Raw genomic sequence first — 288358 nt, forward strand, 5'->3', positions numbered from 1 at the left:
TTTTCAAGATCTTTAAAGTATGACAGTGGAGCTTTAATGGGGATTGCGTTGAAATTATATATTGCTTTGGGTAGTATGGACATTTTAACAATGTTGATTCTTCCCAACCGTGAGCATGGTATATTTTTCCATTTGTTAACATTCTCAGCTATCTCTTTTCTTTGAGTTTCATAGTTCTCTTTATATACATCTTTCACGTCCTTTGTTAGATAAACTCCCATGCCCCGGCCCACGGGGAATTCAATGGGGACCTGGGAAACAAAGGGGTCAGTCGAATGAGGGGACAAGAGACACGAAAGAATGAGAGCAAGTCAAGAGTCTGATCAAGCTCCGAAGAGTTTATTTTTTCAGCGAGGCTTATAAGCATTCAAACGAGGAAGTAACTAAGGGCTGTTCCTAGCAGGGCGGGGAGGGGGCTAGTTTCTGGAAAATTACTAGGAGAAGGACCCTAAGGCGGGGGTGCATTTTTGAGGAGATATGCAAGGGGAAAGTACTGTTGCTGTTTACGGTTAAATTCCTGAGAATAGTTTGCTCGTAAAATCAAGATAGCAAGGGGCATTTTTGTGATATGTTTTGGCTCCCAGCACTCCCAAGTATTTCATCTTCTTTGGCACTACTGTGAATGGGATAGAGTCCTTAATTGTTTTTTCAACTTGACTATTGTTGGTATATATAAAGGCTACCGATTTATGAATGTTGATTTTGTAACCTGAGACACTGCTGTATTCCTTAATCACTTCTAAGAGTTTTGTAGTAGAGTCCCTAGTATTTTCCAGATATACAATCATATCCTCTGCGAAGAGTGAAAGTTTGATCTCTTCTGACCCTATGTGGATACTCTTGATCACCTTTTCTTCCCTAATTGTGGTAGCTAAAACTTCCATTACAATGTTAAAGAGCAATGGAGACAATGGGCAGCCTTGTCTGGTTCCAGATCTAAGTGGAAATGATTCCAATTTAACTCCATTCAATATGATATTGGCGGTGGGTTTGCTGTAGATGACCTCTATCAGTTTAAGAAATGTCCCTTCTATACCAATTTTCTTAAGTGTTCTGATCATGAATGGATGTTGGATGTTATCAAAAGCTTTTTCTGCATTGATTGAGAGAATCAAATGGTCTTTGTTTTTTAATTTGTTTATGTGCTGAATTACATTTATAGATTTACGTATATTGAACCAGCCTTGAGACCCTGGGATAAAACCAACTTGGTCATGATGTATGATTTGTTTGATATGTTGCTGGATTCTGTTTGTTAGAATCTTGTTGAATATTTTTGCATCTATATTCATTAGTGATATTGGTCTATAATTTTTTTCTCTTGTTGGGTCTTTTCCTGGTTTGGGGATCAGGGTGATGTTTGCTTCATAGAATGTGTTGGGTAGTCTTCCTTGTTTTTCTACCTTTTGAAACAGGTTGAGTAGTATAGGTACTAACTCCTCTTTAAAGGTTTGGTAGAATTCTGATGTGAAACCGTCTGGTCCCGGGCTTTTCATTTTGGGGAGATTTTGTATGATTGATGATATTTCTGAACTTGATATGGGCCTGTTCAACATTTCCACTTGTTTTTGATTAAGTCTTGGAAGGTGACGTGCTTCCAAGTAACGGTCGATTTCCTTCAGATTTTCATATTTCTGAGAGTAAAGTTTCTTGTAATATTCATTAAGGATTTTTTGGATTTCTGAGGAGTCTGTTGTTATTTCGTCTTTGTTTTTTCTGATTGATGAGATTAGAGATTTTACTCTTTTTTTCTTGATTAGGTTGGCCAAAGGTTTATCTATTTTGTTGACCTTTTCAAAAAACCAGCTTTTTGATTTATTGATCTGTTGCATTATTCTTTTGTTTTCAATTTCATTTAGTTCTGCTCTGATTTTGGTTATTTCTTTTCTTTTACTAGATTTGGGGTTGGAGTGTTCTTCCATTTCCAGTCTCTTGAGATGTCCCATTAAGTTGCTTACTTCCTCTCTTTTCGTTCTCCTGAGGAAGGCTTGCAGTGCTATAAATTTCCCTCTTAGAACTGCCTTTGCTGTGTCCCAGAGTTTCCGATAGTTCATGTCTTCATTATCATTTTGTTCCAGAAATTTGGCAATTTCCTTCTTGATCTCATCTGTGACCCAGCTATCATTCAGCATAAGGTTATTTAACTTCCATGTTTTTGTATGTGTATGCAGATTCCTGTTGTTACTCATCTCAAGTTTTATTCTATGATGGTCCGAGAAGATGCATGGAATAATTTCTATTCCTTTAAATTTGCTGAGGTTAGACTTGTGACCTAAGATGTGATCGATTCTGGAGTAAGTTCCGTGGGCTGATGAGAAGTATGTGTATTCAGTTTTGTTGGGATGAACTGTTCTGTAGATGTCTGCTAAATCTAAATGCCGGATGGTTAGATTTAAATCTAGAATTTCTTTACTCAGCTTTTTGTTGGAGGATAGATCCATCACTGCCAAAGGAGTGTTAAAATCTCCAACTATTATAGAGTTGGAGGAAATCAAGTTGCTCATGTCTGTTAGAGTTTCTCTTATAAATTGAGGTGCATTCTGGCTGGGTGCATAGATATTAATAATTGAAATCTCATCATATTGAGTCTTACCAATATGAAGTGACCATTTTTGTCCTTCCTTACTTTTGTTGGTTTAAAGCCTATTGTGTCCGCAAATAAAATTGCAACTCCTGCTTTTTTCTGGTTACCATTTCCCTGAAATATGGATGACCATCCTTTCACCCTGAGTCTGTATTTGTCCTTTAAGATGTGACTCTTGTATGCAACAAATGTCTGGCCTGAGTTTTTGTATGCATTCAGCTAACCTATGTCTCTTTAGAGGGCAGTTTAAGCCATTCACATTAATGGAGACTATTGATAAGTTTGGTGAAATTTGGGGTATTGAGTTTTTCAAAAGTCCGGTGGGCATTTTTAATCCCTTTGCCATTGTGGAAGTTGGAGTTTGATCAGAAGTTTCTGAGTGAGTTTAATTTTGTAGTAGAGGATTGGGTTGGTTATTATGGAGGATAGGTCTGAGAATATCCTGAAGAGCTGGTTTGTTATGGCAAATTTCTTTAGCATATGTATGTCATTAAAGTATTTAATTTCTCCGTCGTAAATGAAACTCAGTTTAGCTGGGTACAAGATCCAGGGTTGAAAGTTATTTTGCTTGAGGAGATTAAATGTTGATGACCACCCTCTTCTGGCTTGAAAAGTTTCAGCAGAGAGATCTGCAGTCTTTCTAATGTTCTTCCCTTTGAAGGTAATAGATTTCTTTCACCTGGCCACTTTGAGAATTTTCTCCTTCATATTAACTTTAGTGAAGTTAATTATGATATGCCTGGGAGATGTCTTATTGGGGTTGAGTCGTGCTGGGGTTCTGAAGCTATCTGCTATCTGAATTTCAGGTTCTCTAGGAATGTCTGGAAAATTCTCTTTCATAATTTCATGCAGAAGGGCCTCTGTGCCCAGTGAGGCCACTTCATCTGCTTCAGGAATTCCTATGAGACGGATATTTGCCTTCTTCGAGTTATCCCAGAGCTCTCTGAGTGAGTGATCCATTTTTGCTCTCCATTTCTCTTCCTCTTTGAAAGTTTGGGAGCGTTCAAAGGCTTTATCTTCGATGTCAGAGATCCTTTCTTCTGCTTGGTCCATTCTGTTGCTAAGGGATTCCACTGTATTTTTAAAATCTTTGAGGGCTGCAAATTCTTGTTTTAGTGTGTCTCAGTCTTTGTTGGTTTTGTCTTTAAATTCGTTAAATTGTTGAGACAGCTTTTGAATTTCTCCACGAATTCCTAATTCCATTTTGTTAATCTTGTTTGCTATCCAAATTCTGAATTCGATTTCTGACATCTCAGCCAGTTGTTTGTGAATGGGATCTTCAATTACATCTGCCATATCTTTCCTTGGGGGGTTGATCTATTCTGGTTATTCATGTTACCAGAGTTTTTCTGCTGATTCCACCCCATGATTGTTTTACTCCCTTTGATTTTCCTCTGGTGTTTTGTTGAGGCCCCGTACAGTGTTGTGGCCTGAGAAACTGGTGCCCTGTTTGGTGTAGAGGGGCTAAGTGGTTCTGTCTTGTTTTCAGCTGGTTTCTATGTGACCCTAGTGAAACAGTTACTCTGGGTTGAAGTCTCAGCTGTGGAGAAATACCAGCAATTAAGTCACCCCACCCACCACAGGCAACAAATGGAAAAGGAAAATCAAACCTTCCTACAACCACACACCCAGGGCACCACCTGGATAGTCCCCAGGTGAGGGACTCAGTTCAAAAGGTCCAAGTCAATTGTCTCAGTCAGCAGCTGCCTCGGGTGGGAGAATTCAAGAGGTCCCTGGGACCTGGATCACAGGGGTCTGGTGACTGCTCTAAAATGGCTTGCTCCAGTGCTGCGTGGAGTCAGGAAGAGCCAGCAGTAAATAGATCAGTCTGGGAAGATTGATGCCTCCTTCCCCACCTTGCAGCTCTGTCACACTCAGTTGCTGCTAGCCCCACAGGGCTGTGACCCAATCAGTTGTCTGCAGTAAGCAGATACTCCAGGGGGTTGCACCTGCCTAAGTCACAGGGTAGTCTGTGTCTGCTCGACTAGGCCGCTATTCTCTGTCTTTATCCAGTGGGGAGTGGTGTGGCCTATCAACCTCAGGCACTTGATGGAGGCTGGAGGTGTTCACTCAGTTCCAGCCCCACCCCTATTTTATGTTACTGGGTGAAGGGAACAACCCTGTGGGAGTTTGTTTCTGACCTTGCCAGATTCCTCTGAAGAGGAGAGGCTGATTTGAGTTCCCCGAACCTGTGTCTCAGGCCCTGTCTTTAGTCCTGCGGGTTTGTATTCGCAGCATGATCAGTTGTTGGCTGTAGCCTCTTGGCCTCCTTTGTCTATAGGCTGGTGATCCCCTAAGGGCCAGGTGCATCGTAGGCTCAGTAGAGCGGTTCTCTGGATCAGCCCAACCCTAGGAGTTTCCCAGTCTGCGGGTGTGTTTTCTAGTCCCCGTGTTCCACCCAGGCTGGTACCGTCTCAGGATAACCCTTTATTCATGGGGCCTGTGTTTCAGTCCCAGGTCTGTTCCATGGTGGTTGCCATCTGAGAAGATGCTCGGCCTCATCTGGTTGCCCAGGAAGATAGGAGGAGAGGCTATGGGATATCTGGGGGTGGGCCTTGTTATTGCTGAAGATGGCTGTTGCTCTGCACCTTGGGGCACCACTGCTCCAGTGTAATTCCTTCTCAGCCGACCGTTGTCTTCTCGCTCCTTTGCTACAGAGTCAGTGCTGGCCAGCTGCAGTCCAGGTCCTGTCTACACCTCTTGAGAGTTCACCCAAGAATCTGGACTCCTGAGGGGGCAGGTCTCCAGATCACGGAGAGAGTGGAGGGGGGTGTTAGGAGCTCAGGGTTGCAGGTCGTAACACCAAGCTCATTGAGACCAAATGAACAAATAAACAGATACAAAGGTTACCAGGCACATGGGCCCATAGATACAGAGACAGACAGAAACACATAAACATACAAGCAATAGCCATGGCAACAGCAATATAAGAACAACTACAATAAAAATAGTGATAATCGTAAAATAATTGAAAGAAAGGAAAAAAAAGAGAGAAAAAAGTGGTGTTAGAAGGAATGTTAAATGAGAAGAAAGAAGAAATTAAAATTAGAAGAGATAGAAATAAAAAAGTATATCTATATAAAATGTAATAATAAAAAATTATCGAAATCTCCTCTAAGAAAATGGTGAGGAAAAATCAGACAAAAGGAAAACAACAGCAAAAAAAAAAAAAAAACCCACAAAAACCAAAAAAATAAAAAGCAAAACAAAACAAAAAAAAGGCACCAACTGCAAAAATATTCTTGTGGTAGAAATATACCTATAAATATCTATATGTCTGGTGTAAGGATCAACTTTCGTAGGAATATATTCATACTGCAATATACTTTCTGGACACCAGGTGGCGATGTGAGTGGTTTCGAGACTTATACCTGGTTTGCAGTTTATACGGTTACCATGGTAACCACCTTCCATGGCCGATGGCCATTTTGTAGTTTATGTAAAAGTTTGTCGCCTAAGAATTGTGCAACCTCGGCTGTTCTTTTCCGGACAGCACTTGTGACGGACCTTCCCACTCAGTGCAGGTGTCCATGCTTCCTAAGTCCCTCCACTCTGTTCCCAGGTTCCCCAGCAAACTGGCAACTGCAATCGGCCATAAGGGGAGTGGTGTTGAGTTCGCGCGGTATCTCCTGTAGCTGGTTCCCGGGGCTTCAGTTGCTTCGCAGCTCCAGAAGCCAAAGCCGGGTCCTAGGCTTCAAGCCAGTTCCCGTGGTTGGAGCACTCGGGGGATTTATTCTGAGTTTTATGGTTCAGAGTTTTGGATGGGCGTCCGCCAGTTCGCTGCACAGCCTGAACCGCCAGCCCCCTCCAACACCTGGGGGAAAGGTGCCTGCCCTTTTGGGTAGTTCAAAATGTCTGTTTCCCAGGCAGGATCCCTTCCCTTCAATTGTCCAACAGTTTGTCCAGCTCCCTGTGGTTTTGAGTGGCTCTCCTTTCGGATGCCTCCCTCAGTTCAGGATTAATTACTTGTCAATTGGATTTTGTCAGCATTTACAAGCTGCTGACCTCTGTGGGGGAGGGGCCTGCTGGCCTGCACAGCCGAGCAGGGAAGAATCTCTACAACAGAGTCTGTGATTTTAAATTACCCCTCATATATAGCAAACCGCCAGTTCACTGGGCTTCTCCAGCTGTCTGTCCACTCCAATAATCCACACACAGGGAAGGTCCAGACCGCCTTTTCTCTCACCTGGTGGCTTGGGAGAGGTGGGCTACACGTCCGTCCTGTCTGCCATCATGCTCTGCCCTCCTTCTTTTTTATTTTTTTCAGATTAATATAAGGGTACAAATGTTTAAGTTACAGTGTTTGCATTTGTTAGGCAAAGTCCCTGTTAGAGTTGTGTCCCACATGAAGAACTTTCTTCTCAAGGAAATGTTTCTATGAATTTGGACAAGAATTTCTTGCTCTATAATTTTATCTTTCTCTTCTCATTCCAAATACCCTTCTGACACATGAAACTGAGGTGAATAAAATGTCATTATCTTTCTCAGCCAAAGAAATAGGACCATTTATATTAAGGCTTCCTCTTCTCTACCAAGTCAAACACCACATGCCTCTCATTTTATCTTAAAGCAAACACCCTTCAGGAGCAGGAGTGAAAAGGCAACTGGAAAAAGGCAGACTGGAAAGGATCCTGATCATGCAAAGAGGTGCCACGTTAGCCTTCGAATAGGTTCCTGCCTTTGGGCAAATCGCACGATCTCTTTGCGTTTCAGCTTTTTAAACTGTAAAATGTGGAGTTGAAGCCGAGGGTTTAGAAGACCCTGGCTTTCCTACGATTCTGCACATCAGAATCACCTAGAAGCTTTGAAGGAGCTGCCCTCCTTAAAGCAAAGAGTGGAGATTGGTCCCAAGTGCCCGAAACAGGACATGGCACTGAGTCGCACTTGCCACACTTTGTAAATAACAACACAGGACATCAGTTAGCTGTGGATTTTGGATAAATTTTGGATTTTGAATAGATTTTGAGTATGACTATGTTGCAAATATTTATCTGACAATCTTCGAGAGCAGTGATTCTCAACCTTCCTAATTCCATGACCTTTTAATACAGTTCTTCATGTGACATGAGAGTTGTGGAATTAGGAAGGTTGAGAACCACTGCTCTCTACAATAAACAATCAGTGTTTGTGGAATAAATGAGTATCCTCAAGTCTCCTCTGCTGATGAAAATTTCTGTGAAAGAATTCCAAGTTGTAGGGGTATACGTATGTTTTAATAGTTTTTCAATGACATTCCATGAAAATATCTTATTTACTCTTTCTCCATGCTTCACTAACCTTGATTGAAGCACTTTTCACCCTCTGAAAAGAACTATTATATCAACTAGAATGCTTTAGGCATTGAGTAAAGTATACTCCAGTTAACAAAGCTGAAAGCACAAGCAAGTGTATAAGTTTACTTAACAAGAGGTCTGGAGCTATAGTAAAGCCATCGAGGAACCAAGTGTCTGCATCATCTTTCTTCTGGGACACCCTCAGTACGTGGCTTTCAGCTTTAGATTTGTCCTCTTATGGCTCCAAGGTGTCTGGTATACAACCATCTATCATGTCTTCTCATACATTCAGGGAAAAGAAGAAAGAACAGTTTTGTATTGTGCCATGTCTTTTTAACTAGAGAAAATACGGTTCCTGGGGCTTCCTACCCCAGCAGACTTCCTCTTAGAAATTACTGGCCCAAATTGGGTCACATGCCCATGCCCTAGCCCAAAGCAAAGCTGCAATGCAAGTGCCAAATGTTTTCACTCTTCCTCTTGAGAGGCAGGTTGTTTAGGTAACAAAGGGGGTGGTTGAAAATTGAATGCTGTGAAGGCAACTGGGTATCATCCCTACCTATCACATCTAGGATAATCTTTTCATTTCAAATGGCACCAACACATGAGGGCTTTGTGGCTGGTGTACCAGTCTGAGGGAGTGGGGAATACTTCACAGATTTTAGAAGGCAATTTCTTTGAAGGCCTTTACGCATTAAACTCCCTCTAAAAACAAAGAGACATCTATTGTATGGTGGCCCAACATAGCTATCATTTAGTACACAGTACCCTTTCTGCTCAGGAAAAGAGAAAAATTTGAAGAATCCCCTTTTCCTTGTACTATTATTCATCTCAAGAATGTGGTACAAAATCCCACCAAGTCTATGCACAAAATTCCTTATTTCGTAAAGGGCTCTGTCTCTCGATTAGAATCCATCCAAGTGTACTTTCATTCTTAAGTACGCTATTAGAAAGATGGTAATACAGATAATAATTTTCTTCTGGTACTAATGGCTGCTCAAGATTCTTACAGAGCTCTGCACACTCTTTTCAACCTGCAGTCTTTTCGATTAGGGAAAACAGAACAACGTGGTTAAGCAGTGCATGAGGCTTAACTAGCCCTAAGACCTACAAAATAGCTACGATCCTGATTTTCACACCTTGTTAAATGCTTTTGTTTATGTAAGTGAAGTCTGCAATTGAGATAAATTCTTTCACAGTGCTTCTAAAGCACAAATATTCATTGCATCTTCCCAGAGCTTATATAAAATTCCAAGTAGTATATAAAATATGTTTAAAATGCCACATTTGGAGAGAGAGAGAAAAAAAGGAAACCCTAGTATTTAATGCATAGCTTTGGTATACCATATGTGGTGCTAAATGTCTGAGATCTTTGGATTTATTTAATCTTGAAAACAATGCTTTGAGTTATTTTATAGGGTATTGACTCACCCAAGGTCATATAATCTAATGAACATCAGAGACAGAATAAGAATTATTGCCAAAGATTATGTCTGCAAAGGAAGATATGTATAGTTTTTACAAATACACACTTGATAAGGAAGGTTTTTCTTAGGCTGGATCTCTGCCTGTCTATTAAAACAGAATTTCTGCTTAGGCTTGAGTTTCAGAGCAGGCTTTACACCCCAAATAGTGCTCACAATCATTAGTAAGATACCCAATCAGACATTATGTTCCTGAGAATGATTTGCACATTTTCTCCTGCCCTGACAAGGACAGGCACATTCTCTGGCGCTCACTCCATCTCACATTCCATGCATAGCAAATCAATCATTAATTATTCTCAGGAAGAGTGGTCAAAGTTCCCTTCCTTCTCTGGATGCTATGACAGAACAGTGAAAAATAAAACCCCAAGCCCTTAGTAAGGGAAGCCGCATCTGATCCAGCTCCTAATTGTTACAGGCCTCTTGATTCTATTCTGGGTCATCACTGTCCAAAGGTAAAGAAGAGAATGAGCATGGACTTTGGAACTTTCCTAACCTAACCAAGTAAGTTTGAGTTGTAGCACAAAATAACATAGTCTCTGAATCTTGAGCCCTGTGCTAACTCCTCAAAAAAGCTCTGAGGTTTGTGTGAGAGTTTGTACTGGCCATTTGAGAAAAGGGCTGGACTTTGGAGGAAGCCTTGAGAACACTCTGACTCTGAAGAAAATTAAGCAAGCATTACGTCTGGGAAAAAGATGAAAGAAAAAAAGCCTGAAGGTAAAAAATTAGTCCAGTAAAAATACACTGCTCATAGCTTCTTTTTCTAGGTATGTGGTTTTTCATCTGCTGTACAGTAGTTCAGACATAGTAAGTTTGTTGCTTAATGGTAGAAAATTCATTTATTTAATGATCATCTGTTTAACAGCTATTTATTCAATAATCCTTTGCTGAATACTATCTGTATTAGACACTGATACACGGAGGAATGAAATAGAATTGTAATTTGGGATATAAGGTAGCAAACATCACTGCAGAGTCAGGGACCGAAATTCCAGGAAAAAGATAAGTACAAACTCAAACATCTATTCTTTAGAGAGACTCAAGGATGTCAAATTGGTTTTTATACTGTGTCACCACTTCTTATACAAGCTCTCAGTGAAGCCCAAAGTCCTTGAAAATTCTGCTCCATGAACAAAAAAGTGTCTATATTTCTTACACATTTAACAATGTGAAAAGAAACTGTGAGAAGTGGTTTTGAATAGAACTAATAATTACATAGAGTATTAGAAAGTGTGATATTGGTTTTTAAAAATAACCATGTCAGTCTAGGGCATAAATTTCAACTTTGCTACCCTAAAGAGATGACTTCAGATTACAGCATTGAAAAAATTTAGCTCACTCTGAGAACTCTAATACTAACTTCCACTTAGAGAAATATCTTTGGAAACCTAACCCAAGCCAAAAGAGAGAACTATTCCACTAATAGTTCTCTAGCTTCAAGAACCATTCTGTGCCACGCCCAGTGTTTCTGTCTTGGGCTATCTCTTGTTTACATCCGATGTGTCTGTGCATGTGAGACATAATCATTGCTTACTCCAAATCCCAGCATTGCTGGAATTGCAGACCAGGTAGAAGCAGGGTTGGGCCGCCTGTACTTGGCACGCTTGGCATCCTGACTCAGACAAGAGAAATTCGTCATGGTTTTCTTACTACTCGTCCTGTTGGAGGAAATTTTCTCCAAGCTGAGAAAGTTAATCGAAAGTGTGTGAAAACTAGGCTTCTACCCTGGTTCATTAAGGAGTCACCTTGGATTATACGACTGAAAGAGAGAGATTCCCTAACAGCTCATGAAACCAGGAAGAAGGCTGATGCAAAAAATGCTCAACATGTGGCTTACCACTGAACATTAGATTATTCCAATATTCAGAACACTGATGGAAGATTTTCAGTCTTCATTCTGGGTTGGTCTCCTGAAGGCACACAGTCTCAAGTTGTGGAGCTTAATTCATGATGTTTTTTAAAAATAAACTTTTAGCTGAAACAGCTAGTAAACAGGTTTCTTTGGCATCTTTATAGAATCCTTTACATTTGTTCAACATACTAAGGGACCCTACATGAAGAAACCATGAAAGGTCATTTAGCCCAATGTGTCTAGATTGCTATATCGCACCCCCAGAAGCCCATTGAAATATTTCATTGCCTTGTCAAAGTTTACCCATTACCTTTTATTTATCTGCTAGTCTAACCTCTTGTCAATTTCTTCAATGAATGTAAGGATCATTCTCCCTGCTCCTTCAATATTAATCTGTAACATGTATAAAATAAAAACCACAGTCTGGCTGGACTTGCATTATAATAAACATTTATCTTATAAAAAAGATGAATGCAATCTCTCTCTCTGTTTTAAAGCAGAATACCTTTTAAGGATTCTGGAAATGAGGTATTGCCATTTTTTTTCTTAATTTCAGATTGATATGAGGGTACATTTAATTAGGTTACACTGTTTGCATTCATAAGGTAAAGTCTGAATTATAGTTGAGTGTTTCACCAAAGAAGTGTGCCATATACACCTACCTTGTACCAGTTAGGTGGAACTTACGACCCCACTCCCCCTTCTTGATTTAATTATGTTTTTCTCTCATATAGGCCTATAGTTGTTTTGCTAGTTTGAAAAGAGCATTGAGTCCATGGAATGCTTGCTTTTTATTTTTTTTTTAGAGACAGAGTCTCACTTTATCACCCTCGGTAGAGTGATGTGTCATCACAGCTCACAGCAACCCTCAGCTCCTGGGCTTAGGCGATTCTCTTGCCTCAGCCTCCCTAGTAGCTGGGACCACAGGCACTCGCCACAATGCCCAGCTATTTTTTTGTTGCAGTTTGGCTGGAACCGGGTTCGAACCCACCACCCTCAGTATATGGGGCCAGCACCCTACCCACTGAATGACAGGCACCAACCCAGGATGCTTGCTTTTCAATTCTTGAGATACTTTACTTGGGAGAATGTTCTCCACATCCATCCAGGTAAAAATAAAAGATGTAAAGCCTCTTTTTTATACATACACCACAGTTAGTTATTCTATTCTTAAGTCGATAGGCAATTGGGTTGTTTCCACAATCTTTGCAGTTGTGAATTGAGCTGTTATAAATATTTGATGACAAATGTCCTTATAGTAAAAATGATTTTTTTCTTCTGGGTAGAAGAAAAAAATGAAAGGTCTACCTTTAGTTTTTTTGAGGATTCTCCAAAAAGGCTATGCTAGTTTACAATCCCACCAACAGTGTATAAGTGCTCCCCTTTCTCTGAAGCCACGCCAGCATCTGCAGCTTTGGGACCTTGTGATGTGGGCCGTTCTCACTGGGGTTAGGTAAAATCTCAGGGTGGTTTTGATTTGCATTTCTCTGATAATTAGGGACACTGAGCCATTTTTACTTTGTCTTTGACTTTTAAATCCTTTTTTTTTTTTATTAAATCATAGCTGTGTACATTAATGCAATCATGCGGCACCATACACTGGTTTTATACACCAGTTGACACATTTTCATCACACTGGTTAACATAGCCTTCCTGGCATTTTCTTAGTTATTGTGTTAAGACATTTATATTCTACATTTACTAACTTTAACATGTACCCTTGTAAGATGCACCGCAGGTGTAATCCCACCAATCACCCTCCCTCCACCCATACTCCCCCCTCCCGCCCCTCCCTCTCCCCTTCCCCATATTCTTAGGTTACAACTGGGTTATAGCTTTCATATGAAAGCCATAAATTAGTTTCACAGTAGGGCTACTTTTTCCTGCATTCTTGAGATACTTTACTGAGAAGAATATGTTCCAGTTCCATCCATGTAAACATGAAAGAAGTAAAGTCTCCATCTTTCTTTAAGGCTGCATAATATTCCATGGTGTACATATACCACAATTTATTAATCCATTTGTGGATCGATAGGCACTTGGGCTTTTTCCATGACTTAGTAATTATGAATTGGGTGGCAATAAACATTCTGGTACAAATATGTTTGTTATAATGTGATTTTTGGTCTTTTGGGTATATACCTAGTAGAGGAATTATAGGATTGAATGGCAGATCTATTTTTAGGTCTCTAAGTGTTCTCCAAACATCTTTCCAAAGGGAATGTATTAATTTGCATTCCCACCAGCAGTGTAAAAGTGTTCCCTTTTCTCCACATCCACGCCAAAATCTCTGCTTTTGGGATTTTGTGATATAGGCTAATCTTACTGGAGTTAGATGATATCACGAAGTAGTTTTGATTTGCATTTCTCTGATGATTAAGGATGATGAGCATTTTTCGTATGTCTGTAGGCCATGCACCTGTCTTCCTCAGAGAAGTTTCCCTTCAAGTCCCTTGCCCAGCCTGCGATGGGATCACTTGTTCTTTTCTTGCTTATACGTTTGAGTTCTCTGTGGATTCTGGTTGTTAAACTTTGTCAGAGACATAATCTGCAAATATCTTCTCCCATTCTGAGGGCTGTCTGCTTGCTTTACTTACTGTGTTCTTGGCTGTGCAGACACATTTTAGTATGTCAGGTCCCAGTAACGTATTTCTGAAGCTGCTTCAATTGCCCCAGGGGCAGGGGGGGTCCTCCTCATAAAATACTTGCCAGACCAATTTCTTCAGGGGTTTTCCCTGCACTCTCTTCTAGCATTTTTATAGTTTCATGTCTTAAGTTTAAATCTTTAATCCAGTGAGAGTCTATATTAGTTAATGGTGAAAAGTGTGGGTCCAGTTTCAGTCTTCTACGGTTGCCAGCCAGTTCACTCAGCACCATTTGTTAAGTAGGGAATCTTTTCCCCACTGAATGTTTTTAATTGGCTTGTCAAAGATCAAATAATGGTAAGTGGCTGGGTTAATCTCTTGATTCTCTATTCTGTTCCATACGTCTACCTCTTTGTTTTTGTGCCAATACCATGCTGTTTTGATCACTACCGATTTATAGTATAGTCTGAAGTCTGGTAGTGTGATTCCTCCTGCTTTATTTTTATTTCTGAGTAATGTCTTGGCTATTTGAGGTTTTTTTCTGATTCCATATAAAACGAAATATTATTTTTTCAAGATCTTTAAACTATGAAAGTGGAGTTTTAATAGGGACTGCATTAAAATTGTGTATTGCTTTTGGTAGTATAGACATTTTAACAATGTTAATTCTTTAATTTTTTTATTAGTATTAGATCATACCTGTGTACATTAATGTGATCATGGGACACCATGCACTGGTTTTATAAACAATTCAACACATTTTCATCACACTGGTAAACATAGCATTCCTGGCATTTTCTTAGTTATTGTGTTAAGACAATTGTATTCTGCGTTCACTAAGTTTCACATGTAAGATGCACCGCAGGTGTAATCCCACCAATCACCCTACCCCTGCCCAACTTCCACCCGCCCTCCCCTCCTTCCCCATATTCTTAGGTTATAACTGGGTTATAGTTTTCCTATGAAAGCCATAAATCAGTTTCATAGTAGGGCTGAGTACATTGGATGCCTTTTCTTCCATTCTTGAGATACTTTACTGAGAAGAATATGTTTCAGCTCCATCCATGTAAACATGAAAGAGGTAAAGTCTCCATCTTTCTTTTAAAGCTGCATAATATTGCATGGTGGTCATATACCACAATTTATTAATCCATTCCTGGAGTGATGGGCACTTGGGCTTTTTCCATGACTTAGCAATTGTGAATTGGGCTGCAACAAACATTCTGGTACAAATATCTTTGTTATAATGTGATTATTGGTCTTCTGGGTGTATACCTAGTAGAGGAATTACAGGATTGAATGGCAGATCTATTTTTAGATCTCTAAGTGTTCTCCAAACATCTTTCCAAAAGGAATGTATTAATTTGCATTCCCACCAGCAGTGTAGAAGTGTTCCCTTTTCTCCAAATCCATGCCAAAGTCTCTAGTCTTGGGATTTTGTGATATGGGCTAATCTTACTGGAGTTGTTTGTCTCAAGGTTGTTTTGATTTGCATTTCTCTGATGATTAAAGATGATGAGTATTTTTTCATATGTCTGTAGGCAATGTGCCTGTCTTGTTCAGAGAAGTTTCTCTTCAAGTCCATTGTCCAGCCTGAGATGGGATCACTTGTTCTTTTCTTGTTTATATGTTTGAGTTCTCTGTGGATTCTGTTTATGAAACCTTTGTTGGAGACATAACCTGCAAATATCTTCTCCCATTCTGAGGGCTGTCTGCTTGCTTTACTTACTGTGTTCTTGGCTGTGCAGAAGCTTTTTAGTTTGATCAGGTCCCAGTAGTGTATTTTTGAAGCTGCTTCAATTGCCCGGGGGGTCCTCCTCATAAAAACTCACCCAGACTGATTTCTTCAAGGGTTTTCCCTGCACTCTGTTCTAGTATTTTTAGAGTTTCATGTCTTAGGTTTAAATATTTAATCCAGTGAGAGTCTATCTTAGTTTATGGTGAAAGGAGTGGGTCCAGTTTCAGTCTTCTACAGGTTGCCAGCCCGTTCACCCTGCACCACTTGTTAAATAGGGAATCTTTTCCCCACTGAATGTTTGTAATTGTCTTGTCAAAGATCAAATAATGGTAAGTAGCTGGATTCATCTCTTGGTTCTCTATTCTGTTCCAGACATCTACTTCTCTGTTTTTGTGCCAAGACCACGCTGTTTTGATCACTATTGATTTATAGTATAGTCTGAGTTCTGGTAGCGTGATTCCTCCTGCTTTGTTTTTATTTCTGAGTAATGTCTTGGCTATTCGAGGTTTTTTTCTGATTCCATATAAAACAAAGTATTATTTTTTCAAGATCTTTAAAGTATGACAGCGGAGCTTTAATAGGGATTGCCTTAAAATTGTATATTGCTTGGGTAGTATGGACATTTTAACAATGTTGATTCTTCCCAGCCATGAGCATGATATGTTTTTCCATTTGTTAACATTTTCAGCTATTTTTTTGTTAGAATTTCATAGTTCTCTTTATAGAGATCTTTCATGTCCTTTGTTAGATAAATTCCCAAATATTTCGTCTTCTTTGGCACTACTGTGAATGGAATAGAGTCCTTAAGTGTTTTTTCAGCTTGACTATTGTGGGTATATATAAAAGCTACCGATATATGAATGTTGATTTTGTAACCTGAGATGCTGCTGTATTCCTTGATCACTTGTAAGAGTTTAGTAGTAGAATCCCTAGTGTTTTCCAGATACACAATCATATCATCTGCAAAGAGCAAAAGTTGTATCTCTTTTGACCCTATATGGATACTCTTGATTGCCTTTTCTTCCCTAATTGCAATGGCTAAAACTTCCATTGCAATGTTAAAGGGCAGTGGAGACAATAGGCAGCCTTGTCTGGTTCTGATCTGAGTGGAAATGATTTCAATTTGACCTCATTCAATATGATATTGGCTGTGGATTAGCTGTAGATGGCCTCTATCAGTTTAAGAAATATCCCTTCTATACCAATTTTCTTAAGTGTTCTGATCATGAAGGGATGCTGGATATTATCAAAAGCTTTTTCTGCATCAATTGAGAGAATCATATGCACTTTCATTTTTAAATTGTTTGTGTGCTGAATTATACTTATAGATTCACGTATATTGAACCAGCCTTGAGACCCTGGGAAAAATCTGACTTGGTCATGATGTATAATTTGTTTGATGTGTTGCTGGATTCTGTTTGTTAGGATCTTGCTGAATATTTTTGCATCTATATTCATTAGTGATATTGCTCTATAATTTTCTTTTCTTGTTGGGTCTTTTCCTGGTTTGCTTGATCAGGGTGATGTTTGCTTCATAGAACATGTTGGGTAGTCTTCCTTCTTTTTGTATATTTTGGAACGGTTGAGTAATATAGGTACTAGTTCCTCTTTAAAGGTTTGGTAGAATTCTGATGTGAAGCCATCTGGTCCTGGGCTTTTCTTTTCAGGGAGATTTCATATGGTTGATGCTATTTTAGAACTTGATATTTGCCTGTTCAACATTTCCACTTGATTCTGGCTAAATCTTGGAACATGACATGCTTCCAAGTATTGGTCAATTTCCTTCAGATTTTCATATTTCTGAGAATAAAGTTTCTTGTAATATTCATTGAAAATTTTTGAATTTCTGAGGGGTCTGTTATTATTATGTCGTTGTCATTTCTGATTGATGCAATTAGAGATTTTATCTTTTTTTCATGGTTAGGTTAGCCAAAGGTTTATCCATTTTATTGACCTTTTCAAAAAACCAACTTTTTGATTTATTGATCTGTTGTATAATACTTTTATTTTCCAATTTCATTTAATTCTACTCTAATTTTGGTTATTTCTTTTCTTTTACTGGGTTTGGGGTTCTTCCTTTCCAGTTGCTTGAGATGTTCTATTAAGTTGTTAACTTCCTCTCTTACCGTTCTCTTGAGAAAGGCTCGCATTGCTATAAATTTCCCTCTTAGGCCTGCCTTTGCGGTATACCAGAAGTTCTGATAATTCGTGTCTTCATTGTCATTTTGTTCCAAAAATTTAGTAATTTTCTTCTTAATCTCATCTGTGACCCAGCTATCCTTCAGCATAAAGTTATTTAACTTCCATGTTTTTGTATGAGTATGCAGATTCCTGTTGTTACTGAATTTAACTTTCATTCCATGGTGGTCCGAGAAGATGCAAGGAATAATTTCTATTCCTTTAAATATACTGAGGTTAGACTTGTGACCTAAGATGTGATTGATTTTGGAGTATGTTCGGTGGGCTGATAAGTATATGTATTCAGTTTTGTTGAGATAAAATGTTCTGTAGATGTTTGCTAAATCCCAATGTTGGTTGGTTAGGTTTAAATCTAAAATTTCTTTGCTCAGCTTCTTAATGCATTATCTTTCCAACACTTTGGGTAGAGGAGTGTTGAAATCAACTATTATGGGGCTGGAGAAAATTAAGTTGCTCATGTCTGTTAGAGTTTCTCTTATAAACTGAGGCGCATTCGGGTTGGGTACATAAATATTAATTGAAATCTCATCATATTTAGTATTACCCTTAACAAATATGAGGTGACCATTCTTATCCTTCCTTACTTTTATCTGTTTAAAGCCTATTGTGCCTGCAAATAGAATTCCAACACCTGCTTTTTTCTGATTACCATTTGCCTGAAATATGGATGACTATCCTTTCACCCTGAATCTATATATATCTTTTAAGGTAAGATGTGATTCTTGTATGCAGCAAATATCTGGCCTGAGTTTTTGTACCCAGTCAGCTAACCTGTGCCTCTTTAGAGGACAGTATAAGCCATTCACATGAATGGAGAATATTGATAAGTCTGGTAAAATTTTGTGTATTGAGTTTTTCGAAAGTCCACTGGACATTTTAAATCCTTTCGTCACTGTGGAAGTTGGAGTTTGATCCAAAGTTTCTGAGTGAGTTTACTTTTGTGGTAGAGGATTGGGCTGGTCATTATGGAGGATAGGTCTGAGAATATCCTGAAGAGCTGGTTTGGTTATGGCAAATTTCTTCAACATATGAATGTCATTAAAGTATTTCATTTCTCCATCATAAATAAAACTCAGTTTAGCTGGATACAGGATCCGGGGTTGAACGTCATTTTGTTTTAGGAGATTAAAAGTCAATGACCACCCTCTTCTGGCTTGAAATCTTTCAGCCAAGAGATCTGCACTCATTCTAATATTCTTCCCTTTGTTCGTAATGGATTTCTTACATCTGGCTGCTTTCAGAATCTTCTCCTTCATATTGACTTTAGTGAAGTTAATTATGATATGCCTCGGGCATGTCTTTTTCAGATTGAGTCATGCTGGGGTTCTGAAACTGTCTGCTATCTGCATTTCATAATCTCTAGGCATGTCTGGAAAATTCTCTTTCATAATTTTGTGGCAAAGGACCTCTGTGCCTTGCGAGGCCACTTTATCACTTTCAGGTATTTCAGTGAGGTGGCTATAAGCCTTCTTCAAATTATCCCAGAGCTCTCTTGGAGAATGATCCATTTTTACTTTTCATTTCTCTTCCTCTCTGAGAATTTGGGAGCATTCAAAAGCTTTGTCTTCAATTTCAGAAATCCTTTCTTCTGCTTGCTCCACTCTGTTACTGAAGGATTCTACTGTATTTTTCAGATCTTTGAGGACTGCAAATTCTTGCTTCCGTGCGTCAAAATCTTTGGGGGTTTTGTCTTTAAATTTGTTAAATTCTTGAAGCAACTTTTGAATTTTTCCTCAAATTTCTAATTCTGACTTTTGAATTGCTCCTTGAATTTCTAATTCCCAATTTTCCTCCAGTCTATTAATCTTGTTTGCAATCCAAATTCTTAATTCAATTTCTGAATCTTGGCCAGCTGTTTATGAATGGGATCTTCAGTTACATCTGCCATATTTTTCCTTGGGGGGGGGTTATCTATTCTGGTTATTCATGTTACCAGAGTTTTTCTGCTGATTCTGCCCCATGATTGTTTTACACCCTTTGATTTTTCCCCTGGAGCTTTGTCAAGGACCCATACAGTGCTGTGGCCTGAGAAACTGGGGACCTTTTTTGTCTGGTGGGGCTAAGTGGTTCTGTCTTATTTTCATCTGGTCTCTGTCTGACCCTAGTGAAACAGTTACTCTGGGTTGAAGACTCAGCTGTGGAGAAATACCAGGAATTAAGTCACCCTGCGCCCCACAGGCAACAATTGGAAAAGGAAAGTCAATCCTTCCTACAACTACACACCCAGGGCACCACTTGGATAGTCCTCGGGTGATTGGCTCAGTTTAAAAGGTCCAAATCAATTTTCTCAGTCAGCACCTGTCTCAGGTGGGAGAATTTAAAAGGTCTCTGGCAACTGGATCACAGGGGTCTCCTGACAACTCAAATATGACTTGTGCCAGTGTTCTGTGAAGTCAGGAGGACCCACCCAGCAAATAATGTTCTTCTGGGAAGTTTGATGCCTCCTTCCCCACCTTGCACCTCTGTCACACCCAGTCACTTATAGCATCACAGAACTGTGACCCAGGTTGCCTCCAATGAGCAGATACTCCAGGGATTTGCACCTGCCTAAATCACAAGGACATTTATATCTGCTCAGCCAGGCCGCTGCTCTCTGCCTCTATCCAGCAGGGGGAGGTGAGGCCTGACAACCTTGGGCACTTGATGGAGGCTGGGGGTGTTCACTCTGTTCCAGCCCTGCCCCTGATTGATGTTACTGACAGAACAACTTTGCGGGAATTTGTTTCTGCCCCTGGTAAATTCCCCTGCAGAAGAGAAGCTGTTTTGAATTCCCTGAACCTGCACCTCAGGCCCTGTCTGCTCCTGCAGGTTTGTATTCACAGCATGGTTAGCTGTCAGTTCTAGCTTCCTGCCTTCCTTAGTCTATAAGGCTCAGTAAAGGGGTCCTTTGTGTCAGCCTCACGCTGGGAATTTCCCAGCTCTGCCCATGCGTTTTCTAGTCCCCACACTGCACTCAGGCCGGTACCACCTCAGGCAAACCTTTTTCTCACAGGGCCTGCTTTTCTGTCCCAGATCTGTTCCACGGTGGTTGCCACCTGAGAATATGCCCAGCCTCCTCTGGTTGCCCAGAGAGACAGGGGATGTAGCTTCAGAATATATGGTGGTAAGCCCTATTGTTGCCAAAAATGGCTGCTTCTCTGCACCTCGGGGCACCACTGCTCCAGTGTGGTTCCCTCTTCCCCCAGCCGACCATCCTCTCCTCACTCCCACTCCACAGAATCAGCACTGACCAGCTGCAGTCCAGGCCCCATCCACACCCCTCAAGAAATCACCCAAGAATCTGGCTCCTGGGAAACAGGTCTCCAGACCTCAGAGTGAGAGTGGAGGGGAGTTCTGGGAGCTCAGAATTGCAGGTAGAGAATATATACAGTTTTATACAGTTTTATGCCTGGCAGGAGAACATAGTGGCACCCTCGTAGGGGAGGTAGGTCCTGTTATTAAAATGGTCTCTCCCGTGGAGTGGAGATGGAGGACCTTTGAACTCTGCTCATTGTTTGTGGGGCACTCTGAGCCATTCTCAAGGGGGAAGAGACTCCCATCCACTTAGTGATGGATTTTGTACCATTTGTTTATATCCTGGGGGTTGCAGCTCACCTCAGCGGGGTTGGTGTGCGTTCTTCTACCTTCTCTCTTGGTGCAGCTCTAATCCACCAGGTTACTTGCTAAATTTCTGTCCTTTAACTCTCCTTCTGGACGGGAGCCTCTGTGGAAAGCTGGCTTCAGTCAGCCATGTTGTCTCTGCCCCCAAGTTTTAAATCTTGCATCTGTTTTCTCCCAGTTTTCCTAACCAAGGTCTGTCCTATTAAATGTGGACACCAAGTCTCCTGAGTTAAGATTTTGATTTGTGTTCATCTTTTTCCTTTCTAATATATTTTTCTCATTGCCCTTTATTCCCACAGCTTCTAATGTCCATATAATGCAAAGAACTCACCAAGTTCCCTGATGGAGGCATATTTGTGCATATGGTACACATCAAAATAGTTTTTAATTTCATATAGCTGTGCAGTCAGCTGCTGGTATCACTGGTAATAGCAACCTTTCCAGTACCATCTGTAGACCCTTTAATTATGCTTTCTGACCAAAGGGCAACTAGCAGGAATTAAATATGTTATGATGGTGTTCAATAAAATTTCAGGATTTCAACGCTTTAAGCTCAGAAACAACACCAGCTGACCTTCAGTAAGAGACAGGCTAACAAGACCTCCACTTCAACTTCAGCAGCCCCTTGTGGAGTCTGCAAATACTGTTGACACTTAGCAGTAGGAGAACTTACACCCTATGCAGATATCAGTCGTGGGCTGGTCAGAATGATAGTACCAGGCATGCAAATGACGGTAACAGAAAACTTTTATGGATGCTGGATGTACCTTTTGGGGGGATCAAAAAGAATTATATTGTGACTAGTATTGGGATCATAGCAAATAATGGGTTCATGCCAACTGACCCTAAACACACTAGAGTGAAGAAAACAAGCTTGTGTAGCTGACCCCCAGTGTGGCTGTGGACTTATGTGTAAGGATGGGCAAGATTATGTTGACCCTGCACAGCTGCGTAGACCAGCGTTCATTCAACTGATCTGCAGATTGTCTGCTTATGCTTCAATCATCCACTCCAAAGTGGCATGATTCCTGTGTGACCACAGATTAATGCTTACATCCCTCCCACAATTATTCATGCTTAACCTTCCAAACATTTAGTTTTTACGCAAAACTATATCATTCACTTTCCTACATTGCCCTCCACATAAAGGGCTGATTGGGGGGAAAAGGGCACACGTAACACCACACACACGTCTTTGTTGTAGGAATGCTTGGATATTTTGCATTATTTGAACGGGATCTTCTCCCTGGTCTTCATTTTTTGAGTAGAATGTCAAGTGGATTGGGGGGCTGTGCACAAGAAGGAAAGGAACATAGAGATAGAATGTGAGAGAAAGGAGGGCATCAGTGTTATTTAGAAAGAAAATGTTATTTCTAATCCTGGAGATTAGCTTTAGAGACAGAGCATGAGCCTCCTCATCCTTTGTTTAAAAACAATGTGGTTGAGTTTTTGTGTACAGTAGGCTGTGTTCATTGAAAGTGCACAACTCAGTACATCTACCTGTGAAACCTGCTATAATCAAGATAGAGGATCTTTCTATCACCCTCCAAAATCTCTTCTCGCCCCTTCTCTCTTATCCCTCTCTTCCCTTTGGCCTCTCTCAACTCTGATCTGCTTAGTTGTCACAGCTTTTTTGCATCATTGTGGATTTTAAGTACAAGGGATCATATTCTTTCTGGCTTCTTACACTCAACATGATTTTGGTATTAATTCATTTTTTTTGCACATATTACTAGTTTTGTATTGTCGAATAATATTCCATTGTATGAGTGCAACGCTTTTTGTTTATCTGTCACCAGTTGGTAAACATGTGAATTGTTTCCAGTTTTTACTTATTGTGCATAATGCTATACAATTTCTGGTCATGGTACCTAAAGCTTCTATAAATATTTGTGTACAAGTCTGTGTGTGGACATATGTTTTCATTTTTTGTGTGTAAATACTTGGGAGTGGAAGGTCTGGGTTGCTGTATGTTTAACTTTTTAAGAAATTACAAAACAGCTTTTTCAAAGTGATTGCACCAAATTATTAATACATTCCCAGCGGCAATGTGGGAGAGTTCCAATTGCCTGACATCCTCACTAACATTTGGTATTGTTCATCTTTTTAGTCATTCTAAGGGATGCATAGTAACATGTCATTGTAGTTTAATTTCCATTTTTCTGATGAATAATATGGTTCACATATTCTAATGCCATTTTCATTAGTAAAGTATCTGTTCAAATTGTCCCTTTTTAAATTGAATTGTCTGCTTTAATATTGAGATGTAAGGGCTCTTTACATAGTCTGGACACCAGCTTCTTTGTTGACTGATTATGAGTTTGCAAAGTTTTTCTCCCACTCTGTGTGTTGTCTTTTCATATGTCTAAAAATGTTGTTCAAAGAGCAAAAATCTTAAATTTTTATAAGTTTGGTTTATTGATTTTTAGATAATGGTTTTTGTTGTATCTAAGAAGTCTTTGTAAAACCAAGGTCAATAGAATTTCCCATTGTTTTCTTCTAGGAATTTCATTGGATTAGGCTTTAATTTAGGTCTGTGATAATTTTGAGTTAACATTTGTATATAGTTTGAGGTAAAGGTTGTGATTCTTTTTAAAATATATGGCTATTTAGTTGTTCTGGGACCACTGAGTCTTCTTGCCACATTTATTAAATGTCAGCTGGCCGTGTGAGAGTGGTGTCTTCCTGGACTCTTCTACTTCATTGCTTCAGATGTTGGTCATTGTGTCAATACCACATTACCTTGATTATCACAAATGGTGAAAATTCTCCATCTTGTTCTTTTTCAAAATTGTTTTGGCTATTCTTGATCTCTCATATTTTTAAATAAATTTTAGAGTCAGCTTGCCAACTTCAGTGAAAATGCCTACTGAAACTTTGACTTGGATTGCTTTGAATCCACAGATGAATTTGGGTAGAACTGACATCTTCCCAATTCATTCTTCCAATGAACCTAATTCACTTCCTATGAACTGTGAATTGGAATTTTCCAATAAACCTATGAGCATATTTTATGTTTCCATTTATGTGATTCTTCCTTAATTCCTTTTAGCAGTGTTCTGTAGTTTTCAATGAGGAGTTCTTGTATGTCTTTTGTTCAATATATTCCTAAGTAGTTTTTACTTTTAGGTGCTTTTGCAAACAGAATTTCTAAAATTTTCAAATGATTTACTGCTAGTTTACAAAATACAATAAACTTTTTGGTATAAACTTATATTCTGAACTTTGCTAAATTTCATATTAATTCCTAATAGCTGTTAGATACCTTGGGATTTTTCTAGATAAATACTCATGCCATCTTCAAGTAGAGTCCAATTTTTGCTTACTTTCTTCCTTCATTTGCTTTTATGTGATTTTGGTTTCACTTTTTTATTTTTCTTTGTGCTTATTTTTTTGTAGTCAGTTTTCACTTTTGTTGCTCACAGCGGAAAACCCAACCCTACATTAAAACCTAGATGGGAAGGAGAGGAGGGACACAAACAGAGCAGGTACACAGGAGGAGGACGGGTGACAAGACATTTTGCATGGAGTTGTATGTTGTGGGGGTTTAGTTTGTTTTTGAATTTCCTAAGAAATTTAGCAGAGATCTCAAACTGTTGATCAGTGAGGGGCAGGAGAATAGCTGATTGAATAGAAAAAATGAAGGTGCCATGAAGGTGTATAGTTCTAGAAGCAAGACTGAGTTTTATCTTGGCTCTGCTGCTGCTCATGGGGTTTGGTCATGCTGAGGTCCTTTTGAGCTATTTAGAAGGAAGGAAAAAATGAGTTAGAGATGCAAAGGAACTGAACTAGCTGTGGCTGGAAAACACAGCCTACAGGACTATTAGCAATTTCTAAGCTAGCAGGCCCAGGTCAGCCACAGGCAGATGTGCAGATCAGATCCCACTTCTGCCTCCCTTGTGTGCCCACTGCAGACTGGGGAAGCCGGCTTAGCCTCCATCTCAACTTCTGTGCCCTTCTCCAGCAGCATCGTCCTCATTTCCCAAAGACCTTTTTTCTTCTTTGTGTTTATTCTCTCCTGTCCCCACACCCTGGTCATTATTACATTTTAACAAGATGTGTCTGAAGCTGTTGGAAGTCTCAAACACATAAAAGCACAAGTACAATAGCAGAGCATGTGAAGGGAAGAGACTGCATCTACCCAGCACAGACTGCATGGTGTCTGGGCCTCATTAATCACAGTAAGATCCAAAATAGGGTTTATATGCTCATTATACAGGGGAGGACTGGGCTCAGGAGGTGAAGCATCTTGTTCAAGATCCTGTAAAAATGATTTTGAACTTCATTCTGATATTTATTTATTTATTTATTTATTAAATCATAGCTGTGTACATTGATATGATGATGGGGCATCACACACTAGCTTCATTTTGACACATTTTCATCACACTGGTTGACATAGCCTTTCTGGCGTTTTTCAATTATTGGGCTAAGACACTTACATTCTACATTTACTAAGTTTCACATATATCCTTGTAAGATACACCACAGGTGTGATCCCACCGGTCCCCCTCCCTCTAACCACATTCCTCCTCCCTCCCCTCCCTTTCCCCCTTCCCCCTATTCTTAGTTTGTAACTGGGTTGTAGCTTTCATGTGAGAGCCCTAAATTAGTTTCATAGTAGGGGTGAGTACATTGGGTACTTTTTTTTCCATTCTTGAGATACATTACTAAGAAGAATATTTTCCAGTTCCATCCATGTAAACATAAAAGAGGTAAAGTCTCCATGTTTCGTTAAGGCTGCATAATATTCCATGGTGTACATATACCACAATTTATTCGTGGATCGATGGGCACTTGGGCTTTTTCCATGACTTAGCAATTATGAATTGGGCTGCAATAAACATTCTGGTACAAATATCTTTGTTATGATGTGATTTTTGGTCTTCTGGGTATATGCCCAGTAGAGGAATTACAGGATTGAATGGCAGTTCTATTTTTTTTTTTTTTTTGTAGAGACAGAGTCTCACTGTACCACCCTCGGGTAGAGTGCCGTGGCGTCACACGGCTCACAGCAACCTCTAACTCTTGGGCTTACGCGATTCTCTTGCCTCAGCCTCCCGAGCAGCTGGGACTACAGGCGCCCGCCACAACACCCGGCTATTTTTTTGTTGCAGTTTGGCCGGGCTGGGTTTGAACCCGCCACCCTCGGCATATGGGGCCGGCGCCCTACTCACTGAGCCACAGGCGCCGCCAAGCAGTTCTATTTTTAAATCTAAGTCTTCTCCATATATCTTTCCAAAATGAATGTAATAATTTGCATTCCCACCAGCAGTGCAAAAGTGTTCCCCTTTCTCGGCATCCACACTAACATGGGATTTTGTGGGATTTTGTGATATAGGCTAGTCTCACTGGAGTTAGATGATATCTCAAAGTAGTAATAATTTGCATTCCCACCAGCAGTGCAAAAGTGTTCCCCTTTCTCGGCATCCACGCCAACATGGGATTTTGTGGGATTTTGTGATACAGGCTAGTCTCACTAGAGTTAAATGGTATCTCAAAGTAGTTTTGATTTGCATTTCTCTGATGATTAAAGATGATGAGCATTTTTCATATGTCTGAAGGCCGTGCGCCTGTCTTCTTCAGAGAAGTTTCTCTTCAACTCCTTTGCCCAGCCTACGATGGGATCCGTTCTTCTTTTCTTGCTAATGAGTTTGAGTTCTCTGTGGATTCTGGTTATTAAACCTTTGTCAGAGACATAGCCTGCAAATATCTTCTCCCATTCTGAGTGCTGTTTGCTTGCTTTACTTACTGTGTTCTTCACTGTGCAGACACTTTTTAGTTTGATCAAGTCCCAGTAGTGTATTTTTGAAGCTGCTTCAATTGCCCGGGGGGTCCTCCTCATAAAATACTCACCCAGACCGATTTCTTCAAAGGTTTCCCCTGCATTCTCCTTTAGTATTTTTATAGTTTTATGTCTTAGGTTTAAATATTTAATCCAGTGAGAGTCTATCTTAGTTAATGGTGAAAGGTGTGGGCCCAGTTTTATTCTTCTGCAGGTTGCCAGCCAGTTCACCCAGCACCATTTGTTAAATAGGGAATCTTTTCCCCACTGAAGGTTTTTAATTGGCTTGTCAAAAATTAAATAACGGTAAGTAGCTGGGTTCACCTCTTGGTTCTCTATTCTGTATCAGATATCTACTTCTCTATTTTTGTGCCAATACCATACTGTTTTGATCACTATCAATTTGGAGTATAGTCTGAGGTCTGGCAGCGTAATTCCTCCTGCTTTGTTTTTATTTCTGAGTAATGTCTTGGCTATCTGAGGTTTTTTCTGATTCCTATAGAACAAAGTATTGTTTTCTCGAGATCATTAAAGTATGACAGTGGAGCTTTACTGGGGATTGTCTTGAAATTATATATTGCTTTAGGTACTATGGACATTTTAACAATGTTGATTCTTCCCAGCCATGAGCATGGTATGTTTTTCCATTTGTTAACATTTTCAGCTATTTCTTTTCTTAGACTTTCATAGTTCTCTTTATAGAGATCTTTCACGTCCTTTGTTAGATAAAGCCCCAAATATTTCATCTTCTTTGGCACTACTGTGAATGGGATAGAGTCCTTAACTGTTTTTTCAACTTGACTATTGTTGGTATATATAAAGGCTACCGATTTATGAATGTTGATTTTGTAACTTGAGACGCTGCTGTATTCCTTGATCACTTCTAAGAGTTTTGTTGTAGAGTCCCTAGTGTTTTCCAGATATACAATCATATCATGTGCGAAGAGCAAAAGTTTGATCTCTTTTGACCCTATATGGATACCCTTGATTGCCTTTTCTTTCCTCATTGCGGTGGCTAAAACTTCCATTACAATGTTAAAAAGCAATGGAGACAACGGGCAGCCTTGTCTGGTTCCATATCTGAGTGGAAATGATTCTAATTTAACTCCATTCAATATGATATTGGCTGTAGGATTGCTATAGATGGCATCTATCAGATTGAGAAATGTCCCTTCTATACCAATTTTCTTTCCTTTTATTTTTATTATTGGGGATTCATTGAGTGTACAATAAGCTAGGTTACACTGATTGCAATTCTTAGGTAAAGTCCCCCTTGCAATCATGTCTTGCCCCCATAAAGTGTGACACGCACCAAGGCCCCACCCCCCTCCCTCCGTCCCTCTTTCTGCTTCCCCCAATAACCTTGTCATTAATTGTCCTCATATCAAAATTGAGTACATAGGATTCATGCTTTTCCATTCTTGTGATGCTTTACTAAGAATAATGTCTTTCACTTCCATCCAGGTTAATACAAAGGATGTAAAGTCTCCATTTTGTTAAATAGCTGTATAGTATTCCATGGTATACATATACCACAGCTTGTTAAACCATTCCTGGGTTGGTGGGCATTTAGGCTGTTTCCACATTTTGGCGATTGTAAATTGAGCTGCAATAAACAGTCTAGTACAAGTATCCTTATGATAAAAGGATTTTTTTCCTTCTGGGTAGATGCCCAGTAATGGGGTTGCAGGATCAAATGGGAGGTCTAGCTTGAGTGCTTTGAGGTTTCTCCACACTTCCTTCCAGAAAGGTTGTACTAGTTTGCAGTCCCACCAGCAGTGTAAAAGTGTTCCCTTCTCTCCACATCCACGCCAGCATCTGCAGTTTTGAGATTTTGTGATGTGGGCCATTCTCACTGGGGTTAGATGATATCTCAGGGTTGTTTTGATTTGCATTCCTCTAATATATGGAGATGATGAACATTTTTTCATGTGTTTGTTAGCCATTCGTCTGTCATCTTTAGAGAAAGTTCTATTCATGTCTCTTGCCCATTGATATATGGGATTGTTGGCTTTTTTCATGTGGATTAATTTGAGTTCTCTATAGATCCTAGTTATCAAGCTTTTATCTGATTGAAAATATGCAAATATCCTTTCCCATGTGTAGGTTGTCTCTTTGCTTTGGTTATTGTCTCCTTAGCTGTACAGAGGCTTTTCAGTTTAATGAAGTCCCATTTGTTTATTTTTGTTGTTGTTGCAATTGCCATGGCAGTCTTCTTCATGAAGTCTTTCCCCAGGCCAATATCTTCCAGTGTTTCTCCTATGCTTTCTTGGAGGATTTTTATTGTTTCATGCCTTAAATTCAAGTTGTTTATCCACCTTGAATCAATTTTTGTGAGTGGGGAAAAGTGTGGGTCCAGTTTCAGTCTTTTACATGTAGACATCCAGTTCTCCCAACACCATTTATTGAATAGGGAGTCTTTCACCCAAGGTATGTTCTTGTTTGATTTATCGAAGATTAGGTGGTTGTAAGATGTTACTTTCATTTCTTGGTTTTCAATTCAATTCCAAGTGTTTATGTCCCGTTTTTGTGCCAGTACCATGCTGTCTTGAGCACTATGGCTTTGAAGTACAGACTAAAACCTGGTATGCTGATGCCCCCAGCTTTATTTTTTTTACTAAGAACTGCCTTAACTATATGGGGTTTTTTCCAGTTCCATACAAAACGCAGAATCATTTTTTCCAAATCTTGAAAGTACAATGTTGATATTTTGATAGGAATGGCATTGAATACGTAAATTGCTTTGGGAAGTATAGACATTTTAACAATGTTGATTCTTTCCGTCCATGAGCATGGTATGTTCTTCCATTTGTTAATATCCTCTGCTATTTCCTTTCTCAGTATTTCACAGTTTCCTTTATAGAGTTCCTTCACCTACTTCGTTAGATATACTCCTAGGTATTTCATTTTCTTTGAAACTATGGTGAAGGGAGTTGTGTCCTTAATTAGCTTCTCATCTTGACTGTTATTGGTGTTATTGGTGTTATTGGTGTATACAAAAGCTACTGACTTGTGGACATTGATTTTATATCCTGAAACATTACTGTATTTTTTGATGACTTCTAGGAGTCTTGTGGTTGAGTCTTTAGGTTTCTCTAAGTATAAGATCATGACATCAGCAAAGAGGGAGAGTTTGACCTCCTCTGCTCCCATTTGGATTCCCTTTACTTCCTTGTCTTGCCTAATTGTATTGGACAATTGTATTGGCTAGAACTTCCAGCACTATGTTGAATAGTAAAGGTAACAGAGGACAACCTTGTCTGGTTCCAGTTCTAAGAGGAAAAGCTTTCAGCTTTCAGTTTTACTCCTTTCAGTAAAATATTGGCTGTGGGTTTGTCATAGATAGCTTCAATCAGTTTTAGAAATGTGCCACTTATGCCTATACTCTTCAGTGTTCTAATTAGAAAAGGATGCTGGATTTTATCAAATGCTTTTTCTGCATCTATTGAGAGGATCATGTGATCTTTATTTTGTCTCTGTTAATATGATGGATAAGGTTTATGGACTTCCCTGGGATGAAGCCTACTTGATCCTGATGAATGACTTTTTTGATGATATGCTGTAATCTATTGGCTAGGATTTTGTTAAGAATTTTTGCATCTATATTCATGAGTGAGATTGGTCTGAAATTCTCCTTTTTGTTTGGGTTTTTTCCTGGTTTTGGTATCAGGGTGATGTTTGCTTCATAGAATGTGTTGGGGAAGATTCCCTCTTCCTTAATTTTTTGGAATAATTTCTACAGTACAGGAATAAGCTTTTCCTTGAAGGTTCAACAGAATTCTGGAGTGAAGCCATCTGGACCAGGGCATTTTTGGTTGGAAGATTTTTTATTGTTTCTTTGATATCAGTGCTTGAAATTGGTCTGTTCAGGAGCTCTATTTCTTCCTGGATGAGTCTAGGGAGAGGGTGTGATTCCAAATATTGATCCATTTCCTTCACATTGTCAAATTTCTGGGCATAGAGTTTCTGGTAGTATTCAGAGATGATCTCTTGTATCTCTGTGGGATCAGTTGTTATTTCCCCTTTATCGTTTCTGATTGAGGTTACTAGAGATTTTTCTTTTCAATTCCTCGTTAGTCTGGCCAATGGTTTATCTATTTTATTTATTTTTTCAAAAAACCAACTCCTTGTTTCATTAATTTTCTGAATGATTATTTTGTTATCACTTTCCTTGATCTCTGATTTGATTTTGGATATTTCTTTTCTTCTACTGAGTTTAGGCTTAGATTGTTCTTTTTCCAATTCCATAAGATCTCTTGTGAGATTGTTGATGCGCTCTCTTTCTGTTTTTCGAATGTAGGCATCTAAAGCGATGAATTTTCCTCTCAAAACTGCTTTTGCAGTATCCCACATGTTTTGGTACCTTGTGTCTTCATTGTTGTTATGCTTAAGGAAGTTAATGATTTCCTGTTTTATTTTTTCCTTCACCTATCTGTTATTCAACAGAAGATTGTTTAATTTCTGTGCCTTTGTGTGGGGTCGAACATTTTTGTTAGAGTTGAGTTCCACCTTTAGTGCCTTATGGTCTGAGAAGATACAAGGTAAAATTTCAATTCTTTTGATTCTGTGGATATTTGTTTTGTGTCCCAGGATATGATCAATTTTGGAGAATGTTCCATGGGGTGATGAGAAGAGTGTATATTTTTATCTTTGGAGTGGAGTGTTCTATATGCATCTATCAAGCACAGTTTTTCTAGGATCTCATTTAAATCTCTTATATCTTTGTTTAATTTCTGTTTAGAGGATCTATCCAGCTCTGTAAGAGGAGTGTTAAATTCCCCTGTTCTTATGGTATTATCAGATATCATATTGCTCAGACTGAGTAAGGTCTGTTTCAAGAATCTGGGAGCATTTAAATTGGGTGCGTAAATATTTAGAATTGAAACGTCCTCTTGTTGTGTTTTTCCCTTGACCAATATAAAGTGACTACCTTTGTCTTTTTTGACTTTAGTTGCTTTAAATCCACATGTATCTGAAAATAAGATTGCAACTCCTCTTTTCTTCTGAATTCCATTTGCCTGAAAAATTGTCTTCCAATCCTTGACTCGGAGCTTTAATTTGTCTTTGAAACCAGGTGTGTTTCTTGCAGACAGCCAATGGATGGCTTGTGTTTTTTAATCCAGTCAGCCAATCTATGTCTCCTCAGTGGGGAATTCAAGCCATTAACATTTATTGAGATAATTCATAAGTGTGGTAGTATTCTATTCGTCTTATGTGGTGAGAGTCCATTGCTTATTTTTATCTTTTGCATCAGTGTGGAGGTTAGGTTTCATCTTTTATTTTCTGAGTTCTTACTTTGCTGCTGATCCATTGTGGTGGTCAGTGTGCAGAACAGCTTGAAGTATTTCCTGTAGAGCTGGTCTTGTTTTGGCGAATTTCCTCAATGTTTGTATATTCGTACCTGATTTGATTTCTCCTTCAATTTTTTTTTTTTTTTTGTAGAGACAGAGTCTCACTGTACCGCCCTCGGGTAGAGTGCCGTGGCATCACACGGCTCACAGCAACCTCTAACTCTTGGGCTTACGCGATTCTCTTCCTCAGCCTCCTGAGCAGCAGGGACTACAGGCGCCCACCACAACGCCCGGCTATTTTTTTTTGTTGTTGCAGTTTGGCCGGGCTTGGGTCTGAACCAGCCACCCTGGGCATATGGGTCCGGCGCCCTACTCACTGAGCCACAGGCGCCACCCCTCTCCATCAATTTTTAAGCTTAGCTTTGCAGGGTACAGAATTCTGGGCTGGAAATTGTTCTGTTTAAGTAGATTAAAGCTAGATGACCATCATCTTCTTGCTTGGAAAATTTCATTAGAGAAGTCTGAGGTCACTCTGATGGATTTGCCCCTGTAGGTCAACTGGTGCTTACTCCTGGCAGCTTGCAGAATCTTTTCTTTTGTCTTGACTTTGGACAAGTTCATCACAATTTGTCTTGGAGAAGCTCAGTTAGAGTTGAGGAGACCTGGGGTCCGATATCCTTCTGAAAGCAGTATGTTAGAACCTTTGGTGATACTTGGGAAATTTTCTATTGTAATATTCTCTAGTATGGCTTCCATTCCTCTGGGGCATTCTTCTTCCCCTTCTGGAATTCCTATAACTCGTATGTTGGAACGCTTCATAAAGTCCCATAATTCTGACAGTGAATGTTCTGCTCTCTCTCTTCTTTTCTGCCTCTTTTATTATCTGAGTTATCTCAAGAACTTTGTCTTCTACCTCTGAAATTCTTTCTTCTGCATGGTCTAACCTGTTGCTGATACTTTCCATTGTATCTTTAAGTTCCCTAATTGACTGTTTCAGTTCCTTCAGCTCTGTTATATCCTTTTTATAGTCTTCATATCGTTCATGTCTTATTTGATTCTGTTTTGGGGTTTCCTTCTGGTTATTTTCCACTTCTTAGCAGTTTCCTTCATTGTTTCCATCATCTCTTTCATTGTTTTCAACATGTGTATTCTAAATTCCCTTTCTGTCATTCCTAACATTTCTTTATAGGTGGAATCATCTGCAGTAGCTACCTCATGTTCCCTTGGTGGGGTTGTTCTGGACTGGTTCTTCATGTTGCCTGGAGTTTTCTGCTGATTCTTCCTCATGAGTGATTTCTTTTATCTGTTTCCTTGCCCTAATTTTCCTTTCACTTCCTCTTGCTCTTTAAGTTCTTGTGCCTGTGGACTAAGGGTTACAGGACCAGAACGGTGAGAAAGTTGAAGAGCAAAAAAGGGATAAAAGAAAGGAGGACCGAGTGATAAGAAAAACAAAGAAAAATAGAGAAAGGAGAGGGGGTGGGTAAAAGGAATATTGACAAAAAGAAGAGAGGCACAGATAGAGGGAGAGAGAGCAGTATAGGTGTACAGTAGGGTACTTTGATACAACCTTAAAAAAAAAACACCTTCTGGGGGTGCCCAGTTGGGTGGTTCCCTTGAGGTCAGCAGCTCTTTGCTAACCAGATCAGACACAGTACCCCACTTCCACCAAGTAGAGAGGAAAGACAAAAATGCTATAAATCAAACCAAAACAAGCAAACAGAAAACTTTACGGGATAAAATTGGGTGGAAAACCAAATAATAGTGATAGAAACACTAGCAATAATGAAGTTGTAATTATTGAAAAAGGCAGCAATGGGAAATTATAATTAAACTAGAAAAATTGAGGAAGAAAAAGGATCTGTATGGGAAAGGTTGAAATTAAAAAACAAAACAACATCAACAACATCAAAATAAACAAAAAAAAAAAAACAACCAAACCAAAAAAGAAAAAAAAAAAAAAACCAAAAACAAAGCAGTATGTATATTATATTGAATATTGTCTTTGCAACACTTGGTCTTCCGGGGTATGAGATGTTAATCACAGTTCTGATACGACTGGAGGCTGCTGATTTCTCAAACCCCAGCAGGTAGACACCCTAAATCTCTCTTCAGTCCTCTTAAAAGGCACTTTGAACTTGTAAACTTGCTGAGCAGAAGCTTTCCCAGGAATGTGCTTGTTGCTGGAATCACTGCTGAAGTGGCTATGCACTTACCCAATTTGCCAAAACCCGTCTCACTCTGCCCCTGAGGGTTAGGGCTGCAAGGCGGCTCAGACTCCACCCTTAGGCTACTTGGTCGCTGGGTTACCATCTCCCACCTGATTCTAGCTCTGTGACCCTGAGGGCGGAGCTTGCTCACAATGGCTCCCTGTGACCCACAGCCAAACACTATTAGCTCCGTCTGGCTCAGCGGCTCAGACTGGGGCCCTAGACAACAGCCAAAGTTCTCCACACTCCCGTTCAGGTTCTCCCCAAGGTAGTTCAACTGAGTGCCAAGTCCAAAGACACGAAAACAGTTCACAGGTAAGGCCTTTCTGGTTTGCAGTCTGGCTGCTACTGAACTTACAGTTGCGGGCTAAGGATTGAACACACGCGACCACTTGCCGTTTTTGCACTGTTTTAGTCCTCCTCTTGGGGTCCAGAAGTCTCTCACTGACTCCCTGTATCCTCACAGGGGTGATGATAGGCAGATGCCTGGAGTGCTATCTCCCCAGACTCACTGTGCCCAGATACAAGGAAGCTGTTACTCGGCCGTCATCTTGCTCCGCCTCCCTATACCAATTTTCTTAAGTGTTCTGATCCTGAAGGGATACTGGATATTATCAAAGGCTTTTTCTGCATTGATTGAGAGAATCATATGGTCTTTGTTTTTTAATTTGTTTATGTGCTGAATTACATTTATAGAGTTATGTATATTGAACCAGCCTTGAGACCCTGGGATAAACCCAACTTGGTCATGATGTATAATTTGTTTAATGTGTTGCTGGATTCTGTTTGTTAGGATCTTGTTGAATATTTTTGCATCTATATTCATTAGTGATATTGGTCTATAATTTTCTTTCCTTGTTGGGTCTTTTCCTGGTTTTGCGATCAGGGTGATGTTTGCTTCATAGAACGTGTTAGGTAGTCTTCCTTCTTTTTCTACCTTTTGGAACAGGTTGAGTAACATAGGTACTAATTCCTCTTTAAAGGTTTGGTAGAATTCTGACGTGAAACCATCTGGTCCCGAGCTTTTCTTTTTAGGGAGGTTTTGTATGGTTGATGCTATTTCCAAACTTGATATGGACCTGTTCAACATTTCCACTTGATTCTGGCTAAGTCTTGGAAGGTGATGTGCTTCGAAGTATCGGTCAATTTCCTTCAGATTTTCATTTTCTGAGAATAAAGTTTCTTGTAATAGTCATTAAGGATTTTTTGGATTTCTGAGGTGTCTGTTGTTATTTCACCTTTGTTGTTGCTGATTAATGAGATTAGAGATTTTACTCTTTTTTTCCTGATTAGGTTGGCCATAGGTTTATCTATTTTATTGAGCTTTTCGAAAAACAAGCTTTTTGATTTATTGATCTGTTGTATTATTCTTTTGTTTTCAATTTCATTTAATTCTGCTCTAATTTTGGTTATTTCTTTTCTTCTACTGGGTTTGGGGTTGGAATGTTCTTCCTTTTCCAGTTGCTTGAGATGTCCCATTAAGTTGTTAACATCCTCTCTTTCCATTCTCTTGAGGAAGGCTTACAGTGCTATAAATTTCCCTCTTAGTACTGCCTTTGCAGTGTCCCAGAGTTCTGATGGTTTATATCTTCATTGTCAGTTTGTTCTAAAAAATTGGCAATTTCTTTCTTAATCTCATCTTTGACCCAGGTATCATTCAGCATAAAGTTATTTAACTTCCATGTTTTTGTATGAGTTTGCAGATTCCTGTTGTTACTCAGCTCAAGTTTTATTCCATGGTGGTCTGAGAAGATGCATGGAATAATTTCTATTCCTTTAAATTTACTGAGGTTAGACTTGTGACCTAAGATGTGATCAATTTTGTAGTAAGTTCCATGGGGTCATGAGAAGTATGTTTATTCAGTTTTTTGGGGATGAAATGTTCTGTAGATATCTGCTAAATCCAAAAGTTGGATGGTTAGGTTTAAATCTAAGATTTCTTTGCTCAGCTTCTTGTTGGAGGATCGATCCAACACTGCCAAAGGGGTGTTGAAATCTCTGACTATTATGGAGCTGGAGGAAATCAAGTTGCTCATGTCTGTTAGAATTTCTCTTATAAATTGAGGTGCATTCTGGTTGGGTGCATAGATATTAATGATTGAAATCTCATCATATTGAGTATTACCCTTAACAAATATGTAGTGACCATTCTTGTCCTTCTTTACTTTTGTTGGTTTAAAGCCTGTTGTATCTGCAAATAAAATTGCAACACCTGCTTTTTTCTGATTACCATTTGCCTGAAATATGGATGACCATCCTTTCACCCTGAGTCTGTATTTGCCTTTTAAGTTAAGATGTGACTCTTGTATGGAGCAAATATCTGGCCTGAGTTTTTGTATTCAGTCAGCTAGCGTATGCCTCTTTAGAGGACCGTTTAAGCCATTCACAATAATGGAGAATATTGATAAGTCTGGTGAAGTTTTGGGTATCGAGTTTTTCAAAAGTCAAGTGGGCATTTTGAATCCGTTCACCAGTGTGGAAGTTGGAGTTTGATCAGAAGTTTCTGGTGAGTTTACTTTTGTGGTATAGGATTGGGTTGGTCTTTATGGAGGATAGGTCTGAGAATATCCTGAAGAGCTGGTTTGGTTATGGCAAATTTCTTCAACATATGAATGTCATTAAAGTATTTAATTTCTCCATCATAAATGAAACTCAGTTTAGCTTTAGACAAGATCCGGTCAGTCTGATATTTAAATAAAGGCTTTTCTATCACATTCCTCTGACTAAAGTATACATTACTGTATACTTCTACTGTGTAATATATTTGCTAACTTGTCACTGAGTTTATAATACTAGATTGCATATTTCTTGTTTTCAAGAGATTACTCACCTTTATATTCTCAGCCCCTAGCAAGGAATGTGGCAAATAGTAGGAACTTGATGCCAGCTTGTCTAATTGATTTAGCATTTATTTAATTCATTCATTAAACAAATTTCTTTTAGTGATTAAGCAAACACATCTAGGGTGGGGGTCAGGGAAGTCAAAAGCCAATTTGCTGTACACAGTGATACAAGCGACAGTAGAGGAGTGATTAAAGTATTAAGAAAACAGAAAGAAGGGTTATTTAACCAGGCCTGCTCTCCACAGAAGAGCTATTTTGGCACTAAATGTGAAGAATGATGCAATGTGAAGAAAGGATGACAGAGGAGATAGGTATGTAAATCAAAAGAGGATCATGGGGGGCAGGGGGGATGGAGGTAAGATGGCTGACTGGAGCCAGCTTTCCACAGAGGTTCCTGTCCAGAAGGAGAGTTAAGAGACAGAAGTTTAGCAAGTAAGCTGATGGTTTGGAGCTGAGCCAAGAGAGAAGGTTGAAGAATGCACATCAACCTTGCTGAGGTGAGCTGCGATCTGAAGGATACAAATAAAAAGTACAAAAATGATCACCAAGCAACGGGAGTCCCCTCCCGTATGAGAAGGGTTCGCAGTACTCCATACAATCAAGAGAGCAGGGTCCAGACGTCCTCCATTTTATCCAAAGGGAGAGACCCTCTAAAAAGATTAAGAAGGAAATTACCAAATTTTTGGAACAAAATGATAATGAAGACATGAATTATCCTAACCTCTGGGATACCACAATGGCAGTCCAAAGAGGAAAACTTATAGCACTGCAAACCTTCCTCAAGAGAACAGAAAGAGAGGAAGTTAACAAATTAATGGGACATATAAAGCAACTGGAAAAGGAAGAACATTCCAATCCCAAACCCAGTAGAAGAAAAGAAACAACCAAAATTAGAGCAGAATTAAATGAAATTGAAAACAAAAGATCAATAAATTAAAAAGTTGGTTTTTGAAAAGGTTAATAAAATAGATAAACTTTTGGCTAACCTAACCAGGAAAAAAAAAAGATTAAAATCTCTAATTTCATCAATCATAAATGGCAAAGATGAAATAGCAACAGACTCCTTAGAAATTCAAAAAATCCTTAATGAATATTACAAAAATTGTTATTCTCAGAAATATGAAAATCTGAAGGAAATTGACCAATACTTGGAAGCATACCACCTTCCAAGACTTAGCCAGAACCAAATGGAAATGCTGAACAGGCCTATATCAAGTTCTAAAATAGCATCAACTATACAAAATCTCCTTAAAAAGAAAAGCCTGGGAACAGATGGCTTCAAGTCAGAATTCTACCAAACTTTTAAAGAGGAACTAGTACCTATATTACTCAACCTGTTCCAAAATATAGAAAAAGAAGGAATACTACCCAACACATTCTATGAAGCAAACATCACCTTGATCTCCAAACCAGGAAAAGACTCAACAAGAAAAGAAAATTATAGGAGGGAGCAAGATGGCCGACTGGAAGCAGCCTCTGACAGAAGCTCCTGTCCAGAGGGAAGGATAATGTCCAGAAAGTACCCAATTAAGCTGAAGACTGGGAGCCAAGTAGAGAGAGAAGTGATTTAACTGCAGGCCACCTGTGCTGAGGCAAGCTGCAACTCCAAGAAAGCAATCTTCAGGTACAAAACTCATTAGAAAGGAAAAGTGTCTGACCCCTCCCCCAAGAAAGCTGTGTTTTGTTTTGTTTTTTGTTTGTTTGTTTTTTTTTGTTTTCATTTTTCTTTTGCTCTTCGTTTGCTTGTAGGTTTTCTACAGGCAAGTATTAAACTGAGGACCTGTTGTCTCATCCCATGGGTGAGAGCTGTAGGAAGTGGGGACTACTTCCTCCATAGGGACCCTGTGGTGACTCTGAACACTCTTACCAGGCAGAAAAATTGAAGTAACATTTTCCCTGCCATTCTGAACTTCCAGTCCACCCTTCCCTCGTCGCCTGATAAACCAGAACCTGAACCTCTGCTGAGACTGAGGGAAGAGGCTCTTGAGCAGTGTACCCTCCTCCCAGTCTGCCAGACCAAGCGCCCTGCCCCCCACCTGGCTAGAGTCAGCTGGAGCCCTGCACCTCACATCCTGCTTCTGCACCTTCCCTGTCACCATGCCATGCTGCACATCTTGAGCCCTGCCCCTGGAACTCTTCCTGCTTCCATGCTGTGCCCCTGCCTGACTAGTGGAGCCACAGGTCCCATGCCCTGCCCCTGGCGCCCTCCCTACTTCTGTACCATACCTACAGGGCCAGAGACTGCTGGAGCCACTGCGCCCGCCTTGCCTCCATGCCAGGCCCTCGCCCAGCCAGAATCAGGAGCCGTGAGCCATGAGCGAAGTGGTGTTCTCCTTGCTGAAGTCACCAGGGCCAGACACTGCCAGAGTCACGTGCAGTGTCCCCCGCCCTGCTGCTGGATCTGTGTGCACCATGCTCATGGAACTGCTCCTACAGCCAGAATTCCCTGGCTTTGGCAGTGGCAGAGAAGCTGTGCAGGGTCACTTCCCACAAAGATCCAGCAACAATAGAGCAATCCCACTGGGGCTAATCTTGGAGAGACCCCTCCCCAGCTCTGATGACTGCCGGAGGAAACCAGAACTCACCCTATAGGGATACTGGTGCTGCAGACAATTGTACTAGCTGCAGCAAGGGCAAAGGCAGTGCTGCAGACAATTGCCTTGTTGCAGCAAGGGCAAAGGCGCAGTGGCTGAGGGAGAAAAAGCATTTGCTGTCCCCAGGATTAGACTGAGCCCAAGTGGAACACTCGCCAGTGGCTATTGAACACCCGAGGCAGACAGGCCTCATCTCCCCCAGCTAGCTAGTAGCTGTGGGCAGTGGCTGGGCCATGGGAGCATTGACCTTCCTTTGACTCTGATAGGCGCTAAGCTCTGGCACTTCTGCTTATTGGAGGGAGCAGAACTGCAGCCCTCTGGGGTCACCAGCGACTGGATGTGAAAAAGGAGAAAAATGGAGAAAGAGACTCAGCCCCCTGGTCCAACTGTGCTACTGGGCCGGCATTTCTGACTCCATAGAGCACCGGAGTGAGCCAAATCTGAGCAGCCAGCAGACCTCTGCCATCTAGCTGCTGGAGACCTTTCAAACTCTCCCACTTGAGAGTACATACTGACTGGGTCAATTGGTTCAGAACCCCTAACCTGGGACAATCACCCAAGGACCCTATTGGGTGGTACCCTGGTTGTGTAGTAACAGGAAGGGTTGATTTTCCACATCCAGTTGTTGTCCATGAGGGGTGGGGTGTCTTAATTGCTTTTATTTCTCCATAGCTAAGACTTCATCAGAGTCACTGATCCACCAGGATCAGACAAGAACCAGCTGAATACAAGACAGAGCCACCTAACGCCACCACACCAAGCAGGTTTCCTCAGCCTCAGACTGTAATACTGTATAGGTCCCTTGCAAAGCTAAAGGGGGGAAAAGCTGCAGTCATCAGTCCCAGATCCTTAACAGAGGGCTGGTCAATCACAACTCCAGGAAACCCCAATCCAATTTCACCTTACTTGACCACCTAGCCTACGGTGAAAAACAATCATGAGGCGGAATCAGTGGGAAAACTCTGGCAACATAAATAATCAGAGTACATCAACTCCCCCAAGAAATGATAAAGCAGACACAGCACAAGATCCTATTCACAAACAAATGGCTGAGATGTCAGAAATCGAGTTCAGAGTTTGGACAGCAAATAAGATCAACAGAATGGAGTAAATGATGGAATTAGAATTCAAAGCAGTAATTCAAAAGACGTCTCAAGAATGCAATGAATTTAAAGACAAAATGACCAAAGATTTTGACATATTGAAGCTAGAATTTGCAGCCCTCAAAGACCTGAAAAATACAGTAGAATCTCTCAGTAACAGAATGGAGCAGGCAGAAGAAAGGATCTCTGACATTGAAGACAAAGCTTTTGAATGCTCCCAAATGCTCAAAGAGGGGAAAAGGTGGGAAACAAAAACAGATCATTCTTTCAGAGAGCTCTGGGATAATTCGAAGAGATCTAATATTCACCTTACAGGAATACCTGAAAGTGATGAGTTTGCTGTGAAGGATACAGAAGGATACAGTCAGTCATGAAATAATTAAAGAGAACTTTCCAGACATGCCAAGAGATTCTGAAATTCAGATAGCAGACAGTTTTAGAACATGGGCATGACTCAACCCAAATAAAAATTCTCATAGACACATTATAATTAACTTCGCTAAAGTTAATATGAGGGAGAAAATTTTTCAAGCTGTAATATGGAAGAAAACCATGTTTACATGGACGGAACTGGAACATATTCTTCTTATCAAAGTATCTCAAGAATGGAAGAAAAAGTATCCAATGTACTCAGCCCTACTATGAAACTAATTTATAGCTTACATATGAAAGCTATAAGTCAATTATAACCTAAGAATATGGGGAAAGGGGGGGAGCGGATGGGGAGGATGGGCAGAGGGAGTGTAATTGGTGGGTCCACATGCAGGGTGCATCTTACAAGATTACATGTGAAGCTTACTAAATGTAGAATATAAATGTCTTAACACAATAACTAAGAAAATGCCAGGAAGGCTATGTTAACCAGTTTGATGAAAATATTTCAAATTGTATATAAAACCAGTGCATGGTGCCCCATGATCCCATTAATGTACACAGCTATGATTTGATAAAAAAAAAAAAAAAGAAGAAGAAAGAAAGGAAGGAAGGAAGGAAGGAAGGAAGGAAGGAAGGAAGGAAGGAAGGAAGGAAGGAAGGAAGGAAGGAAGGAAGGAAGGAAGGAAGGAAGGAAGGATCACACACCTAAGAAAATGCAAATAGCTTAGTAAGATTGGGACATGTTGTGTGACAGGTAGGATGATGAAAGAGAATGCAATGGGCAACGACCATGGGAAGGTCACTATGTTCTGTTGAGACTTTATCCTTCGAGAGCCATAAAAGGTAATCAGCAGATGGAAGGGTCAGACTTTTAATTCAGAAAGAACTTTCTGGCTTTGTGGAAAGTGATTGAAGAGGGGTACAACATCATTTAGGTCATAATTGCTGGTTCTGGGTGAGGATGATAGTGATCTAATCAAAGAGTATGGGATTAGGGAAAGTGGGTAGATGTGAGAGACAAGAAAATAAAATGAATGGAATTTGAACACTGATGAATTTGTGGAGAAAGGAAGGAGGAAATGATGAGGATGATTCTTAGATTTGAAGTTTGGGGAAATGGTAGATGGTCATGTTCATATCTCTCCAACCCAGGTAAAGGATTTGTCTGCAGAACAATGTTTCTGATTAATATCTTCCCAGATGCTTTACTGGAGTGCCAAATCCATCAGATATACTTCACTAAATTATTATGCACCTCCCTAATTAATTTACTACATGTATTTGTAAATTTGTCATTTTCTGAGTCAGTAGGGCTACAAGCTCATGCTTCTCATTGGTCCCTTGTCTCCTCAGTCTTCCTCTCACTTCAGTTAGTCATCAAGGCCTGTTAATCATGCCTGAGCAACATCTCAAGCTGGCCCATCCTTCCATCCTCACCATCACTTCATGCGTCAGCTATTTCCTAAGCTAGCATAATTTCCAAATCGGTCTCCTTACCTCCAGCTGCTCCCCCGGGCTGTCTGGCACCCTGTGACCAGAGCAGTTTTCTCTAAACACCGTTGTCATCACCTCTCTCCCTCCAGCTGCTTTGGTGTCTTCTCCTTCAGCCAGAGCAGTTACTCACCGTCTTCCCAGCATGACTTATGCATTTCCACCCAGGGAAACTCTGTTTGGAATGTGACTGTCTTCTGATGTTCTCCCCTGCCATCATTAAATTCTCTTCATGCTGCTGGGCTCAGTCTCAGCCTCCACAACAATCATGATTGTCCATAACAATCTCTCCCTTCCTGAAATCCTCCTGCACGTGATACCAATTTAGTGCAATTCCCCGTGTGAGGCTCACCTCCCTGCCTGAGACAATAGGCCACTTCTCCAGCCAGATTCTGCCTGGTCCCTGTCACTGTTGATTCTTGCTGCCAGTTGTCCTTATGGCAGGTTATGCCAGTGTGATGGGCATTTGTCCTCTGAATTTGGGATTTCCTTACTGGTCTAGGTACTTTCCCAGTGACTTAGTGTGACCTATGTTATGTGCCAGAATCACACCTCTTTCTGATTCACATTCCCACATTCAGCCACTCCTCCTCAAGCATGCGGCTGGCTCTGACTGAGTAGGTCTGGAGATGGATGATGGTGGCCAGTCATGGTGCAAAATCAGCTCTCCCTCCAGAAAGCCCTTGTCTTTGACACCACCCCAAGTCCCTTCTATCCTCTTATCTAGCTCTCCTGGGGAAGTCCTTTTTATTAATTAGTACATTTCTTCCCCAGAAATCACAGTTTCACAGCAAGGTTTATTTAAAGTTCTATATATGTCTGGCAACAGTCCCCTCTCTTCCCCAGCAAGGAACACCTCTATCCCTACATTCACATAGTTCATAGGCCAAGCATGCATCTCAGAGAGTGGACAGTGAATGACCAGAACAGAAATGACTTACCTCTAAGTAACAGATGGTTAAAACCATATTCAAAGGTGACACTTGTTTCCTTTTCAGGTGTCTGTACCAAATATTATTTTGTTTGTCTTCCCGTGCAATGTCAAATCTTTCTCCATTTCTCTGTGGACAGTGTCCCCAGGGAACATCTGCCCCGGGCTTTTCGTGAGTTTGGGCTAAAGGTAGGGACACCTTCAGGAGACTGCATCAGGGAAGAGAGAGGGGCCGAGTAATTATCCCCCTAAAGTCTTCCCGCCTCACTGTAGTTATGGCAGTGGTATGATTGTGTGGCTAAAGGATTTCCCAGGTTTCTCTCTGCCATCATTTCCATTCTCCAGCCTCACTGCCACTCTTCAGGCTCACTCCAACTCTCCACCCTCAGGCCAATTCTCCACCCTCATCCAACTCTCCAGCCTCAGTCCCCACTCTCCAGCCACACTCCAACTTTCCAACCTCACTCCAACTCTCCAGCCTCAGTCAAACTCTCCAGCCTGATTCCAACTCTTCAGTGTAAGTCTCATTCACCAGCCTAAGTCCAACTCTCCAGCTCACTCCAGCTCTCCAGCTGGACTCCAAATCTATAACTTCACTTCAACTCTCCAGCCTAACTCCCACTCTCCAGCCTTACTCCAACTATCCAGGCTCAGTCCAATTTTACAGACTCACTCCAAATCTCGAGACTCAGTCCCAACCTCCAGTCTCAATCCAACTCTCCAGCCTCACTGCAACTCTCCAGCTTGACTCTAACAATCCAGCCCCACTCCAACTCTACAGCCTCACTCCAACTCTCCAGCCTTTTGACAACTCTCCAGCCTCACCCCAACTCTCCAGCCTGCTTCCAATTCTCCAGCTTCAGTCTAACTCTCCAGCCTCACTTCAATTCTCAAGCCTGACTCCAACTCTTCAGCCTCATGCCAACTCTCCAGCCTCAGTTCAACTCTCCAGCCTCAGTCCCACTCTCCAGCCTCACTCCAACTTGCCAGCCTCATGCCAACTCACCACCCTCACACCAACTCTCCAGCCTGCTTCCAACTCTCCAGCTTCAGTCCAACTCTCCAGGCTAAGTCCCACTCTCCAGCCTGAGTCCAATGGTCCAGCCTGACTCCAACTTTCCATCCTCACTCCAATTCTCCAGCCTCACTCCAACTCTCCAGCCTCACTCCAACTCTCCAGCCTCACGCCAACACTCTAGCTTCACTCCCACTCTCCAACCTCATTACCAATCTCCAGCCTCACTCTCAATCTCCAGCCTCACTCCAACACTCTAGCTTCACTCCCACTCTCCAACCTCACTACCAATCTCCAGCCTCACTCTCAATCTCCAGCCTCACTCCAGCTCTTCAGCCTCACTCCAGGTCTCCAGCCTCAGTCCCACTTTCCATCCTCAGTCCAACTCTACAGCCAGACTCCAACTCTCCAGCCTCAAGCAAACTCTCCAGTCTCAGTCAAACTCTCAAGCCTCACAGCAACTTTCCAGCCTTTCTTGAACTACCAGCCTCACTCCAACTCTCCAGCCTTATGCCAACTCTCCAGTGTCACTCCCACTCTGCAGCCTCATGCCAACTCTCCAGCCTCATTCCAAGTCTCAATCCTCACACCAACTCTCCAGCCTCACTTGAACTACCAATCTCAGTCCCACTCTCTAGCCTCATGCCAACTCTCCAGGCTGACTCCAAATCTCAGGCCTCACACCAACTTGCCAGCCTCACTCAACTCTACAGCCCATCTCCAAATCTACAGCTTCAGTCCCACTCTTCACTCTCACTCCAACTCTCCAGCCCCAGTCCAATTCCCCAACCTCACTCTAACTCTCAAGCCTCAGTCCCACTGTCCAGCCTCACTCCAACACTCCAGCCACACGCCAACTCTCCAGCCTCCCTTCAAATCTCCATCCTAACTCCAACTCTCCAGCCTGACTCCAAATCTACAGCCTCAGTCCAATTCTCCAGACTCAGCCCATGTCTCCAACCTCACTGCAACTCTCAAGCTCAAGTCCCACTCTTAAGCCTCAGTCCAACTCTCCAGCCTCACTCCAACTGTCCAGCCTCAATCCCAATCTCCAGCTTCACTCCAACTCTCCAGCCTCACTCCCACTCTCCAGCTTCAGTCTAACTCTCCAGCCTGCTTCCAACTCTCCAGCCTCATTCCAACTCCCTAGCCTGATTCCAAATCTACACACTCACTCCAACTCTCCAGCTGCACTCCAATTCTCCCACCTCACTCCAACTCTCGAGGCTCAGTCCCACTCTCCAGCCTCACTCCAACTCTTCAAGCTCATGCCAAATCTCCAGCCTCACAAGAACTCTCCAGCCTGCTTCCAACTCTCCAGCCTCACTTCAATTCTCAAGCCTGACTCCAACTCTCCAGCCTCATGCCAACTCTCCAGCCTGCTTCTGACTCTACAGCCTCACGCCAACTCTCTAGTCTTAGTCCAATGCTCCAGCCTCACTTCAAGTCTCAAGTCTCACACCAATTCTCCAGTCTGACTCCAACTCTCTAGCCTCATGCCAATTCTCCAGCCTCACTCCACACTCCAGCCTCACTCCCACTCTCCAGCCTCACTACCAAACTCCAGCCTCTCTCCCAATCTTCAGCCTCACTCCAAATCTCCAGCCTCACTCCAACTCTCCAACCCCACTCCAACTCTCTGGCCTCACTCCAGGTTTCCAGCCTCAGTCCCACTACCCAGCCTCAGTCCCACTCTCCAGCCTTAGTCCAACTCTCAAGTGTCACACCAACTCTCCAGCCTCACTTGAACTACAAGCCTCACTCCAACTCTCCAGTCTCACTCCAACTCTCCAGCTTCCCTTCAACTCTCCAGCCTCAGTCCCACTCTCCAGATTTAGTCCCTCTCTCCAGTCACAGTACAACTCTCTAGCCTCACTGAAACTCTCCAGCCTCACACCAATTTCCCAGCTTCACACCAACTCTCCAGCCTCAGCCTCACTCTCCAGCCTCACACCAACTCTCCAGCCTCATTCCAACTCTCCCACCTCACTCCAACTCTCAAGGTTCGGTCCCACTTTCCAGCCTCACTCCAATTCCGTAGCATCACTCCAACTCTTCAGCCTCACTCCAACTCTTCAATGTCATGCCAACTCTCCAGCCTGCTTTCAACTCTCCTTTAGTCCAACTGTCCAGCCTGACTCCAACGCTCAAGCCTGACTCCAACTGTCCAGCCTCAGTCAAATACTCCAGCATGACTCCACCTCTCCAGTCTCACTCCAACTCTCTAGCCTGACTCCAACTCTACAGCCTCAGTCTAACTCTCCAACCTCAGTCAAACTCTCCAGCCTGACTACAAATCTCCAGCCTCAAACCAACTCACCAGGATCACTCCAACACTCAAGCCTGACACCTAATCTACAACATCAGTCCAACTCTCCAGCCTTACTCCAAATCTGCAGCCTCATTCCAACTCTCCAGCCTCACTCCAGCTCTCAAGCCTCACAGCAACTCTCTAGCCTCACTCGAACTACCAGCCTCACTCCAACTCTCCAGCCTTATACCAACTCTCTAGCATCAGTCCCACTCTCCAGCCTCAGTCCAACTCTCCAGGCTCACTCCAACTCTCCAGCCTGAGGCCAACTCTCCAACCTCACTGCAACTCTGGAACCTCAAGTCCCAGTCTCCAATATCAATCCAACTGTCCAGCCTCACTCCTACTCTCCAGCCTCAATCCTACTCTCCAGCCTGACTCCCAATCTCCAGCCTCTCTCCAACTCTCCAGCCTCAGTCCCACTCTGCAGCCTCAGTCCCACTCTCTAGCTTCAGTCCAAATCTCCAGCCTCACTCCAACTCTCCAGCCTCACTCTCACTCTCCAGTCTCACTCCCACTCTCCAGCCTCACTCGCAATCTCCAGCCTCAGTCCAACTCTCCAGCCTCATTTTCACTCTCCAGCCTCACTCACAATCTCCAGCTGAACTCCAACTCTCTAGCCTCCAATAACATCACTGCCTCTCTGTGTCCTTTCTGGCTAGAAAATCTGTTGTTACAAGTACCAGAATGCCTTAACAACACCAGATGGTTCTCTTAACCCTGTTTTGTAATTACATTCTCTTTGGCTTTCTGCAAAGTCGGGCCATGTTGCAGGGACAGAAAAGGAACAAAGCAAAAGGCTGAGTTCATACTAAATAGTTCAAGTTGAGGGAGGCGGAGCAAGATGGCAGCCGAGTAAAAGCTTCCTTGCATCTGGGCACCGTGAGTCTGGGGAGATAGGACTCTAGGCATCTCTAGCTGGTGGGATCTGCTTATCATCACCCCTGGGAGGATACAGGGAGTCAGCGAGAGACTTCTGGACCCCAAGAGGAGGACTAAAACAGTGGAAAACCGGCAAGTGGTCGCGCGTGTTCAATCTGTCTAAACCCGCCCACAACTGTAAGTTCAGTAGCAGGGAGACTGCAAACCAGAAAGACCTTAGCTGTGAAATGTTTTGGTGTCTTTGGACTTGGCACTCAGTTGAACTGCCTTGGGGAGAGCCTGAGCGGGAGTGCGGAGAACTTTGGCCATTGTCTAGGGCCCCAGTCTGAGCCGCTGAGCCAGACGGAGCTAATAGTGTTTGGCTGTGGGTCACAGGGAGCCATTGTGAGCGATCTGCCCCGGAAAGCTCTGCCCTCAGGGTCGCAGAGCTAGAATTGGGTGGGAGCTGGTAACCCAGCCACCAAGTAGCCTAAGGGCAGGGTCTGAGCTGCCTTGCAGCCCTAACACTCAGGGGCAGAGTGAGACCGGTTTTGGCACACTGGGTAAGTGGATAGCCACTTCAGCAGTGATTCCAGAGACAAGCACTTTCCTGGGAAAGCTTCTGCTCAGCAAGTTTACAAGTTCAAAGTGCCTTTTAAGTGGGCTGAAAAGAGATTTAGGGTGTCTACCTGCTGGGGTTTGAGAAATCAGCAGCCTCCAGTCGTATCAGAACTGTGATTAACATCTCATACCCCGGAAGACCACGTGTTGCAAAGACAATATTCAATAACATATACATACTGCTTTGGTTTTCGTTGTATTTTTTTTTCTTTATTTTGATGTTGTTGATGTTGTTTTGTTTTTTAAGTTTAACCTTTTCCATACAGATTCTTTTTCTTTCTCAATTTTTCTAGTTTAATTATAATTTTCCATTGCTGCCTTTTTCAATAATTACAACTTCATTATTGCTAGTGTTTCTACCGCTATTATTTGGTTTTCCACTCAATTTTATCCCATAAAGTTTTCTGTTTGCTTGTTTTGGTTTGATTTATAGAATTTTTGTCTTTCCTCTCTACTTGGTGGAGGTGGGGTACTGTGTCTGATCAGGTTAGCAAAGAGTTGCTGACCTCAAGGAAACCATCCAACTGGGCACCCCCAGAAGGTGGGGTTTTTTAAGGTTGTGTCAAAGTACCCTACTCTACACCTATATTGCTCTGTCTCCCTCTTTCTGTGCCTCACTTCTTTTTGTCAATATTCCTTTTACCCACCCCCTCTCCTTTCTCTATTTTTCTTTGTTTTTCTTATCACTCGGTCCTCCTTTCTTTCATCCCTTTTTTGCTCTTCAACCTTCTCACGCTACTGGTCCTGTAAACCTTAGTCCACAGGCACGAGAATTTAAAGAGCAAGAGGAAGTGAAAGGAAAATTAGGGCAAGGAAACAGATTAAAGAAATCACTCATGAGGAAGAATCAGCAGAAAACTCCAGGCAACATGAAGAACCAGTCCAGAACAACCCCACCAAGGGACCATGAGGTAGCTACTGCAGAGGATTCCACCTGTAAAGAAATGTTAGGAATGACAGAAAAGGAATTTAGAATACACATGTTGAAAACAATCAAAGAAATAATGGAAACAATGAAGGAAACTGCTAATAAAGTGAAAAATAACCAAAAGGAAATCCAAAAACAGAATCAAATAAGAGATGAACGATATGAAGAATATAAAAAGGATATAGCAGACCTGAAGGAACTGAAACAGTCAATCAGGGAACTTAAAGATGCAATGGAAAGTATCAGCAACAGGTTAGACCATGAAGAAGAAAGAATTTCAGAGGTAGAAGACAAAGTTCTTGAGATAACTCAGATAATAAAAGAGGAAGAAAAGAAGAGAGAGAGGAGAACGTTCACTGTCAGAATTATGGGACTTTATGAAGTGTTCCAAGATACGAGTTATAGGAATTCCAGAAGGGGAAGAAGAATGCCCAAGAGGAATGGAAGCCATACTAGAGAATGTTATAAAAGAAAATTTCCCAAATATCACCAAAGACTCTGACACACTGCTTTCAGAGGGCTATCAGACCCCAGGTCGCCTCAACTCTAACCGAGCTTCACCAAGACACATTGTGATGAACCTGTCCAAAGTCAAAACAAAAGAAAAGATTCTGCAAGCTGCCAGGAGTAAGCGCCAGTTGACCTACAGGGGCAAATCCATCAGAGTGAACGCAGACTTCTCTAATGAAACTTTCCAAGCAAGAAGACAATGGTCATCTACCTTTAATCTACTTATACAGAACAATTTCCAGCCCAGAACTCTGTACCCTGCTAAGCTAAGCTAAAACTTGACGGAGAAATCAAATCATTTACAGATATACAAACATTGAGGAAATTCGCCACAACAAGACCAGCTCTACAGGAAATACTTAAACCTGTTCTGCACACTGAACACCACAATGGATCAGCAGCAAAGTAAGAACTCAGAAATCAAAGGAAAGAACCTAACCTCCATACTGATGCAAAAGGTAAAACTAAGCAATGGACTCTCACAAAATAAGACAAATAGAATACTACCACACTTATCAATTATCTCAATAAATGTTAATGGCTTGAATTCCTCACTGAAGAGACATAGATTGGCTGACTGGATTAAAAAACACAAGCCATAAATTGGCTGTCTGCAAGAAACACACCTGGCTTCAAAAGACAAATTAAAGCTCGGAGTCAAGGATTGGCAGACAATTTCTCAGGCAAATGGAATTCTGAAGAAAAGAGGAGTTGCAATTTTATTTTCAGATACATGTGGATTTAAAGCAACTAATGTCAAAAAAGACAAAGATGGTCACTTTATATTGGTCAAGGAAAAAATACAACTAGAAGACGTTTCAATTCTAAATATTTATGCACCCAATTTAAATGCTCCCAGATTCTTGAAACAGACCTTACTCAGTCTGAGCAATATGATATCTGATAATACCATAAGAACAGGGGACTTTAACACTCCTCTTACACAGCTGGACAGATCCTCTAAACAGAAATTAAACAAAGATATAAGATATTTAAATGAGACCCTAGAACAACTGTGCTTGATGGACACATATAGAACACTCCATCCCAAATATAAAGAATATACATTCTTCTCATCACCCCATGGAACATTCTCCAAAATTGATCATATCCTGGGACACAAAACAAATATCAACAGAATCAAAAGAATTGAAATTTTACCTTGTATCTTCTCAGACCACAAGGCACTAAAGGTGGAACTCAACTCTAACATAAATGCTCGAACCCCACCCAAAGGGAAGGAAATTAAACCATCTTCTCTTGAATAACAGATGGGTGCAGGAAGAAATAAAACAGGAAATCATTAACTTCCTTGAGCATAACAACAATGAAGACACAAGCTATCAAAATCTGTGAGATATTGCAAAAGCAGTCTTGAGAGGAAAATTCATTGCTTTAGATGCTTACATTCGAAAAACAGAAAGAGAGCACATCAACAATCTCACAAGAGATCTTATGCAATTGGAAAAAGAAGAACAATCTAAGCCTAAACTCAGTAGAAGAAAAGAAATATCCAAAGTCAAATCAGAGATCAATGAAATTGAAAACAAAAGAATCATTCAGAAAATTAATGAATCAAGAAGTTGGTTTTTTGAAAAAATAAATAAAATAGATAAATCATTGGCCAGACTAATGAGGAATAAAAAAATAAAATCTGTAGTAACCTCAATCAGAAATGATAAAGGGGAAACAACAACTGATCCCACAGAGATACAAGAGATCATCTCTGAATACTACCAGAAACTCTATGCCCAGAAATTTGACAATGTGAAGGAAATGGATCAATATTTGGAATCACACCCTCTCCCTAGACTCAGCCAGGAAGAAATAGAGCTCCTGAACAGACCATTTCAAGCACTGAGATCAAAGAAACATAAAAAAGCTTCCAACCAAAAAATGCCCTGGTCCAGATGGCTTCACACCAGAATTGTATCAAACCTTCAAGGAAGAGCTTATTCCTGTACTGCAGAAATTATTCCAAAAAATTAAGGAAGAAGAAATCTTCCCCAACACAATCTATGAAGCAAACATCACCCTGATACCAAAACCAGGAAAAGACCCAAACAAAAAGGAGAATTTCAGACCAATCTCACTCATGAATATAGATGCAAAAATTCTTAACAAAATCCTACCCAGTGGACTACAGCTTATCATAAAAAAAGTCATTCATCGTGATCAAGTAGGCTTCATCCCAGGGATGCAAGGCTGGTTTAACATACGCAAGTCCATAAACGTTATCCACTATATTAACAGAGGCAAAAATAAAGATCACATGATCCTCTCAATAGATGCAGAAAAAGCATTTAATAAAATCCAGCATCCTTTTCTAATTAGAACACTGAAGAGTATAGGCATAGGTGGCACATTTCTAAAACTGATTGAAGCTATCTATGACAAACCCACAGCCAATATTTTACTGAATGGAGTAAAACTGAAAGCTTTTCCTCTTAGAACTGGAACCAGACAAGGTTGTCCTCTGTCACCTTTACTATTCAACGTAGTGCTGGAAGTTCTAGCCAATACAATTAGGCAAGACAAGGAAATAAAGGGAATCCAAATGGGAGCAGAGGAGGTCAAACTCTCCCTCTTTGCTGACGACATGATCTTATACTTAGAGAAACCCAAAGACTCAACCACAAGACTCCTGGAAGTCATCAAAAAATACAGTAATGTCTCAGGATATAAAATCAATGTCCACAAGTCAGTAGCCTTTGTGTACCCCAATAACAGTAAAGATGAGAAGCTAATTAAGGACACAACTCCCTTCACCATAGTTTCAAAGAAAATGAAATACCTAGGAATATACCTAACAAAGGAGGTGAAGGACCTCTATAATGAAAACTATGAAATCCTCAGAATGGAAATAGCAGAGGATATTAACAAATGGAAGAAGATACCATGCTCATGGATGGGAAGAATCAACATTGTTAAAATGTCTATACTTCCCAAAGCAATCTACGTATTCAATGCCATTCCTATCAAAATACCAACATCATACTTTCAAGATTTGGAGAAAATGATTCTGCGTTTTGTATGGAACTGGAAAAAAATCCATATAGCTAAGGCAGTTCTTAGTAACAAAAATAAAGCTGGAGGCATCAGCATACCAGATTTTAGTCTGTACTACAAAGCCATGGTGCTCAAGACAGCATGGTACTGGCACAAAAACAGAGACATAGACACTTGGAATCGAATTGAAAACCAAGAAACGAAACTGACATCTTACAACCACCTAATCTTTGATAAACCAAACAAGAACATACCTTGGGGGAAAGACTCCCTATTCAATAAATGGTGTTGGGAGAACTGGATGTCTACATGTAAAAGACTGAAACTGGACCCACACCTTTCCCCACTCACAAAAATTGATTCAAGATGGATAAACGACTTAAATTTAAGGCATGAAACAATAAAAATCCTCCAAGAAAGCATATGAAAAACACTGGAAGATATTGGCCTGGGGAAAGACTTCATGAAGAAGACTGCCATGGCAATTGTAACAACAACAAAAATAAACAAATGGGACTTCATTAAACTGAAAAGCTTCTGTACAGCTAAGGAGACAATAACCAAAGCAAAGAGACAACCTACACAATGGGAAAGGATATTTGCATATTTTCAATCAGAGAAAAGCTTGATAACTAGGATCTATAGAGAACTCAAATTAATCACAGCAAAAAAAGCCAACAATCCCATATATCAATGGGCAAGAGACATGATTTGAACCTTCTCTAAAGATGACAGACGAATGGCTAACAAACACATGAAAAAATGTTCATCATCTCTGTATATTAGAGAAATGCAAATCAAAACATCCCTGAGATATCATTTAACCTCAGTGAGAATGGCCCACATCACAAAATCTCAATACTGCAGATGCTGGCATGGATGTGGAGAGAAGGGAACACTTTTACACTGCTGGTGGGACTGCAAACTAGTACAACCTTTCTGGAAGGAAGTGTGGAGAAACCTCAAAGCACTCAAGCTAGACCTCCCATTTGATCCTGCAACCCCATTACTGGGCATCTACCCAGAAGGAAAAAAATCCTTTTATCTTAAGGACACTTGTACTAGACTGTTTATTGCAGCTCAATTTACAATCGCCAAAATGGGAAACGGCCTAAATGCCCACCAACCCAGGAATGGATTAACAAGCTGTGGTATATGTATACCATGGAATACTATTCAGCCATTAAAAAAAATGGAAACTTTACATCCTTCATATTAACCTGGATGGACGTGGAAGACATTATTCTTAGTAAAGCATCACCAGAATGGATAAGCATGAATCCTATGTACTCAATTTTGATATGAGGACAATTAATGACAATTAAGGTTATGGGGGGGAAGCAGAAAGAGGGACGGAGGGAGAGGGTGGGGCCTTGGTGTTTGTCACACTTTATGGGGGCAAGACATGATTGCAAGAGGGACTTTACCTAACAATTAGAATCAATGTAACCTGGCTTCTTGTACCCTCAATGAATCCCCAACAATAAAAAAAATAATAATAAATAAATAAATAGGAAAAAATAAATAAGTAAATAAATAGTTCAATTTATGGAATATGTGTATGTTAGATAAAAAATTGTACCTTAATGCACTTTTTATAACTTTCCACATGTATATTTCTCAAGTTTGAAAGCTTAAGACGGTTCTATTATCCTTAAATGCTATATAATATTAAGGAAAAATAAAATACCAAATTGTTTACTTACAAAAAAGAAATTCTCTTTGGCTAACCTCTTTTCATCATGCCATCTGTCTGCTGCATGGATGCTCATTCATGCAATGCCATCTCAGAGAGACAACAGATTTATATTTGCCATTGTAAGGGTAGATCTGGGTATATCTGTTTTTCTCACAATACTAAGAATGATGAGTGCCACTGAAAAGCCACATATTAATCTAGATTAAGAAGGATGTGAATGAGCAGGACTCAGTTCTGAGGGGTCAATGCAGGGTGTAGAGTAACCAGGCTTCCAGCCATGAACTGTTTATTATTCTTTTTTTTTTTATGTTTCTCAGTAATTTTTATTTATTTATTTTTTTATTAAATCATAGGTTTGTCACATTTTCATCACACTGGTTAACATAGCCTTCCTGGCATTCTCTCAGTTACTGTGCCAGTACACTTACATTCCACATTTACCAAGTTTCACATATACCCTTGTACGATGCACCGCTGGTGTACTCCCAACAATCCCCTTCCCTCTACCCACCTCCCCACTCTCTCCCCTCCCTTTAGCCCTTCCCCCTATTCTTAGGGTGAAACTGGGTTATAGCTTTCATGTGAAAACCCTAAATTTGTTTCATAGTAGGGCTGAGTACATTGGATACTTTTTCTTTCATTCTTGAGATACTTTACTAAGAAGAATATGTTCCAGCTCCATCCATGTAAACATGAAAGAGGTAAAGTCTCTATCTTTCTTTAAGGCTGCATAATATTCCATGGTGTACATATACCACAATTTATTAATCTATTCGTGGATCGATGGGCACTTGGGCTTCTTCCATGACTTAGCAATTATGAATAGGGCTGCAATACACATTCTGGTACAAATATCTTTGTTATGTTGTGATTTTTTGTCTTCTGGGTACATGCCCAGTAAAGGGATTGCAGGATTGAATGGCAGATCTATTTTGAGATCTCTAAGTGTTCTCCATATCTCTTTCCAAAAGGAATGTATTAATTTGCATTCCCACCAGCAGTTCAAAAGTGTTCCCTTTTCTCCACATCTGTGCCAACATCTCTGGTCGGGATTTTGTGATATAGGCTAGTCTCACTGGAGTTAGATGATATCTCAAAGTAGTTTTGATTTGCATTTCTCTGATGATTAAAGATGATGAGCATTTTTTCATATGTCTGAAGGCCGCGTGCTTGTCTTCTTCAGAGAAGTTTCTCTTCAAATCCCTTGCCCAGCCTGCGATGGGATCCCTTGTTCTTTACTTACTAATGCATTTGAGTTCTCTGTAGATTCTTGTTATTAAACCTTTGTTGGAGACATAACCTGCAAATATCTTCTCCCATTCTGAGGGCTGTTTGCTTGCTTTACTTACTGTATTCTTGGCTGTGCAGAAGCTTTTTAGTTTGATCAAGTCCTAGTAGTGTATTTTTGAAGCTGCTTCAATTGCCCGGGGTTTCTTCCTCATAAAATACTCGCCCAGACTGATTTCTTCAAGGGTTTTCCCTGCACTCTCTTCTAGTATTTTTATAGTTTCATGTCTGAAGTTTAATTCTTTAATCCAGTGAGAGTCTATCTTAGTTAATGGTGAAAGGTGTGAGTCCAGTTTCAGTCTTCTGCAGGTTGCCAGCCAGTTCACCCAGCACCATTCGTTAAATAGGGAATCTTTTCCCCACTGAATGTTTTTAATTGGCTTGTCAAAGACTAAATAATGGTAAGTAGCTGGATTCATCTCTTGGTTCTCTATTCTGTTCCAGACACCTACTTCTCTGTTTTTTGTGCCAATACCATGCTGTTTTGATCACTATCGATTTGTAATATAGTCTGAGGTTTGGTAGAGTAATTCCCCCTGCTTTGTTTTTATTTCTGAGTAATGTCTTGGCTATTCGAGGTTTTCTCTGATTCCATATTAAATGAAGTATTGTGTTTTTTAGTTTGTTTGTTTGTTTTGTAGAGACAGATTCTCACTTTATGGTCCTCGGTAGAGTGCCGTGGCATCACACAGCTCACAGCAACCTCCAACTTCTGGGCTTAAGCGATTCTCTTGCCTCAGCCTCCCGAGTAGCTGGGACTACAGGCACCCGCCACAACACCCAGCCATTTTTTGGTTGCAGTTTAGCTGAGGCCGGGTTTGAACCTGCCACCCTCGGTATATGGGGCCGGCGCCTTACCGACTGAGCCACAGGCGCCGCCCCAAAGTATTGTTTGTTTGTTTTTTTTTCAAGAACTTTAAAGTATGACAGTGGAGCTTGAATCGGGATTGCATTGAAATTATATATTACTTTGGGTAGTATGGACATTTTAACAATGTTGATTCTTCCCAGCCATTAGCATGGTATGTTTTTCCATTTGTTAACATTTTCAGCTATTTCTTTTCTTAGAGTTTCATAGTTCTCTTTATAGAGATCTTTCACGTCCTTTGCTTGATAAATTCCCAAATATTTCATCTTCTTTGGCACTACTGTGAATGGGATAGAGTCCTTAACTGTTTTCTCAACTTGACTATTGTTGGTATATATAAAGGCTACCGATTTATGAATGTTGATTTTGTAACCTGAAACATTGCTCTATTCCTTAATCACTTCTAAGAGTTTTGTAGTAGAGTCCCTAGTGTTTTCCAGATATACAATCATATCATCTGCAAAGAGCGAAAGTTTGATCTCTTCTGACCCTATATGGATACCCTTGATGGCCTTTTATTCCCTAATTGCGGTGGCTAAAACTTCCATTACAATGTGAAAAGCAATGGAGACAATGGGCAGCCTTGTCTGGTTCCTGATCTGAGTAGAAATGAAACTCCATTCAATATGATATTGGCTGTGGGTTTGCTGTAGATGGTCTCTATCAGTTTAAGAAATGTCCCTTCTAATAGCCGGGCATTGTGGCGGGTGCCTGTAGTCCCAGCTACTCGGAAGGCTGAGGGAAGAGAATCACTTAAGCCCAGGAGTTGGAGGTTGCTGTGAGCTGTGTGAGGCCACGGCACTCTACCGAGGACCATAAAGTTTGACTCTGTCTCTACAAAAAAAAAAAAAAAATGTCCCTTCTATACCGATTTTCTTAAGTGTTCTGAACATGAAGGGATGCGGGATATTATCAAAAGCTTTTTCTGCATCAATTGAGAGAATCATATGGTCTTTGTTTTTTAATTTGTTTATGTGCTGGATTACATTTATAGATTTACATATATTGAACCATCCTTGAGACCCTGGAATAAAACCGACTTGGTCATGTTGTATAATTTGTTTGATGTGTTGCTGGATTCTGTTTGTTATGATCTTGTTGAATATTTTTGCATCTATATTCATTAGTGATATCGGCCTATAATTTTCTTTTCTTCTTGGTTCTTTTTCTGGTTTGGGGATCAGAGTGATGTTTGCTTCATAGAACGTGTTGGGTAGTCTTGTTTCTTTTTCTACCTTTTGGAACAGGTTGAGTAATATAGGTAAAAATTCCTCTTTAAAGGTTTGGTAGAATTCTGATGTGAAACCATCTGGCCCCGAGCTATTCTTTTTAGGGAGGTTTTGTATGGTTGATGCTATTTCCGAACTTGATATGGACCTGTTCAAAATTTCCACTTGATTCTGGGTAAGTCTTGGAAGGTGACTTGCTTCCAAGTATTGGTCAATTTCCTTCAGATTTTCATATATCTGAGAATAAAGTTTCTTGTAATATTCATTAAGGATTTTTTGAATTTCTGAGGAGTCTGCTGTTATTTTGTCTTTGTCGTTTCTGATTGATGAGATTAGAGATTTTACTCTTTTTTTCCTGATTAGGTTGGCCAAAGGTTTATCTATTTTATTGACATTTTTTAAAAACCAGGTTTTTGATTTATTGATCTGTTGTATTATTCTTTTGTTTTCAATTTCATTTAATTCTGCTCTAATTTTGGTTATTTCTTTTCTTCTACTGTGTTTGGTGTTGGAATGTTCTTCCTTTTCCAGTTGCTTGAGATGTCCCATTAAGTTCTTAACTTCCTCTCTTTCCACTCTCTTGAGGAAGGCTTGCAGTGCTATAAATTTCCCTCTTAGAACTGCCTTTGCGGTGTCCCAGAGGTTCTGAAAGTTCATATCTTCATTGTCGTTTTGTTCCCCAAAAATTGGCAATTTCTTTCTTAATCTCATCTCTGACCCAGCTATCATTCAGCATAAGGTTATGTAACTTCCATGTTTTTGTATGGGTATGCAGATTCCTGTTGTTACTCAGCTCAAGTTTTATTCCATCGTGGTCCAAGATGCACAGAATAATTTCTATTCCTTTAAATTTACTGAGGTTAGAGTTGTGACCTAAGATGTGATCGATTTTGGAGTAAGTTCCATGGGCTGATGAGAAGTATGTGTATTCAGTTTTGTTGGGATGAAATGTTCTGTAGATGTCTGCTAAATCCAAATGTTGGATGGTTAGGTTTAAATCTAAAATTTCTTTGCTCAGCTCCTTGTTGGAGGATCGATCCAACACAGCCAAAGGAGTGTTGAAATCTCTGACTATTATGGAGCTGGAGGAAATCAAGTCGCTCATGTCTGTTAGTGTTTCTCTTGTAAATTGAGGTGCATTCTGGTTGGGTGCATAGATATTAATAATTGAAATCTCATCATATTGAGTATTACCCTTAACAAATAGGAAGTGACCATTCTTGTCCTTCCTTACTTTTGTTGGTTTAAAGCCTATTGTAACTACAAATAAAATTGGAACACCTGCTTTTTTCTGATTACCATTTGCCTGAAATATGGATGACCATCCTTTCACCCTGAGTCTGTATTTGTCTTTTACGTTAGGATGTGACTCTTGTATGCAACAAATATCTGGCCTGAGTTTTTGTATCCAGTCAGCTAACCTATGCCTCTTTAGAGGACCGTTTAATCCATTCACATTAATGGAGAATATTGATAAGTCTGGTGAAGTTTGGGTATCGAGTTTTTCAAAAGTTCAGTGGGCATTTTTCTTCCTTTCGCCAGTGTGGAATTGGAGTTTGATCCGAAGTTTCTGAGTGAGTTTACTTTTGTGGTATAGGATTGGGTTGGTCATTATGGAGGATAGGTCTGAGAATATCCTGAAGAGCTGGTTTGGTTATGGCAAATTTCTTCAACATATGAATGTCATGAAAGTATTTAATTTCTCCATCATAAATGAAACTCAGTTTAGCTGGATACAAGATCCGGGGTTGAAAGTTATTTTGCTTGAGGAGATAAAAGTCGATGACCACCCTCTTCTGACTTGAAAAGTTTCAGCAGAGCGATCTGCAGTCATTCTAATATTCTTGCCTTTGAAGGTAATGGTTTTCTTTCTCCTGGCAGCTTTGAGGATTTTCTCATTCACATTAACTTTAGTGAAGTTAATTATGATATGCCTGGGGGATGTCTTATTGGGGTTGAGTCGTGCTGGGTTTCTGAAGCTGTCTCCTATCTGAATTTCAGAATCTCTAGGCATGTCTGGAAAATTCTCTTTCATAATTTCATGCAGAAGGGCCTCTGTGTCCAGCAAGGCCACTTCATAGCTTTCAGGAACTCCAATGATTCGGATATTTGCCTTCTTTGAATTATCCCAAAGCTCTCTGAGAGAATGATCCATTTTTGCTCTCCATTTCCCTTCCTCTTTGAGAGTTTGGGAGTGTTCAAAGGCTTTATCTTCAATGTCAGAAATCCTTTCCTCTCCTTGCTCCATTCTGTTACTGAGGGATTCTGCTGTATTTTTCATATCTTTGAGGGCTCCTTATTCTTGCTTCAGTGTGTCTAAGTCTTTGGTGGTTTTTGTCTTTAAATTCTTGAGACAACTTTTGAATTTCTCCTCGAATTCCTAATTCCACTTTATTAATCTTGTCTGCAATCCAAATTCTGAATTCAATTTCTGTCATCTCATCTAGTTGTTTATGAATGGGATCTTCAATTATATCTGCCATATCTTTCCTTGGGGAGGGTTGATCTATTCTAGTTATTCATGTTACCAGAGCTTTGCCATTGATTCTACCCCATGATTGTTTTACTCCTTTTGATTATTTTCCCTTGGGGCTTTGTCGAGGACCTGTACAGTGTTGTGGCCTGAGAAACTGGGGCCCTGTCTGGTGTGGTGGGGCTAAGTGGTTCTGTCTTATTTTCAGCTCATTTCTGTTCCACCCTAGTGAAACAGATACTCTGGATTGAAGTCTCAGCTGTGGAGAAATATCAGAAATTAAGTCACCCGCCCCTCACAGGCAAACAATTGGAAAAGGAAAATCAAACCTTCCTACCACCGTGCACCCAGGGCACCACCTGATTTGTCCTCAGGTGATTGGTTTAGTTCAAAAGGTCCAAATCAATTGTCTCAGTCTGCACCTGTCTCAGGTGAGAGAGTTTAAGAGGTCTCTGGGAACTGGATCACAGGGGTCTGGTGACTACTCTGGTGTGGCTAGCTCCAGTTCTGCATGGAATCAGGTGGAGCCACCCAGCCAATAGATCAGTCTGGGAAGGTTGATGCCTCCTTCCCCACCTTGCACCACTGTCACACCCAGGCACTGATAGCCCTGAAGTTGGCTGACCCAGTTGCCTGTAGTGAACCCATACTCCAGGGGTTTGCACCTGCCTGAATCACAGGGAAGTCTGCCAGGCTGTTGTGCTCTGCAGGAGGAGGTGAGGCCTGATAACCTCGGGCACTTCACTGTTTGATGAAGTTTGGGGGGTTTTCACTCAGGTCCAGTCTCGCACCTGATTAATGTTACTGACAGAACAGAAGAGAACAACTTTGCAGTTCCCCTGCAGAAGAGAAGCTGAATTGAGTTCCAAATCAGCTTGTCTTTGCTCTTGTATTGTCTATAGGCTGATGATCCCCTGAGGGCCCTGTGCGTCTTAGGTTCAGTAAAGCAGACCTCTGGGTCAGCCCCGCCCTGGGAGTTTCCCCAGTTTGCAAGTTGGGGGTGCCTCAGGCAAATCCTATACTCACAGTCTCTGGTTGCCCAGGGAGACAGGGGGTGTGGCTTCAGAATATTCCATAGTGAGCTGTATTGCTAGCAAAAGAGGGCTGCTGTTTTATGTCTCAGGGAACCGCTGCTCTGGTGCAGCTCCCTTCTGGCCAACCGTCCTCTCTCCACTCCCATGCCCCAGAGTCTGCACCAACCAGCTGCAGCCCTGGCACTGTCCACACCTTTTGAGTAATCGCCCAAGAGTCTGTACTCCTGGGGGACAGGCCTCCAGACCCTGGAGCAAGAGCAGAGGGGAGCACCACAAGCCCAGGGTTGTGGGCAGAGAACACACACAGTTTTACGCAGTTTTATGCCTGGCCATATTGTCGCCAAAAGACAGCTGTTGCACTGTGCCTTAGGGAACTGCCACTCTGGTGTGGTCCCCTCTCTGCCGACTGTCCTCTCCTCACTCCCATGCCCCGAAGCCGGCGCTGACCAGCTGCAGTCCAGGCACTGTCCACATCCCTCGAGAAATTACTCAAGACTCTGAACTCCTAGGGGACTGGCCTCCAGACCTCAGTGTGAGTGGAGTGGAGTGCTGGGAGTTCAGAATTCCAGGTAGAGACTATATACAGTTTTATACAGTTTTATTCCTGGCAGGAGGATGCCGTGGAACCCTAGTAGGGGAGGTAGGTCCAGTTTTTAGAAGGTCTCTCCCGTGGAGTGGAGTGGGAGGACCTTTGAACTCTGCCCGATTGTTTGTGGGGCACTCTGAGCCATTCTCATGGGGGAGGGGACTCCCGTCCGCTTGGTGATGGATTTTGTACCTTTTGTTTGTATCCTTGTGGTTGCGGTTCACCTCAGCGGGGTTGGCGTGAGTTCTTCAACCTTCTCTCTTAGTGCAGCTCAAATCCACCAGGTTTCTTGCTGAATTTTTGTCCTTTAACTCTCCTTCTGGACGGGAGCCTCTGTGGAAAGCTGGCTTCAGTCAGCCATCTTTTCTCCTCCCTCTGTTTATTATTCTGATTATTATTATTATTATTATTATTATTATTATTATTAGGACCTTTGAGTGCTCTAGCTCATAATGAAAGATCAAGACTGTGGTATTTTATCCTCTGACAGAGGTGGGATATTGAATAGATTCATCCATCTAAAACCCAGCGTAATGTTTCCTCATCTTCCAACTCCAAAATTCCAAGACGCTGAGACTGATCATCATCATCTATGATTCTAGTGGGTTTGCTGCTGTCCTGGAGACTGACTCTGAAAGGAGGTATTCCAAGTGGGCTGATGCGTAAGCACTGCTTTCTTCAAAGTAATTCAGAGATGATTTGTCTGGTGAGCTTCTTTCTTCTGGATGTCAAGGATAACGTTGGTTCTCAGAACAAAAGGGCCCCTTGTCATCTACCAGCATCAAGTAGGCAAACTAACCAGATGCCGGGGCAGAGATTCCTGCTCTGCTGCCTGTTGAAGGCCTCAGTGATTCTTGTCTCCATGATTTTTTCTCTACATATCTTGTTTCTGAAGAAACTTCTAACAAATTTCTATTTTATCTGCCAATCTTACAAAATCGTATTCCTACATTAAGAGACTAAGTCCCTACTCTTTGCTTCTTAATGTTTCTTCACAACTAGAAAAAAAGAGGAAGAAGGTATTTCAGGGCCCTTTACCTCAGAATATACTGGAACTGTCTCTTGGGGAAGGATTATTTTTATCCAAATGTGAAGTTGTAGGGTCCACAAGGGGCCAACACATCCAGATTTGAAGCAACAGTTTCCAAAGCAGCAGTCCAGCACCAGCCCTGTCACACATGCGTAAAACAAATTATCCAATGGGAGAAGCACATAAATCACTCAATACAGATTGCCAAAAACCTCCACTGCATTCCTTCCAAAATCTGAAACCCAAACATGCAAGAGCTCCAAACGCTTACCTAAAAACTCTGAAGGGAAAATGAACTGTGAAGAACTATGGAGAAAGCATAAGCAATTCGTCCACCTGATGGGACCACCTGCTAATCAACGTTCACACTGTGTTCTGTGTCCAGCTATGAATCAAAATTCTTGAGCTAAGTTTAAGGCTTAACAAGCCAAAGACTCCTGTCATCATCACCACTGTTATTTACCATAGACTGAGCCAGAACCTGTGTGAGCTTCTATGTTTCTTAAAGGATGTTGATCTACATGGGTTATGTCTAATTTGGGGGAGGAACAAAGGCTGGTTCCAGACATGAAGGTTAATGGGTGATGCAGTAAATCAGGCCTAAAAAAAGGGGGGGGAGGGGCCTTTGAGGGTGAAGGCTTTAGTTTCTTAACCCACTCATGCCTTTGGGAGAGAAAACTCTACTTGCATTAAAAATATCTCAGGGAATGTACTCCCACAAATATTTTCATAAGTGTGCTGTGGTACAAGACAGAGTATGTCGTGCAAAATTTTTCTAAAAAGCATTTATTGGGGATGGAAATGAAATAATTCTTATTTTTAAAAAATCTGCCCTCCCAGGTGTGGGGAGTGAAGTGAAACATGAGGAGTTCCTAAACATTGAAAAAAGAGAAATGAATTTTCCTCAGAGTATTCAGCTATAAAGCCAGTGCCCCAAAATACATCAGCGGGGCACAGAGCCTGCACTAATGCACAGGGTTTGGATAACGTACGTGCTCAGACAATTCAGTTTGCAAACTCATCCTGGAAAAAGTGCTACATATCTCACCGCTAAGTGTCACTATGGTCACCTTTGAATATCACTAATTCTCCCCTTGGGGAGCTGGGTGTGGATGCCAGCACCTGGTCCATCTTTCGAAGCACTTTTTCTAGGATGCGTTCACAAACTTAATTGTCAGACCTCATATGGTGACAGTTCTGATGACAATTCCAGAAAATAGGAGTTCCAAAATTGCTCTGAAGGGTGGACGAGGTGCTGGCCTCAGTGTACAGCTTCCTAAGGGGAGCAACTTGAAGGTGACTATAGGTCGCACTTTTTCTTTAACTCCATTGTCTGACCTCGTGGGTGTGTTTTAATTTGCTAAAGGCTGCCATAACAAACTACCACAAATGAGGTGCTTTAAAACAGCAGATATTTATTGTCTGACAGCTCTGGAGACAAGAAGTGTAAAATCAGGATGGTGGTGGTGAGGGAGCAATATAAGCGAGATGCAGAGTGGGGATTCCGGGCTTCACATTCTCACAGATGGCAAACAGACAGCTCTCTATGCATGAAGATGGCTGTGGGAGGACTCAAGCATCCAGTTAAGAAGTTGCACACACAAAGTGGAACAAAAAAATACTTTCTGGGAAGATCCTGAGATGTCTAGAAACAAGGAAGGAGGCCAGGTATGGTGGCTCACACCTGTAATCTAGCACTCTGGAAGGCCAAAGCAGGTGGATCACCTGAGCTCAGGAGTTCAAGACCAGCCTGAGCAAGAGTGGAACCCCATTTCTACTAAAAGCACAAGAATCAGCTGGGTTTTGTGGTGGACTCCTGTAGTCCCAGCTACTCAGGAGGCTGAGGCGGGAGAGTCGCTTCAGCCCAGGTTGCTGTGAGCTGGGCTGATGCTACAGTGCTCTTCCCATGGTGAAAGAGTGAGACTCTGTCTCAAGAAAAAAGAAAAAAAGGATAGAAACTTGAAGGGAGAGGATCAGGATCAGCTGCACAGTGGGAGCCACAGTGGTCCCTGGTGGGCTCCTTGCAGAGAACACTAACGACACCTTCCCCCCTGAGGTTAGTAAACCACCCCTGCTCTTTACTTCCCCTGTGAAGGAGATGCCTCTGCACCTCTTTCCCTGCTCCAGGTCACCATGAAGGAGCCACTATGGTGTTATCCTCAGGTTAGGGCTACCAGCTCTCCAAACCCTGCACATGTTTCAGACCTCGGGACCTGCAGCCCTTCTTGAACTCCTGAGCTCAATTGATCCACCTGCCTTGGCCTCCCAGAGTGCTAGATTACAGGTGTGCAAGCACTCCTGACCCCAGCTACTCTGAGAGAGCTGGCCTTCTGGACCCTGGTCTGCACCCATACTGTGTGTACCCCCACCTAAGCCACTGAAGCCACTACTGATACAGGCTGTCCCTGGGCCTGGGAGCCTCAGCTTCCTTGCACTTACCTGTACTGAGGACACCAGCTCCACTGCTGCTTTGGGAGCACCTATGCCTTCAACATCTGAGCTGCCACAACAGTGAGCTGTCCACTGCCTGGACCCTGGAGGCATTCGTTCTAGCTTCTCACGTGCCTGCGTGCCACGCCTGGCTGTGTGGCTGCACTGACCACACGAGCCTCAGACACCAGAGCCCCACTGGAGGGGGCTAGTCCACACCCAGGACATGGAGCCATGGGCTCTTTGGGCACACCTGGACTTTAGACACTGACTGTGCTGCCATAGGGGGTTAGCACATGGCCTGGGCTCCAGGGAGGCTGTGCTCTGAGTGTGCCTGTGTTCCACACTCTAGTTTCTCCGGCTGTTGGACAAGCACTCACATCTCACACACCATTGTCAATGAGGCCCTAGTGCCACAGCTGACCTGGACCTTGGGACTGTGCCCCTCATATGTGCCAGTCCTCCCAGCCATGGCTCTCTGACCATTCATCAGACACCAGGGCCACCACAAGGACACCTGGAACCAAAAGGGATCAGCTTAACCACAATTGCTGTGGTGGAAAAAATTCTGAAACAGCCTTCACCAACAAAGCTCCCAACCATCCTCACTGCCACTGCTGCCCACCACCTTGGCTGCTGAGGACTACCACGACCTTTGCCAATGCCAACTTCAGCTAACAGAGCTGCATGTAGATGACACTGCTGCCTCTTCACTGGAACCAGAAACGCCAAGTGACTTGTTACAACCAGAAGCCAAGGTGAGCCCCTGGGCTTCCGGAGCCTGGTCCGCCCACTATCCCTCTGCTTCAATTGTCTCCAGTATACAGCGGTTTCCTGAGTTGGACTCCGCTTCTAAAAATAATCACCAAAGCTGGAGATGTCGGACTTGAGTCCCAATGCAGCAGGTATATGGTGTTGATGACTATGAGTTAGGAGATGGCCTTAGCACCAGGGAGCTCAGGACTTCTTATTATATACCATCTTTTAAAAATCTTTTTTTTTTTTTTGCAGTTTTTGGCTGGGTCTGGGTTTGAACCCACCACCTCCGGTATATGGGGCTGGCACCCTACTCCTTTGAGCCACAGGCACTACCCAAAAAACTTTAGTGCCTCTATGCATTTATTATCCATGTATTTATCTAAACCCATCTTGAACCTGTTTATGTTTTGGCTTTTACAAGTAGTTAGTTCAGGTAATAAATTCCATATGTTTATTTCTTTTTTAGATAAGAAGGGCTACCTGTTAATTTAGAGCCAATTTTTATTAAAATGGACAATAACCTAACTGAGAGATGCCCAAGACTGATTGTCAAAAAAAACTCTTTAAGAAAAGTCTTTGGGTACCTTACACAGTATATTACCCAAAGTAATACAATGGTAGAGCAATTTTCTAACAGTTTTAGACCAACCTACTAAAACAAACTTGTATGCGATCTCAGATAAAATTGTTAACAGATGCACCGGTCTACTCATGGAATTTTCTGAAAAATTTAACAAAGTATCATACACTATTTTTTTAAAAAATACATCTCTCTCTGCTAGAACATAAACAACAGGAAGGTAAGATCTTTGTGTATTCCCAGCACTAAAATGCCCAGCAGGCCTCCAATAAATATTGCTGAGTAAATCAATTGATGTGTGAGGGCTTCAAACTAAGCCTGAGTTAGAGGCTTCCCCCTTTCTGCCATCAAGGGTTATACCTGAGAATTCTGTTAACCTCTTTCTGCTTTGTGAAATGAATTCTCACTGTATAGAGCAGTGTTTTCAAACTTTTTATCCTTTGGCACACTGGAACCTGTAGTTAAACTCCTGTGGCATACTTAAATTATGTTGATCAAAGAAAAGAGTAAAAAAAAAAAAAAAAGACTATACTTACTGTGCTTTGAATTTCTTTTGAAAATAATTTAATTAATGATGTTTTAAAAGTTTTGCAGCACACCTAGGATCCTCTCATGGCACTCCAGTGTGTCATGGCACACTAGTTAAAAATCGCTGGTATAGAGCTTTGGTATAAAACTTTATTGGGGTTATTCTCAACACCTCCTTGAGGGATGTAGGGCACATGTTATTCCCACTTTACAGATGAGAAGAGACTTGGAGAAGATAATGGACATGGTGAAAAATGGTAGGGCTGCAGAGCTGAGATTCACCTCTTCACCTGCACTTAGAAGAGGAAGTGCATTGTGAACTATGACCCAGAACACACCCCTGTGCACACATGCACACACAATTAAAGCAAAAGTGTTACAAAAGAATGCCTTGCTAATATAATATGTGCTGATATTTCTATTCTATTTAATTTTTAAAAAATTCTAATTGCGACCACAAATGGAAAAACATGTTCTGTATTATGTGTATTTTCCTGCATAGTTTCCCCTTTCATATATATTTTTCTGTCCATTTTGAAAATGAAATGATAATTTCTTGGTCCTCCTGCAGGGCTCCCATTCTCTCCCTGAGGTCACTCAATCTGGGAGCCGGATGGTCCCATTATGCTGGGATCAGACAACATAAAACAGGCAGGGCACAACCTGAGAGGAAATTGAAAGGTTTAAGAGGGTGCAGGGGGAAAGAAAATCAAATCTGAAAGCCTGGAAGTTTTAGGCAGGAAACAGTTAAGACCACTAGATGCAATGGGCTGCCAAGACCACCACAACGTTCCTGCAAAGATTAGACAGAGAACAGATGTGAAGTAACCAGAGTCCTTCAGAGAACGATAGCGACAACATAAATTAACCTTGTCGAGGGCCTGACAGAGGGACCACGCGCTATCTGAAGTCTTAAAAGGGAAGCCTTTTTTTTTAATGGACTCTCCAAGGTTATATACCTTTATCCAAGAGAAAAAGTTTAATTAGAACCAGTTGTTTACAGGGAAAGGAAGTGAGCCCAGTGGAGGCTATCAGGGTGGCTGCATAGAAAACAAACAAACGAGCCTGTGAAACAGCTGAGGTTTCCTTGAGTTCTCTTCAGCTGATAAGATTCCTGTCACCCCTTGGGATTACTTTTGTCTATTTTCCTGAAACTGGAGAAACAAAAGAGGTGAAAACATTCCAGACTCCCGATTCTCCCTGTTTGCCAAGACTTTGGTCCTGGTCCCCTTTGAAGCTGCCCTTTTTAGTGATGAGGCCGCTGGGGCCACACTGCCCCAGCTGCAGTGGGACGAGGAGGGCCGAGGCCGCCCGGGGGGCAGTGCTGCAGCAACAGCCAGGCTCGTTGGTGCACGTGTAACCCAAGGCTTTGGGGGAGGAGGCCTGGTGCTATAGTTCCCCAAAGATAAATTCTCTACTCACGGGAGGCCCAGCTGGGGTGGGATTTGAGCCAGAAATGGCTTTGCCAGAAGAAGCAATGGGATTCACCATCCAGTGGGAGGGGTCTCTGGATCCGAGGCCTCCTTGGAAGTTCTAACTGGATATAAGAACCAAAAAACAGGAGAGGAGTAGAGCCTGGTGACTGGAAAGGAAATGCTAGAATATGGACCAAATTTTCCTGAACATCTAGGGAATGCCTGGTTACCTGGCGGAAAGGAACAAAGGAATTTAGCGGGGGTGGGTAGAGGATGAAGGGTAGACAGGAGGCTTCTCTGACTGAGGTAGCTGGCCTTCCGTGAGTCCCTGGCTGAATGCGCTGGGCTCCGGTGGTTGGAACGAGGCAGACCTGAGTCCTGGACCCACCTTTGCTTTGTTCCTGGGCAGCTCTCTCCCTGACTCTTTTTAACAGGCCTCGTGAGCCATTCATGGAGAGACGGATCCTTCTGGCATAGGGGTCACCATGAACTGGTGGAGAAAATTCAAGAAACAAAAGAACAGACGCTGTCTCCTCCATCAGGTAAGACAGTGATTTTGAAAGCCCTAAGAATGATGGTAAGCTGTGTTTGTCCCCAGGGCCACTTTCCATGTGGGTGGCAGGGTACTGCACAGACCACTGTGCTCTGGCTGTAGACTACACGGACCACTGAAACAAGTCCCCATCCCAAAGCATTCCCTCCAAACTGCCACAAACGTCACCTAGAAATTGAGTTAAATAGTGCTATTAAAAGAAAAAAAGATTAGTCCCCAAGGAGATTTGGGAAAATTTTAATTGGTTCACACCTTACTAAGAACTACTTCCTTTTGCTCATTTTCCTCTTAATATCAAGCTGAAGTTCCTTGTAGTGGCGGAAAAAAAGATTTGGGGGAGAAGGGCACAGTTTTGGAGTAAGGGCCATTTCTGGGAAAACTAATCTAAGGTAAAGTCAGCCCATAGGGCTTTTGAGTATTGGCGGTCCAAAGAGTTGCAGGTGAGGCGCTGTGTGTAGGCGGGGCAGGGTGACAAGAAGTAGACGAGAGGAAAGAAGAGATTTAGATGAATCCAGCCAAAAGGGATGAAGAAGGGCCAACAGAGACACGCTTTGCTGATTGTGCCTGATCTTATCTTCCTATTCCTCTCACTCCCAAACCTCTTCCCTGGGGGGCTTGACTTACCTTCTGTGTGGGATGTTCTTGCCCAGGGTAGGAGCAGACTTCTTCTTCCTCCTTTCTGAGTGAGTGCAGGTGAAACCTTCCAGCCCCCTGCAGTAAGCAGGCTTCATAGTGAACCCTTCTGGGTAGGGAGGCCCTCTGATTGCTATTTTATACTGTATTACCCTCACCCCCAGCTTTGGAGCAAGATGCCTCCTCACTCATCAAAGGCACATCCTCATGTCTGCCCCAACCCTGACTCACCTGGTGGATGACGTGTGTACATCTCACACCTGTGTGAGCTATGAAGTCTTAAAAGTGAAGCCTTTTGTTCCTGGGGCTCCTTCATCCTGCAGTATGCTGCCTTTCCCCATCATCTGGGTGAGCTCCTAGTCATCCTTCAAACTCGGCTCAAATGCCATGTCCTGTATTCAATCTTTCTTTGCAGCCTTCCTGGGACTTCCCCTTACAGTGTTTTATCACTGTTGATTGCTCACTTAATCTTACCCACTTGACCTTGACATTCAGGAGGTCATTTGTATCTTATTTCCAGCACATAGCACAGTGCTTGGCACCGAGCAGGTTCTGTGTAACGTTTTGGTGAATTCACTGGACTTTATAAAAAAAATTACTTCCAGGAGACCTCAACAATATTTCCCATGTTTTTCAGCCTGTATGTGGCCAGGTAAGTGCTCAGCAGCACAGGGAAAACACAATGACCAGTGTTGGCACATCAGAGAGTCAGATGTCTGCCGAGAGCTAACTACTCCTACTTACCAAGTCAAATTCCCTTAATTCTGCTTCCAAACACCTTCTGAATTGGGCACCTGATAAAGGCAGGTTCTTAATTTGGCACATGAAAAGCTGACACACAGTTCTGAGCCTGCTCAATATTGTTAAGAGATGAAAAGTGTCTACATGATGAAGATTGCAAAGAGGACCCCTAAAGTACGATTCCAACCTGGTTGTCTGTGACATGGCTGGGAGGTGGCTGTGCTGGGTTTGCCTTTCTGGTGGCACAAAGAAGACCCGCAGAGGACCCAGGACATTGGGTGTTCTGATCCCACGTCTGATTTTCTGCTCTTGGCTAGATCCAGATGCTTCTTGATGCCGAACCTCTCAAAAGGGGCTCAGAATTCTTCCCAATAACTGAGGCAACTGGTGAGACAATTTCAACAAAAGAGCAAGACGCATGTTAAAGGTAGGGTCTGAACGTTCTCCTGGTTTACACAGTGCTAGACACAGGACAAGAGCAAAAAGCAAAGTTCTTTGTGTGGTGGCATCGTTTACTCTTAATGGAGGGCAACTATCAGCATTTCTTTCGGTACGACTTGAGTCCTATTTTCCTTCCTTTGTTTTTCTTTTTCTTTCTTTCCTTCATTTCTTTCTTCATTCTTTCCTTTTTTTCTTTCCTCTTTTTTATTGTCTCTTTTTCTTCTTTCTTTTTTCTTTCTCTCTCACTCATCTCTTCTTCTTTCTCTTTCTTCCTCTTTTTGATATAAACATTTTCAAGTTTACATAAATTAGTGAGAATAGTGCAATATTTTCCATGTTTCCATCATTATCAGCATTTTGTTTAGCTTCTTGTGTGACCTTGAGACCACAGACTTGATCATTTTTAATGTTCAGCTTTAATAACATAGTTTTTCTTCATCTCATGTGTTTGGGAACAATTATTTCTCTATTGTAAAAAGAAGTATATGTAAATTCAAACTGCAGTGGCAAATCCGAAGGCTGGGTTGTGCATGAGTGAGGGGTGCCTTAGTCTCACAGTTTTTATCAGTGTCCCAAGTCTGCTCAAATAAACATATAATCTGAGGTTATAGTGATGTGCTTCTTAAATATGGCTGCAAGAAAAGCCACTAACTGCCCCTGACAATGGGACTGCTGGACCCAGGTTGCTTCTATATAGAAATTTTGGCATTGCCATCAATAGTAGGAAATATGAAGTATTAAGGTCCAGCTTTGGGAACCAGACATCACCCTCACTACAGCTTCAGGAACTAATCTCCTTTATTATCTCGGTGCATAAAGAGGGTTCTTTAATCTTTTATTTTTTTCTTTTCCTTTTCCTTCCCCCAACCCTCTCATTTCTTTTGGTCAAAGCAACTACTGTTGGGCATTTATAACTTTTTAAAATTAGACAACACAATGAAAGTTCTCTAATGTCTTAATGGTATTCAAAAAATAACTTTGTCTTTGGCCTTTGTTCTTTCAGCCATCTGTATTGGAAAGATGCCTCTGCCTAAGTTGGCCTTTTTATATCCTTTGATAGCTTATAGCTTTTGTAAATAATGTCAGTGTCCCTTAAAGAACTGGGTTGTAAAGAAGGTGGGTAGGAGGGATATGCCATTTAAGTGTTTTTTTTCATTTGTAATTTTCGATTAGTCCCTGTAAAAGCTCTACATTAAAGCAGCATTGCATGTGGCTCTTATACATAGTATGTATAAAATGTGTTACAGTTATTCATTAACTCTGAGAATCTAAGCCATGGAAGAAAAAACTGGGGAAAAAAAAAAGCTGGCTTGAATAAACTAGCATTGTAACTATCAAGAATAAAGGTCAGTGAAAACAGTCAGAACATGGACATCCAAAATATACAAGATTGGAAAATTAAGTGTGTGAACTCATCCTAGGAAAGGTGCTGCCTCCTACATGGCTGAATATCACTCTGGTCACCTTCAAAGTACTTTCTTTGGTCACCTGGTGGTTGCAGTGATATTCAGCAATGAAGTATGTAGCACTTTTACTAGGATGAGTTCATGAACTTAATTATATACTATGAACTTTGTATATCTACTATGTGTGTCACATATATATAGTATGTGTGTGACAAATTTTATGTCACGGAATGAAATTTAATACATGAGGTAGAGAAAGTCCCTTCATTAACTGAATTGAACATTTCCAATGTCAAAGTTGCTAGCTTGAGTCTGGAAGTTTGTTTTTGATATGTTAATGAGTAAACTAAAGTGTGTTTACATTTCCATAACATGTGTTCCACCTTGTCTCAGCCGTAGACTTAACAGAACTTTGGGGAAGTGATGTAACCTCTCTGGAACCTTGTTCTTGTGTGAAGGAAAAAAAGGACTAACATATTTCTGTAGTTCCCTTCACTGGTCATGCTCTACTCTAAGACTAGGACAACAGCCTTGGTCGATTCTGTCATATGCTCATATGCATGTATGCATTAAAATCAAATAAATTGCCTAGAAGCTGAAGTATAAACAGAACCCTAAATAACGAAGGTGCTCATCGTTTCCATTGTGGCCATCAGTTTAACCTCCAGGTATCAGTATTTATACGTCACACACATGGATTCTGGATAATTGCACATGGTGACAATTTGGCCTGCTGTACATAATAAAGCAAAGTACTTGGTATTCAGCTATAAAAAAATGTTGGAAGCTTTTTTCCTTCTCACATTATTGTTACTTTAGGGAGGTGTATGATGTGCCAATTAATATGTGCATATACTTTTACCAACAGTTCTGCCTCCTCCCTCAGAGCTCTGAAGCAAAATGTTAAGGCCTCTGCAGCCAGGCGCTCTCCATAATTTTCCTGTTTATCCCAATGAGTGCTATAAACACTGTTATTATGGCAAGTGCATAACAAGGTACCAGATGGCAGCCTCCTGTATCAACCCTGTCACCAAGCCCCCCAGGAAATCAGCACTTCATTGTTCTTGGGACACCAACAGGCCCCACGTTCAGACAGAAACTCTTGCTCATTTCTAAATTTATGACCATCCAACATCAAAGAATTTCACCGAAATAATTAATAGAGGATAGAATTGGGGAGTATTATTGAGCCTCACAAGCCATCACTGAGCAATTTATTTTACAAGGATTAATCAACTCCTTCCTTTGTGCAAGGAACTGCTCTAGGTGAAAGGGAAATAAAAGTAGTTTTTTAAAAAAAGATAGAAGTTACCAAAAAGTAAAGAAATAAATGATGAAGATGCTTTTGGTGGATCTGGGCAAAGAACTGAAGCTAGGTGATGTTGTGGCAGAATGGCCATTTTTGGGATTTGGTGGGGATCGACCTCTCAGAGGAAGGTGAACTGACATTGAAGATTGGCTGTCAAGAAGGAAGTAAACATTTGAAAAGATTAGAAGGTGGAGAAGTCAAGTGCAGGCCGTGGTGAGTGCAAAGGTCCTGAAGCGAGAGGGTACTTGATCTGCTTGAACAGAAGCACGGTCTGTATGTCTGGAGGAGGGAGGCCAGAGAGCTCATGAGTCAGAAGCCAGATCACAGATGGCGTCATAAGGCCTGAGTGAGAAGTTGGGGTTTCCTTCTTAGAATAATCCAAACTGATTGGATGTTATGATGAGTTATTGTGTTTATAGTTAGTTATGATGTAGGAAATGGATCATGGTGGAGCAAAGTAGGTGTAAGGATACCCAAGCAGGCCAAATGAGAGAACAGGCAAGTTAGAGAAAAGAGAGAAATCAAGGATAACATCCAGGTTTGAGGCTTGGACACTTGTCAAAGGAAAAAAACAAAATCTGCAACCAAAACCCCCACAAACTAATTTGTTGTGGGGTAGGAATTGTTTGGTTTTTAGAACATCTTATGACTGTAGACCATTAAAGCATGGGTATGAAGGATGTCTTTGAGTACTTAACTCTAAAGAGTCCAGGGATGTGGATCTCGAGTCACTGACATGTAGGTTTATTTTAAGCCATGGGTCAAGGTGATGTTACCTAAGGTGAGCATATAGAAGAAGAAGGTGATTCATGATGGAATCCTGGGATGTCCCAACATTTGAAGATCTTCTAGTGGAGAAGGAGCAGCACAGATTCAGAAACTTAGATGAGAACAAAGTCAGGAGGCTGGGATCTCACCAAAAAAAGGGAAGAAAGAAATTTTATTTTAGAAAGAATTCATTAGAAACTCAGATCATCTGATGGTACTAGAGAGGCCAAATTCCTCCTAAACATCTCCATCATCTCACTGCTTGTTTTTCCATGAGCCAAATCTTTGGCTTATATCTCAAACTAGAGGTAGTTTTTTATACCTCTCTGGCTTGTGACCCAGGCCCTCACAGACCAATTTTTATTTCTCCATTCTAGAAGTGACAGTTTGTTTTCTTTGGGGTTAGGCAAGGCCCAGGCTCTGGCTCTGATCTGGCCCCACACACCAATCTCACAGGTGTGAGTGCACCCAGATTGTTCCTGCCTTGTGGGCAGCACCTGGGAGTTGAGGGAGACCTCAAGGAAGGTCCTAAGAGGAGACAGAGCACCCGCAAACATGCTCAGGGAAAGCACTCAGCTTTTCCCAAAGCTTCCGATTTGAAGGCTAGAATCCCCAAATAAAATTCTCTTTTTGCTATTTCACAGATACAGGGATTGAAATAAACTCCAGTAAAGGCAAAGAGAAGCTTACCATTTTCTTTGGGAAAAATGAAAATAGTCCAAGAAAACTGATTCTGAAATCCATAAGTAAGGGAATAATCCAAATAATGTCTGAAGGCCAATGGACCCTTATGCCTTCCACAGCTAAAGGGACACAGCTTACAACCCACCCCCATTAATTACCTTTTACTACAAAAGAAATTACCTCAAAACTTGTGGCTTAATTCAACAAGAGTTTATTACTTGCAGTTTCTGTGAGCAGAAATTTAGGATCGGTTTATCTGGATAATTTTATCTCAGGCTCTTTCTTGATATAGGGGAAAAAAGGTGTCAGGCAGGATTGTAAGTCATCTGAATATTTGACTGGGGCCAGAGGATCCACTACCAAGATGGCTGCCTCCATGGCTATTGCTGAGAAGCCTATGTATGTTCTATGCCATGTGGAACTCTCAATAAAGTTACTTTGGAATTCTTGAAACATAATACCCAAAGTGGGTAATCCAAGAAAGAGTACAAAAAGAAGGCCATAATGCCTTTTATGACTTGGTTTTAGAATTCTAACACTGTCATTTTTATCACATTTTACTCATTAGAAGTCAGTCAAGTTCAGTCAAGTTCAGTCCACTCCACAGGTAAGGTAAATAGGCTCCACCTTTGAGGAAAGGCATATCAAAGCATCTGTGGATGCCTTTTTAAACCACCACCCTGGTTTAATCAGAAGTTGAAGAAACGGTGAGTTGTAGTGTCAGTCCAATGGAAAAAAAAATTGGAACAGACCAGTTATTTGGAATGAAGGAAAAGGATTAGAAGTTCATAATTCATAAATTTTAGAGCAAATATTTAGAACAAGTGTTCTTAACCATCTCTGGAGAGAAATGAAACTAGGAAATGAGACTGAAAAGGGGTAGTTTTGTAGCAGAGACCAATCCTCACACTCTGCTCTGGCAACAGCAGGAGAAACAAAGCTGTAAAATGCCATTACTGATATGAAAAAGAACATTGTGTTTTCTACCAGATGCTAGCCTATGAGAAAGAGGTCTGCGCCCTAGAGAGCAAACACACAGTGTCAGGCAATCTGGGGAATTAGTGGACTGACAAGCCTAAAATATAGGCAATTGGAATAAAAGTTTGCCAGAGAAGCCCAGAATTTGAACTCTGTAGGAAATACATAGTTCTAATCCTTCCCCTCCCCCCTTCTCTTTACGATTTAATACTTGGCAAGAGAAAGGTCATTTGACAATATTTATTAGCTCATTAACTACAAGTGTCTTTGCTGCCATGAGGGATAGTATTTATAACAATTCTATTCTGCTCTACAAGTTACACTGCAGGTGTCTCTCTCCATTGTGCAAATGAAATAGTAAGCACCAGTTCTGTTCTGGCATCCAAAATCCATAACTAAATACTACTTTTTTTTTCCAGCTGATGAAAAGGAACATGATCAGACTGAGTCAGGCTTGGCTAACTTACATGAGACCAGCTAGGCAAGTATCAATGTTGCCTGAACATGGGCAGGACTTCCAAGATGATGAGCTTCGGCTATCTCTTTCCCCTGCTCAGATCCCCACCCCCAAGAAAAGCAAAAGGAAAGAGTTGATGTGTACTAAGTGCCAGACACTGTATTAGCACTCTTATATGCACCATTTAATTAAATTTTCCTAGCAGCCCTATTATAAAACAGATCTTTGCACTAGTAAACTGGATGAGAAGACTGATTCTCTAGAAAGTTCATATGCTTAGTTCATGGCTCGTACATGGGGAAGCTGGGATTCAAACCTAAATTTATTCTTTTTGAAACATATAATATTGATGTAAAAAATAGTATTCTCAAACATCATATAATTTCTCATTTGCTTTCTGGAAAAATCTGAGCTTGGTTCTAGATGGGTCACTAGCAGCAATAGAATAAAATGTCATTGTACCTCTGAAAAGATTTATCTTAGAATTGGGGATGCTGGCTAACAAAATTATTTTTAAATTTAATGTTTTCAAATATAAATTTGATCATAGTTTAGTTCTGATTTTTTTTTTTCCATTTTAGTGGTGGTAGTAGGTCTATAAGGTGGTAGGGGTCTAGAAGTCTGCCAGTTCTAATTGGTAGAGAGATGATATCCATTGACCAAAAAATACTGGCTAATATCATTCATTCATTCATGTCAGTGCCATCACCAAGGAAGCAGGCTGGACAATGGATTGTAAGCTCGAAGCTTGCAGGAGATGGACCTTCCCATATGCGTCAGGGAAAAGGCCCCAAGCAACCTCCCCAGCTGCTATTTATTGAGAACATACACCCCTCCCCTGAACCCTGCCCTCTTCGCTGGCATTCCATAGCTGATCAATTTCCAACTGCCAATGTCCATTAATGTCCAATAACTGCCACTTTGTCTCTGCAAGCCCACTCCCAGTCAACTGCCACTTTGTCTCTTCAAACCTGCTATCCTGGTTCCTACATATCTTTCTACATAGGTTGCTACATAAGTTGTTACTACATAAGTTGTTACATATCTTATTACATAGGTTGCTACATGTCCTGTTACATAGGTTGCTACATATCCCCTCTTTTTTGATTAAGACATTCTTGCGCAGGGTGAAGGAAAAACCAGCAGCATTTACTCTTCTTGTCAAATAGCCCTCTTTCTAGCTAGGCAGAGAAAAGAAAGAAAGAAAAAAAAAAGAACACAAAATAGTGGGTGGCATCTGTGGCTCAAAGGAGTAGTAGGGTGCTGGCCCCATATACCAGAGGTGGGGGATTCAAACCCGGCCCTGGCCTGAAACTGCAAAAAACAAACAAACAAACAAAAAAACATAAAATAGTTAACAAAACTACATCAGAGGAGTCACTGAGGGCATTCACCAAAGAAAAGGGATTTGTGTTCTAAACAAATAAGGGTAATATTATTATTATTATTTTACTTTTAAATTTTGTTTTTTAAAATTATTATGAGGATAATAATAATCACTTATATTTGTTGGTTACTCATGATGTATTAATATAGGGATATAGTATGTAATAAACAGGGTTATATTATTTTTACATATATCATCACTATTTGGGGGCTGACCCATAGGGTTCTTGACACTTCCATAGGAAGTATTAATCAATGCCCAAAGTTTCCTGCTTCTGCACATTATCCATTGCACCCATTAAATGAGCAGCAATAGGCATAGTGTGGACTAGAAAGTCAGGTGGGAAGTGTCAATCTAAAGGAGCAGCAAGAGAAGGATTAAGGATTATAAATCCAGTGAAGATTCTCTCACCTTTGCAGATTGCTATGACTTCAAATTTCCATTACCAAAGCTGACTGTTTTGTTCAGAATCTTATTAGAGCTTAGAGGGTATGAGCTTACCCAGGCCGAGAGATTGGGAGGTTTCTTAAATGATGAAACCCTATATTGATCCTTCCTTTCAGAAGCTCTAACTGGTGATGGGAAAAAGGGCGCTGAGCACTCCTAGCTACTTCCTACTGAGGATGGATGACAATACAGGAGGTAGTTAGAGGTTTCTCAAAGGAAGGTGATCTAGGGGTCACAGTAAATGACAATCGGGGTGGAAAGTTTGGAGTAGAATGTTTTCATGAAATTTCAGGCCTAAAAAATAGGAGGAGTTACTCAAGACAAATTCATCGAGGTGTTGATGAGATCTCCTGCTCATGTCGAGGTTTAATCCAGCAAGCAGGCAGCCACTGCTTTTCCTGTTGTTCTTTAATGATATGAGCAAACCCTTGACCCCTGTGTAGCACATAACCTGGTTTCCATTCATACGTATCAGGTTTCTTATAGAAATTAGGTTGTTGCACTTGGGAAAGTGGTGGATGGGTAAGAGATGTCCAGTGACCTTTAGCAGCTGTGTTTTCACCAGTGTTGAAATTCAAAAAATTAAGGGTGAACAGGGCTCTAGTGAGGATATTTAAAGAGAGTAGTTAAAGCATAAGGTAGTATTCCTAAAGTAGAATGTAACCAATTAATATGACCCAAGAAGTTTTGAAAGTCTCCTAAAGTAGGTAAGGAATCTAACCAAAAATTAATGTGTTGTGGCAGGATTTTGGTTTGAGTTAATTGGTATTCCTAAATAAGTATAGGGGGATGTGATTTGAATTTTTTTTAGGTGCAATTTAAAGGCCATAAGATTTTAAAACAAATATGGCTTGATTAAACATGTCTTGTAAAATGGCCAAATTTTGATGTACAAGTAAAATATCATCCATGTAATGAATGATATAGGCTGTAGGAAATTTCTTTCTAATAGGCTGCAAAGGTTGATCAACAATATGCTGACACAATGTCGGGCTACTCAACAAACCCTGTGGCAGAACCTTCCACTGAAAGCATTGGTAGAGTCTCTGCTGATAATAGGAAGGGACAGAAAAGGCAAAACAGGGTTGATTCTCAGGATGTAAATATACAGTGAAAAAACAATCTTTTAAATCAATTACATACAAATACCAAGTAGAAGGAATCATAGAGGGCAAAGGCAGGCCAGTTTGCAAAGGACCCATGGGGATAATAGTTTCATTGACTTTGCAGAGATCAGTGAGCATTCTCCATTTGCCTGATTTCTTTTTTATAGTAAAGATGGGAGAATCCCAGGGGCTAGTGGAGGGCTCAGTATTTTCTTATTCTAACTGTTCCTGAATTAAAAATTGTAAAGCATCCAGTTTTTCTTTTGTTAACAGCTGCTGTTCCACCCACACTAGATTATTGCTCTTCCAAGATAACCTGAGAGTGTATTTTGGCCTCTAGGTTACTTTAATAAAAGATTTAGAGACATCTCCAGGTGCCTGAACCTTTTCCCAGGCTCAAAGACAGCACAGCTTCATTTGTATTATAGCTATATTGTCATATTTAAGTTGTTTCAGAATTCCCATCCACTACCAGATGCCAGAGCCAGTGAACTATTCTAAAGTTATAGGAACATTCTCTGCTGGTTCTGGCGACTTATCAAGTCAGCCTCCTCCTTCCACCAAGTTTTAAATTGTAAATATTGACCAAATTCGAGAACAGTTCTGGCCAGCATGTCCCAATCATATGGAATAAGACATTGCTCTTGCACCAGAAAACAGAGACTGCATGCCATCCTGTGTTACAGCGTGTTATAAATCTTTTAGAATTTTAAGAGTAAATATACGATGACTAAAGCGTTGGCCCCTTTAGGATCATAAAGGGGTGCTGAAGGCAGTGCTGGAACTTTTATATGAATAGTCAGTAACTGCAACAGGAAAGAGCCCCAAAGTAACTGCTTAATCCTGACTTTCAGGGTTTGATTCAGCTTAGCTTTATTGAGGTGCGAAGGTGGCAGTGGATGGCAGGACACAGAGTCCAGAGACTCGGGTTCTTCCACATCCTGTTCTAACTGAACCTGTTGCACCACCTCATCACCATCTTTATCAGTCTGAAACTGGTGCAACTCCATGGACCAGAAGCCACCCATTGCTTTCCTGTAAATCATTTTGCTATTTAAAAAGCTTTCTCCCCCTACAATTGTCATTCCCCTTGGTAAGAAAGACAGGGATTTGCTTATTATTTGCCAAAGATCTTAATATCCCTTTGGTGGGTGCCTATAATTTGCCAAAGGTGCCACTCACCCTGAGTGATCTTATCCTTTGGTAGGTTACCTATTGCAGGTTACCTATGATCTGCCAAAGGTCTTAATATCCCTTTGGTTATTATACCAAATAATATACCTATGAATTGCCAAGGGTCTCATTTTAAGTGATGTTACCCCTTTGGTAGGTACCTCTGGTGGCCAAAGGCTACATTGTCCTTTGGTCGATCTGGAAGGAGAGTACTTTTTCCTCCCTGTAACTCCCTCCTGCCATATTGCCAAAGGTTACACTTACTCAGAGTGATACTGCCCTTCAGTCCATGTCCACTATCCTGCGACTATGCCGGAAATTGGTGCCATCACCAAGGAAGCAAGCCAGACAATGGATTGTAAGCTCGAAGCTTGCGGGAGGTGGGCCTTCCCATATGAGCCAGGGAAAAGGCCCCAAGCAACCTCTGCAACTGCTATTTATTGAGGATATACACCCCTCCTTCGAGCCCTACTCCCTTCACTGGACTTCCATAGCTGATCAATTTCCAACTGCCAACATCTGTTCATTAATGTCCAGTAACTGCCACTTTGTCTCTACAAGCCTGCTGTCCCAGTTCCTACATATCTTTCTACATAGGTTGCTACATAAGTTGTTACTACATAAGTTATGACATAGGTTGTTACATATCTTATTACATAGGTTGCTACACATTCATCCATTTATTTTTCTGCCTTCACATCCATCCTTGACTTACCTAACTTACAATCATTCTTAAAAATTCATCTTAAATTCATCTTGCCTTCTCTCTTATAGTACACATAGTGATTTGTATTGATCACCATGCACTTTTTCTTTCTTAGTTGGTTTGTCCACTGGGAGAGCATTAATTCTTTGAGGGCAGGAATTTTGTCTCACTCATGGCTGTGTTTTCAATGCCTAGCCTACTGCTGCCATTTAGTAGATACTCAAGTTAGTTGTTGAATGAATGAATCATTAGTTAATAGGAAGAGATGTTTTTATTAGGCACCCACAGTCTGTAATAATATTCCACAGCCCATCTAATATTGTGTGTCATTGCTTTGGTGATATTTGAGTCCAAAACTCAAGGTATGACATTAACAGTAAAACAGTAGGAGATGAACACATCAGAGATCAAATCAACCTCTTTCCACCCGCATTCCCTTCCTCCTCTCTTCCATCTCCTCCTTGTTCCCTCTCTCCAATACATTCATTGCACATGCACGTGTGCACGCACACACATATACACACATACACACACAGACCTTGATTCCAGTTCATGGAATCAAGAAAACATCTCTTTGCTATGGGATGAAGGACTTTTGAAGTTCATTATGTAGGTCTTATTTGTAATGGATGTTGACTCTACGTGACGTCTGTCCATAATTAGGACCCTGGTAAACTTTTGAAGAAAATGCAATCTGTCAGCAGAGAGATTCACCAGCATTCGAAAACCATCCCACAGGACGTGGAACTGAGAGTTCATGGTCTCCTGAATTGAGCAGCAAGTGTCTGGTAGGAGAGTATGATTAGTCGTGACAGGCCAATTGGTTAAATTTTTCATCATTCTTAAGCTTTAAAGTTAATGCCTATTTCGAATGGATCTAGTCATTCCAGAAGGTAAGAATGTACTGTATTTAAATAGAATCTTCACAGAATGTTAAAACAGAAAGTCATTCCAGGGTTTTGAAATAACCTGATTTTATATGATAATTAACCAAATTCTCCACTTATCCTATTCCTTTTGATTGGAGTGTAGTGGAATCACTTTTTTAAAAGGAAGTATTAAGGATTATTTATCTAACTTTTTTCTGCTAATGGGGCCTTAGAAATGATGTTTCTGCTTTCCATTACTCTGTCTTTATGATCAAAGACATTCAATGAGCCCAGCTGAGCTTGTCATTCAGAACCAGCCCCAAGGTTGGGGATGATAGAGAAGCAGAGAGGAAATGGGGTGCTAATGATATCAGAGAGAGAGGCTCTTCGGGGGAATGCACTCATTTTATAGGTTTCAGAAGAATTATGGAGATAATTAATATTGGCAGTCACACACATTTTGTGCAGGGAGGACTGAAGCAGCAATTGACTAGATGCCAACAGATGGGAAAGTGATAGTCTTTTGGATTTAAAATGCCATCTACATTTACACAAAGGAGAATCCAGAGTTCTTCTTGTTCGATGGATGTTCAGTATTGGCAGCTATGGTTTCATAAATTACCAGCTGTAATTTTTTTTTGTTTGTTTTTACTTCAGAGAACGTTCCTTAGGTTGACTTTTAGAATTTTTTCTCCTTTCTGAAGCAAAGTGCCCCATAGCCAGAACCACCAGATGTCCTAGAATTTTGAGAATAGTTCTGATTAAAATAATCTACCCAGTCTCAGATCCCCCACATGTTAGATCGTGTGACCAGTTTGGGGTTCACAAAGAATGGTCCCCATAGGTCCAGCCACTCCAGATGAAGACTTACATTCCAGAAGCTCCCAGACGGTTTGATCAGGAAGCTGTCTCAGCACCTCCACTGGCTTGGCCCCCAGGCACTGTTTCTTCTGAGAAAGAAAAGGTCATTACTCTCTTACAACATTTCAGGAAAACTGTTTTGCATGATCTTTTAAATACAGCCAAGAAATTAAGTTTTTAAAAACTTAAACAATGCGTATTGTAGAATAGTTAGGAAATATAATCAAGCAAACAACAACAACAACAACAAAAACACCATGATCCTACCAGTTAACTGATAATTACTAGTGACTATTTCAGTGGACATATACGGGGTGTCCAAAAAGTTCATGTGCAACTTAATAGGTTAAACTAGTTTAAATTGCACATGAACTTTATGTCTGCCCTGTATATAAACATATTTTTGATATTTCTTTTTTTTCTTTTTTTTTTTGTAGAGACAGAGTCTCACTTAATGGCCCTCGGTAGAGTGCCGTGGCATCACACAGCTCACAGCAACCTCCAACTCCTGGGCTTAAGTGATTCTCTTGCCTCAGCCTCCCGAGTAGCTGGGACTACAGGCGCCTGCCACAACGCCCAGCTATTTTTTGGTTGCAGTTCAGCCAGGGCCGGGTTTGAACCCGCCACCCTCAGTATATGGGGACGGCGCCTTACCAACTGAGCCACGGGTGCCGCCCGATATTTCTTTTTTCTTAACAAAAAAATGTGGTCTTTAGATGGTGCAGATTTGTGACCACAGTTTTCATTTAGCAACAAATTATGAACATCCTTGTAGACCTTCAAATTTGTATTTACATCATTTTAATTGGTACCTAGTACTTTGTAGTAAGAATATACAGTTACTCAAATTCCTCAGATGTTGGTATTTTAATGTCTGATTATATACAAAGGCACAATTTTCTTTACATACAGCACGTAGGTGGTGATAAAAGACTCTGTCCTGCAGAGGTCTGTCAATTTCCCTTTTCCCTGAAACTTCCGGGAATGTAGGACTGTCCAGTTAGTTCTTACGTAGTCTATACCAAACTTGTCAGTGGCACAGTAAGGAATCACACTTTGATGTTTGCTATCATTTGCCACTGGCTTCTCTTTGGTTTCTTGAGGATTCTCTGGTGTCCAAATCAACTTTCTTGGTTATCACATTGCCATGACTTGAGGAATAGGGGCTGGCCATGGCGGGCATAGTTCTGAGGTCAGTCTGTGGCTGGGTTTGTCTGGGTCACATTTTTGGGAGGTGCATCACACACCACGTCTGCTCTCTGGCTCCAACTAACAAGACTTTAAAGAGATTTTTTTAAAGGCTCAGAAAGTTTCTTGGATATCAAACTGCTCTTATAAAAATAACATTTTTATGACTTAAAATGTAAATGAATCAGAAACATATGGATTACATTTCCTTCGAAATGCCCAAGGGTTTAGAAACTGAGAGAAGAGCCCTTGCAAAATGAGTGAAACCATGTTTTGCCAAAAAATAAAACACTTGAAAAATAGTTTGGGGTGTGTTTTGTGGATCCCTAGATGCTTGTGGGTTGTCTATTCTCTATCTGAACAGTACTTAGATTTTAAAAATTTAGGTTGCTCCAAAAAAATGCACTTAGATCTAGTTCAATGGGCATTTGTCTCTCTAGTCAAAATTCAAATTTAGATCAAGTGTACTTGAAATATGCCAGCTTGTTCAGTGCCTTGTGAGTTCCTCCTCTAGCTGTGATCACACCTTTTCTGCAGGAAGGGAGCATCAGCAGGACTCAGACCACGCTGGGAAAAGATCGATAGACCTGCCCAGCCAGTCCAGAGTCAGGCCCCTCTCTCCCCTTCCCTTCTCTGTCACTTGTTCCCAGTATTTCCCTACTTGTCTGTCTTAGGTCAGTATGCACAGAAGCAGAGCCTAAGACAGAGATCCTCGCCTAAGTGATTTACAGAGGACATGCTCGCAGGAGAAATCTGGAAGGAAGGAAGGGAACCAGATAAGGCAGGAGCTATGCAAGATGTGCTCTCGGTTGAAATCCAGCCTTAGCCTGATCCCACAGAACTCTGAAGCATGAAAGGCTTCTAGTCCCCTCCCCTTGGGGGACCTAGGACACACCAGTCGGTCATTTCTCTGGCACTGGGAAAGGGGCAGCTTCAATCTCTCTCTACTGAAGACAGTCCTTCAGGACATTTTGCCAGACAAGACTAACTGGCAACGGATCTTAGCAAACGGAACCCACAGCAGTTGGGAGATTGATGCAGTGGGTACATGGATGGGAAGTGGGCAGGTGCAAACAGTGTCCACTGTATCCTCCTTCTCAAACCTTGAAACATCCTAATTCCTTTTTCCTTCAATCTCACGCTTCCCTCTGTTCAATCAGATATCAAATTTCTATCCATTTTATAGTTTTGTGATTTTCCTGCATTTTTGTCTTTTCCACTGCAGTCATGTGAGTCTACACTTGGATTTCCTCACCCATTTCCCAGCTGAATGCCAATTGTAGAATGGACTCTAACTCAGATCATCCCAGACATGGCTACTTTACCATTCTTCTCCAAATACCACGTTCAAATGTTTAAGAATTAATTGTAATTCTTAAATATCTATGGGAACATTTCTTTAAAATTTTATGATAAAGAATCCCTTGAGCACCTGTAGTCACAACTACTGAGAAGGCTGAGGCAAGAGGATCTCCTGAGCCCAAATGATGGAGGTTTCTGTGAGCTATGATGATACCACAGCACTCTACCCAAAGCAACAGAGTAGAATGTCTCAAAAAAAGAGAATCCCTTGGAGGCTGGCACAGTAACTCATACCTGTCATCCTAGCACTCTGGGAGGCCGAGCCAGGAGAATCCCTTGAGCTCAGTAGTTCAAGACTGGTCCGAGCAAGAGCAACACCTGTCTCTACTAAGAAGAGAAAAATTAGCTTGGCATTGTAAGAAGTTGCTATCAGCTGGGCTGAGCCATGGCCCTATAGCCTAGGGCAACAGAGTGAAACTCTGACTCAAAAAAAAAGAATCCCTTGGAATGATAGTGTTCTTGGAGCATCATTAAATGCTAATACAATAACCTGAAAACCAGGGCAGTTTGCTGCCTTCTAGTTACCTAGATTACAATATGGAAAAACTTAAAAATAAAACCTTGAAAAAAATCAAGAAAATTTGATTAATTAAAATAAATTTTAATTTAAATGAGATAATATACACAGTATTTAGATGAGTACTTGGTAAGTGTTCAATAAATACTGGGGAAAGTTATCATCACTTTGTCACACAGTCTTACATCTTGTCTCTCTGGTCACACTTCTGTCATCTATAGAAGCCAGACAGATCATGTATAGGTTCAGTGTTCTGGCCTTGCTTATATCTCTTCCCAATTTATTTCTAAAGAAACCCCATCTTTACCTTGGCCTATAAAACACAGCACAATATTGCCCTGTCCTCATCTCCAGCCTCAGCTCCAGGTGGCACTGAACATGCTCCCAGTGTACAGACTTCTGTAGTTCTTGGTATGTCAGCCTCCTTCCTGCCACAGGGCCTTTGCATGTGCTGAATCCACTGGCTAGAAAGGCCTCCTCCTCTTCCCACTTCCCTCAGCTGACTTTGCTTCATCATTAGGTCTCAGCTTAAATGTTTACTTTTTTTTTGTTATTATTAAATCATAGCTGTGTACATTAGTGCAGTCAAGGGGTACAATGTGCTGGTTTCATATACAATCTGAAATATTTTCATCAAACTGTTTAACAAAGCCTTCATGGCATTTTCTTAGTTATTGTATGAAGACATTTGTATTCTGCATTTACTAAGTTTTGTACCCATTCTAAGATGCACCGTAGGTGTGTGCCCACCAAACACCCTCCCTCCACCCCAACCTCCCCCCTCCCCTCCCCTCCCTTGGCCCTTTCCCCATATTCTTGTGCTATTGTTGGGTATTATTGCCTTCATATGAATGCTGTAAATAAGCTTCAACATGTGAATGTCATTAAAGTATTTAATTTCTCCATCATAAATGAAACTCAGTTTAGCTGGATACAGGATCCTGGGTTGAAAGTTATTTTGTTTTAGGAGATTAAAAGTCGATGACCATCCTCTTCTGGCTTGAAAGTTTACAGCAGAGAGATCTGTAGTCATTCTAATATTCCTCCCTTTGTAGGTTGTAGTTTTCTTACGTCTGGCTGCTTTCAGAATTTTCTCCTTTAGTGTAGTTAATTATGATGTGCTTGAGGGACATCTTATTCTGGTTGAGTCGTACTGGGGTTCTGAAACTGTCTGCTATCTGAATTTCAGAATCTCTTGTCACGTCTGGAAAATTCTCTTTCATAATTTAACGAAGAGCCTCTGTGCCTTGTGAAGCCACTTTGTCACCTTCAGGGATTCCTATGTGGCAAATGTTAGTTTTCTTAGAATTATCCCAGAGCTCTCTGAGAGAATGATCCATTTTTGCTCTCCATTTCTCTTCCTCTTTGAGAGTTTGGGAGCATTCAAAATCTTTGTCTTCAATATCAGAAATCCTTTCTTCTGTTTGCTCCATTCTGTTACTGAGGAATTCTACTATATTTTTCAGATTTTTGAGGGCTGTAAATTCTTGTTTCAATGTGTCAAAATCTTTGGTGATTTTGTCTTTAAATTCATTGAATTTTTGAGACAACTTTTGCAATGCTCCTGGAATTTCTAATTCCAACTTTTCCTCTATTCTATTAATCTTGTTTGCAATCCAAATTGTGAATTTGACTTCTGACATCTCGGCCATCTGTTTATGAAAGGGATCTTCAGTTGTGTCTGCCATATCTTTCCTTGGGGCGGGGGGGTTATCTGCTCTTGTTATTCGTGTTACTGGAATTTTTCTGCTGATTCCACTTTCACCATTGACTTTCCCCTGGAGCTTTTCCAAGGACCCATACAGTGCTACAGACTTAGAAACTGGGGACCGGCTTGGTGTGGGGGGGGGCTAAGTGGCTCTTTTTGTTTTCAGCTAGTCTCTGTCCTACCCTAGTGAATTACTTACTCTGGGTTGAAGTCTCATCTGTGGAGAAATACCAGCAATTAAGTCACCCTGCCCCCCCCTGCTCCAGGCAACAATTGGAAAAGGAAAATCAAACCTCCCCACAACCACACACCCAGGGTACCACCTAGATAGTCCTTGGGTTATTGGTCCAGCTCAAGAGGTCCAAATCAATTGCCTCAGTCAGCACCTGTCTCAGGAGAGTTGAAAAGGTCTCCAGCAACTAGATCACAGGGGTCTGCTGGCAACTTGAGTGTGACTTGCTCTGGTGCTCTGCGAGGTCAGAAGGACCCACCCAGCAAATAGATTAGTCTGGGCGGGTTGATGCCTCCTTTCCCACCTTGCACCTCTGTCACACCCAGTCACTGATAACCCTGCAGGGCTGTGACTCAGTTGCCTCCAATGAGCAGATACTCCAGGGGTTTGGCCTGCCTGAATCACAGGGAGATCTATGTCTCCTCAGCCAGGCCACTGCACTCTGCCATTATCCTGCAGAGTGAGGTGAGGCCTGACAACCTCAGGTGCTTAATGGAGGCTGGGGTGGTTCACTCAGTTCCAGCCCTGCCCCTGACTGATGTTGCTGACAGAACAGAACCAACTGCACAGAATTTTTTTCTGTCCCAGCTATAATATCCTGCAGATAAGATGCAGTTTGAATTCACAGAAACTGTGACTCAGGCCCGATCTGTGCACTGCCAGGTCTCAGCTGCAGTTTGTATTGGGGCAGCATGGTTAGCTGTCAGTTATAGCCTTTGCCTGCCCTCCTTTGTCTCAGCTAGGATCCCCTGAGGGCCAGGTGTGTCTTAGGCTCAGTAAAGTGGTCTTCTGGGTCAGTCCTGCCCTGAGAGTCTGCCGTCTCTGTGCGTGCATGTATTCTAGTCCCCGCGCTTTGCCCATGCTGGTACCACCTCAGGCAAACCCTTTACTCATGGGGCCTGCGTTTCTGTCCCAGATCTGTTCTGCCAGTGGCTGCCACCAGAGAAGTTGCCCAGCCTCCTCTGGTTGCCCAGAGAGACAGGGGTTTTGACTCCAAAATATCAGGGGTGTGAGCCCTCTTGTTGCCAAAATGGCTGCTGCTCTGTGTCTCTGGGCACCGCCACTCCTGTATGGTTCCCTCATAGTTGGCAGTCCTCTCCTTACTCCTGTGCTGCAGAATCAGCACTGACCAGCAGAAGTCCATGCCCTGTCCACACCTCTCAAGAAAATACTCAAGTATCTGACTCCTAGGGGACAGGCTTCCAGTCCTTGGAGTGAGAGTGCAGGGGAGTGCTGGGAGTTCAGAATTGCAGGTAGAGAACATATACAGTTTTGTACAGTTTTGTGCCTGGCAGGAGAGCGCCAGGCGACCCTAATAGGGGAAGGAGGTCCAGTTTTTAAAGGGTCTCTCCCGTGGGATAAAATGGGAGGACTTTGAACTCTGCTCGCTTGTTTGTATGGAGTACTGTGAGCCGTGCTCATGGGGGAGGGGACTCCTGTCCTCTTGGTGATGGGTTTTGTACCTTTTGTTTGTATCCTTGGGGTTGCAGCTGCCCTCAGCAGGGTTGATGTGTGTTCTTCAACCTCTCTTGGCTCAGCTCTAATCCACCAGGTTGCTTGCTAAACTTCTGTCCTTTAACTCTCCTTCTGGATGGGAGCCTCTGTGGAAAGCTGTCTTCAGTCAGCCATCTTGCCTCCACCCCCTGTAATGGTTCCAGGGTAATTACTAAAAGTAATTTCAGGGCGGCGCCTGTGGCTCAGTCAGTAGGGCGCCAGCCCCATATACCGAGGGTGGTGGGTTCAAGCCCAGCCCTGGCTGAACTGCAACCAAAGAATGGCTGGGCATTGTGGCAGGTGCCTGTAGTCCCAGCTACTCGGGAGGCTGAGGCAAGAGAATTGCTTAAGCCCGGGAGTTGGAGGTTGCTGTGAGCTGTGTGATGCCATGGCACTCTACCGAGGGCCATAAAGTGAGACTCTGTCTCTCTCTACAAAAAAAAAAGTAATTTCATTTTGTGTTTTTAACCCCTACCCAAATTTTGGGAATAAATTTTACCTGTGTTTCAAAATTGAAATATACGTATAGTAACTCTTAAAGAAATTAGATATATTAATAAATGCAGGGTGTCCACAAAGTTTGTGTGCAATTAACTATGTTAAACTATCTTCAATTGAATATGAATTTTATGTCCACCCTGTATAACCAACAGTAAGGTAATACTACTCATGTTAGAATCATTAGGACATAGACTGCTGGCAGTGGATACTTTGCAGATTGTTGTGGCACAACTTAATTTCTTCTTTGTGTTAATGGGTAGAACAAAACCAGAACTTCAGTTTGTGCTGACTTCATTGTACATTCCCTTAGCATATAACAGCATCTCCTTTTAAGTATAAGAAAGATATGTTGAGTATCCACCAATATAAAATATAGTAAAAGGAGGACAGATTAAAGATGGCGGCCGAGTAACAGCTTCCCTGCAACTGGGAACAGTGAGTCTGGGGAGATCTGGCCGGTGGGATCTGCCTACAATCATCCCTTTGAGGATACAGGGAGCCAGCAAGGGACTTCTGGACCCCAAGAGGAGGACAAAAACAGTGGAAAACTGGCAAGTGGTTGCGTGTGTTCGATCGACCTAATCATGCCAGCAACCGTAAGTACAAGCAGCAGTGAGACTGCAAACCAGAAAGACCTCACCTGTGAACTGTTTCGGTGTTCTTGGACTTGGCACTCAGTTGAACTGCCTTGGGGAGAGCTTGAGCAGGAGTGTGGAGAACTGTGGGCATTGTCTGGGGCCCCAGACTGAGCCACTGAGCTGGGCGCAGGAAGCCATTATGAAAGAACTGCCCCGGCAAGCTCCACACTCAGGATCTCAGAGCAAGGATTGGGCGGGTCAAAGTAACCTACTGACAGAGCAGCCTAAAGGGGGGGACTGAGCTGCCTTACAGCCTTAATCCTTAGGGGCAGAGTGAGACGGTTTTGGCACACTGGAGGCTTGGGCTGTTGCCCTGGGTAGAGTGACATGACGTCACAGCTCATAGCAACCTCAAACTCCTGGGCTTGGCACCACCCAGACTTCCATAAGAGCTGTGCAGTGACCCCCAACTGGTGACCTGCACCCACCTGGCCTCCACATTCCCTGACCAGGAACTGCGGGAGCCATGCAACCCTGTGTCCTCCCTCCTGTGTCCTCCCAGCTTCCACACTAGCCCATTCATCTGGACAGGGACTCTGGCAGCTGCGTGCCCTTTGAAGCCCTTCCTGCCTCTGCGCAGAGCTTTTCTCCTGACCAGAGACTGCTGGAGCCTTGAGCTCTCTGTGCCAAAGTCACTAGGCGCTTGGCACTCCCAGAACTGTGCACACACCCCCCAGCCCTTTTGCTGGATCCGCGTGTGTCACAAACCGGAGCTGCTTCCCCAACCAGAACTCCCTAGCTAGAGCAGCCCCAGAGGAACTGCACAGGGTCACTCCCTACAAAGATCCAGCAACAATAGAGTGATCCCACTGGGGTCTAACTGTGGAGAGACACCTCCCCAACTCTGAGGACAGCCAGAGGCAATGGTGAAAAACAATCATGAGGTGAAATCAACAGAAAAACTCTGGCAATATGAATAATCAGAGTAGATCAACTCCCCCAAGGATCAATGGGGCAGAAACAGCACAAGACCCCATGCACAAACAAATAGCTGAGATGTCAGAAATTGAATTCAGGATCTGGATAGCAAATAAGATCGAATTAGAATTCCAAAAGTTATCTCAAGAATTCAATGGATTCAAAGACCAAATGACCAAAGATTTTGACACATTGAGACAAGAAGTTGCATCCCTCAAAAATCTGAGAAACACAGTAGAATCCCTCAGTAACAGAATGGAGCAAGCAGAAGAAAGGATTTCTGACATTGAAGACAAAGCTTTCGAATGCTCCCAAACCCTTAAAGAAGAGGAGAAATGGAGAGCAAAACCAGACCACTCTCTCAGAGAGCTCTCGGATAATTTGAAGAAAACCAATATTCGTCTTATAGGGATCCCCGAAAGTGACGAAGTGGCTTCACAAGGCACAGAGTCTCTTCTCCATGAGATTATGAAGGAGAACTTTCCAGACATGCTAAGAGATTCTGAAATTCAGATAGCAGACAGTTTCAGAACTCCAGCATGACTCAACCCAAATAAGACATCCCCCAGACACATCATAATCAATTTCACTAAAGTTAATATGAAGGAGAAAATTCTGCAAGCTGCCAGATGAAAGAAAAGTATTACCTACAAAGGGAAGAATATCAGAATAACTGCAGATCTCTCTGCTGAAACCTTTCAAGCTAGAAGAGGATGGTCATCGACTTTTAATCTCCTAAAACAAAATAACTTTCAACCCAGGATTCTGTACCCAGCTAAACTGAGCTTCATTTATGATGGAGAAATTAAATACTTTAACGACATTCACATGTTGAAGAAATTTGCCACAACTAAACCAGCTCCCCAGGACATACTTAGACCTATCCCCCATAAAGACCATCGTAATTCTCCACCACAAAAGTAAACCCACCCAAAAAAATTTTGATCAAATTCCAACTTCAAAGTCACAAAAGGATTAAAAATGTCCACTGGTCTCTTGAAAGGCTTATCAATACTCTCAATTAATGTGAATGGTTTAAATTGTCCTCTAAAGAGGCATAGGTTGGCGCACTGGATACAAATCTCAAGCCAGATATCTGCTGAATCCAAGAATCACATCTTACATTAAAAGACAGATATAGACTCAAGGTGAAGGGATGGTCATCTATATTCCAGGCAAATGGAAAGCAGAAAAAAGCAGGTGTTGCAATCCTGTTCGCAGATGCAATAGGCTTTAAACCAACCAAAATAATTAAGAACAAGGATGGACACTTCATATTTATTAAAGGTAATACTCAATATGATGAGATCTCAATTATTAATATTTATGCACCCAACCACAATACACCTCAATTTATAAGAGAAACACTAACAGACATGAGCAACTCGATTTCCTCCACTTCCATAGTAGTTGGAGATTTTTTCTTTTTTTTTTTTGATAGAGACAGAGTCTCACTTTATGGCCCTCGGTAGAGTGCCGTGGCCTCACACAGCTCACAGCAACCTCCAACTCCTGGGCCTAAGTGATTCTCTTGCCTCAGCCTCCTGAGCAGCTGGGACCACAGGTGCCCACCACAACGCCCGGCTATTTTTTGCTTGCAGTTCGGCCGGGGCTGGGTTTGAACCCGTCACCCTCGGTATATGGGGCCGGCACCCCACCGACTGAGCCACAGGCGCCGCCCGTAGTTGGAGATTTTTAACAGCCCTTTAGCAGTCCTGGATAGATGCTCCAAAAAGAAGCTAAGCAAAGAAATTTTAGATTTAAACTCAAGCATTCAACATCTGGACTTAACAGACATCTACAGAACATTTCATCCCCAAAAAACTGAATACACATTCTTCTCATCAGCCCATGGAACATACTCCAAAATCGACCACATCCTAGGCCACAAATCTAACCTCAGCAAATTTAAAAAATAGAAATGATTCCTTGCATCTTCACAGACCATCATGGAATAAAAGTTGACTAAATAACAACAGGAACTTGCATACCCATACAAAAACATGGAAGCTAAACAACCTTATGCTGAAGGATACATGGGTTATAGACGAGATTAAGAAGGAAATCACCATATTTTTGGAACAAAACAACAATCAAGACACGAAGTACCAGAACCTCTGGGATACTGCAAAGGCAGTCCTAAGAGGGAAATTTGTAGCACTGCAAGCCTTCCTCAAGAAAACGGAAAGAGAGGAAGTCAATAACTTAATGGAACATCTCAAGCAACTGGAGAAAGAAGAACACTTCAACCCCAAATGCAGCAGAAGAAAAGAAATAACCAAAATCAGAGCAGAATTAAATGAAATTGAAAACAAAAGAATTATACAGCAGATCAATAAATCCAAAAGCTGGTTTTTTGAAAAGGTCAATAAAATAGATAAACCTTTGGCCAACCTAACCAGGAAAAAAAGAGTAAAATCTCTTATTTCATCAATCAGAAATGGTAATGATGAAATAACAACAGACCCCTCAGAAATTCAAAAAATCCTTAACGAATACTACAAGAAACTCTACTTGCACAAATATGAAAATCTGAACGAAATCGACCAATACCTGGAAGCACGCCACCTACCAAGACTTAGCCAGAACGAAGTGGAAATGTTGAACAGACCTATATCAAGTTCTGAAATGGCATCAACTATACAAAATCTCCCTAAAAAGAAAAGCCCAGGACCAGATGGCTTTACGTCAGAATTCTACCAAACATTTAAAGAAGAACTGGTACCTATACTACTAAACATCTTCCAAAATATAGAAAAAGAAGGAATATTACCCAGCACATTCTACGAAGCAAACATCACCTTGATCCGCAAACCAGGGAAAGACCCAACAAGAAAAGAAAATCATAGACCAATATCACTAATGAATATTGATGCTAAAATACTCAATAAGATCCTAACAAACAGAATCCAACAACACATCAAAAAAATTATACACCATGACCAAGTTGGATTTATCCCAGGTTCTAAAGGCTGGTTCAATATACGTAAATCTATAAATGTAATTCAACACATAAACAAACTTAAAAATAAAGACCATATGATTCTTTCAATTGATGCAGAAAAAGCTTTTCATAATATCCAGCATCCCTTCATGATCAGAGCACTTAAGAAAATTGGTATAGAAGGGACATTTCTTAAATTAATAGAGGCCATCTACAGCAAACCCACAGCCAATATCGTATTGAATGGAGTTAAATTGAAATCATTTCCACTTAGATCAGGAACCAGGCAAGGTTGCCCATTGTCTCCATTGCTCTTTAACATTGTAATGGAAGTTTTAGCCATTGCAATTAGGGAAGAAAAGGCAATCAACGGTGTCCATGTAGGGTCAGAAGAGATCAAACTTTCACTTTTCGCAGATGATATGATCGTATATCTGGAAAACATTAGGGATTCTACTACAAAACTTTTAGAAGTGATCAAGGAACATAGCAATGTCTCAGGCTACAAAATCAACACCCATAAATCTGTAGCCTTTATATATACCAACAATAACCAAGCCGAACAGTCAAGGACTCTATTCCTTTCACAGTAGTGCCAAAGAAGATGAAATATTTGGGAGTATACCTAACAAAGGACGTGAAAGATCTCTACAAAGAGAACTGTGAAACTCTAAGAAAAGAAATAGCTGAAGATGTTAACAGATAGAAAAACATACCATGCTCATGGCTGGGAAGAATCAACATTGTTAAAATGTCCATATTGCCCAAAGCAATATATAATTTTAATGCAATTCCTATTAAAGCTCCATTGTCATACTTTAATGATCTTGAAAAAATAATACTTCATTTTATATGGAATCAGAAAAAACCTCGAATAGCCGAAACATTACTGAGCAATAAAAACAAAGCTGGAGGAATCACGCTACCAGACCTGAGACTGTACTATAAATCCATAGTGATCAAAACAGCATGGTACTGGCACAAAAGCAGAGAAGTAGGTGTCTGGAACAGAATAGAGAACCCAGAGATGGATCCAGCTACTTACCATTATTTGACCTTTGACAAGCCAATTAAAAACATTCAGTGGGGAAAAGATTCCCTATTTAACAAATGGTGCTGGGTAAACTGGCTGGCAACCTGTAGAAGATTGAAACTGGACCCACACCTTTCACCATTAACTAAGATAGACTCTCACTGGATAAAAGATTTAAACTTAAGATATGAAACTATAAAAATACTTGAAGAAAGTGCAGGGAAAACTCTTGAAGGAATCGGCCTGGATGAATATTTTATGAGGAGGACTCCCCAGGCAATTGAAGCAGTATCAAAAATACACTACTGGGACCTGATCAAACTAAAAAGCTTCTGCACAACCAAGAACATAGTGAGTAAAGCAAGCAGACAGCCCTCAGAATAGGAGAAAATATTTGCAGGTTATACCTGCAATAAAGGTCTAATAACCAGAATCCACAGAGAACTCAAATGTATTAACAAGAAAAGAACACTTGACCCCATCTCAGGGTGGGCAAGGGACTTGAAGAGAAACTTCTCTAAAGAAGACAGACGCACAATCTACAAACACATGAAAAAAAGCTCATCATCCTTAATCATCAGAGAAATGCAAATCAAAACTACTCTGAGATATCACCTAACCTACCTAACCCCAGTAAGATTAGCCTACATAACAAAATACCAAAGCCAGAAATGTTGGCATGGATGTGGAGGAAAGGGCACATTTCTACACTCCTGGTGGGAATGCCCACTAATACGTTCCTTCTGGAAGGATGGTTGAAGAATACTTAGAGACCTAAAAATTGACCTGCCATTCAGTCTATAATTCCTTTACTAGGTTTATACTCAGAAGACCAAAAGTCACAATAGAACAAAGACATCTGTACCAGAATGTTTATTGCAGCCCAATTCATAATTGCTAAGTCATGAAGAAGCCCAAGTGCCTATCGACCCATGAATGGACTAGCAAATTGTGGTACATGTATACCATGGAATACTATGCAGCCTTAAAGAAAGATGGAGACTTTACCTCTTTCATGTTTACATGGATGGAGCTGGAACATATTCTTCTTAGCAAAGTATCTCAGGAATGGAAGAAAAAGTATCCAATGTACTCAGCCCTATTATGAAGCTAAATTATAGCTTTTACATGAAGACTATAACCCAAGTATAGCACAAGACTATGGGGAAAGGGCCAAGGAAGGGGAAGGGAGGGGGGAGGTTTTGATGGAGGAAGGGTAATGGGTGGGGCCACATTTATTGTGCATCTTAGAATGGGTACAGGAGATTGCATTAATGTACACAGCTATGATTTAACAATAAAAAAATAAAATAATAGCCAGGCTTTGTGAAGGGTGCCTGTAGTCGCAGCTACTCAGGAGGCTGAGGCAAGAGAATCGCTTAAGGTTGCTGTGAGCTATGACACCACAGCACTCTACTGAGGGAGACAAAGGGGGACTCTGTCTAAAAAAAAATAGTTTTTTAATAGTTAACTTTAATATTTAACTTTCTGTAAGTATTAAAATTTTAATAATTTGTTTTTATTGATATTAGAATATGTAAATATCCAAATGGGAAAACTATTAAAGTAGATAGTGCCTCTTTCACTAAAAAAAATAAATAAATAAAAATAAAATAAAATATAGTAAAAGGGAAAAGCTAGCCACTCTCTAATTGGCTTCTAACATTTATTAATCTTCTTATATTAATGACCTTCATTTATCACCTTCATTCTGGGTATATATTTATTCACTACAAAAAGGAAGTAAATGAGAGATTTCAATTATTTGAATTTATTCCTTCTCCTGAGTCTAATTTCTCAGTGAACCTACCACTTTCTTAAAGGAAGTAGCTGCCCCTTGTTGGCTTAGAAGAATGACTTCCACATACCATTTTGAAGATCACATTTTCTGGTCATTAGTAGATATCTAAATAAGTAAGTATTTTGTACAACTGTGCTTGGAGGACATGATACAATGTAGCTAGAAAGGAACATATAGATATTAAAATGTTTGTCTGTTTTGTATTCTAAACTCTTTCAGGACAAAACCCTGATAAAAATTTTTCTTTGCTTCTCTCTTATGTGGCTTAGTGCCTGGTATCTACTTACAGTATGTTTCCATCATAAGAATTGTGATATTAATCCTTAGGTAGGTTTTAACACTTATTTTAGTTTTGTACTGGAGATAAGTTTTTGGTAGATATTAGATATAAAATTTACCTGAAGAAAGCAAAAATACACAATCCATTCATCCAAAGCCAACAATTATCCTTACTGTGTTCTAAGTATGACGAGATGGAAGGTATGAAGAGGGTTCTTACAGGCTGATAAAAATATGCACAAAATTCTGGAGATGCTAAGGCCATATTTCTTAGTCAGTAAGCTACTACAGGAGGGGAAGAATAAGGGAACCAACGTAGATGGAGCAGGAGGCTCAGATCAGAGCCACAGCAAGACACAGAGTGGAATAGACAAAGGGGCTGTGTTTGAGGAACATCCTTAACTTTCTACGGAGAAGCTTTAACCCATTCTGCTCAATAATTGGGAGCCAAGGGAGATTCTTAATCACAGAAGTGGCAGAATAACTAGCAATGGTGCAGGATGGATACACAGCAGTAAGTCACTGTCAGAGAGAGAGAGCAGTCAGTTGATTATTTCAGTCATCAAAATCTGCAACAAATTCAGAGTTGACAAAATACAACTTTGTTTATTCACAAGAGGTATATTGGATGCCTCCATTAGGTTAGACCCTATGCTGAGAATTGAGAAGGCCTCTGTGTTCCTGCCTTCAGAGCATACGTGTCAGGAAAAAGTTTTAGAGGGAGGAGGTATGTTAGAGACGGTGGGAGGGAGGGAAAGAAGGGGATGAATATTTAATAAATGAAGGAGAATATATGGAAACAAGTAAAGATGAAACAATATGCTTAAATCACTAGAAATTAAAGAAAGGTGTATACAAATAAGGTATCATTAAATTAGCAAAAATGATAATGGGTTGATACTAGCAGGTATTAGCAAGACTATGAAATGATAGGAACCCTAATCATTAACCATCTGACAAATATCTGTTAGAAATTCTACATACTTCACAATAAAATCACCGACACATCTGTTAACAGGAAAATAGAAAAAAATTCTAATCAGTAATAAAAATGAGTGGACTGAAGCTATATTTATCAATGTGGTTGAATATTTGAAATGTAATAAGTGAAAAAGCAAATTACAGAAATTGTATCTTTCACTATAATTACTTTATCTTTTTATATCTAATCAATATATACTAATTTTACGAAGATATTTTTGAGAATAAAAGCATGTGATTCAGGGTAGAGATTAAATCCAAGGGCCTGGGGAGATGAGACTGGGGGTAGTATAGAATAGCTTCAAATTTATGGACCATTGTTTATTTTGTATGCTAAGGAGTGGATTGTATTATTCTATATATCTTCCTGTATATCTTAAGAAATTTCTAATTATTTTTAAAAATGTCATTCATAGTTTGACATGTACATCATGGACCTGCTACAATAGCCTAATGGCAAGAGGCTGGCTGGCAACAACCCATTGTTTTTCAGGACATTTCTGAAAAACTTTCCTATTCAAGGAGAGTAGCTTTTTACAGGACATTTTGAAATTTCCATGGAATTAGTATAACTGTTACAGGAAGACCAGGCCCAGTGGAGAGAAGGAGCACCCAAACACTGTGTTTATTTATTTATTTTTTTATTAAATCATAGCTATGTACATTGATATGATCATGGGGCATCGTACACTAGTTTCATAGACCGTTTGACACATTTTCATCACAGTGGTTAACAAAGAGGAAGGGCTTTGTTTGAGTGGCAGAGCCAAGGACCAGAAGAATTCAAAATGGCTGCATCCCCCAAATGGCTCAGTCTTCTCCTTTTTATCCCCAGTCAGAAAGTTCCAGCCCACAGGTATCTTTCTCATTGGTCAGTTTGAATCAAGCTGGAAAAGCTGGCTCCAGCTTTTACAGAACCATGAGCTTTTACAGAAGTGGAAGTTCCCAGGTCCCAGGAAGTAAAGTCTACAAATTCCTCAGAGTTGAGTCACCACAGGGAGGACCTTGCAAGTGTATCCTTGGGGTCTCCTTGAGAAGACCTCTGTTCTCTTAGACCTCACTTTTTCTGGGTATCCTCTCTCATTGCCCCCTTTGGGGACTCCATATATTTTAATTTGGAGTCTCACTTGTCAGCTTGCTCCTGCAGAGCCACTAATATTTCACACAGAACAGAGTGATACCGTTTTTTGTTCTGATTGACAGCTGCCTCGATTATCCAGCACATAGCCCTGACTGCTAGTGGGAGGAGACAGGGAATAATTAAGCTAACTCTGATGATGACTAGTACTCCTTCTAGTAAGGTTTTTAAAACCAGTCTCTTCACAGGTTTGAGGGCTGCAATGAGACATGGGTCAATGTCTGGGTTTTTCTTTACTTTGAATCATATGACTTTTACTTGATTAATTTGTAAGACTAGCTCCAGAGGTTACACTGACCTATGGAGCAATCTGTCTCAATTACTCTTTTTTTTTTTTTTGAGCATGATATTCTGTTGCTGCAGTCCTCTCAGGTGCCTTCTATCATACATTTTCACCTTTCACATTGGACCTCACACCACTTTTCTACAAAATCTAAGGCACAGAGGTATTTCTGACCTTTCCCAGCTCCATCCAGTGCAGCACCTTTGCACGGCACTGCAGGCATTTAACTTCAGAGTCACCTGGCTGAGCTTTCCTATTTCCCTGGTCTGGACCAGCATTTAGATTTCAGGGACTGTGACTTCCCTCGGGTCCTCTTCTCAGGCCTTAATTGTACCATGGTGGGAGACTCCATGGGGTTGTAACATACATATGGCTTTCCACCTTTCTCTGTGTCACATATTGAGTATTGTATCAGATTATGAGTGCAAGTTCCCTTGTGAGTGCCTTCGCATTCATAAAAGCTATAAAAGAGTCACCTTTTGTCCTATTTAAGTGGTATGGGTGCACAAATCACCTTCCTCCTCCCCCTTTCCAAAAGTCCAAAGACCAATTAAGACAAGTTCCCGTGAGGAATTTCTTTAGGCTTCAGCCATGCATTAATCAACCAGCTTCCAGTATGTGGCTGGAGCAGGGCATGTTGACAGTCTCAAAAGTTACCTTGAAGCGGTCAGATAGATCTGTTTTTGCCCTCCACAAGGAAGCGTTCTTCCTTCCACCATCACTGGTATGGATGTGGTCAGGATGACTGAGTAGAAAACCTTGGTTTGAGGGGGACTGGGTTCTGATCTTTGACCTGGACTTGATTTCCTGGAGAGAAAGAGTATATAGACACAAAAGACTAAGCAGAAAACTATTTATTACCCAGATGGAATTTGCTAGGGCTTCCAACTGTCTGTTCAATTCAGTCTCTCCCAGTTCTTTTAGGAGTCCCTGCTAAATTGCAGAGGATTGGTGGAAGTCTGTTATACATCTTTGCTTCCTGTAAGAGTTTATCAATTCCTGCTTTTATGGCTCTGTTCACATGTTCTACCCTGCCTGAGCTTTGAGGCCTACATGCCACATGTAGTTTCAAGGTGATAGTTGAGGCTTTAACTGTCATTTTCACTATCTCTGTTACAAGGTCAGTGTGTTGTCAGATCCAGTCTGGGGTGGCAACCTAAACTGTGGGATGATTTCTCTGAGCAACATTTTTACTGCTTTAGGCCTGATGCCTGATACCTATCCAAAGTATATGCAGATCAAAACTAGTAAGTACCGGTTTTCTGTACATCTGGACAACTCAGTATAGTCAATTTGCATGTCTTTAAAAGGGGCTTCCCTATAGGACTGAATTTCAGGTGGCAGGGATGGTCCCTGTCTAGCATTGTTTTGGTTGCATGCTACACAATGCTGGCTGACTTTCTTAGCAAGGGTGGCCAACAGGGGAATGTAGAAGTACTTCCCCAGAAGCTTCTTAATTTTCTTTTTCCTTCTATCCTAAGTGCATGCCTCATGCCTACAACCTCTATAACCAACCTTGGATTTTTACACAGTAAGCTTTGATATTTGGTGAGGCATGAATTGGTCAACTAATGGTGCCCTTTGATGTTCATAAGTGTCCACTGGATATGGTACACTCTTTCATACACCTCTCACCAGTCCTGTGGGTGATCTAATGCCCAGAAGTTGATCAGACCCCTCTTCCACCCAAATTTGGTGGGCCCCATCCATTCCTACCTTGCCTCAGACATCTCCCAATGCAGGTACCAGTTCCTTCTGGTGTTTGAGTCCTCAAAGACCCACTGAAGGGGTCCTTCCTCTGCCCAGTCAAAGCCTGCACACAGGGATGTGAAACCCATTCCTGGCACACTCAGTGGTTCACGTCACCCAGGCTGATCAGGGGTTCCCCCGTGGGTGTCCAGAGGGTTGGAGCAATAACCAGGTACATCTGAGCCTGTCCTTTCTTAGGGTGGTCTCACTTCCTGGTCAGGGAACCAGAACTATCCAGGAAGATGAAGACCAATGGAGAGAATGAACACCCAAACACTGTGTTTAAGGGAAGAAGGGCTTTATTTCAGCCAGTGGAGCAAAGGCACAGAAGAATTCAAAATGGCTGCATTCCCCAACTGGCTCAGTCTTCTCCTTTTTATCCCTAGTCAAAAATTTCCGGCCCACAGCTACATTTCTCATTGGTCAGTTTGAATCAAACTGGAGAAGCTGTTCCAGCATTTACAGAACCACAGGCTTTTACAGAAGTAGAAGTTCCCAGGTCCCAGGAGGTTAAGTTTCTACAAATTCCTAAGAGCTGAGTCACCATGGGATGTATCCTTGGAGTCTCCTTGAGAAGACCTCTGTTACCTTAGACCTACTTTTTCTGGGTATCTTCTCTCACAACTACTAAAAACTTCTGCCATGGAATATAATGATGCTTTTAAATTTAAGATTATATCTAGTCAAATATCTTCGAAATGCTCTACTTCTTGCCTACATCTGTATAATCAAGAATACATAGGAAAACACTGCATTTGACCATGCAAGCTGGTGTTCTGCCTGTGAACTGGCAATGACATTGCTAAATCTATTTAGGGCTTAGCGTAGGGCCACTTTTTCTATTTTTTGGCCAAATGATGATGACGGAGGGACTGAGGCTCCCTAGGGTGTTCAGTGTCTCTAGAGACTGGGGCTTTCACTATCCAGAGGAGCTCATTCCTGTTCTGTTCCAGTACAAAATCAACACAAAACCTAGCCCTGAATTGTACACAAGGTGGCTCCTGGCTGCGTGTTTCAGGCTGCCATTCTCCTCATTCTGTACAACAAGGCCGTGTTGACTTTTGGGTAACATTTCTCCCTCCAAGAACAGTCAGGTTTCTCATTAGTTTGCAAAATTACTGATTTGCCAGACTACCTGTATTCTTAGCTGAAATTCCCAACACTGATGAATCACACTCAGAGTCCTGCTGCAGCCAGGCTGAGCTGCTTTTTCATGTTCATGGTGCAAAAGAATCAAGAGCTTAACATTTGAAGTGTTTAGTTGCATCCACAGAACTTAGGGGTACTTGATCAGCTGAGGGCTTACCAGAGTGTTATAAGCCATTGAAATCTACCCAAGAGTTATAACAAAAAATAGGAACTTGGAGTCATAATAAAATTTGATTTTCTGTTTTTCTGTGAGAAGAAAGGCAGTGACCTTAGAGCCATTCCATAAGTGCTAAATAAATCATGTTCTCTTGCACTGGGGCAGAGGGACCCAGCACTTCCTGTGGGGGCCAACTGATTGACCTCTATAAAAATCTTAGCAGGCACTTAGGTCCCAGCAGGAGCTCTGCTGGGATGAAATCATGGAGTGCCTGAGGACAGCACCCCTCTCCCCTTCCCCATGGTAACTGTCAATCTCACATGAACAGGAGAGAGGCCTAGGGCTTGAGATTCCTCTAGGAATGCCCTCGAGGTTGGAAATGCCTTATTCAATTTCAAACATTCATATGCTGAGGCTCAAGGGAGAATTTGCTCTTCTGCTTGTACTGGGGTACGGAAGTGAGCCATTTTCTCCTTTTTGGGAAACAAACCCTGGCTGGCTGGTGCAAGTTGTAGGTTGGCATTTTGATTGAAGTAATAGACTTGTCTACCTAAGAAGTGCTTGTTCAGTAATGCAGTGGCCTGTCTTGGAAATTCAAGCATTCTCTGACATTGTAATAATTCAAGCAGAGGACAGATGTCTATTTGTGCAAGATGGTATAGAAAAAAATTGAACAGAGCGAGGTCCCTAACAAAAGTAAGATCATGTGTGTAGTCCCCTTCAACACTTGAGTTGACTTTATTAGGGTTTGTGACCTACAGTACAGTGTATTCCCAAAAGTCACCCCTAAAAGTTGCTATACACAGGAAAAATGGGAAATTGTAGCTAAGTGTACCTTTCTTTACAAAATGTCCATTACACAGTTTTACAAAGAGGTGGCCAATACATAGAGAATATTTTGTAAAATTGTGTAATGAGTATTTTGTAAAGAAAGGTACATTTAGCTACAATTTCCCATTTTCCATATATATGGCAAATTTGGGAATGACTTTTGGGACATACTGCAGTATTCCCTCATGAAGACCCATCTCCAGAAGGAATAAGCTGCATATATGAAAAATTTAGAGAATTTAAAGGGACAATAAAGGGTGGATTAAAAAGCAGGGGACATGGGAGGAAGGTTTTATGGAGTCTGGTTTTTCTTGTCTATGAGGTGGTTGAGGAATCTTGGACTAGTTATTTGAACACCCAAGCCAAGGCTCCCTCATTTTGTGTACAATGAGGAGACTGAGCTAGATGTTTTCAAATAGCCCTTTCTACTCTTGTAAAGGGTGGAAATCTATCTGTAAACCACAGATAGATTGGGATATGGGTTCCTGAACACAAGTCACTCTCCTGTTATTTCTGACATTCTGGTTTCTTGTCTCAACAGCCCATTTTAACGAAAGAGAAGCAGAAAATTACTGATACCAGGTAAATAGGGTCAGGATACCAGGTGTTAGGTATAGATAGATGATCAAACCCTCCTTCAGAGAAAGTACTTTTTGTACTTTTCTCTAAAGAGGAAAGGATTGCCTCTGAATTATTGGTCTATATTTCTAGCAGGGACATAGTCATCAACTTTAATAACCTCATGAAAAAGGAGCTGTACCATATTAAAAGAAAAAAAGTTTTTGCCATGCCATGATTTTCAATATTATAAAAATCCCAAAAGTCTTCTAGGTTTAGAAGTAGTCACATTTTTGTCACATGGAAAAGTATGAAATTGACTTCATATCATAAAACCCATGATAAAGCATGCTTGAATGTAAGTTTTATGTTTCTAGTACCTTCAATATAGTTTGTCTTTTTTGAACTTAATATCATATGTGATATATGAAATGGGAAATTGAGTCAATTCAGCACTGCCATTTATATTTTATAATTAGGGATGGCGTGTGATATATGGACATTCGTGCCTTTTTTTTTAAGAACCTATTTTTTGAGCCAAACAAAACCCTCAATTAGTATAGATTTGGGTTAAGTTAGCAGCTTGCGAGGTAAGGAGGAAGAACTCAATGTCAAATGCCATTTCTTAATTTAACAAACATGAAATGTTTCTCCCCTGCAGTAGTGACCTCTGAGATTTCCTGGTACTTACATTTCACCTCAAAGAATTCCCACCCCTCCTATAAAAATCAGTATTACCTTTAGTATTTCCAATATGATCAGCCTTTACTGGGAAAATGGCTTTAGAGATCTAAATTTCTTCCAGCACACTCATCTTTGGAAGTTAGGGGGAATGTCTTATAGGTCACTAATGTTTGTCATTTGCAATAAGTTTATTAACATGCATTTTGTAGGAAAGCTAAACAAATTTAACCAGAAACAAGTTTGCTTCCATAAGTATTTTAAGTTCAGAAAAGACAATAGAGTTCAAAATCCCCTTTAACAAAAATCTAGCCACATAGTCTCTCTGTGAACATTCATCGTTAAGATGCTCTTTGTTCTTTTTTTTTCTTCCATTTCTTAAATTAATCTTGTGGGTTAACAGTGAAGACATTTTTGACTTGCATCTTTTCTTTCCACATAGACTCTCCCTTCATCATTAAGAAATAAGACCTTACTGGTCTTCAGCAAGGAAGATACAAAGAGAATGCCTTCCACATTTCTTTCTTTTCTTTTCTTTCTTTTTTTTTTTTTTTATGAGACAGAGTCTCACTATGTAACCCTCAGTAGAGTGCGCAGCATCATAGCTCACAGCAACCTCTAACTCTTGGGCTAAAGTGATTCTTTTGCCTCAGCCTCCCAAGTAGTTGGGACAACAGGTGCCCACCACTATGCCTAGCTATTTGTTTGTTTTTTTGTAGCTGTCGTTGTTTAGCAGGCCAGGGCCAGGTGCCCAGCCACCTTTCAAGTTTCTAAAAGGATTAAATGGTGAGCTGTTCTTCTATAAGGGGGTATTTTATAGATTATCAGAACAAAAACAAAACACTAAAATGTGTTACCCTAGAGCCAATCTAAGTTCCACAGACTTAGAAAGTTTGTTTTTGCTTTTATTACCAACATAAACCTGGGTCTCTGCAGTCTGCTCACTCACCCCCCAGGCATCCCTGGGCTCTCTCAATCTGTGAGTACCCAATGTTCTCATGCTCTCTTTTCAGCTTCCGTAGAAAGTTAATAATACATTTTCAATTCAAGACAGAGTATAAATGATAATAACACAAAACTCTTACTGTTGAGAGGCTGCTATAGTTTGAATGTCTGTGTCCCTCCCAAATGCATGTTGAAACATAATCTCCAAAACAATACCATGCAGAAACAGAGCCTGTGGGAGGGGATTAGGTAATGAGGGCTCTGTCCTGAATGAGATTAAGGCCCTTATAACAGAGGCTTCACACAGTGCTGCTCCCTTTTTGCCCTCTGTTCCCCTGCAGAGGACACATCAGCAAGACGCCCCTTGGAAACAGAGAGAGCAGAACCTCATCAGACACCAGACCGTGATCTTGGATTTCCCAGTGTCCAGAGCTATGAGAAGTAGATTTCTCTTGCCTATAAATTACCCAGTCTGTGCTATTCTGTTATAGCAGCACAAATGAACTGAGATGAAAGCTATGCTATTTGTATTTAATGGGGAAAAAAACTTTGTGTTAACCTCCTATGTACCCAGATGACCCATACCAATTTATCCCCATCCCCGAATTCCCTATAATAGTTGCACTATTTTACTTACTCATCATTATTTACTGAGAATATCTGTTTTCAGCAATGCTCAATGTCAGAAACTCATAACTAAGTGAACCAGTTTACCCAGTTCTTGAGATTAAGCTGCTGTTAATGAATACAAGAAACATAGGAATATAAGAAAAGATTGTCAAACTGATTTTCCAGTTCTCAAGTCCAAAGGGTTAAAGGAATGACTTTTTATGAATCTATTGAGTACAGTCACAGGTAGGGGTGATTTGTCAGAGGATTAAACCTTCTCATCTCTCTCTCTGCTACCATAAACGCTACCTTACCTAAGCATCAGACTTCTTTTTTTTTTTTTTGTAGAGACAGAGTCTCACTTTATCACCCTCGGTAGACTGCTGTGGAATCACACAGCTCACAGCAACCTCTAACTCTTGGGCTTAGGCGATTCTCTTGCCTCAGCCTCCCGAGCAGCTGGGACTACAGGCGCCCGCCACAACGCCCGGCTGGCTATTTTTTTGTTGCAGTTTGGCCGGGGCTGGGCTTGAACCCACCACCCTCGGCATATGGGGCCGGTGCCTTACTCACTGAGCCACAGGCGCCGCCCTTACCACAGAGATAGGCCCAAGGTCTGTCGCATTGATTTCATCAAGGTAGGAAGGAGCGAGAGTTTGACAGAGACTTTGGGCAGGCCAGAGAAGCCCTGCTGATCTAACAAGATTTAAGGAACCCTCCAAAGATTATGTTAAAGATACCTAGTTTAGACTGTGACCCACCATCCATTAGAAGACCTCTGACTTCCTTTAGCTTAATTTTGTCATGGTCAATAAAATATACCCTAAAATTAATTTCTAGAAACAGAGAAGGCCTTCCTACCATCTTCTTCTCACATTTTTGTTCACTTGGAGCTGGAAGCCCCTGGAGCAATTAACCCTGAATCCCAGAACCCCTGTTACCAATTTCACGGGGTTAGTGACTGTTATGTCCCTTCTGACTCTTTGCAGGATATTTATAATTGCCTAATGATCCAACTAATTGAGGAATAAACTGAGAGTGCTCATACGGCCAACCAGTGACAAAGGATGGGTGCTTGTCATGTTTTCTAGAAAAACAGAACAGGAAAATCTTTTGATTCTTTGGTGGTTCCTGGAGGATATTATCATACAACTTCCACAGTTGACCACCATCCCTACATTGACCACCTCCTTTTTCTCTCTTTCTTTTTTTTTTTAATTTCAGATTGCTATGAGGGTACAATGTTTAGGTTACATTGTTTTCTTTTCTAAGGTAAAGCCCAAGTTGCCGTTGAGTCCTTCACCCAGGGGGCGTGCTGAATATCCTCCCATTGTGCACATTAGGTGTGATCCCACCAATAACCATCCCTTCTCTACCCTCTCTTCACCCTCTTTTCCCCTCTTCCTCTCTAGACTATGCTTGGGTTTATTCTTTTGTGTGGGCATGTAGTTGTTTATATATTGGTTTCATATTAGTATTGAGTACATTGAATACTTTATTTACATTCTTGTGATACTTTACTAAGAAAAATGTGTTTCAACTCCATCCACGTAAACACAAAAGATGTAAAGTCTCCATCTTTTCTTTTTTTTTTTCTGTCTCAACTATGCACATTTATTTATTTATTTTTATTGTTGGGGATTCATTGAGGGTACAATAAGCCAGGTTACACTGATTGCAATTGTTAGGTAAAGTCCCTCTTGCAATCATGTCTTGCCCCCGTAAAGTGTGACACACACCAAGGCCCCACCCCCCTCCCTCCGTCCCTCTTTCTTCTTCCCCCCCATAACCTTAATTGTCATTAATTGTCCTCATATCAAGATTGAGTACATAGGATTCATGTTTCTCCATTCTTGTGATGCTTTACTAAGAATAATGTCTTCCACTTCCATCTAGGTTAATACGAAGGATGTAAAGTCTCCATTTTTTTTAATGGCTGAATAGTATTCCATGGTATACATATACCACAGCTTGTTAATCCATTCCTGGGTTGGTGGGCATTTAGGCTGTTTCCACATTTTGGAGATTGTAAAGTCTCCATCTTTTCTTACAGCTAAATAGTACTCCATGGTATACCATGGTTTGTTAATCCATTCACAGGTTGGTGGGGACCACCTCCTTAAGTTAACCTAATTTTCAGAGACTAGACATGCACCACATGTACACAATGGAAATTCCTTTTGTTGACTACCTCTGTATGTTGACCAGTTTGTTACAATCCACTGAGTGATCAACTTACAGAGGCTCTATTGTATGTTCTGTACTTCAATTAACTGTCAAGTCCCATGAAAATAGAAAGATCTGATAGTTTAGCCCTTTCCTGGTCTTAACTAGTTTGCTGTGCTCTGTGGTTGTTGATGTGTAACTGAGCAGAGGTTTAGAGGTAGAGCTACTATGTAAATCCTGCTCTCACATGCAAATAACCAACAGTGTCCCCTGAGGTTTTATGTCAAGAGGAGCCTTCGACCACATAGGCCTGGCCAGAGGTGGTTAATCACTCAGATGAATAAGTAGAAAGAAAAATGCTTATCACTTAATACCTTAGGGAGAAGAATTCATAGGCAATTGCTCTCTATAATTAAAAAAACTAGGCCCAATAAAAGACCAGGTTGCTTTGCAGTGGTTAACTTCAGGCAGCAAGAAAATGCTACAACAGTCCAAGGCAAGAAGATGAAAACTGCACACTGGTGCTTCCTAACCTGGCTGAGGTTTCTGTCAATTAGAACAATGCTCCTGAAATCCCCCCGCACCACTTCCTATTATAATTTGACCTTCTGTGATTTGAGGCCTTAAAGCCACAAAGCCAAACTACAATCCTTGTAATACTTTGGCACAAAGGGCAGACTCAGAAGGTTTTTTATCCTTAAGCCTATATTTTCTGGCCTTTCCTGGCTTATGCATTATCCATAAAATATCTGGAATACATCTTTGATCGTTTGTGATTTACTCTGAAGTTCTTAAGCTAAACCAACAGACACTGCTCTTTGGGGAATCATTTCACACAGTGGAGCCTGAAAAAATTAAGAATTTCTTTAAATTGAGGTTAGTAAAACAAAGTATCTCAAAACAGTGGCTTTTGAGGTCTTCTAAGGTCTTATAATCTGCAGACTGGTGCAAAATCAAAATTACTGATACATGTATAAAGTGCAAGTATGAATCTGGACTCAGATCTTACCCAGACTTTTGAAATATTTATCCAATGTGCATTTACCTATTCTTCAAATGTGCAGCTTTGTCATGCTTAGTCCATAAAACCTTTCTTTATAATTCTCGTTCTGATTGTTTATTTTCCTCTCTTAACTCTGACAGCCTGAACATTGGTCTACAAATACTGTCAGAAAATATTTGCTGCTGGAAATAGGAGTCACATCAGCTATTTTAAACTGAAAGGGATTTAATATGGACATAGGCATGTTTACAGAATAGTTGGAAGCTTTTAGGCTGAGTGTGTAGGAGTATCACCAATAAGACCACCTAACCAGCCCGTCAGAAGAAAAACCAACGCCTACCACATTGAAGAGGGAACACCGGGGAAATGGCCCAATAACCACAGAATGAGTGGAAACATCCACCTCTACAACCTGCCTGGCTTGCTGGGAAAAAACAAGGGTAGCAGCAGTCAGAAGGCTTCTCGCTCACTTCTGGCAAATCTCTTATAATGAAGTTCTTACTGATCTCAAGCCATGCATCTAATTGGATGAATCTAATTAGCATACAGAACTCTAGTTTTAAAGGATTCTGGGAAATGTAGTTTTTAGCCTTCTACATTATATAGAATGGAAAAGCATTCTGAAAGGAGTTTGGGATAGATGATGATAGTCAATTTACCATAGCAACTATGAACACACATGATATTCATTACCGTCTGGTTTCCTATTCTCTCATTTGTTAACACAAAAAACTCCTTGAGGATAAGATTTCTCAAATTTTTGCATGCCTAGAATAACTTATGCTTCATAATACATATTTGTGGAGCAATGGCTTCATCAAATTTTTTTTTCTTAAAAACATATTTGAAAGTGTTTAAGATATTGTATGACAGGGCGGCGCCTATGGCTCAAAGGAGTAGGGTGCCAGCCCTATATACTGGAGGTGATGGGTTCAAACCCAGTCCCGGTCAAAACTGCAAAAACTATATCTATGTATCATATGACTTTCCTCTCTTAATAGATAATTTTAGCATAGCTTATTTTTTTGGTGCTTGAAGATCCTGTAACTTGAGGTCATTATGAACATTTATGGCCACTGTGCACAAAGAGTAATAGAGAAAGCAATTAGAGACTGATAATGTCTGGTCTAATATCAACTCTAAGTCATGGCTATTTTAGAAAAAGCACATTGATCTTAAATTTCTTGTCATATTTTATCTTTCTACTAAAAGCTGAATGCAGGAAAAAATCTGGGTATTTCAGCATTATAATCCACATAATTCTGGCTAATCTAAAGTTAAACTTGACAGCCTAATTTAAACATATTAAATAACTTAATGCAAACATACTAAACTTTTCTGTCTAGCAAAACATTTTCCAAGTCTTTTCTTGCAGAAGTAAGTAGGTTGTCTATGGTGGTCATATGAAGTCCTTAAACCAAAAAGTCCAAGTAATGTAGAAAACTCACAGTGTCAAGGAATTTTAAATTGGGAGGGATCCTTAGAGATTACTCAAACCTGAATCCCAGGGAGCTACTGAGACTTGCTTGGGGTCATGTATAAAGTAATGGAAAGGCCAGATCTTAAACCTGTGTCTTCTGATTTTTAGATCAATGTTATTTTTTTTACCACACAGCTTATGCTGGCTTTCTTGTAGAACTGAGTTTTTACTTGATAAAGAAAGTCAACCTTTGGAGGATTAAAAAATCTCCAAACCCATCATCATAGCTACAAAGGAGCTTTCAGATTTTCTTGGCCTTTTCAGCAAATGATACATGTATGTATACACACACAGTGCCATATGGTTGAAGTGGTGGTTTCAATATAGATGTTAACAATGGTGATGGCAAGGATAGAAAGAAAAGTCTCAAATTCCCTTCAGTTATGTGATTCTCTGAGTTCTAGTCTACTCATGTGATGATATACTCAAAACACTGGTATTCTCACCTACATAATGTATTTCTTAACTTTTTCCCTTTGACTTAAAAATTGGTGTATAAGTCAGTTCAACATATGGTGAGTTATGTCTTCTAGAAAGGTTGTCAGCACTGCCCATCCTAATGAGAGAATTGGGAAAATGAGTGTCTTAAATATCATGTATTGGTAGTAAATGTCATGCTGGCATGATGAATTGTTTCCAGGAATTGAACTAACATAGACACAGTTCTTCTGGGAAGAAAGAACACACAGCATACTTGAGGGTATAAAATAGCAGACAGGTTAGTGAGAAGGATATTTTCCAGGACCAAGAAAATGAAATCTACTATTATCATCTTTTTAGTTCTTGGTGGGGCTTTTAATTTTATTTTCATTGAATTTAGTAATTGTTCAGATCTGCAAAGATAGAGTCCATGTGGATCAATAAAACAGAACAATAGTCAGATGATCCAAAGATCTATGGAAAAGCAATCCCTCCCTCCTGCCAAACGCCTCCTCTGCTCTCTCTCAACATAATACCCAAAACAGTGAATGCCAGCAGCGTAATAGGGTCCATCAGGTCCGCCTGTCCCTCAGGAGAAAATGTGATAGCAAATATGTATTCTCAGGCAATGCGCTTACTAAGCACACAAGTAAAGTTCATTAAGAAAATGACAATTATTTGGCCTTTTCCAATTTAAGCTGGTTTTGGATTCCAAGGACTAATTGTAGTTATAATATGATAGTAATGAAAAAGTAGTAACAATCCTTTTCTAAAGAACTTATTAAGTGCAAGGTTTCTGTTGGTCAGTGTTAATTTTTATGGTTAAACACACAACTCCTTCATTAAAGAGGCGAATCGTGGCTTCTTAGGAGAAAGTTGGTAGTCATGAAATGTCACATTAGAGAAAGAAGCAAACTGGCCAAAAGACCTTAGCTGAACTGATAAACAACACAGAGGTAGGGTGTATTTTGGATTTATCATAAAGGAAAGTCTGTTTTAAAGACATATTGTTCCGTTAGGAAGCTGAGACAGGAGGATCAACTGAGTGCAGGTCAGTTCGAGGCCAGCCCAGGCAATGCAGAGTGATCTCGTGTTTAATTAAAAGCACACACACAACAAATTATTCACTAGGAGTGAAATGCTTAGGTATTTCCAACTTCTTCCTGAGGAAACAGTAAATGTCCTGGAAATACAGAAACGAGATAACCAGCTGATATCAACTGAGCATTCATTATGTTAAAACTTCACATAAATTTGTATTCAATCTTTAAGTCTATGAGCTAGGTACCATTAGTGAAATGCAATGTTTATTTAATATTGATAATCGTCTTGGGATTACTTTATAAAAATTTGCTCATTCAACCCACACTGTGGGCCTGTGAAGCAGGTCCTAGAATTCACCTCATTTTATGGAAGAGAAAACAAAGCACAGAGATGACAAATAATAGGTCTCAAGGATCCCACTACCAAGTAAAAGAGTGAGGATTTGAACCAAGAAGCTACATGCATATACAGAGGGTGCCCCCCAAAAATGTGTAGGAAGGAAAAAACTGTATTAAAATTGGAATACTCAATACATTCCATAACAAAAGATGGATACAAGTCCCATTGAGCTCCTCATAAAATTGTAAAAGTCAAATGTGACTTGAGTATTATGAATTTAATGCAGTCTTCTTTCTTACATGTGTGTATGTTTTGCGCACCCTCTGTGCATGCCTTGAGCCATACTGCCATTATTTAGGAGGACCCTGTTATGCCAGTGGTTGGGGTATTTTTCCTTTTGCCAAACATTGCAGTTTACTACATCTTCGTTCATTTATTTCACTGATAATTTGCTGAGGGCTAGTGTGGTCAGTTACTGCTCTAGATGCTAGAAGATCTCAGTAACCAAGACTGTCTTTATTTATTTATTAATTTTTGAGACACTCTCACTCTGTTGCCTAGGCTAGAGTGCCTTAGCATCAGCCTAGGTCACAGCAACCTCAGACTTCTGGGCTCCAGTGATCTCTTGCCTCAGCTTTCTGAGTAGCTGGGACTACAGACACCCATCACAATGCCCGGCTTATTTTTCTGTTTTTAGTAGAGATGGGATCTCGCTGTTGCTCAGGCTGGTCTCAGACTCCTAGTCTCTAGGGATCCTCCTGCCTTATCCTCCCATAGTGCTAGGTTTATAGGTGGGAGCCCCAAGACCATCCCTTGCTCTTCTGGAGTCCCCATTTAGCTGTCTCTTATCATCCCTCATCTGAGCAAAAGAGTTGAACTCAGTTGGGGGAAGGAGGTGGTTAGTCATATAGGAATCTCCAGCCTTCAAAAGAAGCATCCGACAGCTAAATCAAAGTCCTAAGATAGAAGTGCGTATTTCAGAAAGAAAATTCCAGGTGAAGTGAACAGCTTGAGCAAAAGCTTAAGCAGGACCATTTTGGACATGTTTGAGAAGAACAAGGGCAGACAGTTGGTACAGTGAAGTAGCAGGGGGACCGTCATGAGGCTGGCCATACAAAGCACATGAGACAAGAGTGGGCACATGGGTTTTCACTCTGAGTAAAATGGGGAATGCTGCCTGGGCCTGGTAGAAATCACAGGTTCCTGAGAGAGAACCAATAGGACTTCAGTAGAATGGCAGAGGCTAAGGATAGAAAACAGTTCTCAGTACACAGATGGACTGGAAACCCAAGTGGCCAGCTGAGGTTAACAGCCCAGTGGATTTTGCTGGGCAGAAGGTCTAAGGACTCGCTCTGGGCTGGCCAACACCAGCAAAGGAAAGAACCAGCAAAAGAAATAGGAGCAAGCAGCCCGCCTCTCCCAAGCCACCAGGTGAGAGGAAAGGCCATCTGGACCTTCCCTTTGTGTGGATTATTGGAGTGGACAGACAGCTGGAGACGCCCAGCGAACTGGCGGTTTGCTATATATGAGGGGGAATTTAAAATCACAGACTCTGTTGTAGAGATTCTTCCCTGCTCGGCCGTGCCGGCCAGCAGACCCCTCCCCTATGGAGGTCAGCAGCTTATAAATGCTGACAATATCCAACTGACAAATAATTAATCCTGAACTGAGGGAGGCTTCCAAAAGGAGAGCCACTCAAAACCACGGGGAGCTGGGCAAACTGTTGGACAATTGAAGGGAAGGGATCCTGCCCGGGAAACAGACATTTTGAACTACCCAAAAGGGCGGGCACCTTTCCCCCAGGCGTTGGAGGGGGCTGGCGGTTCAGGCTGCGCGGGGAACTAGTGGGTGTCCATCCAAAAGGGAAACTCTGATCCATAAAACTGAGAATAAGTCCCCCGAGCGCTCCAACCACAGGAACCGGCTTGAAGCCTAGGACCCAGTTTTGGCTTCTGGAGCTGCAAAGCTACTGAGCCGCGGACCAGCTTTGGCTGCTAAAACCACAGGAACCAGCTACAGGAGATAGAGCCGGGAGCCGGCCAATGAAAGCGCTAACTCAGCACCACTCCCCTTATGGCCGATTGCAGTCGCCAGTTTGCAGGGGAACCTGGGAACAGAGTGGAGGGACTTACGAAGCGTGGACACCTGCACTGAGTGGGAAAGTCGGTGGCAAGTGCTGTCTGGAAAAGAACAGTCGAGGTTGCACAATTCTTAGGCGACAATCTTTTTTTTTTTTTTTTTTTTGTAGAGACAGAGTCTCACTTTATAGCCCTTGGTAGAGTGCCGTGGCATCACACAGCTCACAGCAACCTCCAGCTCCTGGGCTTAAGCGATTCTCTTGCCTCAGCCTCCCGAGTAGCTGGGACTACAGGTGCCCGCCACAGCACCCGGCTATTTTTTTGTTGCCGTTTGGCCGGGGCTGGGTTTGAACCCGCCACCCTTGGCATATGGGGCCGGCGCCCTACTCACTGAGCCACAGGCGCCGCCCCCTTAGGCGACAATCTTTTACAGAAATTCCAAAATGGCGATGGCCATGGAAGGTGGTTACCATGGTAACGGTATAAACTGTAAATCAGGTATAAGTCTCGGAACCACTCACAGCACCACCTGGTGTCCACAAAGTATATCGCAGTATGAATATATTCCCATGCAAGTTGATCCCTACAGCAGACATATAGATATTTATATTTCTACACACAAGAATATTTTTGTATTTGGTGCCTTTTTTTTGTTTTGTTTTGTTTTGGTTTGGTTTCGGATTTCGTGGGTTTTTTTGTTTTGTTTTGTTTTTGTCTGTTTTTTCCTCACCATTTTCTTAGAGCATATTTCAATAATTTTTTATTATTACTTTTTATATAGATATATCTATATTTCTATGTCTTCCAATTTTAATTTCCTCTTTCTTCTCATTTAACATTCCTTCTAACACCACTTTTTCTCTCTTTTTTTTCACTTTCTTTCGATTATTTTACGATTATCACTATTTTTATTGCAGTTGGTCTGATATTGCTGTTGTTGTGGCTGTTGCCTGTATGTCTATGTGTCTCCGTCTGTCTCTGTGTCTATAGGCCCATGTGCCTAGTAACCTTTGTATCTGTTAAATTGTTCATTTGGTCTCAATGAGCTTGGTGTTATGACCTGCAAACCTGAGCTCCTAACAATCTCCTCCACTCTCACTCCGTGATCTGGAGACCTGCCCCCCCAAGAGTCCAGATTCTTGGGTGAACTCTCGAGAGATGTAGACAGGACCTGGACTGCAGCTGGCCAGTGCTGACTCTGTAGCAAAGGAGCGAGAAGACAACGGTCGGCTGAGAGGGAAATACACTGGAGCGGTGGTGCCCCAAGGTGCAGAGCAACAGCCGTCTTCAGCAATAACAAGGCCCACCCCCAGATAACTCATAGCCTCTCATCCTGTCTTCCTGGGCAACCAGATGAGGCCGAGCATCTTCTCGGATGGCAACCACCATGGAACAGACCTGGGACTGAAACACAGGCCCTGTGAGTAAAGGGTTTTCCTGAGATGGTACCGACCTGGGTGGAACACGGGGACTAGAAAATACACCCGCAGAGCTGGGAAATTCCCAGGGTGGGGCTGATCCAGAGAACCGCTCTACTGAGCCTAAGACGCACCTGGCCCTTAGGGGATCACCAGCCCACAGACAAAGGAGGCCAAGAGGCTACAGCCAACAACTGATTATGCTGCGAATACAAACCCGCAGGACTAAAGAGACAGGGCCTGAGGCACAGGGTCTGGGAACTCAAATCAGCCTCTCCTCTGCAGAGGAATCTGGCAAGGTCAGAAACAAACTCCCACAGGGTTGTTCCCTTCACCCAGTAACATAAAATAAGGGTGGGGCTGGAACTGAGTGAACACCTCCAGCATCCATCAATTGCCCGAGGTTGACAGGCCACACCACTCCCTGCTGGATAAAGACAGAGAATAGCGGCCTAGTCGAGCAGACACAGACTACCCTGTGACTTAGGCAGGTGCAAACCCCTGGAGTATCTGCTTACTGCAGACAACTGACTGGGTCACAGTCCTGAGGGGCTAGCAGCGACTGAGTGTGACAGAGCTACAAGGTGGGGAAGGAGGCATCAATCTTCCCAGACTGATCTATTTACTGCTGGCTCTTCCTGACTCCACGCAGCACTGGAGCAAGCCATTTTAGAGCAGTCACCAGACCCCTGTGATCCAGTTCCCAGGGACCTCTTGAACTCTCCCACCCGAGGCAGCTGCTGACTGAGACAATTGATTTGGACCTTTTGAACTGAGTCACTCACTTGGGACTATCCAGGTGGTGCCCTGGGTGTGTGGTTATAGGAAGGTTTGATTTTCCTTTTCCATTTGTTGCCTGTGGTGGGTGGGGTGACTTAATTGCTGGTATTTCTCCACAGCTGAGACTTCAACCCAGAGTAACTGTTTCACTAGGGTCAAATAGAAACCAGCTGAAAACAAGACAGAACCACTTAGCCCCTCTACACCAAACAGAGCCCCAGTTTCTCAGGCCACTGTACGGGTCCTCAACAAAACACCAGAGGAAAATCAAAGGGAGTAAAACAATCATGGGGCGGAATCAGCGGAAAAACTCTGGTAACATAAATAACCAGAATAGATCAACACCCCCAAGGAAAGATACGGCAGATGTAATTGAAGATCCCATTCACAAACAACTGGCTGAGATGTCAGAAATCAAGTTCAGAATTTGGATAGCAAACAAGATTAACAAAATGGAATTAGGAATTCGTGGAGAAATTCAAAAGCTGTCTCAAGAATTTAATGAATTTAAAGACAAAACCACCAAAGACTTAGACACACTGAAACAAGAATTTGCAATCCTCAAAGATATGAAAAATACAGTAGAATCCCTTAGCAACAGAATGGACCAAGCAGAAGAAAGGATCTCCAACATCGAAGATAAAGCCTTTGAACGCTCCCAAACTCTCAAAGAGGAAGAGAAATGGAGAGCAAAAATGGATCACTCACTCACAGAGCTCTGGGATAACTCGAAGAAGGCAAATATCCATCTCATAGGAATTCCTGAAACAGATGAAGTGGCCTCACTGGGCACAGAGGCCCTTCTGCATGAAATTATGAAGGAGAATTTTCCAGACATGCCTAGAGAACCTGAAATTCAGATAGCAGATAGCTTCAGAACCCCAGCACGACTCAACTCCAATAAGACATCCCCCAGGCATATCATAATTAACTTCACTAAAGTTAATATGAAGGAGAAAATTCTCAAAGCGGCCAGGCAAAAGAAATCTATTACCTTCAACAGGAAGAACATTAGAATGACTGCAGATCTCTCTGCTGAAACTTTTCAAGCCAGAAGAGGGTGGTCATCAACATTTAATCTCCTCAAGCAAAATAACTTTCAACCCCGGACCTTGTACCCAGCTAAACTGAGTTTCATTTACAACGGAGAAATTAAATACTTTAATGACATACATATGCTAAAGAAATTTGTCATAACCAAACCAGCTCTTCAGGATATTCTCAGACCTATCCTCCATAATAACCAACCCAATCCTCTACTACAAAAGTAAACTCACTCAGAAACTTCTGATCAAACTCCAACTTCCACAATGGCAAAAGGATTAAAAATGCCCACTGGACTTTTGAAAAACTCAATACCCCAAATTTCACCAAACTTATCAATACTCTCCATTAACATGAATGGCTTAAACTGCCCTCTAAAGAGACATAGGTTAGCTGACTGCATACAAAAACTCAGGCCAGACATTTGTTGCATACAAGAGGCACATCTTAACTTAAAAGACAAATACAGACTCAGGGTGAAAGGATGGTCATCCATATTTCAGGCAAATGGTAACCAGAAAAAAGCAGCAGTTGCAATTTTATTTGCGGGTACAATAGGCTTTAAACCAACAAAAGGAAGGAAGGACAAAAATGGTCACTTCATATTTGTTAAGGGTAAGACTCAATATGATGAGATCTCAATTATTAATATCTATGCACCCAACCAGAATGCACCTCAATTTGTAGGAGAAACTCTAACAGACATGAGCAACTTGATTTCCTCCAACTCTATAATAGTCGGGGATTTTAACACTCCTTTGGCAGTGATGGATCGATCCTCCAACAAAAACCTGAATAAAGAAATTCTAGATTTAAATCTAACCATCCAGCATTTAGATTTAGCAGACATCTACAGAACATTTCATCCCAACAAAACTGAATACACATACTTCTCATCAGCCCACGAACTTACTCCAGAATCGATCACATCTTAGGTCACAAGTCTAACCTCAGTAAATTTAAAGGAATAGAAATTATTCCATGCATCTTCTCGGACCATCATGGAATAAAACTTGAGATGAGTAACAACAGGAATCTGCATACACATACAAAAACATGGAGCTTAAATAACCTTATGTTGAATGATAGCTAGGTCAGAGATGAGATCAAGAAGGAAATTGCCAAATTTCTGGAACAAAATGACAATGAAGACACGAACTATCAGAAGCTCTGGGACACAGCAAAGGCAGTTCTAAGAGGGAAATTTATAGCACTGCAAGCCTTCCTCAGGAGAATGGAAAGAGAGGAAGTAAGCAACTTAATGGGACATCTCAAGAGACTGGAAATGGAAGAACACACCAACCCCAAATCCAGTAGAAGAAAAGAAATAACCAAAATCAGAGCAGAACTAAATGAAATTGAAAACAAAAGAATAATACAACAGATCAATAAATCAAAAAGCTGGGTTTTTTTAAAGGTCAAAAAAATAGATAAACCTTTGGCCAACCTAATCAGGAAAAAAAGAGTAAAATCTCTAATCTCATCATACAGAAATAACAAAGATGAAATAACAACAGACTCCTCAGAAATCCAAAAAATCCTTAATGAATATTACGAGAAACGTTACTCTCAGAAATACGAAAATCTGAAGGAAATTGACCGTTACTTGGAAGCACGTCACCTTCCAAGACTTAACCAAAATCAAGTGGAAATGTTGAAAAGGCCCATATCAAGTTCGGAAATAACGTCAACCATACAAAATCTCTCCAAAAAGAAAAGCCCGGGACCAGATGGTTTTATGTCAGAATTCTACCAAACCTTTAAAGAGGAATTAGTACCTATATTACTCAACCTGTTCTAAAAGGTAGAAAAAGAAGGAAGACTACCCAACACGTTCTATGAAGCAAACATCACCCTGATCCCCAAACCAGGAAAAGACCCAACAAGAAAAGAAAATTATAGACCAATATCACTAATGAATATAGATGCAAAAATATTCAATAAGATTCTAACAAACAGAATCCAGCAACACATCAAACAAATTATACATCATGACCAAGTCGGTTTTATCACAGGATCTCAAGGCTGGTTCAATATACGTAAATCTATAAATGTAATTCAGCACATAAACAAATTAAAAAACAAAGACCATATGATTCTCTCAATCGATGCAGAAAAAGCTTTTGATAACATCCAACATCCGTTCATGATCAGAATACTTAAGAAAATTGGTATAGAAGGGACATTTCTTAAACTGATAGAGACCATCTACAGCAAACCCATAGCCAATATCATATTGAATGGAGTTAAATTGGAATCATTTCCACTCAGATCAGGAACCAGACAAGGCTGCCCATTGTCTCCATTGCTCTTTAACATTGTAATGGAAGTTTTAGCCATCACAATTAGGGAAGAAAAGGTGATCAAGGGTATCCACATAGGGTCAGAAGAGATCAAACTTTCGCTCTTCGCAGATGATACGATTGTATATCTGGAAAATACTAGGGACTCTACTACAAAACTCTTAGAAGTGATCAAGGAATACAGCAGTGTCTCAGGTTACAAAATCAACATTCATAAATCGGTAGCCTTTATATATACCAACAATAGTCAAGTTGAAAAAACAATTAAGAACTCTACCCCATTCACAGTAGTGCCAAAGAAGATGAAATACTTGGGAGTTTATCTAACAAAGGACGTGAAAGATCTATATAAAGAGAACTATGACACTCTAAGAAAAGAAATAGCTGAAAATGTTAACAAATGGAAAAATACACCATGCTCATGTTGGGAAGTATCAACATTGTTAAAATATCCATACTACCCAAAGCAATATATAATTTCAACGCAATCCCCATTAAAGCTCGACTGTCATACTTTAAAGATCTTGAAAAAACAACACTTCGTTTTATATAGAATCAGAAAAAACCTCGAATAGCCAAGACATTATTCAAAAATAAAAACTAAGCAGGAGGAATCACACTACCAGACCTCAGAGTATACTACAAATCAATAGTGATCAAAACAGCATGGTACTGGCACAAAAACAGAGAAGTAGATGTCTGGAACAGAATAGATAACCAAGAGATGAATCCAGCTACTTACCGTTATTTAATCTTTGACAAGCCAATTAAAAACATTCAGTGGGGAAAAGATTCCCTATTTAACAAATGGTGCTGGGTGAACTGGCTGGCAACCTGTAGAAGACTGAAAGTGGACCCACACCTCTCACCATTAACTAAGATAGATTCTCACTGGATTAAAGATTTAAACCTAAGACATTAAACTATAAAAATACTAGAAGAGAGTGTAGGGAAAACCCTTGAAGAAATTGGGTTGGGTGAGTTTTTTATGAGAAGGCCCCCACCCGGGCAATTGAAGCAGCTTCAAAAATACACTATTTGGACTTGATCAAACTAAAAAGCTTCTGCACAGCCAAGAACACCATAAGTAAAGCAAGCAAACAGCCCTCAGAATGGGAGAAGATATTTGCAGGTTATGTCTCCGACAAAGGTTTAATATCCAGAATCCACAGAGAACTCAAACGCATTGGCAAGAAAAGAACAAGGGATCCCATCACAGGCTGGACAAGGGACTTGAAGAGAAACTTCTCTGAAGAAGACAGGTGCACGGTCTTCAGACATATGAAAAAATGCTCATCATCTTTAATCATCAGAGAAATGCAAATCAAAACTACTTTGAGATATCATCTAACTCCAGTGAGACTAGCCTATATCACAAAATCTCAAAACCAGAGATGTTGGCGTGGATGTGGAGAAAAGGGAACACTTTTGCACTGCTGGTGGGAATGCAAATTAATACATTCCTTTTGGAAAGAGATATGGAGAACACTTGGAGATCTAAAAATAGATCTGCCATTCAATCCTGTAATTCCTCTACTGGGCATATACCCAGAAGACCAAAAATCACACCATAACAAAGATATTTGTACCAGAATGTTTATTGCAGCCCAATTCATAATTGCTAAGTCATGGAAAAAGCCCAAGTGCCCATCGATCCACGAATGGATTAATAAATTGTGGTATATGTACACCATGGAATACTATGCAGCCTTAAAAAAGATGGAGACTTTACCTTTTTCGTGTTTACATGGATGGAGCTGGAACATATTCTTCTTAGTAAAGTGTCTCAAGAATGGAAGAAAAAGTACCCAATGTACTCACCCTTATTATGAAACTAATATAGGACCTTCACATGAAAGCTATAACCCAGTTACAACCTAAGAATAGGGAGAAGGGGGAAAGGGAGGGGAGGGAGGGGTGAGGTAGGTGGAGGGAGGGGGATTAATGGGATTACACCTGCGGTGCATCTTACAAGGGTATATGTGAATCTTAGTAAATGTGGAATGTAAAGGTCTTAGCAAAATAACTAAGAAAATGCTATGAAAGCTATGTTAACTAGTGTGATGAAAATGTGTCAAACGATCTATGAACCAAGTGTATAGTGCCCCATGATCATATTAATGTACACAGCTATGATTTAATAAAAATTAAAAAAAGAAATAGGAGCAAGCAGGTGAGACAAGAGAAAATACAAGAGAAATAGATATTCTGCTCGCAGAGTAAAACACACAACTCAAAGGTGACTTTTTCCTTTTTTTAATTAACCCCCTCAAAGATAGGCCTTACTTTTGCCAGTCATTTGCTATCAGACAGCTACTGATGCTGTTTCCGCTGACCTTGTGCCTAAACCTGCAATCAGCTTTCATGTCGGCTGGGTGGCTGGCTGGGCTAGTGACCCAGGCTCAGCGGATCAGCTTTGCTCCACAGGGGTCTCCTGCTCTGGGAGGCTAGCCCAGGCTTGTTCTTATAGCAAGAGGTAGGGGTCCAAGAGAGAAGGAGAAGAGGACGAGAGGAAGACATGGTTAGACATCTAGAGTCCTGGGCCTGGAACTGAAACACTGTCACCACTGCCCCTTTATATCGGCCAAAATAAGTCACAAGGTCAGCCTGTAGTCAAGGGGTAGGAAGTAGACTCGACCTTTTGATGAGAGAAACTGTAAGTTATATTGCAAAGGTCATGGATATAGAGAAAGTTAAAAAAAATTGGGCAGTATTTTGCAATCACTCTTGTTATCAATTTTTCCCACTCTGAAGCCCCAGGCTCAAGAGTCTCCCCTCAAAATTTCACTGATCACAGGTGTGATTGTGACACCCTCCCTTCCTAGTCTGCTCCCTGTCTTCTGTGCCTTTCTAGACCTGCAGCTCAGCTCCGTGATCCTCTTCCTCAAACCATTCTCTCCCATGCTGACCTCTCTCTGAATGCCTGCAGTCTCCCTAATTGGAACCACATATAGTAGATGAAGAGTTTCTGTAGGAGACTGGCCGGTAACAAGCAGTTAATAAATGGTGGCTATTGTTCTTTTCCACATCACAAGTCATCTGAAAATGTCCTCTAATTATTTTCAGGCAGGAGTCTTGTCAGTCTCCTGAATTAGGTCATCATTCCCTTTGTGTTCTAATGGTGGCCAATCACTTGTAGGGATGCAAGTCCTCAGAACAGTCTTGTTAACTATTAAGGGTTGGTTTAAATTCTAAGAGCTTCTTACTCTTTGGAAATCATCACATAGTTAAAATGTCCCAAGACTTCATCACTCCCAGGAATGCTAAGAAAAGTATGCATTTTGGACAGAATTCTGTTAGGAGAGGAAAGGATTTTTCTCTCTAATGAAGTTATCTGAATAGTTTCCCAGCTTCTCAAAATAATCTTGCTGTTTAATTACTTGGAATGAGAGGAATGAATTTAGGAGCTCAGGACCTGTAAAAGCAGGTGCTGTGGCAGGCGCTTGTAGTCCCAGCTCCTCGGGAGGCTGAGGCAAGAGAATCGCTTAGGCCCAGGAGTTGGAGGTTGCTGTGAGCTGTGTGAGGCCACGGCACTCTACCGAGGGCCATAAAGTGAAACTGTCTCTACAAAAAAAAAAGCAGGTGCTAATCACTTCTCAGCACTGTACCTTGCAATTTCAGCAAATACCATGTGACATCCTTTTAGTATTCTTCCTGGAACTTCAAAATAGAGCCTGCTCTTGCTGGTAAGTTTGAAAGAGAAGAGGAAATTCAGGTTCTCTTAAAATTGAAGTGGGGAGCTGTGAAAGAACAAACACACAACAGAGGAAAATGCTAGCAAAGATATTAAAAATTGCAATAACTTCAAGACCTGACTGTGTTCTAAGATTCTTATTGGAGTCATAGAGTTCATTACTTCAACATCATTTATCAATTTAGGAGATAAGAATTACTGGAATAGTGTTGGTGATAGGAGGGTGGGAAGAGATTAAAGATCAAAAGGAATATACTGAACCACTTTCATAGACTCATGTTAGTTTGCTTCTTAAGATAGGAAATTATCCATAAAAAACTTGCCTGTCATGGATTTCAACATACTTTTTTGGTAGAAGTTAGAATCAGAAAGTCTCACGGTGAATTTCTGATTTTTAACCCTTCAGTAACTTATCTAAGCTTCACATTAAAGCACAATCCCACAGGTACAAGTTTGGGGGTTATGAACTTTGTTCTTTGTATAATACGGTCTGGAACAAAGTTTAAATGCAAAGTGTAGAAACTGGAATTTCAGGGATGCATCAAGGTATTTTTCCTTTATGAATATTTCCATAGGTTTTGAGTTTCTACTCTATGTGTCTTTGTTAAAGGCCTGGATGTGAGTGCAAGTTTCTGGGTAGACTCTCCCACAAAACGTTCTAGAAGAAGATGGATTTCACTGACATCCACCTTTTGCCATTTTCTTTCTTGCTGTACATGCAATGGGACAACAGGAAATGGGAATCTCATTTTTCTGGCAGAAGACTAAAGGGGAGCGTAGACAGATTCTCCTTTTGCTGTCTTCTGAGAGCTGTGAGGTTGGATCACCTGCGTTTGGAAGAATAGTCTTCTCTGTGGATTAGACACTAGATTTCCTCTTTTCTTCTTTACGTTTTCTACCTTAGGTCAGGTTAAGAAGCTCAAGTTTAGTACATTTTATGTTGCACCTCATTTGTCCAACCTGCTTTTCCTTATAAAGCCTTATTTATAATGTGCTTTCTGAATATCATTTAAGGCATACACATTACTTCTGCAAATATTGCTACTGTCTCCTGTATCTCTCCCCCTCCTCTGAGATTCACATGCTAAGTTCTTGGAGAGTATCCCCTATATCTCTTATGCTTTGTTTTGTTGTTATTAAAGTCTTTTTTTTTCACTGTGTACTTCAATTTGCATTATTTCTATTGTCCTTTATTCTAGCTTATCAATCTTTTCTTCTGTTGGGTCCAGTCTGTTGCTTAAACCCATCCAATGTATTACTGATTTTGGATATTCTGTTTTAAATTATGGGTGTGTGTTTATTCTTTTTTAAATATTAATTTCTCTTTCTTTTTTATTATGATAATAATACCTCACATGAAATCTGTTTTAGGGGTTGTAAGTGCACGATGTAATATTGTTAACTAAAGGCACAGTGTCGCGTAGCAGGTCTCTATGTGTAACTGGAACTTTATATCCACTGAGTAACAACTCTCTCTTCCTCTCCCTTCAGTCCATGCAAACCATCATTCTACTCTCTGCTCCTATGAGTTTGACTATTTTAGATACTGCAGAGAAGTAAAATCACAGTTTTTGTCCTGTGACTGGCTTATTTCCCCTGGTATATGTCTTCAAGGTTCATCTGTGTTGTGGGATATGGTAGGGTTTCCCTTTTTTAATAGCTGAATAATATTCCATTGCATAGACAAAATTTTCTTTATTCTCTCATCTTTCAAGGGATATTTATGTTGTTTTTACATCTGGGCTATCATGAATAATGCTGTGATGAATTTTGGAGTGCAAGTATGTCTTTGAGATCCTTATTTCAATTTTGGGGGGTAAATACCAGAAGTGGTATTACCAGATATATGGGGTGTCCATAAAGTTCATGTGTGCAATTTAAAATAATTGTATATTTTAAATTATATACATGAACTTTATGGACATGCTGTATGATGGGGCCTATTTTTAATTTTTTTAAAACATTAAGGGGGTGGAAATATTTTTGTTACATGAACACCTTTCAGAACGATTTAGTCAGGGCATTTAGTGTAACCATCACCTGAATAGAATTCATCATACCTGATAAGTACGTTTCTAGCTCTACCTTCCTCTCTCTTCCCTTCTTAATTTTCAATCACTTTTACATTTTCTGTGCCCATGCACACCATCTTTTAGCTCCCAAACATTAGAGAGTAGATGTGGTGTTTGTTTTTTTCATTCCTGAGTATTTCTCTTAGAATAATACTCTGATTCCATCCAAGTTCCTGCAAAAGACATTTCATCTCTTTCTTTTTTTTCTTTTTCTGAGTACTACTCTATGGTACATATATACCACATATTGTTAATCTTTTATTATGATAAAGTGAATAAATTGATAGGCCCTGAGGTTGATTCCACATTTTTTATGGTGAATTATGATGGAATCAGCATTCAAATGCAGGTGCCTTTTTTATATAAAGACTTCTTTTCCTTTGGTTAGATACCTAGAAGTGAGATTTCTGGGTCACATGGCAGATCTACTTTTATTTCCTTGAGGAATCCCCATACTATTTTCCATAGAGGTTGTACTAATTTACATTCCCACCTAGCATAGAATCTTCCTTTCTGCATCTACACTAGCACCTATTGTTTTTTTTTTTTTTTTTAGAGACAGAGTCTCACTTTATTGCCCTTGGTAGAGTGCTGTGCCATCACAGCTCACAGAAACCTCCAGCTCCTGGGCTTAGGTGATTCTCTTGCCTCAGCCTCCCCAGTAGCGCCCACCACAAACGCCCGGCTATTTTTTGTTGCAGTTTGGCCGGGGCCGGGTTTGAACTCACCACCCTTGGTATATGGGGTCGGCGCCCAACTCACTGAGCCACAGGTGCCGCCCACTAGCACCTATTGTTTTTGAACATTTTATTGATGGCCATTCTGAGAGGGGTAAGGTGATTTTAGTGATTTAGTTTTATTTCCTGATGATTAGTGATGTTGAGCATTTCCTCATGTGTTTTTTTGTTCTTTTGCCATTTGCCTATCTTCTTCTAAAAAACTTCTGTTCATGTCTTTTGCCCACTTTTTAATGGGATTGTCTAGTTTTGTCTTGATTTCAGTTTTTGTAGATTCTGGATATTAACCCTTTACTGGATATGTGGTGTGGGAATATTTTCTCCCATTCTCTAGGCTGTCTGTTCACTTTGTTGGTTATTTTGCATGCTGTGCAGATGCTTTGTAATTTAATTGTCTTATTTACTTATTTTTGCTGTTGCTGTATTTGCCTTTGGGATCTCAGCCAAGGCTGATTACTAGAAGAGTTTTTACTATGTTTTTTCCTCAAATGTTATGGTTTCATTCCTTGCACTTAAGTCTTTTATCCATCTTATATTTATAGATGAATGTATCTTAAAAATATTATGAAGTGAAACTTCTCTTTTTATATTATCAGTGAACATGAGCATATGAAGGGGTCTGCATTAATACTTTTTATTTTGTCCAACTTTGTTCCATATTAAAAAAATCTCTCTCCTGGCTTGGCGCCCATAGCACAGCACCGGCCACATACACTGAGGGTGGCAGGTTTGAACCTGGCCCAGGCCAGCTAAACAGCAATGACAACTGCAACAACAACAACATAGCTGGCCTTTGTGGTGAGTGCCTGTAGTCCCAGCTACTTGGGAGGCTGAGGCAAGAGAATCACTTAAGCCCAAGAGTTTGAGGTTGCTATGAAGTGTGACGCCACAGCACTCTCCCAAGAGCGACATAGTAAGACTCTTTCTCAAAAAAACAAAACAAAACAAAACAAAACAAAAAAACTCTCCTTTTAAGTAACATTTATTAATATTATTTGAGCTATACTTTGGAAAATGGTTTTTGAAAGAGAGTAATAAGTCAATCTAGATAATATGTACCAAGTTCTTCAAATTAATTGAGGAACATGCAGTTCTGTTGTCATATATGATGTAGCCTAGAAATCTTGATGTCTAGAGATTTGAGGCACACTTCAATAGACTTTGTATTCTTCTGTAAAAATTTTAGTGTTCTGAAAGCTGTAAAATTTGTGAGCATCCAGAACTACTAACTTTCTTCAGAATAACAAATAAGATGACTATTTGATGTTAGAGATGCTCTAGACATTTTTCTAATAGATTTTGAATGGCAAGGTTGTCCTCCTGGAAAGAAGGAAATCAGTTTGCTTGACTTCCCTTGTACCTGAAATCATCTGTAAGTATTTAATTTTATGTCTTTCCTAAGATTTTCTGATCTTTTTGGGAATATCTGTGTACGTGACAATATGAGCTGAAATAGAAGCGGCTTCATTAGTTTCTGTGAAATTGGAAAAGTCTTACTAGCTCAAGTTTATTTTTAGCCATTATAAATGTCAAATCTTATCTAGTCATGAGAATCACTGGGGTTTTTCACTATGGATTCCATACACAAGGATTATCCAACTCAATGAACCTTATCCAGGAAATAAGTTTTAGAAGCATGATATAAGAATTATCCTACCTGATAGTTGATTCTGTTGGGTGAATCTTGAATCTTTGAGCACTGCTGGGTGGTTGTGATATTTCCTCTTTCCTCAGAGAACTCTTCCCCTGAACTTTCCTCTTGGGCAAATCCTATCCATCCTTGAAGTTTTAATTTAAATGTTCCTTTCTCAGAAGTTATCTGACCTCCTTCCCCAAAGCAATTTCAATTAGGTATCTACATTTGCTCTCTCTCACAAGAATCTATTCTTTTAAAATTATTAATAAAACAAGGTAAATATCTAATGTCTATCTCTTCTACTAGACTGAACACTGCAAGTGCAGAGAACTTACTTACTTGTTGTTTTTTGTTTTATTCTCACCACAGTGTAATCAATGCTAAGAAAAGTTTTCTCATATAATAATTAGTAAATATTTCTTGGAGGAAAGAAATGGATGTTCTTTATATGTGGAATCTAAAAATGTCAAACTCATAGAAACAGAATAGAATGTTGGTTGGGGGTTATGGGTAGGACAAGTTTCATTTATGCAAGAAAAATACATTCTAGAGATCTAATGTACAATAATACAACTCTAGTTAATAATATTGCATAGTATAATTGAAATTTATTAAGAGGGTTTAGATTGAGTGATATTACCCCCCTCCAAAAAATATAGGAGGTGACAGGTTATTTAGCTTTGATTGTGGTATTTCACAATGTATACATATATGAAATCAAGTTGTGCACATTAAGTATATGCAAATTGTAATTGTCAAATACATCTCAATAAACTTGAAAAATATGAAGTATATATGTAAGCATCTCTCAAATCCATGTATATTTTAATTCTAGCAAAAACATGTTTGAATTGATAGACCTACCCAAGAGTAAGAGGAAAATTTTATTTAAAGTCCTCCTTTGCTTTGAGATAAAATAAAGGCTATTGATTAACTTTGAAAGTCAAGAAACAAGTATATTGTCATATAATTTTCCACAAAGTAGTAGCTTTAAATACAAAAATTAATTTTAATATTATGTGGCTGCATTCAATTGCATACCTAAAGTGTTTGAGAAATATTTGGACTTCTCTTGTTTAATTTTTTTTAAAGTTTTTTTCTGTGTCATTAAAAAAAAAAATGGTTAACAAGGGAACAGTCATATTGAGATAAAGACAAAATTTATTGTTGCCTTCTACACCCCCTAATTAGATTGACTATGATGGGGTAGTCTTGACATGTTTAGGTAAAACTGTGAGGGCCTTTTCTGACAACAAAGAATTATGCAAATTTTCAGTCAAGATCTTTCTATTTGCTTTCTAAGCATCTGTATACATCCAACTGAATGCTGGTGGCTGTTCAGTGTAGCCTGGCTTCAGTGACACCAGGTGCTAAAACTTGCCTGGAATATTATAAAACCACTCTAAAGATAACACCTGCCAATAAAACGTTTTCCCTCATGTTTTCCCTCCTACTTCTTTCAGAAGCTCATGGTAGGGAATAGTTTTTGTAATTGGTGCTGACGATTAAATAGGTATTCAGGACAAAGCCACGTCCAGTTATGTGCTAAAGAAATGCTGCAAATGGTGTTTGAATGTTGTAAGAAAGATTCCCTATCTGTTTTCCTTCCTCTTCTCCATCATGGAACACTTTGAATAGAAATTCTTAGTGTTAGGAAAAATTCAACCCAAAGATCAGGGTTATTGTCTGACAAAAGGGTTATCGAGAGAGCAAAAAAGGTATTGTGTTGGTCATTACCAGCAGGAAAAAAAAATGGCGTTAAGTAATGGGAGAAGATTCTGAACCTTCTCTTGTTTTTTTCTCCTTCATGACACCCCCACCTTTTATAACTACATTCCATGTGGGGAGAGCTATTGACTGTTCTATAAATCTTAAAATTATCTTTAGGAGATACGATGTTCTTATCAATTTTTTGGTTGTTATTGTATACTCTAGGTAAGACCATTATGAAATGTAAACCAATCTTTTTTCTTTGTGGCTTGGTTCCACCAGGCTTGAATTGACATAAATCAATTCATGTGAGATAAGGGCTGTACCTGTGTACTGAATAATTAGCCAGTAATACATTTTTTACAGCTGAAAGTTACCTAATCAAATGTCTTCAATTCACAGATGAGGATTAAATCCTTGGCTTTACTCTGAGAACAGTCATAAAAGTTCTTGGCTGCTTGAGAGGATAACTCAAATGACCTCCCATTACTGCCTGCATTAAATGCAAGCCAATGTCAGTACTAGACAGAGATTCCTAAAGGGACTTCTTGGACATTGCCTTACTTATTTCAGAGGCCATAGGTTTTCCTTAGCTGTCACTTTCTATGGATTGTTTTATCTGTGAGCAGTGATATTTACATTTTGGATCAAAGGTAAATAGTGTAAAAAATTTATTGAGGGCATGCTGAATTTGTAACCCCTTTAAATATTAAGATATCCTCATTAATCTTTATTTATTTTGAATATATTTTAGGATAGTTTTCTTTGAAAGAGTTGGTAAAACAGGGAAAAGGAATATTGAGTTATAAAACAAGGAAATCCATCAACATTTGATACATATATTCTCCAAAACACTTTAATGCATTTGCACACACTAAATTATTTCATTAGTTTTTTTAACAATTCAGCCACGTAGGAAATATTCCATTTGATAGATGAAATAAACTAAGATTAAGTGATGAATGGTGAATGAAGTTATGTGATGTGGTAATGGGCAATGATCACGTGATTGGTAAATTCAGGTCTGTCTGATTTCAATGCTCTTTTGTAATCTTTGAAGCTTGACTATACTGAGGAGCAAAGATGTAAAAATAAGAAATGAACAGAAGAAGCATGCTAAGCAAGGGTACAGATGGAATTTTGCACAAAATGGTGGAACCACATAGCCTGAATGATGTGCATATTTTCTCTATTAATATACTCAGAAAGTTCTCAATTCATTTGGATAAATAAATCTGTTTTTTTGCTCTTTGTGTGTATACAGCTAGTAAATATCAGCATGTAAGAACCAGCTCATGAATTAACCCCATTAACTAACGAGCCCATTTACAGCTCTAGGAGAGAAGGTGATCCTTTGTGAATTAATCCTTAAATAAAATCTTTTTCCTCAGTGGCTAAATATTATGTAACCCTATTGCATCACAATAAATTGTATTTATTGGAAAGAAATGAGCTATTTCCTTTCAACTGGGAAAAATATTTCCATCAAATGTATTGGTTCCTGAACAATAATTTAGAAGCCCAGAAATCTAATTATCTAGCAGGCATGTTTAGTTAGAGTGATTACATTAGATAAATATTAGAATTGTTTGAGTTTCGTAGAAAATCCCCAAACAAAGAGAAGTGAGGTAAAAGAGAAATTTATTTCTCTTACATTTAGAAAGAATGTAAGATCTTCTGCTTCTGCATTTATTTGCATTTAATGCAGGCAGTAATGGGAGACAGCCTCTCTTTATCTTAGATTTCTATGATGTATACCTTCTATCCCCCAGGTCACCCCAAGGTCCAAGATGCCTGCTGCAACTCCAACAACACAACCATCTTCTAGCAATTAAGAAAGAGGATACTTCTAGAAGTTGCACAATCTTCTGTTTCCATCCATTTGCTCAGAACCTAGCCAAATGTTTATCTGTGTCTGCAAGGAATGCTGAAAAGTGTGATATTTATCTTGGTTAGCCATATATCTAGCTGAAAAGGGTTCTGTTATGATGGCTCAGATGAGAAGTTGGTGTAAGAGCAAGAAATGTTGTTTACTACATAGTGGGATGGAAATTTTAAGGGAAAGAAAAAAACAAAGTAAAAACTCACATTCATCACAACTGAGATGGGAATGAATGGATAGAAAATCTTCACAGCCAAGAACACAGTAAGTAAAGCAAGCAGACAGCCCTCAGACTGGGAGAAGATATTTGCAGGATATGTCTCCAACAAAGGTTTATTTAATAACCACAATCCACAGAGAACTCAAATGTATAAGCAAGAGAAGCACAAGTAATCCCATCACAGGCTGGGCAAGGGACTTGAAGAGAAACTTCTTTGAAGAAGACATGCTCATGGCCTACAGACATATGAAATAATGCTCATCATCCTTAATCATCAGAGAAATGCAAATCAAAACTACCTTGAGATACCATCTAACTCCAGTAAGATTAGCCCATATCACAAAATCCCAAGACCAGAGATGTTGGCGTGAATGTGGAGAAAAGGGAACACTTCTACACTGCTGGTGGGAATGTAAATTAATACATTCCTTCTGGAAAGATGTTTGGAGAACACTTAGAGATCTAAAAATAGAACTGTCATTCAATCCTATAATTCCTCTACTAGATGTATACCCAGAAGACCAAAAATCACATTACGACAAAGATATTTGTACCAGAACGTTTATTGCAGCCCAATTCACAATTGCTAAGTCATGGAAAAAGCCCAAGTGCCCATCAATCCACAAATGGATTAATAAATTGTGGTATATGTACACCATGGAATATTATGCAGCCTTAAAGAAAGATGGAGACTTCACCTCTTTCGTGTTTACATGGATGGAGCTGGATATTCTTCTTAGTAAAGTATCTCAAGAATGGAAGAAAAAGTATCCAATGTACTCAGCCCTACTATGAAACTAATTTATGGCTTTCATATGAAAGCTATAACCCAGTTATAACCTAAGAATATGGGGAATGGGGAGAAGTAGGGGAGGAAGGGGGAAGGATGAGCAGAGGGAGGGTGATAGGTGGGATTACACCTGCGGTGCATCTTACAAGGGTACATGTGAAAGTTAGTAAATTAAAATATAATTGTCAACACAATAACTACAAAAATGCCAGGAAGGCTATATTAACCAGTGTGATGAAAATGCTGTCAAACTGTTTATAAAACCAATATATGGTGCCCCATTATCACATTAATGTACACAGCTATAATTTAATATTAATTAAAAAAAAAGAAAATCTTGGGGGCACTTTAGGGAAATATAAGAGAACAGAAGTATGATGACTCATGGATCAAATTCTTCAAAAAAGCAAGGTTTGGAGACAAGATGGCTGACTGGAGGCAACCTCCAACAGAAGCTCCTGTCCAGAGGGAAGGATAATGTCCAGACAGTACCCAATTAAGCTGAAGACTGGGAGCCAAGCCGAGAGAGAAGAGTGATAACTGCAGGTAACCTCTGCTGAGGCAAGCTGTGACTCCAAGATAGCAAACCAAAGGTAGAAAATACATCTGAAAGGAAAAGTGTCTGTCCCCTTCCCCAGGAAAGCTGTTCTTTTTTTTTTTTTCTTTTTCTCTTTGTTTGCTCTTATAGATTTTCTAAGGTGAGCAGCAAACTGAGGACCTCTTGTCTTACCCCATGGGTGACAGCTATAGGAAGTGGGGACTACTTCCCCAGAGGGACCTTGCTGTGACTCTGAACACTCTCTTGCCAGGCAGAAAAATTGAACTAACATTTTCCCTGCCATTCTGAATTTCCAGTCTACCCTTCCCCCCTTACCTGATGAACCAGAAGTCTAATCCCTGCAGAGACTGTGGGAGGAGGCTCACAAGCAGCTCACCCCCACCCCCTACCCCCACCTGGCCAGAGCCTGTTAGAGCTGCGTGTCCCGCACCCTGCTCCCAGCGCCCTCCCTGCCTCGGCACCATGCCCCCGCCCGGCCAGAATCAGGAGCCAAGCACTCCCCTTGCTGAAGTCACTGGGCACTAGGCATTGCCAGAACTGTCTGCATTGCCCCTGGCCCTGCTGCTGGATCCATGTGCCCTATGCTCCCAGAGCTGCTCCTACAGCCAGAACTCCCTGGCTGTGGCAGTCACAGGAAAGCTGCACAGTGTCACTTCCCACAAAGATCCAGCAATAATAGAGTGATCTCACCAGGGTCTCATCTTGGAGAGACACCTCCCCAACTCTGAGGACTGGCAGAGGAAACCAGAACTCACTATATAGGGACACCAGTGCTGCAGAGAGGCAGAGACAAAGGCGCTGTGGCTGAGGGGTAAAAACATTTGCTGACTTTTTACCTTCAGGATTAGACTGAGTCCAAGTGGAACACTCACCAGTGGCTATTGAGTACCCGAGGCAGGCAGGCCTCAGCTCCCCAGATGGCTGGTAGCAGAGGGTAGTGGCTGGGCTGCGGGGACATTGACCTTCCTTTGATTCTGACATGCGCTAAGCCCTGGCACATCTGCTTATTGAAAGGAACAGGACTGCAGCCCAGTGGGGTCACTAGTGATTTGGCATGAAAGAGGAAAAAAGTGATGAAAGAGACTCAGACCCCTGGTCCAACTGTGCTACTGGTTGGGCCTTTCTGACTCCATAGAGCACTGGAGCGAGCCAAATCTGAGCATCCAGTAGACCTCTGCCATCTAGTAGCTGGAGACCCTTCAAACTTTCCCACTTGAGAGTTAGTACTGACTGGGTTGATTGGTTTGGAACTCCTAACCTGGGCCAATCACCCAAGGACCCTCTCAGGTGGTACCCTGGCTGTGTAGTAATGGAAAGGGTTGATTTTCCTCCTCCAGTTTTTGTCCATGGGGGTTGGGGTGTCTAAGTTGCTTGTATTTCTCCATAGCTAAGACTTCACTAGAGTCACTGATCCACTAGTATTGGACAAGAACCAGCTGAATACAAGACAGAGCCACCTAACCCCACCATACCAAGCAGGTTTCCTCAGCCTCAATATAATACTGTACGGGTCCTTTGCAAAGCTAAAGGGGAAAAAGCTGCAATCATCAGTTCCAGATCCTTAAGAAAGGGCTGGTTAACCACAACTCCAGGAAACCCCAATCCAATTTCACGTTACCTCCCCACCTAGCCAACGGTAAAAACAATATGAGGCAGAATCAGTGGAAAAACTCTGGCAACATGAATAATCAGAGTAGATCAACTCCCCCAAGGAACGATAAGGCAGACACAGCACAAGAGCCCATTCATGAACAAATGGCTGAGATGTCAGCAATCAAGTTCAGAATTTGGATAGCAAATAAGATCAATGCAATGGAGGAAAAGATGGAATTAGAATTTCAAGCAGTAATTCAAAAGATGTCTCATGAATTCAATGAATTCAAAGACAAAATGACCAAAGATTTTGACACATTGAGGCAAGAATTTGCAGCCCTCAAAGATCTGAAAAATACAGTAGAATCCCTCTGTAACAGAATGGAGCAGGCAGAAGAAAGGATCTCTGACATTGAAGACAAAGCTTTTGAATGCTCCCAAATGTTCAAAGAAGAAGAAAAGTGGAAAATAAAAACAGATCATTCTCTTAGAGAGCTCTGGGATGATTCGAAGAGGTCTAATATTCACCTTATAGGAATACCTGAAGGTGATGAGGTTGCTGAGAAGTACAGATGCTTTACTTCATGAAATAATCAAAGAGAATTATCCAGACATGCCAGGAGATTCTGAAATTCAGATAGCAGACAGTTTCAGAACTCCAGCACGACTCAACTTGAATAAGATATATCCCCGGCACATCATAATTAACTTCACTGAAGTTAATATAAAGGAGAAAATTCTGAAAGCAGCAAGATGCAAGAAAACCATAACCTACAAGGGGAAGAACGTTAGAATGACTACAGATCTCTCTGCTGAAAACTTTCAAACAAGAAGACAGTGGTCATCGACTTTTCTCCTAAAACAAAATAACTATCAACCCAAGATCCTGTATCTAGCTAAACTGAGTTTCATCTATGATGGAGAAATTAAATACTTTAATGACATTCACATGTTGAAGAAATTTGCCATAACTAAACCAGGTTTCCAGGATATTCTCAGACCTATCTTCCATAACTGACAACACAATCCTCAACCACCAAAGTAAACACACTCAGAAACTTTTGATCAAATCCAACTTCCATAGTGGCCAAAGGATTAAAAATGTCCACTGGACTTTTGAAAAACTCAATACCCAAAACTCTATCTGGCTTATCAATACTCTCGATTAATGTGAATGGCTTAAATTGTCCTCAAAAGAGGCACAGGTTGGCTGACTGGATATAAAAATTCAGGCCAGTCATCTGCTGCATCAAGAATCTCACCTTACCTTAAAAGATAAATATAGATTCAGGGTGAAGGGATGGTCTTCTATATTTCAGGCAAATGGAAATTGGAAAAAAGAAGGTTTTGCAATTTTATTCACAGATACAATAGGCTTTAAACCAATAAAAGTAAGGAAAGATAATTATGGTCACTTCTTGTTTGTTAAGGGCAACACTCAACATGATGAGATTTCAATTATCAAAATTTATACCAACCAGAATGCACCTCAATTTATAGGGGAAACTCTGACATGAGTAACTTGATTCCTCCAGCACCATAATTGTCAGAGACTTTAACACTCCTTTGGCAGTGTTGGATAGATCCTCCAAAAAGAAGCTAAGCAAAGAAATTTTAGAATTAAACTTAACCGTTCAACATTTGCATCTAACAGACATGTTCTACAGAACATTTCATCCTAACAAAACTGAATACAAATTCTTCTCATCAGCCCATGGATCATCCTCCAAAATTGATCACATCTTAGGTCACAAGTCTAACCTCAGCAAATTTAAAAGAATAGAAATCATTCCTTGCATTTTTTTCAGACCATCATGGAATAAAAGTTGAACTCAGTAACAACAGGAATCTGCATATGCATACCAAAACATGGAAACTAAATAACCTCATGCTGAATGATAGCTGGGTCATAGATGAGATCAAGAAGAAAATTACCAAATTTTTGGAGCAAAATGATAATGAAGACAGGAACTATCAGAACCCCTGGGATACAGCAAAGGCAGTCCCAAGAGGAAAATTTATAGCATTGCAAGTCTTCCTCAAGAGAACAGAAAGAGAGGAAGTCAACAACTTAATGGGACATCTCAAGCAACTGGAAAAGGAAGAACTTTCCAACCATAAACCCAGCAGGAGAAAATAAATAACTAAAATTAGAGCAGAACTAAATGAAATTGAAAACAAAAGAATCATACAATAGATCAACCAATCAAAGAGTTGGTTTTTTGAAAAGGTCAATAAAATAGATAAACCTTTGGCTAACCTAATCAGAAGTAGAAGAGCAAAAACCCCAATTTCATCAATCAGAAATGATAAAGGCCTAATAACAACAGACTCCTCAGAAATTCATCAAATCCTTAATGAATACTACATAAAACTCTATTCTCAGAAGTATGAAAATGTGAAGAAAATAGATCAATACTTGGAAACATGTCACCCTGCTAGACTTAGCCAGAAAGAAGTGGAAATGTTGAACAAGTTCTGAAATAGCATCAACTATAAGAAATCTCCCCAAAAAGAAAAGCCTGGGACCAGATGGCTTCACACAGAATTCTACCAAACCTTTAAAAAGGAACTAGTACCTATATTACTTAACCTTTTCCAAAACAAAAAAAGGAGTACTTCCCAACACATTCTATGAAGCAAATATCATCCTGATACCCAAAGCAGGAAAAGACCCACAAGAAAAGAAAATTATAGACAATGAATATTGATGCAAAAATATTCAATAAGATCCTAGCAAACAGACTCCAACAATACATCAAACAAATTATACATCACAATCAGGTGGGTTTCATCTCAGGTTCCCAAGGATGGTTCAGTATACATAAATCTATAAATATAATTCAGCATATAAACAAATTAAAAAACAAAGACCATATGATTCTCTCAATTGATCCAGAAAAAGCTTTTGACAATATCCAGCATCCCTTCTTGATCAGAACACTTAAGAAAATACGTATAGAAGGTATTTTGTAGATGGCAGGTATTATCCCCTGAGCAAACTGAATGAACACACTTGAAAAATTATCAAGCTTAAACACTTGTTGTGGGAAATTATTCTGGGAAATGTCTCAGATCACAAACTGAGTTTGTTTTCTTCCCTCTGAACATTCCCCAGAACTCAGGAATCCATCCTTTCTTGGTAGTAGACTCGGGAGCATGGCTTTCTTTCTAAGAAGTGTTCTCTCTCTCCACACAGTGGCTAATTCTGACGCATCAGAAAGCAGGCAGTAAAGGCTCGAGGAGCTAAAATTGAAGTCATTGTAGTTTTTTTGTTTGTTTGTTGAGACAGAGTGTCACTATGTCACCCTTAATAGAGTTCTGTGGCATCACAGCTCACGGAAACCTCAAACTCTTGAGTTTAAGTGATTCTCTTGCCTCAGCCTCCCATGTAGCTGGGACTACAGGCACCTGCCACAATGCCTGGATTTTCTTTCTTTCTTTTTTTTTTTTTTTTTTTTATTGTAGTTATCGTCGTTTGTCAGGCTGGGGCCGGGTTTGAACCCGCCAGCCCTAGTGTATGTGGCTGGAGCCCTAGCTGCTGAGCTACAGGTGCCAAGCCACATCGTAGGGGTTTTGACGTTAAGGGCTTTCAGTATTCACTTATTAAACTACTGCTGTTGCCTGCTTTCTCTTAGCATGACTCTTTTCTTCTCTTCCTCTTCCTTACTGCCATGGAAACTAATCTGACTCTGAAACGTTTTTGTCCCATGTCTCTTCTGGTTTAATGTCACACAGTCTTTGGGGAGAAATGAAGTTTACTTCAATTCATCTTTCATTCCTTACTCTTTGCCCTAAGAAGTATGAAAATCTGAAGAAAATAGATCAATACTTGGAAACATGCCACCCTCCTAGACTTAGCCAGAAAGAAGTGAAAATGTTGAACAAGCCTATAACAAATTCTGAAATAGCATCAACTATAAGAAATCGCCCCAAAAAGAAAAGCCTGGGACCAGATGGCAAGAAGAACATTCAGGTCATGGGATTGTGGCAATGCTCTGGCTATCTCAATGATCCTGAAAGAGTGATAGGAGACTTTGTCTCAGAAATGGAGGCGTTTACCTCTCTGAAAGTAGGGGAATATGAAAATGAGATTTTGGACCTTATATTTCAGTGTTTGACTGCAGATACCTTAAATTTTGACAAGGTGGCTTTTTGCTCTTTTTGCTACATGTGAGTTTGACCCCGTCACACTGGCTGATGCATCTTGGAAGTTTCAGAAGTCCAAGCTGGATAAATATGTTGTTGGGAATTATTATCTCCACAGGAAATTCAGAGCTGGAACTTGGATCAAAAGAAGTGACTTAAGTGATGCTACCTTATACCGTGTTTCCCAGAAAATAAAACATCCTCCGAAAATAAAACCTACTTACAGGTTTCCTTCTGGGTGAAATATAAGGCATCCTCCCAAAAATAAGGCCCCCCCCCCCAGGCTCTGTCTTGGAATGAAAATTAATTTACCGTAAACTGGTTGCTAGGGCCGCCCCGACTGGCATCTACCAACCAGTGACATTACGCAGAGTCCTGACGTCACTGCTGTGTGGAGGCGGAGCTGAGGTCAGAGTGAGCAGTGAGCGTGGGGCGGGAGAAAGGAGGAAACTTTCGCAGATGCATGTGGAAGAACAGGAGAATCAGAGCAGACCGGATGCAGCGAAGGTGGTGAGTGCTGGTCTGTCTCTGGTGACACTGCCTGATGCTCGTGGCCGCCCTCATGATGACTGAAGGTAGGATTCACAGTTTGTCTGGTTTGTGTTGACAACTACCGTACTACCGTACTGTATACAGGTAATAAATTTCCTTTATTTTCATTTAACAATAAATGTGTACCGTATTCTTCTTCATGGAAAAATAAGATACCCCCTGAAAATAAGACCTAGTGCATCTTTGGGAGCAAAAATTAATATAAGACACTGTGTTATTTTCGGGGAAACAGAGTAGAAGCTGAGGCTTAAAATTAACATTTTTGCCAAGGCAAGAAACGTTTGTTTAACTTTGTAGTAGGCCAGAAAACCCAATTTCATTTTCAGGGCAGCATTTTTTTTTTTTCCTTTTTGCCCTGCTGCTTCAATGAGCTCTACTTATATCCTCAGAAGTCTAGATGCTATTTAAGTCTTTCATTAGTGACCAGCTGTTTTACAGTTATTGATAAAAGTTAGTAGGCAGTATATAAGATCAGATCCTTATTCCCTATAAATTTTCTCAGAGAAGATGTGTATTCTTTCTTGCACCTGCTGGAGAATATTTACCTGACCGGTAAAACTTGGAGGGCCTGGCTGATTAACATTCTCATCGTAACCTTGAGGAAATTACTGTTCCTGAAAATTTTCATTAGCACATTCTTCTTAGAAGATAGCATTCTTAGGTCTGAAATCTGATTGTTGTCCACTCTTAGCAGTCTCCTGGCATGAGGCCACTGTAAATGAAAATGCCTTTTGTTTTCTCAATCTCAGTGAAAGTTGATGGGTTTAATTGTTATTACTTCTCTTAGAGCATGACCTTATTTATTGACATTTGATGCAAGTTGTATATCCTACTACTTTTGTTTCCAAGGCAGTGATCTCAAGAAAATTCTTTTAATCTCTGCTAGGCTGTTAGTTTAGGGGCCTTGAATCCTGAGTGATGACATCATAGTTCACCTCACAAAGCAAGAATATGAAGGTAGGCAAAGGAGATACCAGGAACGCTGGAAAGTCCTTGGTACAGACTAAATTATACTCTCAATGTGCTCTCAGATTATTAAGTTATGTGTGTGGTCCAGAGTCTGAGCACCATCTAAAAACAAAGGAGAGATGCAATCATTGAAGCCCCCAGCCCAAGTAGTTCTTGATCTATGAATTTTAATATTTGGGAACCCTTTCTCTGGGCCCTGGGTAGATATAATCTCTTTTCCTTTATGAGAGGTTTTGAGTCATTGATTCTATAAAAGCAGTAACACAGAGGTTGTATTGGACTCCCCCATCGCTCTTCACAGAACCAGATGGGGGAACATGTGTCAGCATTCCTCTGGGTTCACGTGCATAGTGTTGTGTCCAAGTCCCATTCCTTGCCATCATCATATTGCAGTACAGAAGCTTAGCTACTGGGATTCTTGTGTCCTGCTCTTCCAGTTAGATTCAGCGATTTGTTGTTCAAACTTGAGGAATTCAAAACCAACTTCTAGAATCTGGCAATACTGATCTTGGTTTATTTCTCTGTCTTTTGCCTTCTGCAATTTATAGTAGTCCCTCTTTTAAAATTTACTCTGTTGACCATAGCCCTGGTAGGCTATGTGCCTTTTGTGCCTTTTTCAGAACCATCTTCTGCTTGTCTGTGGTCAAAATTGTAACCTGGAGTATCTGGTTATAGGAAAGAAATCTAGAGTTTTTTCAGACTTTGTAAGAGAATTGGAATTCTTGTCTCAAGGTGAAGAAAGTGACTAGATGGTGTCTAGGGTGGGGCTTCTATAGAGAGGGGGCAGTGGGGGCTCCTCTTGCCCACACTGCTGGACCAGAGAGCTAGGAAGGAAAGTTGGATCTCAGGAAGAGGTCAGGAAAATGCTAGTCCTGAATTTCTCATTAATGATAATGTCAGGACTTATATGAATAACTTCCCTGGTATCTCTTCAACAATCCCTGGATATGTTTTTACTCTGAGCGGGGTAAAGAATGTGAGCACACACTGCTTTGGTGAAAATAAGTAGAAAAAAAGTTTGGTTCTGTTAATGTGTAAGTCTGAGCTCCTGGTGTTAGATTGAGTGTAAAGTCACATTTTGGTAGGTGCCAGGTAGACCAGTGGCTGTTGTCAACTGCTGTGTGTTTCAGGCTCTGGGTGTGGCAAAGCTGTGAAGCCAACAGTAAGATAGCAGCTTGCCCCTGCTCAGCAATGCAGTTACTAGGTTTTCTGGAACATTTTTTTTTTTAATTAGGATAAAGAGACATTTTACACTGAAAAGAACGTATCAACAAACACATTGAGTTGGGTGAGCTTACAGAAACATAAAAATAGGTTGTTCATACTTAGGAATAGGTTTATGTTTGTGAATAACTCCCATATTTAGAGTCATAATATATCCACAGATCATTACTCCAGGTTTTTTATTCTCACAAAAGAAAGTTGGTCATATTTTTTAAATAATTTTTTCAGGGGATGGCCCCATTTTCATATTTAAACTTTTTATTTTGAAAAGATTATAGAGGCATAGGCAGTTGAAAAACTACTAGAAAGGTCTCACATACCTTTCACCCATATAACCCAACATCTTACATAAGTTACATAACAAGGAAAATTTCAAAAAAAGAAAATTGATATTGATACAATTGTGATACAATTAACAAACCATGTTCAGATCTCATCATTTTTACCTGCATTGTGTGGGTATGTGTAATTCTATAAGGCTTTGTCATGCATAGATTCATAAAGCCAAACCACAATCAAGATAGAGACCTATTAATGGCAAAAGATGCTACCCTTTATATTCAAATCCACCTTCCTCCCCATCCCTTACCCCAGCACTCACTCATCTATTCCCAATCTCTATAATTTTGTCATTTTGAGAACGTTACATACATGGAGTTGTACAGTTTTGAGACTTTTTTTTTACTTAGCATAATTCTCTTGAGCTCTATTCAAGTTGTTGTATATATAATAGATTTTACCTTTTCGTTGTTGAATAGTATTCCACAGTATAGATATATGGCAATTTAACAGTTCTTCCATTGGAGAAAATCTATTTCCCCTACCCCACCCCCTATTTTTGTCTCTTACAAATAAAGCTGCTAGGAACTCTTATAAATAGATCTCTGTGTGGATAAATGTTTTTGTTTCTCTGAGATGAATACCAGGGTTGTGATTGCCAGATTATATGTTTTTAAGAAACTGCCAAACTCTTTTCCAGAGTAGTTATGTACAATTTTGCTTTTCCAACACTTTACATTCCCAGAGAGGTGAGACCCACCTTCACTCTATCTTGCTGGTACTGTCACTATAGGGTATCCCCAAATCCCCAAATTCCCCCAAATTCACCATATGTTGGGAAAACAGGAAATTATAGCTAAATGTGTACCTTTATTTAAAAAGTATTCATTACAAAATTTCACAAAATATTTACAAAATATTCTGTATATTCACCACCTCTTTATAAATTTTATAATGAATGCTTTGTAAATAAAGGTAATTTAGCTACAACTTCCCCTTATCCCTACATATGGCAACTTTAGGGATAACTTTTGGGACACGGTGTATGTTTCATTTTAGCTGCTTTCATAGGTGTGTAGTCCCCAATCCTGACATTTAGATAACATAAAATATCATTTGGTTTTTGCTATCAAAAACAGATGCTCCATTAGAAAAATATGGTTATCACCATGGGCAATACATACCAGCATAGTAGCATTTCCATGAGATTCAACAACCGGATAAATCTTGTGAGGGTCAAAGTCGAAGAATGACAGACACATTCATAAGGCAGCAAATTTTGACTGGGCTAGTTGGCCTTCTTGTTAAATCCATTTTTCCCTGGCAAAGCCAAAATTCTTACTAATTACTAGATTAATTCTATTAAGGGGTGATTATTTTGAAAAATGTTTTGGGGGCAATATGGAAATTAAACATTCTATCTTCTTATGTGTTTGTTTCTTGAGCGTGTTGATATCTGTTTGGTTCACTCTACCTCTTCTCAGGGTGTTTGAGGACACTAACGTACAGTGTACTAACCCCGAAGGGAAGTTTCAGTCTGTTGGCTATGAAGAACCAGTTATATAGATGGCCCTCCCTGGCTTCCAGTTGTTGTGAGTGACCACATCATCCTTTCATCTCCTGGGGTGGGGTGGAGTGATGTGCACTAACATGAATCCCAATGTCTGTCCTCCTCCCAAATGGAACGCAAAGGGTCATCCCCAAGTTGTCCAGCATTTGAAGTTGGAAGCTTTATCTCCTTGGTTCTGTTTTTCTGTCACACCAGACCCCTGAAAACATGATAGACTTTAAATTCTGTGCTGAAAAGTTCCCTTTGAATATATGAGGTCCAGGTGAAATCCCTTGGGCCATATTTTAAGTTTTATGCATTTCAATTATGAGTAAGAGTGAGCTGGATAACACGAATGCAGCGCAAGCCAAGCAGTTGGAATCGAGTGATACTATAAATTTACTGAGATGCCGAAACAGCCTGTTGGGAAGAAGAAAGAAATACAGACCTCAATCATTTTAAACTATCATCTTTATAAAAGTTTTTAAATCAAAGAGAATTCTCGATCACAAATGGCTACACTTATAGTTATTTGCAAGGAGGAGGGAAGAAATCTTAGCAGAACAGTGGTTAACAGCAAATCTCTAATTCTCCCTAAAGTGTCAGATGGGCATTGTCAGGCTGTTTAAAAGTCATCATGTTTGGAAGAACATGCAGAAACCATGTGGTGGAGATGTCTTGATAGAGACCAATCCTGGGAGATGTCTTTCTGCCCTTTTCAGCCTGATGGGGATGGCAAAAAAGATTTTTTTTGAAACAAAAAGCCTTTAATTTCAGAAGCTTATAGTTAATTGATATGTCTTAGTAAATGTTAATGATTAATTGTAGAAATGTTTGTCCTCCGGTAAGTTTGAACACTTGTCTTTTTAAGCAGAGTTCAGGAAGCTATTTCCAGAACCATCACAAGTCTCCAATCTCTGATTCACAGTTGTATTTGGCATGCGTTTTCTACCCAAGGTTTATCAAAGAGCAAAGTTCAAAGGACATTGGAATTACAATCCAAACAGTCTCAGAGAAGACAAAACAGGGCTAATTTTAAAAAGTGAAAACAATGGCAAAAAATCTGAATGAATAATTCTGATTCTTGTTTCAAAGACTTCTTGTGAAATAATGGAAAAAATCTTAGAACCCATTGTCCTTTTTCTTTTCTTTTCCTTTCTTTTCCAATTGAGACAGGGTCCCACTTTGTCACTCTCTGTAGAATGGTGTAAAATCACAGCTCACAGAAACCTTAAACTCTTGGGCTCAAGCGATTATCTTGTCTGAGACTCCCAAGTAGCTGAGACTACAGGCGCCCACCACAACCTCTGGCTATCATTTTCCTTCTCTTCTCTGAGTCTATCAAGACTAAATTTCACACCTCTGGCGTATGTGAATGTGCCTTTCTCTCTCTTATTATCATATCACCTGTTCCTAATCCTTCTCTAGTACATGGGTTTTGCTTTGAAATCTATTTGTGCTTCTGTTTTCATTTGTCTCCTTCTGAGGCTTGTACTATTTAAAGCAGAATGTTATATACAGATAACTTAAGGTCATTCCAGTAACTTCTTATAGCCCGGATGGCTGAATTCTATTTTTTTTTTACTATGTCACCCTTGATACAGAGCTATGGTGTCACAGCTCACAGCAATCTCAAACTCTTGCCTCAGCCTCCCAAGTAGCTAGGACTACAGACACCTGCCACAATGCCCGACTATTTTTTGTTGTAGTTGTGATTGTTTAGCAGGCCCGGACCAGGAGCAAACCCTCCAGTCTCGGTGTATATAGATGACACCGTAATCACTGTGCTATGGGCATCCAGTTAAATCCCTGAATTCTATTAATCTCATCTTTTATTTAGAGACAACCATTATTCATATCTCTATTTCCAGAGCAGGTATTGTCCCAAAAGTCATACTCCCTTCTGAAGATTCTTAACACTTTCTTAGTGGCTAAATATTCTTAGTTACTAGACTTGCCCTTTAATATACTTAGACTCATACGTAAGTAGTAAAAGTGAGAACCTACATATGTCCATATGTATATAGCAAAGACTATATATGCACATATTTTAATGAAGAACTCTTCCCCTGAATTGGATGTCATTTGAATTCTTTATAAAGAGAGTTCTAGTTACCGGTTCTTTATAAACTCTATTATCTAGTTTTCCCCCAGGTTTCTGCTGAAATGTTTAAATGACTTTTTTCAAGGGTATGTTCTTAAAGGCGTGGATTTAGATTATTGGGAAAGTTAAAGGGATTAGGGTTGCATCCAGTTCAATCCATTCTTAATTTTTTTCCATTCTAAGTCATTCTTTGTCTGCTGCACTTTGCAGCAGTTTTTCTGCTACCTCATTTCCATTTTCTTATTGCAGCCTGGACCTTATGCACCATTCCTTTCATGTCCTTCCCTTGTTTTTCCTCTAAATCTGCACAGTAAACTAGAACTGTGGATTGAGCCAACCATCTGCTTTGTCTGACTTATATACCTAAACTACTGAACACTGTTGGTGAAAATTTACAAAGTCAAGGACATAAGAGCAATTATTTCTAAACTCTAGCTGTATTCGCATATGCCCGGGTGCTTACAAAAATTATTTCTGCCAGATCAATTAAATTGGCATGTTTTAGGTTGGAAACTAGTTCACCCAGGTGATTCTGTTATGAAGGCAGGGTTGAGAATCTAAAATTTCACACCTGTGGTTACCAGTGTTAGCTGAGTCCTTATCTTCACTTTCCTTCTTTTCGGCTCTCATTTCTTTTAGCTGCTAATATTGACTTTCTCCTTTCACGTGCTCTAAAGAACTGACATGAGAAATGTCACTGGGAAGACCTTTTAGGTTCTCCCTGCACAAGTCCAGGCCTACCAACCTACTTGCCTATATCTATTTTATCCCTCTTTACCTTTCACATTAAAGCAACAGGGGAATCTTTTCTGAGTCTTAATCTCCCTACCATATGCCCTTGTTCTCAACCCCACCCATTCTCAGGCTCCTCTCTCCACTTATTTTCCTATCTTCTTCTAAATCTTCTATCTTTCCTCATGCTAAAGTTCTTTCCTATCAGCCTATGAACACAAATTGTTGTCACCTTTAAAATATGGCCTGGGAGAATATATTATGAGGAAGACACCCCTGGGCAATTGAAGCAACACAAAAATACATTATTGTGATCTGATCAAACTAAAAAGCTTCTGCATAGCCAAGAACATAGTACGTAAAGCCAGCAGACAGCCCTCAGAATGGGAGAAGATATTTGCTGGTTATAGCAAGAAAAGAACAAATGATCCCATCTCAGTATGGGCAAGGAACTTAAAGAGAAACTTCTCTGAAGAAAAAAGGTGTACAGCCTACAGACACATGAAAAAATGCTCATCATCCTTAATCATCAGAGAAATGCAAATAAAAACTACTTTGAGATATCATTTAACTCCAGTAAGATTAGCCCACATCACAAAATCCCATTAACCATAGATGTTGGCATGGACGTGGAGAAAAGGGAACACTTCTACACCTCTGGTGGGAATGCAAACTAATATGTTCCTTTTGAAAATATGTTTGGAGAACACTTAGGGATCTAAAAATAGACCTGCCATTCGATCCTACAATATCTGTACTAGGTATATATCCAGAAGACCAAAAATCACTTTATAACAAAGATATTTGTACCAGAATGTTTATTGCAGCCCAATTCATAATTGCTAAGTCATGGAAGAAGCCCAAGTGCCCATCAACCCATGAATGGATTAATAAGTTGTGGCATATGTACGCCATGGAATATTATATAGCCTTAAAAAGATGGAGACTTTACCTCTTTTATGTTTACATGGATGGAGCTGGAATATATCCTTCTTAGCAAAGTATTTCAAGAATGAAAGAAAAAGTATCCAATGTACTCACAGCCTTACTATGAAACCAATTTATGATCACCCACACTTCCATATGAAAGCTTTAACCCAACTACTGCCCAAGCTGAGGGGGATGGAGGGGAGGAGGAAGAGGATGGGTGGAGGGAGGGTAATTGGTGGGACCACACCTACGGTGCATTTTACAAGGGTACATGTTAAATCTACTAAGTGTACACACAATTACTAAGAAAATATGGCGAAGGCTATGTTAACCAGTTTGATGAAAGGATTTCAAATTGTATATAAAACTAGCACGTTGTACCCCATAATTGCATTAATGTACACAGCTATGATTTAATTTAAAAAATAAATTAAAAATAAATAATAAAATACTGCTTTGTCCCGGACTTTACAAAATAGCAATCTCTAAACTTTCTCTGTTTTATCCCTTTACATTCCCTTCTAGTTTCTAGATGAAATATCCTCAGTGAGTCCGTACTCTGTTGTTAAATCCAAAGCACATTCTCTATGCTTATCTTTTTCAAGTTCTCTACAGCATCTGATTCTGCTCATTACTCAGTGTTTTTTTTTAATATTCTCTTTTCCCTTGGCTTCTTCACACAGTTTCTGTCATGAACCCTTCTCTAGTGCTTGAGTTTCTCCTTTCCTTTCTCAATACATTATTCTTTTGTAGGCTAATTAAATCCCATGGCTCTAATTACTGCTTACATGTACACTCCCAAGTCACACGTGTATGCTAGAATTCTCTGCCAAGCTCCTAAAGAGCTATTTGGAGGGTCCAAGTTCTTAGCTGCAAGGGTTTCTGTCTCTTTACCAAAGCCTACCTGCACTCTTGTACCTGTCCCCATGAATGCTGGCCACTTTAGCTGCAAAAACCAGAAGCAAAGTCTGACGATTACACCTCTTTGATACCCCTAGAATCTGATGCCTGTGCTCTGTGTCCACTGTCACACTTTGGGCTCCCCTTATTTCTTCCCTTGATGACAAGGGGAGCGTTGTGGTGGACTTTCAACTTCCAGTCTATCACCTATTTAATTGCTTTTCCATATTCCCTATTTTTCTCTGCTTCTGGACTTGAAGATGTTCATTTGGATTCTACTGGGTAGAAATAAATGGGATTTAAAAACTAAAGAATACACCAAGAAAGGATTTGAAATGATGATCCAGAGGTTTTTTATTAATATCTAGATGGACAAATGGAAACACAGGGTCATGGACAGACTGGAAGAAGAGAGAAAGGTCAATGTAACAGAGAACTTGAAGTAGAAGAGCTGGGAGAGCAGTGTCTGAGGCAGATAGGAGAGTAAATAAATAAAGTGCTTTTTTAATTTCACTTTTCACATAAATTTAATCCTTCTTTCCACTAACGCGCCCCTGGATGGAGTTTTTAAAAGGTGCCAATACAAACCTACAGAGGAAGTAGATAATGAAGTCTGTAGAGAGAGGTCTTGATATGAAGTAGGTCAGCGTGTACAGTCGGGAAAGTGGGACCAGCGGGAGGAAACTGGACACTTTCTCACTTCTCTGTGTCAAGCAAAGATTAAATATTTTAAAAATCCCACAGTGTTTTCCAAGATAGAGTTATATATTCCTCATGTGAATATATTTATGGAGAGACAATCCGTAAACTCCTAGAGAGCATTTGTCTTTCAGAACAATCTTGGGGAGGTAAGGTGATTGGAGGCTTCACTCTTTAAGCCAGTGAGCAAAGTGGTAAAAACTCAAGATAATTCCTTTAGCATGAAGTTGAAGATTCAAGCATATCTGCAAAATCCATCAAAACTGGGGTTTCCTACCTTTCTAGCTTCATCTCTTACCCTGTCTCCCTTTGCTGCCTAGAGTACAGTAAGACAGAATTACTTTTAATTCTCCAGCTGTTACCAATCCTTGCTGCTCTCTTTTCTTGAAATGCCTTTCATAGCCCTCTGTGAAAGCTCCTCCACCAAGACAGTGTTAGGAACATAATAAATGCAATTAAATGCCTTTGAAATAAAAGACAAAAATGTGGGTAGGAAAGGTACCACTTATGTGATTATTTTTTAAATCAGGGGAAAATTTTGCTTTTAAAATTATATCAAGAGGCATTTGTATAGCCTTATGTTTGCAGGCATTAGGCTACTGGGAAAGTCCAGGGTTGAGACTGTGCAGATGCTGGCGAATTTAGGGTGTACCGTGCAAGGTCACGTACTTCTGATCTGAGCCGGCAATTTTCTCTTTATATTGTCCTGTATTTACTGTCTTTGGTTCTCAGCCCAACTCAGGAGCCCAGGTTCCATCAGAGGTTATGTCTATCGGGCTCACCATCTAAACAGAGATTCTATTTGCTCTATTTTATGCTTGACCTTTAATTTCCCCTATTTTATGAAAATCACAGATACACATGGAATACTCTCTATTATAAAATCTCAGTTACAAATGTATAGTCCTAGGTAAAGAGATGTGAAGTTGATGGTTCATACTAAGTTTTTACAAACAAGACCAAATAGTTTTAAGCACTGTACTAATTTACACTGCCACCTGCAGCTTATGAGAATTGCACAGATGTTCCCATCAACACTTGTTATTTCTGGCTGAAAAATAACCATTGGTATTTTCATTATTGTTTGTTTACTAGTAAGGAATTGCCTTATTTTCATTCGATTGCAAATAGTTTTCATGGGTGGCGCCTGTGGCTCAGTCGGTAAGGCGCCAGCCCCATATACTGAGGGTGGCGGGTTCAAACCCGGCCCTGGCTGAACTGCAACCAAAAAATAGCTGGGTGTTGTGGCGGGCACCTGTAGTCCCAGCTACTTGGGAGGCTGAGGCAAGAGAATTGCTTAAGCCCAGGAGTTGGAGGTTGCTGTGAGCTGTGTGAGGCCACGGCACTCTACCAAGGGCCATAAAGTGAGACTCTATCTCTCCAAAAAAAAAAAAAAGAAGTAAATAGTTTTCATTTTCTTTCTTTTTAAAACATTTTATTAAGGTAAATGTACATACATATTTTTAAATGTATGTGTTTTTAGTGAAAAGTATGATAAATATACACAGTTGTATATATCCATGTAACCAACACCCCAGTCAAGATATACTCTGTTTGGATATATTACTGGCCTTTATATTAGGTTCCCTTGGTCTGTTGATCTATTTTCAAACCAGAACCACATGGCCACAGTAGCTTAGGTAATGTGGGTCCTCAAATAATACTTCACTTTTTCAAAATTGGTTCAATCATTCCAAGACCTTTATATTTACATGTAGATGCTATGATCAAGATGTACAGAATTAATATAAATAAGCAGTTTGCATTTGTAAATTTTTAAGTTTATGATTGCTTTTGAGTTAACTTTATATATAGCACAAGGTGTGGGTCAAGATTTCTTTTTTCTTTTTTTGCATGTGGGTAATATGTTTTTCTGAACTATATGTTGAAAAGACTGGATAGTCTTTATTCGATTTTTTTTTTTTTTTGGTATACTGATTGACGATTGAGTGACTTCGTGAAGATGGCAGACTAGGAACCTATAGGGCTACCTCCTCTGGCAGAGGCACTAAGCTAACAATACTTGAAGCAGAATACTGCTGAGAGAACTGCAGAAACCAGATGAGAACCTCTGGTGCCCAGGCCACATAAACCATGGGGCCCCAGACCAAGGCTCCTCCTCTAGGACACAAACGAAAGAAATAGTTATATGTCCAAATTTCTGGATTATCTGGGGTCTAGCCAAGGGATGATCTCTGCCTCACCTGACTCAGAGCACTGAAGAGACAAGCACTACAGTTTGCAAGCTGCTGAAAGTAGAGACAAATAGCATGTTAGAATTGCAGTTCCACAAGGATACTCTGAGAAGAGAAAGAGATAAGAAAAGATGTGAGAGATTATACAACATCCAGCTGGGATGATTGCTGAAAGTCTTTCCCTAGATAAAGCCAGTACGTGAAGACTTGGAGAAGTGGTTGCTTTTTCATTCCCAAATTCCAAGCAGTATAGCTCACAAAGTATACAAAGACAGGGAAACATGGCCCAAATGAAGGAAACAAAATAAAATTCCAAAAACCAATGTTAAGAAATGCAGATCTGAGCTTCTGGACAAATAATTTAAAATAACTGTCCTAGACATGCTTGACGAGCCAAAAGACAACATAGATAAACAACTAAGTGAAAATGGTATATGAACAAGATGAGAATATTAATAAGGAGAAACTATAAAAAAAATTCTTGGGCTAAAAAATACAATAACTTTACTTAAAAATTCATCAGAGGGGTTCAAGAGCAGATTTGATCACCAGAAAAGAAAATCAGAAAACTTTAAGCTAGATAATTTTGAGTCATTAAGGCACAGAAGCAAAAAGTAAAATAAATGAGAAACATCAAGGAGGATCTGAAGGACACTGTCAAGTGGGCCAATACTATATGGTAGCCCTAGGTTTGGAAGAGAAGGAGAAAGGGATAGAGAGATTATTTGGGGAAAAAAGGCTGAAAACTCCCCAAATATTAGGAAAAAGTGGACATAAAGATTCAAGAAGCTCAAAGAACTCTAGGATAAATTCAAAGAGAAAGTATTATACCAAGACACATTGCACTCAAAAACTCTCTGATGTCAAAGAGAGGGTCTTGAAAACTGCAAGAGAAAATCTGTTTCTCACACACAAAGGAGCTCACGTAAAGATTATCAGGAGATTGTTCAGGAGAAACTTGGCGAGACAGAAGGGAATAGGGTGATATATTCAAAATGTTAAAAGAAAACTCTATCAACAAACAATATGAATCCAGCCAAATTATCCTTCAAAAATGAAAGACAGGCCAGGCACAGTGGCTCATGCCTGTAATCCCACAGCTATGTGAGACCAAGGTAGGAGGATCTCTTGAGGACAGGGGTTCAAGACCAACCTGGCCAATATGGTGAGATCCTTTAGAAAAAAAATCTATTAAATTAGACAGGAATAGTGGTATGTTCTATAATCCTAGATGCTAAGGGGGATGAGGCAAGGGGATAACTTGAGCCTAGAAGTTGTAGGTTGCAGGTAGCTATGATTACACTACTGTACTTCAGCAGGGGTGTTAGAGCAAGACTCTGTCAAAGAAAAAAAAGGAGGGAAGGAAGAAAAGTGGGAGGGAAGAAGAGTGGGAGGGAAGGAAGGAAGAAAGGAAGGAACCAAGGAAAGAAGGAAGGAGAAAATTAAGACTTTCAGATAAATAAAACATGAGAGAATTCATTACTATTAGACCTACTCCAGTACAGGTAAACACATGGACAACATTAGTAACATAGAATAATTTTGGTAATTAAATTTAAGTGCCAAAACACAAAATACACCTATAAATCTACATAAGTGAAGGGGATGGAGCTGTAGCAGAGAAATTCTTGCATATGATTGAAGTTATCAGTTTAAAATTGAATTCTATAACTTTAATGCATTTCATATAATTGTAGTAATATATGTTTTATGTAATTGCAATAACCACAAAGAAAATATCTATAGAATATACATATAAGAAAATGAGAAGCGAATTAAATCACACATTACAAAAAAATTGATGAAATACAAAAGAAGGCAAGCAGCAAGAGAAAAGTGGAATGAAAACCTACAAGCCATGCAAAAAACAACAAAATGGAAATAGTAAGTACTTTTGTATCAGTAATTATTTTAAATGTGAGATAACCTCATCCATCAAACATTTTAGCTGAATGGATTAAAAATGGTGCATCTTAGAAGGGTACAGTTGAAACTTAACTAAATGCAGAATATAAATGTCTGAAAATAACTAAGAAAATGCCATGAAGGCTATGTTAACCAGTTCGATGAAAATATTTCAAATTGTATATAAAACTAGCACATTGTACCCCATGATTGCATTGATGTACACAGCTATGATTTAATTTAAAAAATCCAAGTTTATGCTATCTGTAAAAGACTCACTTTGCATCTCAGAACACACATAGGCTAAAATTAAGGAATTAAGGAAGACATTTGGCTATACAAATATTAGACAAAATAAATGTCATCAAAATCTATCACCAAAAACAAAGAATATTGTTTAATGTTAAATGGGTCAATTCAACAAGAAAGTACACCAATTGTAAATATTTATGCTTTGAATTGAAATGAGAAATACACAGCAACGTATTAACAGTAGGAGACTTAAATACCCTACACTCAATAATACATACAACCGGACAGAAGATCCATAAGGAAATGGAGGACTTGAACAACTATACAGAGTGAACCTTACAGACATATACAGAACATTTTATCCAACAGCACAGCATACACTCTTCTGAAGTACACTCGAAACATTTTTCAAGAGAGATCATGTTTGATCACAACAATTAACAAATTCAAAAAAATTGAAATTATACAAAATATCTTTTCCAATTATAATAAGATGAAACTAGAAATCAACAGAATAAGGGAAACTGAAAAAATCCTCAAATATGTGAAAATTAAACAACATACTCTTTAAAATTAGAAGGTTTTAGTGAGAATTAATACATGTTCCTTTTTAATGCTGAGTGATATTGGTCTATACTTTTGTATGTGTGTGGTTTTGATACGAAGGTAATACTGGCTTCATAAAATGAGTTGGAAAGTACTTCCTCTTCTACTATTTTATGGAAGACTTTGTGTAGAATTTCTGTTAATTTTTAAATATCTGTAGAATTCTCAATGGAACCATTAAAGCTTAATAATTTCTTATGTTGAAGGAAGTAAATTTAAGTGATGAACTTAATTTCTTTAATAGCTATTCAAATGAACTCTTATATACGTTGGGTGAATTGTGGTAGTTGATGATTTTCAAGGAAGTGATCTATTTCATCTACATTGTTAAAATCATGTGTATAAAATTGTTCATTTATTCTCTTATTACGCTCTTGAAATCCCCATGGATTGTAGTAATAGCTCCTGTTTTATTTCTGTTATTGATTAAGTTGTATCTCCGACCTTTTGTTGTTGCTGTTGTTGATAATGTTGATGAAAGTTTGTCTTTTCAAATATTCTTTTCAAGAAAACAGCTTTTTATTTTGTTAACTTTATCTTTTTCTGTTTGCAATTTTAATGATTTCTACTTCTATCATTTTATTCTTTGTACTTATTTGGGATTTCTTTTTCTTTTCTTCTAGATTCTTTTTTTTTTTTTTTCTTCTAGATTCCTGACATGGGAGCTGAATTAACTGATTTGGAATTCTTTTTCTCTCTTCTGTAGAACATGTTAAGGAAGATTCCTTTGTTTATGCGCTCTCTGTTTTTCGAATGTAGGCATCTAAAGCGATAAACTTTCCTCTCAAAACTGCTTTTGCAGTATCCCACAGGTTTTGGTAGCTTGTGTCTTCATTGTTGTTATGCTCAAGGAAGTTAATGATTTCTTGTTTTATTTCTTCCTGCACCCAACTGTCATTCAACAGAAGATTGTTTAATTTCCATGTCTTTGTGTGGGGTTGAACGTTTTTGTTAGAGGTGAGTTCCAACTTTAGTGCCTTGTGGTCTGAGAAGATACAAGGTAAAATTTCATTCTTTTGATTCTCTTGTGGTTTGTTTTATGGCCTAGGATATGATTAATTTTGGAGAATTTTCCATGGGGCGATGAGAGGAATGTATATTCCTTAGCTTTGGGATGGGGTGTTGTATATGTGTCTCATTTGTTCTAGGGTATCATTGTTTAATTTCTGTTTAGAGGATCTGTCCAACTCTGTAAGAGGAGTGTTAAAGTCCCCTGTTTTTATGGTATTATTGGATATCATATTGCTCAGACTGAGTAAGGTCTGTTTCAAGAATCTGGGAGCATTTAAATTGGGTGCATAAATATTTAGAATTGAAGCGTCTTCTTGTTGTATTTTTCCCTTGACCAATATAAAATGACCATCTTTGTCTTTTTTGACTTTAGTTGCTTTAAATACACATGTATCTGAAAATAAAATTGCAACTCCTCTTTTCTTCTGAATTCCATTTGCCTGAAAAATTGTCTTCCAACCTTTAATTGGAGTTTTAATTTGTCTTTTGAAGCCAGGTGTTTTTCCTGCAGACAGCAAATGGATGGCTTGTGTTTTTTAATCCTGTCAGCCAGTTTATGCCTCTTTCGTGGGGAATTCAAGCTGCTAACATTTATTGAAATAATTGATTAGTGTGGTAGTGTTCTATTCATCTCATTTTGTGAGAGTCCATTGCTTAGTTTTATCTTTTGCATCAGTGTGGAAGTTAGGTTCTGTCCTTTAATTGCTGAGTTTTTACTTTGCTGCTGATCCATTGTGATGGTCAGTGTGTAGAACAGGTTGAAGTATTTCCTGTAGAGCTGGTCTTGTTGCAGCGAATTTCCTCAGTGTTTGTATATCAGTAAATGATTTCAATTCTCCATCAATTTTAAAGCTTAGTTTAGCAGGATATAGAATTCTGGGCTGGAAATTGTTCTGTTTAAGTAGATTAAAGGTAGATGACCATTGTCTTCTTGCTTGAAAAGTTTCATTAGAGTAATCTGCAGTCACCCTGATGGATTTGCCCCAGTAGGTCAACTGCTGCTTACTCCTGGCAGCATGAAGAATCTTTTCATTTGTCTTGACTTTGGACAGGTTCATCTCAATGTGTCTTGGAGAAGCTCGGTTAGAGCTGAGGTCCGATATCCCTCTGAAAGGAGTGTGTCAGAATCTTTGATGATATTTTGGGAAATTATTAGACAGTAGATGTGATGTTTTTGCTTTCCTTAGAGATACTTTACTTAGAGTAACTGTCTCCTGTTCTATCTGAAGTATTGCAAAAGACATTATTTCATTTCTTTTATGGCTGAGTATATGGGTATATATGCATTTTGTTAATCCACTCATGAATTGGTGAGCATATAGGTTGATTCTACATCTGTGTAATTGTGAATTATATGGCAATAAACATTTTAGTGCATGTTTCTTTTTGCTAAAATGCCTTCTTTTCCTTTAGGTAGTGATTAGATTGCTGAGTTGAATATTAAGTTTATATATTTCTTTGAGAAATCTCCATACTGATTTCCATAGAGGTTTACTAATTTGCAGTCTCACAGTGTTTCAGTGTTTCTTTCCCTCTACATACATGCCAGGATCTATTGTTTATTGACTTTTTAATAATGACCATTCTGACAAGAGTGAAGTGGTATCACATTGTGGTTTTTATTTGCCTTTCCCTGATGATTAGTGATGTTGAATGTTTTCTTCATATGTTTTTTGGCCATTTGTCTACCTTCTTTTGAAAAACTTCTGTTCATGTCTTTTGCCCCCTATTTAATGGGGTTGTTTATTCCTTTCTTGTTAATTTGTTTGGGTTCTCTGGAGATTAGGGGTTTTTTTTGTTCTTTTCTTGCCAATTTGTTTGGATTTGGGGGGGGGATTTTGGATGCATAGTTGTTTGTGAATATTTTCTCCCATTCCATAGGCTATTTACTTTATTGATTATTTCCTTTGCACTGCAGATGCCTTTTAATTTAATCAAGTCCCATTCATTACATTTACATATCATATCCATCTTTTTTATTTTTTTTATTTTTTAATAAATCATAGCTGTGTACATTAATGAAATTGTGGGGTACAATGTGCTGGTTTTGTATATGATTTGAAATATTTTCATCAAAAAGTCATAGCCTTCACAGCATTTTCTTACTTATTGTGCTAAGACATTTGTATTCTGCATTTAGTAAATTTCACATGTACCCTTGTAAGATACACCATAGGTGTAGTCCCACCAATTACCCTCCCTCCACGCATCCTCCTCCTCCCCTCCCTATCCCCTTTCCCCATATTCTTGGGCTATAATTGGGTTACAGCTTTCATATGAAAGCTATAGCCTGGTTTCATAGTAGGGCTGAGTACACTGGATACTTTTTCTTGCATTCTTGAGATACTTTGGTAAGAAAAATTTTCCAGCTCCATCCATGTAAAAACGAAAGAGGTTAAAGTCCATATCTTTTTCTTAAGGCGGCATAATATTCCATGGTGTACATATATCACAATTTATTGATCTGTTCATGGGTTGATGGGCACTTGGGCTTCTTCCGTAATTTAGCAATTATGAATTGGGCTGCAATAAACATTCTGGCACAAATATCTTTGTTGTAAAGTGATTTTTGGTCTTCTGGATATATAACTAGTAGCAGAATTGCAAGATCAAATGACAGGTCTATTTTTAGATCCCTAATTGTTCTCCAAACATCTTTCCAAAAGGCACGTATTAGTTTGCATTCGCACCAGCAGTGTAGAAGTGTTCACTTTTCTCCACATCCATGCCAGCATCTCTGGTTTTGGGATTTTGTGATGTGTGCTAATCTTACTGGAGTTAGATGATATCTTGAAGTAGTTTTTATTTGCATTTCTCTGATGATTAAGGATGATGAGCATTTTATCATATGTCTGTAGGCCATACACCTGTCTTCTTTAGAGACATTTCTCTTCAAGTCCCTTGCCCACCCTGAGATGGGATAACTTGTTCTTTTCTTGCAAATATGTTTGAGTTCTATACAAAATCTCCCTGAAAAGAAAAGCCTGGGACCAGATGGCTTCACATAACAATTCTACCAAAACTTTAAAGAGGAACTATTACCTATATTACTCAACCTTTTTCAAAATATAGAAAAAGAAGGAAGACTACCCAACACATTCTATGAAGCAAACATCACCCTGATCTCCAAACCAGGAAAAGACCCAACAAGAAAAGAAAATTATAAACAAATATCACTAATGAATACTGATGCAAAAATATTCAACAAGATCCTAACAAAAAGAATCCAGCAACACATCAAATTATACATCATGACCAAGTTGGTTTTATCCCAGTGTCTCAAGGCTAGTTCAATATATGTAAATCTATAAATATAATTCATCACATAAACAAATTAAAAAACAAAGACCATATAATTCTCTCAATTGATGCAGAAAAAGCTTTTGATAATATCCAGCATCCTTTCATAATCAGAACACTTAAGAAAATGGGTATAGAAGGGACATTTCTTAAACTGATAGAGGACATCTACAGCAAACCCACAGCCAGTATCATATTGAATGGAGTTAAATTGAAAACATTTCCACTTAGATCAGGAACCAGAGAAGGTTGCCCATTGTCTCCACTGCTGTTTAACATTGTAATGAAAGTCTTAGCCATTGCAATTAGGGAAGAAAAGGTGATCAAGGGTATCCACATAGGATCAGAAGAGATCAAACTTTGTATCTTCACAGATGATATGATTGTATATCTGGAGAACTGCAACCAAAAAATAGCCGGGCATTGTGGCGGGTGCCTGTAGTCCCAGCTACTTGGGAGGCTGAGGCAAGAGAATCGCTTAAGCCCAGGAGTTGGAGGTTGCTGTGAGCTGTGTGAGGCCACGGCACTCTACTGAGGGCGATAAAGTGAAGACTCTGTCTCTACAAAAAAAAAAAAAAAAAAAGATTGTTATGTCTTCTTGTTGAATTGCTTTCTTAACCATTAAATGATGACCACCTTTGTCTTTGGGATGATTTGCTGGGCCTAGTGGAAATTATGAAGACTTGGAGCTGCAGGTTTAACATCAGGTGCAGCACTAGAACGTCATGTGTGGATTTGGGGGGCTTTGGCTCAGCAGGAGTCTTAGAGAGAGGTGGGTCTTGGAGGCAAAGCAGGAGCTGTGTGGGTGGTGCCACAGGCTCAGACAGAACTGCAGAGATTTTGCCACACAGGCCAGTTGTAGCTCCTGCAGTGCAGGGACCATACGGGTATAGTTGTGTGAGCAGGGGTATCTATATGGCCTGGCAACTGTGGAGGTGGAGCTGCCTGGGCTGGTGGTGACTCTGGTGGCACTGTGTGAGCAGGTAGCCACCACCACTCTTGTGGTATGGGGATAACAGGGGGCCTGGGCCATGGGGTGGCCAAGGATCTACTCCTGCCCTCATCCTACTGAGGCAGTTACTGTATGGCCTCTCAGAGGTGTCTGTGGTCTCTGAGGCACTCCCTCTGCTCAGATTCCACAGCTCTTAGTCCAGGACACAGTGGAATGTTCACTCTGCCCCCCTCCCTTACTGACTAGCTGCTCCCCACCCACCTGCTGAGGGCAGTGAAAAGCCAAGCCCCCTCCAGACCTAGCACCATATACCTGTGAGCTGAGAATGGCATCAGTTGCAGTAATCCCAGATCAGTAGCCACCAGTTCCTTGCCATGACAGCTAAAAGCTGCTTCCTGCCCAAGGCCTTCATACTTTCTGCCTAAAATATCCTTCCTTCCAACTCCTTCATCTCATTTAAGTCTCAACAGTAAATTATCTCCTCAATGATCACCTTTTTCACTACCAAATCTACAAAATTGCTCCTTTGTCTTTTTTATGCTTAAAATTAGTTTTTAACTTTTTTGAACACTTGTCTTCTTGGCACCACGTTTGTTTATTTATTATCTCCTTAATAGTACTCACTTCTTTGTATCCCCAGATCAGAGAACAGTATCTACACTTTATAATCCCCAAAAGTTTCATTTCATAAAATGGGAGATATGAACTTGTGGCAGAACCAAGTTATAGGCAGTGTCTAAAGATATAGCTAAAATCTAAGTTCAAAATTGCTTGCTGTCAGGATGTATTTGCTAATGGAAAAAATTGCTGTGATTTTTTTTTTATTCTTTCTCTTGGTACCTATTATGATTACCTGCTGAGTCAGGATTATTTGACTTTTAACCTCTTCTCCGTGTAAGTTCTTTTGGTGGAATATTAATAAGTCATCAAATGATGAAAATCTGTACAGCAAGAAATGTAGAGAAGAAAAAGAGCCAAGTTAATTTATAAAATTTTAAATAGTGTTGGCACTAACTCAAAACTATAACCTAAGGAAAGATATTAATTTCATATAGCTTTCAGCAAAATAATTTTCTCCTTTATAAATATAATTTACACTCTTTTGCATTGATTATCTTTCTTGGATTTCCCATGTCGACTCCAATAGCAATAAACTCTCCCAATGAAAAATGATATGTACTGATTTTTTTTCCAGATAATATGATCATTATACCTTTGGGCATTTTTCCATATTATTTCTTATACCTAAGCTTCTTACTATTGTCCACAAAATAAATCTTCTCTTTTACTTTCCTTCACACTCTAAATACTTTATTTCAAAATGATTTTCATTAACATTTTATTGGGAACATACTCTGTGCCAGTCTTCATACCAAGATATGTACATATATCATTTTATTAAAATGCCTCATGAGATTCCATGAGGCTAGTTTGTTATTCTATCATTTTAATAAATGAAGAAATTGGGCTAAAGGGTGATAAGTAACATTTATAAAACTACAAACCTGGAGAATGACAGAGCTGGCATTCTAATCTGTCTGTCTGACTTTAGAGCTTGTAGTTACAACTGTTAAGTAATGCTATATCATTCTTCTGTATTAATGCATTCAGCCTTACAAGTACTCCCCTTGGCCATCTGATGACTGTAGTAATATTCGGCAATGGACTATGAAGCACTTTCTTTAAGATGAATTCATAAATCTAATTGTCAGACCTCATAGATACATGAACAGGAAATTGCAAAATATTCTGGGGTATACATGTTTTGATTACATGAATTGCTTTTGTACAGTTTGAGTCAAAGTTATAAGTGTGCCCATCACCCAAACAGTGTGCACTGTACCTGTTAGGTGTGAATTTACCCTTCCCTTTTGCCCCCTCCTACTTTCCTCCTTTCCATTGAGTTTTACTTTCAAATGTGTACATGGGTGTTGACTTCTTAGTTCCAATTTAATAATGAATACATGAGGTATTTTTTTCCATTCCTGTGATACTTCACATAGAACAATGGGTTCCAGTTCCATCCAGGTTGTTATAAAAGGTATTAGTTCATCATATTGTTATGGCTGAGTAGTACTCCAGGGTATACATATACCACATTTTATTAATCCACTCATGTATTCATGGGTACTTAGGTTGATTCTACATCTTTGCGATAGTGAATTGTGCTGCAATAAACATTCGTGTGCATGTGTCTTTTTATAAAATTACTTTTTTTCCTCCCTTTGGATGAATATCCAGCAGTAGAATTGGGGAATCAAATGGTAATTATATTTTTAGTTGTTTGAGGTATCTCCATATAACTTTCCACAGAAGTTGTACTAGTTTGCAGTTCCACCCACAATGTTATAATTGTTCCTTTCTGTCAGCATCTATTGTTTGGGGATTTTTTTATAAAACCCATTCTCACTGGAGATAGGTGATATCTCATTGTGGTTTTGATTTGGATTTCTCTGATAATTAGAGACACAGAATTCTTCATATGTTTATTTGATATTAGTCTGTTTTCTTTTGAAAAGATGTTTATGTCTTTTACACACTTTTTATGGGGTTGTTTGATTTCTTTCTTGCTGTTTTGCTTGAGTTCTTTATAGGTTCTGGTTATCTGCCCCTTACTGGATGTATAGCATGCAAATGTTTTCTCCCATTCTGTAGGTTGTCTAGTCTCTCTGTTGACTGTTACCTTGGCTGTGAAGCAGCATTTTAATTGAATCCAGTTTCATTTGTTAAATTTTGTTGCTTTTGTGATTGTCTTTGGGGTCTTCTTCATAAATTCTTTGCCTAGGTTGATGTTTACAAGAGTTTTTACAATGTTTTATTTAAGAATTATTATAGACTTATAAATTCATTTCCATGAGTGGTGAGAGATGTGGATCCTACTTCAATCTTCTACATGTGGCTATCCAATTTTCCCAGCACCATTCTTGAATAGGGATTCTTACCCCTAGCCTATGTTATTGCCTGCTTTGTCAAAGATCAGATGATAATATGAGCATGATTGTATATCTGGGGATTTTTTTTTTTTTTTTGTAGAGACAGAGTCTCACTGTACCGCCCTTGGGTAGAGTGCCATGGTGTCACACAGCTCACAGCAACCTCTAACTCTTGGGCTTACGCGATTCTCTTGCCTTAGCCTCCCGAGCAGCTGGGACTACAGGCGCCCGCCACAACACCTGGCTAATATCTGGGGATTTTTGTTCTGATCCAATGGTCTATGTCTCTGTGTCAGTACCATGTTATTTTGATTACAATAGCTTTGCAATATAGCTTAATGTGTGATGCCTCCTAATTTGTCCTTTTGTTCCCTGAGGAACAGTGCGACAGCCGTCTTTTGGTGATAATACAGCCAGGCATAAAACTGTGTAAAGCTGTGTGTGTTCTCTGCCTGCAACCCCAGGCTTCCAGCGCTCCCCGCGCTCCCCTCTGCTCTCGCTCCAAGATCTGGAGGCCTGTCCCCCAGGGGTCCAGACTCTTGGGCGATTGCTCCAGGGGTGTAGACAGTGCTGGGCTGCAGCCTGTCAGTGCAGACTCTGGGGTACGGAGCGGAGAGAGTACGATTGGCCGGAGCGGAACTACACCGGAGCAACGGTTGCCTGAGCCATAAGGCAGCAGCCCTCTTTTGCTAGCAATACGGCTCACTATAGAACATTCTGAAGCCACACCCCCTGTCTCCCTGGGCAACCAGAGACTCTGAGTTTGACTGAGGCAACATAAACTTGCAAACCAGGGAAACTCCCAGGGCAGGGCTGACCCAGAGGTCTGCTTTACTAAACCTAAGATGTACCTGGCCCTCAGGGGATCGTCAGCCTATAGGCAATACAAGAGCAAAGACAAGCTGATTTGGAACTCAATTCAGCTTCTCTTCTGCAGGGGAAATGCAGAGTTGTTCTGTTCTGTTCTGTCAGTAACATTAGTCAGGGGTGAGACTGGACCCGAGTGAAAACCCCTCAACCTTCATCAAGGGCCCGAGGTTGTCAGGCCTCACCTCCTCCTGCTGGAGAGAGGCAGAGCGCAGCGGCCTGGCAGACTTCCTTGTGATTCAGGCAGGTACAAACTCCTGGAGTACCGATTCACTACAGGCAACTGGGTCGGCCAACTGCAGGGCTATCAGTGACTGGGTGTGAAGTGGTGCAAGGTGGGGAAGGAGGCAGCAACCTTCCCAGACTGATTTATAGGCTGGGTGGCTTCTCCTGACTCTATGCAGCACTGGAGCAGGCCACACCAGAGTAGTCACCAGACCCCTGTGATCCAGTTCCCAGAGACCTCTTAAACTCTCTCACCCGAGACAGGTGCAGACTGAGACAATTGATTTGGACATTTTTGAACTGAACCAATCACCTGAGGACAAATCAGGTGGTGCCCTAGGTGCACGGTCGTAGGAAGGTTTGATTTTTCAAAACTGGCGGGGTGGCGGGGTGGCGGGGTGACTTAATTGCTGATATTTCTCCACAGCTGAGACTTCAATCCAAAGTACCTGATTCACTAGGGTGGAACAGAAACCAGCTGAAAACAAGGCAGAACCATTTAGCCCCACCACACCAGACAGGGCCCCAGTTTCTCAGGCCACAACACGGTACGGGCCAACGACAAAGCCCCAGGGGAAAAAAATCAGAGGGAGTAAAACAACCATGGGGCGGAATCAGCAGAAAAACTCTGGTAACATGAACAACCAGAATAGATCAACCACCCCAAGGAAAGATATGGCAGATGCAATTGAAGATCCCATTCATAAACAACTAGCTGAGATGTCAGAAATTGAATTCAGAATTTGGATTGCAGACAAGATTAACAAAGTGGAATTAGGAATTCGAGGAGAAATTCAAAAGCTGTATCAAGAATTTAATGAATTTAAAGACAAAACCACCAAAGACTTGGACACACTGAAGCAAGAATTTGCAGCCCTCAAAGATATGAAAAATACAGTAGAATCCCTCAGTAACAAAATGGAGCAAGCAGAAGAAAAGATTTCTGACATCGAAGATAAAGCCTTTGAACGCTCCCAAACTCTCAAAGAGGAAGAGAAATGGAGAGCAAAAATGGATCACTCTCTCAGAGAGCTCTTGGATAATTCAAAGAAGGCGCATATCCGAATCATAGGAGTTCCAGAAACAGATGAAGTGGCCTCGCTGGGCACAGAGGCCCTTCTGCATGAAATTATGAAAGAGAATTTTCCAGACATGCCTAGAGATTCTGAAATTCAGATAGCGGACAGCTTCAGAACCCCAGCACGACTCAACCCCAATAAGACATCCCCCAGGCATATCATAATTAACTTCACTAAAGTAAATATGAAAAAGAAAATACTCAAAGCTGCCAGGAGAAAGAAAACCATTACCTTCAAAGGGAAGAATATTAGAATGACTGAAGATCTCTCTGCTGAAACTTTTGAAGCCAGAAGAGGGTGGTCAGCAACTTTTAATCTCCTAAAGCAAAATAACTTTCAACCCTGGATCTTGTATCCAGCTAAACTGAGTTTCATTTATGATGGAGGAATTAAATACTTTAATGACATTCATATGTTGAAGAAATTTGCCATAACCAAACCAGCTCTTCAGGATATTCTCAGACCTATCCTCCATAATGACCAACCCAATCCTATACCACAAAAGTAAACTCACTCAGAAAATTCGGATCAAACTCCAATTTCCACACTGGTGAAAGGATTAACAATGGCCACTGAACTTTTGAAAAACTCGATACCCAAAACTTCACCAGACTTATCAATATTCTCCATTAATGTGAACAGCTAAAACTGTCCTTTAAAGAGGCATAGGTTAGCTGACTGGATACAAAAACTCAGGCCAGATATCTGTTGCATACAAGAGTCACATCTTAACCTAAAAGACAAATACAGACTGAGGGTGAAAGGATGGTCATCCGTATTTCAAGCAAATGGTAATCAGAAAAAAGCAGGTGTTGCAATTTTATTTGCAGATACAATAGGCCTTAAACCAAAAAAAGTAAGGAAGGACAAGAATGGTCACTTCATATTTCTTAAGGGTAATACTCAATATGATGAGATCTCAATTATTAATATCTATGCACCCAACCAGAATGCACCTCAATTTATAAGAGAAACACTAACAGACATGAGCAACTTGATTTCCTCCAGCTCCATAATCGTCGGAGATTTCAACACTCCTTTGGCAGTGTTGGATCGATCCTCCAACAAGAAGCTGAGCAAAGAAATCTTAGATTTAAACCTAACCATCCAACATTTGGATTTAGCAGACATCTATAGAACATTTCATCCCAACAAAACTGAATACACATACTTCTCATCAGCCCATGGAACTTACTCCAAAATCAATCACATCTTAGGTCACAAGTCTAACCTTAGTAAATTTAAAGGAATAGAAATTATTCCTTGCATCTTCTCGGACCACCATGGAGTAAAACTTGAGCTGAGTAACAACAGGAATCTGCATACTCATACAAAAACATGGAAGTTAAATAACCTTATGCTGAATGATAGCTGGGTCAGAGTTGAGATTAAGAAAGAAATCGCCAATTTTTTGGAACAAAACAACAATGAAGACGTGAACTATCAGAACCTCTGGGACAGCGCAAAGGCAGTTCTAAGAGGGAAATTTATAGCACTGCAAGCCTTCCTCAAGAGAACGGAAAGAAAGGAAGTTAACAACTTAATGGGACATCTCAAGCAACTGGAAAAGGAAGAATATTCCAACCCCAAACCCAGTAGAAGAAAAGAAATAACCAAAATTAGAGCAGAATTAAATGAAATTGAAAACAAAAGAATACTACAACAGATCAATAAGTCAAAAAGCTGTTTTTTCAAAAAGGTCAATAAAAGAGATAAACCTTTGGCCAACCTAATCAGGAAAAAAAGAGTAAAATCTCTAATCTCATCAATCAGAAACAAGAAAGACAAAATAACAACAGACTCCTCAGAAATCCAAAAAATCCTTAATGAATATGACAAGAAACTTTATTCTCAGAAATATGAAAATCTAAAGGAAATTGACAAATACTTGGAAGCACATCATCTTCCAAGACTTAACCAGAATCAAGTGGAAAATATTTCCATATCAAGTTCAGAAATAGAATCCACTATACAAAACCTCCCTAAAAAGAAAAGCCCAGGACCAGATGGTTTCATGTCTGAATTCTACCAAACCTTTTAAAGAGGAATTAGTACCTATATTACTTAACCTGTTCCAGAAGGTAGAAAAAGAAGGAAGACTACCCAACACGTTCTATGAAGCAAACATCACCCTGATCCCCAAACCAGGAAAAGACCCAACCAGAAAAGAAAATTATACACCGATATCACCAATGAATATAGATGCAAAAATAGTCAACAAGATCCTAACAAACAGAATCCAGCAACACATCAAACAAATTATACATCGTGACCAAGTCAGTTTTATCCCAGGATCTCAAGGCTGGTTCAATATACGTAAATCTATAAATGTAATCCAGCACATGTGGATTACAGTTTTTTAATTACAAATTAAAAATCAAAGACCATATGATTCTCTCAATCGATGCAGAAAAAGCTTTTGATAATATCCAGCATCCCTTCATGATCAGAACACTTAAGAAAATCGGTATAGAAGGGACATTTCTTAAACTGATATAGTCCATCTACAGCAAACCCACAGCCAATATCATATTGAATGGAGTTAAATTGGAATCATTTCCACTCAGATCAGGAACCAGACAAGGCTGCCCATTGTCTCCACTGCTTTTTAACATTGTAATGGAAGTTTTAGCCACTGCAATTAGGGAAGAAAAGGCGATCAAGGATATCCATATAGGGTCAGAAGAGATCAAACTTTCAGTCTTCGTGGATGATATGATAGTATATCTGGAAAACACTAGGGACTCTACTACAAAACTCTTAGAAGTGATCAAGGAATACAGCAGTGTTTCAGGTTTCAAAATCAACATTCATAAATCGGTAGCCTTTATATATACCAACAATAGTCAAGTTGAAAAAACAGTTAAGGACTCTATCCCATCACAGTAGTGCCAAAGAAGATGAAATACTTGGGAGTTTATCTAACAAAGGACGTGAAAGATCTCTGTAAAGAGAACTATGAAACTCTAAGAAAAGAAATAGCTGAAAATATTAACAAATGGAATAACATACCATGCTCATGGCTGGGAAGAATCAACATAGTTAAAATGTCTATACTACCCAAAGCAACATATAATTTCAATGCAATCCCTATTAAAGCTCCACTGTCATACTTTAAAGATCTGGAAAAAACAATTCTTCGTTTTATATGGAATCAGAAAAAACCTCGAATAGCCAAGACGTTAGTCAGAAATAAAAACACAGCAGGAGGAATTACGCTACCAGACCTCAGACTATACTACAAATCAATAATGATCAAAACAGCATGGTATTGGCACAAAAACAGAGAAGTAGATGTCTGGAATAGAATAGAGAACCAAGAGATGAATCCAGCTACTTACCGTTATTTAATCTTTGACAAGCCAATTAAAAACATTCAGTGGGGAAAAGATTCCCTATTTAACAAATGGTGCTGGGTGAACTGGCTGACAACCTGTAAAAGACTAAAAGTGGACCCACACCTTTCACCATTAACTAAGATAGACTCTCACTGGATCAAAGATTTAAACTTAAGACATGAAACTATAAAAATACTAGAGGAGAGTGCAGGGAAAACCCTTGAAGAAATCGGGATGGGCGAGTATTTTATGAGGAGGACCCCCTGGGCAATTGAAGCAGCTTCAAAAATACACTACTGGGACTTGATCAAAGTAAAAAGCTTCTGCACAGCCAAGAACACCGTAAGTAAAGCAAGCAAACAGCCCTCAGAATGGGAGAAGATATTTGCAGGTTATGTCTCCGACAAAGGTTTAATAACCAGAATCCACAGAGAACTCAAACGCATTAGCAAGAATAGAACAAGGGATCCCATCACAGGCTGGGCAAGGGATTTGAAGAGAAACTTCTCTGAAGAAGACAGGCATGCGGCCTTCAGACATATGAAAAAATGCTCATCATCTTTAATCATCAGAGAAATGCAAATCAAAACTACTTTGAGATATCATCTAACTCCAGTGAGACTAGCCTATATCACAAAATCCCAAGACCAGAGATGTTGGCGCGGATGTGGAGAAAAGGGAACACTTCTGCACTGCTGGTGGGAAAGCAAATTAATACATTCCTTTTGGAAAGAGATATGGAGAACACTTAGAGATCTAAAAATAGATCTGCCATTCAATCCTGTAATTCCTCTGCTGGGCATATACCCAGAAGACCAAAAATCACGTCATAACAAAGATATTTGTCCCAGAATGTTTATTGCAGCCCAATTCATAATGGCTAAGTCATGGAAGAAGCCCAGGTGCCCATCGATCCACGAATGGATTAATAAATTGTGGTATATGTACACAATGGAATATTATGCAGCCTTAAAGAAAGATGGAGACTTTACCTCTTTCATGTTTACATGGATGGAGCTGGAATATATTCTTCTTAGTAAAGTATCTCAAGAATGGAAGAGAATGTACCCAATGTACTCAGCCCTACTATGAGACTAATTTAGGGTTTTCACATGAAAGCTATAACCCAGTTACAACCTAAGAATAGGGGGAAGGGGGAAAGGGAGGGGAGGGGAGGGAGAGGGGAGGTGGGTAGAGGGAAGGGGATTGGTGGGATTACACCAGTGGTGCATCTTACAAGGGTATATGTGAAACTTGGTAAATGGTCTGTGAAGCTAGTTAATGATGCCCCATGATCATATCAATGTACACAGCTATGATTTAATAATAAAAAAAAAAGCCCTTCCCTATGGCTTGCTAGAACATGAACTGGTGACCCTGATGGAGAGTCTGTTAGCATGCTTGTTTCTGCCCCACCAGAGGCTGTCCTGGGCCCACCTCTGGAGGCTCCATAAGCACATGACTTAGAGGTTGCTCAGATAACTAGTCTCCTGACGGGAACAGCACCCTGTGAGAGAATCAAGCTGAAATCAGTAACCGAGTCTTATAGAGGCCATCAGTCTCCAAGTCCAGGATGCAGTACTTGCCACTTTACTACATAGCTAATCAGATTGTGAGCTCCATCTTTGGGGTACTAAAGGAGATGAATGGGCTTCAGAATGAATGTGAAAGTTTAAAAACAAATTCATATTAAGCCATTAAATATACGGCTTAATATATTGAGCCATATAATATAATATAATATATTTGACATATGAAATGTCAAATTTTTAATCAAAAGTTTGGTTTATTATATCTCAAACAAGAGTCAGTAATATTAAATCAAAGTATGTTCTCAAACTGTCAACACAGTTTTACCATCTTATTGGTGGCTTTGTTTATGCCATTAGTGAAGAAGGGTGGAAAGCACATGAGGACAAAATTGCAAAAGGTGTTTTCCACAGCAGGCAGAAATTAGACATTTTCCTTGCAAGAAGTGGTCCAAAACCTGAAAGAAATTGTAGCTAGTTGGTACAAGGACTGTTGAATATGGTGAAAGACGAAGAGTTCCCAAGTCCAGCCCCTGTAGTTGGAGCAGCACTGTTTGTGCAACACATGGTTGAGCATTGTCTTGCAAGAGGACTGGCCTGTACCTATTTACCAACCTCAGCTGCTTAATCACAAGCATCTTTACCATGTCATCCAAATGGTTGCAGTAGACATTCACTGTCATCTATTGACTAGGTTTCATGAATCTGTAGTGAATAAAAGTAGCACTGGACCACCAGACAGATACCATTAGCTTTTTTTTAATGAATATTCAATTTTAGATGGTGTTTTGGCACTTCATCTAATTTATCCATCCATTGTGCCAAATGCTTGTGATTGTCTAAAAGAATCCAGTTTTCATCACATGTAACACTACAGTGTAAAATGGTTCACCTTTATGTGTGACAATAGAAGAGAATTTCAATAGAAGAGAAAAACAATTTCTCTTCCTACATGCATTAATTCATGCTGAACCATCTATCCAGCTTCTTTATCTTGCTAATTGGTTTCAAATGCTCCAATATGATGTCATACTTGCTAATTCACACAGGTTGAGATGGATTCACTTCCATTACAGCTCATCTTTATCCACCTTGGTCTCAGGTCCACATTGTCCATTTTCAAGATTCAAATCACCAGAATGGAACTTTGGAAACTATTGGCCACTGTGTTCATTAGCCACATCCTTCCCAAACACATCATTGATTATTTCAAGCTTTCTGCACTGCACTGGTTTCACAATGGAACTCATATTTGAAAATAACACAAATTTTTTACTTATCTGTGGTTTCACAAAAATTGTTGCAAGAACTTTTTCAAAAATATTTACAAGCTAAAAAGTACATTTGAAAGAATAAGGATGGACCTTCACAGTCAAAATAAAACAAAAAGTGTAAAAGTGAAATGTGAGAGATACCAGCAGTCAAACTTAGTCCTTAAGAAAACTGGACATTTCAGGCGGCACCTGTGGCTCAAGGAGTAGGGTGCCGGTCCCATATGCCAGAGGTGGCGGGTTCAAACCCAGCCCCGGCCAAAATAAATAAATAAATTAATTAATTAAAAAAAAAAAGAAAACTGGACATTTCATATTTAATAACCAAATATTTTAGAGCTGCATATTTGGCTGCTTGGACCCAAGGTGTTTCCTTTCTGAGTTTTAAATGTAAGAATGCTGTGACAGAGTTCAACCTAAGGCAGGAAACCATAAAAATTCTCTAATAAAATATTGCAAAAACCCTTATAAACATCAGCCTCGGCAGAGAATTTATGAAGACCGCAAAAGCAATCACAGCAACCACAAAATTTAATAAATGGAACCTGATTAAATTAAAAGGCTGATGCACACCAACGATATCAATAACGTACATAGACAACCTACAGAATGGGAGAAAATATTTGCATAATATACAACCAATAAAGGGCTGATAACCAGAATCTATAACAAACTCAAGCAAATCAGCTTGAAAGAAATCAAACAACCCCATAAATAAAAGTGGGCAAAAGACATGACAGCTTTTCAAAAGAAAACAGACAAATGGCCAATAAACATATGAAAAAATGCTCAATATCTCTAATCATCATGGAAATATAAATCAAACCCACAGTGAGGTATCACCTAACTCCAGTGAGAATGGCTTCGTCAAAAGTCCCCAAACAACAGAAGTTGGCGTAGATGCAGAGAGAAAGGAGTACTCACTCACTGTCGGTGGGACTGCAAACTAGTACAACTTCTATGGCAGGTAATATGGAAATACCTCAGAGAATTAAAAGTAATCCTACCATTTGATCCAACAATCCCAATATTAGGTATTTGCCTTAATGAAAAAAAGTCACTTTATTAAGAAGAAATGTTCACAGTCACAAAGATACGGAATCAACACAAGTGTCCATCAATACACGAGTGGATTAATAAAATGTGGTTTACATATGCCGTGGAATATTACTCAGCCTCGAAAAAAGTGAACTTTTGTAACAACTGGATGGAACTGCAGATCATTGTTCTACGTAAAGTATCACGAGAATGGAAAAACAAACACCACGTGCTCAATATTAAATTGGAACTAACCAATCAACACCTGTGTGCACATTTGGTAGTAAAACTCAATGGAAAGCAAGCAGGTGGGAGGGGAAAACGGGAGGGTAACTCATACCCCACAGGTGCAATGCATGCTCTGCAGGTGATGGCACAGTTATAACTTTGACTCAAATGGTACAAAAGCAATTCCTGTAATCAAAACATTTGTACCCGTGCAATTTTCTGGAATTACAAAAAATAATAATGCTATAGTGACCTCACCTACAGGTACAAAAAAATAGTGGGTTTGGATTTTTCTTAGAATATACATGGGGGAGCAAAATATCCCTGGGACAATCTCTATCTATCCAATTGGTTTATATATTAGTAAATAATAATATAACCACTGATTTAATATTTTATAGCACTAAAGATAGCTATTATTAGAAATTTAAAATAACAGAATATACTTATGGTAAATTGTTAAGTGGAAAAATACATATTGAATGTTAGTCACAATTATACCTCAAAAAATAAAAACATAAGGAGGCCTAATAGGCAATATATTATAAAAAGTCATCACAGCATTGTGAGTAGTTATATATATATATACACACACACATATATAAAATATATATTTATTTTGACAATAAACATTTTATTATAATGAAGGAAAGCAAACTTTCGATTGGCAAAAACAAATCATTAAGCACGTAAAAATATCTTTTAATATTTAAAAAAGAAACAATGAAAAACAGCATATTGTAAGATTTGTGGAAAGAATTTACAAATGTTAAAAAATTGATGTATCGTTTACCTACATTATAAATAGCAATTAACAATCACATGACAAATGCATGGTTTTATGATGATTCTGTCAAAAGGGAATTCAAAATACGGTTTTCTGTAATCAAACCAACACAGTTGTGCAAAGTTGTTCATATCCTCTTTTGGTCTGTTTGTTTCACTAATATGAGCCAGGTTTTTCCGTACTTTTGGCGCTGGCTGTATAAAACTAATTAATAATTTCAGTGGGTCTATTTACCACTCCAACCCCCTCCCCCAAATATTTCCCTGGTCTGAATTAAGGCAATTATTTTATTGGAAAAATAGTTCAAATAGCTTGGCTCACTGCCCCCAACCTGATTATTGTGATTATAAGCTATTTGCTGAAATTAAATGCTATTGACTACATGCTGGCTGAGTTACACAGTGTACAATTTTTTGGTCTCCTTTTTGCATCTATTTTTGCAAGGGAAAAGGAAAGAATAAATAATTCTAGTCAATATTTCAAAACTAAACAAATATACTATTTCCCACAACATTTTCTCCATTCCACAATTTATGAAGCCTCTATCCTTGCTTTCTATACTTTGTCATTCCTGTAGCCATTTATTTACCTTGCCGGCATTTTTACTTTAGAACAGTTTTAGATTTGCAGAAAAAAATTACAAAAATAACGAAGAGCGTTATCATGTATGCCGCAACCAGCTTTCTCTGTTGGCAGCAACTCACGTTAGTATCTAACACTAGTTGTACTTAACAGACTAATGTTGATACGTTATTATTAGTCAAGGTCCACACTTTACTCATTTTTAGTTTCTTACCAAATGTCCTTATTCTGTCCCAGGAGCCCATGTTACATTTAATTGTTGTATCGCCTCACTTTCCTGTTGGCTGTGACAGTTTTGCAGGCTTCCCTGGTTTTGGATGATCTTGACAGTTCTGAAGAGTGCTAACTAGGTATGTGGTAGAATTTTCCTCTGATGGGAATTGTCTGTTTTCCCTTATAATTAGACTATTTCTGTAGCTATCCATGAGCTTATAATATTTTCATGAGCTTATAATATTTTTAACTGTAAATACCACAGTTGTAAATATCACAGTTACCACATGGATCCCTCAAGTTTCTTTCCCTACTTATCTGTGAATTCTTACCTGATAATGGCTAAGAGAGAACCTGAATCTTTCCTACCACCATGTACTTAATTGTTCAATTCCAGTATAGATGTATAATGGTATCAGAACTGTTACACCTTACATAGACATTTATTAATTATTTATTTGAGACAGAATCTTACTATGTCACCCTCGGTAGAGTGTTGCGGCATCATAGCTCACAGCAGCCTCAAACTCTTGGGCTTAAGCAATTCTCTTGCCTCAGCCTCCCAAGCAGCTGGGCCTACAGAAGCCACCACAATGTCTGGCTATTTTGTTTGGATGTAGTTGTCATCGTTGTTTGGCAGGCCCGGTATGGATTTGAACCCGAGAGCTCTGGTGTATGTGGCTGGCGACCTAGATGCTGAGCTATGGGTGCTGAGCCATAGACATTTATTTTTGAGTAGAGTTTTTGTAGTCAGTGGGTTACCTGAGTTTGAGCTTATATATATAGGATATATATGTATATGTACATTTGTGTATATATTTGTGTATATTTTATATATTTTAATAATTTTCATTAGTTAAATTTCATTATCATCTGCCTCATAATTTAAACATGATCCCTGTTAGTACAAACATATAATCATGAATTATATTAGCAACAGAAAAATATTATAAATAATTTTAGCATACTCATCCTTTCCCATTTTAGATATGAGAAAACTGAGTCCAGAGACACGCATGCTGCCGTTCACAGGGATGAGTAAGAGTTACAAGTTTGCGTCATTTGGTTCAGAGATTTCTGCATTAAAATGGTAGCATAACAGTTATATTTGATATGCTATCGTTTAAAAGACCATAAAGATACATTTAAAGGCAAGAAATTGCAACTCTACTAAAAAGTTAGGTGTAAAAGAAAATATGCGCAAAAATTTTATTGATTGCAACTACAGAGAATGGAGCAGAGAAATACCCTAGGGTCCTACCTACGTGTAGAACAAATGCAGATAGGCCAGAAGAAGATAGGAATATTTGCCTAATTCTATGACAAAGGAGCTTCAATGTCTAAAAATATTCTTGAGATGTTTGTCCAGCTAAAATTATCAATACGAATGTTGAAAGGAGTACCAAAAAAAAAAAAAAAATTAAAGAGCTGCTTTCCTGAATAGAGAGCAAAGGAAGGAAAGGTGATAATTAGGAGGGAAGTTGTTGATACAGAAATTAGAGAATGAATATTTCACCTACATAGGAAATCAAAACAAAGAGGCCAGAGAAAATGTTTTTTGAGCGGGGTCTTGGCAGTGCAATAAATCTTATAACTGAAGCAGAAGATACAGTGACTGGCTTATGAAAAAATTGACTAAGACATGAAATGAAAAACAAATCCTAAAATCTCCTACAATTAATAAGAGTAGTAATGTGTAGACTTTCCTACAAGTATAAAGAAGTTTTGATCTTTATTTATAAGTAATAACAAGTTAGAAAACATAGTGGAAAGTATTCCAGAACCAACGGTGTCAGGGAACTACTCACATATTCAAGGAAAACGCGCAGATAATGAAACACAAAGGACCTTAAATAAGAATGTTCAGGCTCAAAAAACCAGAAGACGCAGTTTGCCACAGGAGGGGCAGATTCAGAGCACATTTCCTTTCTTTTCTGCCTTCTGTGTTGTCTTGAGGGACGGAACATTAGGATTAATAATACCAATGGCTAATACTTCTATGGTTCTCATGAGGCAAACGCTGTTATAAATGCTCCCTGCATATTAACACACAGAGATGTGGAATCAAAGCTTGGGTTGTGATTCTAGCTGGGATGTTTTTCATGCATGTTTGTGCTTCCTGGGGCTCTCCCTGACGTCTCAGAGAAACCAAGAACTGGTGTGGATCCAAGTGTTCTAGATCCTACAGAGGTCAAGAACAGTTAACTATATACACAACTACTTATAAACTGAAGAGTGAAAATCAAAGAACCATGTGGCAGCTAGAAAAAAAAATGAAACACCTATAAACCAATCGACAGAAATAAAAGAAGATTTAAGGACTTATACTTACGAAGTAGCTGCACTGTGTCTTCTTCCTGCCTCTAATCACAACTAAGAACTGTGGACATTGTATACAAAACACACATAAGGAGTCCCTGTGAGATAAAGAAAACCAGGGACATCAGAACCTAAGGAATCAGCTGGTGGTGAGTCATATTGGTTATTTTTTTTCTTAGTTGTTTTTTTGTCTCTTTCACTCTTGAAACTGAAAAATGTGAACACTCAGAGAATGCTTTATAGACACACATGCCGGTGTGTATAGACAAAAACAACAGCAGGCCCAGTAAAAATCTGCTTTCTTTAGCCAAAGGCCAGGATAGGGCAGTCCAGCAAGATGGGCGTACACAAGGCCATGTGTGGAACCTGAACTTCTATCCCCAGCTAGCAGTAATAAAGTGACGTCTCACCTCTCCTTTGTGAACAATGTCAGAAAAAGCAAGCCAAAATAAAGTTTAAATAACCAGAGTCTTACAATACAACATGTCCAAGGTTCAATCAGAAATTACTTGTCCTACAGTGAATTAGGATGATTGCAAACTGAGTGAAGAAAGACAGTCAACAGACATCAGCACAGGGAAAGTGATAAGTGTGGAAGGTTTGCTGGGTTCTCTTTTCCTCCCTTTTATTCTTGGAGGAAAGAAAAAGGAAGATACAACATCAGAAGCTCGTGGCTCTGTGGTTTCTCTCTTCTGACATAAGACAGGGCACACAGGGCTGCTGAAATGGGCACCAAGACATTTGCCTTTCATTCTTGTCACCCATCTTTGTCAAAAGTGCTTGAGGCAACATTACGATTCCATTCATTTCAGTTAACTTTGCCCTTTTAAGCTTTTGTCACCATGCAAAGTACTTTCACAAATAGCATTTCATTTCCTTCTGATACAATTGGTTGCATTCAAAAGTAACCTTCTGATTTCTAATTATTGGTTTAGTAATAATAAACTACACTTAATCACTGAATAAAGCTTGAATAAATGTATAGTGAGCCATTTTTATGCATCAGGTACACTTTTACATGCTGGGAATATAACAGTGAACAAGGCAGACACGGTTCTGTCCTCATTAACTTTATAATTTATTGGGGAAAGCAGAGAACCGCCAAAACAGAGAGCACTTTAAAAACAATTAGCAATTTTAGTAGGCGGTTTTAAGGTGGGAAAATATTGCAGAAGAGGCTGAAACACAGAATGTATATTTCATATGTATACAGAATGGGATGGGACTTGTAGATCTATTTCATGTCTTTGCTCAAATAAAGACCGTTTCTTTAAGCTTTTCCTGACCACTGTATTAGAAGCAGCAATAATTCCACTATAACACTTATTGTCTCATTGACACTTTCTTTTTCTCTAACACATGCATGACACCTGTGGCTTACTCCTTTTTTTTTCTCTAATTATACAGCTATTACGTTTTTACTACAACAATTTTTACTTTTTTTGTGTGGGACTAAACCCACAACACTGTGTCTAGCACAGAGTACGGTGGTCTCCCATTCTCCACAGGGGACATGGTCCAAGACCCCCAGTGGATGCTGAAAATTTCAGACCCTGGCCAGGATGGTCACACAGGCAGACCCTGACTATGATGTTCACATGGGCAGACCCTGACAATGATGGGTACATTGGCAGACCCTGACTCTAATGGTCACAAAGGCAGACCCTGGCCGTGATAGTCACACAGGCAGACCCTGGCTGTGATAGTTACACAGGCAGACCCTGGCCATGATACTCAGACAGGCAGACCCTGACTATGATGGTCACACAGGCAGACCCTAACTATGATGGTTACACAGGCAGACTCTGCCTATGATGGTCACACAGGCAGACCCTGGCTGTTATGGTTACATGGGCAGATCCTGACTGTGATGGATACATGGGCAGACTCTGGCTACGATGGTTTGACTTACGATTGTTTTTACTTTATCATGCAAAAGCAGTGTGCATTCGGTAGAAACCTTAATTTAGTATTCATACAACCATTTTGTTTTTCGCTTTCAACACAGTACTCAACAAATTACATGAGATACTCAACACTTTCCTATAAAACAGGCCTGTGTTAGATGGTTTTGGCTGACTGCAATCTGATGTTAAGCATTCTGAGTGCATTTGAGGCAGGCATAGCTCATGTGTGATTAATACACCTCAGGTGCATTAAACGTATTTCTGCCTTCTGATACTTTTGACTTACAATGTGTTTATCAGAATGTGATCCTATATAGTAAGGTGAGGAGAATCTGTATATTGTTTTTTTGACCTGATAATTGAAATGGCTACTTAGTGATGAATGGGCATGTGCAGTATGGATCTTCTGGACAAAGGGGTGTTTCGTGTCCCAAGTAGGATGGAGAAGGACCATGCGAGATTTCCTCACACCACTAAGAACTGTGTGCTGTTTAAATGTATAAATTGTTGATTTCTGGAACAAACAATAATTTGATATTTTCAGACCACAGTTGACCACAGGTAACTGTAATCACCGAAGATGAAACTGCACATAAGGGGGGAGCACTGTAGGTGCTCAATAAATAACTTGTTAAATGAATAAATGAGGCAATCAGGAATGGATAACAAGTAAACATTTGGAGGGAGGGGCAAGATGGCCAATGGAAACAGCTTCCGAAAGAGGCTCCTATACAAAAGGAAAGATAACGTCCAGAAACAGCCCAATTAAGCTGAAGACTGGCTGAGAGAAAAATGATAAATGCAGGTCACCTCTGTTGAAACAAGCTGCGAATCCAAGAAACCAACCTTCAGGTACAAAATTCATCTGAAAGGAAAGTGTCTATCCTGTCCCACAAGAAAGCTATGGGGTTTTTTTGTTTGTTTTTCTGCGTCTTTTCTTTTTTTCTCTTCATTTGCTCCTTGCAGGTTTTCTATAGACAAGCAGTGAACTGTGGACCTCTTGTCTCACCCTATGGGTGAGTGCTGTGGGAAGTGGGGATTTCTTTCTCAGAGGGACCCTGCTGTGACTCTGAACACTCTCTTACTAGGCAGAAAAATTGAACTAAAGTCTTCCCTGCCATTCTGAACTTCCAGTACACCCTTCTCCCCTTACCTGATGAACAAGAAGCCCACGAATGGATTGTGGTATATGTATACCATGGAATATTATGCAGCCTTAAGAAAGATGGAGACTTTACCTCTTTCATGTTTACATGGATGGAGGTGGAACATACTCTTCTTAGCAAAGTATCTCAAGAATGGAAGAAAAAGTATCCAATGTACTCAGCCCTACTATGAAACTAATTTATAGCTTTCATATGAAAGCTATGGACCAATTGTAACCTAAGAATATGGAGAAGGGGGAAAGGGAGGGGAGGGGAGGGAGGAGGAAAAGTGGAGGGAGGATAATTGATGAAACCACACCTATGGTGCATCTTACAAGGGTAAATGTGAAACTTACTAAATGTAGAATATAAATGTCTTAACGCAATAACTAAGAAAATGTCAGGAAGGCTATGTTAACCTGTGTAATGAAAATATGTCAAGTGTTATATAAAATCAGTGTATGGTGCCCCATGATTGCATTAATGTACACAGCTATGATTTAATAAACAAAAAATAAAAAATAATAATAATTACCCTAAACACTTGGCAGAATCTCAGCATCTCTAACAATTTCAATGTGAAGCATGTGGGTTTTCTTGGAACTCATACTTTAAAACCAAGAACTTTCCATAGATTATTGCTTACAAAGTGAAAACCAAGAAAAAATGAACATTCCTCCATTGTAAAACCTGTATCTCCAGTTAATCTACATACCATTAAATGGACTAGTTTATGTATCAAAATGCTCACTATCCCTGGTAAATGCTATATGGAAGAAGAAATATTATTAGTTATTACTGAGAATATTATTAAATTGTCTTGAATGATCTATGACTGAGGGAAGGAAAAGATGATGTGATTAATTTTTATTTATAATGGGTATATGGAGTAAAAAACCCCAGTTTTTTAGAAAGCACAAACATAAAGCATAAGGTATGTGTGGAGATCAAAAGTGGCTTAAACACACAAAGATTTACTCTCCTAATCTTGATGTCAAGTAGACACTAGCAGCCTCTGCCTTAACAACCAAAGAAGAAATAAGGTAACTGAGCATTAAGATGGAGGAGAGGCAAGACATGATTGCAAGAGGGACTTTACCTAACAATTGCAATCAGTGTAACCTGGCTTATTGTACCCTCAATGAATCCCCAACAATAAAAAAAAAAAAAAAAAAGATGGAGGAGAGGTATATGACATTTGACGACCATTTTCCTTGCATCTCAAGTTTGTATGGTATTGTTGCAGGAAGACAAGGCCCAATGGAGGGAAAGAGCACCCAAACGCCGTGTTTATAAGAGAAAGGGCTTTATTCCCGGGCCGGGAGCTTACGGCATAGAATTCCAAATTGTGTTGCTCCCTAAGGAGCTTGGTCTTTTCCTTTTTATCTCCAGTCAAAAAAGTTCCAACCCATAGGTACCTTTTTCATTGACCAGTTTGAATCAAGCAGGAGATAGTGTTCCACACCTCACAGAACTACAAGATTTCACAGAAGTGGAAATTTTCAAGTTTCGGGAAGTTAAGTTTATAAATTCCCAAAAGCTGAGTCATCATGGAGAGGACCCTGCAGGAGTATCCTTGTGGTCTCATTGAGAAGACCTATTCTCTTAGACCTCACCATTTAGGGCATGCTCTCTCAGCATAAATACCACTGCTGGTAGAGCATGGAAACCTGTAGACAGTAGATCAGTGTAGATCTACATCTATAGATCTGTAGTGCTGTGTAGAGTAAGAAAATGGTAATGAAAAGTCATTATCCCCTTCCAGTTTGGTCTCAACATTTTTTTTTTTACATGAAACATGAAGGAATCTATTCTATGAGTAGTTTTCAAACTTTTTCTTTGCAGCAGCACTCTTTCTTCAAAAAAAATATATGTAGATTCCCAAGTAAGATTGACAAAAGAAAGAATTTATCCCACTGAAATGGGGATCTTGGGCTAGCTCCATACCTTGGTTACCTTTGTTCTCCACTGTGGCTTCTGAGATTTCCTAGGGCTATGTAGAAGAAAATGTGTGTCTTTATTCTTTTTATTTTACTTTATTTATTTTTTTAGAAGATTTTGTATATTTTATTTATTTTTTTTCCTCTCTTTTTTTTTTTTTATTGTTGGGGATTCATTGAGGGTACAATAAGCCAGTTACACTGATTACAATTGTTAGATAAAGTTTAGACCATTTGACACATTTTCATCACAATGGTTAACATAGCCTTCCTGGCATCTCAGTTACTGTGCCAAAACATTTACATTCTACATTTACCAAGTTTCGCAAATACCCCTGTAAGATGCACCACAGGTATGATCCCACCGATCCCCCTCCCTGTACCTACCACCCACCTCCCTCCCCTCCCTTTCCCACTTCCCCCTATTGTTAGGTTGTAACTGGGTTATAGCTTTCATGTGAGAGCCCCAAAGTAGTTTCATAGTAGGGCTGAGTACATTGGGTACTTTTTCTTCCATTCTTGAGATACTTTACTAAGAAGAATATATTCCAGCTCCATCCATGTAAACATGAAAGAGGTAAAGTCTCCATCTTTCTTTAAGGCTGCATAATATTCCATGGTGTACATATACCACAATTTATTAATCCATTCGAGGATCAATGGGCACTTGGGCTTTTTCCATGACTTAGCAATTATGAATTGGGCTCCAATAAATATTCTGGTACAAATATCTTTGTTATGTTGTGATTTTTGGTCTTCTGGATATATGCCCAGCAGAGGAATTACAGGATTGAATGGCAGATCTATTTTTAGATCTCTGAGTGTTCTCCATATCTCTTTCCAAAAGGAATGTATTAATTTGCATTCCCACCAGCAGTGCAGAAGTGTTCCCTTTTCTCCACATCCACGCCAACATCTCTGGTCTTGAGATTTTGTGATATAGACCAGTCTCACTGGAGTTAGATGATATCTCAAAGTAGTTTTGATTTGCATTTCTCTGATGATTAAAGATGATGAGCATTTTTTCATATGTCTGAAGGCCTTGCGCCTGTCTTCTTCAGAGAAGTTTCTCTTCAAATCCCTTGCCCAGCCTGCGATGGGATCCCTTGTTTTTTTCTTGCTAATGCGTTTGAGTTCTCTGTGGATTCTGATTATTAAACCTTTGTCAGAGATATACCCTGCAAATATCTTCTCCCATTCTGAGGGCTCTTTGTTTGCTTTACTTACTGTGTTCTTGGCTGTGCAGACCTTTTTAGTTTGATCAAGTCCCAGTAGTGTATTTTTGAAGCTGCTTCAATTGCCCGGGGGGTTCTCCTCATAAAATACTCGCCCAGACCAATTTCTTCAAGGGTTTTCCCTGCACTTTCCTCTACTATTTTTATAGTTTCATGTTTTAAGTTTAAATCTTTGATCCAGTGAGAGTCTATCTTAGTTAATGGTGAAAGGTGTGGGTCCAATTTCCGTCTTCTGCAGGTTGCCAGCCAGTTCACCCAGCACCATTTGTTAAATAGGGAATCTTTTCCCCACTGAATGTTTTTAATTGGCCTGTCAAAGATCAAATAGCGGTAAGTAGCTGGATTCATCTCTTGGTTCTCTATTCTGTTTCAGATATCTGCTTCTCTGTTTGTGCCAGTACCATGCTGTTTTGATCACTATCAATTTGTAGTAAAGTCTGAGGTCTGGTAGCGTGATTCCTCCTGTTTTGTTTTTATTTCTGAGTAATGTCTTGGCTATTTGAGGTTTTTTCTGATTACTTATAAAACGAAGTATTGTTTTTTCAAGATCTTTAAAATATGACAGGGGAGCTTTAATAGGGAGTGCGTTGAAATTATATATTGCTTTGTGTAGTATGGACATTTTGATAATGTTGATTCTTCCCAACCATGAGCATGGTATGTTTTTCCATTTGTTAACATTTTCAGCTATTTCCTTTCTTAGAGTTTCATAGTTCTCTTTATAGAGATCTTTCAAGTCTTTTGTTAGGTAAATTCCCAAATATTTCATCTTCTTTGGCACTACTGTGAATGGGATAGAGTCCTTGACTGCTTTTTCAACTTGACTGTTGTTGGTGTATATAAAGGCTACCAATTTATGGATGTTGATTTTGTAACCTGAGACGCTGCTGTATTCCTTGATCACTTCTAGGAGTTTTGTAGTAGAGTCCCTAGTGTTTTCCAGATACACAATCATATCATCTGCGAAGAGTGAAAGTTTGATCTCTTCTGACCCTATATGGATGCCCTTGATCGCCTTTTCTTCCCTAATTGCGGTGGCTAAAACTTCCACTACAATGTTGAAAAGCAATGGAGACAATGGGCAGCCTTGTCTGGTTCCTGATCTGAGTGGAAATGATTCCAATTTAACTCCATTCAATATGATATTGGCTGTGGGTTTGCTGTAGATGGCCTCTATCAGTTTAAGAAAAGTCCCTTCTAGACCAATTTTCTTGAGTGTTCTGATCATGAAGGGATGCTGGATATTATCAAAAGCTTTTTCTGCATCAATTGAGAGAATCATATGGTCTTTGTTTTTTAATTTGTTTATGTGCTGAATTACATTTATAGATTTACGTATATTGAACCAGCCTTGAGACCCTGAGATAAAACCAAGTTGGTCATGATGTATAATTTGTTTGATGTGTTGCTGGATTCTGTTTGTTAGGATCTTATTGAATATTTTTGCATCTATATTCATTAGTGATATTGGTCTATAATTTTCTTTTCTTGTTGGGTCTTTTCCTGGTTTGGGGATCAGGGTGATGTTTGCTTCATAGAACGTGTTGGGTAGTCTTCCGTCTTTTTCTACCTTTTGGATCAGGTTGAGTAATATAGGTACTAATTCCTCTTTAAAGGTTTGGTAGAATTCTGATGTAAAACCATCTGGTCCTGGGCTTTTCTTTTTAGCTAGGTTTTGTATAGTTGATGCTATTTCTGAACTTGATATGGGTCTGTTCAACATTTCCACTTGATTCTGGCTAAGTCTTGGAAGGTGGCGTGCTTCCAAGTATCGGTCAATTTCCTTCAGATTTTCATATTTCTGAGAATAAAGTTTCTTGTAATATTCATTAAGGATTTTTTGAATTTCTGATGAGTCTGTTGTTATTTCGTCTTTTTTGTTTCTGATTGATGATATTAGAGATTTTACTCTTTTTTTCTGATTATGTTGGCCAGAGGTTTATCTATTTTGTTGACCTTTTCAAAAAACCAGCTTTTTAATTTATTGATCTGTTATATTATTTTTTTGTTTTCAATTTCATTTAATTCTGCTCTAATTTTGGTTATTTCTTTTCTTCTACTGGGTTTGGGGTTGGAATTTTCTTCCTTTTCCAGTTGCTTGAGATGTCCCATTAAGTTGTTAACTTCCTCTCTTTCCGTTCTCTTGAAGAAGGCTTGCAGTGCTATAAATTTCCCTCTTAGAACTGCCTTTGCGGTGTCCCAGAGGTTCTGATAGTTTGTGTCTTCATTGTCTTTTTGTTTCAAAAAATTGGCGATTTCTTTCTTAATCTCAACTCTGACCCAGCTATCATTCAGCATAAAGTTCTTTAACTTCCATGTTTTTGTATGAGTATGCAGATTCCTGTTGTTACTCAATTCAAGTTTTATTCCATGATGGTCCGAGAAGATGCAAGGAATAATTTCTATTCCTTTAAATTTACTGAAGTTAGACTTGTGACCTAAAATGTGGTCAATTTTGGAGTAAGTTCCGTGGGCTGATGAGAAGTATGTGTATTCAGTTTTGTTGGGATGAAATGTTCTGTAGATGTCTGCTAAATCTAAATATTGGATGGTTAGGTTTAAATCTAAGATTTCTTTGCTCAGCTTCTTGCTGGAGGATCGATCAAATACTGCCAAAGGAGTGTTGAAATCTCCGACGATTATGGAGCTGGAGGAAATCAAGTTACTCATGTCTGTTAGAGTTTCTCTTATAAATTGAGGTGCATTCTTGTTGGGTGCATAGATATTAATAATTGAAATCTCATCATATTGAGTATTATCCTTAACAAATATGAAGTGACCATTCTTGTCCTTCCTTACTTTTGATGGTTTAAAGCCTACTGTATCTGCAAATAAAATTGCAACACCTGCTTTTTTCTGATTTGCCTGGAATATGGATGACCATTCTTTCACACTGAGTCTGTATTTGTCTTTTAAGTTAAGATGTGACTCTTGTATGCAACAAATATCTGGCTTGAGTTTTTGTATCCAGTCAGCTAACCTATGCCTCTTTAGAGGACAGTTTAAGCCATTCACATTGATGGAGAGTATTGATAATTCTGGAGGAATTTTGGGTATCGTGTTTTTCAAAGGTCCAGTGAACATTTTTAATCCTTTTGCCAGTGTGGAAGTTGGAGTTTGATCAGAAGTTTCTGAGTGAGTTTACTTTTGTGGTAAAGGATTGGGTTGGTCATTGTGGAGGATAGGTCTGAGAATATCCTGAAGAGCTGGTTTACTTATGGCAAATTTTTGCAACATATTAATGTCATTGAAGTATTTAATTTCTCCATCATAAATGAAACTCAGTTTAGCTGGATACAAGATCCTGGGTTGAAAGTTATTTTGCTTTAGGAGATTAAAAGTTGATGACCAGCCTCTTCTTGCTTGAAAAGTTTCAGCAGAGAGATCTGCAGTTATTCTAATATTCTTTCCTTTGTACGTAATAGATTTCTTTCTCCGGGCTGCTTTGAGAATCTTGTCTTTCATGTTAACTTTAGTGAAGCTAATTATGATATGTCTGGGGGATGACTTATTGGGGTTGAATCGTGCTGGGGTTCTGAAGCTGTCTGCTATCGGAATTTCAGATTCTCTAGGCATGTCTGGAAAATTCTCTTTCATAATTTCATGCAGAAGGTCCTCTGTGCCCTTCGAGGCCACTTCATCATTCTCAGAAATCCCAATTATTCATATATTGCTTTTCGTCAAATTATCTGAGAGTTCTCTGAGTGACTGTTCCATTTTTGCTCTCCATTTCTCTTCCTCTTTGAGAGATTGGGAGCATTTGAAGACTTTATCTTCAATGTCCTTTCTTCTGCTTGCTCCATTCTGTTGCTGAGGGATTCTACTGTATTTTTCATATTCTTGAGGGCTGTAAATTCTTGCTTCAGTGTGTCTAAGTCTTTGGTGGTTTTGTCTTTAAATTCGTTAAATTCTTGAGACAACTTTTGAATTTCTCCTCAAATTCTGAATTCCATTTTATTAATCTTGTCTGCAATCCAAATTCTGAATTCGATTTCTGACATCTCAGCCAGTTGTTTATGAATGGGATCTTCAATCACATCTGCCGTATCTTTTCTTGGGGGGGGGGGGGTTGATCTATTCTGGTTACCAGAGTATTTCCGCTGATTCCGCCCCGTGGTTATTTTCCTCCCTTTGATTTTTCCCCTGGGGCTTTATCAAGAGCCCGTACAGTGTTGTGGCCTGAGAACTGGGGCCCTGTCTTGTGTGGTGGGGCTAAGTGGTTCTGTCTTGTTTTCATCTGGTTTCTGTTCGATCTTATTGTAACGTTTACTCTGGCTTGAAGTCTCAGCTGTGTGGAAAAACCAGCAATTAAGTCACCCCACCCGCCCACCTCTGGCACCAGTTGGAAAAGGAAAATCAAACCTTCCTACAACCGCATACCCAGGGCACCGCCTGAAAAGTCCTCAGTCTATTAGTTCAGTTCAAAAGGTCCAAATCAATTGTCTCAATCGGCACCTGTCTTGGGTGGGAGAGTTCAAGAGGTCTCTGGGAACTGGATCACAGGGGTCTGGTGACTCCTCTGATATGGCTTACTCCAGTGCTGCGTGGAGTCAGGAGGAGCCACCTAGCAGAATAGATCAGTCTGGGAAGGTTGATGTCTCCTTCCCCACTTTGCCCCTCCATCGGACCCAGTCACTGGTATCTCTGCAGATGGCTAACCCAGCTGCATGTAGTGAGCAGATACTCCAAGGGTTTGCACCTGTCTGAATTGCAAGGAAGTCTGTTAGGCCCCTGCAGTCTGCTGCTATCTAGCAGGAGGAGATGGGTCCTGACATCTTTGAGTGCTTGATGCAGGTGGTGGGAGGTAGGTGTTCACTCAGGCTTAGCCCCGTCCCTGATTGATGTTGCTAACAGAATAGAACAGAACAGACAACTTTGTGGGGTTCTGTCTCTGTTTTTGTTAAAATTGCCTACAGAAGATGGGCTGTTCTGAGTTCAAATGTCTTTGCTGCTGGAGGTTTATGTCCGATTACCTCTCTGTGTCGCCCCTGCCCTGGAAACTTCCCGGGTGTGTAAGCAGCGTCAGGCAAATCCTTTGCTCACTGGTGGCCTCCTCTGGTTGCCCAGGGAGACAGGGGGTGTGGCTTCAGAATATCCAGAAGTGAGCCGTTTAGCTTTTGTTTGCGACCTTGTGACCACAGCTTGCCTCAGCAGTGTTGATGTGCGTTCTTCAACCTTCTCTCTTGGTGCAGCTCAAATCCACCAGGATACCTTACTAAACTCCTGTCCCTTAACTCTCTTTCTGGACAGGAACCTCTGTTGAAAGCTGGCTTCAGTCTGCCATCTGTCTCTCCACCCCCTTTATTCTTTTTAGATTTGAACATTATTTACAGAATAATGACTGAGACCAAAAATGGGTTCTATGGGGCTTTCATCCAGAAGCCTTTTTCTTTCTCTTTCCTTTCTAACACCTACTAAACAAATAATCTGGGAGATAAAAGTTTTATAAAGATCCTTCTAATATATTGCCCCTTTTAAATAAAATAAAGCATAAAATCTGGCCCTCTGCAGGGTTTTTCTGGAATTATTCAAGTACAGTTGAATACATCTTCTGTATTGTGACATTTGCTACAATTAAATAGCTGAACCAGATGTGTGTGTTATTAGGGTTCTCCCCCAATAAAGCGTTCCCTTCCATGGTGTCTTACTTCTAAAGACCACAGAAGCATCATCAAGGTAATCTACATCTGATCACACCTGATTTTCTATACATTTCTTAGTGAATGCTTGGATTCTATCCAAAGGAGAATGTTGGAGGAAGGTTTCACTCTATTCCATGTAGTCAATTTAATATGGTCACGGAGAGGGGTAAGGTGCTGTCCTATAGGAATGCAGTCTAAAGGTTGCAGTCTAAATTTCATGTGTGGCTTTTCCTTTATGAGGATTAGCTGCTGTGCAGCTCTGAAAAAAAAACTGCTAGGGAGAGGTACATAGAGATGGTGTAAAACCAAGGGTGGCTTTTGAGTCACACGTAACAGGAATATAGAACTCTTTACACTTTCCAAGTTTTCCCCCATTCTACTGGGACTCTTTAAACTGAAATAATAATCTCTTTTCCCCTTTAAATAACTCTTGCCCTACTTTTAAGAGTACTAGGGGAATAAAATAAAACACATGCAAAACTTAACATCAGCATTACTAAAACATATGTAACAGCATGCAGAAACTCCACAAACCTCGTAAAAATCCATTTAATACCATAGAGAAAATCACCTAAAGTATAGACCAAAATGTATTTGGATGGAGAAGGTGGGTTTAGAGGGCAAGAACCTCATGATTTACTCCTGGTTTTGTCATTGTCTGAATCTGGGTCTTCTGTGCAGGCATGCTCAGCTATCTGAAATTTAGTCTCAGCCTTTATATAATGTAGTGATGGTTCCCTCTTGTCTTGCAGAGATATTGGGAATATTTTGGTCATTTTCTCAATATTCTTAGGCCAAATTTAAGAAAGTGGTTAAATAACTCACAGGTATTTACCCTTGAGACAAATACTAATGAAAAATAAAATGGTCTGGCTCTCACACAGTCCTGGAACTGGCATTAGATCTAAGGTCATTTACAGAGTACACAAGTTTATAATTATCTACTCTTCTCCTTGGATCCAGGGCTCTTTGGAGAGATTCTCATTAGTCTGTCTGCAACATTTAATCTTTACTTTACCCTGACTTCCGAGCTTTATCTCCTTCACATTTAAAGCAGAGGTTTAAAAACATCAACTCTACATACAATGAATTTCTTTGCATCCTAAAATCTACCACAGCCCTCTTCTGAGAATGCTAAGTGGGGAGAGATGAAATGCTACAAATCAATGGACGTTTAGATTTCTCTCTTCAATACTGAGTAGGGGAGCCTTTCCTTCCCAAGTCTAATAGTCCCAAATAGCTGAACAGTCTCTAGTCCTTGACCTTGAAATTTGGGCTTGGGTCCACAATCTTCATAACTGGGAGTCAGCCCAACTATAACTCTTGTCTGGCAATAGCCCAAAAGTTTGGTAAAGCTATCTATAAACAAACAAAATTAACTAACGCATGACTTTTATGCCATTTGAATTTAAATCAAAGTAATTATTTTTAAAAGCCACAGCATCTAAGTAAGTTTTTTGCTAAAGATTTGTTTTATTTTTTAGCAACATAGTAGCTTTTAGGAACTTAGTTTTAGTGTCTGGAGTGGGCTTATACTCAGTAGATGGCTGGATAGCAGGCAAACTCAAAATGAAATGAAAGCTAGATTGCCCACCAATGTTACACTGCAAAACACTGCTGAAGAAGACACTGGAAAAGGTATTAGAAATATATTTATATTACACATGTGGCTCAGACTATTGCTGGCATGAAGGCTACATGCCTTCATGACACATCTAATAGTTTTTGCTGTATAGGCAAGTAGCATGGGGAGAATTTACTATTTGAAATAAAAGGGATATATGTCAATTGTAGGTCAAATACACAAGTCAATAGTAAATATTTCAACAATGTTTACTAAAAATATTTTATAGTAAACATTATGAGGTAAATAACTCTAGTCATACTTGTTTAGGAGTTCTTAACCATTGACAATTAAGTTTGTGAACTCACCACCATGTACTTACATTGACAGCCCTGTGCAAACAACTCAGTTAGATTTCATAATCTTGGCATATAAGTGTCTCATAGCTGAGTGGTGTTCATTATTGTTGTTGTGTGTTGTGTGCTGTCATGAGAATGTTGAGGCTTGAATTAGAGCAGTGACCAAACATTAAATTTCTTGTTAAACTTGCAAGAACAGAAGTGAAATCAGTAAGATGTTAGTCTAAGTTTATGAGAATAAAGCCATGAAGAAAATGGCAGTGTATGGATAGATTAAACATTTATCTGAGGGGAAAGGTCAGGGCAGCTGGCAAAGAGCAGAACTGATGAAAACATTGCAAAAATTCATTGAATTGTTCAGCAAAATCATCAGCTGGGAGGTGCCTGTGGCTCAGCCAAGGTGCCGGCCCCATATCCCGAGGGTGGTGGGTTCAAACCCGGCCACGGCTGAACTGCAACCAAAAAATAGCTGGGCGTTGTGGCAGGCGCCTGTAGTCCCAGATACTCAGGAGGCTGAGGCAAGAGAATTGCTAAAGCCCAGGAGTTGGGGTTGCTGTGAGCTGTGTGATGCCATGGCACTCTACCGAGGGCCATAAAGTGAGACTCTGTCTCTACAAAAAAAAAAAAAATCACCTGACTACGAGAAGCATAGCAGACCAAGTAAACATAAATGGACAAACAGGAAAGTCTTAACTGAAAATCTTGGCCGATAACTCATAGCTCTTGCATCATGACGATTTATCAGCTCACACAACACCGTCCATGAGGGCGGTTTTAGCCAATAACTGTATTGGAACACCCTTCTTACTCACCTAATCTGGCCCAAAATGACATTTCTTCTTTATCTAAATATAAAGGAAATATTGAAAAGACATTTTGGGGTGGCGCCTGTGGCTCAATCAGTAAGGCGCCGGCCCCATATACCGAGGGTGGTGGGTTCAAACCCGGCCCCGGCCAAACTGCAAGCAAAAAATAGCCGGGTGTTGTGGCGGGCGCCTGTAGTCCCAGCTGCTCGGGAGGCTGAGGCAAGAGAATCGCTTAAGCCCAGGAGTTGGAGGTTGCTGTGAGCTGTGTGAGGCCACGGCACTCTACCGAGGGCCATAAAGTGAGACTCTGTCTCTACAAAAAAAAAAAGAAAAAAAAAAAGAAAAGACATTTTGATGACATTCAGAACATCATGAGTAATACAATGACAGCTTTGACGGCCATTACCAGAAAAAATTTCCAAAATTGCTTTGAAGGGTGAACTATTTGTGCCAGCATAGTGCATAGCTTCCCAAGGAGAGTACTTCGAAGGCAACCATAGTGATCTTCAGCAAGGAGATATGTAACACTTTTTCTAGGATGAGTTAGCAAATTATCATCTGACCTCGTATTTAGATATTTTCCTGTTTTTCATGTCCATAAATCTCCTAACTCACTCATTTTTACATTAACTTATTCATCAAAGAATGGTTTGACATTTTTTATGGACCAGCAAAATGCTATACATGATGATAACACAAGCATATATTATATAATCAGATATTATGTGGTGATTTTAAAATAATCTCATAAATTAGTTATACTCTTCTCTTCAAAAGGTAGAGTTTAAAGCACTGTCCCTTTAATAAGGGATGAATTTAGTGACTCATGTCTAACAATAGAATATTGCATCAGTGACAGTACGTTACTTCCAAGACTAGGTCATAAAAGACACTGTGGTTTTATTCTTCCTTTCCCTTTTACATACACTTGGGGAAGTTATCTGCCATGTTGCAATGACACTCAAGCAGCCTTATGGAGATTTCTTATGGTGAGGAACTGAGATTTCCAGCCAACATCCATGTGAGCCATCTTGGAACAGGGTCCTCCAGTAAGTTCCAGGTAAGACTTCAGATAATGCAGCTCCAGCCAATATCCTTGACTGTAGCAACATGAGGCACCATGAGCTAGAATTGCCCAGCTAAGCTGCTCCCAGATTCTTGATCCACAAACTGTAAGATATAATAATAAATGTTTGTTGCTGTGAAGATCCTGTTTTTGCCATATGCTCATCTTCTCAAAATCTATTCTGCCTCCCTTCGTTGTTCTGAGATTAATATCCATGGTAAATCCTCCGTATGCCCCAAGTAAGAATTTACTCTTCTTGCTATGAGAATAAAGGGATGATTCATCAAGCTTCAGGACTTGCCTATGTTGTACTGGGAAGAACCTGATGAATGTTTCTGGGATTGGAGCTTGAGGGCAGTACAGACCAGGAAGGGTGGAATACAAAACCGGATAGGGGAGAGTTTACCGACATGGAATACTCTTCCTCGATTCATGATTTAACATTTTGGCAAGAAAGCCTGGAGCCCATCTTAACAGGTTGCCAGAATGACTCCTTGAAGTTTGTAAACAATGAAGGTCTACAGAAAATCGGTGGAAATTTTAGAACTGCCTTGGCAGAGAATTAGGGAAGAAGTTGAACAGTTCTGGGAGGTAGATATATCAGAATGGATTTATTATTTAAGAGCCCCCATTATTATGAAAACCTGCCAGGTGATTATATTCTCAATACTCCCTTCACTAAAGTAATAGTGAAAGTGCCTATGAGATCATCACTAAGAAGCTTGGGGGCAACTGTCCTTTATAGCAAAGTTAATGACTGGAGATGCTGCAATGAATCTGGAATCCCTAATGAGAGTTGGAATGTAAGATTCTGGGATTTCAGGGACCATGTGGCAGTACTTAACTACTTAGGTAAAAAAGATATTATTACATAATGGAGAGCAATGGGGGGCTTGGTTCACAGAGCACTATGGCAAAGTCCATAGATTATAGTTTTCCTAAGATAAACGAATAACCAATGAGTATTATTTGACTATAAAACCAAAACATACAAAAGAGTAGATGATCTTAGCCACTACAATTGTAAGACACATTCCTCTGCCCAGTTTCTATACCCACGCTAATTCTTAGAACTAAAGCCTATTTACTAGAAGGAAATGTAGCTCTTTTTGGAAAAAGTCCTTGTAATATTTGTATTAGTAGCCACTTTCCCAATTCTTCCCTTAAATAATCTATACTAATTTCCCAAAGAAGCTATATAGTAGGGAAAAGAGAATGCCCAGATCTTTCAAGAGCAGTTGTATAATAGGTTTACATGCCTTTTTAAAATAGCCATCAAGAAGAAGAATCAAAAGCTGTTTTCATTCACCTAGAGTACACTGAAAAATAAGTCATGTCCTGGGCTTTATGTAGCTTTCTTTTCTAAGTCACAACAGAATCACAAGGGATCAACTTTCTGCAGAACATTGTATTAATCTCCCATACAGGTGACATCATGCGAACTGAATCTGGTAAGTAGAAAGTGAGAAGTATTCTGATCTGGTAAGATGCATGCATGACAGAGGATAAGAAATACCATCCACATAATTCATGGACCTTCTTTTTTTTCGGAAACCAATTGTCTGTGGCATGTAGGGACAGTCCCTCCAAAATAAATGACAAGTTATTACACCCTGTACCTCTTACTATTAAGAAAAAAGCACAATGCTTGGTAAATATTTTTACATCTTACAGAAAGCATATGCCACACTAGGGAACACTGCTTAATTCATTTTTTGAGTGATGTGAAAAAATGACAATTTTGAATGGTGACCAGAACAAGATAGACATCTGCAATATGTTTTGGCTTTGAAACAACTGGCCCTGCCACTAACATGATATAACCTGGCATATCCAGTGTTGCCAGAAATCTCCCTAATATATTAGGATAAATTGTAGAATCTCTCCCAAGCATCAATAGTTGAGTCATAATGTGGCCTTGTAGGATTCTAGACAAAGATCATGCTATCTGAGGCAGAGAATCATTCCTTGTTTAAAAAAGTAGTGAAGTTATATCAAACCTTGGAACAATAGAAAGCCCCAGACCTCATTTTCCCTCAGAGACACTAACTTGAAAGTAATAGACCATCCAAAAGGCCTTTACGAGAAATTCAGAAACCAGTTCAGAAGTCACAGTATCCCACGCAAACAAACAGAAAACCATAACAACCTTGATGAAATGGACAAGAAAAACCATGTGTTACCCAATACAAATAGACTTTCCCCCAAGCCAGTACAGCTTGGTGCAACCAGGAGAAAATGCCAGAACTCAGATTCTCCTTTGAGAGGAAAGAGGAGGGTGAAATCTAATAGCCCAGTTTTGCATGTTGCTTGACTTGGAGCAGGAAACTGATAAGCTTGGATGCCTGGGCTCACTGAGAACAGAGGATAGCTCAGAGGCTTGTGATAGCACCAGAAGCCCTGTAGCACCACCGCCAACTTGAAGACAAGTCATGTGACACTATCAAGTCAAATAAACAAAAAGAAAATAATGATGAAAAAATGAAGAGAACCTAATGGGCTTAGGATATATCCTCAAGTAGAACAATGTACACATTCAGGAATCCACAAAGGAGAAGAAAGAAAGAAAGAAAGAGCTCATTTGAAGAAATTATTATTGACTTCTTCCCAAATAAGTGGAACAAAGTGGGCATCCAATTTCTTTTTTTTGAGACAGAGTCTCACTATGTGCCCTTAGTAGACTTCCATAGCGTCACAGTTCACAGCACCTCAAACTCTTGGGCTTTCAGTGATTCTCTTGCCTCAGCCTCCCAATTAGCTGGGACTACAGGAGCCCGCCAGAACAACTGGCTACTTTTTGTTGCAGTTGTAATTATTGTTTAGCTGGCCCAACCGGGTTCAAACCCTCCACCCTCGGTGTATGTGCCCAGTGCCGTAACCACGGTGCTACAGGCATCGAGCCTGGGCATGTAATTTCAAGAAGCTCAAAGGACTAGGTACTAAGATAACCATCCCCCCCAAAGCCACAGTGAAACATAGTACAATCTAACTATCAAAAGGCAAAGGCAAAAGGAATATTTTGAAAGCATCAAAAGAAAAGTGACTCAAATTCATCTGTTCTGTATGTACGTCTGCATAATGCCTCATGGGAACATATTGGGAGTGCCCATAAGATTACGAGTGCATTTTTCCTGCAGAAACATTACAGATCAGAATGTAATGGGATAATTCAATCACAGAGCTGAAAGAAAAAACTGCTTACCAAGAATTCTACACGGCACACACACACAGTATCCAGCCAAACTGCCCTCCTAACATGAAGGCAAAATAAAGATCTAGGAAATACTTTACCTCCAACCTTATCTTAGAAATATAAATAATTATCTTGAGATCAGCTGCAGCAGTAAAGACTGCAGCTGAGCACATTAACCACTTTGCTGAGTCTTTTGGTTCTGGTTTTTTGTTTTTATTTATTTATTTATTTTTTTTTTGTAATTTTGCTTGGCCATCGTTTTGAAGAATTTCTCATAGGATGAATTAAATTCACCATGGATCATGAGTGAACCTGACTGGTACAGAGGTGGATTGTAACTGATGCCTTTGCTGACCACTGTCTCCACTGTTCCATACACACCTACACATCCAAGCATCAATCATAGCTTCTAACTTTCGACTCACCCTGAGCACTCCTTCTGGCCACTGGAACAGTATTATATTAAGCCCACATAAGCTGGGAGGTTCAGGGAGACAGTGTGAGCTTCAACAAATGACAAACAGAAACTAGTAGATATGTAACTCAGCTTTCATACCTTTGAGTTAAAAGTTGTACTCTAGATGTCACCGAGGGCCAGAGAATTAATTGCACACAGTGATAGGCTGATTATTAATACATACTGCTGGCTTAATTCCCTTCCCTCTGGAATCAGCTCTCAAATAAACAAAGCATTTGAATCCAATTGATAGTCTGCTTCTCAGCGAACCCTCGACAAGATATTTTTAATCCACCCTTTGCACAAAACATGATCTTTTAACCCTTGTGCTATTTTGCAATATTTCTAAAAAGAGGGTCTATGGAATAATTGTCTCATAATTACCTGGTGATACCTGTTAAAAATGAAGATTCCCAGGTAGATGAGTCTTAAACACATTGGAGCTTAAAGCTCATTTTGTTATTTGAGATCTCAGTTAAGATTTCAAGACTAAGGGAAATTTCTTTTTCCCCAAGTAATAATTACATGCAACTTCAAGGCACTTAGGCATTCTACATTCTTATTTCTGTACGTATGTCTTCATCATGCTTCTGCTTTATTTACTTTTTTATTATTATTAAAGCATAGCTGTGTACATTAATGCAATCATGGGGCACCATACACTGGTTTTATAGACCATTTGCATATTTTCATCACAGTGATTAACATAGCCTTCCTGCATTTTCTTAGTTACTATGCTGAGACATTTACATTCTACATTTACTAAGTTTCACATGTACCCTTGTAAGATGCACTGTAGGTGTAATCCCACCAATCACCCTCCCTCCGCCTATCGTCTCCACTCCCTCCCCTCTCTCTCCCTCTTTCCCATATTCTTAGGTTATAACTGGGTTATAGCTTTCATATGAAAGCCATAAATTAGTTTCATAGTAGGGCTAAGTACATTGGATACTTTTTCCTCCATTCTTGAGATACTTTACTAAAAAGAATATGTTCCAGATCCATCATGTAAACAGGAAAGAGGTAAAGTCTCCATCTTTCTTTAAGGCTGAATAATATTCCATGGTGTACATATACCACATTTATTAATCCATTTGTGGATCAATGGGCACTTGGGCTTTTACCATGACTTAGCAATTTATGAATTGGGCTGCAATAAACATTCTGGTACAAATATCTTTTGTTATAATGTGATTTTTGGTCTTCTGGGTATATACTACTAGATGGAATGGCAGGTCTATTTTTAGATCTCTAACTGTTCTCCAAACATCTTTCCAAAAGGAATGTGTTAATTTGCATTCCCACCAGCAGTGTGGAAGTGTTCCCTTTTCTCCAACACCTCTGGTCTTGGGATTTTGTGATATGGACTAATCTTACTGGAGTTAGATGATATCTCAAAGTAGTTTTGATTTGCATTTCTCTGATGATTAAGGATGATGAGCATTTTTTCATATGGCCATAGGCCATGCACCTGTCTTCTTCAGAGAAGTTTCTCTTCAAGTCCCTTGCCCAGCCTGAGATAGGATCTCTTGTTCTTTTCTTGCTTATACGTTTGAGTTCTCTGTGGATTCTGGTTACTAAACCTTTGTCGGAGATATAACCTGCAAATATCTTCTCCCATTCTGAGGGCTTTCTGCTTCCTTTACTTACTGTGTTCTTGGCTGTGCAGAAGCTTTTTAGTTTGCTTCAATTGCCCGGGGGGTTCTCCTCGTAAAATATTCACCCAGACCGATTTCTTCGAGGGTTTTCCCGCACTCTCTTCCAGTATTTTTATAGTTTCATGTCTTAAGTTTAAATCTTTGATCCAGTGAGAGTCTATCTTAGTTAATGGTGAAAGGTGTGGGTCCACTTTCACTCTTCTACACGTCCCCAGCCAGTTCACACAGCACCATTTGTTAAATGGGGAATCTTTTCCCCACTGAAGGTTTTTGATTGACTTGTCAAAGATCAAATAATAGTAAGTAGCTGGGTTCATCTCTTGGTTCTCTATTCTGTTCCGGACATCTACCTCTCTGTTTTTGTGCCAGTACCATGCTGTTTTGATCACTATCCAGTAGCGTGATTCCTCCGGCTTTGTTTTTATTTCTGAGTAATGTCTTGGCCTCGTGAGGTTTTTCTGATTCCATATAAAACAAAGTATTATTTTTTTCAAGATCTTTAAAGTATGACAGTGGAACTTTAATAGGGATTGCATTACAATTGCATGTTGCTTTGGGTAATATGGACATTTTAACAATGTTGGTTCTTCCCAGCCATGAGCATGGTATGTTTTTCCATTTGTTAACATTTTCAGCTATTTATTTTCTTAGAGTTTCATACTTCTCTTTATAGAGATCTTTCACATTTTTTGGTAGGTAAGCTCACAAATATTTCATCTTCTTTTGCACTACTGTGAATGGAATAGAGCCCTTAACTGTTATTTCAGCTTGACTATTGTTGGTATATATAAAGGCTACTGATTTATAAATGTTGATTTTGTAACCTGAGATGCTGCTGTATTCCTTGATCACTTCTAAGAGTTTTGTAGTAGAATCCCTGGTGTTTTCCAGATATACAATCATATCATCTGCAAAGAGTGGAAGTTAGATCTCTTCTGACACTGTATAGATACCTTTGATTACCTTTTCTTCCCCAATTGTGATGGCTAACTTCTATTACAATGTTAAAGAGCAATGGAGACAATAGGCAACCTTGTCTGGTTCCTGACCTGAGTGGAAATGATTTCAATTTAACTGCATTCAATACAATATTGGCTGTGGGTTTGCTGTAGATGGCCTATATCGGTTTAAGAAATGTCCCTTCTACACCAATTTTCTTAAGTGTTCTGATCATGAAGGGATGCTGGATATTATCAAAAGATTTTTCTGCATCAATTGAGAGAATCATATGCTCTTTGTTTTTTAATTTGTTTATGTGCTGAATTATACTTATAGATTTACGTATATTGAACCAGCCTTGAGACCCTGGTTCATCCCAAATCGGGATAAAACCGATTTGGTCATGATGTATAATTTGATTGGTGGGTTTTTGGATTCTGTTTGTAGGATCTTGTTGAATATTTTTGCATCTATATTCATTAGTGATATTGGTCTATAATTTTCTTTCTTGTTTGGTCTTTTCCTAGTTTGGGGATCAGTGTGATGTTTGCTTCACAGAACGTGTTGGGTAGTCTTCCTCCTTATCTATATTTTGCCACAGGTTGAGTAATATAGGTACTAGTTCCTCTTTAAAGGTTTGGTTGAATTCTGACGTGAAGCCATCTGGTCCCGGATTTTTCTCTTTAGGGAGATTTTGTGTGGTTGATGCTATTTCAGAACTTGATATTGGCCTGTTCAACATTTCCACTTGATTCTGGCTAAGGAAGGAGACGTGCTTCCAAGTATTGGTCATTTTCTTTCAGATTTTCATATTTCTGAGAATAAAGTTTCTTGTAATAGTCATTAAGGATTTTTTTTAATTTCTGAGGAGTATGTTGTTATTTTGTCTTTGTCATTTCTGATTGATGGGGTTAGGGATTTTACTGTTTTTTTCCTGGCTAGGTTAGCCAAAGGTTTATCTATTTTATTGACCTTTTCAAAAAACCAACTTTTTGATATTGATCTGTTGTATAATTCTTTTGTTTTCAATTTCATTTAATTCTGCTCTAATTTTGGTTATTTCTTTCTTCTACTGGGTTGTGAGTTGGAATGTTCTTCCTCTTCCAGTTGCTTGAGACGTCCCATTAACTTGTTAACTTCCTCTCTTTCCATTCTCTCGAGGAAGGTTTGCAGTGCTATAAATTTCCCTCTTAGGACTGCCTTTGCGGTATCCCAGAGGTTCTGATAATTCGTGTCTTCATTGTCATTTTGTTCCAAAAATATGGCAATTTCCTTCTTAATGTCATCTCTGACCCAGCTATCATTCAGCATAAGGTTATAACTTCCATGTTTTTATATGAGTATGCAGATTCTTGTTGTTATTGAGTTCAACTTTGATCCCATGGTGGTCAGAGAAGATGCAAGGAATAATTTCTATTCCTTTAAATTTACTGAGGTTAGACTTGTGACCTAAGATGTGATCAATTTTGGAGTATGTTCCATGGGCTAATGAGAAGTATGTGTATTCAGTTTTGTTGGGATGAAATGTTCTGTAGATGTCTGCTAAATGCAAATGTTAAATCTAAAATTTCTTTGCTCAGCTTTTTATTGGAGGATCTATCTGATACTGTCAAAGGAGTGTTGAAATCTTCGACTATTATGGAGCTGGAGGAAATCAAGTTGCTCATGCCTGTTAGAGTTTCTCCTATAAATTGAGGTGCATTCTGGTTGGGTGCATGAATATTAATAATTGAAATCTCATCATATTGAATATTACCCTTAACAAATATGAAGTGACCATTCTTATCCTTCCTTACTTTTGTTGGTTTAAAGCCTATTGTATCTGCAAATAGAATTGCAACACCTGCTTTATTCTGCTTACCATTTGCCTGAAATATGGATGACCATCTTTCACACTGAGTCTATATTTATCTTTGAAGATGAGATGTGATTCTTGTGTGCAGCAAATATTTGGCCTGAGTTTTTGTATGCAATCAGCCAACCTGTGCCTCTTTAGAGGATAGTTTAAGCCGTTAACATTAATGGAGAAGATAAGTAAGTCTGGTAAAATTTGGGGTATCAAGTTTTTCGAAAGTCCAGTTGATATTTTTATCCCCTCACCACTGTTGAAGTTGGAGTTTGATCAAAAGTATGTGGCTCATTATAGCCCATTATTCTCCTCCTCTCTCACATGCAGTAGCTGATTTTAAGTGTTAAAAACTTAGTATATTTGTGAAAAATGGCTCTTGTGGGAGAAATAAACCACTGCTAGTTCTGGTGACAAAAACGAAGAAGTTCAAGAAGTGCTTATTCTTAGCCAGAAAAATAAGAAAAAGGAGAGATTTTTTTAACAAATTAAAGAGTGGAATATTAAAGTTGGTAGACTTAGATCCATGATAATGTGTGGTCTACCAAATAGATACACACAAACCCAGGAAATGATTTCATGGAATTATTTTAGCAAGACTCTTCACCAAATCAAAATTTTATTTATTTTTGCTTTTTTCTCTTTAAAGTAAAAAGTATCAGAAAAGGAGCTTTTAAGTTTTAATTTTAATTTGTAGTCTTTTATACGATGGGTTCTATGTTACAATAATGTTAACATTCCTTTTATTAGTTTTAAAAGTTAATTTATTTGTATTTGTAGGAATAAATCACCATCTTTAAATAAAAATATTCTTTTTTAATCCTCTAACATTAAACTTATTTTGTTGTGTCATCACTTCAGAAATAATATTTAAGGATAGATACCTGGCATGCTTCCATTGTCCTTAACATTTACTGGAATATTTCTAGATTTTCCCAAAGTGTGTTTTACTGAACTACTGGAAGAAAAAAGTTGCATGATAAATTAAGCTTTAGAAATCTGCCATTCTCTGTTCCCATGGTAGCGATCAAAGAACATAGTCACTGATTACGTGTACTCAGAAGCCATATAATTTAACTTTCCATGCTTTAATTTTCTTTAATCCTGGATTCACAATCTTCCAAAGATTAGAAAAACATTCCCAACTATCTCATGAAGCTGAATAACTTTGATGCTGACGCTAAAGGCAAAAGAAATTACATCCCTTCTTCATTTCCTCAAGCAAGTTGGCAGGTGTCATTGGTCACTGTGAGAGCAATGGTGTGCCTGGAACTCCCACCCCATCTCCACCATGGCCCCTGCAGGATGGACACTAAGGCTCCTAAGAATTGATTTTTTCACTTTGAAAAATCAGCATACAGAGAATGTGAAGAATTATTGCACTGAGATTATTGGCCACTAAGTTTTATAAAGTACCTAGACAAACTATGTCTATGCTTTCTTTCACAGCCCTCTGAGTCTGTTTAAGCTAAGAATTATAAAGAAAATTGTGAAAAACTTTGATCCCTGGCAACCGGTTTTTCTGATTTTGTGATATTTTTAGTTCTCTCTAAGCAACTGTAACTGTGAAGCATCATCTTTTGCTTTAGGTTTCTTATTCACCAAGGCAACCCCATTTACCATAAAAATTGACTACATAATATTTCCTTATCTGTTTTCAGCATCCTTTCCCTACCATCTCGCTCACATACATGACACTCATGGCGACATCCTGCTGGCACCTTCCTGGTACCTTCCTGAAAGGTACCGTTTTAGTTTCTGCAAATGGTCTAGTCTTATTTTTCTGCTAATACAATCACTTCTGGAGGTGGCAAATAGTACTCTGGTCATTAAGAGCATGAACTGAGAAGAGAAAGAGAAAATGTGAAAAGCTTTATAAAGTCAAATTTATAAAATGCATTTATACAAATAAACATTCATTTTTTGCTTTTATAACGGGCATTCATATTAAAGTTAGGATTTTTTATTTATTTATTGTTAAATCATAGCTGTGTACATTTGTGCAATCAAGGGGTACAATGTGCTGGTTTCGTGTACAATCTGAAATATTCTCATCAAACTGTTCAATGTACCCTTCATGGCATTTTCTTAGTTATTGTATGTAGACATTTGTATTCTGCATTTAGTAGGTTTCGCTTGTACCCATTCTAAGATGCACCGTAGTTGTGGCCCCACCCATTGCCCTCCCTCCACACTGACTTCCCTCTTCCTTTCCCCTCCTTTGGCCCTTCCCCATATTCTTGTGCTATAGTTGGGTTATAGCCTTCATTTTGAGACAGAGTCTCACTTTATGGTCCCTGGGTAGAGTGCCCTAGTGTCATAGTAACCTCTAACTTTTGGGCTTACGCAATTCTTTTGCCTCAGCTCCCAAGTAGCTGAGACGACAGGCACCTGCCACAATGCATGGCTATTTTTAGAGATGGGGGTGGGTCTCACTCTGGCTCTGGCTGGTTTTGAACTCGTGAGCTCAGATGTTCCACAGATCTCAACCTCCCAAAGTACTGGGATTACATGCATTAGCCGCTGTGCCCCACTTATAAAAGTTAGTTTAAAATGCTTAAAATTTTTGTATTGCTTTTTGCTTTGATCAGTTGCATCTATGTTCTTTGGTAAGATTTTCCTAAAGTTTTCTGTTGTGTGTTACTTGGTCAGGTTTTTAATATCATACTTCCATTTTTTCTTATATTTTCAGATGGTATGTATATATTTTTAATTATCTACCCCACAAAGATTTAAAGACTTCAACTATAAGTCTACACAGCAATAAATGGACAACGTTTTAAAATATTTTTCCATGTCAATCATGTTTATTGTACATTTAGGTTTTCTACATTCTCCTTAGTCAACATTGGTAATGTTAATTCCCATAAAAAGTGTCATTTTTTCCCCCATATTTTAAAAATTCTGAGAAATACTATTTGTGACTATAGCATAATGTACTCTATATCACTTTATTTCTAATCTTTTCCCAAAGGAAAAAGAAAACATGGAAGAGAAATACGATGATAGAAGTAAAAAGCAAAGGGGAGCTCCAAGACCCAGCGTAAGAGAACGGAGTATAAAAGGTCGCTGTATTCAATATTCCGTTCTACAGGTGTCTTTCCCTAAAAGAGGTGTTATCACATAAAAAGGCAAGGTAAAAGCAGATAAACAAGGTAAAGGATGGGCTTTCAAAGGTTCAGGCAAGCGACTATTTAATCATATTTCCTCTGTTATTAAAAAAAATGCTTAATACCAACTATATTCAGCTTTTGGTGCTAAGATCAGGTAAGATACTCTGTGGTTCTCAAAAACATAATGCTACAGAAATACAAACTATTGCAATTACTTTATGGATTGCCCACATTCCATTTTTAGCTGTCTCTCTTCTAGAAAATTTCTATTGTTTATATTATGTTCTTTAAAAACAGTGGCAAATCAAGGGGGGTGGGGTAGGTCAGGTGCATGCAAAAAAGAGCCATCCTGCCTACCCCTCCCATTGGTATGTGACTGTTATTAAATTGTGTTGAGGACGATGACCAAAAACTAAAAAAGTTACTGATGGCATGTTCTGGCTGACCATGGGACTGTGCAAGAAAAATGCAAAATCTTATGAGACCAGTGGATGAAGAATTATAAATTTTAGACTAACTTTTAAAGCAAACCCTGGCAAATAATTGTAATTTTGTCATGACTAGTGCCCTTCTTAAAAGAATTAATCCTAAATGAGAAAAGATTAAATGGTATGAAAAAGCTATGAGATGTAGCTTAACAAGAAACTTGTTCAAAAGAACATCTTGGCGTACTCGGCTACCTAAATTCTGTTCATTAACCTCTCTAGCCTTGACCTGGGAAATATGTGGTTAGTTCTATAGTCATGGCTGCTGGAAAAGTCATTTGATTTTTTCCTTATCTGTTATCAGCATCCTTTCCCTACCAACTCACTCACATACACAACACTCACGGCAACGTCCTGCTAGCAAAGAGAGCTCATACTTTCTGAAAGACACCATTTTAGTTTCTGCAAATGACCCTGCCTTATTTTTCTGCTTATACAATCACTCCTGGAGGTGGCAAATAGTACTCTGGTCATTAAGGACATGAACTGAGAAGAGAAAGAGAAAATGTGAAAAGGTATATGTAGTGGAAGCCCAAGGTGTTAAGCCTATGGAAATAATTCTGTTGTTCATTAAAACATCTATACAAGTGTACTTCTCTTAGGAAAAATAACCAAATAAAATGCTCATCCTTGATTCTATCCTGAGGTATCAATTTGCATAGCTAGACAGAGAAGGGGGATGTTCATTGGTGGCCCTGGGTCACACTTTGTGGATTAATCTACTTTACAAACTAGAGACATTACAATAAAAATGAACTTGAGGAATTTTACAAGTTTAATTTGGGGCACATAAGACAAGGAGGACTATCTCATGAATGTAAAATGTGTACCTAAGCAGAGGTAACAGGAGCACAATGGCTGTGCTACAGAGAGGGACAAACCTAATTTTCTCATATCTTCCCTCCCCTCGTAACCCAATTTCTTGAGACAAAAATGACTAAGATAATTCAGCAAAGTCCAAGAAAGTCAGGTGAGCATCTGCAAATAATTGACTTATACTGTGAGCCACCGAGTGAGGAAGGTGTCACTTGGGCAACTATTTGTACAACATGCAATTTATAAATCACCTTCAACATTGGACCTTTACATTCATCCTGTGTTGGAAATATTATTTTAATTACTTTCCCACTTAGCAAATGGAATTAAAAAACTAAGACTCAGATCTTCACTAACAGTTAATGATGGAGGTTGGGACACACAACTCCAAATATGGCACCTTGGTGTTTGAGAAAACAGCAGAAGAAATATGGCTGCTCTCACCGCCCTCTCCCCCTAACCTCCTGATGCAGGCCATAAAACTTTCTTCCAGAGATACCCACCCTGTATCCAGAAGGCAAGGATGTCCTTATTTCTGAAGACACAAGGACACGCTTTTCTAAGACCATCCACTACACATCAAACTTAAAAAAACACAGGTTCACTCGTTCTTCAGCTCTTCATTTCCTTATGAAAGTCTGTTATGTCTTGTAAACTTCCATTTCTATCCTTTCCTCTTGTTAATCTGGCTTTTGTTATTGGGACCTCAGCCATGAACCAAGATTTCTTCTCCCTTACAATTTCTTTTCCCCTCTGCCACAAAGCACAGATCTAGGACCCAAACTCTGGTGGCCTGCCTCCAAATCCCATGCTTTCCCATTGCCTTCACACAGTTATCCATGTGGCAGGGAGGTTGGATCTACACATATTGAATGTCAGCGGATTAAACAGAACATGTCAAGGGAACACTGGGTGAGTCTCCCCACTCTGATGACAAAGTACAGCTGGTAGGTCCAGATGGCACATTTTGCTATTAGTAGCTGGCTCTGAAGCAAGAGGGAGACTAGCTTGAGGGATTCTCATAGACCTTACACAGTGGTATACACATATGAAAAATACTGTAACACATGTGTGTAAAACACATATTGATTCTATCTGCAAGCTGGATTCCAATTCCACTTGTTTCTGATATATGCCACCCCAGTGTGGGTGAGGATTCCTCCTGCTCCTTGGTCCTGGCTCTTCTCCACCTCAAAAGGCACAGTCACTTCATGTGCTTTTTATAATCACTATTAAAATGCTTGGAAGAACATTCACAGGTATCCCTCTGCGTTTGGAGAATGTGAAAAGGTGACAGGTGTGTAAAGGCTTGAAGGAGGTGACAGAGTTATTCCCACAGATAATCAAGGGAGAACATTCTAGGGACCAGGGAAAGATAATGCAAAGGCAAGAAAGCAATAGCGTGCCTGGAAAATTCAAGCAACATCAAGGAAGCCAACTTACCTGTAGAGAAGTGATCACTCAGCAAACCACCAGATGCAAGTTCAGAGAGGTAAGGCTGGAGGAGGTGACAAGGGGTATGGATTATGTAGTCCCTTTTGATGGACATAAGATGGCTTATACTCTGAGTGAAATGACCAGTCTTTATGAGATACCAAGCCATGACGCCATATAATCCAACCTATATTTTAAAAGGATCTATCTGCTTTATTCAAAGAGTGGTGGACATTGGGTAGCAACCATAGAATCAGAGTTGTTCTAAACATTATTGAAGTAAATCCACATAAAAGGCTCACAAAAGGATGACAGCAGTAGTGGTGGTGAGAAGTGTGGATGTTGGATGTATTTTGAAGCATCAATAGGATTGCATACCAGCTTGTATGTAAGGTGTGCAAGAAAGAGGCAAGTCAGGGACAATGCCCAGATTTTCTCAATGCTGTAAGTATCCAAGTTTCCAGTAACCAGAAGGATGGAGGTACATCAACTAACATGGAGAAAACTGTGGCTGAAATAAAGTTAGGGAAGAAAATCAGACATCTGGTCTTGAACATGTTGTGTTTGAAATGCCCAGCAGGAATCCCAGGGGAGAAGTTGCACATGCAGTTACATTTAGGGAAACAAACAAAAATGGTTAAGTTGAAGCAAGCACTCTGACCAGCTACAGAGGGAAGGCATTAACTTACCTGGGGCTGGAAGAACAAAAGAAGGGCAGAACATAACTGCAGTAAGGGAGGAGCTGGGTTGCTGCAGAGAAGGAAGCGGGGGGCGGGGGGGTGAAGGCAGAAAGGAGGGCCCGCATCCTCTGTTCTCCCACCTTGTGGTCACCTGACACCTCCCCCCATTGGCTGGCCCCAACAGAAGCTGACTGTCAAGGGAGCCTGGGAGGCATAGTCCTGTGCAGAAGTCCCCTTTCCTGGGAAGAGAGCAGGCCAGAGAAAGAACACTGAGGAGCTGGAGAAGCATTGCTGAGGGAGCAAATGAAGAATACTTAACCACTGCCAGGCTCCCTTCCGAGGGCCTGATGTGGGTTAACATTTCAGTAAGTGGCTTCATTCTTTTTCATTAAAACCAAGTAATTTTTTTTTTTTCTGAACAAAGGTATGTTCCAAGTCAATTTGTGATTGCAGATGGTTGTATTTCTAAGTTTTCAGATACACTGTCACCCCAAGAACGCTTCACCCTCTTCCTCCATGGAAGAGCTGAGAAGCAAGAACTCAGCATCCCCATTCTCTAAGCCAGCAGGGCACACGTGCTAGATTCTCGAGACTCTGTCAGATGTGGGAGTATAATCTGGGTGATAAAGTAACTTGGCATTGGTCCTAATGACCCAGATTTTTAATTTGCCTTAGGTATCCATGATACAGAAAGGCACAGTGGGCCCATAAGTTGTGGATCCTGCTAGAATTCTGTGACCAGTTACGTGAACTATATGGAAGTCTACAGGATCAAGTATATTTATAAATTCTTTTGTTCTCTGTCATGAGCTATATTTTGTATAGCTCAGTTCTGGGAAAGTACACAGGAAACTGGCCATAAGGGTCAGAGGAAGAATCCCATTCTATAAAGACAGAACCCAGAATTAGGTCAAGATCACATTTTATTGTTATTTAAAAGTTAACCAATTGGGCTCAGTGCCTGTAGCTAAGCAGCTAGGGCGCCAGCCACATATGCTGGGGCTGGTGGATTTGAACCTGGCCTGGGGCCTGCCAAACAACAACGACAACAACAACAACAAAATACCTGGGCATTGTGGCGGGCACCTGTAGTCCCAGCTACTTGTGAGGCTGAGACAAGAGAATCACTTGAGCCTAAAAGTTTGGGGTTGCTGTGAGCTGTGATACCACAGCACTCTATGGATGGCAACATAGTGAGACACTGTCTCAAAAAAAAAAAAAAGTTAAACAGTGGCATTTAAAAGGAATTCCTACTCAGAAGGGGAAGTAGTCCCCGTATTACCCAGAGAAAGACTTAAAGCAAAGTTTTGGTGGATTCTGTGTTGTCCCTGCTAGAACCTAGAGCAGGCAGTGTGGCCTCCAAAGCTTACCTCTGGCACCAACCACTTTCCTCTGCAGTGATCTTGTTCTTCTTATAGATCAAAAAGTTGGAGCCCAGAAGAAAGAGAGCTGAGATTAAGAACTGGAGATGGGGGTAGAGAGGAGCCACTGGCAGACGGACACAAGCTCATTTCACAAGGGGCATTTCTCAAGGTCCTGCTACCCAGCATTGTCTTTCCTTGGCTCCAGTCATCACAGTCTTACTGATGCTTCTCTCAACCTCTTCCCTTTAAATCATATTATAAAGCATTATTTTGGAGAACATGCTCTGAGAAAGGGATCGTCCTTCTTTAAACAACTTACCTGCACATCAACTTGTCTAATGCAGGATTCTAAAGTGCTGAATTAGAGTTTCATTCCAACAAGACCGAGTTTTCATGCCATGTTGAGCAAATCCTCTTAACGATTGTCAGCATGTTATTTTGTTAGAAGTCTCTAGAGAAATACCAGTCTTCTACCCATAGGCGTTCTTTCCTAAAGTTGGAATCCAAGCACTGTGACAAGTGTATGGGAGAGAGACATTGTTCTCAAATCCTGTTATGTCCAAAACTGCTTAGACTGCTTTCACACCCAGGTCCTGTACTAAAGAGTTAATGAGGACAGTATCTCAGTATGGGTCATATTTATTTAACATGCATTATACTCCCAGCTGACATTTCCTAATGAGTTTATTGCCACTGTAGTGTTAAAGCTTCCTCATTCAATAAGCATAAACTCAAGTGTCAAAAATGAAACATAGGTATCCCCAGTGCTTAAATGGCCTGTATCGATTCTCCGGCAGGCTAACTGCTGGAGTCTTGTGCCAGGCCTCTCATTTGTGCTCTGAAATGTACAGCCTCACTTGATTTAGATGTCAGAATTAAGACAGCACATCAGTTTGAAAAATCAACTGAAATATTCTAGAAATTGGTTTGGATATCTTCACCTCGTGTTATAAAAATCATTGTTCTTACCTAAACAAGGGGCTAAGTAATATTATTCCCATTGACTTTTCTTTTTCAGTGTGTTTTATCAAAGGAAATGTCCTCAGAGTCGAAGCTTGTTGTGTCCTGTGCTTTATCTGTAGAGCGAATTCCATTTAGAGAAATTTAATGCCAAAGCTGAAAGATCTGCATTCCTGGGGGATGACTATGTAGGCCATTGTCTTTGGAGATGAATAAACACATGTGCGTGGTGTTTGCACTAAGCTCCTGAAGTGCTCATGATATGCTCACTATGCCTCATCATCAAAAAGACTTAAAGACACTTTGAAGATGCTGCAGAATGCCACTGTATGGTAGTTTCTGCTTCAAAGAAATTATCTCCTGTTTCTAAGGCTGTCAAAGAGGGTGGCTGAAGAAGCAGGGGTATGGAGATTAGCCAAATTTCTACTGGCAAAATAAGAAAAGCTAATTCTCTCTTTCCAACCTAGAGTGAAAAATTGCAATACTTAGAATTAAATCTACACTTTAGACAACTTTAAGAGCCAGAAGAGACTTTAAGCTCAACAATTGTTTATATTAAACGACACAAAAATTCAAAACAAATCATGACTTGTCCAAGATAGGAAGTTTATTAGGAGGTACAGGAAAGATTAAAACTCAAGCCTTATGCCCCAAACCAAACTCTGATAGGCCAATGTTTCTCTAAAATAGCATAGGTTTACTTTAATTTTGCTATTTCTTAGAGAAAAGGTCCTAAATTCCTTTCTGCTAAAGTTTCTTACTGTCATAGAGATAATCTTGATATTCTGAAAAAGTTATTAGCAAATACAGTAGAACCTCTATAGCTGACCCCCTGCCTACACTGACCACCTCCTAAAGTTGACCTAATTTTCATAGACCGGACATGCACCACATGTACGTATCAGTACCATAGGTCTAGGTCCTTATGTGACCTCCATATGTTGACCAGTTTGTGACAGTCCCTTGGGTGGTCAACTTACAGAGATTCTACTGTGATTCTTTACATTTTGTATAGTTTTTCAGTCTATAGCATATGCTATTTCGATGACTGGTCTTTGAGATATTAGACTATATACAATGCCAAATAAATGCATAGTGTTGGTTTTAATCTGCCTTGGCATGGTGGCCAGCAGGCAGGTAATGGGAAAACCAGAGGCTGCTACAACTAACTGCTCTGGTGATTGAAAGCAGAGGCTTTTCAGAACAATCAGTGTTAGGAAGAGCGTTAGGAAGAGGCTTTTCAGAACAGTAAGCATTTGGAAGAGGGTTTCTTCAGCTAAAGTAACAGCTAATCAAACTAACATAATAGGTGCAAATGAGTTCTCCTTAGTGAAAGGAGTGATTTTCAAGATTTATGGATTAGCTAAAATATTTTAGAAATACTCTACTTTTGCATGAAAGGATACAAGTGCCTTACAGAGCCTCCAAATTTACTCTTGATGTGCTGCGGACTGGCCACAAGTTACCCAGTAACAGGGATAGTTTCTGTGTGAGATTGCCAGTCAACAATGTGTTAAGATGTCACAGGTGCTGAGTGATTCTATATTATAATCAGCAGAGAGAGGAGGTGGAGAGAAATAATAAAATAGGCTGAATTTTGGAAAGCTGGGAATTGAGACTGGGAGAAATGAATCAGAAAATAGCAGTTAACAGTTTGTTGCAGAAACTACCCACAATTACCAGGTACTTTGTGACCTGTCAGCGATGTGTTAACAATGGCATCCAAGGCCTAAGTGTTTCTTTGTTCAGCTCATAGTCCAGAGGGTTGTGCCCACACGATCGCAACTATAAACCTGAGTACATCTTGCTTCAAAATTTTTTATCAGCCTCATGCGAAGCTTTCATTCAAAGTGTGGTTAGGGCATCTAAAAGAAGAGACTGTATAAAGAATGACTGAAGATCCGGATTTGCTCAAGACTAGGTATTTCCTACACTTGGGAATTCAGTGATAAAACTGGAACAGTTCTGGGTAAACGGGGATATTTGGTCACCCTATTTACTACACTGTTTACTACAATTGTTATGTCCTTACTTACTAATAAATGATGGTCAGTATATCAAAATTTTAACTGACACCTGCTTTCAGTGACACTTGCTTTATCTGACACATTACTTGGTAACAAGTTTGTTATGTAAAACCTATGGCACCCATCTATTTTGGTGCAGCCAGTATCTATTTTTTTAAAACTCGGGTTTGTGGCCGAATTTATTTGGGTATATATACAACAAAAGGAGAGGGGTAGGAAACACATTTTTCCTGTCCCAGTGGTCTGAATATTTTTGTACCTATCAGTTAAAAGTACAACACACTCAAACACAAACAAAAAATAAATGCAAAAAATCTACATCATAAATAAAGAATACAAGCAGTTGACAGAGAAACACTAACCATGAATTATCTCACACTCTTGTGGTTACGGCCATCAAAACCTTAACTCTAATTTATTTTATAAAAGTTTACAAAGGGAGTGCAGCACCTGTGGCTCAAAGGAGTAGGGCGCCGGTCTCATATGCCGGAGATGGTAGGTTCAAACCCAGCCCCGGCCAAAAACTGCAACAACAACAACAACAAAAAGTTTGCAAAGGGAGGATTCCTTCCAAGCAACATTTTGTGAGTTATTCAAATGACACAGAGAATAGCTATAATCCCAGTCGGACTTCTTCATCAGAAGGGATTGTCTTCTTATGTTTAATGTAATGAAAAAATAAATTGGCCTTATCTGTTCCCTTGTGTGGTGATTATTTGTCTGACTTATGTCATTTCCACAGGAATTATGGAGAGAAGAAAGCAAGCCCTGGAAGTTCACATAAAGAATGATCCTTACTTCTTTTTAAAATTTTATTTTATTTCATTTTACTTATTATTTATTTATTTTTTGAGACAGAATCTCACTCTGTCACCCTAGGTAGAGTGCTGTGGCATCACAGCTCACAGCAATTTCCAGCTCTTGGGCTTAGGTGATTCTCTTGCCTCAATAGCTGGGACTACAGGCACCCACCACAACACCTGGCTATTTTGTTGTTGTTGCAGTTTAGCTAGGGCTGGGTTTGAATCCTCCACCCTCAGTATACAGGGCCAGGGCCCTGAGCCATAGGCACCTCCCTATTTATTATTTATTTATTTTGAGACAGAATCTCACACTGTTGCTCCAGGCTAGAGTGCTGTGGGGTCATAGCTTACAGTAACTTCAAACTCTTGTGCTTAAGTGATCCTCTAGCCTCAGACTCCTGAATAACTGGGCGTACAGGCACCCGCCATGATGCCAAGCTAGTTTTTCTACTTTTAGTAGAGACAGGGTCTTGCCCTTGCTCAAGCTGGTCTTAAACTCTTGAACTCTGGTGATCCACTTGCCTTGGCTGCCCAGAGCGACTGTGCCCTGTCAAGAATGTTCCTTATTATCATTGGCTGAACCTTGGAGAACTTATCACTTTATACAATGAACAACTTATGTCCTAATGCCACAGCCTCACCCTGACCATGTGTCCACATCCTCATCCAGCACGGCCATCTGAGATAGACTGAAGCGATCTCCAGTGGTCTACACAGCCCATTATGGGTCTGAATCCTTTACTATTTTCTAGTACAGTTGTGAGCATAGAACCCTTGGGCTCACTGCAGTCATAGGAATTTGGCTTCAACTCAGTCCTATTCAGATTATTACAGAGAAGATCTCACACTAAAGGCCTCACATACACTGAAAAGCAGAACAGTTGCAGCCACTCTTCTTCCAAATTAAAATCCTAGCTGTGAATTTCAACAAATTAGATTAATTTAGCTAATGGTTTCTGCAGTTCATTACAGATGAGTCACAAACTTTGGCAGATTTCTGGCATTTTCAGACCTGAGTGTATGTTATTTACAGGTACCTGCTGGGGACAGACTGCATTTTTAGAATCTTTTGCTAAGCAAGTCACAAGTCCTGGATAATCCACTATCTCCATCACAGACGTCTTTGTCCAAGCACAATCTGAAAAACAAAGTGAGCACCCAAGTCACTGGTCCAGTCTTCTTTTTTTTTGAGACAGAGTCTCACTATGTAGCCCTGGGTAGAGTGCCATAGCACCCCAGCTCACAGTAACCTCAAACTCTTGGGCTTGAGCGATTCTCTTGCCTCAGCCTCCCAAGTAGCTGGGACTACAGGCACCTGCCATAACTCCCGGCTATCTTTTGGTTGCAGTTGTCGTTGTTTAACAGGCTCAGGCCGGGCTTGAACCCGCCAGCCTTGGTGTATGTGGCTGACACCTACTCACTGAGCTATGCGCCAAGCCAGGATCCAGTCCTTTGAGAATTGCTTGATACATCTCATGCCACCACGCCCTGCCTCCCCACGGAGCTCAGTCTGAATCTGCACGTGATCTCATTCCTTCCATCCATTTAGGCTTTTGAGGATAAAGGAATAAAACGTCCTACGTAAGTTTCAAACTCAGCAGTCTAGGATGTAATGTTTTGGGGAAAAATATGTAAGGTGAAAGGCAAAAATCAAGAATTATCAGTTAGTAATTGAGTTGAAAAACATCAGGGAGGGAAATTTGGGGTTAATGAGGAGTTTCTTACCCATTGAACATGTGTTTAGCTACACTTTGGTGTGGGCTTTTAATTGCAAATCAGAGAAATAACCCTCGCTTCTGTACTATCAGGTGACTGCTGAGTGTGACTGGCATGGTAAGCCTCATCCCAGATATAAACCTGTCTAGACCCTGAATTTAGAAAAGAATGGGCCACTCAACACACATTTCAGAAAGATTATTTTGTTCTCTATGTTTGCAATTCACTTACACATGCCAGGCAGAAAAGTGAAACTCTGAGCAACCAAATAACTGCTTCTCATTAACTGGGTCATTCTCTAAATTTGGGAAGCTTGGCTAAATTGAGAGCTAAATATAAATACACTATCAGATGAAAGTTTTGAGATCTTATTTGATAACATTCAAATATCTTTTTAAATGAACAGAATTGAATAGTTCAGGGGTTACTTGAACTTAATCTTTCATGTTTGCATGGATGGAGTTGGAACATAGCCTACTTAGTAAAGTATCTTGAGAATGGGGAAAAAAGTATCCAATGTATTCAATGCTATTATGAAACTAACATATAAACATACATTCAGATGAATGATAGAACACAAATATAGTCCAGCAAGAAGAAAGGGAGAAGAGGGAGGGAGATGGGAGGGAGAGGGGGAGTGGAGGGAAGACATTTGGTGGGATCTCGCCTAATGTGAACAATGCAAGGGTACACTTCAAAATAACTAAGAGTAAATTATAAATGTCTTACCATAAAAAAATAAGTGAAGTGATGGCTGTGTTAGTTAGTTTTATTTAAGCATTCCATATTGTATATCAAATTATCACATTGTGCCCCATAAATATAAACAGTTATGCTTAAAAAAATTGAATTAAAAAAAAAAGAATGTATCCCTCTTTGGGCTTTTCAAGGAATGCTTTCCCAGTGGGGTATCTAACACAGTAACAACTCAGCAGTTGTAATGTGCTCAACCTCCCATCACAAGGCTGCCAGCGGCTTCAAGCAGCCAGCGCACTGCACAGCAAGCCGGCCAGCAGATCAGCCCTGCTGCCTCTGCGGTGGCCTCCTGAGGTTTGGGAGGCAGGAGAAATAACCTGCCTAAGCTGACTTAGTTTCTATTCCATGATCTAACTCATCCTAGTGTGTTTGCTTGTCCTGCCCAGGAACTAGAGAACACAGTCTCCCATCCCCATCCCAGAGTCTAGGTAGGGCCAGATTCCACGCTTGATGACCCTTGGACTGGGCTTTATCTGGAAACTGCTACGAATGTTCTGGCTTCTTTCAGAGAGGCTGACATAGAAGAGGCTCCCTGCCTTTCTTCAAAGGTTGTCTAGACGATTTTACAGATTCCCCAGAAGATGCATAGTATGATAAAGCAGTTGTTTATTTACAATGTGAAGAATCATGAAATACATGACATCAACCCCCAACCACTTCTGAACCCTGCACCAGCTTCACATATGAAAGGCTCTTTTCACCCGGTGACTGCCTTTTCCAGCTGGTGGCGGAGTACAGAGAACTGGGGGCCTGCTCTGACTGCACTAAAACATAAACCGCATCTACCATGCAATTGGCACTTTTTCTTCTCACAAGCAGCCACAGCCCATGGAAGGTAATCCTCCACCCTTTCTTCTATGAAATAAAATAAAATCTTAAGCCCCTTAGCTGACTGAATGACTCCTTCTTGGCCAAGGAAACACCAGAAATACCCTAAGCTGCGTTGCTAGCCATGAGAAGGGAGGTCAGACATACCTCATCATGCCTCCCTTCCTTCTTGGAGATATCCTTTGTAACTCATTAACAGGCCTAAGGCAGGCCCAGCATGGTGGCTCACACCTGTTACAGCACTTTTGTCCTAGCACTTTGGGAGGCTGAGGTGGGGGGATCAGTTGAGTTCAGGAGCTTGAGACCAGCCTAAGCAATAGCAAGACCCTGTCTCTACAGGAAAGAAGGAAGGAAGAAAAGAAGGAAGGAAGGGAGGGAGGGAGGGGAAAGAGAAGGGAGAGAGGGAAAGGAAAGAAAGATTGATTAATTGGGCACTGTGGCATGGAAAGAAGAAAGTAAGGGAGGGAGAGAGTTAGGGAGGGGAGAGAGAGAAAAAGATTAACTGGTCACTGTGGCATGGAAGGAAGGAAAGAAGGAAGGGGGGAGAGAAAGAAAGAAAGAAGGAAGGAAGGAAGGAAGGAAGGAAGGAAGGAAGGAAGGAAGGAAGGAAGGAAGGAAGGAAGGAAGGAAGGAAGGAAAAAAAGAAAGAAAGAAACTGGGCACTATGGCATGCACTTATAGTCCCAGCTACTTGGGAGGCTGGAGCATGAGGATCACTCGAGCCCAGGAGTTAGAGGTTGCAGGAAGCTATGATGGCACCCCTACACTCTCTAGCTTAGGTGACATAGTGGAACACGGTCTCAAATTTTTTTTTTTAATTTTTCAAGAAAGTCTCTGTAGAAGATTGTTTTATGTGTCCAGTTCCTCTAGTGTGTTTTTAAAAGTCTCACTTGTTTAAAAAAATCAATTTTTATGAAATGTTTAAGGGAAAGGTCTATTATTTATGTTGTGATATGATTGGATTAAAATTTTTCTGAACTTAATGGGTGAACCAAACAATAGTACAACCAGAATAAAGTATTTCTTCATTTCTGAATGCTGTGATCTTAGGTTAAACACGACTTTTCTGATATCAGGGAAGAATATCAATAAACATTGAGGAAATAATGGTTGGGTAGACAGTGCATCAAAGGCCCGTGGAATGGTGATCAAATGCAGTGAACAGAAAAGTCTTTTTTAGGTGTCTCTGATACCCTGTTTGGGAACCGTGAATATAAGCCCTGGCACATTGTTACCAGAACAATGTAGATCAACTCAGAGTGTTAAAAGAACAGTAATGTGAATGGTCAGAAAGTAGGAAAGTGATTTATGGGCAAAGACCCATGTAACTGAATACTGTCCTTGTAGGTCACTCAAGGGGGAGGCCAGGCTTGGAAGAGACAGACAAGCAATTAAAGAACACAGGGGAGAAGGATCTTTTAGAAGGGTAGGGGGGAAAAATGTTAGAAGAAGCATTCCATCCACTAGCTCATGAAATTATGATAGTGGCAATGTAATGGAACAAAATTCCTTTGTTTATGTAGTTAAAAGATCCTCAGAGACAATCTTCTGAATTCCAAATTAGTTGAGTCATCACAGTGGTCTCTCAAACTTAAAAAAAATAAAATAAAATAAAAATGTCTAACCTTAAACACTTCACATGACTGTGTTTGCAGCTCAAAGAGAAAAAAGCACGGAATAAAAATTCTGGTTAGATGTTATGAATATCTTTCCACTTCCAGATGGTGAGAAACATTAGATCTTAAAGGAGGTCCCCGAGGGAATTGACAGAAATCACTCTGAAGCTCTTAAAAATCGGATTCCCCAAAGCAAGAAAAAAAGCAGTAGGTAGAGAAAGCTTGCATTCATGAAGAGATGGAAACAGAGTAATACCCGTCATCGGTCCCCCTTCCCCAAACCAGCAGTCTCTCTGTCAAGTTAATGGTACCTGTATTTTCCCAGACACCAGGTTCTTTGATCCTCTTCTGACAGTTCAGCCAAATAATTGACAGTTCAAGTTCATCTGATGCATTTTCTGCCAGTTTCCTTTTTTTCCATTATTACTTTTCTCAAATCACTCATTACTTCACAGAGACAACTTGTAGGAACGTTAAATTATGTCTTTATGCCCAGTATCTCACCTTCCTACCCATTCTTCTTTCAGTATCTGATTTATTATCTTAAAGTATAACGTAGATTATGGTACTTCCTTGTTGCAAAAAAATAAAAAAGAAAAAAATCTTTTCCTTAAGTTCTTCCATCTATTAATTCATGAAATTATGATAGACTATCATCACTTTGCCATCCTTAATGAAATGATTGAGCTGGGCATTGATCATCAACCTAAAATCATGAGATAGAGCTGAGAAGGAACTTAGTAATGAATATTTCAGGCTGTCAGCTCGTGAACTCACTGATAATTTTAGCATCACAAAAAAAAAGACAGACAGTACAGCCTCCTGAGAGAAGTATATAACTCTACTCAAGAAGAATGCTTGTCAACAAATCAAAACTGAATCTAAAAATTTGTGGATATAACTACAAGTTTATGGAAAATATAGAGGACAGAGAACTGTGTTAGGCAAAAACTTGCTGATACAATCAACAAAATTCAGAGCATAGAAAATTTATTTAAGAGATCGCTGACCCAGTTTGTTTAAAAAAAAATAAAAAGATAAAAATTTTTTTAAGTTCAATATGAATTCACAGATTCAATAAGACTCAAGAGATATATCAACCAAATGCAATGTGTGAAATTAATCTGAATCTGATTCAGACAACCTATAAAGGAAGTGGATCTGGGTTTAGATGAAAGAAAATTGGCATAAATGATAATTGTCAAAAATTCAGTGATGAGTGCATGGGTTTTTATTAGATTACCCTATTTTATATGTATTTGAAATAGTCCATAATAAAGTTTTTAAAAGGTCAATTGGCAGTAAATAAATAAATAAATAATAGTCAATCAGCAAAGAAATACAACACATTGATTTTGTTGCACCAAGAATACCAGGGGACTCACTTGACAAAGCCAAATAAAACGCATCACGTGAGGAGCAACTGAGTGAGCCCATTAACTGATGCTGTTGTTGCCGCTGTTCTTCTGTTTTGTTTTTTGGCTCCTTCTGGGTGGCAATCCATTTGCCAACTTTCTAGGCTTTCCTGCCACTTTCTATTAATTTTGTGGTTGTTTTTCTCCATCACCTGCCATTCACTATTTGACAGAAGCAATGATAAGAAATTTGGTTTTGTGGTCTGGGCATTTGGTGATTTTGGATGTTACAGATGACGAAGACCTCTTCCCTGTTAGATGGAAACAGTATAGAATCCAGTCTTTAACTCTTTACAATCAGGGAGGGGAATTTTTGTTCTTCTGTGTTCACTGTGATGGGTAGCTGAAGTTATAAACTAGTATGTGTATAATTTTAAAAGGGCCTTCACTTGCTGAGAGGGAGCTGTTTTTCTCCTTCCAAAGAGTTTAGTAAATTAAATTAAAATGTAACTTAGGTTAAAAGAACTTTGTCTTCATAGAGCAATAGAGACAATATTTTCCAAAATTCACAGAAATAAAGGAAGTTAAACCTTGAAAGCTTAAAAAGTGCTAGACCTTTAAAGAAAAAGAACTTCTTATAGGTACCACCAGCTCAAAATATTAATATATAAGAATATACATTCATATAGTTAAGGTTTAATAATCTTCATTTTAATATTTGGGGGTTAAGAAAGAAAACAAATGTAACTATATATCTATTCTCAGATTTTATCAGCATGGAATATAATACCAGAGTACATTTTATTTTTGTAAGATTAGGATTTATTTTCACACAAAGAAACTAGTTAATCTGAACTTTCTAAATATTTTATAATGGATTATTTATCAAGAAAAAGGGCTAATGTTACTTCTACACAACATGTAAGATTATGAAAATGTTAATTTGAATTTAATTACTTTGAAACTTTTTTTTGAAAATCTTTTTATATCATCAGTAATCATATTTTGCATTGTATCAGGTTGAACATAATATTAAGATTCCTAGGTAACTTTTACAATACTTGGATCTGAAAAAAAACAATATGTGTTAAAATTTTAATCTAAGTTGGCTTGATTTTGGTGGATTTATCCATAAGAAAAAGTTTATATTTTTAATGCCAAATATTACGTCTGTAAAAAACTAGAATTCTATTTCCATCTAATAAAATGATAAATTAATTTTGGAACTCTAAACAAGAGATTATTCTTTATTTTCTGTGTTATCTGCCAGACAGGATAGAAAAAGCCTCCTTTGAATGTATATGTGTGTTTGTATATATGTGTATATATATATATATATTTTTTTTTTTTTGGAGACAGAGTTTCACTTTGTGACCCTTAGTAGAGGGCCATGGTATCATAGCTCACAGCAACCTCAAAGTCTTGGGCTCAAGTGATTCTCTTGCCTCAGTCTCCCAAGTAGCTGGGACTACAGGCCCCTGTCACAATGCCAGTCTATTTTTTCAAGACAAGGTCTCACTCTGGCTCAGGCTGGTCTTAAACCTGTGAGCTCAGGTAATCCAACTGCTTGGCCTCCCAGTGTGCTACCACACTGGGAGGATTACAGGCGTGAGCCACCACACCCAGCTTATTTTAATAAAAATTATTATTAGGTAAACTTTAAGTTCTCTACACTTGTCTAGTTTTCAAATTTGCATGTCTCTGAATAATCACCCAGTACCACCAAACCAAATACTCATTAAATGGGAAAGAAAAAATAAAATCAAGATAAAATGATAAATTAGGAAATATAAGGAGAAAAAAACAACAGAAATAGGGGCGTTAGCCCTTCCGTGGCTGCTGGTACCCATGGCAGTGTTTCACAATGAGGTGGAGATCAAAGACTTCCAATATGACAGGGGCTCAGAGACTTATTTCTATCCTTGTCCATGTGGGGACAACTTCTCCATCACCAAGGAGGATTTGGAGAATGGGGAAGACGTTGCGACATGTCCTAGCTGCTCTCTCATTATAAAAGTGATTTATGACAAAGATCAGTTTGCGTGTGGAGAAACAATTCCAGCCCCTTCAGCCAAAAAAGAATTAGTGAAATGCTAAAGAAGCCTTTGGAAATGCAAAGTTTGAACAGTTGGGAATGAACCAAGGTGGAAACATCAAATATACAGTTACAGCTTTCGCGCTGAGATCATCATTTTGTGGTTTGCTGTTAAGAGTGTGGATTCTGAGATTAGCATGGCTCCTGCACAAGGAAGACACGCAAATTCGAAAAGCGTTCCGTATTTTTTCTCCTTGCTCCTGAGAAAGGTCGTCTTGTTATTTGCTGAGAAAAAGATGGGTCTCAATATTGCAATTGTGATGTTCACTGAAAAATATGCTTGTAAAACGTCAGAGTTAAGCAAGATGGCAGCCGAGTAACAGCTTCCTTATATCTGGGCACCATGAGTCTGGAGAGATAGTATTCCAGGCATCTCTGGCTGGTGGGATCTGCCTATCATCACCCCTGAGAGGATACAGGGAGTCAGCGAGAGACTTCTGGACTCCAAGAGAAGGACTAAAACAGTGGACAACCAGCAAGTGGTCGCGTGTGTTCAGTCTGTCTAAACCCGCCTGCAAATTCCACAGGCACAAGAACTTAAAGAGCAAGAGGAAGTCAAAGGAAAATTAGGGCAAGGAAACAGATAAAAGAAATCACTCATGAGGAAGAATCAGCAGAAAACTCCAAGCAACATGAACAACCAGTCCAGAACAACCCCGCCAAGGGACCATGAGGTAGCTACTGCAGAGGATTCCACCTATACAGAAATGTTACGAATGACAGTGAATTTAGAATACACATGTTGAAAACAATAAAAGAAATGATGGAAACAATGAAGGAAACTGCTAATAAAGTGGAAAATAACCAAAAGGAAATCCAAAAACAGAATCAAATAAGAGATGAACGATATGAAGAATATAAAAAGGATATAGCAGAGCTGAAGGAAACGAAACAGTCAATCACGGAACTTAAAGATGCAATGGAAAGTATCAGCAACAGGTTAGATCATGCAGAAGAAAGAATTTCAGAGGTAGAAGACAAAGTTTTTGAGATAACTCAGATAGTAAACGAGGCAGAAAAGAAGAGAGAGAAAGCAGAACGTTCACTGTCAGAATTATGGGACTTTATGAGGCGTTCCAATATACGAGTTATAGGAATTCCAGAAGGGCAAAAAGAATACCCCAGAGGAATGGAAGCCATACTAGAGAATATTGTAAAAGAAAATTTCCCAAATATCACCAAAGATTCTGACACACTGCTTTCAGAGGGATATAGGACCCCAGGTCGCCTCAACTCTAACTGAGCTTCTCCAAGACACATTGTGATGAACCTGTCCAAAGTCAACACAAAAGAAAAGATTCTGCAAACTGCCAGGAGTAAGCGCCAGTTGACCTACAGGGGCAAATCCATCAGAGTGACGGCAGACTGCTCTAATGAAACTTTCCAAGCAAGAAGACAATGGTCATCTACCTTTAATCTACTTAAACAGAACAATTTCCAGCCCAGAATTCTGTACCCTGTTAAGTTAAGCTTCAACATTGATGGAGAAATCAAATCATTTACGGATATACAAACATTGAGCAAATTTGCCACAACAAGACCAGCTCTACAGGAAATACTTCAACCTGTTCTGCACACTGACCACCACAATGGATCAGCAGCAAAGTAAGAACTCAGAAATTTAAGGACAGAACCTAACCCCCACACTGATGCAAAAGATAAAACTAAGCAATGGACTCTCACAAAATAAGACAAATAGAATACTACCACACTTATCAATTATCTCAATAAATGTTAATGGCTTGAATTCCCCACTGAAGAGACATAGATTGGTTGACTGGATTAAGAAACACAAGCCATGCATTTGCTGTCTGCAAGAAACACACATGGCTTCAAAAGACAAATTCAAGCTCCGAGTTAAGGGTTGGAAGACAATTTTTCAGGCAAACGGAATTCAGAAGAAAAGAGGAGTTGCAATCTTATTTTCAGATACATGTGGATTTAAAGCAATTAAAGTCAAAAAAGACAAAGATGGTCATTTTATATTGGTCAAGGGAAAAATACAACAAGAAGACATTTCAATTCTAAATATTTATGCGCCCGATTTAAATGCTCCCAGATTCTTGAAACAGACGTTACTGAGTCTGAGCAATATGATATCTGATAATACCATAATAACAGGGGACCTTAACACTCCTCTTACAGAGATGGACAGATCCTCTAAACAGAAATTAAACAAGGATATAAGAGATTTAAATGAGACCCTAGAACAACTGTAATTGATAGATGCATATAGAAAACTCCATCCCAAAGATAAAGAATATAAATTCTTCTCATCACCCCATGGAACATTCTCCAAAATGGATCATATCCTGGGACACAAAACAAATATCAACAGAATCAAAAGAATTGAAATTTTACCTTGTATCTTCTCAGACCATAAGGCACTAAAGGTGGAACTCGACTCTAACAAAAATGCTCGACCCCACCCAAAGGCATGGAAATTAAACAATCTTCTGTTGAATAACAGATGGGTGCAGGAAGAAATAAAACAGGAAATCATTAACTTCCTTGAGCATAACAACAATGAAGACACAAACTACCAAAACCTGTGGGATGCTGCAAAAGCAGTTTTGAGAGGAAAATTCATCACTTTAGATGCCTACATTCGAAAAACAGAAAGAGAGCACATCAACAATCTCACAAGAGATCTTATGGAATTGGAAAAAGAAGAACAATCTAAGCCTAAACTCAGTAGAAGAAAAGAAATATCCAAAATCAAATCAGAGATCAATGAAATTGAAAACAAAAGAATCATTCAGAAAATTAACGAAACAAGGAGTTGGTTTTTTGAAAAAATAAATAAAATAGAGAAACCATTGGCCAGACTAACGAGGAATAGAAAAGTAAAATCTCTAGTAACCTCAATCAGAAATGATAAAGGAGAAATAACAACTGATCCCACAGAGATACAAGAGATCATCCCTGAATACTACCAGAAACTCTATGCCCAGAAATTTGACAATGTGAAAGAAATGGATCAATATTTGGAATCACACCCTCTCCCTAGACTCAGCCAGGAGGAAATAGAGCTCCTGAACAGACCAATTTCAAGCCCTGAGATCAAAGAAACAATAAAAAATCTTCCAACCAAAATATGCCCTGGTCCAGATGGCTTCACTCCAGAATTCTATCAAACCTGCAAGGAAGAGCTTATTCCTGTACTGCAGAAATTATTCCAAAAAACTGAGGAAGAAGGAATCTTCCCCAACACATTCTATGAAGCAAACATCACCCTCATACCAAAACCAGGAAAAGACCCAAACAAAAAGGAGAATTTCAGACCAATCTCACTCATGAATATAGACGCAAAAATTCTCAACAAAATCCTAGCCAATAGATTACAGCTTATCATCAAAAAAGTCATTCATCATGATCAAGTAGGCCTCATCCCAGGGATGCAAGGCTGGTTTAACATACGCAAGTCCATAAACGTTATCCACCATATTAACAGAGGCAAAAATAAAGATCACATGATCCTCTCAATAGATGCAGAAAAAGCATTTGATAAAATCCAGCATCCTTTTCTAATTAGAACACTGAAGAGTATAGGCATAGGTGGCACATTTCTAAAACTGATTGAAGCTATCTATGACAAACCCACAGCCAATATTTTACTGAATGGAGTAAAACTGAAAGCTTTTCCTCTTAGAACTGGAACCAGACAAGGTTGTCCTCTGTCACCTTTAAGGTTGTCCTCTGTCACCTTTACTATTCAACGTAGTGCTGGAAGTTCTAGCCAATGCAATTAGGCAAGACAAGGAAATAAAGGGAATCCAAATGGGAGCAGAGAAGGTCAAACTCTCCCTCTTTGCTGACGACATGATCTTATACTTAGAGAACCCCAAAGACTCAACCACAAGACTCCTAGAAGTCATCCAAAATCAATGTCCACAAGTCAGTAGCCTTTGTGTACACCAATAACAGTCAAGATGAGAAGCTAATTAAGGACACAACTCCCTTCACCATAGTTTCAAAGAAAATGAAATACCTAGGAATATACCTAACGAAGGAGGTGAAGGACCTCTATAAAGAAAACTATGAAATCCTCAGAAAGGAAATAGCAGAGGATATTAACAAATGGAAAAATATACCATGCTCATGGATGGGAGGAATCAACATTTTTAAAATGTCTATACTTCCCAAAGCAATCTACCTATTCAATGCCATTCCTATCAAAATACCAACATCGTACTTTCAAGATTTGGAAAAAATGATTCTGCGTTTTGTATGGAACCGGAAAAAACCCCGTATAGCTAAGGCAGTTCTCTGTAACAAAAATAAAGCTGGGGGCATCAGCATACCAGATTTTAGTCTGTACTACAAAGCCATAGTGCTCAAGACAGCATGGTACTGGCACAAAAACAGAGACATAGACACTTGGAATCGAATTGAAAACCAAGAAATGAAACTAACATTTTACAACCACCTAATCTTTGATAAACCAAACAAGAACATACCTTGAGGAAAAGACTCCCTATTCAATAAATGGTGTTGGGAGAACTGGATGTCTACATGCAAAAGACTGAAACTGGACCCACACCTTTCCCCACTCACAAAAATTGATTCAAGATGGATAAAGGACTTAAATTTAAGGCATGAAACTATAAAAATTCTCAAAGAACGCATAGGAAAAACACTGGAAGATATTGGCCTGGGGAAAGACTTCATGAAGAAGACTGCCATAGCAATTGCAACAACAAAAATAAACAAATGGGACTTCATTAAACTGAAAAGCTTCTGTACAGCTAAGGAGACAATAACCAAAGCAAAGAGATAACCTACACAATGGGAAAGGATATTTGCATATTTTCAATCAGACAAAAGCTTGATAACTAGGATCTATAGAGAACTCAAAGTAATCCACATGAAAAAAGCCAACAATCCCATATATCAATGGGCAAGAGACATGAATAGAACTTTCTCTAAAGATGACAGACGAATGGCTAAGAAACACATGAAAAAATGTTCATCATCTCTATATATTAGAGAAATGCAAATCAAAACAACACCGACATATCATCTAACCCCGGTGAGAATGGCCCACATCACAAAATCTCAAAACTGCAGATGCTGGCGTGGATATGGAGAGAAGGGAACACTTTTACACTGCTGGTGGGACTGCAAACTAGTACAACCTTTCTGGAAGGAAGTATGGAGAAACCTCAAAGCACTCAAGCTAGACCTCCCATTTGATCCTGCAATCCCATTACTGGGCATCTACCCAGAAGGAAAAAAAATCCTTTTATCATAAGGACACTTGTACTAGACTGTTTATTGCAGCTCAATTTACAATCGCCAAAATGTGGAAACAGCCTAAATGCCCACCAACCCAGGAATGGATTAACAAGCTGTGGTATATGTATACCATGGAATACTATTCAGCCATTAAAAAAAATGGAGACTTTACATCCTGGATGGTAGTGGAAGACATTATTCTTAGTAAAGCATCACAAGAATGGAGAAGCATGAATTATGTACTCAATTTTGATATGAGGACAATTAAGGTTATGGGGGGGAGCAGAAAGAGGGATGGGGGTGGGGCCTTTGTGTGTGTCACACTTTATGGGGGCAAGACATGATTGCAAGAGGGACTTTACCTAACAATTGCAATCAGTGTAACCTGGCTTATTGTACCCTCAATGAATCCCCAACAATAAAAAAAAATAGAAAAGTCTGCGGTCACTCTGATGGATTTGCCCCTGTAGGTCAACTGGCGCTTACTCCTGGCAGCTTGCAGAATCTTTTCTTTTGTCTTGACTTTGGACAGGTTCATCACAATGTGTCTTGGAGAAGCTTGGTTAGAGTTGAGATGACCTGGGGTCCTATATCCCTCTGAAAGCAGTGTGTCAGAATCTTTGGTGATATTTGGGAAATTTTCTTTTATAATATTCTCTAGTATGGCTTCCATTCCTCTGGGGCATTCTTCTTGCCCTTCTGGAATTCCTATAACTCGTATGTTGGAATGCTTCATAAAGTCCCATAATTCTGACAGTGAACATTCTGCTTTCTCTCTCTTCTTTTCTGCCTCTTTTGCTATCTGAGTTATCTCAAGAATTTTGTCTTCTACCTCTGAAATTCTTTCTTCTGCATGGTCTAACCTGTTGCTGATACTTTCCATTGCATCTTTAAGTTCCCTGATTGACTGTTTCAATTCCTTCAGCTCTGCTATATCCTTTTTATATTCTTCATATCTTTCATCTCTTATTTGATTCTGTTTTTGGATTTCCTTTTGGTTATTTTCCACTTTATTAGCAGTTCCCTACATTGTTTCCATCATTTCTTTCATTGTTTTCATCATGTGTATTCTAAATTCCCTTTCTGTCATTCCTAACATTTCTTTATAGGTGGAATCCTCTGCAGTAGCTACCTCATGGTCCCTTGGCGGGGTTGTTCTGGACTGGTTCTTCATGTTGCCTGGAGTTTTCTGCTGATTCTTCCTCATGAGTGATTTCTTTTATCTGTTTCCTTGCCCTAATTTTCCTTTCAGTTCCTCTTGCTCTTTAAGTTCTCATGCCTGTGGACTAAGGGTTCGATGAGTCCTTTTGGTACAGGACCAGAAGGGTGAGAAGGTTGAAGAGCAAGAAAGGGATAAAAGAAAGGAGGACTGAGTGAATAGAAAAAAAAAAACAGAGAAAGGAGAGGGGGTGGGTAAAAGGAATATTGACAAAATGAAGGGGCAGCACCTGTGGCTCAAGAAGTAGGGTGCCGGCTCCATATGCTGGAGGTGGCAGGTTAAAACATGGCCCCGGCCAAAAAAAAAAAAAAAAAACTGCAACAACAAAATGAAGGTAGGAACAGAGAGAGGGAGACAGAGCAATATAGGTGTACAGTAGGGTACTTTGACACAACCTTAAAAGAAAAAAACCACCTTCTCGGGGTGCCCAGTTGGGTGGTTCCTTTGAGGTCAGCAGCTCTTTGCTAACCTGATCAGACACAGTACCCCACCTCCACCAAGTAGACAGGAAAGACAAAAATGATATAAATCAAACCAAAACAAGCAAACTAGTAAAGTTTATGGGATAAAATTGGGTGAAATACCAAATAATAGCGGTAGAAACACTAGCAAAAATGAAGTTTTAATTATTGAAAAAGGCAGCAATGGGAAATTATAATTATACTAGTAAAATTGAGAAAGAAAAAAGATCTGTATGGAAAAGTTTGAAATTTAAAAAACAAAACAACATCAATAACATAAAAAAAAAACACAAAAAAAAATCAAAAAAAAAAAACCACAACCAAACACAAAGCAGTATGTATATGTTGTTGAATATTGTCTGGGCAACACATGGTCTTCTGGGGTATGAGATGTTTAATCACAGTTCTGATACAACTGGAGGCTGCTGATTTCTCAAACATCAGCAGGTAGACACCTTAAATCTCTCTTCAGCCCACTTAAAAGGCACTTTGAACTTGTAAACTTGCTGAGCAGTAGCTTTTCCAGGAAAGTGCTTGTTGCTGGAATCACTGCTGAAGTGGCTATCCACTTACCCAGTGTGCCAAAACTGGTTTCACTCTGCCCCTGAGGGTTAGGGCTGCAAGGTGGCTCGGTCACTAGGTTACCAGCTCCCACCCAGTTCTAGCTCTGCGACCCTGAGGGCGGAGCTTGCGGGGCAGATTACTCACAATGGCTCCTGCAGCCCAGCCAAACACTATTAGCTCCGTCTGGCTCAGCGGCTCAGACTGGGGCCCTAGACAACGGCCAAAGTTCTCCGCACTCCCGCTCAGGCTCTCCCCAAGGCAGTTCTGCTGAGTTCCAAGTCCAAAGACACCAAAACTGTTCACAGGTAATGCCTTTCTGGTTTGCAGTCTTGCTGCTACTGAACTTACAGTTGCGGACGGGTTTAGACCGATTGAACACATGCGACCACTTGCCAGTTTTCCACTGTTTTAGTCCTCCTTTTTGGGGTCCAGAAGTCTCTCGCTGACTCCCTGTATCCTCACAGGGGTGATGATAGGCAGATCCCACCAGCCAGAGATGCCTTGAGTCCTATCTCTGCAGACTCACGGTGCCCAGATGCAAGGAAGCTGTTACTCAGCCGCCATCTTCAACTTTCGTTTTTATTTCTGAGTAATGTCTTGGCTTTTCGAGGTTTTTCTGATTCCATATAAAATGAAGTATTAATTTTTCAAGATCCTTAAAGTATGACAGTGGAATTTTAATAGAGATTGCATTAAAATTACATATTGCTTTGGGTAATATGGACATTTTAACAATGTCGATTCTTCCCAGCCATGAGCATGGTATGTTTTTCAATTTGTTAACATTTTCAGCTATGTCTTTTCTTAGAGTTTCATAGTTTCCTTTATAGAGATCTTTCATGCCCTTTGTTCGATAAACTCCCAAATATTTCATCTTTTTTTGGCACTACTGTGAATGGAATAGAGTCCTTAACTGTTTTTTCAGCTTGACTGTTGTTGGTATATATAAAGGCTACCGATTTATGAGTATTGATTTTGTAACCTGAGACACTGCTGTATTCCTTGATCACTTCTAAGAGTTTTGTAGTAGAATCCCTGGTGATTTCCAGATATACAGTCATATCATCTATGAAGAGCGAAAGTTTGATCTCTTCTGAGCCTATATGGATACCCTTGATCGACTTTTCTTCCCTAACTGTGATGGCTTAAACTTTCATTACAATGTTAAAGAGCAGTGGAGACAATGGGCAGCCGTGTCTGGCTCCTGATCTGAGTGGAAATGGTTTCAATTTAACTCCATTCAATACAATACTGGCTGTGGGTTTGCTGTGGATGGCCTCTATCAGTTTAAGAAATGTCCCTTCTATACCAATTTTCTTAAGTATTCTGATCATGAAGTTATGCTGGATGCTTCCTGCATCAATTAGACAATCATATGGTCTTTGTTTTTTAATTTGTTTATGTGCTGAATTATAGATTTACATATATTGAACCAGCCTTGAGATCCTGGGATAAAACCAACTTGGTCATGATGTATAATTTGTTTGATGTGTTGTTGGATTCTGTTTTTTAGGATCTTGTTGAATATTTTTGCATCTATATTCATTAGTGATATTGGTCTATAATTTTCTTTTCTTGTTGGGTCTTTTCCTGGTTTGGGGATCAGTGTCATGTTTGCTTCATAGAATGTGTTGGATTATCTTCCTTCTTTTTCTACAGTTTGGAACAGGTTGGTAATATAGGCACTAGTTCCTCTTTAAAGGTCTGGTAGAATTCTGAAGTGAAACCATCTGGTCCCGGGCTTTTCTTTTTAGAGAGGTTTTGTATGGCTGTTGCTATTTCATAACTTGATATTGGCATGTTCAACATTTCCACTTGATTCTGGCTAAGTCTTAGAAGGTGACGTGCAGAGGTTCATATTTCTGATAATAAAGTTTCTTGTAATATTCATTAAAGATTTTTTGAATTTCTGAGGAGTCTGTTGCTATTTCGTCTTTGTTGTTTCTGATTGATGAGATTAGAGGTTTTACTCTTTTTTCCTGGTTACATTAGCCAAAGGTTTATCTATTTTATTGACCTTTTCAAAAAACCAACTTTTTGATTTATTGATCTGTTGTATAATTCTTTTGTTTTCAATTTCATTTAATTCTGCTCTCATTTTGGTTATTTCTTTTCTTCTCTTGGGTTTGGGGTTGGAATGTTCTTCCTTTTCCAGTTATTTGAGATGTCCCATTAAGTTGTTATCTTCTTCTCTTTCCATTCTCTTGAGGAAGGCTTGCAGTGCTATAAATTTCCCTCTTAGGACTGCCTTTGCGGTATCCCAGAGGTTCTGATAATTCGTTTCTTCATTGTCGTTTTGTTCCAAAAATTGGGCAATTTGTTTCTTGATCTCATCTCTGACCCAGCTATCATCAGCACAAGTTTATTTAACTTTCATGTTTTTGTATGAGTATGCAGGTTCCTGTTGTTACTGAGTTCAGTCAATTCAAGCCCCACCCCTGATTGATGTTACTGACAGAACAAAACAACTTTGTGGGAGTTTGTTTCTGTCCCTGTTAAATTCTTCTGTAGAAGAGAATAGGTTTGAGTTCCCAGAACCTGTACCTCAGGTCCTGTCTTTCCTCCTGCAGGTTTGTATTCATAGCACAGTTAGCTTTAGCCTCCTGCCTTTCTTTGTCTATGGGCTGATGATCCCCTGAAGGCCGGATGTGTCTTAGGCTCAGTAAAGCGGTCCTCTGGGTCAGCCCCACCCTTGGAATTTCCTGGGTCTGCACGTTCGTTTTCTAGTCCCCACGCTCCACCCAGGCTGGTACCGCCACAGGCAAACCCTTTACTCATGGGGCCTGTGTTTCAGTACCCGATCTGTTCCATGGTGGTTGCCATCTGAGAAGATGCCCGACCTCCTCTGATCGCCCAGGAAGACAGGGGTTGTGGCTTCAGAATATCTGGGGGTGGGTCCTATTGTTGCCAAGAACGGCTGCTGCTCTGCACCACAGGGCACTGCCACTCCAATTTAGTTCCCCTCAGCCGACTGTTGTCTCCTCACTCCCATGCCTCAGAATCCGCACTGACCAGCTGCAGTCCAGGCCCTGTTCACAACCCTCGAGAAATCACCCAAGAATCTGGATTCCTGGGGGACAGGCCTCCAGACCTCAGAGTGAGAGTGGAGGGGAGTGCTGGGAGCTCAGAATTGCAAGTCGAAACACCAAACTTGTTGAGACCAAATGAGCAAATAAACAAATATAAAGGCTACCAGATGCACAATCAGAAACACATAGACATACAGACAAAAACAACAAAAAAACCCAACTACATAAAAATTATGATAATCATAGAATAATTGAGAAAAAGAAAAAAGGTAAAAAACATACAAAGAAAACAAACAAAAAACCCTCTAGAATTCTGATGTTAGCACTCTCAGAAACCATAAGAAGGGAAGAAGAGGAAGAAAGAAGGGAAAGAGAGAAAAAAAAGTGGTGTTCATAAAAACTTTAAAAAAGAAGAAAGAGGGCGGCGCCTGTGGCTCAGTGAGTAGGGTGCTGGCCCCATATGCCAAGGGTGGTGGGTTCAAACCCAGCCCTGGCCAAACTGCAACAACAAAAAAAATGACCAGGTGTTGTGGCGGGCGCCTGTAGTCCCAGCTGCTCGGGAGGCTGAGGCAAGAGAATCACGTAAGCCCAAGAGTTAGAGGTTGCTGTGAGCCATGTGATGCCATGGCACTCTACCGAGGGCGGTACAGTGAGACTGTGTCTCTACAAAAAAAAAAAAAAAGAAGAAAGAAAAAATTCAAAATAGAAAAAATAAAAATAAAAAAATGTATATATAAAAATAATAAAAATTAATGATAGTTCCTCCAAGAAAATGATGAGTTAAAAGAAAAAAAAAAGGCACCACCACAAAAATACTATTCTTGTATATACGTAGAAATATACATCTATATGTGTGACGTAGGGATCAACTTTAGTAGGAATGTATTTATAATGCAATAAACTTTCTGGACACCAGGTGGCACTGTGAGTGGTTCCCAGGCTTATATCTGATTCACAGTTTATACTGTTACTACGGTAACCATCCTACCTGGCCAATCGCCATTTTGGAGTTTCTGTAAAAGTTTTTACCTAATTGTTGTGCAACCTCGGCTTCTCTGTTCAAGACAGCTCTCCTATCTGACCTCCCAACTCAGTGCAGGAGTCCACCTTCACAAATCTTTCCAGTCTGGTCCCGCGTTCTCCTGCAAACTGGCAACTGCAATCGGCTGTGGGGGAGGGGCTGCAGCACACCAAAACCTTCTGCTCAGTTTATGTGGCTCAGGGTCTCCCTTTTGAGTCTGGAGATTTGAGTCCAGCCACCCACCAGTTCACCACACAGCCTGAACTGCCAGCCCACACCAGTATTCCCCACCCAGAATGGTCCGGTCTATTTAATCACTCCTGTTGTTCTAGGGAAGGTGCCTGCCATTTTGGACAATTCAAAATGTCTGTTTCCCGGACGGAATCCCTTCCCTTCAATTTTCCATCCAGTTGCTTAGTCCCTTGTGGCTCTGAGCAGGGCCCCTTTTGGGTTGCTAAGCTTGGCTCAGGAATAAATTTTCGTCAAATGGGTTATGCCAGGAATTGCATGCTGCGGTCCTCCACCAGCACAGCCAAGCAGGAAGAATCTCTACAACAGAGTCTGTGGTTTTAAATTACACCTAAATACAGAAATCCGCCAATTTGCTGCACATCTCCAGCTGTCTGTCTACAGCAATAATCCATGCAGAGAAAAGGTCCAGACCCCCCTTCCTCTCACCTGATGACTTGGGAGAGGTGGGCTACATGTCCATCCCGTCCTCCATCATCTCTACTTTTCTTTCTTAACATTATACACTTAGGATTTATTTGTGATAATGTACATAAAACTAATTGTTTAAACTGTGATAGTATAGCCCATTTTGTGAATATGAAATATTTCATTTATTCCTTCCTCCATGAACATTCATTTCAGTTGTTTTCAATCTTTGGATTTTATAAATATAAATATGCAACAAACATCATTGTACCTGCAACCTCCTAATTTTGCCGAGTAGGAGAGGGGTGCTGAGAGAAATTAAATAACTTACCAACATCACAGAGGGAGATGACTATATGATTACTGAGCTTAAAGAATGTAAAGAATAGATAAGTGATTTTCATTTAAGAGGTAGTATACTCAAACTCATGTTAATAACTTTTCCAAGTTCCAGATTTGGCTCTTTACACCAACCTCAACCTCTACTGCCCAGGTACCAGTTGAGTCCTACTCCAACAGTGGTTCTTAACCTTCCTAGTGCTGTGACCCTTTACTACAGTTCCTCATGTTGTGGTGACCCCCAACCATAAAACTATTTTTGTTGCTACTTCATAACTGTAATTTTGTTACTGTTATGAATCATAATGTAAATATCTGATATGCAGGATGGTCTTAGGTGATCCCTGTGAAAGAGTCGTTTGACCCCCCAAAGGGGTCGCAATCCACAGGTTGAAAACCCCTGTTCTAGAAGGTGAGAGGTGAGAATTTTGAACTTTGAGCCTTGGTGTTTCACAGTTCTATTTCCCAGCCTCATCACAGGGGCCCACACTGCCTTCCCCTATTCCAAGATAAAAAACATCCTCCTTAATGAATCTCATGGGATTTACTGTTCATCCTTCCTCATGACTTCTCATCTACTTGCTTCTGGAAAACCTCTGTTTTCTTTTTTTTTTTTTTAAACCCCTGATTTTCAAGTTGGGCATCGTAGCTGCTGCCTGTAGTCCCAGCTGCTGAGCTGGCCAGTACAAGAGGATCACTTGAGGCTAGGACTTAAGAGACCAGCCTGGGCAACATAATGAGACCCTATCTCTAAAATAAATGATAATAAATAAATTATTGAGGTATAGTAGTACACGCTTGTAGCCCCAATGAGGTGGGACAGTTCTCTGATGCAGGAGTTCAAGGTTGTAGTGAGCTATGATGGCACCACTACACTCCGGCGTGGGTGACAGAGTAAACACCTCGTCTCAACACAAAAAGAAAAACAAAGCAGATTTATTCCCTCTCCTTTGGGATGTTCCCCATCAGTGAATGTTCTCCTTGTGGCAAAAGCCTGAATAAACTCATCACCTTATACAGGACATCTGTCTTTCACAGCCTTGGTGCTGTGACATGGGTAGGTCACAGCTTGCTCTCAGAGCCATCCCCACCAACTCCATGCACACAGAGAGGCCTCTTCCTGCCCTTTGTGCTTGGTCTCTGAGCACTGCTCTGGGGACTCAGCTGTGATTCTACCCTCTGGGTCCTTGTCCTCTGCTGGCACGATCAGGATTTGACTTTGACTCCTTTTGAGCATTCACTTGATTTCTTGTTCTGGCCTTTTTGGTTTAGTGATCTTGCCATCTGGTGATCACTGTAAATAGATTAACAATTTGCAAGATCTTGTCTGTCTTGGGTGAGAGTTAACAGACAATCTGATTTGTTAGCCCCTTTTATTTTTCTACTGGTCTCTATTGAGCTCAAACAAATTAACCCCCCTGTAAATAGAACAGCTCTTTGACATGAAACATTAAGTTTTGTAATTATGTGTTTACCCTTGACCCATGGCCAAAATTTCAGAATTGAAGCTCTAAGCTTTCTTTATGTCTACAGGTTTACGTATCTAAATCAGAAAGGCCTTTCTCTGTCATTATGTGAATGTGTAAGATTTCTCTACCTCAGAATGCTATTATTAAATTAGATTATAAAATCTCTTAAAGAATAGAGCTCTATTCTTATTATTTTAGATAAACATTTATATCAATTGAATATTTTTTAATATTCCCAGAAATTAAGAAAATAAAGAAATTAAATCTCAAATACTTTCAATGTGCTTGATTTAAAAATTATTTTTACAGAAATTAACTTCAGTATGATTTAGGAATTCAACTTCATATAATTTAGATAAAGCTTTGGCAAACACAACTGGTTCAATATTTTTAGTATAATAAAAATAACTGTCTCCTCTGATTTGTCAGAGTTAAGTATAATATATACATAGATTTTTTTCTTTCTACTTAAGAATGTTCTATGTAAACTTAGACAGATTTAGTGATTAATGTTATATTACTAATGTTCAAAATCACCAATGTTTAAAATTATAAAAAGTACAAATTTTGTTTAACCAAACAAGTAATTGTAATGACAAGCTTTATTTCAACCGTAATTATGTTTTCTAGTATATCAGCTTGAAGATAATGTCCAAGGTCGTTAGGCCAATTAAAACCTCAGACATAACACTAAATTTAGTTAATAGATATAGTTCATTTCCAAGTAAGATGAAATAATAAAACATTACTAATTAAGCATCATCTTTTTGCTTTAAGCATATATACTTTTTGCTTCTTATTTTCTATGTTACATGGAGACAATATTTGAGTCTGTTAATGAACGTGTTCAATTTTACCACTTTGAGAAGCTGTACTGTAAAAATTACGTATGGTTGAAGTTGTGAACATCTATTTATGAGCTCAGCAGTCTGTTGTAAAGAATTGGTTTGTGGTAGTTCATGATTGTCTCTTTATTTTCTTGCTGACAGGAAGTGCTATGGCTAAGTAATATGTGTGAATGAGGCTCTACTGGAAGCAATAATTGCAGAGAGGTACAACTTTGTATGCAAGGTTTGCAGGATGTTTTTTGTTTAAGAAAAATAGAAGGGTTTTGTCTGACAGTAAAATGACTGCCTGTTATTATATCAGAGAAACTTGAATAGGTGCAGCAAGCTCACAAAAAAGGAAATTTCGTTTACCATGGTCAAAGTTAGCTATGATTTGATGGGTATTTACAAGATTTCTAGAGAGAACTTGTGTTTACATTTGTCTAACTTACTAAGACATTGTAAAAAGGTTTTTGCTGGTTTTTCCTTTAACCTTCTGAACAATCATCAGATTATAGAAGGAAGAAGAATAATGGGACATTCTTCCTGAACAACAATGGAATGGATGATGTTGAACTTCAGTCCGTTACCCCTCTGTGTTCTGGGAAATGGCTGACCACAAAACACCACCTTGTTGTGCAGATTACACAGTAAGAGCCCCCTCCACTCTGCTCTCCACGCCTGTGCATCTCTCTGCATTCCCTCTCATGGTTCTCCTGTTTTAGAGCCTCTTGAAACCCCAGATGTTCTTGCTCTTCATTAATGAATGGTCTGCTTAGTACGACAGCCTGAATAAAGTCATCTCCTTAATCACCCAGAGCATTCTTTCTTCTGCAGCGGTACAGTTCTTAGATTAAATGACCTTGAAAAATTAATAAATATAGCAAGCCATGCCTATTAAAAAAAAAAAAGAGAGAGAGAGAAAGGACAAATTGATCTATTTTATGATGATTTTTATGAAAAAAAGCCTTGGGATAAAATGTGAAGGTGAGGAGGGAAATATTAGCTTACTGAAAGCCCCCAGAGAAACTAAAACTATCTACTATAGGCACTGCCTCCAGGGTAGGTTAGGAACACCCAGAAAGAAGGACAGGCATTATTACTAAACATCTGGCATCAAATCAGACATTGCGGAAAATAGCAGAAGAGCCTTAAATGCAAGTGTGAGCTGGAATTTTTTTTTTTTTTTTTTTTGAGACAGAGTCTCACTTTGTCACCTTCAGTAGAGTACCGTGTTGTCACAGTTCACAGCAACCTCCAACTTTGGGCTTAGGCGATTCTCTTGCCTCAGCCTCCCAAGTAGCTGGGACTACAGGCACCTGCCACAACAACTGGCTTTTGTTGTTGTTGTCGTCATTGTTGTTGCTGTTTTAGCTGGCCGGGGCGGGGTTTGAACCTGCCACCCTTGGTATATGGGGCTGGTACCTACCCACTGAGCCACAGGCACTGCCCTGAGGTGGAATTTTTTATGAAGCTCCCAAGGGCTGACTGCCATGGAGGACTCATAGCAGAATGTTGATGCTGTGAACTGTAGAGAATGGAATTATGAGTAATGATCCAAGAGCAGCTTCCTGCCCTCAGGAGATAAAAGTACACACAGAGAGTAGAAAGGAAGAACTGGGAAGTCAGGAATTACTGGTTGTTACCTTAGAATGAATTTGAGGTGAAGATGGATTAGTTAACACTGCTGGAAGCCCTAAGTCCTAGAAGAGGAGGCATACACCTGACCTACCAGCCTGGAGCTTGGGAAGCTGGAGGCCTCAGAGACAAGCACCATGCACTTGGGAGACACAGCATCCTCGTGAGCATGTGGCAAAGGCAGGGAGGAAGGCCCAGCCCTCCAAGAAGAGCCCTGAAGAAGCCAACTGGCTCTGCTTATAGAATGGAGGTAATGCAGAATGTTGTCTGGGGGTTGGGCAAAGGTCTCAGATAACCAAAGTAGATGCAACAGAACCATAGATGGACATCTAAGACCAGCTGGGTCAAAGAGGACATGGTTTGGCAGGTAGGCAGACAGCCCTCACCTGATCCCAGGACAATAAATCACAGTAAGTCTCGGAACTTGTATTATGTCCAGGAAGAAAGGCAGCAAAGTAGAGAAACTTCTGGCTTAATTCAATAGGCACAGAAAGATACAAAGTTTTTAACTGGCATTGAATTAATCATTTGAATTGCCTACAGTTTTGCCTACTTGGTGAAAATGGGTACTTATGAGCTATGTTAAGTTCAGTTTTACAAAAATCACATCTTTGCACATCTACCGACATTTGGGAATGTGAAATGTTATACTGAGTGTGAATTAGAGATACAGTGAAGCTAACAAAAGTATTAAGAAGAGACCACAGGATAGAAATAATCATTAAGATTTTGTGGACCATGATCCTAAATAAAGATCAGGGACAAAGGAATTTGATTTTAAGAGATAAGCATGGTACAAGATTCATGGAACTCTCTAGGAGAGACAGCAAAATGGAAAATGATGATGGGTCCAGTAAACTGTATCCTAGGAAAGAGAGTTTTTTAAAGATCTCTGATTCTAGAATCACTAGACAAACCTTTGAAAATGGTATGTCTGAGCAGATGACCTAACTAAAAGGGCTCACTTTAGTATAGGGCTGGCATTTTTCAGATCTTTCCAGAGCAACAATCTGAACATACAATCATGTATTTCCAGGGATAGGAATGTATTAGGGTGAAAATGGGACAGAAGATTTTAAATACAATATGGCTCTTGAAAATTCAGGGTGTCTGATTATCGGGTCCAAAAAGGTAACATATCACAGTCCTCTAACCAAATACCCCTCCCTCTTAAGATAAAATAAAATAGCAATACAGATTTCAAACTGTTTCTTTGATCCTTAGCTAACACAAATCAATCTGTGGAAATGAATCGTCCTTGGTTTTTTGTGTATAAATTGAAAACTAGCTTCACTTCTTTATTTGGAATCTCTAAACATACATACACACACGAGAGGCCCTATAGATAGTGAAGGCTTCTCCCCTTACTTCAAGCACCCTCATGCTCCCTGCATCTTGACCTATTAGAACTGCTCTCCGAAAAGTCCTTCATGCTGAAGTGTAAATTGCTAACAGTTTGAAAAGCACATCTCTTAGGGAGTGAGCACCGTTCACAAGAGCAAAATCTGAAACTAACAGCTGCATCTAAGTGGATGAGGGAAGCATCTGGGGTTGATCATTTTCACTGAATCCCCAGAGATGACACCATTTCCCTGGTGACCTCACTAGTGCATACACTGGCCCTGTTGGGACCAACAAACATTTTCTGATTAGGGATCAAAATTAAGCTAGTTGAGGCTTAGCACTCATAGCTCAGTGGTTAGGGTGCCAGCCACATACACAGAGGCTGGCAGGTTTGAGCCTGGCCTGAGCCTGTTAACAACAATGACAACTGCAACAAAAGGGCATTGTGGTGGGCGCTTATAGTCTACATGGGAGGCTGAGGCAAGAGAATCACATAAGATTGAGGTTGCTGTGAACTGGGAGGCCATAGCACTCTACCGAGGGCAACATAGTGAGACTCTGTCTCAAAAAAAAAAAATTAAGCTGGTTGAGAATATAGAGCAGAATATTTGTTGCAAGGTTGGAAATATATACCATGGGGGGTTATATTCAAGAGTCAACTGGCATTCATGATACTTTCCTAAACAGAAACAAGACTTTAAGAATAAACATCTCTTTATGCAAAAAGCAAAATCTATTGGAAGAAATGAGGATTGTTGGCAGTGGGTGTTCACTAGAATTGCATGGACATTGGGCAGATAATGTAATTATGACACATTCTTTATGGTTCATCCATGGCAATTTGCTAATAGACTTTCTATGTAGTTGACTTTGGTGGCCCGAGTCAAGCTCCTTATTGTAACAAACTCTTCTGCATTGATAATGTAAAATTCTGTTTCTTTGACCTCTTGCCTAATGATGGCTGAGTTTGACACAGTATATAAACTGTGAGAATCTTAATGTGAAGGACTCAAGTTTTACTGAAAGAGTAAAAAGATGCTGTCACTTGAGTAAAATCCCTGGTGCACAAAGCTTTGTGGTGAGAGCTGTCCTATCCTCTCTGGGATGACAGAAACAAGCCAATATACTTGGTGGAAGTGGTCCCAGGTTAGGGAGAGGTCCTGTCCCATCACAGAACACAATGCAAACACCTGAGTCGCTTTCGCTCTGCTCCTTCCTCTCTCCTCTCCCTTTGAATTACTTCAGGAGCCCATTCCGTGAGAACACTGTCAACCTGAGCAGCTTCTGACAAAGACCTAAGGCTCTTCACGCAGGCTAATAATCTGACCTACCAGAGCACACTGATAATACATTGTCGCCCCTTCAGACGTGTATTCTTGGACCATTCTTTCACTTTATTTGAAGGAGAGATTGACAGGTGCCTGGGGAAAGGGCAGAGAAGGACCCTGGCACTTGGGCACCTTGCAGCCACTGGGCTTACTCCCTTGTCCTGAACAACCAGTTCTGGCTCCACCGTGCACAAACCCTCAGCCAGCCTGAAATCCCCACAATTCTCTGGGCTTATCCTCTTTAGTAAGGAGCTAAATGAACATCTTACGTTTCTCAACCATAACTCGGTGTGAAGAAAGAAGTCTCAGGTATTTTTTCTTAGGGGCTTTTGAAATATTTCACATAATACCTACTGAATTCTTACGGGGTATGATACTTCCAAGCTTTGTGACTTTGGACAAGTTACTCACCTCTTTGTGTCTCAGTTGCCTCTTCTATAAAATGAGAATAATAATAGTTTCTACATCACAAAGTTGTCATGAGATTTTTAAAAGTTAATATCATCTGTGCCTTTATCTCAGGCCCTGGTACAGACAGGAGATTCATAAGCACTATTATTAGTACAGGAGGAAGAGGAATTTGGGGAGTTGCAATCTTCTCAATCCTTTATTTTCAGAAATGTTCAGTCACATTCATGCTGTTTGGTGGTCTACAAAGATTGGTGTGCTAGATATATCATCGGTTGGCCTATTTCCTAGTTGGGGTCCTTCTGCATAATGACAGCAATTTGAAGTAGGATATAAGAAGAAAATATTTAAGTGTTAAATTTAAACAGGAGATATATGGGGTTCTTAGAGCATGGATCACTAAAATGTGTACACAAAGTCCTCCTATGGGTACAGGAAGAATTGGGACAAAATGATTTGTGGTGGCAGAGCAAGTGAGGTGGGAATGGCTATTAAGAGAAAATACACCCGAATTTATATATTCAAATACTGATTTACCATATGTGTCTCTTAAGAGGCTCTTTTTCCAGCAATATTTCTGTATTTGAAAACATTTCAGGCAGGGTAGAAATTCTCAGAACAGCCAATCTAGAAGGTCTAAATAAAACAGAAATAGCTGTTTTATTTTTGATCCTGACCTCTGTTACAGACTGAGTTCTCCCACTATTTTTGTCGGCCATGGTTCTCGATATCATTTGTCTATTCCTAAAAACCCAAAGGAGGAAGGGAACCTTTCCACAAAGTTCTGGAAACAGCAGTAACATCTGAATAAGGATGTTGAATTTATATTTTAGATCATGATATTGAGTTGCTAGATTATCTATTAAGGAAATGACTGTACTTCTTAGTCATTTTATCAGTCTTGTATATTATCAAATCACTGTATTTTCCAGGGAAATTAAACTCAATAGCTCATGATCTTACCTAAAAAAATGAGCAAGATATAATTAACCAGGTACTTAGTGCAAGTTTTAATGGGAATAGTTGTAAAGTGATTCCAATCATCAGGGTTAAAATCAACACATAATACAGTTGTCTGTGATGGAGATGAGACAGCTGTGCTCAGGGCTTCAAGCCACCACTTACAGAAAAGGTTGAAGGAGCAATTTCTATTCCCTCCCTTGCAGAAGCTAATTTATTCTTCACAGTGACGGGAATGGAAATTCTTTTCCCTGGGAATGCTATCTGCATTAGGGTTAAGCTGTTGTGACTGCTAAATGACTTGCATCCTAGTGGGATGGATAGAATCAGAATTGCATCCACCCATGAGTTTCCACTACAGAGACTGTGTTCATGGAGTCACACATTTACTTGCCCGCAAAGGCCAAATGGTATGAGTCTATGAAAGCACAACAAACAGAACACACATAGAGATGGCAAGCCTTAGAAAATTCACAAGGAAATCATCTCACAGCTTGTCATGTCCGATGCCTAGCCTGACCTTGGAAAGTCTCAAGAGCATATGTGAACCCACAGGCTGCCATTAAAGCCTCTGGTCGTCCCCTGGAATGACTTGACACCATCCAGGAAGGAAAAGAGACTACATAAGGCTGAAGCTTGGCAAATTTTAGACACTGGAAGTGAGAAGTGCTATCAGTTTCACCAGCAAATATTATTTTAGATTTTCTTTTATTTTATTTAGCAAAGCAAAATTTTTTAATACCCAAATTCTTAAAAATAAAGCCTCATACTTTGTAGGAGTAATAGTCTCAGTGAAGCTTCCCCTTATTCCTTCCTTTGCCAGAAAATTGGAAAGACCCTGATGGGGTAAAGGAGAACGTTTGCCTTAGTTGCTCATCAATACTGACCATGATAGCACTAAAAAGACAAAGTGAGTAAAATATAGATTTAGCCCACGAAATTTTTTCTGTTTCAAAAAAAGACACCCTCACGTTTAAGGAGGGCTGTAACATTAGCAAGAGTGTCGTCTGGCTTTGGGGATGATAACCAACTACCCAGGGGCGTTACAGAAGTCTTCACAAAAGAAGTTACTTTTGAGATGGCCTTAACTGTTGAATTCACTATAAAGATACAGGAAGAACAGCTTAAAACAGCATCCTCACAAGTGCCTGGTGTATTGGGAGGTTTTATAATTTGAACTGTTTCCTCCCACGATTCCCATGTTGAATCCCTGTCCCCCACTGCCAGAGAATGTGGCCATAGTTTATGGGCTCAGGCACAGATTGAAAGGTTGTGATTCCCTTGAAAGTTTAGGTAAAATTTTCTGTAATCATGAAGCAGAGTTATTGCAGGTGGAATTAGTTGTTAGGAAGAGATCATACTGGAGTGGGGCTGGCCACTAATCCAATATGGCCAGTGTCCTGATAATGCAGGGAGATTTGGGCAAAGCCATGCACTCAGGGAGACTGTCAGGTGAAGGTACAGGCAGAGATTGGGGCAGTGCAGCTGAAGTTGAGGAATGCCAAAGGTCATAGCAAAGCCCAGAAGTGAGAATAGAGGCATGAGCAGATCCTCCCTCACGGCTCTTAGAAGAAACAGCATTGCAGACCCTTCAGTCTCAGAACTACACATAACAGAATTTTGTTGTTTAATCAACCCAGTCTTTGGTTCTTTGTTACTGCAACCACAGGAAACTAATACAGGAAGAACAGCAAGACCTTCTGCTTGGTCAAATTGCAAGTCATGCAGGGCTGCTGTCCCCAGCCCCCAGGGCCGAGGCCCAGGACCAGTCAGTGGCCTAATAGGAACCAGGCAACACAGCAGGAGGTGACCAGGGAGGGGAATAAGTGAAGCTTCATCTGTATTTACAGCCGCTCCCCATCACTCATATCACCGTCTGAGCTCCACCTCCTGTCAGATCAGCTGTGGCATTAGATTCTCATAGGCGGGGGAACCCTGGTGTAAGCCCTGCAGGTGAGGGGTGGAACTTGCAGCTCTTCATGAGAACCTGATGCCTGCTGGTCTCAGGGGGAGCTGACCCGGTGATACTAGCACTGCAGAGTGGCTGCAAATGCAGATTATCACTCACAGAGAGGGTTGACTCTGTGCACAGAGACTGTAAGAAATCAATTCAAACCTACCCCCCAGTCCGTTAAAAAAAGTCTTCTGTGAAACTGTTGCTGGGTGCCAAAAGGGATGGGAACCACTGATGGCAAGAAGTGAAGGAGATAGAACACAAGAGAGTAAAGCTGGAAAAGAGACCAAGACTTATCCAGGGTCCTTTTATGTCAAACTAAACACATACATCTCAAATTTGTCAATAAAAGGGAATAATGGTGACTTTTAATCAACAGATTAAACTCGGAGGAAGGTGAGAAACACAGGTGCCTGCTGGTGGCAGGAACCATAGCAAACAAGGTCTTGGCCCAGAGGTTATGGTCACAGCCCCAAGATTGGAAGGTTGTGAATTTCTTGAAAGTTTAGGTAAAATTTTGTGTAATTATGAATCATTACGGCCTATTAGTAAGTACACAAAATTTAAGGTTGAATGTTACCAGTTCTAAGTCCTCATTCTAACTTATTACCACAAAGCCATGGACAATTACTTATCTTCCCTAAATCTCTGTTTCCTCAACTGAAAATGAGTTTACTTTATATGCTGGCTATGGGAATGTCATGGTATATTGTCCATAAATTACTTGAGATAATGATATAGAATAAATGCTTTTTTAAAAATGTTTACCATTAATGTATCATGATTTTTGTTTTCCTCAAAATTGAGTTCAACACAACTTCACAGAGATAATTTTCATGTTTAGTTATTTTAATGCACTCAAAACCCATCTTTTAATGATGAGCACAGCAAAGTAAAGCCTTTCAAGTCTAGATCCAAATGAAAATTAGCTTAAATAAAATAATATTTTTTTATTATAAACTCATTGCCAATCTTGGTGAATGGATCACTTTAAAGCTGAGAATTAATATCATAACAATTCTGTCTCTAATGGGGAACAATATAACTAAGTTCTGGCTGATTTAGGCCAAGTTATTTGATACTTTGGAGCTAAAGTGATCCACATGAACTGACTGAGAAATAACCACATGTATGTTGAATAAGTTTGTACATTAGTGTTTGGGGGGGTGTGCGTACATGTTTGTTTGGGAAATTTTCTTTTATAATATTCTCTAGTATGGCTTCCATTCCTCTGGGGCATTCTTCTTCCCCTTCTGGAATTCCTATAACTCGTATGTTGGAACGCCTCATAAAGTCCCATAATTCTGACAGTGAACGTTCTGCTTTCTCTCTCTTCTTTTCTGCCTCTTTTACTATCTGAGTTATCTCAAAAACTTTGTCTTCTACCTCTGAAATTCTTTCTTCTGCATGGTCTAACCTGTTGCTGATACTTTCCATTGCATCTTTAAGTTCCCTAATTGACTGTTTCAATTCCTTCAGCTCTGCTATATCCTTTTTATATTCTTCATATCGTTCATCTCTGATTTGATTCTGTTTTTGGATTTCCTTTTGGTTATTTTCCACTTTATTAGCAGTTTCCTTCATTGTTTCCATCATTTCTTCCATTGTTTTCAACATGTGTATTCTAAATTCCCTTTCTGTCATTCCTAACATTTCTGTATAGGTGGAATCCTCTGCAGTAGCTACCACATGGTCCCTTGGCGGGGTTGTTCTGGACTGGTTCTTCATGTTGCCTGGAGTTTTCTGCTGATTCTTCCTCATGGGTGATTTATTTTATCTGTTTCCTTGCCCTAATTTTCCTTTCACTTCCTCTTGCTCTTTAAGTTCTCATGCCTGTGGACTAAGGGTTACAGGACCAGAAGGGTGAGAAGGTTTAAGAGCAAAAAAGGGATGAAAGAAAGGAGGACCGAGTGATAAGGAAAAAAAAAGAAAAATAGAGAAAGGAGAGGGGGTGGGTAAAAGGAATATTGACAAAAAGAAGAGAGGCACAGAAAGAGGGAGACAGAGCAATATAGGTGTACAGTAGGGTACTTTGATACAACCTTAAAAAAAAACCACCTTCTGGGGGTGCCCAGTTGGGTGGTTCCCTTGAGGTCAGCAGCTCTTTGCTAACCTGATCAGACACAGTACCCCACCTCCACCAAGTAGAGAGGAAAGACAAAAATGCTATAAATCAAACCAAAACAAGCAAACAGAAAACTTTATGGGATAAAATTGGCTGGAAAAACCAAATAATAGCGGTAGAAACACTAACAAAAATGAAGTTCTAATTATTGAAATAGGCAGCAATGGGAAATTATAATTAAACTAGAAAAATTGAGAAAGAAAAAGGATCTGTATGGAAAAGGTTGAACTTAAAAAACAAAACAACAATCCACAACATCAAAATAAACAAAAAAAACAACCAAACCAAAAAAAAAAAAAAAGCCACAACCAAAAACAAAGCAGTATGTATATGTTATTGAATATTGTCTGGGCAACACGTGGTCTTCTGGGGTATGAGATGTTAATCACAGTTCTGATACGACTGGAGGCTGCTAGTTTCTCAAACCCCAGCAGGTAGACACCCTAAATCTCTCTTCAGCCCACTTAAAAGGCACTTTGAACTTGTTCACTTACTGAGCAGAAGCTTTCTCAGGGAAGTGCTTGTCGCTGGAATCACTGCTGAAGTGGCTATCCACTTACCCTGTGTGCAAAAACTGGTCTCCCTCTGCCCCCGAGGGTTTGGGCTGCAAGGCGGCTCAGATCCCGCCCTTAGGCTACTTGGTCGCTGGGTTACCAGCTCCCACCCAATTCCAGCTCTGCGACCCTGAGGGCAGAGCTTGCCGGGACAGATTGCTCACAATGTCTGCCTGTGACCCAGAGCCAAACACTATTAGCTCCGTCTGGCTCAGCGGCTCAGACTGGGGCCCTAGACAAAGGCCAAAGTTCTCCGCACTCCTGCTCAGGCTCTCCCCAAGGCAGTTCAGCTGAGTTCCAAGTCCAAAGACACCAAAACAGTTCACAGGTAAGGCCTTTCTGGTTTGCAGTCTCGCTGCTACTGAACTTACAGTTGTGGGCGGGTTTAGACGGATTGAACACATGCGACCACTTGCCAGTTTTCCACTGTTTTAGTCCTCCTCTTGGGGTCCAGAAGTCTCTCGCTGACTCCCTGTATCCTCTCAGGGGTGATGATAGGCAGATCCCACCAGCCGGAGATGCCTGGAGTCCTATATCCCCAGACTCACGGTGCCCAGATGCAAGGAAGCTGTTACTAGGCTGCCATCTTGCTCTGCCTCCTCTGTGTGTACATGTTTGTATGCCTGATATGGATTGGACAGGTCCAACATTTTCAAGTGCACTTGCTTGGCCACTGGGATACAGGTTACTTGAGAAATGTGTTTTGAAAGAATGACCTATTGAGGCTAAGATTCAAATTCATACCAAGGGATTGCAATGGATTTGTGTTCTAAAACTTCATCTAGAAATTTCCTGCAACCTTCAAGTAATTGAGCTTTACTCAACATAGTCATTTTCAACTAGTGTGCCAGGCAAAATTTTAAAGATCATTAATTAGATTATTTTTAAAGAAGTTCAAAGCATGGTAAGTATATCCTTCTTTTTACATTTTTTTTTTTGATCAACATAATTTATGTTGAAGTTTGACTATAGGTTCAAGTGTGCCATGAGCCAAAAAATGGTTGCAAAATACTGCTGATATTCACATTGCTGTTCTAACTATGCATTAAGAACATAGAAATATAAACACAGAGAAAGGGAATTAAGTGCCTGCTATACTTAGGAACTTTGACATAGATTATTTCACTTGACTGTCATTGATTACTTTAATTTTATTATTTTTTTAATTTTATTTTATTATTAATTCATAGCTCTGTACATTAATGCAATCATGGGACACCATACACTGGTTTTATAGACCATTTCACATATTTTCATCACACTGGTTAACATAGGCTTCCTGGTATTTTCTTAGTTATTGTGTTAAGACATTTATATACTACATTTACTAAGTTTCACATGTACCCTTGTAAAATGCACCGCAGGTGTAAGCCCACCAATGACCCTCCCTCTGCCCATCCTCCCCCCTCCATGACCTCCCTCTCCCCCTTCCCCATATTCATAGGTTATAGTTGAGTTACAGCTTTCATATGAAAGCCATAAATTAGTTTCATAGTAAAGCTGAGTATTTTGAATACATTTTCTTGCATTCTTGAGATACTTTACTAAGAAGAATATGTTCCAGCTCAATCCATGTAAACAGGAAAGAGGTAAAATCTACATCTTTCTTTAAGGCTGCATAATATTCCATGGTGTAGATATAACACAATTTATTTTTATTAATCCATTCATGTATCGATGGGCACTTGGGCTTTTTCCTGGACTTAGTAATTTTGAATTGGGCTGCAATAAACATTCTGGTACAAATATCTTTGTTATGATGTGATTTTTGGTCTGTGGGTATATACCTAGTAGAGGAATTATAGGATTGAATGGCAGATCTATTTTTAGATCTCTAAGTGTTCTCCAAATATCTTTCCAAAAGGAATGTATTAATTTGCATTCCCACCAGCAGTGTAGAAGTGTTCCCTTTTCTCCACATCCACGCCAACATTTCTGGTTTGGGATTTTGTGACATGGACTAATTGTACTGGAGTTAGATGATATCTCAAAGTAGTTTTGATTTGCATTTTTCTGATGATTAAGGATGATGAACATTTTTTCATATGTCTATAGGCCATGCGCCTGTCTTCTTCAGAGAAGTTTCTCTTCAAGTCCCTTGCCCAGCCTGCAATGGGATCACTTGTTCTTTTCTTGCTTATACGTTTGAGTTCTCTGTGGATTCTGGTTATTAAACGTTTGTCGGAGACATAACCTGCAAATATCTTCTCCCATTCTGAGGGCTGTCTGCTTGCTTTACTTACTGTGTTCTTGGCTGTGCAGAAGCTTTTTAGTTTGATCAGGTCCCAATAGTGAATTTTTGAAGCTGCTTCAATTGCCTGGGGGGGTCCTCCTCATAAAATATTCTCCCAGACTGATTTCTTCAAGAGTTTTCCCTGCACTCTCTTCTAGTATTTTTATAGTTTCATGTCTTAAATTTAAAACTTTAATCCAGTGAGAGTCTATATTAGTTAATGGTGAAAGGTGTGGGGTCAGTTTTAGTCTTCTACAGGTCACCAGCCAGTTCACCCAACCATTTGTTAAATAGGGAATCTTTTCCCTCCTGAAGGTTTTTAATTGGCTTGTCAAAGATCAAATAATGGTAAGTAGCTGGGTTCATCTCTTGCTTCTCTATTTATGTTCCATACATCTACCTCTCTGTTTTTGTGCCAGTACCATGCTGTTTTGATCACTATCGATTTACAGTATAGTCTGAGGTCCAGTAGCGTGATTCCTCCTGCTTTGTTTTTATTTCTGAGTAATGTCTTGGCTATTCAAGGTTTTTCTGTTGCCATATTAAATGAAGTATTATTTTTTCAAGATCTTTAAAGTATGACTTTGGAGATTTAGTAGGGATTGCACTGAAATTGTATATTGCTTTGGGTAATATGGATATTTTAACAATGTTGATTCTTCCCAGCCATGTGCATGGTATGTTTTTCCATTTGTTAACATTTTCAGCTATTTCTTTTCTTAGAGTTTCATAGTTCTCTTTATAAAGATCTTTCATGTCCTTTGTTAGATAAACTCCCAAATATTTCATCTTCCTTGGCACTACTGTGAATGAAATAGAGTCCTTAACTGTTAGTTCAGCATAACTATTGTTGGTATATATGAAGGCTACTGGTTTATGATGGTTGATTTTGTAACCCGAGACACTGCTGTATTCCTTGATCACTTCTAAAAGTTTTATAGTAGAATCCCTGGTGTTTTCTAGATATAAATCATATCATCTGTGAAGAACAGAAGTTTGATCTCTTCTGACCCTATATGGATACCCTTGATCGCCTTTTCTTCCCTAATTGCGATGGCTAAATCTTCCATTACAATGTTAAAGAGCAGTGGAGACAATGGGCAAACTTGTCTGGTTCCTGATCTGAGTGGAAATGATTTCTTTCTTTTTTTTTTTTTTTTTTGTTGAGACAGGGTCCCACCCTATGTTCCTGAGCAGAGTGCACTGGGCGTGGTAGCTCACTGCAATCTCAGACTCGGGCTGCGGGCACCCCGCTGCCTCAGCCTCTGGAAGCTGCTGGGATTACAGGCGCTCAGAGCGGCACCTGGCTGGGTTTTTCCATTTTTTTCATGACTTGGGGTCTCACTGTCGTTCAGGCGAGTCTCAAACTCCTGAGCTCAAGAAATTCTCCCTCCTCAGCCTCCCATAGTGCTGGGATTACAGTGGAAGTTATTGCAATTTAACCCCATTCATTCTGATATTGGCTGTGGGTTTGCTGTAGATGGTCTCTATCAGTTTAGGAAATGTCCCATCTATACCAATTTTCTTAAGTGTTCTGATCATGAAGCAATGCTGGATATTATCAAAAGCTTTTTCTGCATCAATAGAGAGAATCATATGGTTTTTGATTTTAATTTGCTCATGTGCTGAATTATATTTATAGATTTACATATATTGAACCAGCCTTGAGACCCTGGGATAAAACCGACTTGGTCATGATGTATAATTTGTTTGCTGGATTCTGTTTGTTAGGATCTTGTTGAATATTTTTGCATCTATATTTATTAGTGATATTGGTCTATAATTTTCTTTTCTTGTTGGGTCTTTTCCTGGTTTGGGGATCAGGGTGATGTTTGCTTCATGGAACGTGTTGGGTAGTCTTCCCTCTTTTTCTATATTTTGGAACAGGTTGAGTAATATAGGTACTAGTTCCTCTTTAAAGGTGTGCTAGAATTCTGATGTGAAGCCATCTGGTCCCGGGATTTTCTTTTTAGGGAGATTTTGTATGGTTGATACTATTTCAGAACTTGATATAGGACTGTTCAACATTTCCACTTGATTCTGGCTAAGTCTTGGAAGGTGATGTGCTTCCAAGTATTGGTCCATTTCCTTCAGATTTTCATATTTCTGAGAATAAAGTTTCTTATAATATTCATTAAGGATTTTTTTAATTTCTGAGGACTCTTGTTATCTCATCTTTGTCATTTCTAATTGATGAAATTAGAGTTTTTACTTTTTTTCTGCTTAGTTTAGAGAAAGGTTTATCTATTTTATTGACCTTTTCAAACAACCAACTTTTTAATTTATTGATATGTTGTATAATTCTTTCATTTTCAACTTTATTTATTTATGCTCTAATTTCGGATATTTCTTTTCTTCTACTGGGTTTGGGGTTGGAATGTTTTTCCTTTTCCAGTTGCTTGAGATGTCCCATTAAGTTGTTAACTTCCTCTCTTTCCTTTGTCTTGAGGAATGCTTGCAGTGCTATAAATTTCCCTCTTAGGACTTCCCTTTGCGGTATCCCAGAGGTTCTGATAATTCATATCTTCATTTTCATTTTGTTCCAAAAATTTGGCAATTTCCTTCTTATAATCTCATCTCTGATCCAGCTGTCATTCAGCATAAGCTTATTTAACTTCCATGTTTTTGTATGAATATGCAGATTCCTGTTGTTACTGAGTTCAACTTTTATTCTATGGTGGTCCAAGAAGATGCAAGGAATAATTTCTAATCCTTTAAATTTACTGAGGTTAGACTTGTGACCTAAGATGTGATCAATTTGGACTATGTTCCATGGGCTGATGAGAAGTATGTGTATTCAGTTTTGTTGGGATGAAATGTTCTGTAGATGTTTGTTAAATCCAAATGTTGAATGTTTAGGTTTAAATCTAAAATTTCCTTGCTCAGCTTCTTGTTAGAGGATCGATCCAACACTGCCAAGGAGTGTTGAAATCTCCAACTATTACGGAGCTAGAGGAAATCAAGTTGCTCATGTCTGTTAGAGTTTCTCTTATAAATTGAGGCGCATTCTGGTTGAGTGCATAAATATTAATAATTGAGATCTCATCATGTTGAGTATTACCCTTAACAAATATGAAATGACCATTCTTATCCTTCTTTACTTTTGTTGGTTTAAAGCCTATTGTATCTGCAAAGAGAGTTGCAACACCTCCTTTTTTCTGCTTACCATTTGCCTGAAATATGGACGACCATCCTTTCACCCTGAGTCTATATTTATCTTTAAAGTCAGATGTGATTCTTGTATTTAGCAAATATGTAGCCTGAGTTTTTGTATCCAGTCAGGTTCTATTCAACCTGTGCCTCTTTAGAGGACAGTTTTAGCTGTTCACAATTAATGGAGAATATTGATAAGTCTGGTAAAATTTTGGGTATCAAGTTTTTCAAAAATCCAGTGCACATTTTTAATCCTTTCACCACTGTGGAAGTTAGAGCTTGATCAAAAGTTTCTGAGTGAGTTTACTTTTGTGGTAGAGAATTAGGCTGGTTATTATGGAGGTTAGTTCTGAGAATATCCTGAAGAGCTGGTTTGCTTATGGCAAATTTCTTCAACATGTGAAAGTCATTAAAGTATTTAATTTCTCCATCATAAATGAAACTCAGTGTAGCTGGATACAGGATCCAGGGTTGAAAGTTATTTTGTTTAGGAGATTAAAAGTTGATGACCACCCTCTTCTGGCTTGAAAAGTTTCAGCAGAGAGATCTGCAGTCATTCTAATATTCTTCCTTTTGTAGGTAATGGTTTTCTAAAGTCTGGCTGCTTTCAGAATTTTCTCCTTCATATTAACTTTAGTGAAGGTAATTATGATATTCCTGGGCGATGTCTTATTCAGGTTGAGTCATGCTGGGTTTCTGAAACTCTCTGCTATCTGAATTTCAGAATGTCTTGGCATGTCTGGAACATTCTCTTTCAAAAGTATATGGAGAAGGGCCTCTGTGCCTTTGGAAGCCACTTCCTTGCTTTTGGGAATTCCAAAGAGGCAGATATTAGCCTTCGTTGAATTATCCCATAGCTCTCTGAGAAAATGATCCATTTTTGCTCTCCATTTCTCTTCCTCTTTGAGAGTTTGGGAGCATTCAAAAGCTTTGTCTTCAATGTCAGAAATCATTTATTTGCTTGTGCCATTCTGTTACTGAGGGATTCTACTGTATTTTTCAGATCTTTGAGGACTGCAAATTCTTGCTTCAATGTGTCAAAATCTTTGGTTGGTTTTGTCTTTAAATTCGTTGAATTCTTGAAACAACTTTTGAATTTCTCCTGGAATTTCTAATTTCAACTTTTGAATTGCTCTTTGCATTTATAATTCCAAATTTTCCTCCATTCTATTAATCTTGTTTGCAATCCAAGTTCTGAATTCGATTTCTGACATCTCGGCCATCTGTTTATCAATGGGATCTTCAGTTATATCTGCCATATCTTTCCTTGGTGGGGGACGGGGGTTGATCCATTGTGGTCATTCACGTTACCAGTTTTTCCACTGATTCAACCCTGTGATTATTTTACACCATTTGACTTTTCCCCTGGAGCTTTGCTGAGGAGCCATACAGTGCTATGGCCTGAGAAACTTGGGACCTGTTTGGTGTGGTAGGGCTACATGGCTCTGTATTGTTTTCAGCTAGTCTCTGTCCAACTCTAGTGAAACAGTTACTCTGGGTTGAAGCCTCAGCTGTGGAGAAATACCAGAAATTAAGTCTTCCTGCCACACACAGGCAATAATTAGAAAAGGAAAATCAAACCTTCCTACAACCACACACCCAGGGCACCACATGGATAGTCCTCAGGTGATTGGCTCAGTTTAAAAGGTCCAAATCAATTGTCTCAGTCAGCACCTGCCTCAGGTGGAAGAGTTTACAAGTTCTCTTGCAACTAGATCATAGGGGTCTGCTGACAACTCAAATATGCCTTGCTCCAGTGCTCCGTGAGGTCAGGAGGGACCCACCAAGCAAATAGATTAATCTGGGAAGGTTGATGCCTCCTTCCCCACCTTGCACCTCTGTCACACCCAGTCAGTCACCCATAACCGCAGTGGCAGTGGAACTGTGCAGGGGCACTTCCCACAAAGATCCACCAACAATAGATTGATCACACCGGGGTCTAATCTTGGAGAAAAAACCCCTAACTCTGTGTACTGCCAGAGGAAACCAGACGTCACTCTATAGGGATACTGGTGCTGCAAAGTGGCAGGGACAAAGTTGTGGTGGCTGAGGGAGGTAAGCATTTGCAGACCTGGTATCCCCAGGATTAGACTGAGCCCAAGTGGAACACTTGCCAGTGGAAATTGAACACCCAAGGCAGGCAGGCCTCAGTTCCCCCAGCTGGCTGGAAGCTGAGGGCAGTGGCCGGGCCTTGGGGGCATTGACCTTCCTTTGACTGACAGGCACTAAGCCCTGGCACTTCACATTATTGGAGGAAACAGGACCGCAGCCCTGCATGGTCACCAGTGATTGGGTGTGAAAAAGGAACAAAGTGGAGAAAGGAACAAAGTGGACAAGCCCCCCGGTCCTACTGTGCTACCGGGCGGGCCTTTCTGACTCCATAGAGCACCAGAGAGAGCCAAATCTGAGCAGCCAGTAGACCTCTGCTATCTAGCTGCTGGAGACCTTTCAAACTCTCCCACCTGAGAGGGACCAATTGACAGGGTCAATTGGTTCGAAACCCCTAACTTGGGACAATCACCCAAGGACCTTCTAGGGTGATATCCTGGTTGTGTGGTAACAGGAAGGGTTGATTTTCCCATTCCAGTTGTTGTCTGAGGAGGGGGGTTTCTTAATTGCTTGTATTTCTTCATAGCCAAGCCTTCACAAGAATCACTGATCCACCAGGATCGGACAAGAACCAGTTGAGTACAAGACTGAGCCATCTAACCCCACCACACCAAGCATGTTCCCCCAGCCCCAGACTGTAATACTGCATAGGTCCTTTGCAAAGCTAACGGGGAAAAAGCTGCAGTCATCAGTCCCATATCCTTAACAAAGGGCTGGTTAACCAAAACCCCAGGAAACTCCAATCCAATCTCACCTTAACAGACCACCTAGCTAACAGTGAAAAACAATCATGAGGCAGAATCAGCGGGAAAACCCTGGCAACATGAATAATCAGAGTAGATCAACTTCCACATGAAATGATAAAGCAGATACAGCACAAGATCCTATTCATGAATAAATGGCTGAGATGTCAGATATCGAGTTCAGAATTTGAATAACAAATAAGATCAACAAAATGGAGGAAATGATGAAATTAAAAATTAGAATTTAAAGCAGAAATTCAAAAGATATCTCAAGAATTTAACAAATTTAAAGACAAAATTACCAAAGATTTTGACACATTAAAGCAAGAATTTGCAGCCCTCAAAGATCTAAAAAATACAGTAGAATCTCTCAGTAACAGAATGGAGCAGGCAGAAGAAAAGATCTCTGATATGGAAGACAAAGCTTTTGAATGCTCCCAAACACTCAAAGAGGAAAAAAAGTGGAGAACAAAAATGGATCATTCTCTCAGAGAGCTCTGGGATAATTCAAAGAGATCTAACATTTGCCTTATAGGAATACCTGAAAGTGATGAGGTTGCTGTGAAGGATTCAGACGGTTTGCTTCATGAAATAATTAAAGAGAATTTTCCAGACATGCCAAAAGATTCTGAAATTCAGATAGCAGACAGTTTCAGAACACCGGCATGACTCAACCCAAATAAAAATTCTCATAGACACATTATAATTAATTTTGCTAAAGTTAATATGAAGGAGAAAATTCTGAAAGCTGTAAGACATAATAAAACTATTACAGACAAGAGGAAGAGCATTAGAATGACTGCAGATCTCTCCACTGAAACTTTTCAAGCTAGAAGAGGGTGGTCATGGACCTTTAATCTCCTTAAACAAAATAACTTTCTTTTTTTTTTTTTTTTTTTTGTAGAGACAGAGTCTCACTTCATGGCCCTTGGTAGAGTGCCGTGGCCTCACACAGCTCACAGCAACCTCCAACTCCTGGGCTTAAGCAATTCTCTTGCATCAGCCTCCCAAGTAGCTGGGACTACAGGCACCTGCCACAGCGCCCGGCTATTTTTTGGTTGCAGTTTGGCCGGGGCCAGGTTTGAACCCACCACCCTCGGTATATGGGGCCGGCGCCTTACCAACTGAGCCATAGGCGCCGCCCAACAAAATAACTTTCAACCCAGGATCCTGTATCCAGCTAAACTGAGTTTCATCTATGATGGAGAAATTAAATACTTTAATGACATTCACTTGTTGAAGACATTTGCCATAACTAAACCAGCTCTTGAGGAAATTCTCAGACCTATGCTCCATAAAGAACAACACAATGCTCCACCACCAAAGTAAAATCACTCAGAAACTTTTGATCAAGTTCTAACTTCCATAGTGGCAAAAGGATTAAAAATGTCCACTGGACTTTCGAAAAACTCGATACCCAAAACTCCGTCGGGTTCATCATTACTCTCAATTAATGTGAATGGCTTAAATTGCCCTCTAAAGAGACCCAGGTTGGCTGACTGAGTACAGAAACTCAGGCCAGACATCTGCTGTATTCAAGAATCTCACCTTACCTTAAAAGATAAACATAGACTCAGGGTGAAGGGGTGGTCATCTATAACTCAGGCAAATGGAAATAAGAAAAAAGCAGGTGTTGTAATTTCATTCACAGATACAATAGGCTTTAAACCAATCATAGTAAGAAAAGACAATGATGGTCACTTCCTATTTGTTAAGGGCAACACTCCACATGATGAGATTTCAATTATCAATATCTATGCATCCAACCAGAATGCACCTCAATTTATAAGAGAAATTCTAACTGACATGAGCAATTTGATTTCCCCCAGCACCATAATTGTTGGAGACTTTAACACTCCTCTGGCAGTGCTGGATAGATCCTCAAAAAAGAACCTAAGCAAAGAAATTTTAGAATTAAACTTAACCATTCAACATTTGCATCTAATAGACATCTATAGAACATTTCGTCCTAACAAAACTGAATACACATTCTTCTCATCAGCCCATGGATCATCCTCCAGAATTGATCACATCTTAGATCACAAGTTTAAACTCAGCAAATTTAAAAGAACAGAAATCATTCCTTGTATTTTCTTGGACCACCACGGAATAAAAGTTGAACTCAATAACAGGAATCTCCACACACATACAAAAACATGGAAACTAAATACCGTCATGCTGAATGATAGCTGGGTCATAGATGAGATTAAGAAGGAAATTACCAAATTTTTGGGACAAAACAATAATGAAGAAACCAACTATCAGAATCTCTGGGATACAGCAAAGGCAGTCCTAAGAGGAAAATTTATAGTGTTGCAAGCCTTCCTCAAGAGAACAGAAAGAGAGAATGTCACTAACTTAATGGGTCATCTCAAGCAATTGGAAAAGGAAGAACTTTCCAGCCCTAAGCCCAGCAGAAGAAAGGGATAACTAAAATTAGAGCAGAACTTAATGAAATTGAAAACAAAAGAATCATACAACAGATCAACCAAAGAGTTGGTTTTTTGAAAAGGTCAATAAAATAGATAAACCTTTGGCTAACCTAACCAGAAATAGAAGAGTAAAATCCCTAATTTCATCAGTCAGAAATGATAAAGGCCAAATAACAACGGACTCCTCAGAAATTCAGCAAATCCTTAATGAATACTACATAAAACTCTATTCTCAGAAGTATGAAAATCTGAACGAAATAGATCAATACTTGGAAACATGTCACCCTCCCAGACTTAGCCAGAAAGAAGTGGAAATGTTGAACAAGCCTATAACAAGCTCTGAAATAGCACCAACTGTAAGAAATCCACCCAAAAAGAAAAGCCTGGGACCAGATGGCTTCACATCAGAATTCTACCAAACCTTTAAAGAGGACCTAGTACCTATATTACTTAATCTTTTCCAAAACATAGAAAAAGAAGGAATACTTTCCAACTCATTCTATGAAGCAAATATCATCCTGATATCCAAACCAGGAAAAGACACAACAAAAACAGAATTATAGACCAGTATGTCTAATGAACATTGATAAAAAATATTCAATAAATCCTAGCAAACAGAATCCAACAACACATCAAACAAATTATTCACCAGGTGGTATATACGACCAGGTGGGTTTCATCTCAGGGTCCCAAGGATGGTTCAATGCACATAAATCCATAAATATAATACTGGGTGTGTTTCATCCCAGGGTCCCAAGGATGGTTCAATACACGTAAATCCATAAATATAATACATCACGTAAACAAATTAAAAAACAAAGATCATATAATTCCCTCAATTGATGCAGAAAAAGCTTTTGACAATATCCAGTATCCTTTCTTGATCAGAAAGCTTAAGAAAATAAGTATAGAAGGAACATTTTTTAAACTGATAGAGGCCATCTACAGCAAACCCACAGCCAATATCATAGTGAATGGAGTAAAATTGAAATCATTTCCACTCAGTCAGGAGCCAGGCAAGGATACCCACTGTCTCCACTGCTTTTTAATATTGTAATGGAAGTCTCAGCCACCACAGTCAGGCAAGAGAAGGCAATCAAGGGGATCCAAATAGGACCAGAGGAGATCAAATTATCACTCTTTGCAGACGATATGATTATATATCTGGACAACCCCAGGGAATCAACTACAAAACTCCTAGAAGTGATCAAGCAATATAGTGAGGTCTCAGGATACAAAATTAACACTCATAAATCTGTAAACTTTACATACACCAACAATAGACAAGGGGAAAAAACAATCAAAGATTCTATTCCATTTACAATAGTGCCAAAGAAGATGAAATATCTGGGAGTATATCTAAGGACATGAAAGACTTCTATAAAGAGAACTATGAATCTTTTAGAAAAGAAATAGCTGAAGATGTCAACAAATGGAAAAATATACCATGCTCATGGCTTGGAAGAATCAACATTATTAAAATGTCTATACTACCTAAAGCAATTTACAGATTTAACATGATCCCTATTAAAGCACCTCTCTCATATTTTTAAAGACCTGGAAAAATTAGTACTTTGTTGTATATGGAAACAGAAAAAATATTGAATAGCCAAGACATTACTCAGAAATAAAAACAAATCGGGAGGAATCACACTTCAAGACTTCAGACTATATTATAAATCAATAGTGATCAAAACAGCATGGTACTGGCACAAAAATAGAGAGGTAAATGTATGGAACAGAATTGAAGACCAAGAGGTGAACCCAGATTTATCATCACTTGATTTTCGATAAGCCTATTAAAAATATAAATTGGGAGAAAGATTCCCTATTCAATAAATGGTGCTGGATGAATTGGCTGGCAACTTGTAGAAGACTGAAATTGGATCCATACCTTTCTCCTCTAACAAAAATTGACTCTCACTGGTTAAAAGACTTAAACTTAAGACATGAAACTTCAGCTATTCTTTGAGAGAGTGCAAGGGAAATGCTTGAGAAAATTGGCCTGGGAGAATACGTCATGAAGAAGACACTCCAGACAATTGAAGCAATATCAAAAATACATTACTGGGAATTGATCAAATTAAAAAGCTTCTGCACTGCCAAGAACACACTAAGTAAAGCAAATAGACAGCCCTCAGAACGGGACGGGATTTTTGCAATTTATACTACCGACAAAAGTCTAATAACCAGAATCCACAGAGAACTCAAACTTATTACTAAGCAAAAAACAAGTGATCCCATTTCATTGGTGGGCAAGAGACATGCACAGAAGCTTCTCTAAAGAAGACAGGCGCGTGGTCTACAGACACATGAAAAAAATGCTCATCATATTTAATCATCAGAGAAATGCAAACCAAAACTACTCTGAGATACCATCTAACTCCAGTAAGAGTAGCCCACATCACAAAATCCCAAAACAACAGATGTTGGCCTGGATATGGAGAAAAGGGAACACTTCTGCACTGCTGGTGGGAATGCAAGCTAGTACGTTCCTTTTGGAAGGAAGTTTGAAGAACACTCAGGGATCTAAATGTAGACCTGCCATTTGATCCTGCAATTCCTCTACTAGGTGTATATCCAAAAGACCAAAAATCATTTGGCAATAAAGATATTTGAACCAGATTGTTCATTGCAGCTCAATTCATAATTGCCAAGTCATGGAAAAAGCCCAAGTGCCCATCAACCCATGAGTGGATTAATAAATTGTGGTATATGTATACCATGGAATATTATGCAGTAAAAAAATGGAGACTTTACCTCCTTTATGTTTACATGGATGGATCTGGGAAATATTCTTCTTAATAAAGTATCTCAAGAATGGAAAAAAAGTATCCAATGTACTCAGTACTACTGTGAAACCAATTTATAATAACTCACACTTGCATATGAAAAATGAAACACAACTTTAGGCTATGATGAAGGAGGGAAGGGGAGGATGAGGAATGTAGAGGGGGTGGGAGGGATAGTAGGGGGACCACAACTATGGAGCACATGGCAAGTACAAGTTGGTTCTATTATGTGTAGAACACAAATGTCCTAATGCTATAATTGGGTAAATGAGATGAAAGGTATGCTGTATGATGTAAGGACTCCAATTTGTACAAATAATCAACACACTGAAATGGGCATAAAAGTATTTATGATCTATGTACAAAAGACTGAATTAAAAAATAAATAAATAAAATGATTGTCACATTTAAAAGAATTTGGCATTTTGAAAGATTAGCATTATGAGTAAACATAAAGCCCAAAGCCAAGTCATTCATTTTAGACTTGGAATTTTAACTTGAAAAGTATGACAATTTGGCTAAGTCATAAATAGCAATAGCCTATTTTAATCAGAACTGACCCCAAGGAAGTGGTTTTCAAAAATCTTGTTAAGGTAGAAAACTGAATATTTTGTGTTCTAAAACTTTATCTTCAAATTTCCTGCAACCTTAAAATAATTGAGCTTCACTCAACTTAGTGATTTTTAACCAGTGTGCCGCACTGACCACCCCCACCATTGGTATGTGACTATTAAAACACTTGAGATTCTTTATATTTCTTAAGTACAATTTAATAGATTCACCTGCAATGTTGAAGTATTTGCTGAAGTTTTTCTTATTAGACAAATATTTAAAATATATAAAAATAGAATCTATTATATAAAATGTATAAAGTTCTAAATGCGTTAAGACCATTTCATACTAAGATTATAAAAATTAAACTGAATATTTATAAGAACATAAAAATATTGAGTTCCCTTGAAAATGACTGTTAATAATGACTGTTAACTAGACTTAGAACTATAATAATGTTATTTTTAGATTGAATTTAAAAGCTGAAGGGAAACCATGTTTTTTCAATTTGTCACTATCATAAATTGAATATTAATTTTTGTTTTTGAGGCAGAGTCTCAACTATGTCACTCTCAGAAGAGTGCTATGGTGTTACAGCTCATAGCAACCTCCAACTCTTGGGTTTAAGTGATTCTCTTGCCTCAGCCTCCCAAGTAACTGGGACTACAGGCACCCGCCCCAACGCCTGGCTATTTTTTGTTGTAGTTGTCATTGTTGTTTAGCTGGCCCAGACTGGTTTCAAACCGTCAGCCTCGGTGTATGTTCCTGGCACCATAACCACTGTGCCTTAATATTAATTTTTAAAAATCAGCCACCAATAGCATTTTCTGTGCCTTAATCGTCTTCAAAAATCTGGTGTAGGTATTAAGAACATGTGAGAAAGGGCTGCCTTTTTAATGTAGAAGATGTAGAAGTATATTTTTCTTTTGTTACAAAAGCAGCGCCTTTGTATTAAAGAAATATTTGAAAACATTTGTAAAGATTTGTAAACATTCAGAAAAAAAGACAATAAAATAAAAATTATATAGTCTAAGAGATCATTACAACAATAAATATTCTTGTAATAAATGTTTGCATTGTATCAATGTTTCTCAAAGTGAAGTTCCAAAGTCAGTAGAACAGCAGCATCTGAGAACTGGTTAGAAAGGCAAACCCTGCTGTCTTCCCTTCCCAGACATGCTGGCTACGAACACTGGAAGTCAGGCCCAGAAATCTGATCTGACAGATACCAGGTGATTCTGTTGTATGCTAAAGTTTGAGAACTACTGGCATACATACATCATAATTACTTCCATAGGATGAATACCTAGGAGTGACATTATTTGATGGAAGGGGCACTATGTTTCAAACTAAACCCTAGACTTTACTAATATTTCCCAAACTTTGTCATTAATGGTCTTCCGTGTTCTGGGAAACGGTCCAAGAGCCCATATTACATGTAGTCATCCTATCTCTTTTGTTTCTTAAAGTCTGCGACAATCTCTTAGGCTTCCCTCCCCTTACAAGACTTTGACGTCTTTGAAGGGGACTCACAATGTGTCTTGGGGAATGTCCTGCATTTCGGGTTTGATCGCTGTTTTCTCGCTAACGCGTGTTCAGGGAGAGAGAGTGGAGATGCCCTTCTCGTTGCACGGTGTCTGAGAGTGTGTGACGTCAGCATGACCCCTTACTAATGGTGATGCTAAACACCTTTACTACTTGATTAAAGTGGTGTGTGTCCACAGTACAGCTGGAATTTTTCATTTTCCAGACTTTATTCCTCTAAGCAAATCACTAAGTCCAGTTAACACTCAAGAGGAGGAAAGTTAAGCTCCACCTTCTGAAGGGGTAGCATGTCCATGTATTGCTTGAAATTACTTTATATGAACACTCCTCTTTCCCACTAAATGACTAATTACTTGCTTTTGTGTCTGTATAGATTCACAACATTTACTTGTTCTTTGGGATAGTCTAGTGAAATCTTTATTTATTTGTTCCTCATATTGTTTTAACTTTAGCCAACTCTTTCAATTTGGCTTCTACAATTTTTGTTTCTACTTTCTTACTTACAGAGTGGCTGGCCTTCAATCAACCATTTCCCCAAGAAGACCTGATTGCTTCTTCTGGACAAAGGTAACCAAGTAACCAAGGTCTGGGCACTAGCTTTGCTCATTCCTCTAAGTATTATTAATCCTGGGCCTTCTCAGTGGGCAGAGCTAGGAAACGGTATGTTTTTAAGAGTTTCAATATACAGAGGGGCCAAAAAAATGTATACACAATTTCAGCGCTGAAAAAAACTGCATTAAAATTGTAATACTCAAGTTACCTTTGATTTCTGCAATTATGAGACATACAAGATACAATATATATATAAAAAGTGTTATTTATATACTGAGTATTACAATTTTAATACAGTTTTTTTCTTTCTTAAAATGCATATATAGTTTTTGGCACCCTCTGTACATTGCCTGCAAAGTTCAAATTGCCTTCTAACTTTTAGTTTAAGAGATGAGTGGCAATTTCCCTACATCTTTTTCTAAAAGGATTGTTATAATTTAAGTTTACCAAATTGGTAAGGTTTTTTTTTTTACTAATGTAATTATTATTGCTATGCCAATGAAATATTTTCCACGTGTGTATTTTACCTTATTCCTTTATAACTTTTTTGACGTTTGTGGCATCCACTCAGTCATTTTTCTATGACTGTTCATTTTCTAATTACAGTAAAGAAGGCTATTTAAACTTACATCATTTAGATCAGCAGTTCTCCACCTGTGGGTCACGACCCCTTTGGGGGTCGAATGACCCTTTCACAGGAGTTGGCTAAGACCATCCTGCCTATCAGATATTTACGTTACAATTCATAACAGTAGCAAGATTATAGTTATGAAGTAGCAACGAAAATAATTTTATGGTTGGGGGTCACCACAACATGAAGAACTGTATTAAGGGGTCGCGGCATTAGGAAAATTGAGAATCACTGATTTAGATATATATTTTTTTATTTAGATATTAAGATGACAAAAACTAAGCATACTAATGGCTGTGTCTAGTAGGCCTCCTGACTTATTACATAGGGAATGGAAGAACAGTCATTCTGTTGCCTTTTTGGCCTTAAGCTCACCTAAAAAGACAATTGTTAGAACAAGCTCCAAAGTGGAATGACATATTTGAGAAATCTCAAGTTGACCTCCCCTTGCACTGGTAGCTGACAGCAATCAATAACATCCTACGTGTATGTATGACGTATGAGGTGAGTTTAAATTTTTTCTCTCCTCTTGTTGAAAAAGTCATGATTTAGTTGTGCCTGTGACCTGACTTATAAGGAATGGCTATACAAAGTCCCTGAAACTACATGGGCAGAGAATTTTTCTGTACCTGCAAAGGAAAATTTATGATGCAGTATGAAGTTTAAAAGTGTGTGGAACAGAAAATTACAAGGGAGTTCATTTATATAGTACACTAGTATAAGATATTCAAGTGCAGTCATAGGATGTAGTAGGGGCTTAAATAAAAAAAAAAAACATGAGCATATGAGGCATAAGACTAGCTCCAGGGCCTAGAATAGTATTATGAAGCCCTCAAGCCATGAATAGTCTGGCAAAGTCTTCCCTCTCATTCATCTTCCCTACTCTTCTTTGTTCCAGTCACACTGAGTTACTTGCTCTCCTTGACCACACAAGACATGCTGCTGCCTTAAGTACTGCGTACACACCATTCCCTCCACCTAGATCATTTTCCTCTGCATGGTCACATGATTCCCTCCCCCTACCCCCACAGGACTGGTGAAACATCACCTTCTCAATGAGAACTTCCTGCTTACAATGTTAAAAATTGTGATCCTTCACTCTCAGATCCTTTTCTAGTTGAGATAATGCTAGTGGCCCTAGCAATTAAAATCCAAGCTCTCAACGGCATGTCATAATGAAAGTCCAAATAGCAGATGTATGGGGAGGGATGGCACACTTGGCTCCACACAGTCATTCAGGAACTCAGCCTGATGGAGGCTCTGCTATCATGTCTGAGTTGATTCTCAACATGCTCCGGAAATTAATAGACAAGGAAAGAAAGAAAGTGGAAGTCCAAATCCATTCTAAGACAGAACTCATTCAAAATCACTCTACTTGGCATTTCATTGGCTGGAAGTCAGTCACAAGATCCTACGTAACCATAAGAGAGACTGAGAAATGTGATCTACCTGTATGTCTGGGAGGAAAAGGGGGAAAGGTTTGATTGACCACTAGCCAGTCCCTTTCATACCCACAGTAGGACTAGTTAAATACCTGTTGACAGACAGAAGGAATAAACGAATCAAGGATGTGCATAATCCCTTCCCCTAAAGTTAAGAGGTGTTTTGAGGGATTCAGTGAATGATAAGCATGATTTCAGATGGTTTCAAAGGATCTGCATTTAGGTGGGGAGATAACATTTGCTCCCTTGAAAAATGAGCTTACAAAGCAATGGGTAAGGAACAAATAGCACCAATAATCAGAACGTTGGGAACTCAGAAAAAAGATCCAATTTGAAGCACAAAAATGGTCAGAGAAGGCTTTGGAGGAGGTGGGATTTTTCTCCAGCTAGCCTTTTGGAGAAGGGTTAAGAGTTTGGTGAGTGAAGAGGAAGAGAAGGGTAAAATAGGCAGGAAAAATATACACACAAAAAAACAAGGACAAGGACATGGGGAAATGTGAGGTAAAGGTAAAATACTCCACCAAGATTGGCTGCATTGTCTTGTAGTAAAACAACACCAGGATCTCAGAACTATAGAACAACAATGGTTTATTTTGGGCTCATCACAGTACATGTCATTGAAGTTCAGCTAAGGCACCCATTCTGCTTGGCAATGCCTTCATCAGTATCCCAAGTTTATAATTAGTCGCTGTTGGGAGCAACGATGCTAACCATGGCCAAAAGCAGTGCAGAAATCTTAACAATGAACTGTTTCTGCTTGAAAAGACATATGTCAACTTCTACTTAAACTCATTTTCTAGAAGTAGCCACCTGGCCTATCCTCAAATGGGAAGAAGTTGAATATTTTTGGCAAACACCACCAAACACTATCATAAGGGTCAGTGGAGAATTAAGTGATTGGAGATAGCAGCCTTGCCTTCCATCTCCACGAACATTGCACTTGGACAGAAATGAATTCAAACTTCAAATTCCTTATAGACTCCAAAATTCTCTCCTTATCCAGATCACTTATTAATTCTCCAGTGTTTATTCAATTCCCCACTACAAATTTTCACTTGGATATTTGAAGTTATCTCATTTATGGATTTTCATTTAACAAACTTTTATGGACTCATCATCACGCTAGGTGCTAAGGACATGGCAGTGAACAGGGCAGTGACATTCCCTAGCTCAAAGAGCAGTGAGCTAGGTCACGAGTTAGCAAACCTTCTGCAAAGAAGTAGTGGGTAGTTTAGCTTTTTCAGGTTCTCAATCTGTCACAATTACATAGTTCTTGTAATTGTGTCACATGAAATCAGGCACAGTCTGAGACATGCATGATGCAATACACAACTCCATGGGAGCATCTGCGATCCGATATAGCTTTGAAAACCATCAGCCAGCCAGATTCGGTCCACAGGCCCTTGTTTGCTGACCCTCACCTCCTTATCCACAGAAAAAAATTAAATACACATTTTTTAAAAATTAAATCATTGTTACTCCGTGATGTCTGGCTCTTTCATGCTCTATCAGAAAGTTTATTAAAGAGAAGTCAATCTCTTTTGTTCTAATCAGCAAAATCAACAACTCTGCATCCCTGAAGCTTCCCATCCCTGAGTCCCCATTTCCCTGTCTCTGTTTGCCTCCCACAAGGTGGGAGTAGTATTGGTGCTGAGGTCTCTTCCCGCTGTAACGGTCTGTACTCCTAGATGTATACTCGAATGGCTGACTGTGCTAAGCTGCAGGAAACTGGGATGGGGGAAGGCACTGATGGAGACAAGGCCCCTGCTTACCTCTGTTTATTGCCCACAATAGATGAACATGCCCTCTGCAGGCAGGGAGCATCTTGCTTTCTTGCTTCCACACTCCATTAGGCTCTGAGCAGGATGCTAGGCACACAGTAGGTGCTATTCTTCCAACCACCTCCTCTTGCACCCTCATTTCTTCTCCTTTCTCTCCCTCCCTCTTTCCTTACCTCTCTCTCGCTCTTTACTTACAGGAATGGCACCATCGCAAATTCAATTCTCTCTTATAAAAGAGTACTAACTGTGTTCAGAAAAGTAAAATACTGGCAAAGAATTCGGTTTCACTTTTTTCACTTCCTAAGTAAGCAAGGGTGGTGAATTTACTTAGAAAAGAAGTGCCAGAGATAAATTTCATGGGTAGCAAAAGTTCTTAACAGAAGCAGGTGGATTGATTTGTGTCCTGCCAAACATAGCTCTTGCCCTGACCTGGTTTCACCATTCAGCGCAGAGTGAGTCATTTATTCAGTGTGTGAAAAGTGTCTTTAAAAAAAAAAAAGTCATGACTGGAGTTTAGAAAAGAAGCTTGTATGGCAAGAAAAAGAACTTGAGCCTCATCCCCTTAAATTTTTTTTTAAGGCCAGAACTTTTTCTTTTTAAAATGTAGTGAGAAAATTGGACATGGCACACAACAGGTAATCAATATTATTTGTTGATCTGACTTTATTTATATTTTGGTTCATTTTCTTCCCTTAAGGAAAACTCTGACATACTCTCTAATACTAACTACAGACACACGCGTACACATATGCACACACACTGCATTTTCGCATGCCTTTTTGGAATATTTGAAAAGAACTAACAATGTGATTACAGAAAACATCATCTAGCCACTCAGCTCCCCCAGTAATTGATAAGTACTGTACTGCAATAAAGTCTTTGGTAGTCCAACTTATAAAATTTACATTTTAAATTTGAACCCAAGAGGTTTAGAAAATTATAAACTGAACTCTTTGCAATTTTTTAAGATTAAAATTCATTTCTAAGTAACACTGTGAGTCAGCAACTTTCAGGCTGCCATGCTGGATCACTAGTATGTATGGTATTGATGCCACTCTAAAATTACTGCAAGAGTTCTCCACTAGAATGAGCTAAACACAGGAAAACAGGAACCTAAAGGAAGATAAAAATGCACAACTTCCTAAATGAAATCAGTTCAGTGTAGATTACTTCACCTAGCCACATTTATAACAAACAATAGACAGGCACAAATCAACCCTTCTGCCTAGATGTCAGCAAGAAACATGCACTGGGTTGTTGAGGGGATTTATGTACATCCCTGAAAAGCCGGTAGCTAAATCACCTGCCATGCCCTCCCTCTTATGCAGAGACTTTTTCTTTGTCTTGTTCAACCTGTTTATCTCAGCTTCCCCACCCCCACCTCCTTAATTTTATCAAAGTCTTCTGAACCCTGAGGACTGAAGGTTGGATTTTTCCAAGAGCTGGCACTTTTAGAAGCAGGTGCAATGGAAGAAAGATGGACAAGGAAGGAGGACAGTGGGAGGTTGTGAAATCCAGGCTGGACACAGAGACAGAGGCACAGCAGGAGCTCAGTGATGGAAAGTGATGAGGAAAGGGGGCTGGCAAAGATTGACTGAAGTGCAGGATGGCAGAAAGTTGGGAGGACGGCTAGGAGCCATGTTAGGGAGTGTCAGTGATCAAGTTAGGAAGGGATAGAGCTCCTGCGGATGAGGTGGGGGGCAGCGCAGCTTATGAGAGTGGATGGCAAGGCATGAGTGGAAGAGAAGATGCCAAAGTGAGCAGGGTAAAGAACTATGAGGATGGGACGCTTTGCCTGTGTCATTTGCATGATTGTCAAAACCATCTCAGATCCTCAGGAGATGCTGTGCAGACCTGCGGACCAGGTGCAGAATCACTCAATGGACAGTGAGAAAGTGTTTGAGCAGTGAAAAAAATGCAGTTGGGGTCTGAGCCCCACAACAGAGCCACTGCTTCTAAACATCGCCTGGGGCATGCTTCAAAACATAGCAACAGACAGCATTTAATGAGAAATTGCCACAAGTCAGTTCCTCTACTGAGAGCTTTTTAGCCATTTTTTCCCATTTATAATTCCCAACAACATAATTCCCATACAACTATTATGTATTTCCCCCAGTGTGACAGATTGGGAAAGAGGGTAAAGAAAGAAAAGTTAATTTGCTCAGATAACATGATTAAATTTATGGAGCCCATTTTGAACCAAATAATCCATTCTAGAGTCCACATTCTTTTTTCCCCCCCAATAGATTTAGGGGGCACAGTGTTTTTTGTTACCTGACTGAATTGTATGGGACGAAGTCAGGGCTTTCCACGTACCCATCACCAGGACAGGGTTCGTTGTACTTGATAGGCAGGTGTTTGTTGCCCTCCCAACCTCCTCTTCTTAGTTTTCAACATGCACTGCACCCCTTTATGACCATGCATACGTCCCCCGTTTAGCTCTCATTCACAAGGGGAACACGTGGTATTTGATTTTCCATTCCTAAGATACTTCACTTAGGATAATGGTCTCCAGTTCTATCCAAGTTGCTTCAAAAGACATTATTTCATTTCTTTCTGTGGCAGAGTAGTATTCTGTGTGTGGGGGGGGGGGGAGTGTATACGTGAAGTCTGACAGTGAAGTTCACAAACTAATTATAGAAAAAGTGCTTCATACCTGATTGCTGAATATCGCCACTGTCACCTTTGAAGTACTTCCCTTGGGAAACTATATGTGCTTTTTAGGTGTCTCTGCTTCCATATACCATTCAATGCCCCTATCTTCCCCCCAAATTCACATCTAAAGCAATAATGTAACTCCTTGGAAATATTATTAATGTTTGATATACACATCCAGACTTTTTCACATGTGTATTTATATTTATTTTATTTATATGATATTTTTCAAAAATGGATCACATTATACATAATGGTCTATAAATTGATTTTCTCCCTTGCCATTGTATTGTGCCAAAATTCTAGGAAGAGATAATTCTTATGTTACATAAACTATTGCAAAGTACAGACACTGATGGCCAGTTTCCCAACTATAGGTCAGTCTCTCTAACAAACTCTATGACACAAAATACTAATATATCACAAATTAAATGTTATCCTCCAGCATAGCAATATTTCAAAGCTTTTGTGTTTTTATTAAGGTTCTAAGTAATTCAAAACACACAAGAAATAAGAGGAATAGCAAAGAGAGGGAAGGAATAGCAAAGGAGGGAGGGAGGCGGGGCCTTGGTGTGTGCCACACCTTTTGGGGGCAAGACACGATTGTAAGAGGGACTTTACCTAACAAATGCAATCAGTGTAACCTGGTTTCTTGTACCCTCAATGAATCCCCAACAATAAAAAAAAAGGAATAAATATTTGACAGGAAGAGATAAGATTGTCATGGTTGTCTACTAAGACACTCAAGAAAAGATCACTCCCCACCTCTAAGAAAAAGATCAGAAAAGATAAAGGGAGCTATGTGGATGATTAACTTATGAAATAAATTGCTTTCTTAAATACTGTCAGTAATTTGGAAATAAAATGAAGCAAGAAAAGATAACACTTATAATAGCAACTACCACTGTAAACTACATAAGAATACATGTAATAATTAATGTGTAAGGTGTTTATGAAGAAAATCATAACATATTTTTTGATATGTACAAAGACCTATTTAAAACATGTAACATTCTCTTTTATAGTGAATTCATGATAAAATCCTTTTCCTTTTCAAATTAAACTATAAAGTTAATGATTAATGGGGATAATCTTTTTAAAATATATAAAAGTACTTTTATCGTTTCTCATTTCTTTGTGAGCTGTTCATCCAGAGGTATCCATTGATTTGCACAAATTAGGACTTTAAAACAGAAGCACAAAGAGAAAGAGCTACTATTCAATTTCAACTTCAAAAATAGAATATTTTATCCCACAGCAAAGAAAAGCCAAGGTCTGTTGAGTTAGGAAGAAAGTTTCTAAGTTTCGTAATCTCTCCTTTACTTTTCAAGGGCTACATCTGATGGATTTAGATCATAAAGTTTTAATACTATCAATAATGTGGATTGAATAGAGATGCCACATAATGAAGGTCCCATAATATGGAAAGAAGCATAGAGATACTTCCTTGTAAAGAGAAAGAGATAATTGAAAGGGAATTGGCCAAGGCGGATACACTGTTTGGATCCCTGAGAAGGTACATAAGGACTGTGACGGTATCAAAAAAGAATGAAAATAAAGTATGTATCAATAAGGGAGTAGATAAATAACACATAGTTATAGAATAATATATATAATTTTAAAAGAATGAGAAAATAAGTCACGGTACTGTGTAGTAAACAATCACGTTTAACTCAAAACCTATCTCTTGGCTATTTATGTTCCAATAAACGCATGTCTGCAACATTATTGCTAATGGCTACATATTGTGCATTGTATGAATATTCCATACTTTTCTATTTCTGGATATTTAATTTATTATACATTATAATTTTTAGGTCACAATAAACTATTTCAGACATACATCTTGGTACACTTGTCTAAAGTTTGTTGTTCAGTGATTTTCTTAGGATAAATTCATGGAACTGGAATTACCAAAACAAAGTACAGGCAAAACTTTGAGGCTTTTGATGCATATTAATGAGTCACTCTCCAAAACCGTTATACCAAGTGTGTGGTCAGCTCCAGGAATAGTGGTTAAACACAGAGGGGAGAGATAACCTTAGTTAGAATAGTAACTGGAAAGATTGTTCCAGAAGGGGTAAGGATAGACACAGACATTCCCAAACAATTCTGTTGGTAATTTTCTACAAAAATTTTCTGTGCTTCACAGGTGCACAATCATAGTGGCTGCAGTAGTATCATAAGCCTTGTTTCGGGGCACCGCCTGTGGCTCAGTGGGTAGGGTACCAGCTCCATATACCAAGAGTGGCGGGTTCAAACCCCCAGCTCTGGCCAAACTGCAATAAAAAAATAGCCAGGCATTGTGGCAGGCACCTGTAGTCCCAGCTACTTGGGAGGCTCAGGCAAGACAATCACCTAAGTCCAGGAGTTGGAGGTTGCTGTGAGCTGTGTGACGCCACGACACTCTACTAAGGGCAATTAAGTTGGACTCTGTCTCTACAAAATAATAATAATAATAATAAGCCTTGTTTCATTTGTTAGATCAAAAGAAGCCTTCCCAGAGAGCTGATCTACATAAAGGTAAGGGAGGTGCAGCAAAAAGAACTCTCAAATTGAGGGAAGAGCCACGGATTCATATCTGAGCCCTGTTTTATGTTATCTTTGTAGATTTGGAAAAGTCACTTCATCTTTTTGTTGTTGTTGTTTATTGTTTAGCAGGCCTGGGCTGGGTTCAAACCCACCAGCCCCAGTGCCTGTGGCTGGCACCCTAACCACTGAGCTATGGGCACCCTGCTGTACTTCATCTTTCTTAATCTTAATTTCCTCACTGTGAAATAAGAATAGTATTAACTATGGTTGTTGTACTAATGAGAGAGTATATGTGGAAGGACCTAGTACAGTGCCTGACACAAAAGACATCACATTTTTATTTTGGTTTCCCCACTAGAGAAACAAAAAAACTAAGCTAGTTTTATTTGAAGAAAATGAATTACTTTATTTGTTGAACACAGCTGCATGAGAGGGAAAATATGTTGGGGGAATCAAATCCTAAAGCTGGCGCTTGAGTTCCGAAGGCACTTTCCAGAGACACTAGCCCTCCATCACTGACTTCCTATAGGAAGCTGAGCAAATGGCCAGATCTTCTTGAAATGTATTTTTCTTGGCTTTAATGATGGAATGTGCTCTGAATCAAAAGGTCTCAACCTGAGATCAAACTTTAGGTATGCACATTTTTCTGGAGACAGAGTCTATAGCTGTCTGCAGACTTTCAGAGAGATTTGTGATACAATGTTAGTTGGCAATGTTCTAGAATCTACGTGGTCTCTAAAATTCATCCATATCTAACATTCTTATTCTATATTTAAGCTCCTAATTGGCTCGTTCTTTTGGTTCAATTATTCAATGCTTCAAATATATAATGAAGCATTGTAATATTTTAGTGGTGACTTTCTAGCCAAAACTTTAGGTTTTTTCTTGGTTTTTCTTGCCTTGCAGTTTTTTCATAGCCCTGGGGAAAAGGTATGGCCAGGGTGTTGCTACATCAAAGCTTCTGATTACCCAAGTGGTTTCCTAAACTTATTATTCTCATTTTTCCTGGCTCTATTTTTTTTTTTTAAATATGTTCTCTCTCTTGGCTAATTCACCAGAGTACAGATTTAATTAATAGGTGGCAACATATTGTAGCTCTCACTGCCAAGATCCATGATTAAGAAAAGAGCCTGTGGGTTTCCAGATCTTTGGTTTTTCTCTCTTATTTTATTTTTTTTCAAATCAGGCTTCTTAAAATACACAGATCATATTGAGAACAATGTCTGATTTCAATCTTAACATTTTAAGTATAAATATCTGTGAATATTAGAAAGTAAATGGAAGAAAAATACTCAATGTGATGATTTTGCTGGTAATTCATGTATTTACTTGTGATGAAAATGATAGTGTTAGAAGATCGCAACACAGACCTCAGAGAAGTATTCATCCTATTAACATTTATCAATAGGAGCCTGGGTACAATGGCTCATGCTTCTAATCCCAGCATTTTGGGAGGCAGAGATGGGAAGATCACTTGAAGCCAGGAGTTTGAGACCAGCCTGAGGAAACACAGTGAAACCCTGAATCTACAAAAAAAGAAAAAAATCAGCTGGGCATAGTGGAACGTGCCTGTAGTTCCAGCTACTCAGGAGGCTGAGTTAAGAAGGTCACTTGACCCCAGGAGTTCAGGCTACAGTGAACTATAATAACACCACTACACTGTAGTCCAGACAAGCAAGACCCTGTCCATTTATATATATATATATATATATATATATATAATATGTTCATATTACATATTCATATGTATTTATCAAGAGTCAACAGTACACTATGCAAGAAAATGTAAAAAATAGAATAATGAACTTGAATTCTGCTTTCAGGGAGATAATCCATCATCAGAACATGTAAGAATAAGACATATGTATGCAAAGAACAATAATGCAGAGTAATAAGTGATAATTTGCAACTCGATACCAATAGATATGAACTGTCAAAGTGCAATAGACAGAGGGAAAGCTTTAAAATAGGGGAAAGAGAGAAAATATCGTATAGTGTTTAGCCATTGAACTGAGTTTTGACTTGCAGGTTGAGTTGAGACACATAAGATATTGGTGTAGACATTTTCAAACAGAGACAGTAGCATGGACAAAGAAAAGAGATGTGTCTGAAAGGTTCAAGGCCTCCTCAGGATATGATTTATTTCAGCTTTAAGTAAAATTCCTTGACTTCTTGGAGGTAAGATAGACAAATGGGAGTAGTAAGAAACAAGATGAGAAGCCCAAGTGCCCAGCGACCCACGAATGGATTAATAAATTGTGGTATATGTACACCATGGAATATTATGCGGCCTTAAAGAAAGATAGAGACTTTACCTCTTTCATGTTTACATGGAACTGGAACATATTCTTCTTAGCAAAGTATCTCAAGAATGGAAGAAAAAGTATCCAATGTGCTCAGCCCTACTATGAAACTAATTTATAGCTTTCATATGAAAGCTATAACCCATTTGTAGCACAAGAATATGGGGAAAGGGGCAAGGGTGGGGAGGGGATGGGGAAGGATGAGTGGAGGGAGGGTGATGGGTGGGACTACACCTACGGCACATTAGAAAGGTATAGGTGAAACTTACTAAATGCAGAATATAAATGTCTGAACATAATAACTAAGAAAATGCCATGTAGGCTATGTTAACCAGTTTGATGAAAATATTTCGAATCGTATATAAAACTAGCACGTTGTACCCCATGATTGCATTAATGTACACATCTATGATTTAATAAAAAAAAGAAAAAGAAAAGAAACAAGATGAGAGCACAGCTGTGTTAGATTGTTGCAGACCTTGAAAGATTAAGAAGTTTTTATTTCATACTATAGACTCTGAGGAAACACAGGTTTGTAAAGAGGGAAGTGATGTGCTCTGGGTCTACCTCAGGAAGATTAATTTTTGGCAGTATTTACTGTGTAAACTAGCTGGAGAAGCAGGGACTAAGTGAAGATAATGGTGTTAGTAAGACAAAGGGTTAGGAAGAGAAATTAAAAAGGTCAAACTAGTAATCTTGTCAATTAGCTGGATGCAGTGGGTCAGGAAGAAGGGGAAAAAACGACTGCAGATTTATGTCTAAGGATCTGGGAAGATAATGGTACATATAGGACACCCTGATTCAGCAAAGAGTGTAGGACAGGATTTGGTCAGCTTCAGGCAAATACTTAAACTAGTCATCATCAATGCCATTTTGAGAACAGTATTCTAATGATAGTACATAAATATGAATGTTCTGACAATTTCTTTTCACCTTACTTATCTTCTAGGTAAGTTCTCTTGTTCAATACTGCCATCTCAAAATATTTAAAATTTTTTATTTTATTTACAATTTTCTTCATCTTTATTTTTGTGCCACTACAATATCTTGCATTTTTCTCTAACTCTTGATGTTATACTTTCTGGAATAGTACATAAAGTATTATCATTTTAAAGTTTTACTTTTTTATCTATATTGCAAAGATTGTAATCATTTGACTAAAAATACTCACTGGTCCTATTTTATAGTAGAATAAATCTGAAGTTACAATCATACAGATGAACAAGGTTATAGCAGAAAAACCAAGTGATGCTATTCTATTTTGGTGGGAATAAGAAAACTTGTGCATGCATATTTAACTGAAAATGGGCACTTGCAACCCAACTCTAGTCAGTGCATCTCAAGAGAGATAAAACTTGCCAGAACCTTCTATTTTTCAAAAGGGTATTTAAATCTGGAATTTTGTGTAAATTTTAAATTTTAATGCAGATAAAATTTCCACTTCTGGCCATATTGGCATAATTTCTACATGATTTGCCTTCACAGCACAAATAACTAGAATTTTTAAAAAACTATATGACACAGCTGTTTTTAGATTTTTCTTAAGACAGAGTCTTGCTCTGTTGCCTTGGCTAGAGTGCAGTGGCATCAGCATAGTTTACTGCAACCTTAAACTTCTGGGATTAAGCAACGCACCTGCCTCAGCTGCTTGAGTATCTGAGACTATAGGCATGTGCCACCATGTCCAGCTAATTTTTTCTATTTTTAGTAGAGAAAGAATTGTGCTCTTGCTCAGGCTGGTCTCAAACTCCAATCTCAAGTCATTCTCCTACCTCAGCCACCCAAAGTGCTAGGATTATTAGTGTGAGCCACTGGTCCTAGCTGTTTTTAGATTTTTAAAACCAAGAAGTTCAGTACTATCATCCATGATGAAAGCTAAATAAATGAGTCCTGCAAAAGCCCTGGATTTCCATCTAGAGGCATGTTCCAGATTAAGAGAAAGAGAAAGAAATTTAAGCAAAGCACTAAGTTGAAAATATAGATATGAAAGTTAGGGGAGACAAAAAAGGATGGAATTTGGAGAGCAGAGTACCTGAGGGAAGAAATCTATACACAGGGAGAACTCAAGAAATCTGCATCTAGGTCCAATTTAACTCATGCCAAATACTACACTGGATATGTATGTGTGAAACTTTACCATACTAGGCAAAGAACTACTGGAGAGTTTTAACCTCAAAAATTTCCAGAGCTCATGAAAGTCTGGGAGACTTTAAAGTCTTATGGGGCCGAGTAGAGAGAATACGTTGAATAATCCAGGTATTCAGAAGGGATTCCAGAAGACTCAACCTTAGTAGAAGGGCTAAATTAATTCTAGGCTAAAAGCTACTCTAAATCTGTCCTAACAAGATTTAAAAAGTACCTTGAAGGGATCAAGCTGGCCTAAAAATTATTTAATTATCTAGCAAAACAAATTTCAACATTCTTTAAAGAAAGATAAAAAATCCAGACACCTAACAATGTGATATCACGATGTTCAACATCCAAACAGAAATATTAAAACATATGAAGCAGAAAAATGTTCAGTAGAGCCAAGATAAATGTTTATGTGTAGAAATAGACCCATAAATAACAAATGATGCATTTAGTAGACTTTAAGACAGCTTTTATAAATATGCTACAAGATTTAAAGGAACAGTGATAAACATAGTAAGGAGAGAAACAGAAGATTAAAAAAAAACCTTCCAAAACTAAAAATTATGAAAATGAAATAAATTCACAGATAAAATTACCAGCAGGTTAGATAGAATTTCAGCAATAAAATTATCAACAGATTGGATACGCAGAAGAGAAAATTAGTCAACTTAAAGATAGAACATTAGAAACTACACAAACTGAACAATAAAGATGAAAAAGAATAAAAAGACTCAAAAATAGATAAATACAGAGAGTCAATGACCCTTGGGACAATAATAATCAGTCTAAAATATAAATCACTTCAATCTAAAAAAAAAAGAGTTAAAAAAAACATTTGAAGAAATAATGGCTAATCTTTTTTGAAGGTTTTTAAAAACTACAAATAAATCTAAGTAACCACATCAATATAAATCATAATAAAATGATTGAAAACAGGAGATAAGATCTTAAAAACAGCCAGAGGAAAGAAGAAATTTTACAATAATAAATAATAAGATGGAACAAGGGGAACTACAGACTACTCACCAGAAACAGTACTAGCCAGAAGATAATGGAACATCTTTGGAGTGCTGAAACAGAAAAGCTATCGCTATAAAATTCTATGTCCTCCAGAAACAAAGGCGAAATAGTAACACTGGACATATTAAATCTTCAAACCTTCAGTCCAGGTGTGGACACTAATCCCCTACTGGAGGAGGACAAGAATGGGATGGTGGAGACTCACAAAAGCAAACAGAAAACTTGGCTAAAGGAACCATGGTGACCAAAGTTAGCCCAGGAGGGACTCCCAATAGGAAAACATACTTGCCAGGGTAAAAATAATGCCATAAAGTCAATTACTTAGGAAAGAAATTTCTCATATTTGTAGAATACAATAAAGAAAACCCAGGAGTATAACAAATGTTTTTGTTTAAGAATATCTATTAGATTATTGATAGAATTAAGGAATAGGGGATACATAATTAATTGGATTTATAACATTTAGAAAATGATTTTTGAGTTTATGAAGTTTGTGTGAGTTTACCCAGGGTCGGACTCCATCTCAGGCTGACCACTAGGAGTCATATTTACTTTCCATACTCCTTCCTTTAATTGACAATTACATTTGTAATGCTTCCTGCTTAAAAGTAGTGGTTTCCTACTTTTGAAAACTTGAACAGCAGTTGAATTCCTAGATGATCATTGGAGAATCTAAATTTCAACAGGCAAAGACTCTGATCTTTAATTCCAGTAGGAACATTTCCAAAAGGGTCTAAAACCAAATTTTTCTTTTTTTTAAATTTTCATTTGACACAAAATAATTGTATCTACAGGGTACATAGTGATGTTTCAATGCATATACTGTATTATGATCAGATCAGGGCAATTAGCATATCCATCATCCCAAACATTTATCCCTTCTTTATGTTCCTAACCAGAGTTGAGGTAGCCTTGTGGACAATGGTCTCATGAAGACTTCCTTACATTCTTCTTGATTTACAAAGCAGAGAAAATGGGGTGGTCTCAGCCACCAAGATTTTCATTTTTTTCTCCCAATAGTCTGGGAGGGCTTCACTAGATCTCTGAAGAAATGGACTGCTGAAGAGATGACTTCAGAACCATCAGTAGGTTCTGCTTTAAAGCAACCTCCTATTCTCAAATCTCTCACCTTTTTTCTCTATGTCTGAAATTCCCACCATTGAATATAATTTCTCCCTTTTCCTCATCTACTTTAATCCTGCCAATTCTTTCTCTGAAATATCCCCGAATATGTCACCCTTTCCTGTACCCTAATCCTGGTTTTTCTTTAAAGCTCATTTTTCTTCCCAAAATATATATATTTTCTTTGGGTTAAATTCCAGAACTTTAGACATAGTATTCAAGAGTCTTCACAATTTGGCCAATCCAGTTTCCTAGCCTAATATTTAGTATTTATTACCTGACCTTTTCCTTGACATCAACACTAAAAAGATTTGTCAAAAAAATTCACAAGTTTTAGTTGAAAACATAAAATGTGGCATATTACATCCATAGAATACCTTTCTTGCTTATTTAAATAACTGATGTCTGTTCCAGAGAATGAGAGAGAGGATTATAGTTTGATACCATCTGTCTTAGTAGTAAAAAGGAAAAGTATTTTAGATTTAAAAATATATATAAAAAATGAAAATATATATTATATGTAATATATACTTATTATATATAACATACAATGTTTATTATGTAACATATATATTTATAACACATATTTTATATAATATTATAAATAATTTTTATTATATATAAAATTACTATATCTGTGTATTGAATTCATTATTTCAAAATTGAGGAAGAAGAGAAACACAATCCAGGCTCTAAAGCAAGAATAGCCTCTCTATGTCAGGGGACGCTTCAGTACAGATGTCCCCATAAAAAACTGGGAGGTCAAAACATTGCACAAAAGACATGGGTTTTTCCAAAGATGAGCATGTATATCTTACAGCTCTCTCACAGATAAAAGAAGAAGAAGGACCTCTCACAGAAAGATGGAGGCGGCTATTTCACAGAGAGGGGGGCCCACAGGAAGGAGAGACGGTGAGAGTGGGATGCCCCCGGAGAACACACTCCTCTGAATTCCTTAGTAAGAAGCTAAGGAGAACAGTGGCCAGGGGAACTTAACTCAGGGAAATTCCAGCTTCTTTAAAAATAGAAAGATCTAGGCAACCCTAAGCCCTCGCTTTCTACCCTGGGCAGTTCTCTGTGTTTACTGGCCTCTCTAGGCATTTGGGTTTGTAATCCTAGTAGGACCACAGCAACGCAGAGAAATATGACATTGATATGGGCCACATTCAAGCATGTTCAAGGGGAAACTTCATGGCAGGAGAGGGGCCCGAGCTAGACAGACCTGACAGAGGAGGGAGAAGAGGCCTAAAGGCAGAATGAAAGTCCTCAATGGCCTACAACGTGCTCTCTTAGACTGTGACAGCCAGGCCACCAAAGGGATCCCAGGATAGGCCCAGCACTGCAAAGCTCATAACCAGAGAGAACCCCAGAGGGTAAGCCATTATGATGGAAGAGACCCCTGCTTCCAGCAATTGGAGTAAGTGAAATTAATGGGGAAAGGCTTGTTTGCAGAAAGAGCAGTGGACAAGAAGTCCTGATTTCTCCTCCTGGTTACTTAACTGATTTGCTCTGTGATACTCTGGACCTTGGGTTCTTTATGGCAATCTCCTAGTTTCTTTGGCTCAAAAGACCTATGATTCTAAGAAAGGTCACTGTGGCTGAGCTTCAGGGTACCCTCCTGAGGTTAAGGTGTCTAGTTTTTGTTTGTGGAACTGTAAGGAAATCACATGCTTATTCAACAAATATGTATTGAGTACCTACTGTGTGCCAGGCACCTACTGTCCTCAGAGAGGGAGATACAGTAGTGAACAAAACAGACAAAGCATCCCTGCCCTCGCTGAGCTTAGATCCTAGAGTGCGAGTAGGGGAAGATAGAAACTAAGCAAAATAAATAAGACACAATATACAGTGTATTAAAAAGTGATAAATGCCTGTGAGTGATGGTGACTAGAATTAAAGAAGGTTGTGTGTGACAAGCAGAAAACAAAGCATTCACCAGAATTAAGCACCTTGGAACAGAATAAGAGGAAAATTTTCTTCTCTGTCCACCTGCCATTTGGCTTCTGGCCTCTTTCCTGAGGTCCACGTTTCTAACAGTGTGCACACTTTTATCTGAGGTGCTTCCTATGAGCTCCCGTGGCCAGGGACAGTGGCAAAAATCGAAGTGAGCCACCATCTGTCATTTGCCCAACACTGTGACATGTAGAACTCCTCATCAAAGGCCAACAAGGACCCTGCCACTGGTAGCCACTGTGAGCTGCAAACTTTTTTTATTTTATTTTCCCTTGGCTAGCATTTCCTTTATATATGCATACATAGACACACAAACATATATAATATATGGCCTTAAATTCTAAATTTAATGAGTATTATTCAATCACTCTTTGTTACCACCTAATTTTAATTGTTTGTTCATTTATTTATTTTTAGAGGCTAGAGCCGGTTGTCCCTTTGTTATGCAGGCTGGCCTCAAACTCCCAGGCTCCATTATTCTTCCCTCAGCCTCCTGAGCAGCTGGGAATCCAGGAATGCACTACCACCACCCCTCGCTCAAACTATTTTTTCTTTTTTGCCTTGTTATTTTTTGTCAAGACAGAGTTCTACCCTATGCCCTGAGCAGAGTGCAATGGCGTCCTAGCTCACTGCAACTTCAGACAGGGGCTGTGGGCATCCTGCTGCGTCAACCCCCAAAGCCGCTGGGATTACAGGAGCTTGCTGTGGCACCTGGCTGGGTTTTTCCATTTTTTTCATGAGTCAAGGTCTCACTCTTGCTCAGACAAGCCTCGAACTCCTGAGCTCAAGCAATCTTCCCACCTCAGCCTCCCATAATGCTGGGATTGCAGGTGTGAGCCACCACACCGGCTCAAACTACTTTTTTTTTTTTTTTTTAAGTTTTTGGCCGGGGCTGGGTTTGAACCTGCCACCTCCGGCATATGGGGCTGGCGCCCTTCTCCTTTGAGCCACAGGTGCCGCCCTCAAACTACTTTTTCTTTGGAGACAGGCTCTTGTTCTACCACCCAGGTTGGAGTGCAGTGATGTCATCATAACTCACAGCAACCTCAAATTCCTAGGCTCCAGAAATCCTCTTGCCTCAGCCTCCAGAGTAGCTGGAACTATAAATGCTCACCACCATACTTGGCTAATTTTTCTATTTTTTGTACAGACAGGGTCTTACTATGTTGCTCAAGTGGTCTCAAACTCCTGTCCTCAAGCAGTCCTCCTGCCTCAACCTCCCAAAGTGTAAGATTGGTGCATGAGCCACCGCATTGGACCCTGACCTATTTTTTTTTTTAAATAACAACTTCACAGATTTTTTTTTTAATGGATGAATGTCAAAGTTTAAAACAAACTTTCGTTTTGCAGGTCCATTTTCTAAGTTAATCTCAATAGTAGGTCTAGATAAAACATAATATTCGTGTCAAAGAAAGGAAACCATCACACTCCAGTATCTTAAGAAAACTACGTTTTCTGAAAGCAAACTTGCATCTGTCTAATCTCCATACAATGCTTTTTTTCTTAGACAATGAACTACAAATGGTTGATTACTTAAGAAAAGAATTCAAGAGTTGGAGAAGAAGGTTCAAGTTTAAGTAAAATTAAACAATCTGAAAAACACTTAACCACCCAAGTTACCTACTATTCATCTGAATAGACAGAAAATACAGGAACATGTCATTTGGGGTCAAGTAGTAGAACTAAAGGCCAATATTTAGAAATGCATAATTTCTTGGGTAGTAGTCAGAGCTCAAATTCCACCTAAATATTGGTGCGTATGTCGTGATTGATTATGAAATTGAATGAGGAGGGGAAAGCAGAAGGATGTTAGTAAAGCACCACCAGTGCCTGGGAAGGAACACAGTGCCACAGACAGGGAGAAACAAGGACAAGCGACAATGAGATGTGATGCTCAGCAGTGGCACACTCTGTGTTGGTTTTCAAGAGGCCTCCTGGCTGAGTCAGAGTAAGGAGGGACAGCTGGCAACTTTGTCAGCTTGTCTCTGCAGTGCAAACAGATACACAAGAAAAAAGAAAACCAGGCTCTAGAACTCATGTGAGCTGCTTGAACCGGGTTGTGATGCTCTCCTCATTAATCTGCAGCTCACGAGTTGGTCTTCGTCAGACACCTGCTTACTTATGCTCTTCTTCCCTTCTTTGTGCTGATAGAAATTTCGTAAGTGGTCTGGCATCATGGCAAACAGTGCTCAGGCTAATTCTGATGCGTTCTCCTAGTGACAGTAGTATTGATGACATCGGAAGTGAATATTGTGCTATTCTGATTAAATGCATTTACTCACTTGTGCCTCACAGCAACACCATGAAGTTGGTACAAATTGTATCCCTCTTTTTCACGTGAGGAAACCTGAACCACGGAGGAATTAAATGGCTCACAGAACAAGATTTGCGATTGCAGTGACAACTTAGGGTCATAGAAATGTCTAACCTCTTCCTTCCTGGCTGTACACAATGTCTACTCCTGAGGAAGATTTGGAGATGAGCCACAGAACTGAATGACACCAGGGCATCGTCTGGTCACAGTCCTAGCTCTGCCCACCCTAATACCACTCTTGGTCAATAAGGTCACATGGTAACATCAAGGTGGAAAATACCAGAAACCTGGAGAGACAGTTGATAAGGAAAGACCGAAGCAGAGATATGAGCTCGGGAAGAGGCCACCCAGGACGACAGAGAACCTAAGCTGCTGGGACAGTGAGGAAATAACACTTAAAATCTCTTTAATGTGCTGGGGAAAAAAACACTGAAATTTAATATTTGCATGGAGACTGTATATTTGTAAGTGCTAAATCGGGACACGTGATCTGAAACAAACCTGAAAATGGAACAGAATCTTTTGAACTGGGACTATACCAACAACTTGAGGAGGAATGGTCGCAGTGAGATTTATCTGCAGCATGTGTGTGTGTGTTGGGGGCTGTGAGATTATATCATTTAATTCATTGCACTGACATATAAGATCAGGTAATCGAGTTCAAGACCTCATCCTATAAAGAGTGTTACCTACCTCATTGATGAGTATCACAATGGTCACCTTCGACGTACACCCTTTGCCTTGGCCATCTGGAGACCACAGTGATATTTACCAATGAGGTAGGTAGCACTTTTTTTTGGATGAGTTCACAGACTTAATTGTCCGACCTCATACAGATACTGAGGCTGTTTTCAAATAACCTGCTGTTTGCTAGCATTCAGCTGAGGAAGGGGACCCCTGTGAAGGCATGTGTGGACATGCCAATGGAATCTTAGATTCTCGGGGAATTCAGCTACCAGAACAAGCAAACAGCCCTTGTTTGAACTGCTGGGTAGACCAGTGCATGGCTGTTACTCAGAGGCTGTCTTTCGATATCACCCACTAGTCATCCATCCCTGCTGTGCCTCTACAGATGCACAACACCCAAAACCTTGCTATGTATTTAGGGCACACGTCTGTCTGGCTGTGGAGAACTTTTTGAGAGTTCTTTAAAGAATTCAGGAGTGGTGGCTCATACCTATAATCCTAGCACTCTGGGAGTTTGAGGAGGGTGGATTGCCTGAAGTCACGAGTTCGAGATCAGTCTGAGCAAAAGCAAAATCCCATCTCTACAAAAAATAGAAAAACTAGCCAGGCATCCTGGTGGGTGCCAGTAGTCCCAGTTATTTGGAAGGCTGAGGCAAGAGGATCGCTTAAGTCTGGGAGTTTGAGTTTGCTGTGAGCTATGATGCTATAGCACTGTAGCCTGGGGCAGGAGTGAAGCTCTTTCTCAAAAAAAAAAAAAAAGAAAGAATTAGCAGAGTGCACCCATCCTGAATCACCTCCTATCCCTACAGCTGCCGAAAGCTGCAGCAAACTACTTTCTGGATGGTTTTGTCCACCACAATAGCAGATGTGTCAAATGTCCCCCTCTGACAGGGGAGGGGCCGGGGAGAATCCCTTCCGAATGTCCCCATAATGCTTCCATTTCCTGTAACAGGAGCAGGAGCCCACGAAAGTGAACTCTCGTTTGAGACAGTTTGGTGGCATTTGTCACAATATATTATGATCATTTGTTTCACCTGCAAGGGACTTGGTTTTAGCCAGCACTTCGCAGAGTTTCAGGCACACAAAAAGCAGGCTCTAAATTTTTGTTGAAAAGGATCAATGCATGGGCTGCTTCTGACAGGAAAAAGAAACTTTGAGCTCAAGCGAAAAACACACACACTCTCTCAGAAACACGGTACAAAACCAAGATAAATTACTTTATTTCATTGCTTGTGAAGAAAATCAAGTCACTAAACAGGAATTTTTGCAGTCATGCTTACATTTCTCTCTGCAATCTCTTCTTCCTTCTGCCCCTCAAAAAAAAATATGGCTGATAGCTCTTTTAATTTTTTTTACTATCAATAAAAATCCTCCCTCCAGGGAAGCTATACCATGACTCGTCTTCATTAGGAATAGGAAACTTCCAGCGGGTACTTACCAACGACAGACCAATCTCCACACAGGTGCTGTTAGCCGAGTCCACAGATGAGAAGCCGGGTCCAAGAGAGTGATAGCAGCTTGCTCCTTGTCACCCAGACATTAGGTGGTGAGGTTGTGAGGTGTGGAGGTAAACCTCCAGGGCTTACCTTTCACCATGAAGAGTGACCTGCTTAACTAGTTTCATAACCTTGCCTTTTTTAATCTCAGAGAAAAATTGAGCCAGGACACCCCAAGACCTGGGAAGGGGAGGAGGGGGTTGGTGGGGGAGTAATCAAAGCATCATCATTTTGGGGGGAAGCAGTCAGACCCCAGGAGCCAGAGGCCCTTTTGGCCATGGCAATGCCAGTGAGTTGTTTTAGACAGAGTGAGTGTGAAGCCTCAGCATAACGATAATGATGTTGGGATCATTTGCTCCAGCAGAGCAAGAGAAAGATCACGACAGCACGAAGCAGCAGAGAGCCCTGCACATAGTGAATGGTAATGTGGGCACCATGCGGAGAATACCAAGGCTGTTCATCACCTGTACAGCTGGGAAGCACAAGCCTTAATGTCAGGCACCTAGAAAGCTCCTTCAGAAGCATAAGGAACACGGGAAAAAACTATGGATATGGCCAAAGAAGTAGCTCACAACTGCAAGGTGCCAGGACACAGACTCCGGTGCTTCCTGAGAAACAGCTTGTGGGGGTAGCTGGGTCTCCTACAGGCAGGTAAGTCTGGGTGGGGGCGCTGGCCCACTTGCCACTTGACATGGAGAGGGGAGAACCCAGGACTAGTGTGATTTTAGGGGGCCCAGGATCTGCTTCACAATCCATCCCTCAGAACCTGCTGCAGTACCAAGAGCTCCCATCCTGAGAATTGCTGTGCGTTTTGATACTGTATGCAAAAAAAATCTCTTGTTGCTATTCAGATTCCTAAGAGTAGAAACACACTAAATTACTGCCTGAGCAGGACATCAGTTCCCAAACAGAAAGTAACTTGCTGATGGGACTGAAAATGTCCCGTGTGCAGAGCACACAACTGTGCCCAAGATAGTAGGAGATAGGAGAGAGATGCTGGAGAGGGACGTAGAGTCAGGCAACCAGCAAATAGCATCTCCATGCAGAGCATCACTGGTATATGTGATGGACGAATTCTGGTCCTCACGTAGCTTATAACCAAGGATAAATATAGATAGGCTTTTTGTACTTGGCCACTTCTCTTTGGCTGAACCAACATCATGAGCTTGAGGTCCTTGACAGAACCAATGATAATTGCAAAGCGCTAAGTAAACTCCATCACCCTTAAGCCAACAATAGTCTGTTAGCTCTGTGTTGTCCTTGCTTCAGCAGAGAAGAAACCGAGGTCAAAGCCCTGTGAACCTGTCACAGCTGTGGGGACTGAGCTGGAACTGCATTCCCGGATTTGGTGACTAGAGAGGCAGCCCCAGGGAACGCCTGGACTTTTGGATCAACAAAACTAAATCTGAATTCTGGCTCTGCTGGTCAGGAACTGTCCATGAGCAAGGTATGAATTTTCTATCTCAATCAGGGTTGAGATGATAAAACCTATTTCCAAGACAAAAGTAACATGAAGAACATAAGAAAAATGCAATAGAAACTCTGTAAGTTGACCACCCAAGGGACTGGAACAAATTGGTCAACGTACAGAGGTGGTCAACATGAGGAACTAGGCCTGCTGCATGTCTGGTCTATAAAAGTTAGGTCAACTTAAGGAGGTGGTTAATGCAGGGAGGTGGTCATCTATGGAGGTTCTACTGTATTTAGAACAATTCCTGGCATGCAGTAAGTGTTCAATAAATGACAGCTATCAATAACAACAACAACTCATCAGTGCGATTTTCCTTTTCCATTAATCATCTTGTCACCTGGGCTGACCATCCACCTGAGGCAGCATGTTTTCCACCCCTCCCATCCGCCTCTGCTCCTGTGAGATATAGACCCAGTGGAAGACACAAGGAAGCCCCATCCATGGAGGTGTCTCCCTCCCATTCCACAGACAGAGGGAAATACACAGCGTTAGCTGGTCTGGTGTAGTATTTTGTAGGCCATTTTTGAAAACTCGTCCGTTTGAACACACAGAAGTCAGGAAATGCAAAATTAACGTTCCCAGAGTAACCATAACTCACTCACGATGCACACTGAGGCATAAATTTCATTGAAACTACAATAACATAAAACACTGAGCAGACCAGAGGAGAAGTTAAGACTGTTACTGAAACCATAAATCTGAACCTCCTGATTTGGTTCATTTTCATTGTCACCCATGATACTGCATTAACACGGCATTCACACTAGAAATCGCTCATAATTCAGGGGCCTGTGTGCAAGAGACCAAGGTAGTTTTCTTTTACAGGGACTTCTTTTCAAACATTCATAAAGATCTTGAGAAAAGAACCCTCAAAAGAAATATTATTCCCTGGGGGAACACAGCTAAATCCACCCAGCATGAAAGGATTTTGCTACATTTATTTTCCAGCAAGTTCTGGAAGCAAGCGACCTCTTTCCTTTTAAGGGCTACATATCTGAGAGGAGATGTTTACCCACCCCCTGCCATTACTGCGTCTTCCACATGGCCCTGAAGAAGCTGCAGTGAGCCATGTGGCCCCGTCTTCCCAACTGGGATGGGGAAATAAAGCAGTGAATGCAAGTTGATAATTTGTGCATTTATGGTAGAAAATGATCTCAGATTCCTGCAAGATGTAGACATCAGAGTGAGAACTATGCCCCTGGTCTTCATGCTTTAGAAACACTGGCAGAGCAGGAACGGTGTCACCATCTCAGTTCCAGCTCTCCTTCTCCTTGGGCCTGGTGCCTCGTTTTAAAAGGGGGCGATAATGGTAATTATACCTTATTTGCATGGAGGAAGGAGACCATAGAATCCCTTACTATCCTGTCTGCTCTGTGGATAAATATTCTTTGATCATAAGGTCAAACCTTAACCCCCTTTTTGCAAAGATTATATTCTGAGACTAGCCCTTTCTCTAAATGCTCATGATTCTCTCTCTTGAGCATTCTCCTTGCTTCAGAGGGAACACATGCTTCCTTCACACAGTCTGTTTATTTCTCTGCAGGAAAGAGGCTTCCCAAGGACTATTAGCAACCAAGACAGTCAACAATGCTTTTATATTATCCTCATTTTCTTCCTTCATGGTTTATTCTTCCTTTGAGGGTTATTATAAGGTTTAAACAATACAAAAAAAGGGCCTGGTATGGTGGCTCACACCTGTAATCCTAGTACTCTGGGAGGCTGAGGAGGGTGGATTACTTGAGCTCAGGAGTTCAAGACCAGCCTGAGCAAAAGCAAGACCCCATCTCTACTAGAAATAGAAAAACTGAACTAAGAGGATCACTTGAGCCCAAGAGTTGGAGGTTACTATGAGCTGTGATGCCACAGCACTTTACCCAAGATGACAGCTTGAGACTCTGACTCAAAAATAAATAAATTAATTAATTTAATTTAATAAAAAATGTATATAAAGGGCCTAAAACCCAGTATAGGTTCAACAAATGTCGATTTCATTTCCATTACCTGTGCCAGGTAATCGGTGCCCTGATTTTCATGGTGGAGCATTCCTTTTTTCCATCTTCTCTCCCCAAATAGAGAAAAACAGAAGATTTCCTTAGTTCCTTGGGCTCCCTCTAATCCTTAGAGATTTTCAGAACCTAACTCTGTTAAAGATACTCCAGGTCCTTTTGAACATTTCCACTTTCATCCCAACAACTAGAAAACAAAATCCAGTTAAGAGGAGCTTTTCTTTCTTTCACTGTATTGCATCAGAAATGTGCTATGGGCTTTCATATTTCCTTCCGTTGCTCTCTTAAAACATCTCTACTGCTTAGGTAATTAGATGTGACAGTCAAGTGCTGGCCTTTTCTCCAAGTTGCACCTGTCTGAGTGCTTGGGCTGCTGAGAACATTATGAAGTCAAGGAGAGTCCAATCCTGCTATCCATCATACATTCTGTGCTTGACCAGGCTCTGTACTCCAACCTTTCCAGTGTCGCTCAGCTCCGCCTCTTCCTCCCCATTTTCACCACTGTGGCCAGAGGCCAACCATAAGAGACTTGCATTTGGCCTTTTCCCAACCCCTTTTGCACAGAAAGTTACGACTCAAAATGCTTGTCTTTAAACTTTTTTTGGAGGGATCATGGTGAAACTCACTCAGAATCTGGAAGAAGCTCTTCATTTCCCCTCAAGTCAAATCATGATTCCTCATCAAGTTCTGTGAGGCTCTTCCTTGGAAATAATCTCCTCCCTAAGGAATGGGAACTCTTGAAGCTAGAGGCAAGAA

General features: G+C 39.8%; 1 protein-coding gene, 3 long non-coding RNA genes and 1 pseudogene across 6 annotated transcripts; all 5 read left to right on the forward strand.

The window, feature by feature from the left end:
* The first annotated feature begins 9744 nt into the window (after positions 1-9744).
* On the forward strand, positions 9745-133805 carry LOC128576496 (uncharacterized). Its single transcript, XR_008377396.1, has 4 exons — positions 9745-10055; positions 69540-69647; positions 71350-71459; positions 133017-133805. It is a non-coding gene; the product is annotated as an uncharacterized LOC128576496 (long non-coding RNA).
* A 72227-nt stretch (positions 133806-206032) lies between these two features.
* Positions 206033-212296, forward strand: LOC128576574 (uncharacterized). Its single transcript, XR_008377433.1, has 3 exons — positions 206033-206668; positions 207475-207655; positions 208709-212296. It is a non-coding gene; the product is annotated as an uncharacterized LOC128576574 (long non-coding RNA).
* An 8267-nt stretch (positions 212297-220563) lies between these two features.
* LOC128576554 (diphthamide biosynthesis protein 3-like) lies at positions 220564-220812 on the forward strand. Of its 2 annotated transcripts, XM_053578781.1 has the most exons (2): positions 220564-220667; positions 220743-220812. In XM_053578781.1, the coding sequence occupies exons 1-2, from the start codon at positions 220564-220566 to the stop codon at positions 220810-220812; spliced, it is 174 nt and encodes a 57-aa protein (XP_053434756.1). The 2 variants fall into 2 exon arrangements, with proteins under 2 accessions (XP_053434756.1, XP_053434753.1); XM_053578778.1 differs by having other exon boundaries at positions 220564-220812.
* Positions 220813-220898: 86 nt separating this feature from the next.
* On the forward strand, positions 220899-220999 carry LOC128576650 (uncharacterized; annotated as a pseudogene).
* Positions 221000-271047: 50048 nt separating this feature from the next.
* LOC128576482 (uncharacterized) lies at positions 271048-285720 on the forward strand. 2 transcript variants are annotated; one of them, XR_008377392.1, is made up of 3 exons: positions 271048-271088; positions 284490-284776; positions 285398-285720. It is a non-coding gene; the product is annotated as an uncharacterized LOC128576482 (long non-coding RNA). The 2 variants fall into 2 exon arrangements; XR_008377391.1 differs by having other exon boundaries at positions 271050-271088; positions 284487-284776.
* The last annotated feature ends 2638 nt before the right edge of the window (positions 285721-288358 follow it).

The sequence above is a fragment of the Nycticebus coucang genome, chromosome 24, assembly GCF_027406575.1.
Source record: "Nycticebus coucang isolate mNycCou1 chromosome 24, mNycCou1.pri, whole genome shotgun sequence".
Classification (NCBI taxonomy): Eukaryota; Metazoa; Chordata; class Mammalia; order Primates; family Lorisidae; genus Nycticebus; species Nycticebus coucang.

Coding starts and splice junctions, on each gene's coding strand:
- LOC128576554 (XM_053578778.1), top strand. CDS start 220,564: ATGGCAGTGTTTCACAATGAGGTGGAGATCAAAGACTTCCAATATGAC.